The sequence below is a fragment of the Lates calcarifer genome, linkage group LG1, assembly GCF_001640805.2.
Source record: "Lates calcarifer isolate ASB-BC8 linkage group LG1, TLL_Latcal_v3, whole genome shotgun sequence".
Lineage (NCBI taxonomy): Eukaryota > Metazoa > Chordata > Actinopteri > Centropomidae > Lates > Lates calcarifer.
In genome coordinates, this window is record NC_066833.1 from 15,755,700 (window position 1) to 16,041,746 (window position 286,047).

At 40.4% G+C, this 286,047-nt stretch overlaps 20 protein-coding genes, 4 long non-coding RNA genes and 1 pseudogene across 61 annotated transcripts; 10 read left to right on the plus strand and 15 right to left on the minus strand.

Moving 5' to 3' along the window:
• Positions 1-227: 227 nt before the first annotated feature.
• Positions 228-18,040, minus strand: LOC108884407 (cholecystokinin receptor). The gene is made up of 5 exons (XM_018678266.2): positions 17,735-18,040; positions 9,841-10,092; positions 5,850-6,111; positions 4,387-4,514; positions 228-1,972 (listed from the first exon to the last, which is right to left on the minus strand). The coding sequence occupies exons 1-5, from the start codon at positions 17,898-17,900 to the stop codon at positions 1,431-1,433; spliced, it is 1,350 nt and encodes a 449-aa protein (XP_018533782.2). The 5' UTR covers positions 17,901-18,040; the 3' UTR covers positions 228-1,430.
• A 4,615-nt stretch (positions 18,041-22,655) lies between these two features.
• Positions 22,656-28,032, plus strand: pdzk1 (PDZ domain containing 1). The gene is made up of 8 exons (XM_018678268.2): positions 22,656-22,727; positions 24,581-24,790; positions 24,920-25,133; positions 25,290-25,622; positions 25,708-25,904; positions 25,982-26,206; positions 26,277-26,600; positions 27,444-28,032. The coding sequence occupies exons 2-8, from the start codon at positions 24,584-24,586 to the stop codon at positions 27,495-27,497; spliced, it is 1,554 nt and encodes a 517-aa protein (XP_018533784.1). The 5' UTR covers positions 22,656-22,727; positions 24,581-24,583; the 3' UTR covers positions 27,498-28,032.
• si:ch73-390b10.2 (Golgi pH regulator) lies at positions 28,025-33,399 on the minus strand. Its single transcript, XM_018678270.2, has 14 exons — positions 33,140-33,399; positions 32,273-32,332; positions 31,999-32,102; positions 31,806-31,912; positions 31,583-31,684; positions 31,290-31,410; positions 31,062-31,142; positions 30,849-30,958; positions 30,633-30,721; positions 29,677-29,769; positions 29,431-29,526; positions 29,021-29,110; positions 28,853-28,918; positions 28,025-28,758 (listed from the first exon to the last, which is right to left on the minus strand). Exons 1-14 carry the CDS (start codon positions 33,179-33,181, stop codon positions 28,552-28,554), a joined length of 1,368 nt encoding a protein of 455 aa, XP_018533786.1. The 5' UTR covers positions 33,182-33,399; the 3' UTR covers positions 28,025-28,551.
• A 760-nt stretch (positions 33,400-34,159) lies between these two features.
• On the plus strand, positions 34,160-44,173 carry zgc:113337 (uncharacterized protein LOC503741 homolog). The gene is made up of 7 exons (XM_018678271.2): positions 34,160-34,361; positions 34,944-35,057; positions 35,173-35,493; positions 36,450-36,779; positions 39,778-40,062; positions 40,932-41,033; positions 42,282-44,173. The coding sequence occupies exons 2-7, from the start codon at positions 34,976-34,978 to the stop codon at positions 42,287-42,289; spliced, it is 1,128 nt and encodes a 375-aa protein (XP_018533787.1). The 5' UTR covers positions 34,160-34,361; positions 34,944-34,975; the 3' UTR covers positions 42,290-44,173.
• Positions 44,174-68,238: 24,065 nt separating this feature from the next.
• On the minus strand, positions 68,239-71,050 carry LOC108884403 (B- and T-lymphocyte attenuator). Of its 3 annotated transcripts, XM_018678261.2 has the most exons (7): positions 70,926-71,032; positions 70,325-70,404; positions 69,586-69,918; positions 69,445-69,492; positions 69,211-69,366; positions 69,078-69,109; positions 68,239-68,916 (listed from the first exon to the last, which is right to left on the minus strand). In XM_018678261.2, exons 2-7 carry the CDS (start codon positions 70,374-70,376, stop codon positions 68,620-68,622), a joined length of 918 nt encoding a protein of 305 aa, XP_018533777.1. In that variant the 5' UTR covers positions 70,377-70,404; positions 70,926-71,032; the 3' UTR covers positions 68,239-68,619. The 3 variants fall into 3 exon arrangements, with proteins under 3 accessions (XP_018533777.1, XP_018533778.1, XP_018533774.1); XM_018678262.2 differs by lacking the exon at positions 70,325-70,404 and having other exon boundaries at positions 69,280-69,366; positions 70,926-71,050; XM_018678258.2 differs by lacking the exon at positions 70,325-70,404 and having other exon boundaries at positions 70,926-71,050.
• Positions 71,051-72,877: 1,827 nt separating this feature from the next.
• On the plus strand, positions 72,878-75,735 carry si:ch211-214p13.7 (uncharacterized). The gene is made up of 4 exons (XM_051070806.1): positions 72,878-73,069; positions 73,807-73,826; positions 73,925-73,962; positions 74,312-75,735. The coding sequence occupies exons 1-4, from the start codon at positions 73,050-73,052 to the stop codon at positions 74,498-74,500; spliced, it is 267 nt and encodes an 88-aa protein (XP_050926763.1). The 5' UTR covers positions 72,878-73,049; the 3' UTR covers positions 74,501-75,735.
• A 1,193-nt stretch (positions 75,736-76,928) lies between these two features.
• On the minus strand, positions 76,929-81,488 carry si:ch211-214p13.9 (cell surface glycoprotein CD200 receptor 1-B). Of its 2 annotated transcripts, XM_018678282.2 has the most exons (7): positions 81,046-81,488; positions 79,815-79,874; positions 78,936-79,247; positions 78,200-78,466; positions 77,905-78,004; positions 77,769-77,811; positions 76,929-77,641 (listed from the first exon to the last, which is right to left on the minus strand). In XM_018678282.2, exons 1-7 carry the CDS (start codon positions 81,113-81,115, stop codon positions 77,573-77,575), a joined length of 921 nt encoding a protein of 306 aa, XP_018533798.1. In that variant the 5' UTR covers positions 81,116-81,488; the 3' UTR covers positions 76,929-77,572. The 2 variants fall into 2 exon arrangements, with proteins under 2 accessions (XP_018533798.1, XP_018533799.1); XM_018678283.2 differs by lacking the exon at positions 79,815-79,874.
• Positions 81,489-84,190: 2,702 nt separating this feature from the next.
• cfap91 (cilia and flagella associated protein 91) lies at positions 84,191-89,705 on the plus strand. Its single transcript, XM_018678257.2, is given in 18 exon segments — positions 84,191-84,645; positions 84,734-84,810; positions 85,406-85,563; positions 85,657-85,737; positions 85,909-85,965; positions 86,066-86,244; positions 86,386-86,563; positions 87,315-87,472; positions 87,595-87,759; positions 87,878-88,008; positions 88,089-88,196; positions 88,295-88,366; positions 88,468-88,614; positions 88,697-88,918; positions 89,026-89,163; positions 89,165-89,175; positions 89,276-89,367; positions 89,533-89,705. Coding segments are annotated over 18 exon segments (2,235 nt in total). The 5' UTR covers positions 84,191-84,557.
• Positions 86,409-88,259, minus strand: LOC127142504 (uncharacterized). The gene is made up of 4 exons (XR_007813295.1): positions 88,139-88,259; positions 87,884-87,970; positions 86,644-87,351; positions 86,409-86,538 (listed from the first exon to the last, which is right to left on the minus strand). It is a non-coding gene; the product is annotated as an uncharacterized LOC127142504 (long non-coding RNA).
• On the minus strand, positions 89,258-90,453 carry LOC127142505 (uncharacterized). Its single transcript, XR_007813296.1, has 3 exons — positions 90,318-90,453; positions 89,560-89,736; positions 89,258-89,405 (listed from the first exon to the last, which is right to left on the minus strand). It is a non-coding gene; the product is annotated as an uncharacterized LOC127142505 (long non-coding RNA).
• On the plus strand, positions 90,327-98,016 carry nr1i2 (nuclear receptor subfamily 1, group I, member 2). 11 transcript variants are annotated; one of them, XR_007813288.1, is made up of 11 exons: positions 90,327-90,589; positions 91,375-91,473; positions 91,559-91,740; positions 93,840-93,970; positions 94,151-94,320; positions 94,405-94,745; positions 94,841-94,986; positions 96,448-96,514; positions 96,668-96,784; positions 96,982-97,087; positions 97,176-97,317. XR_007813288.1 is itself a non-coding variant. In XM_051070828.1 (11 exons), the coding sequence occupies exons 4-11, from the start codon at positions 91,565-91,567 to the stop codon at positions 97,330-97,332; spliced, it is 1,344 nt and encodes a 447-aa protein (XP_050926785.1). In that variant the 5' UTR covers positions 90,440-90,589; positions 91,012-91,051; positions 91,375-91,481; positions 91,559-91,564; the 3' UTR covers positions 97,333-98,016. The 11 variants fall into 11 exon arrangements, 10 of the variants coding, with proteins under 10 accessions (XP_050926773.1, XP_050926771.1, XP_050926785.1 ...); XM_051070828.1 differs by lacking the exon at positions 96,448-96,514 and adding an exon at positions 91,012-91,051 and having other exon boundaries at positions 90,440-90,589; positions 91,375-91,481; positions 97,176-98,016; XM_051070823.1 differs by lacking the exon at positions 96,448-96,514 and adding an exon at positions 91,012-91,051 and having other exon boundaries at positions 90,440-90,589; positions 97,176-98,016.
• Positions 94,475-100,469, minus strand: LOC127142502 (uncharacterized). 2 transcript variants are annotated; one of them, XR_007813294.1, is made up of 5 exons: positions 99,057-100,469; positions 98,932-98,969; positions 98,656-98,809; positions 95,650-96,228; positions 94,475-94,609 (listed from the first exon to the last, which is right to left on the minus strand). It is a non-coding gene; the product is annotated as an uncharacterized LOC127142502 (long non-coding RNA). The 2 variants fall into 2 exon arrangements; XR_007813293.1 differs by having other exon boundaries at positions 98,932-100,469.
• An 814-nt stretch (positions 100,470-101,283) lies between these two features.
• Positions 101,284-130,872, minus strand: gsk3ba (glycogen synthase kinase 3 beta, genome duplicate a). Of its 4 annotated transcripts, none has more exons than XM_018678278.2 (11): positions 129,942-130,872; positions 121,643-121,836; positions 114,485-114,568; positions 108,346-108,456; positions 106,494-106,624; positions 105,698-105,804; positions 105,344-105,441; positions 105,115-105,222; positions 103,672-103,858; positions 103,285-103,408; positions 101,284-102,767 (listed from the first exon to the last, which is right to left on the minus strand). In XM_018678278.2, the coding sequence occupies exons 1-10, from the start codon at positions 130,027-130,029 to the stop codon at positions 103,305-103,307; spliced, it is 1,212 nt and encodes a 403-aa protein (XP_018533794.1). In that variant the 5' UTR covers positions 130,030-130,872; the 3' UTR covers positions 101,284-102,767; positions 103,285-103,304. The 4 variants fall into 4 exon arrangements, with proteins under 4 accessions (XP_018533794.1, XP_018533792.1, XP_018533795.1 ...); XM_018678276.2 differs by having other exon boundaries at positions 103,310-103,408; positions 129,942-130,868; XM_018678279.2 differs by having other exon boundaries at positions 105,127-105,222; positions 129,942-130,867.
• Positions 130,873-131,868: 996 nt separating this feature from the next.
• Positions 131,869-142,884, minus strand: gpr156 (G protein-coupled receptor 156). The gene is given in 10 exon segments (XM_018678272.2): positions 131,869-135,109; positions 136,252-136,410; positions 137,047-137,283; positions 137,661-137,756; positions 138,062-138,187; positions 139,057-139,167; positions 139,254-139,389; positions 139,472-139,599; positions 142,735-142,803; positions 142,805-142,884. Coding segments are annotated over 10 exon segments (2,463 nt in total). The 5' UTR covers positions 142,853-142,884; the 3' UTR covers positions 131,869-133,756.
• On the minus strand, positions 139,799-142,202 carry LOC108884412 (E3 ubiquitin-protein ligase TRIM11). Its single transcript, XM_018678273.2, has 2 exons — positions 141,993-142,202; positions 139,799-141,549 (listed from the first exon to the last, which is right to left on the minus strand). The coding sequence occupies exon 2, from the start codon at positions 141,545-141,547 to the stop codon at positions 139,892-139,894; it is 1,656 nt and encodes a 551-aa protein (XP_018533789.1). The 5' UTR covers positions 141,548-141,549; positions 141,993-142,202; the 3' UTR covers positions 139,799-139,891.
• A 6,968-nt stretch (positions 142,885-149,852) lies between the features above and the next one.
• Positions 149,853-157,692, minus strand: lrrc58b (leucine rich repeat containing 58b). Its single transcript, XM_018678281.2, has 4 exons — positions 156,954-157,692; positions 152,238-152,366; positions 151,813-152,090; positions 149,853-151,669 (listed from the first exon to the last, which is right to left on the minus strand). Exons 1-4 carry the CDS (start codon positions 157,409-157,411, stop codon positions 151,476-151,478), a joined length of 1,059 nt encoding a protein of 352 aa, XP_018533797.1. The 5' UTR covers positions 157,412-157,692; the 3' UTR covers positions 149,853-151,475.
• A 1,201-nt stretch (positions 157,693-158,893) lies between these two features.
• On the minus strand, positions 158,894-180,359 carry fstl1b (follistatin-like 1b). The gene is made up of 11 exons (XM_018678285.2): positions 180,175-180,359; positions 179,979-180,035; positions 167,535-167,636; positions 167,073-167,202; positions 165,425-165,457; positions 164,892-165,022; positions 163,780-163,898; positions 163,252-163,364; positions 162,134-162,244; positions 161,923-162,017; positions 158,894-160,407 (listed from the first exon to the last, which is right to left on the minus strand). The coding sequence occupies exons 1-11, from the start codon at positions 180,175-180,177 to the stop codon at positions 160,366-160,368; spliced, it is 936 nt and encodes a 311-aa protein (XP_018533801.1). The 5' UTR covers positions 180,178-180,359; the 3' UTR covers positions 158,894-160,365.
• A 7,300-nt stretch (positions 180,360-187,659) lies between these two features.
• LOC108884418 (vascular endothelial growth factor receptor 3) lies at positions 187,660-196,621 on the plus strand. Of its 7 annotated transcripts, none has more exons than XR_007813300.1 (9): positions 187,660-187,766; positions 187,863-188,181; positions 188,288-188,378; positions 190,884-190,953; positions 191,054-192,117; positions 192,215-192,532; positions 195,107-195,197; positions 195,829-195,916; positions 196,053-196,621. XR_007813300.1 is itself a non-coding variant. In XM_051070884.1 (5 exons), exons 1-5 carry the CDS (start codon positions 187,755-187,757, stop codon positions 196,125-196,127), a joined length of 585 nt encoding a protein of 194 aa, XP_050926841.1. In that variant the 5' UTR covers positions 187,660-187,754; the 3' UTR covers positions 196,128-196,621. The 7 variants fall into 7 exon arrangements, 4 of the variants coding, with proteins under 4 accessions (XP_050926841.1, XP_050926836.1, XP_050926832.1 ...); XR_007813301.1 differs by having other exon boundaries at positions 192,215-192,387; XR_007813302.1 differs by lacking the exon at positions 192,215-192,532.
• Positions 196,622-198,245: 1,624 nt separating this feature from the next.
• On the plus strand, positions 198,246-203,603 carry LOC127142506 (nectin-1-like; annotated as a pseudogene).
• si:ch211-214p13.3 (nectin-1) lies at positions 199,418-218,343 on the plus strand. Of its 3 annotated transcripts, XM_051070889.1 has the most exons (9): positions 204,955-205,271; positions 207,828-208,169; positions 208,274-208,576; positions 210,504-210,597; positions 214,266-214,420; positions 214,551-214,577; positions 216,401-216,500; positions 216,594-216,726; positions 216,996-218,343. In XM_051070889.1, exons 1-9 carry the CDS (start codon positions 205,139-205,141, stop codon positions 217,005-217,007), a joined length of 1,299 nt encoding a protein of 432 aa, XP_050926846.1. In that variant the 5' UTR covers positions 204,955-205,138; the 3' UTR covers positions 217,008-218,343. The 3 variants fall into 3 exon arrangements, with proteins under 3 accessions (XP_050926849.1, XP_050926846.1, XP_018533805.1); XM_051070892.1 differs by lacking the exons at positions 204,955-205,271; positions 207,828-208,169 and adding an exon at positions 199,418-199,564 and having other exon boundaries at positions 208,327-208,576; XM_018678289.2 differs by lacking the exon at positions 214,551-214,577 and having other exon boundaries at positions 204,956-205,271.
• Positions 218,344-221,475: 3,132 nt separating this feature from the next.
• Positions 221,476-232,481, minus strand: LOC108901603 (gap junction alpha-8 protein). Of its 9 annotated transcripts, none has more exons than XM_051070902.1 (7): positions 224,789-232,481; positions 223,815-224,707; positions 223,402-223,488; positions 222,691-222,999; positions 222,214-222,340; positions 222,095-222,125; positions 221,476-221,906 (listed from the first exon to the last, which is right to left on the minus strand). In XM_051070902.1, exon 1 carries the CDS (start codon positions 229,300-229,302, stop codon positions 227,944-227,946), a length of 1,359 nt encoding a protein of 452 aa, XP_050926859.1. In that variant the 5' UTR covers positions 229,303-232,481; the 3' UTR covers positions 221,476-221,906; positions 222,095-222,125; positions 222,214-222,340; positions 222,691-222,999; positions 223,402-223,488; positions 223,815-224,707; positions 224,789-227,943. The 9 variants fall into 9 exon arrangements, with proteins under 9 accessions (XP_050926859.1, XP_050926860.1, XP_050926885.1 ...); XM_051070903.1 differs by having other exon boundaries at positions 223,815-223,867; positions 223,954-232,481; XM_051070928.1 differs by having other exon boundaries at positions 223,807-223,867; positions 223,954-232,481.
• Positions 232,482-245,147: 12,666 nt separating this feature from the next.
• Positions 245,148-255,713, plus strand: gja5a (gap junction protein, alpha 5a). 3 transcript variants are annotated; one of them, XM_051070956.1, is made up of 3 exons: positions 245,148-245,263; positions 245,457-245,984; positions 253,128-255,713. In XM_051070956.1, the coding sequence occupies exon 3, from the start codon at positions 253,153-253,155 to the stop codon at positions 254,308-254,310; it is 1,158 nt and encodes a 385-aa protein (XP_050926913.1). In that variant the 5' UTR covers positions 245,148-245,263; positions 245,457-245,984; positions 253,128-253,152; the 3' UTR covers positions 254,311-255,713. The 3 variants fall into 3 exon arrangements, with proteins under 3 accessions (XP_050926913.1, XP_018558666.1, XP_018558668.1); XM_018703150.2 differs by having other exon boundaries at positions 245,149-245,263; positions 253,053-255,713; XM_018703152.2 differs by lacking the exons at positions 245,148-245,263; positions 245,457-245,984 and adding an exon at positions 251,289-251,869 and having other exon boundaries at positions 253,053-255,713.
• A 79-nt stretch (positions 255,714-255,792) lies between these two features.
• Positions 255,793-258,758, minus strand: LOC108901606 (uncharacterized). Its single transcript, XR_001963944.2, has 3 exons — positions 258,441-258,758; positions 256,560-256,719; positions 255,793-256,033 (listed from the first exon to the last, which is right to left on the minus strand). It is a non-coding gene; the product is annotated as an uncharacterized LOC108901606 (long non-coding RNA).
• Positions 258,759-259,288: 530 nt separating this feature from the next.
• On the plus strand, positions 259,289-266,139 carry acp6 (acid phosphatase 6, lysophosphatidic). Of its 3 annotated transcripts, XM_051070947.1 has the most exons (12): positions 259,289-259,510; positions 260,127-260,243; positions 261,078-261,303; positions 261,402-261,530; positions 262,435-262,565; positions 262,715-262,794; positions 262,885-262,972; positions 263,157-263,289; positions 264,067-264,167; positions 264,323-264,415; positions 264,513-264,678; positions 264,776-266,139. In XM_051070947.1, exons 3-12 carry the CDS (start codon positions 261,085-261,087, stop codon positions 264,908-264,910), a joined length of 1,275 nt encoding a protein of 424 aa, XP_050926904.1. In that variant the 5' UTR covers positions 259,289-259,510; positions 260,127-260,243; positions 261,078-261,084; the 3' UTR covers positions 264,911-266,139. The 3 variants fall into 3 exon arrangements, with proteins under 3 accessions (XP_050926904.1, XP_018558643.1, XP_018558644.1); XM_018703127.2 differs by lacking the exon at positions 260,127-260,243 and having other exon boundaries at positions 259,292-259,510; XM_018703128.2 differs by lacking the exon at positions 260,127-260,243 and having other exon boundaries at positions 259,507-259,636.
• A 329-nt stretch (positions 266,140-266,468) lies between these two features.
• bcl9 (BCL9 transcription coactivator) lies at positions 266,469-277,108 on the minus strand. The gene is given in 9 exon segments (XM_018703126.2): positions 266,469-268,861; positions 269,008-269,280; positions 269,751-271,926; positions 272,033-272,129; positions 272,896-272,996; positions 272,998-273,083; positions 273,230-273,337; positions 273,994-274,307; positions 276,601-277,108. Coding segments are annotated over 9 exon segments (4,476 nt in total). The 5' UTR covers positions 276,888-277,108; the 3' UTR covers positions 266,469-267,827.
• Positions 277,109-286,047: the final 8,939 nt, after the last annotated feature.

Here is a 286,047-nt window from a genome sequence, read left to right on the forward strand (position 1 = left end):
TAAGGCCTCTAGTTTTAGAGTGGTAAGTTAGACTATTCATAAGATGTAAAAAGGAAAAAAAAAAAAAAAAAGGCCAGGTGACATGTGCTACAGTCTACAGATACTGTACCATGAACTTTATCACAGCATGACATTAGTATTCCATATATGGTAACTTGTTTGGTCACTTCAAGCGCTGTAGTATCTTTATTTAAAAAATAATATTACTTTATGCACTTAAGAAGTGTCTGATATATTCAGTATGTATTGGAATACATCCTTTAAAAACTCATTATTTTTCTCTGTGAAAATTAAATCTACTCCTGTTTTACTCAGGGTTGTGGAGTTTTTCTAATAAGTTAACAGGAATATAATAATTTAGGGGGGCATTAAATAGTCTGTTGAAATAGTTCAAGTTTGTTTCTAGATGTTCTCCTCAAAATGCTGGGTACTAATCAGTCAATCGTGCTAATTTACTGACTTCAAACAAGAGATCCTGATAGGAGAGAGAAACATATTAAGTTCAAAGTGTCAAGTCACCCTTGTCACATTTGCTACTATGTTCAGCTGCAAGGACACAATACAAACAAACACTGCAGCATACATAGAAAAATCCATCTCTAAAAACACAAAGGTGGCTAGCATTACAGTTTACAACCACAACACAAGGCATCAGCACTGCAGATGAACTGTAAACATCTTATTTCACTGAAGTTTTTTTTTTTTTTCTGCTTCTGTGAATCATGTAGCCACGTAGAACACACAACCTATTATAATAATTAGTTCTTATCTGGAGGAAACTCACAACTTCTGAGGTGCATTTTCAGTTTGTCTCGAAGATCTTTCAAGTCTTTGAACTCCACTTCCAACCTCCTCAGATTACAATTTGCCTGTGATTATAGTGCCCCTTAATATATGAGGCAAATCAACAGGAGACAAATCTAACATAGTATTTAATAGTAGGCACTTAGACCACAAGGCAGTTGAATTACCATCATTAACACAGATAAACATTAACAACTGACAGCAAAATATAAAACACTATTTTCATAGCTACATGACTACTAAGTTATCAAGACTGTCTCCTTCACATGTCATACAGCTCGCCACACTAGCACCACACACACACACACCCTGCCATAAACATCTAAGCAAACAATTTGCCTTGGTCCACTGTGACAAGAGAAAACTGTTCTACGCTGTTTTTTGTGCTTTTTCAGTATAGCTATGGAGCTATTTACACTGTAAGACTGGGTGACATTAAATAATCCCTACATAATTTTACTCACAGTCATTTGCGAAGCTTCTATACTGCTACATTATACATGGCATGTTTTTCCACTCCACTTTATAGTCCCTATAAGCACAGAGTTGTCCTAAAGACGAAGAATATTCGGTGCTGTGTTGCTGTAGTAACTGTCTCTCTTCGACTGTGCCTGCATCCATCTGCCTCAGCAGGTTCCCATGGTGCTGACTGTAGTGTAACTGAACTTGGACATGGATGCTCCTGTTGCCATAACATCCTCCTCGTTGTCCCGCAGCCCCCCACGACGACGGCGGTGGCAAGGTGCGGTGCAGCACAAGAACGTGGTAAGCAGAGCTTTGCGGAAACGTGTGTTCATGAAGCAGTAAATGACTGGGTTGACGCAGGCAGAGGTGTAGGACAACAAATGGATGAAAGCGATGGGGGTGCCTGAGAGGGCGTGTTTGGCAGAGATGTCGTCAAAAGCCCGCCAGGTGTTGGCACAGTAAAGTGGCATCCAGCAAACAAAGAACAGGAAAACAATGACCACCAGCATGCGGATGACTCGCTTCTTGGCCTCCAGTTTGGCCTCAGATGTGTTGCTACGTGGCCGCTCTGCCTTCATTGACCTGCCTGATGCAGCCATGGTGGACATCTCCATTGAGTGCGGCCGCTGGACGAAATTAACGTAGCAGCCATCTCCATCATCACTGCCACTAGACACAGTGGTAGTCAGGCCATTCTTCACATCTGTATGGGAGAGCAGAGAGAGAGGAGGTCTAACTCAAACTAACTCATCCTGAGAACTGATGATGCAGTCCTTGATTTAAACTGTAATTTTGTTGTATGAATCAGGCAGGTTGTCAACCTAAATATTAGATTGTTAACCTACATATTAGGTTATATGTAATATTATTACATATAACCTAATTAAGTTGTAGTTTTTGTATTCCACAGCAGGTGATATTTTTTATAGATGGAAAACATGCCTGCCAGCGCTAGAGATCTTAAAACATAGCAACATTAAACCAACATTATCTGTATGAATAGATTCCAGTACATTTAAGTAAACTGAACATTTAAAGCAGTTTCTTTGCTCACAGCTCTCAGTTTTTAACCACTTGTTGCAACAATGGTTGATATTTTAATTTGGCATTGACCAAGATTTACACAGACTGTCCCTGAGCTCACAGACCCTCTGACATGTTAATACAAAACTGAATATAGATGAAGGATGTACATGTGAATGGTCTGCACTCATATAGTGCTTTTCTAGTCATGTCGATTACTCAAAGCACTTTACACTACTGGTCTCATTCACCTATTAACACACACATTCATACAGCCCTCATTCTATGTATAGAGCACTCTAACACATGCACACACAATCACACACCGATGTTTTGACGTCAAGGGCAATTTGGGATTCAATATCTTGCCCAAGGATACTTCAGCACATGGACTGGAGGAGCCGGGGATTGAACCAATTCAGTCTTATTTATATGGTGCAGAATCACAACAAGGCAAGGGGAGGGGAGGCAGTGGGAGTTAAATTTCTAAAAGGAGGTGGTTTTTAAGTAGTGAGGATACAGAGTTTAGTGTTTGCAGATAAAGTGAGTGCTCAATGTTTAAACAAACTGCCTTGTGTTATAGATACAACATGGGCATATATGAGTGGACAGTACTGTGTGGAACATGCGTCTGAGCAATGACATCCATGCCTGCCAGACTTACTGGCTCCAGTTTTTGTTTTGCTTTTTAATTTTACAAAATTGCCTTCTAGTGGAGCAGCACCAAAGCTCTGTGATGATACATGCAGCCATTTGTAAGGCTCATTTTGAGTGAATCACACTATTGTTCTTTAAAGAGCACATGCTCAGCTTAATGGGGAGAAAAGTGATAGTTCTTGCTGACCCACAGTCATTATTCATCCATCAGTGGATATTGATGTCTATTGTTAAAATGTACTAATTTAGCTCTCCTTCTAGAAACGGCAAAGTACACTGAATACAGGGATGAGAGCCCCAAATCAAGCAAATACAAACAGTAAATGGCACTGTAGAGTATATAGAATTTGATAAAACATTCGTGGATTATTAAACCAAAAACAGATTATTTTAAAATCTCTAAGAAAGCCCTTTCCTCCTAATTTTCTGTTTGCTTTTTATTTTTATTTTTCTACTTTTTTAAAATTTTTTATTTATTTATTTTTTTACCTCAAGCTCTTTTTTGGACAACCTCATTCTCTCTGAGATCAAACAGATGGTGATGTCCATGCCAGCAGCTGCCAGCCAATTCCATCCTCTAATGAAGCACCAGCAAACACACTCAATGCTGCTGTCATCCCCGGCACACTGTCATATGCTCACAAAAGGTTATGTTTCACTTAACCTGCACACATTACAGTGATTGTAGCACTAATTAAATTTTTGCGATTAAAATGAAATTCCTCGTCATTGACATAAATCATGCAACAACAACAATGATTATAATAATAATAATAATAATAATAATAATAATAATAATAAAGTAAATTGTAACATTAGAGCCTGGTTGGTAGGTGACTGGATGGTGTGATGTGTGATGACATTTGTTTATTTAGAAAACACAAATTTAGTGACACTGCTTAACACATTTATATATATATAACAAGCCAATATACTGCTGTATTTACCTGGTCTTACCTAAGTCTTCCGAGGTCATTAGGAAGTTTTGTGGCCACTGGCTTGTTTTATGCTGTTGCTGCTCAATTTGAAAAACAAAAACTTACCAGGAAAAATTGTGAATGCATACATGCAGCGTAAAAAAAAACGAAATGGTCTTTGACTGTTGTATCAAGTCAGAACCTTACAGAAAGCTATGTTCATACTTCTGGAGTGGCATCCTCTACACAGTGAGTTTAATTTTCCTCCATCAGGACAGTTTTACTCTGTATAGGTGGTACTAACAGATATTTGAGGTATATTTCAGTGACAACAGTGATGTTGGCATTAACCTGTGTACCTTTTTACATTTCTGTGTTTGTTGTGGCTTTAATTCATGACTGTATTCGTCTTTTCTTCTTTTTTTAAAAAATTCTTTATTGACAGCTGTCTGTGAGTCACATTGCCCTCTGACACAACTGTTCTCTTTATCTTTTCCACATGTTGTGTACATGGCCTCACCAGTTGAGTCTTTTTTGTGGCCCATTTCAAACCGGATGCCTCTATAAAGTTCCCTGGAGATTAGTCCGTAAGCCACAATCATCACCACCCCTGGGATCGCGAACAGCACAAGCAGGAGCAGAATGTACCTAAAAGAGAAACAAAAGAGGTAAAAATCCCGGTGTTGATGTAATCAGATAATTTTGTATGTGGGCAATCATTTAGCTCCAGGTTGTACATGTCATGTGTCTCATGTTACCATTATCTGTACATTAAAACTACAGAGCAAAGTATTGTTTGATTGCATTATTTGATATTTTCATATAAAATAACATGCTTTTTCCCCATCATGCAACCAACAAAGCCATAGCCATTTGTAGGGAAATTGCTTTCCGTCTAGAAGTATCTTCAGAACAGCTGTAAATGTTGAAAAATGTCTCTTTGTTCTGCTAAAATGATGCTTAGCTCTGTTAGTCAATTGTAATGGTAATACATTAGAGGTACAAAATGCATCTGATGCCAATGCACAGATTTATAAACACCATAATCAAGCCTAAAGTCAAGGCACACACATAGAATCAAACACAAAGGTGCTAAAATACACACACACACACAAAATCATCAATTTCAGCTGTGCACAAATACACACAGATACACAATGGGTGACTGAAATTTCCCCAAAGTCCAAAACAAAAACACACTGAAACATCAGTCTGCTCTCTTCATCTGTACATTACCATGAAAACACCCAACAGACAGAAAGAGCTGCTAAAAACAGGCTCCACGTCCAAACATGGAAGTAAATGAGATGTTTCAGTGTAGTGTGCCTTGTTGAAAGTACACAGACACAGACACAGAGACACACACACACACACACACACACACACACACACACACACGCACGCAAACACCCCTCAGACACAGTTCATCTGAGGTTTATTTGATATAAAACAGCACATTGTCCACATGGCAAGCTCCAGGAGAGTAAAAAAGATGGATGACCTCACTGCAAGTTTTATGATAAATTGCATTTTATGTGCTCCAACACCCTCAAAATTTGACTGATGAAGCTCAGTGAGGAAAAGAAAAACAGCCCTTTTCTTCTCCAGTTAAAATTACAGCTCTACCAAACTGTTGGGGTGCTCAGGTATCTAAACTTTTAAATGAAAATTCCTTTAACCAAAGTTAATTACCTGTTACAGCAGGAAACATTTTTCATCATCATGGAAGATAAGCTGGTTTGTCATTAGAACAGGAAATAGATCCAGTCAAAGCCTAAAGAGAAGATATTGTGGTGTATGGACAAGTGTGTGGTTTGCATATGCTTATTAATCTCTATTTGTTGTATTGATTTTGTGCTTTTTAATCTGTTAATGAGATGAGAAGAAAGGTGCATGTTTTATAGGATCTTGGAAGGAGGGATCCTGATAACAAAAAATATTCCTTCACTTTTTAGTAATTAGCTGTGAGACCCAAACACTCACCAGGTCTGCTCTGCCTTTGCAAGGGGCCACTTGTGGCGACACTGGTGCGCTGTGGTGTTGTCAGGGCGCTGAAAGGACTCCAGGTGACTGATGATTGGATAGGGGACCATGATGATGAAGGCCAGCACCCATGTGGCAGCAATCACCCGATAGGCATGGGAACGGGTCTGCCACACCCGTGATTTCAGGGGGTTACAGATGGCGCTGTAGCGCTCAATTGCTATGGCAACCAGGCTGAATGTGGAGATGCTCACCGATATGCCTGAAGGAAAACAAAACAGATTATTTAGAAAGTAAACATACCTGCTACTCTCTGTTCTCAGATATCTTTTATTTTGCTGAATGAAAAGTTATTACCATTCAGTGCTCAGAGTTTGGACCCGTAATAAAAAAGTAACAAAAACATGTTTGTTGATGTGCGCGTAATATCTGCAATCACAACTGAGAACGAAATGTGGTGATCTGTGGAGACGTGCTTAGAGATGATTATAATGCAGAGAGGAGGAGGTGGGGATGGTTATCTCAGTCTTGTGGTAGAGGAAATCATGTTGGCCTTGGCTATTGATGCAATCTGCCATTTCCCTCCTGACAGGGCAAGACGGGAAATTACTCTTTACTTCTCTTGTCCATGTCCTCAGCAAGAATACAAACTGTGTATATGTGTGCGTTTATGTATGTGTGAGTCAGTGCCCAGCAGTGCACAGTGTTGTCTGTACCTATGAAGAAAGACTAATCATCCAACAGTCTCTCCCTGGGGTTTGTCTACTTTCACTCAGTGCATCATGCTGATGGCTCTCCCTCATTCACAAGCTGTGTGCTTTACTTAATCCACTTTTTCTATTCAACTCCCAGCTGGCTCTTTCTTCAGCGGCAACACAATGTTCCTCTTCTTTCTTGTTTTAGTTGTCTCTAAATTTCATATTTATTCAATAATAATCAATTTGTTGTTATTTTCTCTGTCCTTAATGTCAATTATTCTCTTTTTTATTGACTTCTCCATTTTATCCTCTCTGAATTTCTGTGTTTACTTTTATTCCCCCTCATAAATGAGTGAGTGATTTTCATTTCAGAGTGCAGGAGAACATGAAAATCCATTACATCTAAAGTATCCTTTATTTCTTCCAAGGACATTATTTTTGTTTTTTATTCTTTTATATCAATTACTCTATTCCTCTACAAGCTTTATTCTCCTAACTCTCTCTTTTTAGTTGTTGTAAAAGTCAGTGGTGGAGAGCAACTAAATGCATTAACTCAAGTACTGCACTGTCATACTTCCCTACATTTTCCTGACAGCAGTTACTTTGGATGTTAAATTTGTACATGCAATACCTATCAGCTTATAAAATATGATGCACTGTTGTAGATTTAACACAACAGTAAAGTAGCATTGCCTAGCTCCATCCATCCAGTTAATGCATCAATCAGTATTGATCCAATAATATAATATATAATATCACATAAAATTCTGAAGGTCACCATTATGCATAAAGTCATATAGCCTTTCAGTGCGTCTTGCTGATACTACGTTTCCTTGGGTAACACAGGAATTTAATTTGAATAGAGTATTTTTAAATTGCAGTACTGTAGTTTTACTTAAAGGAATAGTTCAACATTTAAGGACTATACAGTAAATATGAAGCCATAGCCAGTGGCAGATTAGCTTATCTTTATATAAAGAATTTTTAAAAAATGAACAAAAACTACTACTACAAGGAAAAACAAGCAGGTATGTGGTTGACAGATACTGTAGATACTGAGGATGAGTCACCTCTTTATTTGGATATGGCACCAAGGAAGAGAACTCACCTAGAGGCATGAATATCTAACTCGGAGAATCACCACTTAGTCACCTAAAGTGAGTGTCAGAGGGAAAAATGCATTCCATTGAGAACCCACATCAATAAACTTCCCGCAAATGGGAAAGGTAATGATAATGGACTGTGGATGGAAAGCTGATTAATAGTAATCTATACTTTTTGTAAAGAAGTGGACAGGAGATCAGAGAACTTGTTAACTTCCTGATTGCTGCTTGATTCCATTATTGTTCTTCAGGTTAACAAGTGAAATAAATCAATGCGTGCTGAGCTAAATGGAGTTTTATTTTTGTAGTACAATAATGGGCTGCAAAGTCCCAGTGGCCATGTTGTAGCCACCTTTTCATTTTCTATTGGATGGAAGTCAGTTTTTTCTCAAGGCAATTTGGGATTAACAGGTAATCAGACTGTAAGATTAAGAGGTTTCAGGGCAGGCTATAAGGATGCAACATCAGCCTGCAAGGGGAGAAAAGTAAATAAAACAAAGAAAAATACGTCGTCAGATAGGACCTTTAAATACCTTAGTGATTTATTGAAAACAGAAAAAGTCACATCTTATTGAGCCACTACATTTTATCTTTACCTGCTGTAGGGAAATGTCTGTCGAGGAGACGCTGAGGTATTTCAATTTTTAGGATTCCTCTTTTATGCATCCCTTGCTTCCATAATTACAAGACAAACCAAAATGAAGTGCTGCTCAAGTTAATGGAAATTATCGGAGAAAACAAAAGGTTGCTTATTTAAACAATGCTATGAAGCAGTGTTTGCTAAAACATTCAATTCAATTCAATTTTATTTATATAGCACTGAATCACAACAAAAGTCATTCTCAGGGCACTTTTCATGCCGAGCAGGTGTAGACCATACTCTTTAGATTATTATAATTACAGAGAGGGACCCAACAGATCCCACCATGAGAAAGCTCTAGCAATAGTGGCAAGGAAAAACTTCCTTTTAAGAAGCAGAAACCTCGAGCAGAACCAGACTCCGGGCGGCCATCTGTCTCGACCGTTGGGTTGAGAAAGACATGCAAGCAGCACTGTAACTAGTGATTATTTTTATTACTGATTAATTTGTTGATTATTTCCTGTTTGATCAATTAAGGTAATCTAATTAGAAATGTTTCTTTATAGCTCACTATAATGTAAGTCAATTTACCAGTTAGCTGCCTGCCTTCTTCTGTGACTCTGGAGCTAATAATATAACAGACAGAGTGGATGTGAATATCAAAAATCATTCAAGAAGTAATGATATGTTCTTAAAATTATGAGATGCTGGATCATTGTTGTGAGATATGGAAGAAATATTTATGATAATTTTGTTTTTCTTTGCAGATAGTTGTGGTCTGTTACTGTTCAAAAAATCAAATAAATATGAACATTTGCACCATTCTCTAAAGTTTCAAGGCATTTAAGGAGGGTTTAATTTTATTGTATCTTCACCATAATCTTGAACTTACATTTATTTCTGAAAATTATTCCAAACATGTCTTTTCCACCAATTGAAATTCCCGTTGGTAGACGCACTTCTAACCTCCATCAAAAAGCGACTGACCCCCAGTCTGCCAGTGCTCACCTCAAAGGATTGAAATATGGCTGTGCTTCATAAAATTCACTTAGACTGGATACAAATGGCATTTCACAGCGAATTCAACTGAAAAAGCTTTTGCTATGAAGCAAAGGTCTCAGGAAAAAGATTATCGCCCACATTGCACAGAAGCAATATATGGCAGCAGTTTATCAAAAAGGGTTTTAATATCAGTCCTTTCCACATGTGCACCTCAGTCCTTTTATGTAAAGATTATCATGAAATTGTTGTGTTTGTTCCTTTTAAACAGCTTAGTTGACCTACAATATACAGGATACCAACTTCGGAAAACTGGTTGGTTCAGTCCATTGATGGATATCACTGGTTTCTCTTAAAGACACTGTTCCCTACTGGCATTGTATTCATTGTAACAAATAAATGAAGGTTTAGACAGCTAACAGTGGTTGAAAAGTCTCTTATGTATTAAAATACTGACATGCCCCTGTGATATGATTTTTGCTGATAAATTTACCAAAAGTCTTAAATAAATCAGCGAATGTCAGAACATAATTAGATGTAAGAATGATAATCATCCTGTGGAATGACACTTTAATTAAAGCTCTCCCCCTTTCCTATCACCGCTCTCTTACCCATGAGGTAGGACACTATCTTGCACATGGCAGCTCCAAAGATGAAATCCTTGAGGATGCTGGGGATGAGGGTGAAGGGCATGCAGAAGACTGCCATCATCAGGTCACTGACGGCGAGTGACAGCAGGAAGGTGTTGGTCACAGTGCGCATGCGCTTATTGACGGTCAGCACCACAATGATCAGCAGGTTTCCGAACACGCTCAGGAAGAAGATGAGCGAGTAGAGCAGGATTCGCAGCGTGTGGTCCTCATCTAGTACAGAGAAAGACAGGAGGAGAGGGGATGTTGGAGTGTGAATATCTTTGTCCTACTGAACCAGATCATCAGTTCTGTTTTACATGATGAATACGATCATTCTGTCTTTAATGATGCTAACAGCCTGGAGTCAACAGTGCTGTGACTGACTATTTCTCATAACTATCTCTTTGTGTGTGTGGCTAATTTTACAAGACTTTGCAGAGGTTATACATACACTTGTATTAATTGGGGAGTAAGTTTAAAAAGCAATTTTTTTTTTTTGTCCCATTAGTTTTGTCTCTAAAGGGAAGAATTTGAAATCGCAGTGTTACACACTATAGCGAGATCAGGAAAACACTCTACAATGGCCCTGTAATTTTCCTGAAAATTATGCAATGCTAGACTTCAATTAACATAAACTGTGATGTTATGCTAATAAAATGTCAGTTACATCAGCTGCTTGTGAGATACTACACATCACACATCAACGTTCCCTGTGTCAGTTGAACCCAAATGGCCTGTAATGGCTCTTTATTTGGAAAATACCTTGACAGGATGTCCATCCGTCCATCCATCCATCCATTATCTATACTGCATCTGTAAGGGTCGCAGGGTGGATAGCATGTACCAACTGAAATATAACTCCATAAAAGCCAGGGGGACAGGCTATTAACATACCCATATTAATAGACTAATAAATGGTGTACTGATACTATATTAGAGAATTGAAATTATTTTTTGAAATATATTTTTTCTTACTTTAATTAACCTTTAGTATGCACATGCTGTTATTTTGCTATTTGATCTGTCTTGAGGCTGCAATATCTTGGAAAAAGTCTTTGAAAAGGACCTACCTGTGTTACAAGCTCAGATCAGTAGCTGTTAGCTTTTAGCTATACAAAGGCAGCCCACCATTGACAATTATTATTAATTAGCTTGATATTTCTGTCCTTCATTGACATTACCAGTTTCTCTGACATAAATTTGAGTACCTACATTTATATTTTCCACCCTCCAAATAGAGCCCTCTATCTTCATTACAGAATACTGTAATGTACAAAATACAGTAGCCTGCAGCCCAAAGCCTGTCTGTGCCTTCAGCCATTAGCAGCTTCACTGGATCATATCCTGTAAAGTCTGTGTTATCTGCTTTCTCTCTTATCTTCACCTAACTCTCTGCTTAGACACAACACTTTTTACTGAGTTACCTACTGTGCCTGTATCCTGGGGATTAGAGGCACCCGTGTGCGCCACATCTGCAGGACACAAATCACATCACACACATAAGCCCAAACTTCATTGACATAGTTGTGGGGGTGTGTGCTACCAAACACACCAGAGGTTTAATCCCCTGAAAATATACCACCAACAGCTCCTCAGGCAATAGTAAATTATACACATCTAGAGAAGGTCTACACCCTGCCGAAATTATTGCTATCTCTACATTTCTTTTTCTATTTGTTTCTCACTCGCTGCATGACCATTTCTGTTATTTTCACCTCATATTTTCATCTTTCACTCCCGTCGTGACATTTACTTTTCCATTCTGCAGTTTGCCTTCTTTAGATTTATTTTCCTACCAATTTCCTCTCCATCTATTCTCAATTAAAAGTAGAAAGCTTTTAAAAAAAAACAAGAAGAAGAACAAATCACGCAGCAATATGACTCATACGTGATGACATTTCTCATCATGTCAGGGAAAAAAACAGCTTTTCAAACTGTGCGTCACTAAAGTTTTTTTTTGCCACAGGCCATCTGAATATTTTATTTCATAAGAATCAGAGGGTAATTACACTATATATATATATTTGATTAATGTTTTCCAGCTGATCAATATCCTCAAGGTTATTCTTAAAGGATCACACAATATTGACTCTGAACATCACAAATGCATTAAGAGCAAAAAAAAAAAAAAAATACAATAGCCATATCCCACTCAGGCTGTGTCAGATCTGTTTAAAGTAATCCTGAAAGTGACTCATATTGATTTACAGTAATCTGCCTTGGATGTAAATATGTGAAATGTGCACAACTGGCTAGGGTACATAATCTGAGTAAGCAGTAAAAATCTGCTGCACAAGAGCTGTCATGAGGTGAAAGAGTGACATCGAACACAGGATTCGTGTATGAAACTATGATGATGGCATGTCTCTTAACTGATAAAATACTCTTTTCTCCACCCTGCCGCTCTGAAATGTTTTTGTATCGCTTACAGGCTTAGAGATGCATTCAGGCTCAGCTTGGTCAGCAAACGTCAGTAAGTCAGTCTCTCTCATCTCACTCTCAGATACACAGATTCTCATATACATACACTCTTCCCATCTAATGACGTAGCTTCACCATCTGTCGCACACACTCCTATACAAATAAAAAGCAGTAGCCTCTAATATGCTGGATGCTGTTCTGCTGACAGGACATCAGGGATTCTTCACAAGAACAGGCTTGCAAAAAGCAGCAACTGAAAGTGTTTAATTTTGTGCTTGCGTGTGCATGAGTGTGCACATACATCTGCATGAGTGTAATGAAAATGTGCAGACAGATGATTGGTATGAAAGAACAACCAACACTCTCTCCTTTATTACTGTCTCTCTCTCTCTCTCTCTTGCCAAATGAAATATGTTATGCTGGCTTCTGCCTAATCGAAGCCAATTAGCCCTCCAGTATGCTCATTGGCTGTGTGGGAAACATTGATAACTCCCTCAGCACATTTACTCTGTCCTTCAGGCCAAAACTTCCAGTAGCTACTAATGCTTACAAGTACAGGGCAGAAGCATTCAAATCAATTACCTTACTCAGCAGTGCTTTACCTGCGCTCACTGGCCAATATGCGGAATAGATTAATATTTCTGCTACATAAAAACACTGTAGTCTTCTGTTCCACAGCCTCACTTGGATGATTCAAACTAATGCATGAAACTGCAAGACAATCCTGAAATTAATATTGTTGGTTTACAGCCCTGGGGATGAACAGAATGTTTTCTGCTTGACAGAGCTGTACAGTTGGTCTGATACACACAGACAGGTCTGCAGTTTCTCCACAGGCTTATATAGTGTTTGCAACTGTAAAACAGGGAGGGATGTTTCTTAAACTTGCACTGATTTTGGGGCAAAGGAAATGAATACAACAAGTTGAAATGGTGAACATGTTAGTAAAAAGTTGCTAATTTACACATCCAGCAGTTACGGAACAACATTTAGAGTTGTGTTTTTGACCGCATGATGAATTTGAGTCCAACATTCACTCTCTTTTAGCTCTGTATTTGGTCTCCACCAGCTCCTGATGAAAGTATGTGACTCTCTAGCTGCTGAATGCTCCACTTTGCTTACCAGCTAGTTGAGATAACTTCTGTTGTGAATTGGCGCTATATAAATAAAATTTGACTTGACTTGACTTGACTAACTGTAACTTTTGGATGCTGTATAATAAATATTCCTCCCACAGCGTTGAGCTAGTGTATCACCATTTGTGACACACAACTGCCAGATATATCTCCTATTTGAAGACCCTCTAGACAAGATACATAGACTGATCAGACTTGCCAAAATTACACTGACAATATTGAAAAGAAAACCCTCTGCTGGTTGTGGCTGGTGTATGTGCTGTCTTGTCGAAATGAAAATACCAATATCATTCTCATTTTACATTCATATCTGCATGCAGTGTTGGTTCTTTTCACTGTGACAACAAGCCTCCAGACTGTTTATGTGCCTGACCAATAAAGAGTCCAAGACCCTTCCCTCTGTAAAAACCACAAATTTCTAGTTTTACACTTTGGTTTTTCTACAGCTTTATGCTAAGCTATGCTAATAGGCTGCTGGTTATAGCCTAATATTTTGCATGCAGACACACCTCCGCAAGACAGTCAGGGTATTTCCCAAAATATCAAAGCATTCCTTGAAATTGTGATGAGGTTCAGGATATCAGTGGCTGAGCAGCTGGTGCAGGGGCAGCCCTCAAGGTAATTATTAATCACCCCTTTCCTTTCCACTGCATCGTCCCTGCTCTTTCTGCCAGCCCACAACACTGGACTGAGCTGCAATGAAATTAGAGGCTCAATGCAAGTTTAAAGAGCATCCTGGAGTTGTTGTGTTGCAGTAAAATACTCCACTGATGCAGCATTGAAGCTACTGCTTACTACTACAACTTTGCTGGTAAGATTAAGTGATTACAGAAATCAACACTGACCATTTGGCAAGGGCTCTTTGCACTCAGCTCCACCAATTATTTAGAGTGCTATTTTCAGTTTAAAGAGCCAAATGACAGAAGGGAAGCCTGTAGCACTGGGGGTGTGGGTTGATCGTTTCACGAGTGTGTGTGCAGTGCCGATCAGCCGTATCTGACCACTGGCTCTGGAACACAGTCTGCTCTCTGTTTACAGACTAGAGGCACAGAGAGCAGCTGAGTAGGTTGCGGGAAAATTTTATTTTGTTGCAACTACCAGAGGTTTTCTACTTGCAATTATCTGAGTACAATGTACATGTAATTTATATCCTCTTAAGAGTCCATTACCTGCACATACCACCTCAGAAATGTATGTGCATTTGGTTACATCACATACATACAATCTGCTATATTAGACACCCTCGTGCGATACGCATTTCACACAGTCTAGTTCAACTGTGCAAATGCAAACGCAACTTTTTCAGTTCTAACGCATCATTTACCCGCAATTTAAGTGTTGGATGTGGAAGGCTGGTGAAAAGATTCCCTGCTAACAATAACGTGATTCAAGTGCAAAGTTAAGTGGAGTGGCAGAAGCTATTATTAGATATGCAGCAAAATAGTGGATGAATTAATAATGAAGTTCGTATTCCATCCATGAATATTTAAGGTTTCATCTGTTTCTCTCACTCAGTATATCAGACATTATATTGACTATGAATTACACTCCCCCACTCTCTAATACATATGCAGCGTGTGTGTGTGTGTGTGTGTGTGTGTCACTTTCTGTCCCAGCTGGCCCTTGTGTCGCTGCAGCTATCAGAGAAAAACCCGTTCTGCTGTAAGACCAAGGTATTGGTAAATGTCACAGCTAGTGGCTAATCCGGCATGGTAAATGTCATCTAAGCGTTGTTACTAAGCCAACTGCACCCTGGAACAGTTGATGGAGGCAATGAACGAAAGCACTATCCACTGACTGACAGACGACAACACATGAGCTGCAGCGCCTCTGGTCACGGCGGTCAGAATACAAAACGACGTGCTGGTTGCTTGGCACACAGTGGAGGCATGTATTAAACACCTCTGCTCTCAACGGGCAGAGTGAGAGGAGACAGTGTGAGCGATGGAGATAGTGAAATACATAGAAACAGAAGAGGTGGAGCACTGAGAGAAGTGGTGGGAGAGGGAAATGAAAAGCAGGGGAGTTTGTTTGTTTTGTTTGTTTAAATGCCTTTTGTCAGGAATAAACTGCTTTGTGTTCACAGATTGAAAATGGTGGTTTGTTCCTGGCAGTGACTGCTAACCCCTCTTCTGCTTAAGTTATCATCATCTCCAAGTAATGATCTCCCACTGGTGTGTGATAAATTGCACTGCAATCAGCCAATATCCTCAACATAACATTTTTATTGACTCTATAAATACATCATTATTCACCTGTGTCTTGAGCTGTAAGAAATGCGCGACAGGCATCTGTATGATATCAAGCCTACAGCAGGAGTCTGCAGGTTATTGTTCCAAATCAGAGACAACACCTGAGCTGCATTCAATGTGAAAACATTTTGCTGTTGTCTGGCTGAGCAAGATGTTTTCCCTCAGTGGTGGGTGAAGATTTTCTTCACTTTACCTGCACTAAAAAGGTACCCCAGCGATTTAGAGCTGCATTCGCATGAAAATGGGGAACATACTCCCAATAGATTTAAAAAGGATTGTGTTTGACTTGCCCTGTCTGGGAAATGTCTCTCAAAGCTGCACACGTTTTCTGCCACAGTAGCAACTAGCACCAATAGTATGGGTATGAACACATTATTTCACTAATTAGAAAAAATGTGAATTTGACGTAGTCCATGACATATGATTTGATGTGCCCGTTACAATGAAAAATGAGCAACAGAGTGGGAACCTGACTGTGACACAACTCAATCTCCTCCATAAACTCAGAGCGGCAGTATGATAGACAGACTAGACTAGATGGTGAAGAAAGAGCGAATGCGGTGGAGAAACAATCGATTTCAGGAGTGATGGAGTGAGTAATGATGGTGACAGCAGCTATTAAGGGTCACACATCATCATTTTTTTCTCCTTGGATGATAAATTTAGATCGTTGTGAGGTCCTGTCTGAAGATACAGCGGGAATGCAAAATGGAGAGAAACAAGGCAGGGACTGGAAAGAGGTGATAATCTTTGAGTGACACAGGGTGAGTGTGAAATAACTTAATAGTGCAGCATTAAAATGGATTAAACCCCCACCTTAACTGTGCTGCTGCGGTTCTCACCAGACATCTGTACTTATCAGATGTGTCCGTGGTTTGTTTGTGATTTTCAATACTGATTTAGCTCAGTGTAATGAGTCATACTTATGCCTGAGTGCTCAAAATTATTCATCAACTGGCAAGTGTAGAAGATTTTAGGTAAAAGTGTGAATAACAGAGGTTGAATGAAATCATTCAGAATATAATACAGTGAGAATCAACAGTTGGAAACTCATATCTCTCACTTATGATGTTGACCTGTCAGCAACCACCAGCACAATGAAAGCGCTCAATCTCTGCAAATAGCAAACACACACACACACACACACACACACACACACACACCTAATCAACACATGGAAATGCTGAAAAGCAATTGTTACGGATGAAAACAGCAAGTGTTGATTGATAAAGTAGCAGGTGGAGGAAAGGCTGAGTGGAAATTGCGATGATGCTGTTATCTCTTGTTCACAGGGTCAAATCAAGTCGTTTTTAATCAATATTGCTCAAAATTTGCCTCGAGGGGGGTTTGAGGACCTGTTTAACATACACAAGCCGCTATTATTAGACCCTCACTTTCAATAAAGTAGAAATGCCTTGAAAGTACTGAAAAAGCAGAACACAGCAGCATGAGGCACAATCCATATATGAAGCCACCCGGTTGGGTTTTTATGAATAAATCCCCTGCTTGGCCAGAGCTGTGACTCTCTCTCTTTCCCTCTGTCTATCTGATTCATATTTCACTGTAACTTCAACTGTAACCATTGATTTCCCCTTTAAATAAACCAAAAATAGAACCCAAGTGAACCCAGTGATTTACTAAAGCCTATTCTACACAGATTGCAAAGATGATTTATTGACTTACAGGGTTGTTTTACCAGTTAGTTCATGGTCTTCATTCAAAGTTATTCACTGTAGGCCTCCAGTTTTGATTAAAGGTTTGTGTGAACTGTATTTTAAAGTTCAGTTTTTAAATAAAAACAATAAAGCTCCACAGATTCTTATTATATCTGACAGCCTAACATTAAGCCGAAATCTGATATTTTAAAGGGAGGTCACAGTTAATTTTCTTGCAGTATTGCTTCATTTTGATCTCCGGCTGGATGTCAGTTAAACCAATTCACGCGGCGAATGTCACACACAATTAGAGAAACACAATTAAAACTACACGATACAGGTTAATTGAGGTTGCACCTTCAATTAACCTCTATGTAACAAATATTGAGTTTTCGGTGTGTTCGCTCACCTCTCTGCCTCACACGCCGAGGTATGAGGAGTGTGAAGGCGTTGCCGCAGGTGATGTTTGATGCCTCCAAGCTCTCGTTACCGGTTCCGTTGTGGAGCACGTCAGCCTGCGCTCCGACGCACTTCGGGATGGCAGTGGATGTCTCATTTTGCGTGTAAAGGTCCATGATTTTGACTCAGTACTCTCTAGAGTTATAAAAAGTTCAAATCAGATCTTCTGTCAATTTTCGACTGAGCCGCTGAAGTGGTAAAACAACCAGACTCTGCATCCATAGTCCATCTCACTTGGCCTGCAGAATGAGGTAAGTTATCGGCTGCCCAAACTACAAAGAAAAGACAAAACAAAAACAGTACTTTACTTTTTCGTATTTTTCCACAGCGATTTTACTGTAGATGCGTCTCACTCGGCATCAGTCACAGATTAATCAAGGACCGGTGCGCACTAGAAGAGATGGAGGAGCGCGGCGCGCTTTACCAAGTGAACCGCATGGAGGGAGCGAGTGAGTACTGAGTGGGGCGGTGGACTAAAGTCATATAGGGTGGGTGGTGTGCGTGTATATGTGTGTGAGAGGTGGAAAAAACGGACAGTGGTGTGTTTGTGTACAACTGCCACCAGTGCTGGGCAAATTAATTAACATTTTACCTGGATGAAACATGTTTATTTTGTCCTTTGTGGTTATTTGGATAGGTTGAAACAACCATACAATAAATTATTCACAATGGAAGGTCATCGGTTTCTTAAAGAAGAAATCGATGGCAATATGGGGTTAAAAGTAATTGAGGAGTAGGAAGTATTAAGATCAGTAACACTATGTTGACAAATGATAAGTTCATGCCTTGGTTTTACAATATATTGTTACAATATGTTATAAAACTGAAGGAGAATTGAGAATTTATGATGCATTGTGTCACTGTGACATTATGATTATTTTTTCATTCACACTTCCACTTGTCCACATCATTTTTCTTTGTAGAGTACAGTATGTTAAAGCAGTTTTTTTCCGTAAAATAAATTAGATGCAGGAACGTTGCCACCTCATTCAAGCTTTGATGATCTGATGCCCTCATAAGTAAAAGCACCTGAAGTGTTTTTAGATGCACACTGCCTCCCTCATGTGGCGTGTGTGTGCACTTCCTGTCTTTGCCAGCTGGGTGACATATCACCAAGTTGTTACGGAGCTCTGAGTTCATGAGGGAGGTTCTGGTCTGCAGCATATGTTAATCCATGTTGCATTCCTCTACCAGTTCTTTGCAAGAACATAAGCATATAGTGGAATAAGTCACTCTAAGAAAGTTATCCTTCATCAGAATCATCATCATTACCCCATTAACCCATCCTCCAGGAGAAATATAAAAGATGATATTAAAATGTTCCAAATTCTCATTTTGTATTTTTATCATGCTGCAATATTTTATGGATGATGTGGGACCTTCCATGTAATGAGAGCATCTATTTCCTACCAATAGTCAGGGTTAGTTCCTTCAAACCATGTCCACAACAATAATCTAAACCAATTTTTTTTTCTTAGTTGTCTGAACTCATAATAACTTTAACTATGGAGGTGGAAGAAGGACACTCGTATGAACTATTTTTGTGACAGTTACATGCGTTTGTAAGGCACTTGACAAGCTAGACCAGAAAACATTCCTATCATTTTGTTTTGGAAGGCAATGACAAACCATCTGTTTTCACATTTAGAGTGGAGGAACTCTCTGTGCTGAAGAAGCTGGAGGGGAAAAAATGAGAATGCTCCATGTCACTGCAGCTGAAGTAGAACACGTGGAATAAAAGAACCTATATCTCAGGTTCTGCTTCGCCAATTTTGATAGAATTTTTAGAACCATCCATCATGAGTGTGACAATACTCTGCTAAGAGATTGGTACCTCTGGTCTTTCCTTCCAAAACTGCAGCCATCAAGACATTTAGTAAGCTCAGCATTGGCAGTACAGTTTGAGTGACTCAGTAAAAGCTGTCCTTCACCATATTTATATAGATAAAATGCAAGAGATTGCCCTGATCTCATTGTTCTTATTGTTCTGATTGGAAATCATCAAACATTTCATCAAAGGTTTTACATATCAAGACAATATGTTTTAGCAAGATTGGCTGGCTGCATCATTGTGCTGCACTGAGCTACAGATGAGACACTGGCATAATACAGTATGTGCCTTGGGCCTGGACAGGTTACAAGCTTGTTTTTCCTACAAGGAAATGGAGAAATTGTGCCTTCCGTGCCACCTGTACATCTGGGAGGTTTAAATGTCGCTGCTTTCTGAGGCATGTTATTGCTGTGGAGAGATGGGGCCGTGTGCTTGTCCTCTGAACGCTCAAATGACTCCCAGCGAATGGCTCCCATTATTTCAAGTGGCCCACCTCTAATCTTACTCCTGCTCTAATTAGCTGGCTCGGGCAGGTCATGTGCAGAGCCTCTTACCCCAGATAAACAAGCCATATGAGGATGCCAATCAAGATGAGGAGAGAGACTAGTGTTCCCTGTTGAGTGCAGTAATCACAACTGGCATGACTTGTTGATTACTGATGCTCCACTGCTGATGAAAACAGGTTGGAGATAATCACTTCTGGGATGGCACTTTACAGCTCATGTCTGCATTTTCTGGTGATATAGTACATATATACTCTGCTGCCGTAAATACTACTTAGATTATGGTCCAAATCAAATAAACAGCTACAGCAGCAGAGGATTCATCAGTCCACACAGTCAGCGTCACGGAAATACTTTACTGTTTTTTGGCAAACACAGTCTGATGACTGAGGGTAATGGATAGTGAATGCATCAGGTGCTAAGCCGACCTGAAGAAGATTCCTGTCTCCTTCCACTCACCTCGTCTGGTTCCTGGTATTGATTGTTCAAACATGGCTCCAGGCTGACAGTGGGTGTGTGGCTGCAGGGTTAGAGGTGTTTGTGTGTGTTATAATGGGTGAGCGCAGAGCTCCAAACCATCAACAGTTGTAAATGCCTGGTCTGAAGGTACACATACCTGTGTCAGAGTGTCTGTGTGTTCAAGCAGAGAGACTGACCTCCCCTACGCCTACCACAGATTCTTCCATTTCCTGCTGTTGTTATCAGTTTGTCACAGATTGTCCAGTTCCTCATGAGTGCTGCATGAAAACCAGTGTTGGAAAATAACTAAGCACACCTACTCAAGAACTGTACTTAAGTACAATTTGAAGTATTTGTATGTTATCTTATGGCGCAAGGCTTTAAACACACTTTTTTTGATTTGAACACAGGACATTTACTTGCCTTGATATTTTAACAAAGTAAAAGTTTGGAGTACTTCTCCAACCACTGGTGAAAACATGTATATACACTGCACCAAAGATGGAGAATAATGAATGTCCACAATTCACTCTTTTCTTAAAGGTAAGAGTAAAAAAGAGTAAAAAATATGCACTCCAAGTGTGACTTTGAATCAGTAAAAGAAAACATACCCTGGTACAGAATTAACACAGAGTATGAAAATATTGATTAATTAATGTGGAAACATTTAAATGATGCCGTTGACCCAGATGGTGCTAAGTCTAACAGCTTTATATACTATTGGGTATTTTACTATATACGATTACCTCATGTTGATAAGATTATAATTTGTTTCCCAATTGTAGCTAGTGACTAGCCCTTAGATAAATGTTGGGGAGTTCCACTGTAAAATGTAGAAATGTAGTTTAAAATGTGGTTTTAAAATGGTGATATGTGATGTCTCCTAACTCTGCAGCAGTCACATCTATTTTTTATTTTTCTACTTAATGTCAAAGTTACTTTTGTTTTGGAATGGGAAGGAGAAAATCGCTGATGGCTGAATGGACTGAAACATGTTATTATCACTGTGTAAATGAATAGTATTACTGTGAATTACTGTCTCCCTGGAAACTGTGAGAAAGGAAAGATAATATCCAAATCATGTTAATTGTGCAATTATTAAACAGAGACAAAAAAACTTTGCTGTAGGCATCGGCAGAGTAATGAATTAACTTTTATAGTCTGCAGATTTGTTTTCGCTTGGCTTTAGTTGACTTTCTGTCACCTTTGTCCCATCCTGAGAACAGCAGTATCATTACATGTGTTTTATAACCAAACAACTCTCCCATAGTTAAAGCAACAATAAAGTTACAGCAACAATAAACCTGGAGAGAAATCACACCCAAGTTTATCCTGAACTCTTCGAACCTTGTGGATTCTGTTCTGAAAATAAATGTCCATTTATTCCACTCAAGTATTTGGTCATTAATTCTACTTTTGAATCATACTGACATGGAAAATGTATTTTGGAGTGAATCATTTTGCAATTATGTAAAACTTTAACCTTTAATCTTGGAAAATAGAGAATCTTCTGGGCAAATGAGTTTCAGACTATATTAACAAATTCACTGTTATAATGTTTATTTGACTTTTGCATCAGCAAGTTTTGACCAACTGTAATCCTGACGTGTAGGTGTAACGTGATGTGTCCAATTTTCAATATGGAGATCCACTACTGTTTCTTGATCATCACTGTTATTTTGTCTCTTGATTATGTCTCAAGAAGATGTTTCATTCCATGTTTTAGGAGAATGTATACAATCTATACAGTGTATACATATGAATATAAATGCACAAGATGCATTTCCCATGATGTAGCCCTGACTATGATGTATGTATTGTAATGATTCTTTACATTTCTAATTGCCACCTGTGTCATTTACCTTTGACCACCATACAGATGACTGCTTCATGGTTCCATCCTTCTTTTTAAGGACAGATTGCGCAGCACCATCACCTTCTGAGAAATTCCTTACACGAGACGCTGTTAAATAACTCATCCTTTAGGTTTACCTTTGGCCTGTCAAAGTCCCTGTAGAAAGGGAAAGGGGGAGGGGGGAAAGGAGAGTGGAGGAGAGGGAGGAGGACAGGTTAAAGCCACAGGAGATAACAGGTAGGTGGTGACAGGTGAGGTCCTCCTTTGGACTGGGTCACTGAGCAGAGACAAGCTGGTGAGTTTAATTTCAAAGACTCTATTACACTGGATATAATTTTACCTGTTTTATGATCTCATATCCTAAAATTATTTAAAATATATAGTACAAATGTATTTAAGGTGCAATTTGAAATTGCTAAAATTATTCTACGTCACATATAGCAGTGGTTTCTAGAGTAGGAGTCAGGACCTGCACATGGAGTTGAAAGATAAACCTGAATCACTGGGACATGATAAACAGGAGAGGAAACAGAAAAAACGACAAATCATTTATCATATTTTTCAGACTTCCCTCTAAACATTTCTATTTTTCCTGTAATAATTTTCCTTCTTTTAAAGGATCACACAAGCTAGAAAGTTAGGGAACATACAATATAAACTACTACTTCATGTAAATATAATGGGTTTCATGTTTTAAGGGTGAGCTATGCTGCTTTTGTTAAAGACAAACTTTTATGAAAGCAATATGGTTCACTTAATGGTTCACTTGGTGTGTTTATGTTATCTTAAGTGTCTTGTAATTCTGATACCGGATCTATATATGATCTCTGAAGTGCTCTCATGGGTGGGTGCATTTTCACAAATTTGCATTGAGCAGCCGAGTGCTGTTCAAACTCAGAACTTTATTTTAAATTCTAATGCAGATTACAAAGACACATATGGCGTCATATGGAGTCAGCATTAGTCAGCTACATTTTGGCACAAGCTGATACAGAACTCACTGTATATATATATTATACTCCCATGTTGTAGGAAAAAAAATATTTTTTTTAAATTCTGACTGTAAATCTTGTAAAAGAAAGAGCCTAATTATGTCCTAATGCAAGGATCACATGAAGGTGCAAGGCGATTGGAAATCAGTATCAATGGAAAGGTAATAACTACACACTGACTCCAAACCTCAAATTATTTGAATCTTGACTGAGCAATTTATATATTTTTCTATAAAAAAAATTAGTTGTTATGAATCAGTATGCAGGCATTATATTCATGGATATGTACTTTTGTATATTGCTCAGTAATTAAAATGTTAATATACAAGTAATGCAGTGGATTACAATTATTTTTGCTATTGTTGTTTCTGCTTTGTCACCTGTTGATGGAGATTTGTAATGTACTTTTGAAATTACATATTAACTCTTAACACAGAGACAAAACTGGAAGATATGTATGACACTAACAGAAAATGCACACCAGAACATGCACGCTACATTTATTCAGTCAGTCAAAAAGGCCCAAACACATCAGCACACACACAGATATTTCCCTTATGACCTTCTGATATGGAAATAACAGTCTAATAAGAGGGTTAGAGTAACATGCCTTACCATTTAATTCAAAGTCCAAGCTGTCTTTTAAAGGAGAGTCATCACCACAGTCAGCTGTGCTTGTGATTAACCATTAACTGCCACTGCAGCGCTGACACAGAAGATTAACTTCATCTGAAGATATCAGCACCTCTATGGCTCCCTTAGGTCCAGGGTTCTCTGTTATTCAATGAATATGTTTAAAGGGTGACAGTGGTGACAGATCTTGAAGGTTATAAATAAGCCAGTAACTGCAGCTGCTCCTTCACTCAGGGGTTACATCAAGAAAACTGAAAAGCATTGCACTTATGTCAGTCTCTTGTTTATCTGTGTGCACAGCCTCAAAACACTAAGACATCTACACTCTACATATTTTCTGTATTCTATTCTGTATCTCTAAGATGATGTGAACTAATTTGGTAACATCTGGAGAAAAAGTTTATGACCCCTCAGAGCAAAACAATTTAACTTCAATAAAAAAGGCCTTGGGATTTATGTCAGACATCAGAAGATATTATTGTGATTGTTGTGTGTGTGGTGTTAAAACTTTCCTCCTTGTCAGGACATGGCCGGGTACAAGCCCAAGGTAATTTCTCTAAACAAGAGGCCGGGTCAGACGTTTGGCTTCTATCTGAGGGTGGAGCATGGTGAGGAGGGCCACCTGATCCGCTGCCTGGAAATGGGAGGTCCTGCTGAGCTTGCTGGCATGAAAGATGGAGACCGCATCCTCAGGGTCAATGGAACATTTGTTGATGGACTGCCCCATTCAGAGGTGAGTACGATGGGGAATTACTGCAGTGCATTAATTAAATCAATAAATAAATCAATAACTCCTAGACAGATGGAATCATCCTGTGACAAGCATCTCGCCTCAGACCCTTTTTTGCTGACCCTGGAATAGGTGGTGGACCTGGTGAGAAACAGCGGAGCATCCGTTACGTTCCATATCCTGGATGAAGCTTCTTACAAACAAGCAAAAGCACAGGGAGTGAACCTGTCCAACCCTCAAAGTACGCCAATTGCCAACGGTGTGGCCAAACAGGCTCCAAAACCCAAACTCTGCTACTTGGTCAAGTCCAGCTCAGGCTATGGGTTTTCTGTTCGCTCAGTCAAAGGTGAGGTTGGGTTTGTAGAATCACAGCTTTGTTTAGAAAAACACAAATTATGACACAGAAATATATCTACCTCTGTGGATAATGAAAGAGAAAAATCTGATGTTGGCAATTCGGATTATCTCCATGTTTTAATATTTTCTGTAACGTCCTCTTTAGGTGAGCAGGGTTTGTTCATGACAGAGGTGGTCCCAGGAGGTGCGGCTGACAGAGCTGGAGTCAAAACCAACGACCGTATATTGGAAGTCAATGGGGAGAACATAGAAGGCTCCACACATGACCAAGTAGTGGACAAGATTAAGCTGGCAGGTGGCAGCATTATGTTTCTTTTGGTTGATGAAGAAACAGACAGGTACTATCAGAACAAGCGGATGCAGATAGGAGCGTGGTTAGCCACAACTAAGTACCTCCCTCACAAGCCACGCATCATCAACATGACCAGAGCACCTGACGGATATGGCTTCCTGCTCAGAGAGGAGCCCAACCAAACAGGCAAGGCCATAATCAATTTCATTAAAATTCATCTACAATCTACATAAAGGAGGCTTTTGACACTGTGTCCATTAACACCATGCAGGACATTTAATCAAGGACATAGACAGAGGCAGCGCAGCAGAAAGAGCAGGTCTGAAGGAAATGGACAGACTGTTCGCTGTGGATGGCGAGGAGGTGGAGGGCTGCCCCCATGAAGTGGTGGTGGATAGGATCAGGCAGAGTGGCAACAAATGCTGCCTCCTGGTGCTGGACAAAGATACGGATCAACAGTATAAGCTAGTGAGTAAGGATGCCTCTGTCAAACTTGAACACATCCAGCAGAATATCCACATAACATCCTGTCGTGTCCCTCACAGGGGAAGGTGTCTCCTATGCTTTTCTGGGAGGAGATGAAGGATTCCAACTCGCCACCCAGTTACACAGAGGCCATCAATCTACCTGCTGCTCCTGTCCGACCATCCACACGTTTTCAGGAGAGGGTAGAGCTCAAGCCTAAACTCTGTAAGATGGAGAAGACCTCAGCTGGATATGGCTTTCACCTTAACGGCATCCAAGGCGTGTGCGGACAGTACATCAAGGAGGTAAGACTTAAAAGACCATCCAGTGTTTAACTGTTGGTTTTTCAGAGGGGTCAGACGCACTTTGTTTCAGGTGGTGAAAGGTGGAGCAGCTGACAGGGCGGGTCTGGAGGACGACGACATTGTGGTGGAGGTGAACGGGGTGAATGTGGAGCAGAGCACCCATGAGGAAGTGGTGGCAATTATCAGCAGTAGTGGCAACTCTCTGGAGATGCTTGTGGCTAAAAAGAGCGTCTATGACCAGCTCAAAGCTAAAGGAGTGACCATCACTCGCCTGCTGCTTGGGGAAACATCCTATGTTCAAGTCCACACTGCAGACACTTCAGACGACAGCAGGGAGGAGAGACATCATGAGGAGGCCAGACCTGAGACCCCAACTGAATCAGCAAGAGAGAGGGTAAGTGGGGCTTAAATGTTCACACGTAACGTTTTTGACCAGGCGAGTCAGTGAGATGGGAATGTCAGGTTGCTTGTCTGTTCAACACTTGGAGATGTTGTTCAGACATCCATAGTGTCCAGAGGATGAATCTCAGTCCCCTGACCTTAGCACCACCAGCAGGTCAAAGTTCTCACTTATCCAGTGAAATATCTCAACATCTTTCACATTAACTTGTACAAAATTTTGTACAGACATTTACGGTTCCCCAGTAATGCATCCCTCTAGCTTTGGTGATCCACTGGCCTTTCTTCTAGTGCCGCCATGAGGCTGACATTTGTGGTTTTGAGAAATTTGCCACCAACTATTGGGTGGACAGCCATGAAATTTGGTTCAGACATTCATGTTCCCCTCACAATGAACTGTAACAACTTTACAGATCCTCTGGCTTTTCTTCTACCAACCTCCATCATCAAACATAAATTTTAATTTGTTCAGTACTTTAGTTTATGTTGCTGTCATTATCATCAGTCTTGGCTGTACTTTGCTTAACGTGAGTTAGCTAATGTTGGTATGCTAACATGCTGAACTAAGATGGTAAAGATAAGATAATCCTTTATTAGTCCCACAGTCTGGAAATTTACAACATGAATATGGTAACATCCGCATGTTGGCATGCTGACATTAGCATTTAACTCAAAGCAGTATACTGTGCCCAAGTTCAGCCTCACAGAGCCACTAGCATTGGAGACTCTTTACTAAGGGCTTGAACACGATCACATCAGTACCTTTTCAACTAAAAGCTGATCTAGAAAAATGTGTAAAGGTTTAAATAATTGTGATTTTATTGTCTCTCTCTTTTAGACCTCATCTGTGTCATCATCTTCATCTCAAGAGAGTATGGATGAGAGACTCTGAGAAGCCACCTTAAGGACATGTTTCCAGATTTGGCCTTTGTCAATTTAATGTTGATCCAGTGTTTTGTTTTTTGTTCTTAATTCAGCTCTGTGGACTTCACTTCTTCCAATTTAGATCACAGAAGAGACGAAGAGAAAAAAACAGAACAAGGACAGATAAAACTCAAAATTTGCTGTCATATTTTTACTGTAACTTTGAATCATGTGAGAATAGCTGCACCAGCTGTCTGAAGGGGCTGAGAACACAAACATGCTCCTGAAAACAGTAGATCTACTTGTTGATGAGTCTGTGAAACTATCAGAGGAATGCCTTCCTATGTCTGAGATTACCAATGTTACCAAAGTGAAGATTAAAAACTAAAGCATAGAGCCTTTAAACTAACACTATCAATGCTGCCAGTAAACAGTGTGGCCTTTCATATATATATATTTTCTCTATGAAAAAGCTGCTGCCTTTATTTAATGTTCTGAGATGAAAGTAAATCTGTGACAGTTTCCACAAATGCAAATAAATGAACACATACCATCTGAATTAAGCTTATTTTATGTGTATCTGTTTTTGTTCCCAATGAAATAACAGCTGCTTCAGGGTGGAAATCATAAGTGACATTGTGATATTTTTTTCATATAATCCATTTACACCTCAGTGAGTGAAGCAGTGATGTGCTGTGAAGAGAACAGCTCCAGTGTCTTAAGACAGACTAAATGAAAAAGAACATTTTGGCCAATAGAATGAAACTTTAAGAGCACAGAGAACAAAGTGTTTACATTTGCATTTGCAAAATTAAATTCTTAATAGAGTTGTTGCTCTTAAAAATACTTTTTAATTCAAAGAGAGCACACTTTCAAAGCTGTTCCTTGATGTGCTCCATTAGTTCCCCATCACTTGCAACAAACAATCGTCCATTCCTGATTCAGGAACAGGCAGCCCAGATAATTATGTCCACCATGTAAAAAAAAAAAAAAGATTTCTGGATATCCCTAAATTCCAGATTAAAAGTCACCCTGCACCCTCAGGAGTCACATTAAAGAAAAAGGAGATATTCTGCAGGGGATCAGAGGGCCATGTGTTTCTCTGGTGCCTGCTTGTGGGCGAGATAAAGAAAGAGGATGCTGGACAGGGCGCTGACCAGGAAGATGACGTCGAACCAGCGGTGGTAGAAGTTGAACTGTAGCTCTCCCAGAACCTCGGTCACAATGGAGCGATACTCCAGTGGCATACTCATGCGCATAAGCAGTACAGATGATACAAAATACATCCCCTATAAGAGTAAAACAAACAGAGAAGCTTCTGATTTATCTGTTGTTTGTAGGCTGTGTTCTGTTATGAGACAACTACAAAGCAAACACACTCACCATGATCTGAGCGAGGACGAGCACGATGACATTGGAAGACTTGCTGCTCGATATTGCACAGAAAAACTAAAAATGATTAAAAGATTAAATGTTTTTTAAAAGAATCTCACAGATTTATCATCCTCGAGATCTGTACTCATTTCAACATGTATTATGTGACAATTTTACCTTGGTGAGGGTGATGAGTAAGCCACGTATGGAAGTAACAATTATTATTCCCACCAAGATGAAAGAGATGTGTTGAGACCAAAACTTTACCTGTGACAGGAAGAAAGAGAACAAAAGCATTCAAAAAGCGAAGCAATGGAGAAAGAAATTAGAGTAGGATGGCAGCTTTGATTTTGCATTCATCGTTTATTCATTCATTTAAATGTAATGCCACGCTCTGCCTGTGTTAGTGGTGAGATTTCAATCAAATCATTTTTCTATGTGGGAAAAGATTAAAAGCGATCATGACCAAATTCACTGCAGAGAAAGCAGGAAGAAAGATAATAATGGGCTGACAATTATCAGGATGTCATGCTCTAAGACACGTGACTCAGCTTCTGCAGGTGCGTGTGTGTATGTGTATATCTTACATCAAACTGGATACCCAGGTAGTTCACTGTAATTTCAATACCCCTCGTCACTGGATCCGTCTTCCCAACTCGGTCAAACACAATGTTTATAGTCGCCTATGATAGACAAGGTAGGGATTTTCAAAATAAATCCAACACATCAAAAAGTGATTATGTATCTTTGGTAAGAACCAAACCACTAACAGTATTTATATATGAGTGTGAGAGAAGGACACATTGCTAGAAAACAAGTGTGAATGTTCTCACCATGAAGATTTTCCAAACACAATAGATGGAAAAGAAGTAGCCAAGGAAGTTGAAGTATTTCCCCTGGAATGTCTTTGAGTATTCAATTCGCTCCTAAAGATAAGAAAAGGTGGTGGTAAGGCATTAGCAAATCATTTATCTTATCTACTGAAGTGGGGTAATTAAAATGGGCAATGTATGTAAAGATAAATGTGTCTGTAATGGCAGTGGTAGGCTAATGGTTCTTAGTCCTGGCTGAAGTTTAAACTATGTAATCTGAATAATTTGGGTGAAATATAAATGATATACTTAAAAGACCTTGTAACATGGTTTGTATGAACCATGTGATTTGCCAAGAACAGACCTGACAGCATCCTATCAAAAATTTTATGAACATCTTCTTTTATTATCCTTTATCAGGTCCTGTGATGTAAGATTTCATGTGACAATACAGTGTAGGGCGGTAACAAATGTGGTTCAAATTACAACAGGGAAAATCTTGAGCATTTTAAACAGAAATTGATATGTATTACAGATGTTGTAGCTTAGGCACATGCATAGGCAGGCAGAAACTCAATCAAAGTATCAGAACAATAGAGAATTGACTTTGCAGCTCAGTGGAACTTTTTTAACTCACTGTTTTGGTTTTATAGGGTCTAAGTCACTCTAATTAACCCCTATAGAAAGCCATTTTCAGAAAAGAAGCTGTGATTAGGTGACCAAACCAGAGTGAAGTGTACATATGTCAGTTATGTTCCCTTCACTTTCTCTCCTGTGACACGTGCTTTTATCCAGCTCAGCTTATCTTTGACTGGGTTAGGCCTCTCTCAGCAGCACTGTAACTAATCAACTGAGGGGGTGGGGGAGGGACAAACTACAAACACAAACAGATGTTCACAACAACTGAATGGGGATGTTCAGAGCATGAACGGAGTGTGCTTCTGTATGTGTAGGTATGTGACAGCACAATACATTACCTTGGTGGCTTGTAGGTCCACAGTCTCCAGAAAGAGTTGTCGACTCAGCTCCTCCAGAGCATCGACTTCCTGCTGGATCAGAGAGAGGTCTGGAGGACAAGGCAGTCAAGGCTGACATCTACTACACATACTACAGACTAGTAGAACACAGTTATCTAGTATCAAAAATCAATTACAGACCTTCTGCCATCATACTGATTTTAATTTAAAGGATACTTTCACTGCCTGTTTGGGTAGAGGTAACGCTCTTGATCATGCCCCAAAATCCCGTCTGTTTGTTCTGGTCTTCCCCACGCTGGTACATTTGCCTCCGTGTCATGGCAATTCTACACACACACACACACACACATAGGACAAACACTCTGCACACTGTGGCGGGACAATGATTTGTTTCAGTCATTCCCTTTAATATTTTTTTTCTGTGCTCACCGTTTCTTCTTGCTGACAATCATGTCCATAGTTTGGAGCAGCCGTCTCTCCAGAGCAAGGATGTCACTGTCTGTTACATTTCTGTGAGCATAACAGAAGCAAGGGACACAAAAGCAACAGGAGCTTGTGTTTAAGAACGGCCATGATGTGTAGGCAGGTTCAGATTAACAGTCTGTGTGATAGAGATAGTGTGCTGGGTGTAGTGAGAAAATACACAGCAGAGCTTACCTGAGGAAATAGGACATGTACGTGTAGGGACAGTTGACAGCACCAAACCCAGACAGCAGAGCCATGAGAGTGACTCCAATCACACCAACACGACTGATGAGCTGCTCAATAGACAGAATGCCTAAACAAAAGACAACAACAGACTGAAAACAGCAGCATCAGTGTTTCACTTTCAACACTCTTTGCAGATAAAGGACTGTCACATTATGAGAACTAAGACATCTCTAAATTATCACATGCACAATGTTTCAAATATACAGTGAATGACAGACAGGAGAAGGATGCATATTTACCATGTTTTGGACTGAGGATGGGAAATGGATCTCCCAACTTCCAGAAGAAATACATGAAGGTAAACCACACCATACAGGCAAAAAGAAGCCTCTGTCTCTGCACTACACAGAAACACATTAAGCATGTGTATGCGTGAAATGATATCTTTCCAACAGAATAAGATATTTTTTGTTAAAATATTTTATGGCTGTTTTTTATGGCTATTTAACTGGCTGTACTCACGCAGGCGTATGTTGCTGACAACAAAGTAACCAATGTAGAAAGGCACCACAAAGATTAGGACCAGCAGTATCACGTAGAGATTTAGTTTCCAGTGGAAATACCGGGAACTGTGGCAAAAACATGAGGAGTAAAATTCTTCATCAGACATAAGGAGCAATAAAACACATTTGTATCTAATAGAGAGTTTTCTTACCTGCTACTTAAGGCACCCAGAATCTCAAAGATGATGAGCTCAAACATGGTACATGAAAAAGCAAAGGTGACAGAGAAAACCACCTGGACGACGTACTGTCGCACCTGTCAACAAATACATTAACAGAACATTGAGCATCGGGCTAATGCAAGCTTCCAGCTTAACTTATGTGCACTAGTGTGTATTTATCGAAATAATTATTACAGCGTGCCTGGGCCAGTGGTCTACACATTTATCCTCATGTGGAAATAAATGGCTTGGAATTACACATTACCTCATAGTCTTTGAAAAGCTGCCGCATAAAGAATAACCAACCAAATCCAAAGAACAGCACCTGCCATGGATAAAATGGGAAATATATGGAAGAAGAAGAGGAGAATATTCAAGTGTCATGTTTTTCAATTAAGCAATGCCTGTTACAAAAAATAAAATTTTCCTCTCTGTTTTTCCACCATGCTCCCAAGGGTACAGTAGTGTGCCAAAATTGAACCATTTCAGATGTTTAAATTCTTAACCATCATTTTTATATCATCACAGAGAAATCTCACTGGTCCAATATTCAACTCTGCAGCACGACATACAGCCAGAGTCATAAAGAACTATCTTCAGCAACAGCTTAGAGTCAGTCTACTGGCCAAAAACTGTCTGAACTGGTGCGGGTTTACAGACAAAGGGTGGTGACACCAAATACCAATTTGACTGAGTTGTATTATTATTATTATTTTGCACTCTGTACGAAGTTAAATGACAGCAAACTATTACATTATTACAGACAGTATCTTCACTGTACTTTTAGTACCTGAAACTTTTGCACAGTACTGGTCAAGCTTGTCGTCCACATTTAGCCACAATTCGTGAATTGTGAACTGAATGCATTTTATAGCAAAGCAATGAAAAGTTGCATACAGCTTACTCCACACAGATTGTTGCTGTGCTTATTGGTTAAATAGTTTTAAAATGGCGAGTCGTTAATGAGAAATGACCAAACAAATTAACAACCTTCTGCAAAACGGATAACTGTGTACGGTCCGCAGCTAGCTAGATAACATTAAATAAAATGTTTGCTCACGACATGCTCTGGATGTTCTTGTTGTTGAAATTTAGGTCACATGTTTTTGTAAATTTACGAACACAACATTACCTGTGAGGTGAACATGATAACTGAATCCACCAGGAACGACATAATGATCTCGGTAAGAAAAAAAACAGCCTTTATTCCGTCGAAAACTCGCTCCACATGTGAAACAGGGTCGAGGACAGTTTCACTTCATGCTGATATAAAAATACAATCAGGTTTGAAAAGTTTATAAACACTTGTTTTGTTGTTAAAGAGCTCATTTTAGGAACATTTGTTGTTCAGCTGTCAAGTTCCAACAGCAGCTCATGAAGGTGCGTCACCAAGATGAGTCCGACAAACACACTTCCGTCGCAAAACTGTGACGTCTCATTAAAAAATTGAAGAGAGTAAATACAATGACATTGATAAGAATTTTAAAAATTAACTTAATATATTTCTAATTCACAATAAATCATGAATTAGGTTTTTTTATTTGATGGTGTCAGGATGTTTGTGGGTTCGTTGTAATTATCATGTATACCTGCAGAGGGCGTCAATACAATGAACTGCTGCACCTGTTTCTTCATCTGCTGCTGCTGCAAGTTTTTATATACAGTGTATAGTTAGAACTGAAAAACAGAATAGCAGGATTTCTCAGGGTGGATGCAAGACCAAAACAATTGCTCCGTGTTTCGTCAGGTGTCAACTTTTCCAACATCTTCCACAAAACCATCTCAGTACGAGATCACTGCAGCTACTGTGACAATATAATGTAAAATAAATATTTAATACACCGATGGCTCAGTTAATTTGTACATTATTTGATAAAATATCACGCTAAAATGTTTGTCTTTATCTATAAAGGCCACTTTCACGGTCACTGTGAAAAAAGGCAATGAAACCTTTTTTTCTGTGCACCTGATGAAGCCGATAAAACAAGAAGAAAAAACTACACCCACTCAGTCCCAATCAAACACATTCTCTGCTAACTTCACCTGCCACACAAAACGATGCGTGCTGAGTGACACTAGAGGGCGCCTTGAGCCCAAGTCACGATCTGCGGCTTTGCCTGGATCCAGAAATCCGCTATTATCCAGTAAAGAAAAGTTTGGAGCAACCACCGGCTGGTGTTCATTGTGCTGGTGGTGCGCAGAACAGAAAACACTCGAATGAGTAAAAATAGCTCTCGCCCGTGCTGGAGTGATGTTTCAGAAAACCGCTGGATCGTAAGGATGGGCAACATGTTACAGAGGTAGAACATCTCCAACTGCTGGCTTTTAACTTTTGCGTTGGGACACAACTAGAGGTGAGTGTCTCGTCTCATGGGTGTATTGTAATAGACATTATATGACACTTAATTCAGTTCTCTTTATTAACAACAGCTGATCCAATTTAATCAATTAAAACTGTGGAGTTTATATATAATTTCTGTTTATCTTTTGTGAGTAATGGACTGTAATAGCTTAGTATTTAATTGTTTAGTTCATTGAAAGTCATTGCATGAGACTTTAATTCAGCCTAGAGTTAATTTGGTCAGTGAAGTAGCAGAAAAAAATCTTTCACATGTCTAAAGGGCTCTTATAACTTTGAGAACAACTACTGATTTATGTCTAATCTGAAAATCTTTGTACAGATGGGATGTTGTGGCACTTAAAGAAAATATGTTTGCACTGCATCTCACTGAACAGTTTTCCTGAGACTGTAATGCAATTACACATGTTGAATAGCATCTAGTGACCACAGGAGCTGAACTGGCTCTGGGAGTAAGAGAAATGAGGTTAGCTCAGCTCATCCACATTCTTTCTGTATCACTGCTGGATCAGCAGCTGGGACAGTTTGAGTTCATGTTTCGCTTACTAATGATAATTAATGTTTCTCCATACCACAGTACCGCTCATCCATCTCCCTGTTAAATGAGCAATGAAGAAGATGATGATTGATGATTCCCGTAGGAAAGGTCTGCAGGTGTGTTTACTCCTGCTGCTAGTGGAAAGACTACAGGGTGAGTATGCTAAGCCAAGAAGATATGGACAAAGACAAATTGAGACCTCATAATACACTAAATTAGAGTATTTTCTATGTACAGTATGTTACTGACATTAGGATGGATGTATCAGGCAGGGTAACAGCACCAGAGCGCCAGGAAGCTCCAGTAGAGAAGCCCTTCACTCTGACCTGCAGTGTTTCGAGGGAACGAAGTGAATCCCTGAGACAGGTGCGTTGGCTGGATGTCCAGAACCAGACCCTGTTGAGCTACCAACCGGGCAACAGAGACAGCGTGAGTGGACAGCAGCACGTGGAGCTTGCCACCTCCCCAAAGGACACCTCAGCCATCACCATCCGCAGGGTGGGCTTCCGTGATGAGGGCTGCTACACCTGCATCTTTGACATGCATCCATCTGGTTCAAAGATGGGACAGACCTGCCTCACTGTTACCTGTGAGTAAAGCCCTTAAGCCCTTTTACCATATGAGGTTATTGGTACTGTTTTTTATTGCAGAAAAGTTTCAAAAGGTAAAGGTGCAGTCCTTTTTAAAAATACACCAGGTGCTAACAGTATGATATGAAAGTAGCAGTATGACACATACTTGAATGTTTAATGAAAGTAGAGTTTTCAGCCTATGATGCAAGACAGGAAATGACAGTGCAGTTGCAGACAGGTTGAGTAATGATCGCGGTGACAAACTTAAAGGAGACAGATCTCACAGAAACAGATGACCTGGTGAGTTCAAATAACCAGAGTCAGATGCTTGAATCAGATGAGATGCCCTGTCCTCTGTTTGATACAGATTCAGTATCATTCGCAGCTGTTTTTGTGTTTGAATTTGAAAGATTTGTTAAAGAAAGCTACCAGTTTAAGTGAGGAATTACATGGCCTGACAGATGTTTTTACTTGGGAATCATAAAATGACAGTTGTCTGAATTCAGTTACCATTGTTTCTGCCCCTGTTGGTGTTTGGCTTAACTGATCTTGGATGCCTGCCCCTTGCACCCGCCATTAAAATTAAACAAAGCCAATTCTCCAGTAGACTCCAGGGATAGTTACTCCTCCCTACAACCTGGATCTCAATCTTCTGTGGGGATTTACTGAGAAAATATGTGAATACAGATGTCCCTAACCACCCCTAACCTCTGAACACAAGTTGATGAGACTGTTGAGGCCCAGCCAGTCATGTTAATAAAGAGCTGTGGAGCAGAGGGAGAAGGAGAGCTCATTCTACTAACCAGAAACAGCTGGTGCAGATTCCAGTGACTGGTTTTTGTTTGGGTGCCTCATATTTCTGAATATTAACATTGTCCTGTTTTTCACCCTCTGTCTCCCCCGTTTTGTTCTTTATCTTTCTACTCCCCCATCCATCATTCTTGTACTGGATGGTGGTCTTCTTTAACCCCAGCTCAAGTGACCATTGACAGCAACAAGACCGCAGTGAGCGGCAAGAAGGTGGCCCTCTCCTGCTCCTACGGTTTGCCCGAAAAGGTGCAGGAGATCATATGGAGATACACCCCTGCACAAGGAGAGTCCACAGAGGTGGCTTCCTTTGCAAAGCGGAGTGACCCCATGATTGAGCCATCATACCAGGGAAGGGTCTGGCTCAGTGCCTCCCTGTCTGATAGCAAGCTCACCATCCAGCCCGTCGCTATCCAGGACGAAGGCTGCTACACCTGCCTGTACAACACACATCCTGACGGGCCAAAGAGTTCCACGGTCTGCCTCTCCACATACGGTAAACATCTTTTTTCCCAACCAGCTCCAACAATGATTAAATTACATTACATACAATATTTATAAAAGGCCCAGTTTACGTACAATATACTGGCCATAAAGATGGGTTAGAGGATATGTTCAGACTTTTTCAATGCTGTCTTAATACAGGATTCACGTGCTTATATGTACATTGAAATTGCAAGTGGTTGCTCTTATCAGTCCTCCTGCTCATCATATGCATGTCACACCATGATGGGTGAGCTGTGCAGAGGTGAGAGAGGGGCCAAACATTGTACTCATCTCTGTAGTTCTCTCTTTTTTTATATGTCACACAACTATTTGTGGCACTTTTCACATGTACGTCACTGTGAGTGACTTCCAGGAGAGACTGTCCCAGTATGAATTTGAAAATGTGTCATTACCCCCCTTTTTTAAAGAAGAAAAATCACATCACCCACTTCGGATGATGGCCATCTTTTCACTCTGTCTGGATCAGCTATAGATACTAGTGATTTCCAACATGGCTCCCTCACCTCATCTTATGAACTAGTTCTGAGAGATCATAAACCAGCCTTTGTTTGGAAACATGAAAACAAATTCAAGCAAATTCAAGCAGTTCAGCAAATTGACAAAGTTTACTTTAGGCCAACAGACTAAAAGATCTTCAGCTCTAGAGCTTGCTGCAAAAATGGATAAAAATCTGATATTCAGGCAGATAAATGTATTTGTGTTAATCTCAGTGAGAGAATTTTCTTTTTGTTTTTTATGAATAATAAGTTGTTTTATTGAGAGATTTTCAGATGCATATTCTTGCAGGCTAGATGTGAGTGATGATGTCTCACAGTAGATAGGAGCTGGGAAGAGTGGCTCTTGTGGGAGAAATAACAGAGGCAGTGAAACTTAACCTTGGTGTTTGTGTGTGTAGGAAAGACAGGCACCCCTGGGATTTAGACAGGAATGTTGATCTTTTCTTCCTGATTGTAGCCACTGAATGTTTTCATGATACAGCAGCAAAGCTAAGCTGTTGGATGATTTGTCAACACACAAACACAGAGCAGTGTGTCCATGTGAAGAATGGGCCATTCGAAAGAATGATGGAGGCAGGGAGTGAGGTCCTGATGCATGACTGTGTCAGTGTTTGCAGCAGACAGTGATTCCCTCTGTGCTTTGTCTCTCTCTCCCTTTGCTCATTTGCGTTCCCACTTTTCTCCCGCTCCCTTTCTCTCACAGTTATCTCAACAAACAGATGTGCTTTTGTTTGAAATTGAACTGTACAGTACAGTAGGTGTTTCTAATAGTGGGGCTCAATTAGCATTAATGTATATTTTTTTTCTTGCTGCTCATTGCTGCCAGTAGTCTTTCACCCTCATCCCATTCTTGATGATGATGCAATGCCCCCCCTACTGTGTGATCGCCAGTAGTACTCAAACATATTATTCTTGTTTTTACTAAGATAGGCTAAGACAGGTGACTATGTGACCCCAGACTGTGTGTGTCTTAAGTCTATGAGAATTTGTGCGATCTGAAAATTTGTTTTCTAAGCCTGGAAATGTCTAAGAAAACATTATTAAGCATTTGGAAAGGTCATAAAAATGATATTTGATTTATGAAAACGTGATGGTAACCTGAAAATTGTGCTGTAATGCAATTGCTCTGCGGAAGTCATTATGCAGAAATTTAATTAGTCAGTGAGCTCAATTCAACATGAAATGAAGGGACCAATTCAGACATAACTGTACAGTTTCAGGCACTGTTATGTCATACTAAATGTCAGTGGTCAAAGATGTATTCAGATCCTTTAAAGAAACAGTAAAGCAGTGTAAAAATACTCAAGGACAACTAAAAGTCCTGAATTCAAAATATCCCTTGTAGAAATATACCTAAGTGTATTATAAGTCCCACATGAGTGTTATTATACAGTATATAATAATAGTATAGTTTATGAGCATAACACAATATTATTCACAAAATAATTTGTAATTATAGTAAAGTACAGTATGTTCCTATTAATTCTAGTGAAGTAGATGTATGGAATAACATAACATGAACATATTCAAAATTGTACTAACACTTTAATTGAATGTACTTAATTGCTGTATGCAGCACAAATGAATTCTTTTGGAAGGAATTGTTTAATTTACATATTTGGTTAATTCCTTCGTCTGTGTACTTAAAGCGTAACATTCAGTGGAAATTAATTCTTTATGTTGTATGTGAAAGTAAAAATTAATTGAATTTGATACCTTCCTACCATTTGTAAATGCAGCCTTTAATATAAGCAGCACAGAGTATTATAAATCCAGTGTTACGATACAGAAAAGCTACTACATGGAAAAACTGTGGAATTTAATTTTAAGCGAGAGCCATAATTCTTTCAGATTTCACACCAGCTTCGTGCTCATTCGTAGGGCATTATGGTTTGGATTGTTATCAACATTTTTTTCCTTTTGTGGTTCTGATCCTATCCAGACCGACGGTGGGTGAAGTTCATCAACTAAAACTCTGAGAAGACGATGAAACTGTCAGGGCCAAATATCTGTGGCTAAACGCGTTCTTGCCAACAAAAATGCTCTCCGTTCCAGTGTATCACATTCCTCGCTCAGCCCAGAGAACAGAGAATTGAAAACAGCCACAGATTTACTTATGGATATTAAGTGTGCAGGAATTCACATACCATTACTGATCCAAAGGCTTCAAGGTTTTTCCCAGGTAGCAAAGATGTAAAAAGACAAACCTTACTAACATTTGAGTTTAGTTCAATTTGTAGATTAAAATAATGTGTTTCATATGTCTGCCACTGACAGCATACTTTACTTAATTCACTGTGTTTTATCACTATGCGATAACTTTTCCAGAGTTTTCAGGCGTCTGCATTTCACACTCAGAATAAGGGAACAAAAGATGAAGGAAAAATATATTGTTCATTTCAGTGAACCTGTCCTATGTGCAGCATGTGTGTAAATGTGCACCAGTGTGTAGTGATGGTAGTTCTAGCTCTCTCTCTCTGTTTGCCTCAGTGCTGCCCAAACCCCAGGTGAGCTACAAGACCACCTCTTCAGGTGTGATCGAGGCCAACTGCACCTCTGTGTCGCGTCCCCCAGCAGAGATTGTGTGGAACGTGGAGAGAGATAACCGCACCATGGGCCCACCTGTGACCACACAGCTCCCACAGGGTGATGGGACCACTCTGGTCATCAGTACGCTGACCGTCCAGTCAGGGCTGCTGAAAGATGTGTCTGTCAAATGTTTGGTGCACCACAAAGGGCTTGAGTCACCAATTGCTGTATCCATGAACACTAAAAGTGAGTTGGTGTCAGTGAACCGTCGCTTCCATGTGGATCTCCATTTCAAAATTTTAATAGCATTGTGCCCTCTTTTGTCCAGGCCTACACCAAGCCTTTTACATATCATCATTACCTGCCTACTTTACAAGAAGCCTATCAGCAAGCCTGACCATTATAACCAAGAATATTAAAAAAGGCAGATATTGTTTTTGTCTCTAAGACATAGTTTGACATTTTGGGAAACATGCTTTTTTACTTTCTGGGAAATTATATCACTATCATCTCTGTCTGTCCAAATGAAGCTACAGCCAGTAGCTGGTTAGCATAGCTTAGCACAAAGACTGGAGATGAGGAGAAACAGCTAGCCTGGCTCTGTCCCAAGATCTGATCCATTATTTCTTTTTCTGAGGTGCTGGTCGGTGGATTGTGGTAGAGCTAGGCTAGCTGTTGCTAAGTTAAGCTAACCAGATACTATGCCTTTAACTAAAATAAATCTCCAATCCCCATTAGTTTTAATGCAGCTGATGAATGGACAGGAGGTAATGTGAAATGTGTGACTGTCATGACTTTAATTTACTGATAATCTTTACTTTACTTTGTGGGTCGAGTGCATATATTAGAAAATCAAACAGAGAAATCAAACAGAAGTAATTTAATCTTTTAATGTAATTTAATCAATGATGGTACATAAAAGGGAATCAGTATTCAGACCAACCTAGTCTTTACAGTACACAGACATAAATAACAACACATACATTTAGCTTCTTATACCCTTAATCTGGCCTCTACAAGGAATTTGATATGATATGATTTACATACTGTTCTTTTTGAAAAAAGAACACGACTGCTAAAACTGCAAATCAGTTCTCTGCCTTCCTCCCTTCCAGTTGGGACGGCTCTCACCATCCTGATCTCAGTCACCACAGTAGCAGCTCTATTGGTCATGTCCCTCTGCTTCTGCCTTTGGAAGTGTTTTTTGCGCAAAGAAGGTGAGTGTCTGATTCCCGTTGAATGTTTTGTAAGTTGTCAGTGGCAAGGTTTATATCAAGAATTTGGGGAAAACAAATTCTTTTGCATTGTCTCTAAGCACATGGAGACAATACTTTTCTTGAAACTGACATTGTTCTCCTTGGGAGAGTTTCTGCAGATTTACATCCATGTCACTGTCATTCTAATGTACACAAATCATTTGAAGGTTAATAAAATTTCATTTTTAGGGTCCCCTCCCTCTTGTGGGTTTTGGCAAACTGCCCAGGTACAACATAAACGATAAAAAGGAACAGTTGGGATTTGCAGAAACATTGACTAGTTTTGCTGTTCCAGTTATGCTCTGAGATCTTGTTAAATTATTACAGGCTAGACATAATATTCAAATCTGCTGATTTGGTATTAGTACTAGCAAAAGCTAAGATTGAAGTTCCAATAATTATGTTTTTATATTAACAAAAAAAGAATTTTGAAAAAGATTTTGAGCTGACAACAGAGCCTTTTAGTCTCATTTAGAACATGACAGTGATGTCAAAATCATGTTTTTTCCACCTGCACTCCGTCTATCTGCACTTTACTCTCAACTCACAATCACTGCTTTTGGTCTGTGCATGTAAGTAAATCGAGTATAATCGAGTAAAAGCAGAGTGAAAAATGGTGCCTCAGCAAAGAGGAGAAGTGAGACACAATCTGGAGTGATGAGGTCTGGTGCACATATTTGCTTTTATACTTAAGTGGCAGATGTTGGTGACACACTTCATGCCAGAGACTCTACTCTCTTCCATTGGCTCACAGACATGGGGTACTCAGACATAAGGTCTGCAGTTGGACCCATTTACCATTGCCACTGCCTCTTTTGGATCTGATCAAGACATGCTGTAGGCTGAAATGCTACTTGCTTTTACTTAAAAAGTATATAACTGTGTGTCCAGGCCTCATCACTCCAGATCACGTGCTGCACAAGCTCAGGCAGCTAAAGTATCTGTATGACTCTAGCTACTGAATATGCAGCTGTGATGTCTCTCTATGTGTTCCTTTACAAGCAGTAGTTTTCCAACATTGAACATTTCCAGGTATGAAGAGGGATGTTCACTGGAATGCTTTGGTGATCCTCATTACCAGCTCTGTCATGTTCTCACAGCTGCACCAAGTCAGATTTGAAATTACATTTTCCTTTAATGAAACAGGAAAATGAACTTATGCTTCAGAATTTAACAACTCTTCTACGGACTTTGTGTGTTTCTTTTCAGTGGATTAATTTTCACAACAGACCAGAGCCTGAATGGAAGAGGCAGTGCTTCTCAGAGCCAACCTTGCAGAACTGATTCCTTGCATCATCATCATCATCTTGGTACAAATTGAAGATGATCTGACGCACCTCTACGGGGGTGTAGAATACAATCCTATTTATGAGCACCAACCATAGGACATTCACCTCTGCTCTTCCGTCTCTTCATCTGACTCTTATATAATCTAAATATATAATCTGTCAGGATGTCTTTTTATTTCTCCTCTGGCTCTGTAAGCGATCAACTCGATAGCTACACATTCCACAGCAAACAGCCAAGTCAGTAGAGTCAGCAGTGTCACTATATGGCAAACAGTACAGTGATTTTGCTGTTACAATGTATTTTATGTCCTTTGTTTGTCTCTGCCTTTAAGTCTGGTGATATTTTATATTTTTCTTATTTAACAAATCCCATGAAATGACAAAAAAACACATCAATGAGCCAAATGATGCACCAGTGACATGAACGTGGGCACTGTAGTTATTTTAAATTGATCCTATCGACACAACTCTGCCTCCACTAGTACACCAAAGGTGTATTAATCTGTGGCTAAAAATAGTTGTCAACAAATGCACTATTTACTACTGTTTGAGTAACATTTGCTATAAACTACACTGCACGGCTGTATTAGGAGATTACTTGGCTTTTTTAAATCTTGAAACCATACATTCATATCTTATTTTGAAAGATTCATGTCTTAGTCTAGGCTAGTTCCCAAGCCCAACCAGTACTGTAGAGATGGACTAATGCTTTAACATTTTTGCCATATTCATGGAATTTTTTTACATTAGGAAAAATATACAATATTGCCTTATCCTTAAAATAACACAGCTAATCGGCAGTATGAGCTTCCCTTTAAGGTTTTTCTTCTTGTACCTCAGTCGATGGCCTCCATCACCTCTGTGATTTGTGAAAGCTGGGTGGGGTCATGGGCAGTCTTCTCAAGATAAACTAAAAAGGCTGTTTGTTTAATATATATTGCAAATTTTCCAACACGTTTCAAAGTCTGCTCATGTGTGTTGTGAGAGAGAGAGAGAGAGAGAGAGTGTGTTATCGTGTGTGTGTGTGTGTGTGTGTGTGTGTGTGTGTAGAGGTTAAATTTCATGGACAGATAGCTTGAATCAATTCCCTGAGGAGGCAGCACTGAAACCTTTTTGGTGCCTCTGAAAGGAATGTGTGTCTTGTTGCCTGTCTGCATCACAGAATCGGATGAGTTCCTGTGAGTGAACTCAGGTTGGGCTGTGGTGGGGTGTTGAGTTTGGGTTGCTGAGTGGATTTAGAAATTACACGAAGGCTGCAGGTACAACACCCCAGAGAGTCATTTTGCTCCTCTAAATATGCTTGAACAAAAACCTAAAATGCCAGCTCACGTTTATGTTGCTCTGGATCACTGTGGCACCCACATGCCTAAAATATAATGTAATGATGCTTCTTGGATATATTATGTTTGTATGTGTAGATGCATTTAAAAATATAAGCTTCATGCTGAAATAGTCTCGCATATCAAAGCATATGTTTTGAATCTTTATATTGACTATATGACATGAAGGTTATCAGACTTCAAGCTCAGTAATTTAATTGCATTCCTCTTTAGTCATGATTTTCAGCAGCGCACTTCTGTCTGGCAGTTTCTATATATACATACAATACTGACTATGAACTCAGAGCTTATATCAGTATAAGTCTGAAATGTAGTTTCAGATAATAATTGGAAATGTGTCACTGCATCCAGTCCTGTATGGAACAGCTGTAGCCATGAAAAAAAGAAAAGATTAAACAATACATTATGTCCAACTATGTAAACTTGAATATAATAAAAGCAACAAACAGAACAATAAAAACATAAAACATAAGTTTCTGTAACTTTATAAATTTAAAATCTTTCCACCCTTTCAGCTTTTTCAGCTTAGCCTTGTACACTGGATTCATAAAAACATTCCTCTCTGGTGTACCAGACCTGCCGGCCAGATGCTCATTTTTCAAGGCCTTTTTCATCCTAAGCCAAGCAGGGTTATGGTGGACCCTGCAGAGCAAAAGAAAAAAAAAAACACACACACACATGCTGTGCACACAAAAAGCTTGTCCATTCAGTTCTGATGTATTCATAAGCTCTGGGATAACATACAGTATTTATTAGCTCTGTTAGACATATGTTTGTATTTGTAACTCAGCGCTTGTGTAAATATATAGCATAAATAAATATCAGATTACAGCTAGAATAGAACATGACCAACAATATCCAGGCATTAAAACTCAATCAAGCTGAGATATCATTTCATTTTATTGGTTATTAAAAATAAATATGTAAACTATTATACTTTTATTCATTACAAAATGTAAAATTCTTACTGACCCATACTCCTGTCTAATAATCGTGCAGGCATCTGTTTAGCCAGTCAGAAGGCTTTCAAGCTGCAGAGCTGTAGACTGAGGCCACACACTCACACAGTTGGCTCATGCCTGTCTGTGTACAACACGACAACAGCCAACCGATTTTCGTTCTGAAGTAGGAAAACAGAACAGATGACAAGCTTTTTCCTATTTCTCATTTTGGAGTAGGAGAACGGAAAACAAAAAAGAGCCATTTTCCGATTTTCGTTTTGGGACATTGTGCGTTAAATTATTTTTATTTTGTCCCGGAAGTCACCTAATGAACAATAGCACAGGATCCCCATAGGCTAGCACAGTCATTTTATGTGCTGCCCAGCTAAGGTGAATAAAGCTAGTCTTAGCTATGTCTTAAAAATGTCCCAAGAGTGCATAAACATAAGAAAAATGTGTTTTATACAATAATATATTTACACAATAATACTATATTATAATAGCATAATTATGGCTGGTTTGTGCTGTTGAGTCTCTAGGTTCCACTGTAAATATCAATGAACATATCTCATTACAGGGACATAATGCTGATCCAGAAACTTATAATCCCTGTATACCTGTAATACTGATCTGTGTCTCTCTGGTCTGGTTGATGATCCTCCGTTGGACTCTACAGGTGAAGCTGTTGCTGTGTCTCCTCTCCACAGTCACTGCTGCTGACAGTATAGAGGTTATTAGGACCTTTGTCTGTCCAGGTGAGGAGGTTTCCCTCACCGTGCAGCCACAACATCTCAGGCTCTAGAAACCAGCCTTAAGACTCACTGTAAAACCACTCTACTGTGGACTCAGTCAATACTCACTATGACAGATGAGGAAACGGAGTCTGGTTATGAAAGAAGGAAGCCACCCATTACTTTTTGAAATTAAAATTTCCAGCAATTAGAGTAGTGATAATTATGCCTCCAGTTAGAAGTCAGACAAGCCTACCTAGTCAGTCCTTTGATTTTAGAGACAGGGCCCTCCTTTCTCTCTTATCCCTACTTATCAAAGTAAGGTATTTATAAGGAAAAAATGTCACAGATGGAGGAAACAGATCTGGTGATGATCCATAACTCTGCCTTGTTATCTTTGGACCTTGTGAAAATGCTGAAATTAAAATCGAAGGACAGTTAGAAAATATCTAGATATATCTTCAGCATCAGTTAGAACCAATAGGACAGATGAGGCAGTTTTAGCAAACAAACTAGACCAGACTAAGGCCATAAGTAAACCTTTATTTGGGCATTTTGCACTTGGGGTCACTGGGGACCATAACCACAGGTTCTTTTAGACATTTTATCAGTGACTAGGGCAAGGTATCTTAACAAGTTCAATCACTGGATTTCATCAGCATTTAAAACTGCTACTGTATGTAAACTTTTCACAGTACACACTTTAATCTGTTCTACAGGATAAGTAAGGACAATGCTGAATAAACGGAGTCAAAATACCTAAATTGCACAAAATCTGAGTATGTTGTGGTGAAATGCAATTACTTTGTGCACTCTTTCCATTAATTCAATCCTGTCATTTGAGCTGTTCAGCTTCCACCAGCATACAGGACTAAAGAACTGCAGAGAAAAATATTTAATAGATTAATTGGCCTCATTAAAGACACAGTTAATCACCTACATGTCATTCCCTCATGAAGACAGGAAACTCAGCAACTTGTCCATGTTTGTTTAACTACTATACAACTACTGTGCATTTCACAAAGGCTATGTCTGAGCAAACAAGTATTGTGTTTTGCTGCTGTTAGCATGATAACTAAAAAAAACCCAGGCAAACCAAACAAATTAGGAAATTGGCAACAGTTTTACTTGATATCCAACACAGGAGCATACATGTACTTCAGATACCAATACAGACTTTAAATGGAGTCATAGTACATAATCTATGGGCTGAATACCCACTTCAGAGAATCATCTTCACAAATACAGTTACAGAATGTCCTTCTCCTAGTTATGTTGTGGTTGCATTTCTCCCAGATGGGTGTCCAGTTTGTGTTGTGTTGAGTCTGATGGCAAGGCCTAAGCAGGACGTGGGTGGATGAGTCTGTTGCTGGTTGCTGGTTAGGTGGTACATGGTTTGTGCCAACGTTTGCAGGAATTGGTTTCAAAAAGATGCATCTTGTCAAGTTTACATTGTTAATTAATGGCCATAGTTTCTGTTTAGTCAGCTGAGTTGTGCAATGTTGGTATGCCACTTTGCAGAGAGGCTTGCTTGACTTGTGGGGGCTGGAGGTCAGGAGGTCAAGTCAGCGTGCTGGGCTTGGTGCGCTTAGGTGAGGCCACAACAATCAAAGCTTCCTGAAGATTGGATATCTGACAAAATAATAATAATAATAATAATTAGCACAAAGCAACCAAACACTACAAAAAAATGTATAATATCTGAGAAAACACACCTGAAGACATCAATCACATGGCATGGACACATCATCATCATCATCAAGGACGGTTTGGTGGTCTTCCTCTTCTTCCAGTCCAGGACAACTTCTCTGGTCATGGCCTCACTGATTTTCCCGGGGTCGCAGGAAACTGCTGAACCGACTGCAATCTCCATCACCAAATGGGGCCTGGGCATCCTCTAACTATTCATCCAACGGGAAGTATTCTTGTTCCTGTAATTTATGTAATAATGCCAGAGTAAAGTCTGCCTTCTCAGCACAAATATTAAATCTTGCATTAGGGAAGCTTACTTAAAAGATTGGTGCCAATTGGTGTCCGATATAAATTGACAGGACTCTTGAGACAGAGAGCTGAACTGTCAATACTGAATAAGGGTGCGAGTGACACAGCTGACCCTTTTGCTACATAAGGGATTTTGGTGTCTGGAATTCCATGATAATACTGTAGAAAACTCCCTGATGTCTCCCTGGGTCATGCTGGGCCAAATACTAGATGCCCTGTACATCTAGATTTGTCACTTGGATGTCAAAAAAAAATTGTATTTAATCCTTTGATTTCACCTTTTGTTTTACTATTTAATTTGCAATTCAACATGTCTGTCTATAGGTCCAAAACACAGAGCTGGCAACCTGCTAAGATGACCAAGCAGGATTTGACACATCTGAACTACATGCTGGATGGCTAGATAGCATCTGAAACTCCCTCCTGCCCACACCTTTCCAACATCAGCTAACAGGTGCCTGTGTTGCCCATCGTCTGTAGCTATTCAGAATCAACAGTTTGACTGACATGCGTCACATCATGACTTGCCAGCTTGGAGAGTCATTCAGGACAAAGCTTAATCCAGTGTCCTGATTTGCTACACAGAAAACAGCTATCACCTGGCTGTCTAGACAAAGTTCCCCCTCAGCTCCCAATTCTGTATCCTCCCCAAAGTTCCTCTGTCTACATCAACTCTCATTTGGCTGCACATCAAATAATCCTACTGCATTTTCCCCAGGTCTACTTTTCTCATCATGCAGCTTTCCAACATTCAACTGCTGCTGTTGTCACATCTGCAAAGGGAGTGGTTTCCTAACTTGGCACTGTTTTCACGTGTTCGGTAAGATGTGGCTGTAGACCACTGACAAAGCAGACAATTTCAAATGCCAAACCCTGATACACCCAAATTCTTCAGACTCACATCATCCACAAATAGTAATGCTAAACATACTGTCTTTCTTGCTAAAAGTATGTCCAATTGTAGAATGTGTCTTGGAGTAAGCTCATAATAGCATACCATGGTCAGCTGATTCAAAAAACCAGAGGGATCCTTGTCTGGTTTTGGAAACTGCACAACCACAGCACACAACCCAGTAAGGGTCTGCAGTCTATATGCTCACTCATAGGTCTAGGGTTTTTTTTTTTTTTTTGGTTTTATTTCCCCCCAATTTCTAAAATACCTCCAAGTTGCTTATCCATTACAAGTACAGCTTTAGGACAGAATCAGCAACAAGGTCTAAGTTTACAATAATATTCCTTATAGCACAGACCTCCTCACACACAGAGAAGAAGGGGAAGGAGAAAAGCCTTGCCTTCTTATGTGATATGAGTCGACTCTGTTTACCTTGTTCTCTGTAGTGTTAAGACGTCCTGGCTCATTTCTGGTTGTGATTGCCAAATTTGGAGAAAATGTGTAAATGTTTGTTCCAAATGTTGATGATTCTGTCAGGACAGAACTTAAGATTTCACTCTGGCATTGCCAGGGTAGTCTCTGAGAACTAGTTCTGAAGACATGTTGTCCAACCATGTTAGAAATCAAATTTATAGACAGTGACTTAAGGTCAGTGTGAAGAGGAGTCTGTTGAACCACTTGGACAAATCAGAGTCAAGCGCCTCAAGTTGGCTGCTTTGTCAATGGTCTACTGCTATATCCTACCAAATATGTAAAAACAATAATGCCAAATTTGGAAACCACCCCCTTTGCAGACATGACAAGACATGGCAGTGAATGTTGAAAAGACAGATGAAGAGAAAAGAAGACCCGAGTACAATGAAGTGAGATTGTTTATGTGCAGCCAAACAAGAATTAATCCAGACAGAGAGACTTTAGGGTAGATACATAATCAGGAGTGGGGAGGAATGTTGTCTAGACAACCAGGTGATAGCTGCGTCCTGTGCAACAAACCAAGACACTGGACTAAGCCTTATCCTGAAAGACTCTCTAAGCTGGCCAATCGTGGCATGAAGTATGTCCACCAGATCGTCAATTCTGGAAGGTTACAGACAATGGGTAACACAGATACCTGTTAACTGATGTTGGAAAGGTAAGGGGGGAGAGAGTTTCAAATGTCATCCAACTATCCAACATGTAGGTCAGATGTATCAAATCCCACTTAGTCATCTTAGCAGGTTACCAGCAATGTGTCTTGGACCTGCAGAAAGACGATGGTTGGTAAATTGGTCAAATAAAGAGACAAGATAATCGATCACTATATAATTGAGTACAAGGTTTTCACCATCCAAGTGACAAAGTTATTTTAAAAGGGACAAAAGAAATCATAGAAGTAGATCTTCCACAATGGAAATCTCACTTCATACAAGCTTACTCATTTAACACTACAACAGTCTCCTGTAAATATCTCCTTCAACATTAACAATGGCGATACTTCATCTACCATCAGTACTCTCCCTGCAGTATCTGACTAATTACAAAGTCTTAGAGTTCTAATTCTATCTTATGCGTTCTCCTCAAAACAACACCAATACCTTCTCTGAAATTCAGCCCACAGTATTATGTTTCTAATTCAAGCATGTCAATACCAGGTAACTGAGTAGGAGCAAATCGTAAAATATGACGACAAGTTGGTACACTTGACACGTCAGTTTGGTTTTCATAGCCATTATTGCTGTCGAAGTCATCGCCAGTAGATTGAAAATTAAGGAAATATACCTAAATCAGGTGTGCAGAAGCTTCTTCAGATTCCTATCAGAGGTATCAGAGTTGTCTCTCTCTGCCAAGTTTACTCCCTCCCAGAGAGCCCAAACGCTCTACTGTCCGTAAACCATCCACCAAGCAATAAAAAGGACAATCCCATGTACATATGAAATTGCACAATTTATCCTGTCTCAGTTGCAATGCATCTCATCAGCGACTGATGTGACTATACCCTAGTGGCATAACGCTTTGCAGGGGTGGGATAAAATTCCCCTGCTGGGAGGCCTCCCAATGTCGCGGATATAAATACGGATACAAAACTTAACGACACCAGACCTATTTCAAATTAAAAAGGTTCTACTTGGGTCTCCAGTTGGAATTAAACTTGGCAGAGGAAAACAAGACAACCTTTAACTTCAAAATCCATTTGTGTGTATAGTACAATAACTATAAATTTGGTATCAAACTTCTGGTGGTGATGATTGACAGCAACACAACTACACTGATATATTGTATATGAAATTCTCTCACTTACGATCTCCAATTAATCTGCATCAACCTACACTGTGTACCTGGACTATCCAAAGATGAACCAGGGTAGTCTCTGAGAACTAGTTCTGAAGACATGTTGTCCAACCATGTTAGAAATCAAATTTATAGACAGTGACTTAAGGTCAGTGTGAAGAGGAGTCTGTTGAACCACTTGGACAAATCAGAGTCAAGCGCCTCAAGTTGGCTGCTTTGTCAATGGTCTACTGCTATATCCTACCAAATATGTAAAAACAATAATGCCAAATTTGGAAACCACCCCCTTTGCAGACATGACAAGACATGGCAGTGAATGTTGAAAAGACAGTTACAAAATGTCCTTCTCCTAGTTATGTTGTGGTTGCATTTCTCCCAGATGGGTGTCCAATTTGTGTTGTGTTGAGTCTGATGGCAAGAAAGAGCCTCCTAAGCAGGACGTGGGTGGATGAGTCTGTTGCTGGTTGCTGGTTAGGTGGTACATGGTTTGTGCCAACGTTTGCAGGAATTGGTTTCAAAAAGATGCATCTTGTCAAGTTTACATTGTTAATTAATGGCCATAGTTTCTGTTTAGTCAGCTGAGTTGTGCAATGTTGGTATGCCACTTTGCAGAGGCTTGCTTGACTTGTGGGGGCTGGAGGTCAGGAGGTCAAGTCAGCGTGCTGGGCTTGGTGCGCTTAGGTGAGGCCACAACAATCAAAGCTTCCTGAAGATTGGATATCTGACAAAATAATAATAATAATAATAATTAGCACAAAGCAACCAAACACTACAAAAAAATGTATAATATCTGAGAAAACACACCTGAAGACATCAATCACATGGCATGGACACATCATCATCATCAAGGACGGTTTGGTGGTCTTCCTCTTCTTCCAGTCCAGGACAACTTCTCTGGTCATGGCCTCACTGATTTTCCCGGGGTCGCAGGAAACTGCTGAACCGACTGCAATCTCCATCACCAAATGGGGCCTGGGCATCCTCTAACTATTCATCCAACGGGAAGTATTCTTGTTCCTGTAATTTATGTAATAATGCCAGAGTAAAGTCTGCCTTCTCAGCACAAATATTAAATCTTGCATTAGGGAAGCTTACTTAAAAGATTGGTGCCAATTGGTGTCCGATATAAATTGACAGGACTCTTGAGACAGAGAGCTGAACTGTCAATACTGAATAAGGGTGCGAGTGACACAGCTGACCCTTTTGCTACATAAGGGATTTTGGTGTCTGGAATTCCATGATAATACTGTAGAAAACTCCCTGATGTCTCCCTGGGTCATGCTGGGCCAAATACTAGATGCCCTGTACATCTAGATTTGTCACTTGGATGTCAAAAAAAATTGTATTTAATCCTTTGATTTCACCTTTTGTTTTACTATTTAATTTGCAATTCAACATGTCTGTCTATAGGTCCAAAACACAGAGCTGGCAACCTGCTAAGATGACCAAGCAGGATTTGACACATCTGAACTACATGCTGGATGGCTAGATAGCATCTGAAACTCCCTCCTGCCCACACCTTTCCAACATCAGCTAACAGGTGCCTGTGTTGCCCATCGTCTGTAGCTATTCAGAATCAACAGTTTGACTGACATGCGTCACATCATGACTTGCCAGCTTGGAGAGTCATTCAGGACAAAGCTTAATCCAGTGTCCTGATTTGCTACACAGAAAACAGCTATCACCTGGCTGTCTAGACAAAGTTCCCCCTCAGCTCCCAATTCTGTATCCTCCCCAAAGTTCCTCTGTCTACATCAACTCTCATTTGGCTGCACATCAAATAATCCTACTGCATTTTCCCCAGGTCTACTTTTCTCATCATGCAGCTTTCCAACATTCAACTGCTGCTGTTGTCACATCTGCAAAGGGAGTGGTTTCCTAACTTGGCACTGTTTTCACGTGTTCGGTAAGATGTGGCTGTAGACCACTGACAAAGCAGACAATTTCAAATGCCAAACCCTGATACACCCAAATTCTTCAGACTCACATCATCCACAAATAGTAATGCTAAACATACTGTCTTTCTTGCTAAAAGTATGTCCAATTGTAGAATGTGTCTTGGAGTAAGCTCATAATAGCATACCATGGTCAGCTGATTCAAAAAACCAGAGGGATCCTTGTCTGGTTTTGGAAACTGCACAACCACAGCACACAACCCAGTAAGGGTCTGCAGTCTATATGCTCACTCATAGGTCTAGGGTTTTTTTTTTTTTTTTGGTTTTATTTCCCCCCAATTTCTAAAATACCTCCAAGTTGCTTATCCATTACAAGTACAGCTTTAGGACAGAATCAGCAACAAGGTCTAAGTTTACAATAATATTCCTTATAGCACAGACCTCCTCACACACAGAGAAGAAGGGGAAGGAGAAAAGCCTTGCCTTCTTATGTGATATGAGTCGACTCTGTTTACCTTGTTCTCTGTAGTGTTAAGACGTCCTGGCTCATTTCTGGTTGTGATTGCCAAATTTGGAGAAAATGTGTAAATGTTTGTTCCAAATGTTGATGATTCTGTCAGGACAGAACTTAAGATTTCACTCTGGCATTGCCAGGGTAGTCTCTGAGAACTAGTTCTGAAGACATGTTGTCCAACCATGTTAGAAATCAAATTTATAGACAGTGACTTAAGGTCAGTGTGAAGAGGAGTCTGTTGAACCACTTGGACAAATCAGAGTCAAGCGCCTCAAGTTGGCTGCTTTGTCAATGGTCTACTGCTATATCCTACCAAATATGTAAAAACAATAATGCCAAATTTGGAAACCACCCCCTTTGCAGACATGACAAGACATGGCAGTGAATGTTGAAAAGACAGATGAAGAGAAAAGAAGACCCGAGTACAATGAAGTGAGATTGTTTATGTGCAGCCAAACAAGAATTAATCCAGACAGAGAGACTTTAGGGTAGATACATAATCAGGAGTGGGGAGGAATGTTGTCTAGACAACCAGGTGATAGCTGCGTCCTGTGCAACAAACCAAGACACTGGACTAAGCCTTATCCTGAAAGACTCTCTAAGCTGGCCAATCGTGGCATGAAGTATGTCCACCAGATCGTCAATTCTGGAAGGTTACAGACAATGGGTAACACAGATACCTGTTAACTGATGTTGGAAAGGTAAGGGGGGAGAGAGTTTCAAATGTCATCCAACTATCCAACATGTAGGTCAGATGTATCAAATCCCACTTAGTCATCTTAGCAGGTTACCAGCAATGTGTCTTGGACCTGCAGAAAGACGATGGTTGGTAAATTGGTCAAATAAAGAGACAAGATAATCGATCACTATATAATTGAGTACAAGGTTTTCACCATCCAAGTGACAAAGTTATTTTAAAAGGGACAAAAGAAATCATAGAAGTAGATCTTCCACAATGGAAATCTCACTTCATACAAGCTTACTCATTTAACACTACAACAGTCTCCTGTAAATATCTCCTTCAACATTAACAATGGCGATACTTCATCTACCATCAGTACTCTCCCTGCAGTATCTGACTAATTACAAAGTCTTAGAGTTCTAATTCTATCTTATGCGTTCTCCTCAAAACAACACCAATACCTTCTCTGAAATTCAGCCCACAGTATTATGTTTCTAATTCAAGCATGTCAATACCAGGTAACTGAGTAGGAGCAAATCGTAAAATATGACGACAAGTTGGTACACTTGACACGTCAGTTTGGTTTTCATAGCCATTATTGCTGTCGAAGTCATCGCCAGTAGATTGAAAATTAAGGAAATATACCTAAATCAGGTGTGCAGAAGCTTCTTCAGATTCCTATCAGAGGTATCAGAGTTGTCTCTCTCTGCCAAGTTTACTCCCTCCCAGAGAGCCCAAACGCTCTACTGTCCGTAAACCATCCACCAAGCAATAAAAAGGACAATCCCATGTACATATGAAATTGCACAATTTATCCTGTCTCAGTTGCAATGCATCTCATCAGCGACTGATGTGACTATACCCTAGTGGCATAACGCTTTGCAGGGGTGGGATAAAATTCCCCTGCTGGGAGGCCTCCCAATGTCGCGGATATAAATACGGATACAAAACTTAACGACACCAGACCTATTTCAAATTAAAAAGGTTCTACTTGGGTCTCCAGTTGGAATTAAACTTGGCAGAGGAAAACAAGACAACCTTTAACTTCAAAATCCATTTGTGTGTATAGTACAATAACTATAAATTTGGTATCAAACTTCTGGTGGTGATGATTGACAGCAACACAACTACACTGATATATTGTATATGAAATTCTCTCACTTACGATCTCCAATTAATCTGCATCAACCTACACTGTGTACCTGGACTATCCAAAGATGAACCAGGGTAGTCTCTGAGAACTAGTTCTGAAGACATGTTGTCCAACCATGTTAGAAATCAAATTTATAGACAGTGACTTAAGGTCAGTGTGAAGAGGAGTCTGTTGAACCACTTGGACAAATCAGAGTCAAGCGCCTCAAGTTGGCTGCTTTGTCAATGGTCTACTGCTATATCCTACCAAATATGTAAAAACAATAATGCCAAATTTGGAAACCACCCCCTTTGCAGACATGACAAGACATGGCAGTGAATGTTGAAAAGACAGTTACAAAATGTCCTTCTCCTAGTTATGTTGTGGTTGCATTTCTCCCAGATGGGTGTCCAATTTGTGTTGTGTTGAGTCTGATGGCAAGAAAGAGCCTCCTAAGCAGGACGTGGGTGGATGAGTCTGTTGCTGGTTGCTGGTTAGGTGGTACATGGTTTGTGCCAACGTTTGCAGGAATTGGTTTCAAAAAGATGCATCTTGTCAAGTTTACATTGTTAATTAATGGCCATAGTTTCTGTTTAGTCAGCTGAGTTGTGCAATGTTGGTATGCCACTTTGCAGAGGCTTGCTTGACTTGTGGGGGCTGGAGGTCAGGAGGTCAAGTCAGCGTGCTGGGCTTGGTGCGCTTAGGTGAGGCCACAACAATCAAAGCTTCCTGAAGATTGGATATCTGACAAAATAATAATAATAATAATAATTAGCACAAAGCAACCAAACACTACAAAAAAATGTATAATATCTGAGAAAACACACCTGAAGACATCAATCACATGGCATGGACACATCATCATCATCATCAAGGACGGTTTGGTGGTCTTCCTCTTCTTCCAGTCCAGGACAACTTCTCTGGTCATGGCCTCACTGATTTTCCCGGGGTCGCAGGAAACTGCTGAACCGACTGCAATCTCCATCACCAAATGGGGCCTGGGCATCCTCTAACTATTCATCCAACGGGAAGTATTCTTGTTCCTGTAATTTATGTAATAATGCCAGAGTAAAGTCTGCCTTCTCAGCACAAATATTAAATCTTGCATTAGGGAAGCTTACTTAAAAGATTGGTGCCAATTGGTGTCCGATATAAATTGACAGGACTCTTGAGACAGAGAGCTGAACTGTCAATACTGAATAAGGGTGCGAGTGACACAGCTGACCCTTTTGCTACATAAGGGATTTTGGTGTCTGGAATTCCATGATAATACTGTAGAAAACTCCCTGATGTCTCCCTGGGTCATGCTGGGCCAAATACTAGATGCCCTGTACATCTAGATTTGTCACTTGGATGTCAAAAAAAATTGTATTTAATCCTTTGATTTCACCTTTTGTTTTACTATTTAATTTGCAATTCAACATGTCTGTCTATAGGTCCAAAACACAGAGCTGGCAACCTGCTAAGATGACCAAGCAGGATTTGACACATCTGAACTACATGCTGGATGGCTAGATAGCATCTGAAACTCCCTCCTGCCCACACCTTTCCAACATCAGCTAACAGGTGCCTGTGTTGCCCATCGTCTGTAGCTATTCAGAATCAACAGTTTGACTGACATGCGTCACATCATGACTTGCCAGCTTGGAGAGTCATTCAGGACAAAGCTTAATCCAGTGTCCTGATTTGCTACACAGAAAACAGCTATCACCTGGCTGTCTAGACAAAGTTCCCCCTCAGCTCCCAATTCTGTATCCTCCCCAAAGTTCCTCTGTCTACATCAACTCTCATTTGGCTGCACATCAAATAATCCTACTGCATTTTCCCCAGGTCTACTTTTCTCATCATGCAGCTTTCCAACATTCAACTGCTGCTGTTGTCACATCTGCAAAGGGAGTGGTTTCCTAACTTGGCACTGTTTTCACGTGTTCGGTAAGATGTGGCTGTAGACCACTGACAAAGCAGACAATTTCAAATGCCAAACCCTGATACACCCAAATTCTTCAGACTCACATCATCCACAAATAGTAATGCTAAACATACTGTCTTTCTTGCTAAAAGTATGTCCAATTGTAGAATGTGTCTTGGAGTAAGCTCATAATAGCATACCATGGTCAGCTGATTCAAAAAACCAGAGGGATCCTTGTCTGGTTTTGGAAACTGCACAACCACAGCACACAACCCAGTAAGGGTCTGCAGTCTATATGCTCACTCATAGGTCTAGGGTTTTTTTTTTTTTTTGGTTTTATTTCCCCCCAATTTCTAAAATACCTCCAAGTTGCTTATCCATTACAAGTACAGCTTTAGGACAGAATCAGCAACAAGGTCTAAGTTTACAATAATATTCCTTATAGCACAGACCTCCTCACACACAGAGAAGAAGGGGAAGGAGAAAAGCCTTGCCTTCTTATGTGATATGAGTCGACTCTGTTTACCTTGTTCTCTGTAGTGTTAAGACGTCCTGGCTCATTTCTGGTTGTGATTGCCAAATTTGGAGAAAATGTGTAAATGTTTGTTCCAAATGTTGATGATTCTGTCAGGACAGAACTTAAGATTTCACTCTGGCATTGCCAGGGTAGTCTCTGAGAACTAGTTCTGAAGACATGTTGTCCAACCATGTTAGAAATCAAATTTATAGACAGTGACTTAAGGTCAGTGTGAAGAGGAGTCTGTTGAACCACTTGGACAAATCAGAGTCAAGCGCCTCAAGTTGGCTGCTTTGTCAATGGTCTACTGCTATATCCTACCAAATATGTAAAAACAATAATGCCAAATTTGGAAACCACCCCCTTTGCAGACATGACAAGACATGGCAGTGAATGTTGAAAAGACAGATGAAGAGAAAAGAAGACCCGAGTACAATGAAGTGAGATTGTTTATGTGCAGCCAAACAAGAATTAATCCAGACAGAGAGACTTTAGGGTAGATACATAATCAGGAGTGGGGAGGAATGTTGTCTAGACAACCAGGTGATAGCTGCGTCCTGTGCAACAAACCAAGACACTGGACTAAGCCTTATCCTGAAAGACTCTCTAAGCTGGCCAATCGTGGCATGAAGTATGTCCACCAGATCGTCAATTCTGGAAGGTTACAGACAATGGGTAACACAGATACCTGTTAACTGATGTTGGAAAGGTAAGGGGGGAGAGAGTTTCAAATGTCATCCAACTATCCAACATGTAGGTCAGATGTATCAAATCCCACTTAGTCATCTTAGCAGGTTACCAGCAATGTGTCTTGGACCTGCAGAAAGACGATGGTTGGTAAATTGGTCAAATAAAGAGACAAGATAATCGATCACTATATAATTGAGTACAAGGTTTTCACCATCCAAGTGACAAAGTTATTTTAAAAGGGACAAAAGAAATCATAGAAGTAGATCTTCCACAATGGAAATCTCACTTCATACAAGCTTACTCATTTAACACTACAACAGTCTCCTGTAAATATCTCCTTCAACATTAACAATGGCGATACTTCATCTACCATCAGTACTCTCCCTGCAGTATCTGACTAATTACAAAGTCTTAGAGTTCTAATTCTATCTTATGCGTTCTCCTCAAAACAACACCAATACCTTCTCTGAAATTCAGCCCACAGTATTATGTTTCTAATTCAAGCATGTCAATACCAGGTAACTGAGTAGGAGCAAATCGTAAAATATGACGACAAGTTGGTACACTTGACACGTCAGTTTGGTTTTCATAGCCATTATTGCTGTCGAAAGTCATCGCCAGTAGATTGAAAATTAAGGAAATATACCTAAATCAGGTGTGCAGAAGCTTCTTCAGATTCCTATCAGAGGTATCAGAGTTGTCTCTCTCTGCCAAGTTTACTCCCTCCCAGAGAGCCCAAACGCTCTACTGTCCGTAAACCATCCACCAAGCAATAAAAAGGACAATCCCATGTACATATGAAATTGCCACAATTTATCCTGTCTCAGTTGCAATGCATCTCATCAGCGACTGATGTGACTATACCCTAGTGGCATAACGCTTTGCAGGGGTGGGATAAAATTCCCCTGCTGGGAGGCCTCCCAATGTCGCGGATATAAATACGGATACAAAACTTAACGACACCAGACCTATTTCAAATTAAAAAGGTTCTACTTGGGTCTCCAGTTGGAATTAAACTTGGCAGAGGAAAACAAGACAACCTTTAACTTCAAAATCCATTTGTGTGTATAGTACAATAACTATAAATTTGGTATCAAACTTCTGGTGGTGATGATTGACAGCAACACAACTACACTGATATATTGTATATGAAATTCTCTCACTTACGATCTCCAATTAATCTGCATCAACCTACACTGTGTACCTGCACTATCCAAAGATGAACCAGGTAGTCTCTGAGAACTAGTTCTGAAGACATGTTGTCCAACCATGTTAGAAATCAAATTTATAGACAGTGACTTAAGGTCAGTGTGAAGAGGAGTCTGTTGAACCACTTGGACAAATCAGAGTCAAGCGCCTCAAGTTGGCTGCTTTGTCAATGGTCTACTGCTATATCCTACCAAATATGTAAAAACAATGCCAAATTGGAAACCACCCCTTTGCAGACATGACAAGACATGGCAGTGAATGTTGAAAAGACAGTTACAAAATATTGTATATGAAATTCTCTCACTTAGGATCTCCAATTAATCTGCATCAACCTACACTGTGTACCTGCACTATCCAAAGATGAACCAGGTAAAACAACCCCACTTATGGAACTGGCAATGATTTGCTTAATATTAACAGCAACAGCTACTACACTGTGCAAATCATAGTAACCATGAGCAATGACAATAAGTATCAACAACAAACTAAAAACATTTACCAACTATGAATGATAAGAGATCTGAGCTGACAATCACCTAACTTTCAGAGTACACATAAGCAGAGAAAAATAAGCAGTCTTCAACCAATCTGGGACCAAGAGAATCTCCCCCAGCAATCAAAGACACCCCGACTATCAAAATTCCTGACTTTGTACTCTTATTGGCTGTGTGTGACCCTGAAGTTTAGGCACATAATGCTAATGCTTAATCAGGACAGAGAAACAAAGACAGAAAAAGTGAGACATACAGAGACAAGCAGACAAACAACATCAAAGACAAAGTCAGAAAAGGGACAGCCTGGCAAAAATAGACAAACCCAACAAAAAGACTGGGGTGGCCAAGATAGCACAAACATGATAAAATTGCTAAAACACAATAAGACTAGAAGAAAGTGATACTTACTTAAAGATTGTCAGCCATCCAGGCCATGGTATTTCTAAGCGATATATAAAGGCATAGATAGAGCTAAAGAAGCCTTTCAAGTAAAAGGTCTTCAAGAACCTCAAGCAAGTCCAGTTGCCTTTATATAACACTTGAAAAGATACTTACTTTTGTAGAAATACCCGGAGAAAAAAAAAAAAAGTTGTTGCAACAAAGCCCATCCAAGCCAATTAGACAGAATAGATTGTCATGGCACAAGCCATGTTGGTCTAAGACTAATTTCTTTCATACGTTTGGACATTTCTATCCTCCATGGGCATGAGTTCAACTGAAGATAATGGTTATTCAAAATTTTTATATTGGTAGTATTGTTGATACTTACATATTTTGTCTTTATTGCCAATTATCTGTCAATGTTAATTTTGATGAGATATAATTTTGGTATTTGAATATAAACTTCTAATTAGTCAGTTAATCACAGTCAGTCCGTCCAACAAAGCTAATTTGACCGTCGGTCAGTGAGTCCAATAAAGCCAATTTGAATGTCAGTTTTCTAATAAAGCTAATCTGACAGTGAGTTGGCCAGTCAAATAAAGCTAAATTGAATGTCAGTCAGACAAAGAGACAAACAAAGACTAACACACAAGACAGACACAGTCCACTAAAGCTAATCTGAATGTCAGACATAAAGAGACAGACAGACCAACACACAAGACAGACACAGTCCACTAAAGCTAATCTGAATGTCAGACATAAAGAGACAGACCAATACACAAGACAGACAGAGTGTAAGTATCAGTGTGCGTGCATGTGTGCGTGTTCATGTCAGGCGCGGCGGCCACCATTACACAACAGGATAATTGGAAAAACAGTGGATAGAATGTGTGTAAGTATCAGTGTGTGTGCATGTGTGCGTGTTCATGTGAGAGACAGAGGAAAGAAAGGGGTGGCGCAGCGGCCATAATTAAGCAAACATGGGACTTACTTGTTTGTAGATTCACCAGAAAAAAAACGAAACCGATTATACTAACGGGTAAACGAACGGATAATCATAAATCTTGATGGATGTCCTCTTAGTTGCACAGCCATGTTGGATGGATAAACGAGAAAGGGACAGATCGGTAGATGGGCACGGCGGCCAAGACAACCAGTGAGGGATAGAGAAGAGATGGCACAGCGGCCCAAAAAATAATAAATAAAAAAAACAAACAAAGACGCAATCCTCTTTTTGTAGGATAAAGGCTGAAAGTAGTTATGGCTCGACGAACGCACACAAAGACAAACAGAAGCAGACAGATGCTGCTGCAAGTGATGACATGGCAGCCATCCAAAAGTTGGAAAAAAAAAAAAAAAGATGAGTTTAGGGTTAAAGGTACAGCAGCCGAGACAAAGCACCACCAATACACAACTGAGAACAGGCTCATAAGAGAGATCTGACTTAACCATAATTTACACCACATTACAGTCCAGCTCTGACCTAACATCACTAGCTCAGCAGTTACAAAGGAGAGGGGAAAAAAAAGTTAAGGTTAGATTTTTTAGAGGATTAGATTGATCATTTAAATAGCTATAATGTTCAAATGATGAATCTAATCATAATTTTAGAGATTGAGATTTTTAGAGGATTAGATTGATCATCTAAATAGTTATAACGTTCAGATGATCAGTCTAATCATAATTACCTATTTAATGTTTAGATGATTAGAAGGCCGGACGAACGGGGGCAAAATTCGAATGGACCGACCGCGATGTCGCACGGATGAACGAGAAAGGGATAGATCGGTAGATGGGCACGGCGGCCAAGATAAACCAGTGAGGGATAGAGAAGAGATGGCACGGCGGCTAAAATAACAAACAAAGACGCAAACTGCACTTTACGTAGACTGACCAGCATTCATAACGGATAAAAATAGATCGGTAGATGGGCAACCAAGACAAACCAGTGACACGGCGGCTCAAAAAAAAAAAAAAAAAAAAAAACAACAAACAAAGACGCAATCCTCTTTAGTAGTATGGAGGCTGAAAGGCAAAGTAGTTAGTTATGGCATGGCAGCCAAAAAAAAAAAACAAAAAAAAAACACTTGTGTATGAAGTATAGATGAAGGCTGAAATGGAATTTGGTTGGTTAGTTATTTTTGGCACGGCGGCCAAGCAAAACCCAGCACATAAGGAAAAAACAACAACACTTACTATTGTAGACTTTGATTCACCAGGAGCTTCTTCTTGGAAATCCTCCAGGAAAAAAGTAACAATGGACACAATGATCAACAAATGCACAGCCTAAAATGCAACTAAGTTGGATGAACGCGCTGCCTGAAATGCAGCTAAGTTGGACGAACATACGGCCTGAAATGCCGCTAAGTTGGACGAACGCGCGGCCTGAAATGCAGCTAAGTTGGACGAACGCACGGCCTGAAATGCAGCTAAGTTGGACGAACGCGCGGCCTGAAATGCAGCTAAGTTGGACGAACGCGCGGCCTGAAATGCAGCTAAGTTGGACGAACGCGCGACCTGAAATGCAGCTAAGTTGGACGAACGCGCGACCTGAAATGCAGCTAAGTTGGACAAATGCGCGGCCTGAAATGCAGCTAAGTTGGACAAACACGCGGCCTGAAATGCAGCTAAGTTGGACAGACAAACGCATGGCCTGAAATGCAGCTAAGTTGGACAGACAAACGCATGGCCTAATGACCAGAGTTGTTAAGTTCATCGGTTTGTAGAATCTACTTTTTTAAATAAATACTGTTAATGATAAGCTTTGACAATGTAAATGTGTTTGTGTGGTGATGCATTTGGCAAGAAAACCCAATTCAATGACACACACAGGCCTAATGGATTTTATTAGTCTAAAACAGTCAAAATATAACAAATCTAGAGTAAGACTGAACAATATGCAAAAAATTGCAGCTTAATATTATAAAACGTGATTAGAACAACAAATTGTTCAGCCCTACTATAGAGAGATAGATACGTAGGCATGACAGCCACCACCTAAGAATCTATATATTAAAAAAAATAAATAGGGTACTCACCGATCGTAGATTTACCTACAAAGAAAATGTTAGTGCACAAATATTGATCAAACTTAAATATATAGTCATGACAGCCAAGACAAAGCACCTTCATTACACAGCCAATGGGTCAAATTAGAGACTTCTGACTTGTAATACAACATTACAAAACCTTTCCATTCCTATCATTTACTACAGCTCCACCAAATCATTGTGCACAAAAACCTCCCTGTCTCACACATAGCCAATAGAAAAATTCAAGGACCAGTGAACCATCTGCTCTGAGTGAACATAAAATCTGTCTGATCCTCCATGGAGCCCTGCCAGAGTCACCTCAGGTTTTGCACCTTATAAGTCCAGCCCTGACCAAACATGTCACTATTCTTGGTCACACCATCACTAGCTTAGCAGTTCCAAACAAAAATTCTGAACCAGTCTTTTCCCACTACCTATTTAACCCCCCAAAAATAAACAAGGGAACAGAATTTCTCTCCTACAGCTTCCAACCATTCTGCAATCTTCTAAATAACCTCATTATCCAAACATCAAAAGACTGCTAACTGCTCTAATTGTATTGGGAGGCCATCCCTCCCAACACAATTAAAAAGGTCGGCTGCTCAATGGAGAGAGGAAAAAAAAGACAGGAAAATAGACAAAGAGAGACAAATAGGGTGGCCATTTTGGACGAACCGGTGAATAATTGGGTGGCCATGTTCAAATTGGATGCGAGGACTATGTTGGCTAGACGGACGGTCATATTGTCAAAATAAAAATTGAAAGTAGCATAGCACAAAGCACAGTCATGGCATGGCAGCCAAGCAAATGCACAAAAAAAGAGAAAAAACATTTCAGTCGCAGACAGAAACAGTCACGACACGGCGGCCATGACAATCCACAGCAGAGAGAGAGAAGGGAGAATGTAAAAGTCAGTGTGCGTGCATGTGTGCGTGTTTGTGAGAAAGCAGCGCAGCGGCCAACCAAAATCACAAAGAATAAAAAGAAAAATTTGTCTTACTGGTTCGTAGATCTACCTGTGGAAAGAAGAAAGAAAATCCAGTTAGAATAAGTAGTCTTCAACTGCAGACAATTACCTAGCCTTGAAATTCACTTTAGTAACTCTGTGATATAAAAGGTATATAGAGTTTATGGAAAGAGGACAAAGAAAAACAAAAACAGGACAATATATGCTGCAAAGGTCTGTTCAACATGTTATTCTAAACATTAAAATGAATGAGCCTAACTGGAACCAACACACCTGACAGCAATGACACTGTCACAATGCCACATTATGGGCATTTCTTACCTTTCTGGGTGACTTTTAAAGGATGAGATTCTCCTGGCATCTTTTTCCCCACACCTTACAGGAGGGCATTGTCCTGTTAAAAAAAAAAACGTGTCGTTTCCAACCTTTAATTTCACTGTGGTGTCTGTGTGGTATTTTGGAGAGGTGGGAAAAGAGGCACAAACAGGTGGGAATATCATTCAAATGACTCAGCTGAGTTTATACAAAGAGAAAAGACATCTTAAAACCATTTCAACCACCATTTGCAGTGCAATGTCAATCTCATGCCACTTATATGCTTACTCTGTAAATAAACTCTGACAAAAACAGGTTTTACCTCACAGAACACAAAGTTGCTAAAATACCACTGTCTGATCAGTTAGTTTGTGTTACTGTGGTAGGCCTACTTTTATTTAAATCACATGATAACACAAACAAAAGAGATTGAGGCAGTGGTTATCAACCAACTCTGCATTATGCTTGGAAAAACTGATGTTTGTTAGTGAAGTCTGGTAGTGATCTATAATGAAGTTTCTGGTTAAAAAGGATTTTACTCTTTAATATATATTTTTTTAAAGCTGCACTGTAGGAATCCCATGCATAATATTGTACAAAGCACTTTAGTAGACATACTTTGATGCACAAATGCTCAGGTGGATTACAATGCAGCAGCTGTTTGGTGGCAGGTGCAGCGAAGGGCTCGGGCCCACCTGTGTAGGCCTCTTTACATTTGTTTGATTGCCTCAGCTGTTACAGAGTAGTGAGATTAATAATATGATTAAGTATATTAACCAACAAACCCTTTCAGTTTATATTCACCTATAATAAATAAATAAATAGCCTAAACAAATAAAGCAGTTTATGTTCACCTTCTGTTAGCCTTTATGCATCTACTACGGTGCGCGCGCTTAAGGCCGCGAGGCCTGTCGCATTGGCTTGAGCAGTGGAAATTGGCCCACAATGTTTATCCAAACGCATTTTCTTTCTCCGAATTTAATCGGCTCATAACTAAAGGTTTACAGCACTGCGGGTTAATCCCGTGTCCCTCTTAGGGACCACACACCACTCCGACTTTTTAATCCTTAAAATCTGTGAATTTGTATTTAAATATGGGCGCTTAATTAAAAAACAGGACATAACATACCGCAAAAGCCTGCATTCCCACATCGCAATAAAATTAGATATCTTACTCTAAACAAACACAATAAGTTATAAACTTTCCGACGCCGACACACCTGCCGGCAATGACATTAATGCCCCGCTGACTCGCGGCTAAATTAGAGGTATCGCTTACCTTTCTGAATAAGTTTCCGAGCTCCTCCTGTTGTTAGACGCGATCGTCCCGGTGTCTCTTAACTCTCAGAAACTTTTGCAGACAAGGGCAGTTTCGCTGTCAAGCCCCCGGGATTTAAAATTTCGACCCCGCCATGACGCCTCTGACACCGAGCTGAGCGGCCATGGTGTGCCAATGTCGGCGTCTGACGTCATTTTTATAGTCGGGGCGCATGCGCATACAGCGATGCGTTAAAGAATCACGGAGCGTTGTAAAAACCAAAACTTTCCCCAATAGAAATGTTGGGTGCCTCGTCAAACTTTGAAAGATTTGAAAGGTTTTGAAAGATTAAATTTTACAAGAATTTTACATTTAGATTTAGTCACTTGCTGAAAATTGTAAGGAATAATGTCAAAAGATAAATGGCCTTAATAAACATACAGTATGGAGACAAGTATAGTAGATGAATAAATGACCAGCACAACTTAAACACATTTAGATTTTTATTTGCTTTGTAATTGTTGCACTTTTTTATTTCATTCTTTTGCATTAATAGAAAAAATATATGGTTTAGTTCCATCAATCACAATTATTGGTAACAAACGTTCATTGATGGTAAGGCATTGGTGCTGCTGCCTGCAGCTCCACCCATGGAGGCTATAAAGGAAACCAGTTTCCCTGAGCTACCTCCCTTTCCTACCTGAGGAAAGAAATTGGCTCATGGTGGAGCGTCCTTGTACACAAAGGCCAATGGATTTTTGTTCTGAAGTGGGAAAACAGATGATGAGCCTGCCCACAAAACCCTGCTTGTTCACTTCTCTGTCACTCTGGATCTAAGTGGTGCCTGCATTCATAAAATACAATGTAAAGGCTAAATGACATTTCACTTCACTTCCCACACAATATGCATTAAAAGACTGAAATGAAACCTTAGATTGAAATGTCACAGCTATCTCAAACATAAATCCCAACTGACAAATATGTCCAATAATTCTCTATATTTTTAGAATAGATTTTAGAACATGACAACAAGCATTCAGCACTTTTGCACACCTTGTCAAGTGGTAACGTCAGGCTTGATCTAATCAGGCCCATCTCAAACTCTGCCTTCGCACAGGCCTCTGCACTCTCCATCTCTCTGCGGTCTGAACCAGAGCTTTGTCCACTAGAGAAAAAACACAACTACTGATGTGTGTGTGAGTGTGTGTGAAAGAGAGAGAGAGGGAGTCTAAATGCAGAACTTGTGTGTGGGCTGTGACTAACAGACACTGCTGCGGAAAAGAAGAATTTCCACTCAGAGACACAAAAGAAGTTCACACATTCATCTCACATAATGTTCAGGGACTCAGAAACAGCATGTAGATTTCAACTCTTCAACCTTTCCTCTCCTGAGCATGCATTCCAGTGTGTGTACTGTAAGAAATATAAAAGCCAGGTCACATTATTCAGCATTTCCTGACATCTTCCATGTGAAAAATTTTGGTCAAAAGACTCTCTGTGAGCATCTGTAAATTGATTAAAGTGCTCAGGAATCACTTTGTTCCACTGCACATTATTTTTTTTATTTATTTATTTATTTTTTGAATAATCAGCATGTTTCAATATGACACTGTGTGGTGATTGTGGTCTCGATGCATCACGTATCAAATGGATATTTTTACACATTAAACACGTTCAAAAAAAGATTCCAGGAAGTCCATCTGTGAACCACATTAGGATTTACAGAATGTATTTGTTAGCAATAAAGTCACAGCTGAGCTTCAAAACTAAACAGAAGAAGAACCCTTTAAAGTCACCAGACTGGCAAAAGTAATTTAACTGAACTTATCAGTTACACAAAACTGATGATGAAATGTATGGGTTTGTTTTTAACCCCCACACATATCAGCAAAATTCATTCAGGCTTTATTCGTGCTTCATATTAGTAGTAAAGACATCAGAAGCAAAATAAACTAAATATATGCATTCTTATTATTGAATTGTGAATTTGCTGATGGTTTCACTGAGTATAAGCTCTTTAACAGCAATGAGTAGAGAGTTTGCTATCTTATCTGTGGTTGTGGTTCCCAACATAGGGTTCTGGACCCTCGATGTGTTGTGACATATTGTCTTATATAGAATCTTGAACTGGTTCTGGCAGATTCCTTGTCTCTGATAGTTGACATCTGGTGACTTTAAATACTCTCATTTGACTTTCATTTAACTACATAACTACTTAACTACTACGTCTCTGTGTGTTAACTATATGTGCTTGAGCAGAGACGTGTCATCTGTGACCAGATATTGTAATGTGAGAAATCCTTTGATCTGCTCTTTAACTTCCTGCACATTTAAGCTAAACCACACTGATGAGATTAACAGGTCAGGTAGGCCTACTTTATTTCCGCTGGCAGCAGTGAAAAACACAGAGGCCTGCGCATGATACTAGAAAATACTGGACTCCCAAAATGTGTTTGCTTATTATCTCATCTCTCAGTCTCTCAGGTTACATTGAACTTTATTAAATATATATGTATAAATATTCGACTGAAAGGAATGCAAAAATAAATCTTGAAGACACCACATTCGCCACCTTACAAAGAACAAAATGCTTACATAGTCATAGATCAGCCAAGGATTATATTGAAATGCTGACCTTTTTGTCATGAGATACAGACTCCTCCCAAACTTTATACTTCCAAATCAGACAGAAAAATGCACACTAAGTGATCACTGAGTAGTTTTTTGTATATGCAAACTGCCAAAGCTGTGTCCAACAGTGTTTTTGACAGAAGTCAAAAAAGTTTTCCAAGTCACGTAAATGGATTGACTAGGGTGAGAAAAATCACAAAAGAAAAATAACAAGAGATGAATAATAAAAAAAACGGCCTCAGCTAGAGCAAATGTGAGGCTGAGAGACAGCTCCTTCTGCTCTGCTGTAGCCAGGTCAATTTAAGATGGCATGCTGCATGACCACAAGCCTCCCCCATACACATGTTCCACAGTGTGGCTGATGGTGTAACCTCTTCGCTTGTTCCATGACACCACTCGTACACCACTGTGTGCTTGTGAACATTTTTCCATCCATGTGTCTATGATAAATCAAAATGTTCAGGAAACACTGATAGAGGCATATTCTGGGTTTTTATCTTGTTTGGTCACAGCATGTTGATTTCTGGCAGGATTCCCAGACTGTTTATGGTTGATGACAGAATACCCTGCACTGTCAGACCCTTGACTTTCATCAGCTGTGTTTGCCAAAGGCTGATCCCCACTGGTAATCACTGCGGCCGGTGATAGTGGTGTCCCTGTGGAGTAGATATCATTCAGAACGAAGTGGGCTTGTAGGACAGGAGTGGTGGGAGCACTCCTCCTGGGGAGGTCGGGTATTATGTGAGTGGAGATTTCCTACGGCACCAAAACACCACAACAAGATTAAATTAGCCAATGAAATGCTCCTCCTTTTAAACATTTTCCTGCCAAGGCTTAGATGAGAAGAAACAAGAACAAATATGTTTATTTGCCCAAAAATTTAAGTTGTCCTTTAAGTTAGCAACATTGCACTTTACCTGTCCCATGGTTGGCTTGAAGGTCAGTATATCTGTGAACAAGACAAATAACAAATGCTTCATTATTTAGGTGGTAAAATCTACACATTTTGTTACAGTTACCCAAAATGTGAATACATGTTAACATTCTTACATTCGCAGCCATAAAAATGCAGGAGTATAAGCACTGTTAATGTGAAAACCAGAAGAACTATGGTAATACAGATATAGAAGTAGGGCAGCCAGGACGTGGCTTCACTGGAAGCAGCATCACCAGCAGAAGCAGCAGCAGTAGCACTCAGTGATGCAACTACAAAAGAAGAACCAAATCAACAGGTTTATATCAGTTAAAATGTATTTATATTATCTGACAAATGAAGGTTCTTACCTGCAGTGTTGTCCGTATTGTACGTTATTTCAACCCCCTCGTGTGTGTCTTCAGGGAATGATAGATAGGAGATAGAATTAACACATGAAATTTGATGTTACATGTATATTTTGGTACTGAGGGAGAAAAACAGCTACCTACCTGAAACTGAGATGTTGATGATATGACCGATTTCGTATTTGTACCCATTTAAAACACATCTGTACAGGCCATCATCATGAACAGAAATCAATTTGAAAGTTAAATCTGAAATCAGTTTATCCTCAGATGAGTTGTTGTGCTGTCTTATCTCTATATTCTCTGTTTTATTGATCCGTTCGCAGCTGTTTACATTGATTAATTTACACCAGGTGATGCTTAGTGGTTTTCCACAGTGTGTAACAGGACAGTTGACTGTCAGAGATTGCTGTGGGGCACATTTCCATGTCGTTCCTCGTCGGACTGCCAGCCCAACCTCACAGGAAGGAAACGAGTCTGAAACAAAAGACAATTTCACTAAAACCCCCAAATCCAAAATGTTGTCTTGTATCATTCTCTTTAGATCAAAGACCTCTTTAATGTGGGAAATGTAGTACCTAATTGGTCTAACTTGGAGTATACATGTGAACTTTTGTGGTTTGTAGTACAACCCAATAATACACATTCATATTATTATTGTACCTTTTGTTTCTTACTGAACAGTCCATAAGTTACAGTGTAAATACTGATACAGTACCAATACTCACTAAGGAAAGAAGCACAGGGAATAAGAAACAAATGGGAATTTAGGGGAACCTGGAACTAAATTTACCTGTGTCAGTGTCCAGCAGAAATCAAATAATTATAAGTTACAGATGGGGCACCAACAGGCTTTGTCTATATATACTGAAAATGAACTTACAGTCAATGCTTTGCCCCATCGCAGCGTATTGTCCCCAGAAAGTAAAACCCATTATCTTGACTGTAATTCTTGATACATGCCTTTTAGAAGAAGAAATAAGAAGATGACTAAAAAACACAGGAAACCGACATGCTACTTGCTGATACGTGTAGCTAACCTCACTATTCTTTATACTCCATGTTGTCCAATAAATCTCAGTTAAGTTTGTTTTTGGAAGTTTAGGTAATTGGCTTAATTTTTATATAGTCTGATAATGTGACAGGACATAAAAGGCCACTTTGTTCTTCACCGATATCAGTTTTGATCATCGGATGGCACCAACACTGGATCCAACAATTATATAGCTTTTTTAATTGTAACATTAATAACTGTTAACTGTTACTCATTTTTCACATTTTTTTTCTGTAATAACATTAACATACTCTGTGATTTTGTTGTTACTCCTTGATTCCATAGCTTTTCTCTTCTTCCCATGTACTTATGTATATTATTTCTACCTCATATATTCAATAATTACACTTAATAACTCTAGTTTGTTCATAATGTTCTCTCCAGCTGTCTAAGAAGTCATATCACCAGGTAAAAGTGTGTTCAGGCTTACCTTGACCTCTTCCACAGATGGGAACAAATAAGTAAAATACCATCAGATAAGAGTATGGCTGTCTAACCATTAGGCTCATCATGTTCACAATCTGAAACACAGATAACCTTAAGCTGTACCTACCACATGGGCTCACTTCTCTTGTATCGAGCTCACCACTTCCTGACCTCCCACATACATTGTAAGACCATCCTGTGTGTGAGTAATCAGTATGTCATGAAGTAATGCTGTTTCCGATGTACACCTGTGAAAATTGTGTGTATGTATATTATCTTTGCAATTCTGTAATGATCACTTAGACAGATTTATGCATCCTAACATCAAAAACTGAAACACATAAAGCAGGCCTGTCTCTAACGTCGGGGAGACCTAGGATCACCTTTGTAATGTGAGCAGATTCACCATCTCAACAAACAACACTACCACGCTGTCCTTAAGTAGCTCACAAGGCCACAGAGCCCAGCAGGAAGTCATGACATCCTGACTTCAAAGCCAGACTGTGTCTTTAGATGAATGTTATTCCCATGAGTGATGAAAAGGATGTCAAATTCATTCTACCCAAATTGTACTTAAGTATTTCCACCATATAGAGGCTACATGCTGTCTTGTAAACAGCTTATATCTGTCAGCTGTGTGCACTGGAGGCTGCCTGAATGTTCTCATCATCTTTATAAAATAATAAGACGCTTGCTTGCTTCCCTTATCCAATCTGTGCAAACATCTGTAGCTCCCTCAGATGAAGAAACAGCAAAAAGTTTGCCAGCTATGAAGCAGCTACTGTGGCTCGGATAAACAAAATTCAACAAAGGCCTATATCTAAAAAACTAAATATATGTGTCAATTACTTGTTTTCCTCAGAGTAGATTTACTTCCATGACATCATTTGGTTTATTCTCACAGGAGAAGAAACACTGCACATACCAAGCATGATTGATTTTTTTTTGTTGTTGTTTGTTTGTTTGTTTGTTTGTTTTTTGCTTTTTATTGCCCTCAATACAACCACCAGATGGTGTAAGTTGACACCATCAGTTGTCAGTTGTTATTTTTCTATTGGGGACTGACGGAATGTCCTTGTGGTATGTGAATCACACCTAAACTTTGCCAGCAGCACCCTCTAGTGTATGACAAGGAGCCCTCAGCTGCACATGAATGCATGGTTGTATAGAGAATTGTTGAATACAAGTTAAGGTGTAAAATCTATGCAATCTCAAACATCTGATATTTGACAGCCGACATGAACACCTGCAGTTCAGTAGATCATCCTCACAGTGAGTCACTTTTTGGAGACCTTCCCAGACTGATTTTCCTGCACTCTGCATATGACAACAACAAAAAAAATATCCCTGCATAATCATTATGACTTGTACGCCCATAGAGGTCTGTTTGTTTATCTTAACAAAGACATGGTTTGTAAAGTAACCTGGACTTTCCACTGAAAGTGAAAAAAAGGTCAGTGACTTCCTCATATTGCTCATCAAGAAAATTTGCACAATCATGCAAATGAGACAATACAGCAAGTAGAGCAAACATTATAGTGACGGCTTAGCTCTCCTCCCCTTCATCTTCTTACCCCCTGCAGTATCTGGCAATGCAGATGTTTTGAGATATCTGCCTGCTGATACTTCAGAGAAGCAAAGTCGTGGCAGAGCTTATCCACAGTCGTCGCTCACCTACAACTTTTACCTTCACTATTGTTTACATTATTATTTTTAAAATAGTCAGTGTTCTGTTTGTTGTGTCTTTGTGATGTATTTGAGGTTTGCATGAGTACATGCATTTGTTTGTTTTTGTGTGTGTGCATGTGTTGCATTAGAAACCATCACACACAGGAAATCAAAATAGCACAGTCTTTCTTCTCTCTCTTGTTCTCTCTCTCTCTCTCTCTCTCTCTCTCTCTCTCTCTTCTCTCTCTCTCTCTCTCTCTCTCTCTCTCTCTCTCTCTCTCTCTCTCTGTCCCTCACTCTCCACTGTGGCCTGCATGCACTCAGTTACAGCAGTAGAGAGATCAGTGATATCAGTGACTACTACTGTGTCGGGCTGACAGCTTCTCTAAAGCCACCAGGCACTGGTACCTGCCACCTGCTGACAAACACAGTGAGAACATTCAGATTCTGTGGGCTCATCATGGGAAACTGCGCCTCGGGGTAAGTAATCATCATCCTTAGACACACATAGTACAGGTCACTCTCACATACTACAAATATTTCAGCATATGATAATTACACTCTGCAGTTTCACAGGAAGGGCTGCAGAATGAGAAAGATTAGATGAAATGAAAACATGGGCAACACCATTTAGAAAGAAACAACATAAGAAGGCTAGGAGCATTTGTGTAATTGAAACACATTTTGGCCCTGTGGCAAGCAGCTTCTGCATTTGCTTCAGCAAGGAAATAGTGGTTACTGGGCGAGAATAGTTTCAGCCAGTCTCTTGGTCATTAACGAATCACATGTAAAGAAGTAACACCTTTGCTGTGTCTTTGTTTTAGCATCATCTTAGACCCAAAGGCATGTTAAGTTCCATCTCCTGTGCTGTTAGTTACTGAAAAAGACAGTTGGTCATAGACAGACGTGGGCTGTAGACATATGCAAAGTGCTTCCTGTTCCATCAACACACTGTCATCTGTTGAGCTGTCAAGGAAACACTGCTGTGGGGTAAAAGCTATACATCTGAGAAGTGGTTGCAGATGTTATTTCATATGTTTTTTAATGATGTGAAAGTTTTAATTACCAGTTAAGTGGAAGTTAAATCAACATTAACATGTTTTAAATAAATGTATCCCACACTAACAGATTTTTATTGTTCTGTGTCTAATCCTATTCTGATCTGGATGGTTGTGTCCTTACTGCGGTCTCATCATTTCAATTTGCTTCATTGCCAGAACAAAGAAGAAAAGGAAAGGTAAAACTACATTTATAACAACATTTATAGTATTATTTAGTATAAATATATATGTATATATATTTGTTGCATTTATAAATCAACATTTCCTGTTTCAGGGGACTCTGCAACAGATGATAGAAGCACAGATACCAAGGTAGAGCGGCACACACCCATACTGAGTCTATTTTTGTTGAGCATAAATCTTCATAGTTATCAGTTGCAGCTTTTCATAGGATGTGGGTATGTTTCTCTGCTTTTATGATAGCCCAGTCAGAGGTGCTACCTCTTTAGATTTGCATACTGGGTGAACATTAGAGTGAGGCCTCTGTTGTAAAAGAAATTGTGAGGCTGTTTCTTTAATCCACAGGAAGTTATAACCACTAACCACATCAGAAAATGTACTGGTTGCAGTAGCACTGTGCAAAAATAGAATAAATTATTTGTGGCATACGTTCAGAACAGCAGAATTACCCTCTCACTCTGTGTTTTTTATCTAATGACAGCCTGCTGAGGATGTAACGTATGCCTCTATTGACCACAGCACTGCCAAAGGATCACGAATGGCCAGAGCTCAAACTGACGATGACTGTGACTATGCCACAGTTAATGTCCCAGCAGCACTTCAACCCGAACCTGACTCTGAGTGCTCATCTAAAGATGAATGTGCAGATGATTATGTACTCATGGGGTAAACAAGAGGAAAAGTTCAATTGGGCTATTGCAAGATGCAGGACTTGTAGATAATATAAACAGGAGAAAGTGTCTAAAATTCTGTAATGCCGTTCATCTTGTTTCCATTTCAACTGTCGATCTTCCAGTTGGCCTGCTCAGATCTTGATCTCTAATGAAAAAAAACTGTGACAAAAAAACAAAAATGTTCACAGCCAACAGCAGCGGGTTGTGAAAATATCAAGCCCCAAAATGTTTCCCTTCTCTTCTGAGGGAACCTTAAGTCTGCACACAACTGTGGTCTTCCTTTCTCAGGAACAGAAACCTGCATCGTATTTGACCTCTTTACAGAAAAGATAACTCAACCTCAGGAAAATGTGAAGCCTTTTCATCTGATGTGCCTGAATTCCTAAAACATTAACTAAATACATGGAAGCAGTAAGTCAAGGGAAACTGAGCTCAGCGTTTGAGCTTGAAGACTTGAAGGATGAAGACGACTTGAAGATGATTCTTGATTCATAACTTTATGTTTTTAGAGAAATTAGCCAACAAAATTGATGTAGAGAATGTATGTGTGTGTGTGTGCTAGTAATTCTGCATACCACCAAGATATACTACGAAAAGATATTTAAGGTTTAGGAATTCAGTGGGTGTATGTGCTACAAAAGTAGAGCTGTTGTTTTTTTCTACCATGAAAGGAAACGAACAACAGCTCTGTAACCCTGTAAACACAGAAGCCCAGTGACTTTAGTCACACTAGCTAATGCGAGTACATCTGCTGTCACTTTATGATTTTCTACTGCAGATGAAAGTTTGATCTTTATCTACAGGCTGTTTGTATTGAAACAGAGCCAGAGCTTTGCTCCACCTTAACCAAAGTTTCAGTTAAGCCCATGTCACATTAAGCTGCATCAGCCAGGCTTTACTAATGCCAAGGCTTAAAATGTAGCTCAACTGTTTGCACAGTAAAATAGTAAAATAGTAAAATTGTGTGCGCAATTTGTGCCTGAGAACTACTGCACACCACCTAAATATACTACAAATACATATTTAAGGATTGAGAATTTATATGTTTTATGTTTTGTATGTGTATGCAGGGAATACATTATTGTCTAAGCCTGTATCTTACAGTAGAATTATTTATATGTTTGACTGGATGCATATGAAATGGTAGAGTTGTGTACAGTAATTTACTGTAAATTCTCTGTTTCATTGTGGTTTTATTGATCTTTTTTATTGATTAAATGCTTACCAAGTATCACTTTTGTTCATTATTCTGTTGCATTGATCAACTGTGTCTCTGAAAGTATTTGAAAGAAGTCACAGCAGTAATCTCTTAGATTTTACGTCAAATCTTAAATAAGATTCTTTGCTACATTTCAGAGAGAGGAATTTATATCAGTGTGTTTGACAGATTGACAGCTACCTCTTGGCTGCACAACAGTATTAATCAGCATGTGGGTAAGACACATTCAAAGAGAAAGCTAGACCCTGACTATGCAATAGGCTCATATGTCAAACATATTAACTAGTGCCACCAAATATAATACAACACCAGTAAATACTAGAGGCCTTAAAGGATAGGGTTACAATTTCTCAAGTCAACACCAGTGTATCTATATGAACATTCGATCATTCCTCCTGTTCAAACTGGCCATCAAGACATCCCTTCCTAGGCAACTTGTGGTTCAGTATCTTCCCAAGAACACTTCAGCAGGTGGATAAGAGGAGCCAGGGATCAAACCACCAATTCTGTGATCAGTGGACAACCCACTCTACAACCTGAGGCACAGTCACCCAACTGACCCCAATCAATCCCAACTAACAGGGACAAATATATTTTCCAAAGCTAATGCGAGGCTTCAGCAGTCTGAGCTTGACAACTCATGTGAGTCACTTCTAGTGTTCCGGCCCATTAGGAGGTGATCTCTTAATAGCCAGTATGAACAGGAGGAATGAGCAAAAACAGTCTCATTGAACATACTGACACCTGACTATTGTCAGTAGTAGTAGTAGTAGTAGACCTAACCTTTAAGCAGTCCTAAATGTATGTGTGTGTTATTAGTTTTTTTTTTTTTTTTTTTTTTCAGATATCTTCAACATAGGATGATCTCTACCAGTAGATGGCAGAACAGTCCTTTATTTAAGTGTCAACAGCCCCCCCTTGGATGGTTCAATGCTGATATCATCAATTGTGTGGCACAAGTTGAAGTATTAGTTGCGTTTTTGCTGCATGTCTACAAAGAATGTAAAGGTTATCTTGACATTTAATCATTTTGATTATTAACCACAGTCAAAAACTATCTCAGAAACAACAGACTGCTATTCATGCTTTCTATCACCCTACTGTAACTTCCGACATACCATTGGAAATCCAAATTCAGTCTAATCAACAAGTACACCATGTACTTGTTCATTTAGTATTCTTATTAATTCTGTATGAGATCAAAATGTTGATAGATTAATTTTTAATAAATGTAATTACATAATGATACATTAACACATAATATGAATACTTTACATAAATTGTCCACATTATCTTGAAGCAATTGTGTCACCATATTACTCATGGGTTGGCATGTTTACTGGACTGACTGCAGCAAGTATCTATTTCATCATCTCTTTGCAGTCAAACTATAAATATGCAAAAAGCCCATGTATTTCATCAGCAACGTCAAAAGTCTGTGGTACTGTATTTTAGGTATACTGCATCTGGCTGAAGACAGTATTCTTTCCGATTCTGCAGTTGCATTTGTAGTCATAAATAATGTTCTCCATGAAACCCACACACAGAGAAGTGGGCTGCATGTATTGTGCAAGGGAGCCAGCGCGCGACACCGGGTACATCCCCTGTTCCATCAGTTGAGAGTTTGTTAGGACAGAATTGAGAGGCTTCCCTCTCTTATCGGAAGTCTTTCATCTCACTCCCTCCTCTCTCTTTACTATTTCACCACTTCTCAGTTTCACAGCCTTCAGGTTCTCACAAAGAACCATGTGCATTTAAGAGTGTGTGTGTGTGTGTGTGTGTGTGTGTGTGTGTGTGTGTGTGTGTGTGTGATGCATGTGCAGGATTTTTATGTGAAGAAATTTGCAGCTCAGTTATAGATAGAGTTCACACGTTGAACATAGCTGGCATAGGGCTCCACTTCCTCCACATCCTCTGTCTGAAAGAGAGAGAGAAAAAACACACACACACCACACACACACACAAAGAGGTGTCATGAAGAAAACTTCACAATGTGCAATAAAACACACAGAATTTTAAAATAAAATTATGGAAGAAATACCCACCGGTGGAGATTTGGATGGTGAGGTGTCAGACTGTTGGCATCGCCTAGCAAAGGGTGGATACACAAACCAGCTCAGTGGCATGACAAAAAAGCTTACTGTCACTGTAATACATTTTCAACCAAATGAAACTTCTTACCTCAACATTAGTTTCTTTTGTGCAAAATATAAGAATCCCATCAAAAGTACAAAGACTACCAAAACAACAAGGATGGCCACCCAAGGAAAATAACCTGCAACTGTGAGAGAGAGAAGATTAAAGGTTAATTTATAATCTAATGGACATCAACATAACTTATATTTACAAAGAATAGATAACACTACAATATAAAACACTTAGACAATGTTCACCCAAAAAATACATTAACTTAAAAACTTAAATTTGTTGCTTCTGTAATTTTTCTCTTTTGCTGTTTTGTTTGCAGAGGTCTGACCTTTTTTGCGTTTTATCCCCAGAACAACGTCTTTTTCTTTCCAGAACAGATGCCTGATGATACAAGTCAAGTGCTTTGGATCCATGCCCTCTGTAAGCTCCAGACGACTCTCTACTGTAAAAGATCCGTCTGGGCCAGGCCTTGTCAACACAGACGATAAGTTGCTTCCATAACTCCAGCTGATGTTGGCAGCAGGTTTTCCTTCTTCAGCTTTGCACACAGCCACTTTGTCCCTATCCTCTAACCAGGCTGATGTCCTGGGAGGAACTGAGCCAGGGATAATGAAATAGGAGGAATAAGATTTGCTAAATAGTTCAGCTTGCTGTATTAAAAGTTCATCCAAATCATTAAAAAAAATGTATTTGCACTTATACACCCAATAGTATTTCACCTGGCATTACAAGTGGTTGTAATTTGCTTGCTCAGGTTTTACTTTTCTACACTTTCAGTATCTTTGACACTGTATATAAAATAGTTCCCAATGAAAACTGTCCATAACAGGAAAAAGAAAAGCATTCTACTATTAGGTATTTCAAATTAACACTCAAGAACTTTCTTAGCAACAGATCATTGTCCCCAGTTATGTGGAGGTCAGTAGAAAAATATTTGTAACTGGAGGCAACCAGAAAATGTTGTTTTCCTCATTTTTTTTGTGTGATTCCAGTAAACTGATCCTGTTAAGAGTTTACCCTTATTGATTATATGGTTCTTTCCCTTTGAGGGGAATAAGTCTTACCTGTGATATCCACATTGATCAAGTAGTTTTCTACTCCTCCCTTGAAAGCCAATTCACAGTAGTAGACCCCCACGTCGTTGGTTGAGAAGTTTGCGATATGCAGGTATGACTGAGATCTAGATGTGTTTCGGAGAGACTTGCCATCTTTGCAGGAGTCATCACCTCCAATACCAGAATTGAAGCCTATCGTGCAACATTTGTTTTGCTTGGTCATATTTATTTTCCAGATAACAAATATTGTCTCATTCCATGTCTTATTACTGCATGTCAGGTTAGCATCACACCCCAGGCAGAAAGTTTTTTGATTTTCTCCTGAAAAAAAAGGAAACCGTTGGATTATTTTTACACGTGGTGGTGGTGGTACAGTGATTGTGCTGAATGGTTAGAGATTATTCTGTCATAAAACAAGAAAACCTTCATAGCAATTATTTTGGATTAAACACTTGATAACCAGGAGTCTAAAATGACAACAACTAAATTTCATGTCAACTAAACTGAAACCTAGAAAATGTGATCTTTCAAAACTGAGAATGAAGATTCAAGTCTAAGAAAATACAAATGTGTATTTCAAGAGCAAGTGAATGACAAGATTTTCCAGAATATTATAACATTCTAAAATGAACTAAAAATAAAGACTGAACATTTCTACTTAAAAAGTAACTTGGTTCAAAGCATTCATTCTTTCAATCCATTGCAAAATAAAAAACCAAACGCTTAATGTTTGAAAAAAGGATTAATGAGGTAAGGCGGGGTTCAAATGTATACTGTCATGTTAAGCTTCCAGTGCTGTCACTCATCTTACTCGATATGAATTGCCCCATTTAATATCTTTTTTATATTGCAAGGTAGCTGGAGAGAAAAATAAGAAAATTAATTTACCCGTAAGTGTTAAAGGAAGAGAACAAGTGCTGGAGTTCATAGATGTGCTCTGATTAGTTCCTGAAAAAGATTATAGTGAAAAAGTTAGTAAAATAGCATGTGTGGGTTTTTTCAGTCAGAAAGCAGCAGCTAGTGATTCACTCCGAAGTGCTCAGTCAGCAGAGCAACAATCATGGTGGTTTATCTGATATTTGTCATTTAGATAGTTAGTTAGTTAGTTAGTTAGTGTGAAGCAGTGTGATTAAAAACAGCCTGACACAACTAATGTGCAGCATGGACTAAATGAGGAACAGGTATGAAAGCATTTGTAGGAAAATTGTGAGGTTTCTTAAGCTTTTGTAAAACAAAAAACCTTGACAGGAGTAGTGGAATCTCTTTAACTTAACTTATGAAACAGGCAAATGTTACTTTCATAATCTCCCCCATTTACTTGCCTGCAGAGCAGAACAAGCTCATTATCATTACCATTATCATTATTACCGTTATTTCACAGACATGAACTGAAAGTAGAAGGTTCACTGACTACAGGTTGTAATGGGGGGACTGAGACTTGTTTACTTCTGACAGGAGTAAACAAAACAGTGTGCCTGGTGGTATGCTAGAAACCACAGATCTCAAACAGAGGTCTCTCTTTGAGCTGTCAGAGACCCTGTAGTGGAGAAAAGCTGCATCATGTTGCCCCCAGTCTTACATCATTATTTCCACTGCAGAGACAAGTAGCACTGTGCTGCTTGTTCATTCAGAGAATATGGGCCTATCTTTTCACATATCAACATTTTCCTCTGTTGTCAGCTTCTGTATTACCCTACCTCCATGCGTTTTCTTTCCACTGACTACAATGTGACTCATACCACCACAATTTAACAAGAGTGGTTACTCGCCTATCTTTACAGTATACTGTAATTATTCAAATATTACATTCAAATATGTATGTGATGAATTGAATTACTATGACAGCATGACATTAAGAGTTACATTACAGGTAACTGCAATAAGCTCACACAACTTATTTACAGTGTAAAGTACCACAAACAACACTTTTGTACAGTGTAAAAATGGTGTAGTAACATGTAAAATGTCGTTGGGTAGTGCTTTTATCAAGAGGTGAAGACAGCTACTTACACGGTCATCATTGTGGAGGGTATGTACATCTAAAAGCTGTATCTTATCAAGGCCTAAAAAAAATCAAGTATTACAACCATATGCAAGTAAAATGTGTTAATGTTCAAACCTGGTTCCATGCTCCATGCTTCAGACACAAAGAAGATAATCACAACGTAAATCCACATCATGTCCCTCATCGTAAGTTATCTTCAGGTTCCTCTGTCAAGTTGCCACAGCAGTGTTTCTCACAACAGTAAGAGAAGCATCAGTTCTAGTCTTTAAGTCCTGACCTCTGTCTTCAGTAACATTACACTGAGCTGCATGGTTTTTTCTGTTATATCAAGTCATTTCTCTTCTCAGCGCAATTTCACTTTCTCTCTTTAGGGCCAATAAGCTCGGGTTTGAGTGAAGCAGGTTCTCCACTCCATCCAGACAGACTGACTGAAAAACTCTGACACATGCCAATGATAAAGAAATGTAAAAGACATGTGACTAACAAAACCCTCCCTCCTTTTTTGTCCCCTGCTCCAAACCACTTTCCACACAAACATCTGCCTTTTTCCCCCACACAGGATGTCATCTGACAGTGAAGACGCCAGTTTCCTCTCTTTACAGTCACATGATCACGCTCTTTGAAAGTCAAATTTATGAGTGATCCAGGCTGGGCAACGTTTTATAAAGCAGCTAGAAACTATGGCCACAAAAAACATGTGCTATTATGCTGTTACCAACACTATATGCTCCATTCTCGTGTTAGGAACACCTCTGGAGTTTAGGCTAATATTCATAAAGTCTGTTGAGTAGTCCACCCTATAGGAATGCCTTGGCACCTAGGGTTCACATGACTAAAACTAAAGCAGTGAAAACAACAGTCCGGCAACAAATCCTGCCTTCTTGAGGGTTACAATGTTCAGTTTTTGCTGAAACTCAGACAAAGATGTTGAGTCTTTATGGACATTTTGAAGGCCATAGTTTGTGGTGCTGTTGCACTGTATCGCATGATACTGATTTAAATGGAGTGGACAAAATATCGGTATGACATAATGAAATATAACAGCATCACAAACTATACACAGCCTCCATTTATTTATTAGATTGCTATAGTTTCAGCTAATAAACCTAACACTAGATTTTTCAAGATTTAAAAAAAAAAAAAATCTGAATAAGCTTAATTTGATGCAAGCTGTTGGCTGTGGGCTGGTGTAACAGCATGCAGCTGTTTAAGGGTTACACAAAGCAGAGTTGCTTACATGAGCTGTTTATGAAGTGTTAATGTGGGTGCAGGCGTTATTACCAACTCCATCCTCAGTTTGCAGATCACAGATTAACTGACAGTATCACATTTGGTAATTATCGTGCATGTATGTGGTTATGATCTGTCTGCAAGGTCTATGAGGACTCTGTGGTTCAGGAGTACATCATGCAATGCAACATCTAGATAAAACTGTCCCACAGGAGACCACAAAAGGCGGATGAACGAGCAAAAAATGTTCTCTTTATCTTGGTCCATGTATACCACAGAATAACAATGAGTATGAACTCTTAATGCAGATAAAGAACTTGTGAAATCTACTTGATTTATTCGCACCTCCTCATTAAATCTTCGCAGCTCATGGTTTGAGGATTTCAAACACAATATGGACACTAATGTGAGGAAGTAACATCTGCAGTAGTCTAAGCTTTAACCAGGCTGAAGACTGTTCTCCTTTTTATGAGATCTAATATTAGACAGTTTGTTTAACATATAGACAACAGAAGTTCAGCTGACTGTGAGCTGGCTGGCACACTTGGCACAAAGGAACTAGTTTTTCCAAAGAATTGCAAAATCTTCCAGCTGTGGTCAGCTGTGTTCCTCAAATATGGGAAGGGTCCATAGCCTAAGGACTTTTAAGGAAGAAAAAACTACTGTCTGTGCTTTGTGTTTCTGTGTGTGTGTACTTGTATGACTATTTTTGTAAGTTTAGTTTTACAAGTCAGCAGTGGGGACATTTTGGCTGGTCTTCACTTTACAACACTCCTAAAAGGGCTGTTTCACAATTATGACTTAGTTTTTAGGTTCAGCTGAGAATTAATTTCAGGTTAGGGTTAGGGTAAAGGTTGGAGGACAGGCATTTACATGTGATGGTTAAGATTATGGTAGGGGTTAATGCATTATGTTGACGAATGTCCTCACAAAGACAGAAATACATGCGTTTGTGTGTGTGTGTGCACTGTTTCCCCTTGATAACACAGACTTCCTGTTGATGTCAAAATCAACCTTTTGGTTACCAAAAAATATGTGCTGAAGGGTAAAGCAAAAAATTAGATGTATGAAGCAATAAATGGGTTTTCCAAAAATTATGGGCACTAATAGGGAAAAATATAATAATAATAATAAAATAATAATAATAATAATAATAATTCATTATACACTCAAGTCAATTCAACAGCAACAGATGTTATCTCAGGGCACTCTCCACATATAGTAGGTCTTGACCTAGACCATACTCTTTATAACTGTATTTACATTACATGTTTGTACCTGGCGAAGCATTGATTTTAAGCCTTCCTAGGAAGAGAGGTGATCAAGAATTTGTGAAAATAAGTAAAATAGATGTTATTTTACCATCAAAATCTGACTTGATCACTTAGTTCTTCTACAAAAGTATGTTATTTGTTAAAAAAAAATATATTATGGCCCCTGGTCTAAGTGCAAAATCATTTCAGCCTACACATTTCAGAATTTGTAGTTGCTGAATTTACAGGTAGGCTACTATAGACTACTAAGATTCTGGGACTCTCAGCAAATCGTAATAGATGTTAATAGACGTACAAATATATCGTGACATTTTTTTTTTTTTTTTTTTTTTTTTTGCACAGCCTACGCTTTAATGACACAATCGCCACCAGGAATTCTCATTTGAAATGCTTCTTGTCCTTAACATTAAAACAAAAAAGTATTGTAGATAATACAAAGCTATTATATATTTATGTATGGCCTTTAGTTTTATGAAACGTATTTATGTTTTTAAGAAATAATGTTTTAAACCTGAGTTCAGTGCGAAGAATGGCTTCAAATACTACGATACCCATGAGCCTCTGCCGCCGTTGCTGTGGCGAGGCAGACGGCTAGAGGCACACAGCTTTATTCGGAACGATTCGTTGTTGCATTTGAGCACAAAACATCACGCTATAGTCGATACATTTCATCTGACACTGACCTAAAAGCCGAAAGTGATTTGACTAAAACAGCTGGATTTGTTGTCAAGTTTTAATGAGGCACGATATTGGCCTCTGCTTGCCGTTAGCGGCGCACTTGCTTGAATTCTAAGCTCGATGATTGGATGGTTCTTACCGAAATGCTCCTTGGGAGTTGTAGTTGCCCTCTCTCGGGGGCTCCCGGCGTTTTCCGGTATATAGGCTTGTACCTTTGACTTTCTCTCAAAGACCCATATATTTTCTAACGTAGTTGCCCAACATTTGTTGGATTTAAAATCCAGTCAGGCCTTAGACGTCCCAACTGCCAGTCCCCCGTGGAAATAACCCCTCCCACTTCCAAACGGTCAGTTTACCGTATCCATGGTTACTTTGCTAAATATCGCAGAGGTCTCAGCGACAGAAAATTGTCAAGAAAACACAGATTTTAATTGAAATACGAAGATGAGCGTATCCATCACTCGCACAGTTCCTAAGAAGAACAGTTCTGATAAAGTTGTTAGGCGGCAACGGGCTTATGACTTTTTGTATGGTGAGTAAACTCAACTAAACGCCAGCTAACATATAAAACTGTAGCTTACTTCATTGACATGAGCTGAACTCTTAATCTGTCGCTGCAGATCCAGTTTACACAGTGTCATCGGAAGTGGATCATGCTAGGTCCAGCCTCAAGGCCTATGCGACCAAAGACCGGGTCGTAAGTTGCGTTAACGGGTGTTTTAAAGCTTCTAATGTTAAAGATGTGCCATCAGATAAAGTCACCTAGAGAGTAATTTTACCATAACCTACTACTACTAGGTTATGGTAAAATTACAAGTACTAAGCCAGACTCATTTTGACTCACTAATACAAAAGTGTAATGGGTTGAAATGTATTATTAGTACTATAGATTTTTTTTGAGGTTTTGTAGCTCGCAGCGCTAGGACTTGTTAAAAATGACAAGGTGATGAAATACAAAGTAAGTCCATCTTGAAACCCACCTACCATTTCATCACAGAATAGTGCTGACCTGTTTTTAAGATGACAGATCCCTTTATTAAATAACAGCACACAGTAGGGAATATTGTGTTGTATACTGTTAATTTAATTTTTTTTTCACACTATGAACACTGAACTTCATTAAGTCATAATTTGCCCACTTTCTGTTTTTACCTCTCCTCCACTAGACACAAGTTGTTCCCTGTACTATGGCCAAACTATGGCCTATAGCCAACATGTTTACACAGCAGAACAAAGAAATGGTCTGACAGTGAAATACACTCACTGACAATATTTCTCTTTCTCTTACATAGCTGAAGGTGGCTGAGTTTGGGTCTATGTTCAGTAACCTGTCCCACCACCCACGGTATACTGTTAAGCTAGACCCTGTAGACCCAGTACCAGCATCTATTGATCGACGCTGGCGAGGCCACACAGAGCAGCGCAAGGAGGCACTGCAGCAGCTGGCTGGGTAACACAAACAGACACTCATTACAAATAAAAATGGTGTCCTTTGGCATTTTTATCAATTTGTGGCTGTGATTCTTGATTATCTCCTTGACAGCGTTATTCCAAACCCTCACTCTTGGTTGAAAAGGGAGGAGGGCCATGTGACTGGAGCTGATCGCTGGAAATACTTTAAACGGTTTGCATAGCCAGCCTACAATCTGAAGCTGTAAATATGGTGGAATACAGTCATAATAATTTAATTGTGGGTGTGCATTTTTTTCTGCCTGATACTGTGGTAGTTTACAAAAGATAACTGCTATGCTGCCCACAATTTGACTATAAATACTGACTTTCTGATTTCCTCTAGCCCTCTAATTCCCTTCACACAGCACATTCCCCCAGATGTGATTCTTGCTTTGCCAAAGTAAGTTCAACAAGAGTTTAATTTCTAATTTATTTTCCAGTCATTTCTGCTGTGTCTTTTTAACTAGTATAGGGTATATCCCATCTTTTTGTCACCTCAGAGAAGACCTTGTAACTGCTACTGGAAAAAATGCTGAACAACAGCCCACCCACTTCACTGTGGGGGTCCAGACAGACTACAGGGAAAGTGAAACACAGACAGACCCATACAGCCCTGAGTATGTGATACAGCCGGGGACAACACCCTCAGAACTCCTGCAACTGGCAGCTTTGACTTGGGGTACAAAATCAACTGTTCAGACCTTCACCAGTTACAGACGATACTATATAATTATCTTCTTAAAACCATGAATGTCCAGCCTTCTACTCTCTGTTCTCAGATGAATAGTCTATCTGTACCTCTGATGACAATTCCCCTCAGGTCATGGTCTGCCTGCAGGCCTGGCAGAAGTGGAAATGATAGAGCGAGCGAGTGCCAAACGAGCTTGGGAGGCCAGCCTTCCTCCGCTGGATGACTTGAGTCAGCTCGACAAAAGGAGGCGTATGATGGAGGAAATGGAGGCCAAAGAGTGGGCTTTCAGAGAGGGAGAAATCCAGAAGTGAGTGGTAATGTACCTCAACCACTTTTTTTTGAATCCCTAATCAGAAGACATAAATAGTAAAGTAAACCACTACTCACCTAAAATGTTGTTGGTGCAGTGTTTAGTCCACATTTCAGCTTCGTGTTTGCTGTAATCCTTTGGGGAAGTAGTATAATATCTTGAGCCATCACAGGTGCACAGCAAACTATGAAGTCCCCAAACTTGTGTAGCAGCTGCCTTTTTTGATATTACTACTGGGGGCACCTGTTTAAAATGTTTAAAGTTTGCACATACTGGCTTTAAAGCAGCTATCATCAGTATTTTTATATTTACAATAGATATGTAAATGCAAAGGGGGCCACTCATAATGAAAGAAAATTATCACCAGACATTGCAGTTATCCTAAACTCCATGGAGTCTTTTAGCATCTTTAAGATCATTGTTTTGGTTTTCCAGCTGCTACTTTGCTGTTCTGGTTCACTCTCTGCTCTTATCCTTTACTGTACACTGAGGGGTCAGTCGTGTGTACATAGCTTGTTTCTGCTGCCCCCAAGTGGTGAAGAAATTATATGTTGGAGGCTTAAGCAAAGTGAAATCATGCTGACACATGGGATTTGAGCGAGGTTTGAACTAAATATAGCCAAGAAGGATATGTGGGACATATACAGTTTTTGGCTTATTAAGCAGTCTTGGTGAACACTGTCTCTGCCATGAAACACCTTCCCTCCTGCATCTCCTGCAGTGCTTTGTTTCTGTGTGTGGTCGCCAGATTGCAGGAAACTCGTCTTGCTGTGCTGAAGGACCTGCTGAGGAAAAGAGATGAGGCCCAGAAAGAAGTCACAAATGACAGACTGAACCAAATATATTCCAAGCATCAAAAAGACAAGGAGACAAAGCTAAACAAGCTTCACAATGACTACATCAGGTGTAAGACAACCACTGCACATGCTCTTACGTAATATTAAATAAAATAATTATAATTATATTATTCAAGGCTTTATTTCACTCCCTATCATTTATCTCTTTTTTCATCACTGTTTTGTGTGTAGCACTGAGAAAAGTGGAAGCTAAGAGGAGAAATGTGGAGGGGAAGCTTGAGCAGTTTGGCATTGCCCGAGGTTCTCAGACGTATTCCCCTCACACCCGCAGGGACACATTCACCAGGAGTGCCCGCAACAATGAATTAAAAAACCACTACTTAGACACATATGAAGGTCTGAATCTAGAGGCTTTCAGCAATAAGAATTGAACATGTAATTTTCATAATGGCCCCTTAGAGACAACAGTATCCATTTATTGTTAAGATAACATTGAACCTTCTGTCAATCATAGGCTTACAAGAGTTAGAGGCAGGACTCTCTGCCTCAGTCCTCAAGCCACTGGTGAAAAGACCCAAACCAAAAGTCAAGGATAGGATCCAGCCCCCTGTGAGCAGAGCAGTAGAAATTATGAAGAAATACAAGGTAAAGCAGGAGGAAATATGTTCATTAAGCATATCATTTAAGTTCTAGATACACACAGACTATCAACTGTGGCTTCACAGGCACTGAGGGAGGAGAACGAGCAAGCGGCGAGGTCCTTACGTTTTCTTACCAAGAAAGATAAGCCTGTTCCTCGTCCTGTCACTCCCAGAGTGGAGGAGCCACCAGAGGTCAGCTGATGTCTCTGAGTCTATTTAACACTGACCTTGTTCATCGTACCTGTCTCAGAGATGGTATTTTGTTAATTAATTTATATGTCCCTCATTAGGGGGATGAGGAGATAGAGCTTGCGGTCATCCACTTGCAGAAACTACTGAGAGGAAGAAGTATCCAGTATGAGGTCTGAGTATGTTTACCTAAATGACTGTAAATGCCTACAGGAATGTTTGTATGTGTTTTAAGTTGTAAGGACATCTCTGTTCTGTCTGTGTTGTTGTACAGATGTTTAAGGGCAAGGAGAACCATCTGGAGCTTATCCAAGAGCTGAGGACTGTCCACGCCCTGCAGAGGGAGGAGCAGGAGCTGCAGAAAGCTGACAAAGAGCTTGTGATCACCCTAAAAAAACAGAGAGACAAACAAAGACACAAGGTGAAACACACAGACTCACAGATCACTTTACACACAACGCATTTTACAATCTCATCATTATGCCGTTTCTCTTACCTCCCAGACCTCTCAAGAGGAGGTGTCTCAGGCCAGAGTGGTAGGTGCAGAGCTTGAACACCTGTTTGACACCTTGTCCAAGGAGCTGATTCGTCTCCAGGAGGAGCGCAGGATCCATGCATTTACAATCCTGGCTGAGAGAGATCGTCGCCTTCGAGAGGCTGAGGAGAGTGGAAGGAGGCAGGTGGAGGAGCGCAGACGCAGAGAAGAAGATGAGATCTTCAGACAGGTGCGAACACGTGTTCTGCTATGAGTGTGCAAAGGAAGTTGTTCTAATACGTGTGTGTGCAGGTGGTGTACATATTTTAATGCTTAGCACTTACCACTGTGTTACAGGTGGTGCAGGTACACCAGGAAACTGTGGATTTGTATTTAGAGGACATCATCTTGGGGACCTTGGAGCAGACTGCTGACCAGCAGGCCAGAGAGGAGATCCGCAGGAGGGCAAAGGAGGTCAATGACATCGCTTACACCTATGGAGGAAAGGTAATAGACACATCATTACCCTGCATACCTGCTGATACTTTGTATGCAGAAATTCAAACCCAGTGTTAATAAATAAAAATTTGTGTGTGTGTGTGAGTAGCCGGAACAATCTTCAGTCGGAGGAGATTGTGTCAGAGTTGGTGTACAGTTTCCTTATCCCAGAGGTTGAGAAGATCAGTGTCAGGCAAAGAGGTTTGGGAGATTTTTCTTTTTCCATGCAGAGAATTCAACTGCACCACAGTGACAAATGTTTTAGAAGTTAAAATAATGTGCTAAAAAATTGCTGAAATACTTGCAGCAACAGTTGACAATAAATGAAAGGGCAGACAGTCTAACCTAACAATCTCTCTCTCTCAGTGCACCTGAGGCAGCACAGACACTTACAGGCAGCTCGGAGTATCATTCATGGGACTGCAGAGCATTCTGGGATCCTCCCTAGTTCTCTGGAGGCCTCACAGTTGATGTGTCCTTCTGAAAGAGCCTCAAACCGAGTCCTCGAGGAGATGATCAGCCAAGAGGAGCAGGGGTAGAGGAAGGAAGCAGAGCAGCCCCACAATCAAACTGAGTAAAGAGAGGGATAAAAATATAAAAAGTATACTGAGGTGCAGTATGTCTAAATGTGTTGTTCTCTCATATTATTAAAGCATAAGTTGCATCATCATTGTGGGTTTTTGAGTAAATTATAGATATACATATATATGATTAGTACTACTTACATATTTGATTAAAATGTTTTTAGAAAGGTGTTGGTGCAACTGCATGGTCATTTTAGAAGATGCAGTTTGTGGTGCTGTTTAACTGTATTGCACTATACGGACATTTTTCTGTTATTTGAACTGCCCTCATTGAAAAAATAAAGTTTTGACCACTAAGAGCCTGAAAGACTCCAATCCAAACAGCCAAATGCAATGATACAAAGTCCCATCAAACTCTCTCATAAACTGTGTAATGACTGCTGAGAACAGCTTTGCTCCCAGAAATGTAGCATGGGACAGAGACAGGTCTGGATTTTCAAATTCTCCAAAATGTGTCTATGTCAGCACGACGTGTCACGGCACGTCACGGCTTAGCCGGTATGGCCTCATCGGCAGCACGGCCTACGACAACGCTGGGGGTACCGAGGTCACAGCACAGGGTCTCACCTGTGTACAGTCTGTGGTTCACACAGGTGGTGCCAAAGCGGGAGAGACTAGACGTGGGCGTTGGATGTCTAACCCCGCCTTCCCGCTGGCTGAAGGAAGAAATGCGCGCAGCAGCCAGGCAGTATCAAACACTTCCAGCAGGAAATACGACATACTCGGTGTCACCTGTTGAGTGTTCTGTAAATTCACAAATCCTCCGGGATCGACATCTGCGTGGCGAAAACCCTGTGGAACCGCATACAGCCGATAGGTCTCCTGGAATCACCGAATCAGTGAGTTGAATGATCTCGATCACTGTTTGATTAAAACTCGACCTTTAACCAGGTGAATCAGGGCTAGGAAAGACGGGTGTAAATTTAAAAGTAGAGAGAAAGAGCACGCCTTACAGTTTTATTTTTAAGTTACTACAAATGTCAGTTTGCCAGTTGTCAGACTTTTCGCTACCTGCCAAAACAAAACAAATCACTGTCACTGCCGTGTAGGTGAGAGCAGTCATGGTGCTTGTGCACAGTTCAAAGACACCTCACAGTGGATGCATACATTATCGATGTGTTGTCACATTAATGTCAGTTTTATATTGACTTATTTGATTTGTTCACACACTGAAAATACCATATATAACACCAAGCGATTTCAAAGATTTGAAACAGTGCTGAGTCCTATAGAAAACTGACCTATTCATTCCCCTGCACAGCTGCCGTTTCCTGACGTTTCAGAACTTTTCGTGCTGTGAAGTAAGTTTTAATTGAGTTTGAAATGGTTCCCCCACTGTGACCATTTAGCCTCAAGGGTTGGAAAAGAACAGGTCTTTTAAAAGACTTAAATGACCTCACTGAGCCTTTATTCATGCATAGCCCTGCTCATATAGTAAGAGAAAGTGATCCAGCCACGATATTGTTGGCTTATCCCTATATTTGAAGGCTAGAGTATCACAGCTCCGTGCTCCCTATGGTATGTTGTCTTCTGTAAATTAATTGTGATGTGATAAAAAAAAAAAAAAGAGACTGAAACTGTTTTTGTTTGTGTGTGTGTGTGTGTGTGTGTGTGTGTGTGTGAGGTGTTTTTTCTTCTTTCTGCAGGAACTGGTAAGCTCGGTCTCACAGTGTTATTTGTGCTCGTGGTTGTCAACACTAAAACCTCACTTCCCACAAATCCAGTTAGTTGGTACAAAAACAATTTTGCACTCGAAATTCATCTGTATGAAGTTAGCGATGCTAAAAATGATCTAATGATCCCTTTAGGTGAGAATGAACCAGAAGGCAGCCAGAGCGCAGGACATCTGTGAAGAGCTCACGGGGCAAAATGAAGAGGATGAGGAGGTGTCGGAAAATGAGGAGTCCAGAGCCTGCGGTGTGTGTGGAGACCTGGCCAAAGGTTACCACTTCAATGCCTTGACGTGCGAAGGCTGCAAGGGCTTCTTCAGGTCAGGTCGTTTCACTCAGCCTCCCTCACTCTCTTCATCTCTCACTCACATGCTGCAGCTTTCCCGTCATCCCAGTCGCTGTGCTTTCTTCTGTTTCTGCTCTGTGGTTATGGCATTAATTCTAACAGTCAACATCTGTGATACAGGGCAAAGGTTGACACATGCTTCTCACATGTCTTAAATATAGCTATGTATATCAACTGTGGCTATAGCTTTAGAGTTCTCTCAGTTGCTTACGCACATTTAATGAAACACTGTAAAAAAGAGAGAGAGACAGAGAAGTGAAATCATTACATTAATTATAAATTCATATTGTGCAGGTCAACATATGTGGAGTTGTAGATACATTAATAAAAAATTATCTAAAAAAAAAAAAAGCATAAAGTAATATAGCTGTAGGAAAGCATAAACACCTATGAAGAATTAAGAAGATGGACAGCAGAGGAAATAAAACATTTAGAGTAAAGCATAGTCATGTCCTGTCAGCAGAGATGATAACTCACTTGATAAGAGCTCATTTAGGGTCAAATAATCTTTGAACAGATGTTAAAAACCATTCAGGATGTTTCTTTCACGAAAAATTATTAAGAACAACTGAACTGGCTGAAGGGGAATTTTCTTTTTGGAGAGTTGGCACTATTCACTGGCCACACAGTCTCATTCATCTCTGTGTTATGTCCCCTTTCTACCTGAATGTGATACACTGCACCCAAGTATTTGTAAGAGTTTTCATTTTCAACAGTCATTTATTAATGAATGCAGCACTGCAGTTGCACAGTTATAGTATGGTAACCTAATAGCATATATCTTATATCCGTCAGACCTCATGTCATCACAGATTTCTCTGTGTACACCTTTCCATTAAGTTCTCTGCATAATATGAAATTTTCTATACATCTAAATGTACCTAACATCTGATATTTTCTTCAAACACAATCTTTCGCCATAATGCAGCTTTCCTCTCCATGTCTCTTCCTCTGTGACCACCTCTTCCTCTTACCACACATAAACATCTACCCTCCATGAGCAGGCCGTTGTCCTCTGATGTCTGTCTGTTCCATGTTCAGGAGCACAAAACTCCACAAAGTAAATATGTTTGAGAAGCAGCTTGTGTAAATTTTACTCAGTTGTTCAGATGCATTGTTTGTCAGAGACAAAAGGCCCAATTTTGAAAGTATGGTAAAAACAAAGACAAACAGCAAATACATGCTCAAATGGTGCTGTGTTCTCAAAGCTTTTCATACAGTCAACTAAATCACATAATTGTGTCTGAAAATATAAAAGGAAAACAACCTTTTTCTGACAGAGCACATCAAATCAAATGTTCCTGCAGTCATTTAATGGTGGTAAACAACACAGAAAATGACAAAATATTTTAGACTTGTGTAGTTCACATGTTGCTGCCATTTACCTCTGGACATAGATTTAGCCTAACATTTCTGCGGTCATCAGATGTCAACTCCTGACATCAGTGAGTGTGACTTGGATGTGAGTGAGTACATTTTCTACAGCTACACAAAAAAATGATCTCCTCTGTCCTTCACTCGAGAAATGGTGAGTACTGTATTCTAGAAAATAAACCTGATAAAGTACATGTCCCTACATTTCTTGTAGCATTTTGTGCTTTCTCTGCTTCAGCTGACCAACCTGATGCATCACATTACATGTGTTTTTGTGGAATGTTTTGGCAACAGTGATTTCATTATAATTTTTGCTAGATAGTAAAAAATCATAATACAAAAAAGACCCAGAAATTGTTACTAGAGTACTTGTTACTGAGTCTTTGTTGGCAGAAGTACATCTGCTGACAGCAGAGGAGAAACTGCTACATGTTTTCAATATGGTATTGGTGTTACGACAATACCAGATTACTGGAACTGTGAAACATGTAGCATGTGTGTAGACAAGCAGAGTGATGTTATCATCTGGTCTGGGTGAACATGCTTTTTGTTTTCCATTCATTATTCTCAATTTCTCATGGATTATTTGCTGGCTGTTGCATGAATGGCCCAAAGTAACACCTTAAATAATATCTATGTGTTTTCTAACTTCAGATTGATGTTTGTAAACTGACACTAAGTGGATTTTTTAAAATTCAGACGTGCCATAAAGAGGTCAACACCGCTCCGCTGTCCATTCCTGAATAAATGCATAATAACCAAAAACAACCGCCGGTCATGTCAAGCCTGTCGCTTCCGTAAATGCCAGGCCATCGGCATGCGCAAAGAAAGTAAGTAACATCCAAAATAAAATTGAGCATGTGTCTTTGCTGTATCCTTAAGAAAGGAACTTAATTATCTCATGTTGTTTGCTATAATGTGTCAGCATAATCCAAAATGTAATTATCAAAACAGATTTATATTTGTATCTGTGACATACAGTACATGCAGGTATTTTTGTGCCTCTGTAGTGGTCATGTCTGAGGAGGAGGTATTGGAGAGGAGGATTCGAATCAAGAAGAAAAAGATGCTCGATGCTTCAATACAGCTTTCATCCCAGCAGAAAGAAACCATTGAGGAGCTTCTCTGTGGCCACCGCAGCACATTTGACTCAGCATTTTCCAGTTTCAGTGGCTTTAGGGTGTGTGAATGACTGCAAGCATATTTGAAGTGTTCATCATCCTCACTGTATTAACTTGTCTGAACGACTTTTTCTTTTTTTCAGCCCATTGATAGAAGCGTCCTTCCTGAGAGCAAGTGCAACCAGCAAGCAAGTGAGCACTTTGACCCACAGATGGACTGTCCTACAAACTCTTGCACTGACACTAGTAAATCTGCCACAGCCCCCCAAACATCCTCATATGCCAACTTCTTCTGCTTCTCCTCTTCCTCCTCGTTGTCGTCCTCCTCCTCCAGTCTCTGTGGTTCCTCTGAAAAACAAGAGAACCAAAAGGGAGAGGAGGTTAGAAAAGGCAGTGTTTTTACTGCTCTTCCACACATAACTGACCTCACCACTTACATGATCCAGGACATCATTAGTTTCTCCAAAAGTCTACAGGACTTCCGGTAAATGTGTGCCTCAGTTCACATTCAGATATGTCTCAGTGGGTCTGTTTTTTATGACTAATGTGTGTGTGTCATGTCACAATGGTCTCTCACAGGTCTCTAAGCATGGAGGACCAAATTGCTCTTTTGAAGGGGGCCACATTTGAAATTATGCAGATCCGCTTCAACATGGTGTTCAACATAAAAACAAGCATCTGGGAATGTGGCCACATTACATACTGCATAGATGACGCTGTACGAGGTGAGAGTGCTTACATGAACACAACAACAACAATAGTGCTTTTTATTTTATTACCATATAAAGTTGATACATGTTAACAAACAAACAAAGTTGTCTGTTGTCACATCTAGCACATCTTTGCTTTCCTTCTTCTGTGGAAAATTTCTGGCTTATGTCCATCTGTCATTTGGTGCCAGGCAGGTAGTGCACAGTGGGTTTATGAAAGCTAACAGCCATGTGCTGCTGCAAACAAGCTTGGGTCAGGAATTAGTGATATGATCCATTGTTTAAGGAAAGAGGTGAAATCACATGGAGGCTGAGGTGCCACTGGATTTGTCAGTGTTTACATATTTGGTTGATTTTTGAAGCGATAAAAACAGTAATTATAATCAAGTCTGCTTAATTAATACAAAGTACCTTCAGTAATGGACATTGATTGCCCTCAGAACGCCTACTGGGTCTGAATACTTTCTGAATGCACTGTAGTTGACTGTTTTAAGGCACAAATATTATCTGAAAGAAGCAGCAGCACAAAGGTAGATGTATAATCTGGTTGACAGTGTGTGAAAGTAATCATTGCAGTTTTCATTTGTGAGCAGTCAGACATGTAATGACACATGTACCTCTCTCACACCTCTTATTGCATGTTCTCGCATGTAATGTGACTCCTGGAGGAACACTCACCAGAATGTTGTCAAACTGGTGCTGCTGCTCCTTTTAAGATGAAACAAAATGCAGGTGCCATTCATTCATTGTCTTCCAGCTGTGTATGCTCTGCCTTTGGCTGCCAGGTTAATGGAATATTTAGGATTACATTACAGGGAATAATTCAGATCATTTTAAACATAGTTCTGATCAACAATATTGCCTCTGTTCTAGGTCAGTGTGTAAGGTATATTAAATGCCACATAACCATAGTAACAATGCTTATTTTCATGCTTTTACTACATTACCAGTGTAGTCACTGGTCAAAGTAACCGAACCATGGTTTACTGACTACAGTCAACCCCAGGGAAGGATGGTGATGTGAATATGGCCTCTCATTTTTCTTTTGGTAATTATTTGTGGTGTAGGAATAAACTCTGAAGTGTCCAGCTACAGAAAACATACCAGTTTGGCAGAGGAAACAGTATTACGCAATATCAGGACATCAGAACATCTTGTGCAGTACAGCTTACATTCCTCTTACCATTTCTTCTCTCTCTTATCTTATTGTGACATCATTGAGATATTGTAGTTTAAGCACATCACAGCATGACGTTTCTAAAAACAATTTAGGGATAAAAAAATTTGTTATTAGTAGTAGTAGCGTAGTAATTCAACCTTACATAACATTTAGTTATTTAATGCAGTAATTTAACTTTTTGGCAAGCGATTTTTTGACACTTTTACAAATACTGATATACAGGAAACAATTCTGTCTGTATTGTTAACGTCATATTTAAATATATGTAATGTGCTATGTGTGTATGGTCTACATAGATATACAGGGTGATCCCAAAGAGGGCTGGAAAAAAGGAAAGAAAAATGACCCATATTGGGTGCAATGGTAATTTAATACAGTGTACATTTCCTCTGTATTATTTTGTTCAGTATGACAACAGTCATGCCAGAAATGCTGCTCTTACTCCTTATTAATTCAAATGAGACATTTCAAAATAAAAGTTTTGCTGTCCTGTCATTGCTCTCCTGTGTTTTGCAGCTGGTTTCCAGCCACTCCTACTGGAGCCGCTGTTGAAATTTCACCACACACTGCGCAAACTGGGCCTGCAGGAGGAAGAGTATGTTCTCATGCAAGCCATGTCCCTGTTTTCCCCAGGTAGCAGCAGGTCTTCATCAGTTCATCCCAGTCCTTTCTAATCAATCATTTATGAAGCCTGTAAATATTTAAACTCCAGAATCAGTTTGCATTTGTATCCAGGCAAGCATAAAAATATTTTCAGACATCTTCAGATTCAAGTTTCTTTGGATTATTAGATATTTGTCTTTAAAAACAGATTATGTGTGATCTGTCAGATCGTCCAGGTGTGCAGCAGCACAGTGTGATTGATGAGCTTCATGAAAACTTGGCGCTGACACTAAAAACCTGGATTGACTGCAAGAGGACAGGCCAAGGAAAAAAGTGAGTGAAACACCTAATGTGTTCCTCGATCATTTCAGCCTGAAAATTTGAACACACTGATCTGCCTTTGTTTCCTCTGTGACTTTAGTTTGCTGTATCCCAAAGTGATTGCCTGTCTCATGGAGATGAGAACAATGACTGAGGAGTACACCAAACAGGTTCTACAGATCCAGGACATCCAGCCTGGCGATATCTCTCCTCTCATTATGGAGATGGTCAGTAAAAACCCATGTACTGACCTCTAATGACACCTACTGTACATGGGCAGCTCAGGCACTCTGGGTCCTCCTCTGCTATTTAATAATGGAAACCCCAAACAGAAAATCAGGTTCTGTCATGTAACAGTCTTAAGCATAGAATGCACAAAGTCCTGAACAAATGGAGATGCTTGTGGACATTAAAGTCTTGACTGAGTCAAGTCCTGCTTATCTGTCTTCTGCACACTACAAGAAACCATGAGTAAGGCCACATTAAGTTATAATGTCTGTTTTGTTAACTGTTTGCAGTACTGTTGGAATATAGTGAATTTGTCATTTCTGTGTTATGTGTTTTGTTTACAGTGAATACATATTGTGTGTCCATGAATTAATGTTGGCTTAAGGTTGGGAGTGTTTTCTGTGTTTTTGCACACAGAATCCATGAAGTCTGTGAAGAGAGAGTGGAAAGAGCTGCAGTTGCAAAGACAAGCTGTACCTTTCATATTTGTTACCTCAGGTTGTGTTTAGCTTTGTGTATTGATTGTGTATATTCTACACAAAACTGACTAAAAGTGCTCCACTTCTGCGGTCGTCAGCAGCAAGACAAACAGTGCCCCCATGTGGCAGTGCTTACACGAAGGATAACACTTTAAATAAAGGACTGATCCGTTGGTGCCACTGCAAAAATGGCACTTTTTACCAGTTGTTCATTAAATATATTGTGGAAAAATCTGTACAGCTGTTCTGTGTTTGTACAAAAAAATGTGAGTGCTCCCCTGAATATGCCAAACTGTCTTGTCATAGACTTGAGAATAAAAAATAAGGGCCACCATTTTGCGTTGAGGGCAAAAAGAAAAATATATGGAGCATTAAAGGAGGATTGATTCTATTACAATAACAAGCTCCTGAACCAAACTGTAAAAATACAGCTTCCATCTGGAAATGAAACAGTGTGCCATATGGTGCCATATGTAAAACATGACTGCAGAGAGAATCAAATAAATGACATCAACTTGAAGAGACTTCTTGAATAAAATGTACTACCATCATGTGCGTCAGTGAAGCTTCAGCAATCATGACAACATGCTGTTGATACCAATCCTAGATGCACATGGTCTGTTCCTTCTCTACAGCTTAGACGTGAGAAGAGGTCTGCTGTATTTGGGTGGTAGTTTTTTTGTTTTCTTCTTTTTAACAAAGGGTAATATAACAAGCTTTTAAATACAACACATTGTTAAAGATGAAACCAGTGGTTTTCAACCTTTTTGGCCTCTGACGTTTTTTTACAAAAAGCAGTCTGTAGTTGATGTCACACTTCAGATGTGTTAGAGTTGTTTAAAGCTTGGCTACATGGCTACACAACTTATCTACCTTGTTGAACATCTCAGTAATGCCCACTGGCTCTGGATTCTCGGCTGACTCATGGAGATCCAGCGAGGCCTCTGCGCCACCTGTGTATCTCTGTTTATCATCTCTGGACCTCATCTTCTGTCATAGACTGCACTTCCAACATGGGCTCACATCTCTGATAGAGACACAATAGAGAACAACAAACTGCAATTAACACAAGCAATATAAACCAAACAACTATTAAACAGAAAACATAGTGAGTGGACACAGTTGCACCCTGCAAAACATGTTACTTACATATTGTAGGTCAGTCACAGGGATCCAAACTCTTAACACTGCAAAGAAAAAACAGTAACTTTAACGTTACAAAGTAGTCCAAAGAAACTATAGCTATATAAATACAGCCACATAAGCTACTTTACCTTTGACAGGGTGGTCACTGCACACAGAATCAGGATCAGGGAATATCCAGCTCCACTCCTCCCAGCCTGCCCTCCAGCTGCATTTCGCTGACATTTAAACAAACTATTGACTCCATCCAATCACAAACAAGAAGTGCTGTCCGAGCCTTACCGTAATCTGAAATGTTTTGTGTTTTGTGAATTGTCACGTTTTGACCTCCAGGGCCACCACAGTACAGAGTTCGTAGCATTAGCTGTTTTCCAGGGATGCTCGTCATGCTAGCTTGTCAACAAATATGAACACATCATCATTCTTAAAATTTGATGCAACTGAAACTAGACTCGAAACTACTGGCTTCAATTTTGCTTTACAAAGATAATTTAATTGGCTCAATATAGAGACAAAAGCACACTTGCCAAAATAAGATGTAACAGACAAAGTGTTTTATCATTTCCAGGCTATCCTACTCTTTATTTAATGCAAATTACAGTACCAGGGAACTATTCCTCAGAGCACGCAGAGGGAATATTTACAGAGGCGCACATTTAGCATACCTTCACAGAACAAAAGAAAAAACAAAAAACAAATGAAATAAAAATTTCAGTCACAAACAGAGGCATTCAAGTAGTAGTACTGTTATACAGGATGTTTTTGTAGTATTTTCTATGATTTTTCTTTTCTTTAACCCCAGTTAGCATATTAAACTAGTAAACATGCTAGTATAATAATATACTAGCATATATACTTTCTTGTCTTCTTTTTTGGTAACTTTTGTGGTGTTTTCATTGAACTGGAGTCAGGGGTAGGGTGAAGTGGTCAGACTTTCCGGTGGAGGGTAGCAACACGTTCATGAATGCAAAATTACAGCAAGCAGGAGACCGGGGAGAAAGGCTACATGACTCGACCCATTTAGGTGCTACTGAATTCCCCCCCAGAATATGCAGACAGGGAGGAGAAACAAGCAAGAGGACAGAGAAACAACAAAATATCCAGAGAGAGAAGAGAGTCAGAATACATTATTGCCTCTGAGGATGGCTCATCACAACTACATCATAGTTTGGCTTTGGTAACAGAACCAACACTGTGAGTAATACAGAAACTGTACTGTATTGTTTATATACAGTATATGAGGCCTTTTTTTTTAACCCCTGCTGCCATCCACAAACCTCCCACACCGACCCACCCATTTCATGCCCAGAGCCAGGACTGTGGTATACATGTTTGTGCGTGCATGTGTGTCCAAGATAAAACATCTATTAAAATAAACACTTGTCTACTTTATCTTCAGTTAAGGAAAATATCCTTACAATTAACAATGTCTGTATATTACATTAAATGTGCAATGAAAAAGGGCAAGAGGTGCAGATGGAGGGGGACTGGAAATCAAGTGCAAGGGTGTGAGCATATGTGTGTGTGTGTGGTGTGTGGTGTGTGTGTGTTGTGTGTGTGTGTGTGAGTGTGTTGCAGGATAGCAGGACATTCAACAGCACCAAAGGGAGAGTCAAAATATGTGAGAGGTTTAGGAGTGGGGCAATGCGGGCGGTGGGGGTGAGGGGTGGGGGATGATGGCATAGGCTGGGTGAGGGAGGGGGGAAACAAGGCGAAGGTGTATGAAAGCAAAGGCACTCCAAACTATAGTTACACTATACATGACTAGTTCTTGTTACAATAATACAGCTGTCATCTACTGTACTGTACAGGTAAGATTGAACATATGGCTGGATAAAGCTGATCATTATCATCATCTAGAATATCCATTAACAACATCAGTTTTGCCCTGATTCTGTTTTTTTTTTTTAGCTTTTTTTTTTTTTTTTTTTATTCTTTCCCTACCCTTTGTCATCTTTGTTTTTGCTCATAAACAGTACATGGGTCTGCATATATACATACCTTGAACACAACATGGAAAAAATAATCAACATAACATAAAAAACAACATACAAGTCATACGAGTCAGAATTTTGGTGAGGAGCATTTATACTGTATATACAAATTCAGCTTTTTTCTTTTCTTTTTCTTTTTTTAAAATGTAGTGAGTATTCTCTGTAAATAAGACGCTTCGACAGACTGTACCGAGTGGCTCTATGTGCGGCAGGTGGAGGGGAGAAAGAAAGCTAGGCTAACACTTCAGTCAGTGGTCACAACACATGAGGAAGTCAGTGGTGAGCCGTGGACCACCGCTGAGACTTCTCAAAGAGTCGAGGAAAGAAAAGAGAAACATCTTGGATTCTTCACAGAGAGAGAGAGGAGAGAGAGAGAGAGAGAGAGAGAGAGAGAGAGAGAGAGAGAGAGAGAGAGAGAGAGAGAGAGAGAGAGAGAGAGAGATCTGGACAGGGGAAGATGTTTGTCTAGATGCTGCACTGTCACAGAAACAATGTTACAGACAGAGTCAGTACAAAGACAGGGAATAGAGCAATGCCCTAAACCGATCTACAGCCTTAATACAGACAACACAGGAGAACAGGGAAGTGACTGCTGGAATCTAACCACACTCCAGCAACAAAAAAACAAACAAACAAACAAACAAAAAAACACCACCATATCTAAATCTATTGTCTTTAGGCAGTAGCAAATATTGCCACTGCTCTGCCAGATATGAGCTCACCATAAATGATTTCTGAACCATTGTAGTTAATATACATATATCTATATATACTTTTTATACATAAGGAAAAGTAATATATAAACTGTGTATGTATGCATGTTTGTTTTGTATTGTATGTATATATTATACAAGCACACAGGACCAGATACATGTCACATCCATCGCACATGGCAATCCAAAAACATCTGCCCAGGAGTACAAAACAAAAATTAAAAACAAGGTCGCATAAAACAGCTTGCTAACCATTTAAAAACAAACAAACAAACAAAAAAAAAACAACCTGTCCAAACATTACCCCCACAAGTGGACTGCATCTTTCCACATACATCAGTATCGTCATGCATCCATGTGTGTGAGGATGTGAGCGTGTATGTTTATGGGTGTGTATGTGTGTATACGCGTGCGTGAGCCTCATGCCTTGTCTGCGGAAGTGGAGGTGAGAAGTGAGAGGGTGTGGTGACCCCCAGGTTGATCCTAACCATACTCAGGCCATGCACTACAGGAGGAACCAATGGGGAGGCGTGGGGGAGAGGAGTTGAACCAGGGGACACAGGGGTCAGAGGTCATATGATGAGGATGCAGAAAAATGGAACAATGTGGAGGAAAGACAAAAGGATTTTGGGCCAAGGGGAACAGCTTAGGACTTTTTCTACAGATTGTCCTCTTACAAACATTAGCAGGCTAGCATTGTGTATACATGTACAGTGTACTTTTATCAATAGTACAGTCGACAACACCTCTGGCCCTGTGCATTGCTTCCCGGTTGAAAGAGCACGGAGAGACGTCTTTGATGGAGGATGGAGTAGAGTTCAAACAGCTGGATGAGGGGCCAGTTGGGGATAAAAGGGGCAGATTAGGGGATTCTTGGTTTGTGGTTGTGGTCACATAGGGCTGTTGTCTAGCTGTTGAACCCGGACTGCGTCAGCATCGCTCCGCTGCCGTCAGGGAGGAGAGCAGGGCAGAGCAGAGCTGAGCAGAGCTCACCCCCTGGCCGGGGCAATGGAGAGGCCGTGGGCTGGGGCTGAGACCGGGGTGGGGCGGGATGGTCTGTGGGCTCAGGAGGTGGAGTTGGAGGCCGAGGCAGAGGCGGTGGTGGTGCTGGGACCTCGCTCTGTGCTGCTACCATCTATGGACAGGAAGAGGGGGTGATCTCTTTGTTAGGAGATAGGTTAAAAAAAAAAAAAAAGAGTGACAGAGACACAGTGAGAGCATAAAGTAGAAGGCTGTGTTCATTAGTGAACAACCTCTACAGCACTCTCAAAGTGAATGAGTAATACCTCCTCCTTCAACCACTGCTGTGAGTTCAGTTACAGGGTTTACTGGGCTGCTCCCTGGTATAAATATGTGAAACTGTGCATCAACTTAATTTCTTTACACACCAAGAGTTGTCTCAACAAAGCAAAGCCAATGTTAACTCTTGTTTTGCTTCTATTTCTATCACTTTTCCTCTACTGAAATTAGCATGTTAACCAGTTAGCCCCAGCCTGTCCCATCTCCTAACACCACCTTTTGTTTTGAAAATGTAATGATGGCCAAACCTCTTGGTAAGTAAACAGCTGTTAATGCTAATGTTAACTATGTAGCAATGGCATATAGCAACTTTAAACTAAAATAAACAGCTGCTAGCCAAAAAAAACAAGTGCCTGGTGGAGGAAGCGTTGCCTTAACCTGTGGTGGCAGAGGCGTTAGTTGGGGTAGAGGCGGTGGCCTGGCTGCGGGCGTGGGCAGGGATGAGTATGGAGGCCAAAGAGGGATTACTGGATAACTCTGAAAGAGAAAGAACGAGATATGTTGCTGTGTTATGTTTTTACAAAGCTACCTGTGATTCCTGGATAACAGACACACACCTCAACAATGGAAACATAAATCAAAGGGCTTTAAACAACATGACAACACAAGATTCACAGGAGAAAGCTTCGGCGAACCTGTCATTAGTGTTCACTTCTCATGACAAGGATGTGCACAAACTGGTTTTCTTCTTCTGAGTACATGCTAATAGATCTGTTTTGAGTGACACTCCTGTTTCATACCCTGGGTGGTGAAGTTGAAGAGGGAGGGCTTCTCTCTCCCATTGGGCAGTTTGACATTGGGGTCGCGCAGCTCGTCAAAGAAGGAGTGTGCGCATGCCTCTAGAGGGGTGAGGCGGGCCGTGGGCGTGTACTCAAGCAGGCGAGAGCACAGGGCAATGGCCTCCGGAGGCGTGCGTGGCCGGAACACCTGAGCATCAGTAACACACAGATGTCAACAGAGATCGTAAGAAGCTTATTTCACAGTGTTGCAAAGATATTTCAGTGTTGCTGACACACACAAAATGAACGTTTCCTCCAAAAGGTTAGAAGATGAAGAACTGAATCTTCAGTGGATTTTATGAAGCTTGTAGTCAAATGAGGCAGACTTTATGAAGGGGTATGAATGAATCAATGAATGTATTTGATTGTTGCAGCAGTGAACAGTAGTAAACCGAACACCTGTGCAGAGAGCAACCACAGCAGGTTGCCTGAGAAAACAACAGGAGGGCCTGCAGCTGCCTGCTGATTGGATGACTCTGTTACCCAATGGAAGAGCTGGGGGTGTGACTGCTGAGGAGTCGGGAATCGAGAATGCCCCTTAAACATCTACCAGACGCATACGCACTGCATATGAACTTAAAACATGCACAGTGATGAGAGCATTTTTGGTTAACTTTCTGTTCGGTTCATCCCTTGTGGTTCAGACTGAGATGACAAGTTCAACACCAGCAACCCACCCTGAAACATGTCGAACAGCCTTGTTAAAGTGCTCCCATGTGTACCCAAACCTGCTTGGGACCTCACTCAGAAATGTCAAAAACTTTCATGGGTGAAAACACAGGTGAAACACAGTTTCAGCTTGATGGATGAGCATTTTCAATTTAACCAGTAGGACTTGAAAAAGTTTTTAAAATATTGTGGCTTTATCTTCTTTTTTTTCCTTCTTTTTTTGGATAGAGGACTGTGGATTTTTTTTCACGTAAAAAGGGAACAAAAAAGACCGAAACTTTAACGAAGTTAATTTTTACTGTCTTTTTCTGTCTTTTTTCATTCAACAGCCACAGTGTAAATATACATGGGACAGGTGCTTCCTTTGCATTAAAAAAGGAGCAAGAAACCACTTGACAAGAATATAAAGCAGCCACATTGCATGGCTAAGCACTCCTCAGATAACCTGGTACAAAGTTTAGAGTCCTTCACAGGCAATAGAAAAAAATAAAATACAAAGAGCAAAGAGTTTATGACAACTCTGTAGACTCTTTATTCTGGAAACTACATATCCCTTCTTTATATTAGGATCTAAAAAAACTCAGGGCAAGTGTAGGACTATTAAGTCCAAATGCAGCTCTGTTGGGTGGAGGTGATGAGGTTGGATGGCTGTAGAGCAGTAAGCAGGCGTCAGCTTAACAAGCATGAAAAGATGTTGCAGCAGTGGATCTTAGAGAAGGAAAAAGGCTCCTGTACCTGTTGACTCACCTTAGTCCAAGGATGTGCCTTAATCTGGGGGAATTTGAACTCAGTGTAGTTGGGGTTCATTTCACGGATCTGCTCTCGGGTCGGGGTGCCGAGAACCTGGACAGAACACAACAGACAGGTTGCAGCATTATGTCTTTAACCTGAATTTGCTCTTCACTTGTGAAAAAGAACCAGACCCTACAGGTTTCTGCACCCTGTGGGTCACCCCAGTCATTACCTTGATAATTTCAACCAACTGATCCACTCCGCTGTCACCAGGGAAGATTGGTTGCCCTAGCAACAGCTCTGCCAGTACACAGCCGGCTGACCACACATCTAAAGGAAAAGGCAGGTCATCAAAAGGAAAAGGAGAAGATACATGCAAAAGAGGGGCAGACATGACCTTAATCCACAGGTCTAATGTTACTGATGCACAGTATAGATGAGCAGCAGATAATACTCTGTTCTCTCTGTCAATGCGTTTATCTTCCATAACCAAATCATGATCATGAGTAATATGCAATAAAATCATTTCTGTGCTGAGGTTATAATGAGGCTTATACGTTGACTGTGACAGGTGCAGTCAGCCTACCTATGCTGGAGGTGTAGTCAGTGGCACCAAAGATGAGCTCAGGAGCTCGATAGTAGCGAGAGCAGATGTAGGACACATTTGGCTCTCCACGGACCAGCTGTTTAGCACTGCACACAAAATCAAAGAACACAGTCATCATCAAAATCATCACTATACTCTGCTGCATTTTGGCCACAAGAAAGGAAATATGAACATCAAGAAAAGCCTTGTGATTAAAATATTGCCCACTTGCTAAAATCCTAATTACACAGGTTGAACAGTATCAGTATCAACAAGTCAGTTATCAGTCAGGAACACACACTAAAAACCAGTTTAACCTTTGTATATTTTATCAGTTGTTGCATGCATCATTACTCATAGGTCAACAACGATATTAACACTTTACAAACTTCCATATGTTTCAGCTTAAGGACCATCCTTAAACCAATCCTTAAAGAAAACTGGGAAATACACTTTCAATCGACACCATTCTGGTGTCTGGTAGCAGCCGCTTAGCTTAGCATAAAGGCTGGAAACAAACGACTTGGCTCTGTCAAAAGGTAAGAAAATCTGCCCGTCAGCACCTCCACAGTTCACTAATTAAAAGTGTAAAAATGAAACGAGGCAACTTATGTCAGATTATTTCTTGGTGGGGAACTTCACTTCATATTTAGTGAGTGGTACTGATCTTACGTAACACTTGGCAAGAAAGTGAATAAGCGTGTATTTTCCAAAATGTCACACAGTTCCTTTAAATGCCAGGAAAAACCAGGCCATTGTTAACTAAACTTGAGAAAATGTGCATACTGCATCTCACCTGCCAAAGTCACAGAGCTTGAGCACAGCGGTCTCTGGATCCAGCAGAAGATTCTGGGGTTTGATGTCCCGATGGCAGATCCCAAACGAATGGATGTAGGCCAGGCTCCTGAACAGCTGGTACATGTACAACTACACAAAGAAACACACACAAACATACAGGTTACGACAACACAAACAGCGAGCTCAGTTTTCATTGCAGGGTTTAAGTCTGGTAACAACCACTCAAGAACTGATTTCAACTCTGTCAAGTACGTAATGTTTTATCAGCAAATGTTTAGACAACAGAGTCACACGCTGCCTCTTCAAACTCCTGAATCTTGTTAGCCAGGCCCTGTAGATGAAACGTTTCTGCAACAGCATGGCCTGTTTCTCCCCACAGATTCAATCAGAAACTGGTGATTTTGGTGGATAGTGCATGGGGATACACAGTATGCATACAAAAAGTGATCCTCATGTTCTTTATGTAATGCATGTTTGCCTTTCATATACATTATTTAAACTATGCAGAAATTAAGAGTGATGAATTTATTCTTTCAAATTTGGCATCTCAATTAAGGTCATTATATTATTGTGAGATGACAAAATTGCTTCTTTGTGTTAATATGATGAGCCAATATGTGCGAGGTGTTCTCAACCCACATTTCCTGTGCTAATGAATACATCAGTGTGTGTGGTTAAAAAGGTAACTGTGAGTGCTTCCTTTGCTGCGTGGGACTGATGAACTGTAGGTGTTTCTTTTTTAATTATTTCACTGAGACAGAAAAATCATTGACACTGTGTATGTGAGTGTGTAATGACTTGTTTTTCCTTTGCAAATTATTCCCACATTTGCTTCACATATCTGTCACAGCCAGAGAAATACTTGAAAAGTGAAGACACAGTTTTACACAGTGTGGAACACAAAACTCCTATTAGAGGTGGGCTACCCTTTGCTTTTTGCATATGCTTTACAAATTATTGCTGATATTTCTATATTTTAAAGTAAGAAAAGTCTGTTTATTTTTTACAAAGTTAATTACACTGAAAGCCAGTGTCAGCAGAAGCCAATACAACCTTATGTAACCAGAAGTAGTGTTGACACTGAGTGGATTAGCCTGGTTCAAATAAAGAGACTTCTAATGCAAAATGTTTATCTTAAACTGCTTACTCACTAAGTCACTAATTAGGTAGTTACAAGTTTTGAACTGAGATTAACACTCAGAATAGTACATTTGATCTTTTTAGTAAACGAAACCACAAAGATCTACCACTGGATCTCAGTGGAAACTCTGGATTTTAGCATATAGTATGGGTTTGAATACAGAAATATTAAGTGGACTGTGTGGTTATTTATAAATATTTTAAGCTCCAGGTCTGAAAACGTAAATGATTATACTCAGAGTACTTTACCCAAAAATACAGAGGACATATACAGGTGTCTGGTTTGGTTAATTTTGTGTCTATAATTTGAAGACCCAGAACCATCACAGCCATCCACAAGTGAACTTCATGTTTCAACATCTTCAAATTCACTGAGACGCTGGAGAGATCTGCTATTAGATGGCTAAAACGCTGAATTACTACAATATTGAAAGACATTTTATTATTATTACATATTTTTAACCAACAAAATGAAGCCCAAATGACACACATAGATTCACTAACTAAAAACGTGAAATAAAAAGTTGCCCAGACATCTTCACGGTATTCTGCTAAGACAGCAACGGTGCTAATAATAACATACAGAATGAAAACTGTGTAGGAGTTTGGTTAATATTACCTCCCTCTGCTCTTGTAAACAAAGCGAAATGCACTATTCTTGCCATGATGGTTACAGACACAGACACACACACACACAAACACTTATATACCTTGACATAAACCATTGGCAGGGTCTGTTTGGCTCGGCTATAGTGTCTGGCCACTCTGTAGACAGTCTCAGGAACATAGTCCAAGACCAAATTCAGGTACACTTCATCTTTCTGTTGTAGAGAAGCACAAACAAGAAAACAGAGGTTACACATGCACAAACATAAATCAGAAGACTAAAAAAAAAAATTATAATTCAAGCAAAGTCAAGTCAAGCAAAACAGTTACACTGAGTAAGACTAGAAAATCTCTGCAATTCCCAACAATAAAAGTAATAAAATAAAAACTGCATTCATGACCTACATATGCACACATCCCTGCACATGTCAGCTGCACACTGTCAATTTATTGGTTTGCAGAATATTTTTCTCCCATCCCTTCCCACTCTCGATCTGTAGTTTTTCTTCTGAGCCATCAATTATTTTTGCCTGATGAAAGAAGAATGTTTTCAAGCTCATGTAACTGATGTTCTTTTCATAGCACTCATTCCCATGTCTCACTATGGGATTCGCCACCCCACGTATTCTTTCTACTGTCTAACTGGGAGTCCATTGTGTGGGGCTCTCCCCCAAGGGAAGGAAACACAGAAACATGCGTCATAACCGCTGGTACTCCAACGGTGGCCGCAGACAATGATATCATTTCCTCATTTCCTGGTCGGATGTGGCCTGAGTTGAAGGGCGGGGTCTGCACACTCAACTCTGCAGCACACTGACCCTGAAAGGATGCTGTAGCTGAGGCTTCTCCACCCAATTATTCTAGGACTTCCTTTTTCCTTTCCATTCTGACCAGAGTTAGTCAGCACTGAGTCATCGGGTCTTTCTTGTGAAACTATTGTTCGAGACCTACTAGTCACGACTGCAAGTCACACACACATTGCTTGTACTGAAATGCAACTGTCTGAAAATATTTTCAGATACAATGCAATTTATAGATTGACAAATAAAATTGCTCACATAATCACAAAAGCAGAGCCTTCAGATGACACATTTAGCCCACTTGTGGTTGAATGATGAGAAAAATACACCAGCATCAGCAACAGGCTGAATCTATGATCAATGGAGTGTTTTTGGCTGATTTAAATCACCAGAATATGCATCTATATGTTTTATTATGTTCTATAAAATTCACCAAAAAAAACAAAAACAACAATGTGGGCAAGAGTAAACAGTGGGTTTATTGGGGACTATTTTCAGCAGGGGACTGATACACATTGAGTCCTCTAGTCAGTTTTTACGGCAGCTGGATGGTGTATGAGAGATTGACAAACCTATATCATATTGAAAGGAATATGTCAGTGTAATGGTGTGGCTCATTTATGTGTTTTCAAAAACAATGGGGCTCAAAGGCACAGAGGAAGGAGGTTAAATCAAATTCACTGATGTTTTGTACTTTGCATGGGGTTTACTGACACTAAGAAAAATCTGGAATATCACCAGCTTTGTTCTTCGAGGTTTTAACTGTTCCTCACATAGTTAGCCATTAAAAGCACAATTTGTGTGCATTCAATAGTTATAACAGAACTGACAAGATGGGACTTCCTGTACTTATTGTCTACATAATTGTCCAATGCAATGTAAAACAGCTCACCTGCAAGCATTTTACCGTGGCAGGAAACATCACATGGGTACGAACTGGCTCATGAGAGAAATTGGCCCCATCACCCAGACTTATTGTTTTGCCGCACTGTTAGTTTATACACATTCTGGAACATTATGTGTTTAATGGGCTCTATTATCTTTGAGATGCTAACAACAAACAACTGGATTGCACCAGGGGGAAGTGAACACCTAGTGCTGCATGTAATTGTAAGAGTGACCAGTGCTGTTGAACGGTGTCGAGCCGACAAACGCAAACCTATGAGACATACTGCTGCAGGATATTAAAACCAGCTTCCAAATTAAATTAATTATCTAATTCTCTGTTGTTTCTCTCTCTTTGCCCCCCTCCTACTTTGTAAGGGAATCACTGTCCGTATCCTTTGCCTTCTCTCCTCCATCTGTTAGCAGTGTTAACAGTCTGCCCAACATGCAGTTTAGGCGGTGAACAGAGCAGGCTCCCTGCAGGTCTGCAAAGCACAACGACTGAGCTGGGCCCAAGAAGAGCTCCTAGACAGACTGTGTGGTACACTTCTGTCAGCTCAATGCCCTGCTTTGTAGTGACTGCTCTCTCCCCACTCACAGACAGACAATTAGGCACATATGAAAAAAAGAGACTGGGAGAGCTGGGAGGCAGTCGCATACACATAAGGTTGCAGATACTGGTGACGAAGAGCAGCATTTTCTAAAAAGCTTTCAAGCCGTTCACACACTAATCTGTCACTGGCATCACCCTCACATCCCAACACTCCTTCTGTTTCTCTCCTCTAGCAACGTGTGTGCACCCATTCCTCCCTCACCAGCAAAAACTTCCATTGATAACATTTGTGACGGATACAGAGCCCGCTCCGCCTCCTGCTAGCACCACCAAAGCTATATTTAGCCTAGCAACAGCGATGACTCACTTCCTGCCTCACTGCAAAGCCACTTCCTTGGCTTGTTCCCAGATGGTTAGCCAGGCGGGGATCTGATTGGCTCCTTGCTCACTCCCGCCTAAATAATTCAGCCTCTAATTTGCTGAGAAGATCGCTTGCACCTGAACAACTGGCTATCTATCAACAACAATCACCACGGCACACTGTAAAAGACAGGGACCAATGGAATCTGTGCAGTGTGTGATATACAGCATGCATGTCAGTTTCCACAAGTGTAGCTCATATCATGTGTCCCTGTTGAGTATGGCAATCATACACATTACATAAGTCAGCCCCTGACATAATACACATGTATATATAATATATAATACACATATAATTTGAGAAAGTTACACAGTTAACGAATCTGTGAAATCAAGAAAGATGACATATGCAAAGTAAGAGGCAGAGCAACACACAGCAACAGAATTATCCTCATTTGACACACACTAATGAAGACAGTTGTAACATCACACTACACATCTAAGAATAAGTCTATAAATATGTTCAGGGGCCAAACCTAGATAGGTGTCAGGCACTGACATACACTCTCACTTGTCTGTCACTGTTTCTTGGCAAATCCAGTAGCAGCTCTAATGACTACTCGCCAGACATTGCTTATTACCCAGAAGCAACACTGTTCAACCGCACCCTGTCAATTAACATCTGTGAAGTATATATTCTGGAATATGTTTCCTGTTTTATGTAGGGTTCAACAATAAAGGTCCTTCACACAAGAAAGTCCATTGGAATAATCAGGGTCAGATTAAGCTGTGGGCCCCTTTTCCTCCTATTCTCTGTGTATTGAGAACACACCCAGTCATGTGTCTGTCAAAAGTGCAAAAAGCAGAATATTCATGCCAGCATCAGTATATTTTGTCTTGAGCTCCAGAAACCAACCAGCAGGCACAATTGTAAATAATTAAAAACTTAAGACAAGACAGAAGAGCAATAATTAAAGAAAACAGTCACTGAAGAGTCGTAAACACATTTAGCAAACGGGCAAAGCGAACATCTGACCTCCAGGGACCCCAAAAGCTGTATTCTGATTAATTGGAAATGTTATTATTTAACCAAAGTTGGAGAGGCAGTTTTACTTTATGTTGTGTCTCAGTGTTTAGAAAGCTGGTAAAAAGCTTGTCTTATTTATTATTTTACTATTTTTGTATTGTGCTTTCATGCTGCATATTCTTAAATAAAACCTGTGATTAATCAAAACACCACACAATCGGTGACACTCAGATAGTGTTACTCCATAGGAAGACCAGTGTTTCCGAAAAGATAACTAAGCCCAACAACATTTTTTAGCTGCACAGTCCCCTAATAGGTTTATCCTTTCATGCATCCACTGCTTTGTGATTTATAATTAATGTTCATTAATTTTTTTTAATTTTTTTTATGCTGTTACAACTGAAAACAAAGCTTTTGAATTCAACCAGCCTCAAAAATGTTTCATTACATAATGTATATTTGTGCATCAGAGCATCAGTAGAAAGTAGTTCATATATACAGAGATGTGATTTTAAGAAGCATCAACAGCGCAGGGCAACTCTGTGTCAGCTGAATATCTTACATGCACTCTCACTGCGACTGCACATTTTGAAGAAGTAATAGTCAACCCGTTATTTGCTGACCTGCCCACGCTGTTTGGACCAGTGGCCTTCTGTTTGAACAATATTATACAAGTGGTTAAAGGGTAAAAGCAAAAGCACACCGTGTGTGTCAAGCACACCACATGCCAGCAGTTATGTAAGACTACCTGTGCACATGCTGACAGCTACAGTTGCATTAGTCCTGACTTGTCTCACAACTGCACCCAGCATGAACCCTCACATCAGGACATGAGCAACACCAACACACACTTGACCTGACCTCATCTTATCTCTTTGTCACTCTCTTCCTTTTTTTCCACAACTGTCATCTATCCATCAACGTTTCTACAACTATCCATCCATCCACTAACCTCCCTTTCAGGCGACATTACCCTGTGCCTTCTTAACTAGACCTCCCTCCCCATCCGCTGCCTCCCTTCCCTTGTCTAACTTTGGACTCTATGGGTGGTAAATCCCCATACCAACAACACGGTGCCAGTCTCCATAATTAGCCTGGAGTCATACAGTGGGGGGGGAGAGGAGGGGGGAGAAATGGATATGTGAAATGGGACATGGAAAGGGGATTTAAAGGGTGTAAAAGAGAAAGTAATCAGAGATACAAACACAAGTTGAGCATTATCAAAGCAACAAGATCCCTTGATTGCAAAAGTCAAATTGGGAAGGTGTATTCATGTGACAAGTCACTGCTGTCAGTGTGTCAGGATACCAAGAATGAGCTGAGATTCCCAGAGGTAAGTGGGCTCGTGGCATAAAGTGAGCGGTGGGGAACAGGGTGGAGCTAACAGCACAGATGGGAGGGCTCAAGTGAGTCTATAATTAACTGATACCCTGTAGTCTAGCAAATAAATGCCCCCCTACCCATCTCTGACCATCCCCTCACCATCACCTCTCCCCTATAATTCGCAACTGCTTTCCTTGCTGTGTGCTACAGGGAAACATTCCTAACTGCAGTGTCATGGGTATAGTCCCGACAGCATGTGTGCCAGGTCCATGTGTATCTATATTTGACACATGGACCCCTGCCCGTCAGTCAGCTGAATGACATAGTCCAGCCTTGTAGTCTCCAGGGGACGTCCGATAGTCAGACAGAAAGGCAGAGAGAGGGACTTCCCTGTCACAGTGTACTGCATGTACTAATGTATTTATTGAGGCCAAATGGGTCAGGAGGCAGACATACTGTATAATGGGGAGATGGTGCAGCTGACAGGCACAGACAGTTCAGAAAGCAACACAGGAAACATATAAAACAAAAATAGGCTGAAAATTCCCAGGAAAACAAAAGACAGACTGTGGCTGAACAGTAATGGCAAAAATGCTAACATCTGTTAGTTTGTTAGATAGTGTAATAACCATGAGAGAAAGCTGAATCATTTTACTCCTCTTACTGAAGCCAAGCACTCAAATATTTAAAGACAAACTAAACCCTGGGAACCTTAATGTGCTCTTGAAAATGAAAGGCTAGAACTAAAAAGAAATGTTCTTCAAGCACTCTCAGGCAGAAGAAGGAGAGAGGGTAATGTAGCTTTTCTCCCTCAAGAGTTTTTAGCTATTTAAGCAGCAGCAAAGGTAAAACACATATAGAGAAATGGACAATGATCTCCACACCATTTCAGACTGTGAAGTATTCACTGCAACTACCACAGTATGATTCATTCCACCTTTTTGGTATAAAATAACATATAATATGGTGGATTTCAAATGTCAGACGAATTTGTGATTTAAAAATAGATTTTGATTGCAACATGTAACACTGTTTTTAGCACAGACTCACTTTATAAGCAAAGTGCAGTCTCTGTGGCTCTAAAAATGCAAAGCATATAAAATTCAGTCAGTTACTTCAAAAACTAATCCTAACGTCAACAAGGGGTGTGTGGTATGTATCTGTATCAAGCACTGAGGCTAAACAAATTAGTTGCAAAATGTTTTATTTTTTGATTTGTGATATACTCACAAGTTGTTCCATGCTTAAAGGAGATGAGGTTATACACAAAATGAAGAACACTTAACCCAACTTACCTTATCTCCACTGGAGTAGAAGAAGTAGCGCAGGCGGACTATGTTGCAGTGGTCCAACTTCCTCATGATCTGCAGCTCACGGTTCTAAACAAAACAAAAACATGAAGGACACGTTACATTTACGCTTCAGACATTTGTCATGCTCGTTTTTAGAGTGAGTCTGTGGACATTTAGGGGACCTTGAAAGCTTTCCAGTGGACACAGAGCATAATAAAGGACGCTTTAGTTTCAGGGTTATCTACCTGACAGGAAACTAGAGGTGTTACACATCAGTATAGCTGGATTCAGCAGTAATGGTTGCAACATGGCCGTATCAAACAATGCTTTAAAAAACGTTATTTTCGCTGTGTCTTATGACAGAAAACACACATGCTACTAATAATCTTGCCAAACAATCTACTTGTTGTCAGCCATGTCACTGTCACAAGCTCAATGTGTCAGTTTGTCAGGAATCAGTACTTGAGAAAATTGGATGTGGTAGCAGCAAAAGAATGCTGATAAATAGAAAAATGGACACTCATTCCTTCATGGAGGCCTGGATCCCACAGGATTAAACATGACGACACAATTCTGTGCTGTGTGGCATGTTGCCTTTTCCCATCAAAGGCAACGATAACTTTGGAACCAAAAAGAGTTTAAGTGAAAAAAGTGTCTTGGTCCTGTAGTCTGATGAGCCACAGGCCTTCACAGGGCCACTAAAACAAAATGTAAGCACTGAACCCTGATAGAGCACTCCATCTATATTCATATACAGCGTGTCCATGCAGAAAATGGTTGTGCATATGGACATTCTCAAGGGTGGGCAGGAATTCAAGCATTAGATAAAGCTTTAACAGCTCCATTATAGTTCACATTTTCTCCCCCTCTCTCCCTCCTCCTCTTTATCATAGAGCTTTGTGTTGACTTGATCTTAACTGCTTGTGTAACATTTGGTAGAGTGTGGACCCCAGTGTAGAGATTGAATGGGGGATGGTCAGAATCCAGAAAACAGGAAAGGAAGCAAAATACAAAGACAAAAAGTAAAAATCAGTTGGTGGCAGAGTAGTGCAGTTATTACATCACAATTTGACTTTTGCTATTGTGCAATATGAATGGTAGAATAAGGGCCTTGTACTTGGCATGGTCACAATAACAGCATAGGGCATCCATACTGAGTGCAGTGACATGCATATTAATATTCTGAATATGAGATTTATTACAGCTACTCAGTTATTAGGCGGGATGTGAGCTTTACATAAAATAGCTGCTTGTTTTTCTCTAAAATTAAATAATAATAATAATAAATGGAAATAAGTATCAGCATAATATGAAAGCTAACATTTTTGTCTGTAGTATATGTGCTCAGTGGTTTCTGTAAAAAGAATGGTGTCAGGGGAACTTGATTCTTTTATGCAGAATTAAATAAGGAATATACCTAATCAGCTTATAGCCAACTCATACTGAGAAAATTCAGGTGTATATTTCAACTGACAAAGTACACTAGCTCACCGACTAATGCCATGGTTGGCAGGCTGAATACTGGAGTTAACTGGCAAACAAGCAAAGGTTGGTGAGACCCTTGTAGGAAGTGTAAATAACTTGCTGACCACAGAGTATGCAATGACCTGTTGCACCATTTGACCTGCATGTAAACAAAGGCTACTCTTTTGGTGTAAAAGAATAGCACACAGGTCAGCCCTGTACCACTTTAACTGTGTTCACAGATACCTTGATGTAAAAGGAGACTAGTTCATGAGCCTTAACTGACTGAGAGCACATGACTGAATGACAAGCAAATGAGAAGCCGGCTGGATGACCAACTAACCCACTGACCATAAAGTTTAGATGATAATTTGTGGAAGGTGAAAAAAATTAACTCTGAGGGACCTGAAAGTGAAAAATATGAATTATAATTTGATGCTGAATGTTCATCTGGAACACAGTTTTTATGTTTTGGGGTCAGAGGAAAATGGTTTAAGAATCAATCATGATCTATTATGTGGGGCTCCAACTAATAATTATTTTTATTGTCGATTATATGATCATCATCTAACAGATTAATTAATTTACATCTGAAAAGATTTGTTAATGACGTACTAGAAATTAATTGTAAACAATTTTAATGAACTGATTCAGTATTAAAGTACTTTTTCAAGAAAACATGCCAAATATTCGTTTTAGCCTAAAAATTGTGGATACTGCTCTTGATCTTATGTGACAGAGAACTATACATCTTTAGGTTTTGGACTGCTGGTCAGTTTACTATCATGAAAGACTAAGAAGACAGCAAATATTTGCATTTGCAAAGCCAGTGTTGTCAATTTTCAGATTGTATACAGTAGCTATGTGACTGACTGACGAGCCAACCACCTGACTGAATGTGGTTAACAAAATAGTGAGAAACTGTCTGTGATGCCAGCTGACTGACTGATTCGGTGACTAATGAGATGTCCCCGTTATATGGGTCAGAACCATGTTGGCTGGCGCAGGGAGATATGCTGCTGTCCTTCCACACTTTTCTGCCACTTTATGAGGATTTAATCCCTTCTCATTCATTTTTTAACAGGGCAGAGCGAGCTGTCTGTCCACTAAAGAAAGACCTCATCATCTTGTCGGTCAATAGCCTGCTATGAACAACCTCGCCACCCACCCCTGCAGGCTAATTCACTTACAGGCAAACACATAGGGTTTCCACAGCCGCCCCACGCTGCTGTTTCACACTATACACATCTCACTCACACACACACACACACACACAACCCCCTACATCATAAAGTGACATCATAGCACGTGGGTCACAGATCAGCCATCGAACCACTATGCACTGCAGGCAACGCCCTCGCCTTCTTGCAGTAGCTTAGTGGGAGTGTCTGAAGTTATGTTTTGCTGTGTGTGTGTGTGTGTGTGTGTGTGTGTGTGTGTGCATGTGTACGTCTGTGTGAACAAGGTGGTACCATATGGAGGAGGAGCAGACAGGCTGTTCAGTAAAGCCCTGCCCAGCTCCAGTTATACTGCAGTCATTCCTGCTGACCTGTCATCATCCTCCAGTGTGTCAGCAGACAAGCCAGCAGAGACAGAGAGAGAGAGAGAGACGGAAAGAGACAGATGGAGAGAAAAAGAGAAAGAGAGACAGAATGCCTCAGTTGTAGACTGCTGGAAGTGCTACACCTGAGCACTTCATTCTGCTGATGTACACTGCCAGACAAACCCACATCCAGTTTCCCAAAACATTTAACAGCACAGAGCAATCGCACTCCACCCACACACACACACAACAAAATGTTTTACTGTTCTACTTCGATAACAGCTTATAGATGATATTAAATGTAGGTAGTGGATCAAACTAAAAGGATAAGACTGTAGTTATTATACTTTTCATATTGTCAATGAATCCCACAAAAACACAAGACAAACAATGCGTAAGCCATAGTTGGCGAATGGCTAATGGCTAACACACTAGCCTAGCTGGCAGTAGTCAATTAGAAAGACTCTCTAAGTGTCTGTCTATTTTCTCTGAATGGGTCGCACACGCCTTTGAAATTTTGATCTTCCACATCATTTAATTCAATTAAGAGTTACTGGGGGAGAGGGCACTCAGAGATTTCCAGCTTTAAAACTGTTAATTAGCATGTTTGTTAGCTTAGTTGCTAACAGGACAATGAGTTCAGACACGTTATTCGATAGATGGATGTGTACCATCCACTCCCGTCTGTAAACCATGTCTCTTTTCAATTGAGCAGTTAATGCTCCAACAACAGAGATGGTTAAATAAAACTAATGGTGATGATATAAGCTAGCTCATAAATCAGTCTAGGCACTGCCGTTTACTAATGGTCATTTACAAATTCATGCATCAAATTCACCAAGGTTTAACTCAACAAATTAAGATTCTTGCAGATTTACTTCAGTCTGTCTTTTAGTGCTTTGCCTTCCCTACCTTCACTGTGGTCGGTCTCAAGCCCGTCTGTTCCAAATGAAGATGTAAATTGTTAAAAACAGGGCACAAATATGTGGATTAAGTGTTTTCTTAAAACAGCGGGAATACTGGATTCATTGTGAACTATTTTCAGCTACGCACTACCACACATTTGCATCTCCAGTGAGTGTTAACAGCAAAATAAACTACAGTGTCCATCTATCCATTGTCATGAATAAACATGTCACCCAGTGCAACAGTGTGCTCATTGATGTGTTTTTAATAGTCTCTGGACAACAATGGAGGTCTTTAACACAGGAATTAAGCTGTGTGAGGCTTTAACCACACAGACAATACCTGTTAGATAAGTTAATTGGTGGTTTTGTTCCTCTCATGAGATATATTGACAATAAGAAAAATAAAGAAATTGTTGCATAAGAGCAACTACCACCAGACATGCTCTCACAGTGTGCGTGTGTGTTTGTGTGTGTGAGTAATGCGAGCATCCATTTTCCAATAGGCTGATATGTGATCCCCCAGATGGGAGAGGGGAAGGACCGATCCCATAATGCACCAGGAGGAATCTATAGGCCCACCAAGATTGTCTCACACATTCGTCAGCTCTGCTCTAATACAGAGCTTATTCACATGATTACCATGTTTAACCTGTAACTGTGTGTGTGTGTGTGTGTGTGTTGGTAAGAGAAAATAAAGCATTCACACATGATGTTGGATGACCATGGTTCTGCTCATACAGGCTCAGATACAGACGAGCAGTGGGAGTGTGGAGAAAAGGCTTTTGAAGGAGGAATGAGAAGAAAGTAGAACGCAGGTGTTTGGTTATGCGTTTGTGTATAACGGGGTACACACACTTGATGGCGCGTGCTTGGCAGTCATGTGAGGAGTCTTAGCTCTCGTTTGCCTAATTTTTTGTAACAAGCTGTTCAAGAGGAAGGACAGGCTGAGCATGTAGGAGCGGTGAAACAGAAAAAGGAGACACACAGAGACAAAGACTGCTAAAGTAGAGAGGGTCTGTTTTGAAGAACAAAGTGAGCACCTAAAGAAGAAAGCAGCATATGATCTTCGGGTGACCACTGAGCTGTTTAAAAATGCAACTTGCTAGTATGTGGTAACCACAGGCTAACCGAGGGCTAACAGGAAGAGAAGGATATGACTTACCCAAGGCCAGCAGTCACAAGAGTGTGTGTGATTCTGTCTCTAAGAGTCATTGTGTATTTTGTGACAGATGGTCAACTCCCCGCCCCTCAACACACGAACACACGAACACACATAGACACACACACACACACACACACACACACAGACACAGACACAGACACAGACACAGACACACACACACACACACACACACAATGTTGAAGTGACATCATTTATCTTCTCTGACTTTTGGTAGCAATGAATAGCACCTGCTAAAAAAACGTGTTAAACCTCCTAAAGGTTAAGCCCAGGGCAGTGGGCTGCTCAAGTATTTAGCAGAACCGGTCGGCTCAGCACAGCAGTCCCAAGACGAGAAGAAAAAAAACAACTCAAGCAAACACGTGTGACTAAAATTCAGTGATTCTCACAGGAGGTGAAGCTTGTTCCGCCATCACTCTTCTCATCATCTCTTGCTAACACACCCTGACTCTCCTGAGAAGCCGTAAAATAATGAGCAAGAGACAAGACTCCCTCGTAGCGGAGGGAATAAAGCTAAGCCATTATTAGACACAGACACACCATATACCTGAATTACTTTCTTTATTTATTTACTGGGTATTTTCAAAGGGACAAGTGACATAACATGGGCCAGTGGTCCTGCTAGGTGGACTTTGTTATGTTTGGACAGAGCCAGGCTAGCTGTTTTCCAATGTTTGCACTCTTTGTGCTAAGCTAAGCTAACCAGCTGCTGGTTGTAGCTTCATATTCAGCATAAAGCCTACTTCACAAACCGTCAAACTTTTGCTTTAAGGGCCCACTTACCAATTTCCGTTCACTGTATTTTTATAATTGCGAGAAGTTTAAATAAGCTGAAATCCTGTGTGGATCAGAATCATGCAGGTTGTGTGTGTTTTGCACTGCACATATGGAATACACATTGTATTGCATCAGCCTAACTGTGCACTTGTGTGTGCCTGGTACTGTAAAAGCCAGGACACATGTGATATTAATTGAGAACTAATGTGTAGAGTGTATACGAGAGATCAGTGTAATCCTGGGCATAACATTCACAAAAATCCTTGTTATCACTGTTATTAGTGTATTAGGTGCATGCATTTAAAACTAATGCAGTATAATACAACAACCTTGCAATAAAGCCTAGCTATTTAAGAGAGGTGTTAATTCAACAAGATGTTTGTGGATCAGCTGAATTATATTGTATTATACTGAGAGGTATTACTAATAATTTGTCCTCCTTATTTATATAAGGCCACTCTGCTTAATATAACCTGTCAAAAATAACAGGTATAATTTTGACAGTGATCATGATTCAATAAGATATTAAACATGTTTCTAGTTTCACTGAGGCCTGATCATGTCGGTGCTGCCCCCTAACTCCTAGGCCTATAAAACTTAATGAGAATCTAAACAGCTGTCCTGCAGGCTTGGCAGTCTCAGCTCTTTTATCTGTGAGCTGTGAACAAGCAGCGGGGACACTGAGGGCCCCCTCGACTGCAGGAGCAGAGAGACAATGCCGCAGCAGCCGAGAAACAACAAGCCATCAGTCAAATCTATTCAAAGCACAGGAACTGGATTCCAGCAGAGCTTTGCTTGGAAGGAAATATGACATTTCCTCTGTGGTAGCTGAACTAAACCTGACAGATGACAGAGTTTACAGGTTCAAGTTTGTTTGTGGCAGAAAAGACCCCCACCAGCACCACCACCACTACCACCACTACCACACACACAGATACACACTTCCTGCAAGAAAACACGCACATGCACGCAGGGAGAGGTTAAGAAGTTTTTCTTTTGGTTTTTCTTGTTTTGCAGCTTGTCTGATCTTACTGTTCTTGTGAAAAATCACTCCATTCATGTTCTTTCACAGTTACTCAGTCACATTCATTAATTCAACAAATCCCTATTTTGGTTATATTGTTTTTAAGAAAACTGAACGATAACTATGAGTGCATGTTTGTGTGCGTCGTCATCGTGTGCGCACAGAGCTGCTGCTCTCTGCCCTTTTTGTTTCTTTTCTGTTATTGACGAGTGAGAAGGTTGAGTAAGCTTAAATATACTGTACTTTGTTTGTGTGCATGTTTTACCTTAAACCTCTTGTCTTGCAGGACCTTCTTGATGGCCACCAGCTCTCCGGAGTCACAGAGTTTAGCCTGGTAGACAACGCCGAACGAGCCGTTGCCGATAACCTTAGTGTCCGTGTAGCTCACCTCCTGTGGCCGGTCGGGGCCTTGGCCAGCGGTGGCCACAACTGTTGTTACCTTGCTGCCATCCTTATCCCCTAAAGATGGAGAGACAGAAAAATGCTCTTAGCAAAGTAGCTATTTAGCACATTTACAACATTGGTCTCACTAGTCACTATCTCACAGAGTCAAACTGGAGCATGTGAAGGAATAATCTCCTCATTAGAGAAGTCAATTTGTGTTAGACAGATTTCAGGTTTGAATGTCAGAACAATATGGCCTCCTTCCTTAGCTACAGCCAGTTTAGCCCCCATTGGTTCCTGCAATACTTCCTTAGGATGAACAATTGTGACTGTACTGATCTACTCTGAATGGGTATCATGGCTGAGCTGAAACAGGAGCAAAAAAATGTCCCTAAATGTTTAAAAACCACAATGAAATATGTTTGTAGACCATGAAACTTATGCAACTTTAATTTTCACAAAGACTTGAACTCATTACATTGCCTGTTTGACATTATAGATCATCATTTTTTATATCAGGAAACATACAAATCAATAGGGAATAGCATTCAGGAGGTCCAGCAGTCTTGGTCTATCCCCACTGGATAAACTCACCAAGCATAATGTATAGACTGACCAATGCAATACGCAGAATTATTATCAGTAAAAAGTCATCATAAGCTAATAAGACTCTGTATGTTTGGGATGCTAATGCACTATAGATAGGAATCTGTTTTCACATGCCCCACCCCCCAACACCCCTTCTCCTCTTAATACCTTCCTGTCCACTCAGTCAGGAGCTGGCTCTGCTCCCTTGAGATCACGACGTGGAGGCTTTTTCCTGGTTAAGTGGGTTCTCTCCCTCTGCCTCACAGTGCTCTGCCCCCTCCACCCCCCTCCCTCCTCCTTAGTGGTGTCAAAGGCTAAAGTTCACATCAGCTGGCAGTTAAAAGACAACCAGGCAAGACTGTGCATCATATAACTACATCACACGCTGCCTCTAGACTCTGAACTAAATCCCCAAACTTCCACACAAACTATGCAACTAATCCTCACACGCAACACCTTCATCCCGTCTGAATCAATAGGAGGCTCATGTCATATTAACGTAGGTCTCTTTCACACAAACTGCAGCAGAAGAGGCTGTACACGAGCCAAAAGACCAAGCTCATAAAATAATCAAAACATCTTTGTTAAATTTGTCTAATTTTAGGTGAGCTGCTGAGACAGACGCAAACACATTTGTGCTCGCAGCTCACAGTGGGAACAGAATCATACTAATGAGTGGATTAGTGCCGCTTAATACCCGTGTCATGGCGTTATTTAATAGAAACGTTATGAAGCATGCTGTGGTACAAGACCACCTCCACGTATAGGACATTGGCCTTTCCATAAGGCATGGAAGTGACCATCTTGTACTGACCTCTGACAAACTATCAGCCTGTGACTAGACTTCCAGTGAGCTTTAAATCAACAAACTGGTTAGGTAAATTAACCCTGCATGGCTTGAGTTATTTCAACACTTGAAAGTCAATGTTTTGTCTGAGACAGTAACCCTGAGGTTTACTGCTCTGGTCCATTTTCATACTGGCTGGCTGTGCTTATTTTCAAGCAGTGTTATTGATTTTGATGCAAATTGTGCCTGTGTTGATGCGCACAGTGTGTGTTCCTGCTCATTTGTGTTCTGTATAACCAGTGAGTGGTCCAATTACTGAAAATGTGATTACGATCAAAGAATGAGGAAAGGGAGGGAGAAAAAAAGTGAGGGGTTGGGGAGACCAACAGAACTTCACTCTCCAGGACCAAGTCTAGAAAGAGAAACTGAGGACGGCTTCTGTAACGACAGAAATAGACTTTCTAAGAGAGAGAGAGAGAGGAGAGAGAGAGAGAGAGAGAGTGTGTGTGTGTGTGTGTGTTTGTGTGAGAGAGAGAGAGGAATATGGCTCTGCCTACATATTCCAGCAGGGCCTTTTCTATGACGCCTCCACACTTCCTCAAACCGTGAGAAAAGTCTGCGTGCACTCACACACAAAGCTCACAGTGAGATCTCACAATGGTGCGTAGGGAATGACCAAGCAATCAGAAAAGGCATTTTCTTGCACCGTAAATGACTGACTCGAAGTTTGTGTGAAGCATGACCTTTCACACACTAATCTGGTAAAGCCGAAAAATCATTTTCATAATTTGTCAATCCGAGAAAGTTGACTTGATGGTAACTGGACTTGGTTGTGGGTCCATAACCAGGTCCAGTTGCTCATAAAATAACAACTAATGACTAGTGAATGATTATGTTCACTTAATATTTAAATTGAACTTCCATTGAAATGAATGAACCCCAAAGTGAACCAATCAGAAATCCATGCTTGCAGTGTGTTACCATGGTTACTTCGTCAATCAGCCTGCCACTACAATATAACAAGAATGACAAATCATGATTTTGCATACATATGCAGTATTACTCAAAAACAAAGTGTGACAGTAGAGACAGGAACTGGAACTTTTAGCCAGCAGGCATCGATAGTTAATTCAGGTCACCAGGCTAGTTCAGGACAACACACAATGAGGCCAAAACAACACTACTGTTGAGCGGTTACAGGACACGTGCAGGGCTGGGTATACTTTGAAGTTACCAGTTTTGTCTTTGATACCAAATGTTTTTCTACAAATCCTATTACACAACAAGATGGGCAAAATGGATATATCAAGCATCATGATCCAAGTATGAATAAACAAAAATCATGCAAACAGTCAATTCATTGATTAGTCAATCAAAAAAATAATAATTGGCTTTTGATTGGATTAATTTAAGTGGATTTTCTAGTTTTCTCCATTTTATATCATTTCTAAATGAATATCTTTGGGCTTTAGACTGTTGTTTGGACATTTGATGATGTCAAATAGGAATCTGGGATGATGTGATAAGCGTTTTCTGACATTTTAATGGACCAAACAATTAATCGAGAAAATCAGTAATGAAAATAATCATCAATTGAAGCCCTAAACAAGACCAAGCATTTGCTGCCAACATGTGGACACAATTCTGTTAGTTCTCAGAAGTGAGTGCATCTTCCTGAGTTAAATTTATGACGCTAACCAAAATAAACTAGTAATGGTGCCATGTTAATCAGGACGACGTCACAGACACACACCACAAATAAAAGATATAGTGCTGAGCTTTTCTTAATGTTATTATGAGCTCATATGAGGGTAGATGAAATGTTGAGCTTTTTGAATACCATTATGAAATTCTCATTCTGACCCTGTCCCTTTTCAGAAATGTGCATAACTTCAGTGTAGTACACAGCGTGGGAACGGTTTTCTGCTTTGAATATCTGCACTCAGATGTTCACAAAACCATTTCTTTTTCTCTTTGTGTCTGGAATGCAGGGAAATTTTTCTTCAGACATTAATTATTTTTTTATCCTACATCTGCAACTCTTCTCGGCACATTCACAAACTTAAAAGTTATATGCAGCAGTTCTTTCGCAGGTTTACAAAGGGTCACATACAATCACAGGCTTTCAGACTATTTCTGAACATCATTTCACAAGCTCAAAATCTTACTAACCCTTATTTGAGCCTGTAAATCTTTTATTACTCACTCACAAACTGAGCATTAGACTAAAAAGAACACTCCCGACGTGCATATACCCAGTGTTCAAAACGTTCACCCAAATAATACAACAGTGTCTCTAAGTTTGACTGGGTGTCCCAAAAACGGATGTTAACATACAGTAATGCCTTGTAGCAGATAGCAAACAGGATAAACTATCTTACTTGACAAAAACAGTCAAATAGTCTGCCATTTGTCACCCTAAAGTTAGAAAACTGTGAAACAACATACCACTTCATTTCATTTGTACCAAGATGAAGATAAATCCTCTGGGTACATTTTCCCCCTCTGGAATTGTATGTATATGTATTTGTCTGACATAAACAAAGAAAATGCTTTGCTTAAGTCAAGTGATTTTAAACGTGAATTCCCTAACATGATGAGCCACGTCGGGGTAAATATTTGCAGTGTTAACATATGAGACACTACCAGGTTGTGGTAACATTATTCATGTATATACTGCAAGATGAGGGATATTTTTCACACCATTCATGTTGTATTAGTACGCGCAAATATCACAGAATGTGCACATGCCAAACTGTCCATATGTTCATTCCTCCCTGAAATTTGGCAGACAAATGCACACAATCACATGCATCTTACAGGCATATACTGAATTTACTGACTTTGTGGCAGGTGCAGTTAAATTTTAATATCACATACACTGTGGATGCAAACACTGAGGCTAATTAGTATGAAGCTACAAACCCTTTAATCACTTCAAACTTTCTTACTTAGGTTATGACAGTGTTACTATGCTGGACGTAATAATGGGTCTCAAAATATAAAATGTGCCGAATGTTAACGGCTTTTGGTACACGGTGGCTGTGGACTGCTGGTCAGAGTGACATTTGGGAGGAATTTATGAAGAGACTTGTTAAATTCCTCCACAACAAAACAGACTGTACCACCAGCAAAAACATGCATGCATTGTGTTAATGTGTCCAGGTACACACACACACACTCGCGCAAAGTGTTCCACCACTGCTGCAAGGCTGATGAGATAATTCACTACATTGCTGGAACATACTGTCACAGGAATGTCGCTGCTGACACAGAGCGAACTTGGCTAAGCAGCACTCACATCGAGACATCAAGGTATCGGTGTGTTTTTTAACAAGACGCAATGTGGGTGCATAGATTTTTTAGATATCAGCGTCGTGTGCGCAGCCTGCAGAACTGTGGCTGCCCAGTCCTGCTGCCACCACATCGACAACACCCAGTGGACCAAGCAGAGATTGATCATCATCTCGTGTATGTTCCCCTCAATATTCAGCTCACTGTTAAATCCTGAGTGATTCAGATTTTTTCTTGTCTGCAAGTCCTGCTGTTTCATTTGGAATCAAAGGATGTAATTAGTTCATTTTGTTCCCATCATCATTTGCTAAATGTGAGAAAGGGGCAGAAATGAAAGGGGAGAAGAGAGGGAATGACGGAGAGAGAGCTGTGGCTTTGAAATGCTAAACAAGTCACTTATTGTTTTTGGCCAGCTGCCTCATCCTAAAAAACAAAACCTCAGTGCTCATGAGGGTGTGAATGTATGTATGTATATGTATATGTATATGTATGTTTCTGTCGCCTGTGAAGGAGGCTGGCTTCAGCTGCTTGAGATCATCAGTCAAGTCACTCACACACACGGTGACATGGAGGAGAAAGAAAAAAAACAAGTGCAAGTAGAAACTAACGTGTTGTTATATAAATTCAGTCCAAAGCACAATCAGCAGCCATTTTTCATGAGTATGTCTTATTACTTGAAATAAGTTTCTGTTGGCACTTGTTGACTGGGAAACCATTATTTTCAGCAAAAGTAAGTAAGTAATCTGGAAGTGAGTAGAGATAAAACAATTAGTGCATCATTCAATTCAACAGAAAATTTATTTTGATGATCAATTAATGGTTTAAAAACTTTGCTGGTTCCAGCTCCTCAAATGTGAAAATGTGTTGTTTTCCTCATAACTTTGGGTGTGTGACTGTTGATCAGTCAAAACAAGCCAATGGAGGACATCACCTCCATCTCTGAGTTCAAAATGGGCATTTTCACTATTCAATCAATCAACGAAAATAATCAGCAGTCTCACAACAATTTTAAATTTGTACTTAGTGATAAGGTTTTATTTCAGCCAGCAAGTGAAACTGCTTCTATTATGTACATCTGTCTATCTACAAACGTAGAGGGTCTGTGCCAGCCATTACAGCAGGAGAGGTCTGATTAGTACAACAAGTGTCTTTTTGTCCCAGTCCTTACCATGATTACAGTGGATTGTGTTAAAATATGTTACACAGCCACATAACTCTGTATGTATTAAGTGAACTGAGTGATTTGACTGTGCCACATCATTCAAACCAACGAAAGTTGCTCAGCAGGCAAAGTTGTTCTGGTTTCCTTGTATTTTGGCCCATAAATTATCCAATTAGACTCCTCCTCTGGCTGAACCAGTTGATTTCTTGGCAGCTCCACAGACGTGAATGGCACAAAAAATAGTTCAGTTAAATTTTTATTGGACCTAATGTCTAAAACTGTTAAGAAGTATGGGAACCCACCGGCATCAGTACCCGAAACTATCAACTTTTTGAACACAATCGATCTTCATAACGGCAGAAAGTAGACAAACAAAGCCGTAAGTGAAAACGAGCAGACTTTTCCTTCAAACACTCACATTTTCTTGAATTAAACCAACCTTCTTGCCTGCTGTCAGAATCTCCCTATGCTTCTTATGTAAAAAATGGCTGAAGAGATCACTATGTAAAACATTTCATGTAGTAAAATTTTAACCACAGGGGACAACTGAGCAATCAAATACTCTACTTTTCTCTAAGGGGCTGGACACCACCTGCTTCTTGAAATTAGATCATTTAACACCCAGGTAATTGGGCAATTCCATCTTCAGCCTTTTAATGACTGATAACGATGTACTGACTTACCAGATGAGTCTCTTGGAGAAAAGTATTTTCAGGTTGCGAAACCACAGCAAAATACGGAGTACAACTCATGCAATTTTAAGACGACAAGGTCAGCCTCACATTTTCTGCTCATTCAGCACAACAATTAGGCCAAAGACTCTCAGTCCTAGAGTTCTTACATTTTAGCCAACACACTGACCAGCACAATATTTCTTATGGTGGTTAGCGTTTTCCTTTGAACAGCAACATAACCATGAATGATCCACACTGACAGGAATACACCAAAGCTTCAACACCCATATCTGGGGCAAGAGGTGTATTAGGTTGGGGTTGGGAGTGCTTCTTTTTGCTTGTGTGGGTGTGTGTGTGTGTGCCCTAGTCCACTAAGTGGTTTCCAGTGCCAAGGCCCAGAGGAGAGCCTCAGCCTCAGGCCTCACCCCACTAACACACATCGTGATCACATCTCATCCCCAGAGCACCACCGACATTCCTTAACAGCCTCACTTTTTCCTCACACACACACACACACACACACACACACACACACACACACACACACGCCCAATGTATGTCTACATGCAAGATTAGAAAAGGGTGTAGCTAGGTAGGTAGATGTTTCCAGCCAGGACAGTCATCAGTCATTAATAATGTGAATATTATGATTAAAAATTCATTTCACTAAGCTAGAACAGTCTAATAAAGTAATTTTTGTGTCATGCAACTGTAATGCAAACTTGTAGACAGGGAAAGCATTAAGATGTGTCATTTTAAGTTAAATTCCCAAATGATGTATAGTCTCATATAAATAAAGATGGAGCTCTACTACTACACTGGGATAAAATACAGTAAGATGCCAGAAGAAATGAGTGCAATCTGCCTAGCAGAGATCACATAAAACAGAAATTAAACGATTTCTCAGTGGACCAGCACTGCCAGCCTCCCCACCTCATCAGGTAGGGCCTGGGCAGTCGCATGGCTACATCTCTGCAGCCAGTCTATAACCAGCCTCCGCCACGGTGCCACCTCATGAACAGGATACACCGTGTGTCACACTCCCTCCAGCCGTCGCGACGTCTGATTTCGACACGGCCCACAGAGCATAGGATCCGTGAAACCAGCCCTCTCCAGGATCACGTCAGTTTCGCCCGAGTCAACTATGGGCGCACCTTCCGCTTTGACAGTTGCGTAATAGGCCGGCCCTATCGCTTTAACCCTATTACGCATATGGCTGGTGCTGTTCAGTAATGCCGCTATGAGATCTGATCTACATTGAAATGCACGACAATCAAACCGGATCTGCAGTAAAGGGAGAGGGCTTGGTTTATGACCTGGGCCCGTGCCAACACTACCTTCCTCTGGCCCGGCACTGCCCGGCGCGGCCTGCTAAAACCCCACGGCCAGGCTGACCGGCCCCAGGGCGGCGCATCACGGCGCAGCGGTGTGCTCTCACACCGAGGCAGAGCGGTGTGTGCGTGCTTGTGTGTGCGTGCCACTCAACACCGGCCAATCTCAGCCAGTGACACAGATATATGACAGGGCTAAGCTATCCGAAGCTAACATCATACTCGCTTGACACATTTTCAGCCTGGTTAGTGAGGAGACATTTAGCAGGGGGTATGCAGCCCATACTGGGCCTTGTGCATGCAGGGAAAGGTAGGCTACTCTAGAATTACAGTGGTGTACTTACTGCTGACTTTCATGCTGCCGAAAGCAGAGGGCTGCGGCACTGGTTTGCAGCTCTCCGCGAAGGATGTGGTCCTGGGCCGACCCGACATGATCCAATCCCTTTGATTCTCTCGACTCGGGAGACGGTGACTTGCTTAAACGGCAGGGCTGATCGATTCTCTGACCCTTCTCATCCAAAGAGGGTGCCAGTAAATGAATATCACTGTAATTCACACAGAGGGAGGGTAGGCAGAAAAGAGATCCCCTTTATCCCACGATCCTTCACACTAGTTCGTATCACCTATTAAACTACCCTTTCTTTTCCCCAGCGGTCAATCAGAGCATCATTTTCTTCCTTAGAGCTCCAGGTTTTCTTTCAGCGGGCCTTTGAAGACACGTCTCGGACTAAAATAGTCATGAATCTGGCCTCTCCCTGTGGCCCCCCGATTAAAACCAACTGCGATTTCTTTCTGGAGAAGCGGAATCAGTTTCGCAAAGATGAAGAAGGGCGAGTTCAGATGTTAAAGAGTGCTGATCCGGTGCGGATCACGGGAAAATGCGGCGTTTTCTTGACGATTCGGGACACATGCAGTTCCTCTTCATATCCCGATGTGGAGGCTCAATGATCCGACTGCCATGGCGGCTCCCTCGCTATACCCTAGCCTACAGACCGTCCAACGGAAAATCTGCCAGTTGTCTCAGTCTTCTTCTACGACTTCAACGGCTGTACGCTAGCTCAAAATCCGCCCTCGCCGCCGTCAAATTTCGGTGTGTCTACCGAGGCCCCAGGGGCAGCGAGCTCTTCAGAAAATGATGGTCTTTAGGTACAGAGTGCGACGGTACTGAAATTCTTTTTTTATTCCTTCCCCATAGGTTTCGGGCTCGCTGTCTTTGTCGCTGCGCACCTTAGCTACGCCATTTACGTAAAGGGTTACAGGGATTGCTCCGCTCTCGTGGTGAGGAGGTTCACGCTTCTGACGTAACCCGCGACGGAGAATAGAAAAACTGTGAACGCGCAAACGGTGAATCTGGGGTGGACGATTTAGCCAATCAGAGAGGGTATCCTTCAGAAATGGGCGTTAACAGTGTTCCCCTGGTCCAATAGAAACGCAGTTCTTGAGAACCACATGGCATAATTTGCGTGGCACCGCCCTCATGACTTCAAAGGCTTTTCTCCACGCCGCAACAGGGACAATGGGCGGATCCGCTCCCAGGATTGATGACTCTGTTGGCCAATGGAGCTCGGAAACCGGACTGTCAGTTCAAATGGACCCAGCTGTCACAGTGCACCGGTGGTCATGCAGCACTGTTGCTATGTTAGTTACAAAAGCCCACCCATCTCCTCGACACTTTTAAATTCATAATAATGTAGGTGCGAACATGTAGTACACGGCTGTCCTGACATTATAACTATTTATCCAGGTAACATACCATATCAATTCAGTCCTTAACATTTTAACTTAATATCATTATTTTCACCATTTTTCGTTTGTTTTCGGTAGCCACGACTCTCTACTAATGTTTTTTTTAATCCTTATTTTTATTTTTGATGTCTTTCAGTTCTTTTGCATATCACCATATTATTTCTCCCTTTGCACAACCGTCAGTTACACTACTACCTCAGTTGTATGATGACCTATATCTATCTATCTATTCATTTCATATATTATATATATATTGTGTAGATTCTATTCCAATTTAATATCTGTACATTTTGTGTTTGTTGCACTGAAGAGCCTACAACTGCATTTCACTGTGGATTCTTGTATTGCATAAAGGCAGTAAAGTTAGACCTTTGAACCTTTACTCAATTCATAGATCAGTTTAATATCAGTCAGCAAGAGAAACTTTTGTGTTGCCAAGTTGCTTTGGCTTTTGTTTTTCATTTCTGTTTGGTGATAATTCTGTTATTAATGTTGTTATTTTGCCATTAATAAATGCTTCAGAAGTTGTTAATATGGACTTTGGTCCCAGCCCTCTACAGCTCTTTATTGCAAAATAGTCAAATCAGCCACAGAGAATTTTCACAATCTGGCAATCCACAAAAAATGTTCTTATTAATGGCTTTTCACTGAACAACAAAACATTAGCATTAGCTAAAGCATTAATAAAACCATTAGTTACAACTTAACCCACTGTAACGGGCAACTCATTAGATGTATTTTATGCTTCTCTGATTACCACAAACGATTTGAGGTTACATCTGTGAGAACTAATCCTCATCTATTTCTCATTTTGTAATAAATGTTGAATGATATAGTAGATAGCCATGGACTATAGTGTTATCTGGGGAAAGAAATGTGTGTGTGACTGAATGACAACTATTTTTATTCCACAGTTCTTCAATATGCCTGTTTTCCTCATCTGAAACAGAATGCAGGTCACTTATCTAGGCTTTGCAGGGAAGTCTTTCCCTCTGATGCAGAATGATGCTGGTAGTCAGTCTTTTGTGCGGTTTATTTATACTCCGTTATGCTTTATATGAAAGGGAATTTCTCCCAGGCTGCCCTTCAATGGTTCATATGCAGAATAGAGAGCAGCAGCGTCTCAAAAACAGGCAGCTGAGCAGAAGTAATGGAAGACGCTGTTTTCCCTTCATAGCAACACCTCCCCCGGCAAACACAGATTTTCCCATTAGAGGAAGAGCAAAAAATACAGAGAGGAGATAGTGGGAGGGAGTGAGGGAGAAAAGGGCAAGTCAGGAAAGAGAAATTTAAAACAAGAGGGGGAGAGGGTATACTGTTCTGTTTTTGTCTGTGTTGCAGAGATATCATGAAAACTCCCCAATCTGTCATTAAGTGTTGATTAATGTTGGGGGACTGTGAGAAAGGGCTTGGTAAGGGCTCCTTTTTGCCCCCATTACCCCCTTGCAGGCTGATCTAGGCCTGCATCAAGCCAGTGTTTTATACACTTTCTGTTTGGCTGTTCATGCTGTGGTGACCCTTACGTAAATATAGTATAAAACAGGAGAAGATGCAGAATGAACATGAAGTCTTGTGGATGACTTGAAGACCAAAGGGCAGCAGGGCACTCTCTCTATCTCATACACAGTCACTCACTCACAGACATGAGACATACACTACAGATAAGTGTGATCGTTGCACATTACATGCTCTGAATGAATATGGACAATAACACTGAGAAAAAAATTGCATGTATATAAGTGATATCAATGACCTGTTTTCACCTATTGCTCAGCATGTGACAACAAATGTAGAGCACTGTATAGACAATGCAGGGCGTTGAAAATTAAAGCCAAACTCAAAACAACAAAATGCAATAAAATGGCATAGCAACATTTTAAGTAATGTTGATGACAATGTAAAACTATTAAAAAAAAAGGAGACAGAAAGAAACGTCTGTACACCAAACCATCTACTAATAAATATTAAAATAAATATAGAATCTGCATAATAGCTAATATAGTGCACATTTCAACTGCTCTGTGAAACCTTTAATTTTACTTTCTGGCTTTTTTATTTGTTCTCTAAATGTCAGACTTAGTAGTTTTTGTAATGTAAGAGTTTTCATCTGACAGCAGAAATATACAAATAAGACCATAAGGAATATTAAAAAGTAAACAGCATTATGTGCTTTTGAGTTACAAAATATTTCACAAATCTAATCTAATAGTCTCTGTCCCACAATGCGACTCTTCATTCAGAATGCAAAACACATTCCTATTGAAAGCTACAGTCAAATTATCTCCCATTATAGATGCACAGTAGTTTTGTGCAAATTCAACTTTGTCTATCCTCAAAGCTGATATCAATATTTTTAGGCCATGAATTCAAGTGGTGGAAATGGATGAACCTGTAAAGTGCAGTAAACCTGTGTTCACACAAAGGTGGGTTTGAGGTCCTCTTTGAATACCACTGGGTGTGGGGAGCGGTAGAGGCCGGTGTAGCCTTCGTACTCGCTGTCGGAGGAGTCTGAGGAGCTGTCAGAGGACAGGAGCGAGCCCCGCTGCAGGCAAGACTCACAGTACGGGCGGTGGTAGTAACAGTAGTCTGTTGAGCTGCTGGAGTCTGAGTCCCAGTACCCACAGGAGTTTCTAATGTGTCTGTGGTGCTGCTCGTTATCACCAGCCGCTTCTGCATCAGGTCGAGGTGTGTGATCGTGTTCTGTACAACACAATGCTGAACAACTGTGAGACCTAGAAACACACCTCCGACATTTTCTTATCACTCTGTGCCTTTCTGGTGCCTCCTCTTCCTCCTCCTCCTCCTCTTCTCGCTCAAGGTCACTGTTGCGAACCTGGAGAAGGGTACCATCCACAGTCACCCCATCATGGCGCTTGCCAGGGTTCTGGCTTTCACAGTTTTGCCTTGTCTTCCCACAACCTGTGTAGAAGCAAGGAGGGGTCAAACCTCTTCTAGATGAGTTGAAGGGCGGCCGCCGTTTCCTCATCACGTAGGGTGAGATGCTGGGGTAGCGGAAGAGAACAGGCGGATGAGGGGAGCATGGTGTCCGCAGGGAGAGAGGTGACAGCATGGAGGCTTCTGTAAATCTTAGCTGAGAGGGCGTTCTGGTTGTTTGACCTGGAGATCGCAGCGCACTTTCAACGACTGCATCCAAGCTTAGCTCCTGGAGGATCTCCTGCAACTGTTCGCTGCTAACAAAACCAGTTGGTCTGACATTTGGTCCCAGCTGAGATGTTGAGCCACTGCGATTGCCGAAAGTTTCAACCTGAAATGGGTTTAATCCTCTACGGCATTGTAATGAAGTGACAAAGTTAACGGTCTCCTCTGCCGTCCTGAGTAATCCAGAAGATGGTAGGGACACGGGCTGTTCGAGATCCTCCCCTGTTCTGGACTCTGTGTCATTGTCTGTATGGCCACGGATAGAGGCACTCTTTTGATTTTCACCCACATACAGATCATTAGGGAGAGGGGAGGAAGCAGTAATGGGGTTTGAGGAGTTTGGAGTTGTGTGATGCTCAGAGGACGGTGCTGAAACAGCAGCAGGAGTGAGGCGAGGAGATGAGAGTTGAGATTTAGTTTCTCTATGAGGTAGAGAAGAAGAAGAGGGGCCGTCAGACTGAAGCTCTGTGGTCTGAGTCGAGGAGGAGTTGAGGTTGGTGGCGGAGGAGTCCATGTCCTCGCAGGGCTGGCTGGCCGACATGAGCCGCAGGAGTTTGTCCTTGGCATTGTTCACCTGCTCCTGCAGACTGTCAATCACAGCATTTTTCTGGAAATTGTAGTGACAAACACAAGAATGAATATTTTGAGATGGAAAGAAAAAAAAACACTGGTAGAGAAATCTCCCTCTAAACAAAATTTGCACAGTTTCCTGGAGGTGGATGGTTTGAAGTGAGACAAACTGCACAGACAAGCTCTGGGAGAAAACAGTCAACAACAGCCGGTGTCATTTAGATTTATTTTTGACACCAGTGAATTAAAAAAAAAAAATCCCAGCCAATTTGCAGTGCTTGCTATAACATTTTGATGGCAAAGTGCAAGTTTTAGCTAACAGAGACACCCTTAAAGAAAAACATTGTAAAAGTGAGGATAAAATGTGTCAGGCAATATGTTTTTAAATGGGATTATTTCCAGACACCACCATTTCCTTCTGTTTGTCTCTTTTGAAATCTCTTCATGAAATGAATTACGAAAAAGAAGAATAGAGAATTAACAAGAATAGCAATTTTATGCTTAAAGAATAAGTATGAAAATCAGTGTCAGCAGACAACTGTAAGTAGAGCAACACTAAGAGTACTTAGCTTAGCAGTGCTTTGAGCTAAATGATGACATCAGCATAATAATGACAATGCTAACATGCAGATGTGAAGCAGGTATAATGCTTATCATATTTAGCATCTTGACTTAGCATGTTAGCATGCTAAAATTGGGAAAAACAAAATAACAGCTGATGGAATAAAACTACTTTTGCAGGTTTTCTGCTACAAACCAAAGCACTGTACAAATTCAAGTTTTGACTTGCTGGTGGCGCTACAAGAAAAGTCAGGGGCTCATCAGAGTCATTGGTATTCATCCTCTCGGGACCATGAGAAAAAATCATGACAATTTGTCTAATAGTTGCTGAGATATTTTAGTCTGGGCCAAAGTGGTGAACAGATCAACATTAGCCACAGCGGTAGTATAGGCTAAAACAAGCTATGCTTTTGTGCAGATACCACCAGAAATAACGTTAAAGAGAAGTGTTATCTAGATCAGTGACAACTAATTCAAAAATCTGTCATTACTGCATTATGGGATAATCCAATACCTTGGTTTATAACACGTGTTCACACAAATTAATATTAGTATTTAATATCCCACAAGACCATCTTATTAAATGTCAGGTAGTTCTGTGAAATATTGATGCAGTACCTCATTAAGGAGTTTCTTCATGGAGCTGTTCTCCCCCATTAGGTAGTAGATCTCATCCTGGCTGTACACAGATGGCTGGCTCTTACTGGGGCTGCTGAAATACTTGGCCATCTGACCTGGGTTGTTCTGATCCTCTTCGAATTGACGCCACTGGGTTAGCTGTATAGTGGTGAGAATGATATTTTGAGTTAAGGCATGTACAGATTATTACACCAGCTCTCAGCTATAGAAATACACACACTAGTAGGTGTGGGACCATTTGACATGGGACCTTTTGACCAGGTGTGTTTTAGTGTATTACTCATTGTTCAGACATTTCCTTCCTCTCCACTGCAGATGCATTCCTTTATCATAACATAAACCCACTGCCAGACACTCAAGGAGTCATAAACCTGTTTGCAACTGCCTACGTAGTTTTGACTCATAAACACCTTTTGTGTGAGTCACACTAGACTGATAGACATGAAAACTGACACGCATATGGAAAAGGGAGGTGTGGACACCAAAATTACTCATATTTATTTACTGGCTTTGACAAAATTTAAAGAGAAAGTCATACACATATCTGTCATTTGTCTGTCTGTTTGTCATATGTCTGTATTTGCTGCTGCTTTCCGGACAGAGTATCCTACGACTGCCTGACAGTTCTGCCTAAAATATAAAATTCCTCTCCCAGAAACAAGAAAATGTCAGAGGCTAATGATAAACTACAATAAATAGATTTTTTCTGAGACACATGTTCCTTGGAGATTTCATGCATCTTCTAAGTATATCTGCATGTTTTTTTCCTCTAACCTGAGGCACAAACAGCATACAGTTAGTAGCCAATGTGCAGATGAAGATGGCTCCAGCTACAGTGCTGTACACCAGGTTGGGCCAGGCCTGCAAGAAGACGGACACAGGGACGACCACGGCAGAGGAGAGGGTGACCAAAGTGACGGCAGTTATGATGGTGGGAGACTGGTTGACTGGAGGGTGGCTGACGTTACTGGTCAGCCCAGCCAGGTAAGTGCCATAGAGGAGAAGACAACCCTACAGAGAGATGCAGAGACAAGGTAAAAACATTTGTTAAGTCCTTACAAAATAAAAGTCTTTTGGTTGAAGGACCTCAAACAATTATACTCGTTCAAAAATGTATACTTCATCTATTTTCATTTCAGGGGCTAGAGTCATTTAATGCCAGAGATTTAAGTCTACATATCGTTTTTTGATCTTGTTTATGTCACACAGATGAACTCGATCATCTGAAGTCCCTTTAGTATATATAAATACATAGGTAATGTGAAGATTCCTCTCTTTTACCTGAGACTAATAGTTTAAAAAGTTTAAAGAAGTAATTTAGCATCTTGTTATCATTGCCCAAAGTAATCATTTTATCATTGCATTTGAATTGAATGGAGAGGACTTACCTTCTGAACAGCAATGATGATAGCCCATAGATCTGAGTATGTAGAGGAACATGAGTCCAACTGAGACAAAGAGTAGGAAATGTCTCTTTCCACCACCTACATCAGAGAAAACAATACACACTTAGTGAGTTTAAACCCCATTATATTTGGCAATGTCACCAACAAATCTATAATTAATTACATTAAAGTAGGAGGATGAGGGAGTTTGTGATTTTGTAGTGACATGATCAAATTTTCCTGCAATTTCATACAAATCAAATAATCATAATTTATGTCAATAAGCAGTCCATGAAAAATAATGGCCAGCAATTAAGTAGTATGTGTTATAGTTCCCACAAAATCACAAACTAAACAAAATCATAGCTTGTTTTACAACTTGCTGAATCACCATTAATTTGTACCTTGACAACAGCTGTAACAGATCGTGAACACCTGATGGGGTCTGTGAGGTTCCAGGTGGTGAGAACCAGCGTGTCCACCAGGATCAGCAAAGCCACCATGCCCATCAGCTGGATGTCTCGGATGATCTGAGACAGAGAGCAGAGTCACAGATCACATCAAAAACAAGCTAACTGTATCTGTACAGCATCTCTATCCATATGCATTCACTCTCTGAGAGATGTCTTTGTGTTACCCTAGTCAGACGGCACCTAAGGAATACCATAAGTCTCTCTTTGAAATTCAATGAAAATTCAAAAAGTGGATCCAGCTTTGCATCAAAGTACTCAGTCATTACATTTACATTTATTCATTTCCTTTTACCCAAAGCAACTTACAAGTGCGGGGCAACACTCAAGCTTCAGTATAGTGGAAGATGTTAGAAAAAGCACATAGTACTAAATCTGTTCAAGAAGACAAAGTGCAAGAATACATGTGATAGAATGTTCAAAAATCTTGGAAAGTAGTGGCAAGAAATTCTTCGAAAACCTTTTGAATTCACACCAACAACTTTTCACTTTGCCCCATGAGCCATGGCCTTAACTTCTACTGAAATTTCTTCACATTATTTTGAGACATCTTGCTAACTATTGAAGAAACAGAGGCACAAACACAAGTGAGACCAAAAATATGACATGAGCATTACATAATATATGTAGACTAAGGAGTCTATGAAAGTTAGGAATAAGAAACAGACTCTATCAGCATACCCCTTGCCCTGAAAATGTCTGTCAAGCATCTTTATTTGCTGTCTTTATTAATTTTTTTTAACCAATGCTTCCTTTTGCCCTCTCAACCTGTGTCTGCATTGCTTCTTCACAATTCAGAATTCTGATTTAAAACTATTCACCAAACACATTAAAATAACTTCTAAAAAGGTTAGAATAAGCTCTGAAAACCTGATAAGAATAATAATTCATAATATAATGAAGGCACAAGGCCTGAAGACCACACCTACCACTCTCTTGTCAGGCACTCGCTGGGTGAACACTCTGTACAGTCTCCACGTCTTCCCCAAAATTGGTCCAAACACCAGGGTACTGCCGACACAAAGAGTCCACATTCGAGCCTGTAGGAGAGAAAGCACTTCGTAATTATCTAACAGTGATTTACCCGACAATATAATGGAGCACTGAGAGTGATGTGGGCGCTTACTTGTAGCACAGCTGCAGACGGTCCACCCTGTGAGTGTGTTCGTTCATCGACAGCAAACAGGAAGCCACTGCTATAAGTGAGGAGACTTCCAAAGAGAGTCAGGATGTTCAGATTTGGACTGGACATCTTCACTATCCTGAAGATAAAAATACAACAATTAATTTCAGTAAATGTCTCTTTGGGTTTATGTACTGTGTATGTTTCACTTTGCATAGTACCTGTTGTTTTTGAAGCGCAGGGTGAAGAGAAGGAAGCAGAATGCCAGCAGGATGCCACAGGAGAGCAGCGTCCACACCACAGCACTTAGCACTGGGGAGAGGGACCGCCTCGGGCGCTCCACCACCATCTGCACATACACACAAACCCCTTAATATCACCTCTAATATTGCAGATCTAGCTTTTATACATCTACACTGTTCAATGATTGATTAAATGATTAGATAGATACTTTATTAATCCGCACAGGAAATTCACAATTCACAATTGTGTATTTGTATTCTATTCTTTCACTCTGGTGTAAAAGCAACAGAAAACATACACAGGGACCATGTGAGTAAACATAACTTTATTAAGGGAAACATAGCAACAAACATCATGCCTTGCCAACTGATCTGAAAATGATTTTAAAAAAAGAGATTTTAGACATTGACATATGAGATGATCAGAGGTGCAGAGTTGATGCCACCATGATTACGCCGGGGGTTAAAGTAGGGGAAGAGTCTTTCATTGAATGAGTATCCTGTGAATGAGTAAATGTGAGAGGCAGAGTCCACGTTGTAAAAAGAAACCTGCCCCCACTCCAGATCCACATACACCCCGACTCTCTGGGGCTTCTCCACCAGCGGTACGCAGATGGGAGTGCTGCTGAGCGCCCAGTAGCTCCTGTCCTGTCTCATCCCCAGGGTCCAGTAGCCACTTTCAGGATTTAGTGTACACCCTCCTTTTCTGTTTACAGATTCAAGAACAACTCCAATATCCCACTCTGTCTTCCCTTTCACCTGGACCTCATAGTAGAACCTGCCAGAGGAGAAACCCTCCTTTCCCAAAATGCTAACACCAGGGTAAAATCTCTCTGGGTCATCGGGGAGGCTCAGTGCCACATCACCGTGGTAGACCTGTTTCTTGTTTTCAGACAGCACCAGTTTGGGATGGGCTGTATTGGGGTCCAGAGTCACATCCACAGCGCACTGCTGAGCCCTCTGAATTTCGATCTCACACAGCCTCCTCATCTCAGCCTTTACAGTCTCCTCTAGCTGACACACCACTCTCCTGACCGCTCGCCTCACCGTGCCCACGTATACAGCACTCTCTACGTAGGTGTCAGACCAGTCTTTGATTGCTGGCAGTGTGGAGAACACTGGAAAACTCTGGAGGAGGTAAAGGTCATCTTCAGTGCACGAGAGCTGCTCCAGCTCTGCACGTCTTTGCCTCAGCTCACCGATCTCCTGCTCCAGATCCAAGATGAGTCCTCCGCCCCTGCTTTCAACCTGCTCCTGCTTTGCACCAATCACCTCCACTACCTCAGCCTGGCCTCTTTGGATAAAGTGGAGCAGTTTGGTGAAGACTTGCAAACTCTCCTCGGTCTCTCTTTCTGTGTTTTCTCTGCTGAGCTTAACTGTTTGGTTGATCTCGCTGATCTTCTTTAGTCGACTGTGGATCATTTTTTCCACCTCTTCATTTATTCTTTCAATTTGAGCTCTCCTGTCTTTGCTCTCATCCGTTATAGGAACAGTGTGATGAGCCCTGTGGTCTTCGTTGATGCAGATCTGGCACACGTATGTCTGATCAGTGTTACAAAACAGGTCCAGGAGTTTCTCATGCTTCTTACATAATCTGTCTTGCATGTTCATCATAGGATCAATAAGGTGGTGTTTTTTGAAGGTGCCTAGAACATGATGGGGCTCCAGGTGAGTCTCACAGAGGGAGGCCAAACAGTCCAGGCAGGATTTAAGAGCCTTGACTCTTTTCCCGACGCAAACATCACATGAAACTTCTCCCTTGTGGCCCGAATATTGGTCCACAGCACCGGCTTCGTTGTTGTCATCTTTTTCCAATGACTTCTTGAACTGAGAGGCCACCTCTGAAATGAATGTGTTGACTTTGAGCTCAGGCCTCCTGTAGAACTTCTGCTTGCACATGGGGCACTGCGACAGATCAGCACTCTGCCAGTATCCTTGTATGCAGTCCCTGCAGAAGTTGTGCCCACAGGGAGTAGAGACTGGCTGGTTGAACAAATCCAGACAGATGGGGCAAAGAAGCTGCTCCTTAGACAGCACGCTGCCAGCAGTAGCCATATCTGGGAACACATCCAGAGAGAAAAGCAGGTGGGATTTTAGGGAATAAGTTGGCTCTGCTCCTTGTATTTTTTTTTCTTTCCACCACGCTATTAGGGCTAGAAACAGTTGTGCCTGGTGAGCTGTCTGTGTCCACAAATAGTAACAAATGTATGGTGTTACATTTCATCAAAGGACGTTTCATTTTAGCTGACAGTTTTCATGTGAGCTGAGTTAAACAGACAATGATAAAGAGAGGTTGTTTGGACATCAAAATAGAATAAAACAGTATATTAAAATGTTACTTTGTCACATAATCCATTATCTTAGCAAGCAAACACAGTGCAGCTCTCTGTTTGCTTCCCCTTGGGTGAAGATAATATCTACACATTGGGACTGATGCATGCATAGATTAACATCATAGAGTGTGAGAGAAAACAGAATGAGAGAGGAGGAGATAACTCACCGCATTTCTAAGTGGTGTGGCACAGAGAGGAGCGTTTGTGTTCCCTGACACCGTGTCTCTGCTACTTTAGTTTCTGTTTGGAAAGTCACATTACACTCTCTGGTGCACGCCTTATGTTGTTGATCTCCACACACTCCTCTCTTAAAGGCACCAGTGACTGAGACGATACTAAACATAGCTTCACTAGTCCTTCCCCATTACCTTTCTGGATCTCTACCACTGAACTGACCTCTCAAGTGGATTACCACCACACTTGTGGTATGTTTTCATTTCATATGATATCAGACAGAAATTCCCAAAACTCACCAAAATCAAAACCAATTTCAGTAGTTTTAAAATGTCAAATTTAATGGTTTAAGTCTGAATTTGTTACAAGCAGAGTCAAAATATTAAATTACAGTACATACCCAACTGAAACAATTTAGGCTTTTTACCCTTTTGGGGGGGGGGCAGAAATATTCTGTTGCTCAGCAACGCTGGATTTTATTAAACCATGCCTGCCAACATGTGTACGTATATGAGCCCGGACATAGCACTGTGTGGAGCTGCCATTTGTGTGTGTATGCATTTATATATACACTATACACACATGCATACACTCACAAACACTATATATAAAATCACACATACAGACAAATGTGCATGTCGGTATGTTCATGGCATTTGCATGAATCAGCACCATGAGAAAGTGTCTTTATGTGCAAGTGAGGTCGTGTGTGCATGAGAGACAGAGGGGGATTACCGTACTGAGACTGCATAGTCTCTGCAGAAGATGGAGACCCTCCTGCCTGTTGATTCCTGAGTGGATGAAGGCAAAGTGGGGAATCACAGTGGGAGCTGCAGTTCAGCTCAGGCTCCATGATTGGCCCCGACTGGTTCACTTCTACAAACACATCCTGGGAAGCAAAAAGATGCTATGATGAGTGTGATGGCATTTGAAAATTACACACAAGGCAGGGAAACACTTTTATGTGAAGTCCTGCTTCTATTTCCAGGTCTCAAATTCACTTAGCTGTTGTAAGACTTGCAGTCACCACAGTGTGGTGCTCTCACAGAGACCTCCAAGAGGAGACACAGTGGGAGCACGGATGTCATTTTAGACTGCACCAATATTAGCCCAACAAGGAAAAAGACCAGGGCACAAATAAACCCAATAGGTACTAAGATTATAATTAAGTTAAGGTCTAAATGAACATTCATGAATAAAGTATAAATTATTTGCCACCACAAAACAAATTGCAAAACCAGGACTTGGCCTGTGTGACAGGAAACTTGTGTGTTTCTGCTTATCCTCAGTTTCCACAAGCACTACGTCATCACGGAGGTGAATCAGCCAACACAGGATCACACTCTGCTGTGACACACATCTGTGCACAAGACAGAGCAAGACTAGGAGCAACTACATCTGAAATATACCAGAGCTATCATTCACAATTTCACTGAGGGCTGCATAATCTGCAATCAGCCCGGTTGTTTAAGGCATCTGAGACTGAAGACATAAACTTTGGAAAGTATCACCAAACAACTGTTTGTCACTCTTGCCACAGGCATTTTTATGAGGCTACCTGTGCTGCACTGACATGTTGCAGATCTAATTATGCGGCATGGTATCACCTGATACTCTGAGCTGTAACATCTACAGACAGAGTCTGATCAGTGTAACGCTGCAGTGACTCAGCTGCATGATGTTGAGGCGATGTAAGACCACTTGTATTGATGCAAATCGGCAGACAGGTGAGTTTTTCGTCATCGTCTGTAGAATGACTAAGATCACCTGAGGGGCTCTGTTCTGTTACAGTTATTGTGGGAAATCTGTAATCAAAAACTAAACTTGATTGGGAGATAAGAAAGAAACATACAATACACTAAACCACCTAATGTGACATGAAGATATTCTATTTGAAATAAGTTATTAAAAGTCCAATGTGACCTATTTCCAAAAATTAATGGTGTTAACAGAACAATGAAGCCCTAAGGGCAGCGTATCTGGGAAATGTCTGGAGTTCCTGTTCATGTCCTTTCGTCACTTTCCAAGTTTAGATCACAGTTCTGCTGCTTCCCGCAGGAAAAGCCGGCAGAGAGAGGCATTTCCGCCAGTTTTTCAAAATCCTGCCTCCATAGATTTCAGCTCGGGAGAAAACCCGCCACCCTGCAGAGGTCAACAAAGGTCGACCAGCATCTAGCAAAGGGGGGGGGGGGGGTCACTGTGTTAGCGACAAGCACAGGGCCCGTCCCCAGGCTGAGTTAGGTTTTATGGACATGTTTTGACAGTTCAGAATAGTCATGAGGAGTGTCTTTTGAAGTCCTGAAGGCTAAACCGCAAGTAATACCTGAGCTACCTGTGGCCTTGAATGTCTTACTTAAATGTAGGGCGGGCCTAACCTGTGTGGAGTTTAGCTTTCGCTTGAAAAGGGGCCTTGGACCCTTGGGGGCTTCCTTTGTATCCCATTTTTTCCTCAATTTATTGAACTATCTAACTAAGAATATTGCAACTTTTTCTTACAGGCCTCTGAGCTTGGCCAGACAGAACTGAGTTTTATATAGTCTATACCATGGAGCTTTAACAAAAAAATTGAGTTAAACCCATTTATTGTCCTGTCAATCACTCTGTTTCACTTTCAAGATTAGATTTGCTGCCTGATGTAAAGCCCGGTTCATGGGGCAATATTGAAACATTCCTCCTCAGTCAGTAATCCGTTTATAAGTTTATTCTTTAAGCTGAGTTAGAATGCAATTTACTGACATTGAAATCCCGTCTAAGGCCCTGCGCGTGTCCATTTTACAGCCTGGTTCTATAAATTGGTCATCTCAGTAATAGGAATCAAAATTTAATGAAAAGATATATTTGATCTCAGGCGAGGAGCCTGCAGCGGTGTATGGATCCACACGTTCAATTCAAGCCAAACAACAGAACACTGAATACTGAACATAAAAACATGTCTTAGAAAATAGAATTATTATTAGTTCACTAATATAAGAGGACATTCTAGAAAGCATTGGAAAAACAGGATCACAATATTTTATTTTCCACTACTTAATGCAATGGAACATCAAAATAAATTGTTTGATTTCCTGTTTCATCTCCAGCGGAAACATGCTTACCAACAGTTCATTTAAGAGATGGTATTTGGAGAAAGGGATGCGTAAAAACATGTGCTCACTCACAGCTGCACCCATGTAATTGCAATCAGTGCACGGTGAAATATCAAGGTAACAAACACGACAATTCGAGAAGGAATGAAGACGTGAACAATCAAGGAACAAATGGAAAGAGCCTGTGAAAGAAAAGTTTTAAAAGAGCAAACCTCGTTCTCCAAAGTCCACGCTGGATCCCGTCGCCTCGTCCCGCTCCAGACTCCATCGCGCAAGACTCGTTTTGATATAAATAGAGATCAAACGATTGGATAATTCGTTATCTAACATAGCTGCAGAGGTCGCATAGCTGCGCACTTGGAATGAACCCCTCACACTGATCTGTCCATCAAACTGTCACCGTCCACAGCCCGAAAAGGTTCTGTCACTCAGAGAAAAGTTCACCAGACTGCCAGAGTTTTCATCTGGGCATAGAGGGAGAGGGAGGCGTGTGTGTTTCAGAGAGGGGAGGTGTGTGTGTGCGTGTGAGAGAGAGAGCGCTCTCTCTCTCTCTCTCTCTTCTTTCTCTGCCATGTAAGCTTTCCAACTCCAACTGCTCCACAAATGGGTTTCAGAGTGTGATGTGACCCATGTATACTGCGGGAGGGTTGTGACAGTGTGTTGCAGGGGGCCCCCAGGGACTGGGTGGCATATGGGACAGGGCGGCACACACTGTGTCCAGCAGTGCAAACAAATAACACTGAATAACAGCTCTTGCTTTAATGGAAAGAGAAACACACATCATCTCTATTTTGTATTTCAAAGGCAGACCTACCCTATAGGGACGGCACAGAGAGAGTGAGAGACTGGTAAAATAGATCTGCGGGCTGTTAAATCACATGAGAGGACAAAAGGTTTCTGAGTGCAATAGCGCCAGCAGAGATATTTCTGCATTTGTTCCGCCAGCCATAAGAAGCATAAAGGTGTTATTAAGACGTCACAGAGATTTACAGTGTGAGCCTACACACAGAGCCATTCCTGATGAGGGAGTGTCACCACTACTGACAACTGTATGTGGTGAAAGAGAAACACACACAGAGTGATTATTAAAGAGGAGGAGAATATGCGGATATTCATTCATGCACTCATCAAACCCTTATTCAGTCACACACGTACATACACACTCACACAGACACTTTTCTTTCTCCTGGATGTGGTATAGCTTCAACCACACTGAAATGTCTGTTCCCATCATTAACAAGAATTTTCTGTAGCACATTCTTGTCTCAGTTGTGAAAAACTCTGCAATGCTGCAATTCCCCCCGGGCTTAAACCCAACATTATGTGGGCAGCTGAAACACTATGACAAACCACATTTCCAAAATTCAGGAAAGCTCACAGTTACAGTCGTCTCCAAAAGTTGCAATTTCAACTTAAGCTAAACTTTGTTGTCCCCTGAGGGGAAAAGGGGGAACCAGGTGAAACCAGCAGTAATGCTATCTATCAGGATGGATTGACTTAATTTTGCACAATACTGGGCTTCCGAATGCCAACCCTCTCTTTTAACTGATAGGATCTTTTGCCAGTGCATACTGAGCGAATCATTTGTCAATATATCAAAGATGAAAAACTCAGAGGCACAGAAATAGTGGGACAATATTCTGTAAACTCTCAATGTTCACTTATGTGTTCAGACCAAATGACACCATGTTAGCACCCCACTGCAGGACTGATTCACTGTTGCCAGCTCTGTTACACCCAAAGCGTGGCAATCACTCTCCGGTTTCTTTCAAGATCAGGTTCAAGATAGACTGCACCAGGAGCAGGTGGACTGCACTGATGCTCAGGTTACTGGAGGCTTGAATATTTCATCTGGGTACACAGAGCTGTTGTTCAAAAAGCAGGAGTCAAAGAGGAGAAGCTGGCTACGAGGGCGAACTGGATGAAACAGGACACGTGCCACTCTACTGAGGTTACCTGGGATCAATTCTAACATTAAGATGTTATTACCAAATGCAGGTGTAACTAATGGTCTCCATTGTTTTCTGGGACTAGCATATTGCGCACATGTATCAGCTGGAAGTCAACCAAACAAAATAAAAAACAAGCAAAGTTTTGAAGCCGATGACACACCACTTCCTGTTGAACCATTCCTGACAGGCAGCACCGCTGTTTCCTGACATGGAGGCACCTGCAGCTGTGATTCAACTTCTGACCACAGTGCCAGAGAGTCCCGCCATTCTGCAGGGCTCGAGACTATGTGGGTGGAAATGTATTGTTCCAAAGCATCTCCAACCTCTTCCAGCCCAACACAGTCCTTGCCAGAGCCTGGACGCTCCCCTTTGACATGCCCAGGTTTGCCCACTAACATACCCAGAGACAAATCCCTCTCTGGAACGCTGCAGCTCCTCCTGCAGTGTTGCCATGGACCTGGATTAACGGCGCTGGATCAAAGCTCCCCAGCAGACTCCAGTCATGGTGTTTCTATGTAGGGGCGAAGCATCAGCCTCCTCATTCTATTTTCAAAAATGATCTTCCAGTTTATGTGGTGAAAAGCAGCACAGCAACTGATGATGCAATAACTGCCTGATAATGTGATAGGTGACCCCATGAACGAGTTTTAGTTTTAATATTGTGACAGTAAGCATTTGGATACTTCAAACTGTCAAAGGTTTTCTATAGTTTTATAAAAACATTTACCCTAAAGTCATATTTCTAGTGCTTTCCAGAGCTTTCATTGGTAGTTTGACCAAAAAAAAAAAAGAAAAACATTGTAACTCAAGACCCACTTGCTATCTTTTTACAGAGCTTTCAGCACTAGTTTGACAACAAAAAAGTCTACCTATTTGCATTTTTCTAAAGCTGAAAAAGCAGTTTGAGAGAAAAAAAAAAATCTTCAATCAGTTGTGAGATTTTCAACAGTAGTTTGAAAAAATGTAACTTAAGGTTCACTTACCATCTTTTACCAAAGCTAAAAATGTCCCAAATTTTTTGTTTAAAAATGTTACACCCTTCATGAATCCAAAATCACAGGTTAATTTCATAATTTGATGCTATTATACCATAGCATTACAGTTTCTTTTAACTGGGAGAACATTTTCTTAAAATTTTCTATTACAGTGTCACACAGACAAGAGTGTGAGGAGACTGATGAATGATGAATAATTTGGGGTTAAAATTGACTGCGACATAATATAAATGACAGAGGAAAAGGAATGGAGAGGGTGTGTAAGTTAATCACCATGGCAATCAAACATGGTTACACTGCATTTGATGATTATTCGCCCACCACCTCTTTCCTTTCCCCCTCTAACCAGCTCACCTCCATCTCCACCACCTCCCCTGCTGTGTGCTCCAACCAGACTTTCTCCTTGTAGGATTAGCAGTGTACAGACAAGGTTTTGATTGTTGTGAGGGTGTTTGCAGTGTGTGGCTGTCGTGTGCAAAGGCTCTGCTCGGTGTAAAATTTGAAACTTCTCATGTGTGAGGTCTGGCATGCATGTTGATGCACACTGGCTATACTGTGAGCTGATTTGGGCTGGTATGTCTCTGACTGAGGGTGATAAGAGGCTTAGTGTATTAAAAAAAAACCTTACGTCAAAGCACTTTGCTCTTTGATTGACTGATCACATAGAATACTGTATGTATTGTAAACATTTACTATGAAGGTAAAGAGAATGGTGCCCAACCAAAGTGCAGTTTACATAGATTTAAAATGAAGATATGACAAAGGTGACAACTACACGTGAGCAACATAAACACACAGAGATGCATTTACCTTTCAGAGTTGCAGCCAACTAAAATATTGACAGTGTCTCCCTTTGAGGGGATCAATCCATTTTCAAATCGTGGTCTTTATGACCCAATTACGAGACTTATTTTATTTTCTGTGGCTCAGAAGAACTTCAACTGAAGCCGACTTGACTCCTTAGTGTTGGTGACAGCTACTCTCCACATCTGCCAGTCACAACTAATTTCTTCTAGTTCATCATGGTTGCATCAGAGCTGTTCATCTCAGGTTGCATTTGTGACAGCATCCTCTCCCAGAAATCATGTCATGTGCGCGTGCATGCTCATGTGCATGCACACACACATGGTGTAACATAATCTACATATCCACACAATGTGCTGGAGTGTTTCCTAGGTGCCTGCTGTTGCTAGAAGGGTCCAGTGTACAAGTGTTTGAAAGAGAGCGAAAATGAGGGAGAAAAGACATACTGCAAAAAACACAGGGACCCAGCTGTGACTCGGTCAAAGACCATTCAAAACAAACAAAATATGTGAAACTCAAAGCATCATTCTTGCCAAGCCAGGCTGAAAGAAACACTGAGGTGAAAGGAAACTGAATGAGGCCCCGAGATAGGAACAGAAAACGTGAAAGGAGACGAGAGAAAAGAAACAAAGTAGTTGGTGGCTCTTGGCAGGTGACGTTAAAGGATTAGCAGATTGTGCGAGGCAGAATGCACTCGCCCTGGCATCTCTTGATTCTGGGGTTAAAGAAAAGGTCTCTCGGCATTCAGCCTCCAGAATGAACTCACCTTCATATGCAAATGAAACCTGGACACATTCAAGCTACAAAATGGTTGGACTGGTTCATGTAAACTCACACACACAAAAACACACAAACTCTCCTGATAATTGTCGAGTTGTGTATGTTTCTATGCATGAAAAAACAGTTGCATCATATCTATAAATATCTTGCCTTTTAGCAACTGGCATTAAAAACTGTTAATAAAATGGTACAACAGTCCAAGTTGTTCTTCTGCACATCAACACTCACACTGCATATTTTAAAAGATATAACAATCAGTGTTTATTAATGTTATTTATACTGTACAGTCTACATACATTATCTTAATGGGGTAAAAGTACATACAATTATTATATATCAATATATTTACTTTTTAAGTACTGTCTACTCTGCAGCTCATTTAAATGTAAGTGTTTAACATTTGAAAAGGGATTTGTATAAAAGCAGTTCATTTTGTTATAAAAGGTTACTTTTTCTTGTCATTATGGTTAAGCTGATGAGTATAAAATCACTCATGAAGGACTTTATATAAGCCAGAATGCTAATCTTGTCACATTTCAGGGTACATATATTACATTGCGTTAGAAGTCCCCATTAGTAAGGCACTTAAATGCTCATATATAGATGCTACTGTAACATAGAAGTTTTCTTCGGTTTTCTAAACACTAAAAGGTCTAATATGGAGTTTTTCCCTCCTCACTAATGGACACAAACTGTCTGGGAGGCTGTAAAACCTCCCAGCCTTCCACACAAGCTAAAAGACAAAGCGGTGATGTAACCAGGAACAGAAACACAGTCATCTCCCTGTTTAGAAATGAAGACGAGTTTCTGCCTCAGAAATAACTACTGCTGACTACTACGGCTCCATTCACTCACATCACACATATATGTTTATGCTCAAAGAAAACCTGACGGCCCAGAACATAAACACAAAGTCTGCCACTGTGTTTTGCTGAATAGCTATTGTTTCTGTGCTTTTCCCCGGTCCACCCCACATCCACTTCCTGTGAGTAAGCCTGGACAAGCACTCTTCATACGCACATAACCCTTATTCTAGGTTAATTTATAACAACTATGCCATCACGGCAAAATTTTTCAAAGCTGGTGTCCACATTGCTGACAAAAACTGATCTTTTAGTACTATGTGGGACAGTCTAACTGCTCCACACAGTATGAATAAGATCATCTCACATATTGTACTAATTAACTTGGTGTATAGTATAGAACTAGTGTTATTGTTTCTCTTAACATACTTGAAAAATCTTAATTAGCATAGCTGCTTTGATGCTCACTTGGTCTAAGAGCTATAAATGAAAGCTTGCTATTTCCAGTTGATGGACAAAAACCACTCTTGTCCATATGCAAACTTTCAAAAAAAAAAAAAAACAAACAAACAAACACAGAATAATGTGCTGTAGTTAGAAAAAAGCACCATGTTTCCCTGCAAAGGAAAAGAATCCTGCCACCCCTTTAATGTTCACAGTCCAAATAAGAGTTTTACTGCCCTCCCATGCTCCAACATGAGACTAGCACTCTGATGGAGTCATGAGTGAGACCGGATTTTCATGGCTACATGTACTTATGTTATGTGGAATAACATGTGGTGAGAAAATAGAGAAAATAGAATTAACATGTTTTCAGGGTCATAGTATTAAAGACCACTCTCTCACATTCTCTGTGTTTAAGAGGCTATGTAAAACTATGTGTGTGTGTGTGTGTGTGTGTGTGTGTGTGTGTGTGTGTGTATACAATTGTATATGAGTATGTGCGTTTATGTATAGCAAAAGTCCGACAGCCAAGTTCAAGTCTAAATGCTGAACTCAGTGACAGACTGACAAGGCTGGGCTGGGCCAGAGGGTCAGAGGTTCCACCATGTCGTACTATCCCAGAAGGACCCTCTGCAGGCGGTCAGCGGGCACGCTGCTCTCGTCTTCTGACTCAGCGTCGCTCTGGGGGTTGGAGCTGCAGGGAGACGTGCACTCTGGAGAGCACAGGTAGTGCATGAGGGGCAGCCGGTACTTCCCGCAGAAGTCCACAAATTTGATGTGGCGCACACATGAATCAAAGTAGACGCCTGGAGAAAAGTCGAAAGTGAAAAATCAAGTGGCAGGCCAGGGACTTGTATTGTTCTGTATGACATGTGTATACAGAACCATTATGCAATATTATTAATATTTAATGCATTAAAACATTTTTTTATTAAACACATCGTCTTACCGGCACACTTGGGATTGGGGCACTTGCTGGCCAGGTCCAGGTATCGCAGCAGATTTGAGGGCAGGTCACAGGGGGAGTAGGGAATATTTCGGCTCTTAATTGTACGTCCAGCCAACTCTAGCAGTGAGGGGGGGTCGTAGGTCATCTCCTTAACAAAGCGCACCACCAACGGGTTTCCTCGGAGGCTTAGCTCCTGCAGGTGTACCAGGCTGAGGATCTCCCTCGGCAGGTAAGTGAGCAAGTTGTTGTGAAGGCTTAAAGACCGCAGCGAGTGGAGCCTGGGGGGAGACAGAGGCAATTTGTTTCCATCTGCAAAATATGACTACAGGAATGTGCAAGGGCAACAGCGTGCACAATGCTAGCTTTTATATAATCTCTGAGGATATCATATACTGTAGGTTAGAGCAGTGAAGGCCTGAAATTACCTGGTAAGCTGTGGGGGGACACTTTGGATGCGATTGTCACATAAGACCAGGTAGCTGAGGTAGGGCAGGTTAGCCACTTCAGGAGGAATGGCTGAGATGAGGTTTCCACCCAAATACAACAGCTCCAGACTGACAGGTGAAAGAGACAGAGAAAAGCAACAAAATGTGTTTAAAAACAACTTATTAATATCACAAAGTAAAATTTATTAGCTACTTTTCACACAATAGTTATTATTTTGTTTAGGCTCTAAATACATTCCATAAGCACTTGCCAACCCTTTATTGTCCAACATACCATCAATGTAACCACTCTTCATGTTCATGTGTGTGCATTTTAATCACAACACTGGATGCTGGAATTGTTGAAGTTTGGGCTTGCTCTATTTTTTACTTTCTTTCAAAGGGCTGGGCAACTTTGAATATGTACCGCTTCCTGTTGGAGCAGCAGATACTGGACATTGCAACTATTGATTCATAACTTTTAGTTATCTATATCAGCTTTTCTGCTTGCTGACAAGCTTTCACACACTTAAATGGATAATATGGTATTCTATGGTACAGCTGACTTAGGCTGGTGGGAGCCATGCCCTGTGCTTTCAGCCCAAAATAAAAGGTAGTTTCTAATTAATTAGCCTCACGGTGATTTAAAAAAAAATCCTATTTATGTATTTATTTTCCTCCTAAAAACAAATGTGTGAATACATATAATTTATTTACTTTTCTTTTGACTATAATTCACCTACTACTGCTTTGGCTATAAAGAAGCATAAACAAATGGCAAAATACTAAAAGACAGCTAAGCATTTAATTTGTATTAGCAGTGACATCTTGATGACTCTTTCTTATTCTCCTATAAAAATTAGAGAATCAGAGCCCAGACACAGAGAACAGTTCTGTTCAGTATAAACCATTATACGGTCTAAAATAGCAGATGAGATGTTATACTTTACTGATGGATGGTTTCTAGAGGTTAAGCTTCAAAATCTGCAGATTGTATTTATACTAGCAGCACTGTTAATTCTGTGGTACATGTTTCTTTTTCAGGGGCTTTAGATGCTATAAAGGGAAATTTGCTCTGGCCAACAAAGCTGTGTGAGCCAGAGTTAAAACTTAATACCTACCACACGGGGGCGCTACAGATGCATGGTGTCAGGCTTAAGAGTTCATGTGGGTGTGCTTTTGTTTCAGTGTATCCACTTAAAAAACATCAAAAGGACAAAATACGGGGGTGAGCAGACGCTACAAGAAGTCTAAAATTGTCTCAGATCATCTGGACATTTTTTTGAATCATACATGCATCTGTGCACCACTCACATCACAGGAAAGTGTGACAAGGCAACACATAAAATGAATTTTGAGATAAACTAGATTATTTATGTGATGACCTGCATCAAATTTTACTAGACAGGAGAATCAATATGTTCATGTTTGTTATATTAAGACAACAAAGGACACTGGTAGGTTATTGGAGGTATGGAGTACTCAGGAGGGTAATTGGGAGCCAACCAGAGAGAGACAGAGAGAGAGCAGTGGATGGCTGGTCAGCGAAAGTAAGCTGTCAGGCCATCTGCCTGCTGGAACTGATGACACAGCGACTGCGAGACAGGAAGCCATTATGCTGTCCTTCGTGGCTGAGCATTGAGCAAACCTCTCTGTGATGGGAAAGGAGACATTCAGGGTCCGCTCACCACCCCACCGCCACAGTGACACAAATCAGCCACCACAGATTATTATGGTTGCTTATGGGATGTATGAAGGACAAGATACAAATCTAACAATCTTAACAAATGAGCAAAATGCAATGATACTAAATACCACATAACTAGAAACAAATCACCCCCACTGTGATCAGCATGTCGTGCAAGGCTTGTGAAGGTAGAGGGTCAGACGAATGCAGAAAAATACAGAGAAATTGTGGCGGTCCTTTTGCTGCAACTGCATAACTACCCCAAACACAAAGCTTAAGATAAGCTTAAGGCTTAAAAACAGCTAGTTTAATGTCCTTGAGATATCACACTACAAAACATTACATGTTATCTAATGTTAGGGAAAGTTTTAGGGAAACTACCTTTTATAAAGCAAGTTTCACTTCCTGCTTGAAATATGTTACAGCATTGTACCAGAGAGACTGAAATTAATAATTAATAATTTCAGTCGTTCCTCATTATGGCCATATTCTCAACACAAGTGAGAGTCAAACTACACTGCATGTCACATTTATCACAATTAGGCTGCACTTACTGTCTATATAAAATGCAGAGCTCAGAGATTACCATTACAAATTACAATGTGCATAGCTAATAAACAATTTGACTCATCACTATAGCCTACTAAGAAAAGATTATGAAACATTTTCACCAATTGGTCTCACTTGAAATGCCACATTAATAAAATCCAAAAGAAATTATATGACAAAAAATACGTCTATTGAAAATTATGTTTTGATAATTTGTTATTTAAAAGATGTTTAACGTTATGTCAATACTCTTAATGGACTTGTAACCAAGATGCAATTATAAGGAGAATACTGCAACAAACTGAGGGAACAGGAGACCTCAGGTGCACTGAGTTTATTTTTATTAAAGAGTTTTTTCAGCTGACCAAGCCAAGCTTTTCACAATAAAGCCTGTTATTCTTAGTATGGTTGATAAACAAAGGCAAAGTTGGACGTTAGACCTCAATCTATTTGAGAATTTGTTACAGAACTTGACCTGAGTAATTCTGCAAAGAAGAATGAGGGAATGGATCTATCCATGGAAATACAAGGCTGTAAATATTGCTGGAGGTACCTAAACAATGCTAAATAATGACTTGAGGGTGAGCGAATACTTCTGCAAATCAATTAGTTAATGTTTTACATTGGTGCTTAAATGAATATCCATTCTGTGTGTGATCAAATGGAGCAGGTTGGATGTTTGACCTTTGGCCTGGCATTGGTCACTGTGACTTTCTACTGGTAAACTCGAGTAATGATAAGATAGATATTGTCTCAAAACTGGCTTCCTTTTTCTGTCAAGCTCCTGCGACATTGATATGAAAGCTCTAAACTCACTGCTACTGCTATGATAAACGCTATTGTTTGTTCTCAGTTCTCAAGTCTGTTTAGTCGGGTAAGACTATTCTCCTCGCCTGTGTGGGTACATGTAATTACAGCGGTACCTCTGCCTTTATTTACTGCAATGTTTTGTTCAATTTTGAATTTATTTGAATCCTTTCAAATGCATCCCATGACACCACAACATTCCTGCCATTAGTAACTACTGTGAGTTTGTGTATCTCTAAAAACAGCTGAGGATATTCGCTGGAACAGCTTTACACAATTATCCTATGAATCACAATGTTTATAGGACAAACTGACTGGAAATGAGCAAGACACACTTAGAGCTGAGACGTAAATACCAATAAAACAAACAACCAACAACAAAAACAACCAAACTATGCAACAGGTTGCCTCTAACAATTAAATGTATTAACGATTCTTGTCAGGTTACATAGGTGGGTAAGCTCCTCTAACTTGTGTGAAACAGCAGTCTAAGTGTTACCTAAGTGGGTTTACAATATTTGACACAACTGATAAAATGGGACTCGAAGCAGATGCAGCATACAGAGAACAACTACAACAGATAAAAGCTTACTCTGCCAAATGCAAACTAAGACAGCACCTTCACATTTTAAATGTGAACTTTGCGGTTGATGTCTGGCTACACATCCACTTGGGCGAGGAGATAACACTGAGTTAATGCATGCTCAGGTCAAGCATCTTGCCATTTACTTCACATGACTCCAAATACATTGCAGTTAGTGTATCTGATATATCACAACAACTAAAAACTATTGCCACAGCTTATCATTTTGCAGATTATGCTTTCAATTACTCAATTAATCATTTGGTCAGCAGGCAAGACAATTGTAAGACGCACTTCACAATTTTTTGAAGCACAGGGATTGTCTTCAAATTGCTCGTTTTGATTGGCCAACAGTCTAACTAACAATCTGTCAATTATTTTTCTCAATAAATAGCTTTGTAAGTTCTCAAAATTATAGAAATAAGCAGTGCATTTGAGAGATGACCAAGCATAATAGTTGTTGATTAAGTTGTGATAAACAACTAGCTGTTGCAATTATTGTCATTATTTATTATTTTGCTGGTTACTACCTCGATGAACCGTTGATTAATCGTTTCACTTATGTTTGACTGGTGCTGTCAGTATAAAGTTCCAGTCAACAGTTTAACCACTGTTGTAAATCAGTGCCAAATGTGTTCTAAACAGCAGGTAACCATAGCAACAACACTTGGCTTCCACAGGGTGCACCAGTTAACTGACAGGAATCATAGATTAATCCGACACCAATAACCTTTTACAATTAACTGATATGAGTACAAACTCAATAATATAGTGGAGGTACGATACGGAAGAATAATGGACCCTGGGAAAATCGGCTTCGTCTCCACACAATCCATTCATGTGATTTATCGGCACGGTTGAGGAACATGTTGATTGTGACAAGCTAGCTAGCTACAAAGAGTGTGTAGCTAGGTCAGCTGAGACTTAGACTAGACTTTATTGATCCCTTGGGATGACTGCCTCAGGGAAATTAAGTACGTGTACGTGACGTTAACTGATACCGTCCCCTGGTTGGACACCTGGCCGCCTATTCTGACTTTTAATGATGTTGCAAAGTTAGCAAAACATTACAAGTTATGGTGTTACCCACCTGGTTAGATTTTCTATCTCTGCAGGTATACTTTTCAGTCTGTTTCCGCCGAGTGAAAGCGACTGCAGACGCAGCAGTTTCATAAACTCTAGTGGGATCTCCTCGAATCGGTTCCCACTAAAGTTCAGCACCTCTAGTTGCAGAGAACCGAACTCCTTGGGCAGCGAAAACTCGTCCAGGCGGTTGTTCTTGGCTATCAGTGTTTTCAGCCTGGTCAGTCGCGTAATGTCCTCACAGATGGCCGTCAGTCCGTTATTGCTGATGTCCAAAAACTCGAGGTTGCAGAATACGCTGACCGACGAGGGGAGCGATGCTAGCCGGTTGTTGTTAAGGTAGAGTTGTTTGGTGTCTCTCTTCCTCTCGTCGCTGACGCTGTCAGCGCTAAAAGTGTTCAAATTTAAACGTGAAAAATCGAGGACGCTGTCGCCTGCTGCCGCTGCTCCCTCGTGGATCTCCATTATGGCGATTTTAGCCTGAACTTAAACTTTTAACAAACTACTTGTAGAAGTTTTTCTGTATGCTGGACGCCACCGTAAACTGTAAGTTAGCTCCAGCACTTCTCGTCTACATTCAACGTGGAGAGCATAAACACCTCTTCGCACCCGCCCGTGACACTTAACCGCATCTCTAGGGAAAATCTAGGTCACCAATTTAGTTGTGAGGACGGGCTAATGTAGCTACATGCAACTACACTAAATGCTGTGCCACTGTCTCCTAACGTAGCCGTTCTTTAGCGAAATATTTGCTTCTACGTTTAGAGATTGGCTAATTCTTGTGACAAATCCCGCCCACGCATCGCTTATTGGGTACTTTCCCAATCTGTCATATTGCAACACTTCTAATTAAGGGATTTGTAACAGGTTTATTGCAAAGTTTATTGACATTTTTATGGCTGCAAGCTACCACTATGTAAGATGTAATTGCTGTGATTACGTTTTTAAGTCTTGCAACAACGGGAGAATGGTGGCCGATGATCTGTCATGCCAACTGTCCAGCTCCATATGCCATTATGCAACCCCCTTCCTCTGTTACATTATGCAATGCTGTGCTGACTTTAGATGTGCATAGCACAGGAAAGAGGTACTGGGTTACTCCCACTGTATTCAGACATATCCATAGCTACTGGACAGCTCTGTTCTGTTCATGTTACTTAAAGAGAATTAGGGCAAATTACATAATGGGGTGTGGGTGAGATTTCCTCACCTAACCTCAGTATGTGTACTGTGCTGTTTTGCAGAACTGTTTCTTAGAAACTACTTACTGTGTAGATTAAGATTTTAGAATGAAAACATGACATGTACCTATTTGCACTGAGACTGTTCAAACAACTAAAACGGTGTATGAAAATAGACTTGTCCCACTTGGACCAGCTAAAGCACAAATAATGCTTACATGATAAATCTGGAAATGCATTACACCACGGGCCCTTAAATTACCTCTATGAAGTATTTCAATATAAGTATGTAAAGGTTTATTTATGTGGCACTTTTCTGAAAAAGATCTTTTCACAATAAGTTGTTCTTAATAAATAGCATTTAGGGCAAAATGTTAAAGAATAAAGATAGTAACGCATTCAAAGGCAACACAATAGAATTAAAAAACCGAGAACCGAGTTAACACATCCAAGAGTAAAACATTTGGCAAAAGGTGAAGGAATATTATTAAGTCCTCATGAACTTTTAAAAAATATCAATTTGATTCAGTGGTCTAATTGTGTGAGGTAAACTGCTCCAAAGTTTAGAGAAAACAACACAGGAAATGTGCTGGGTTTGCCTAAGCCTATAATAATAATAATAACAGCTTTCACTTTTATTTAAGACTTTATGAGCCAGACAATTAGTTTTTGTTCTCCAAACGAAAATTGTTCTTTCTTTTACCCAGTATTTGAAGGTGAAATTTGGCATGTAAAACACAAACACACACAAGGTGAAAAAGCTGTGTTCTTGTGGTGTATGGGCTTTATTGGCATACATACATATTCCTTACAGTCTCTGCACTTTTAGTGGAATACAGAGGTTTAGCTTGATCCTAGTAATGCAACTTTCACACAGCCATTTGTCAGGGATAGAGTCACAAAGCACTAGTTTACTGCTAAACTTCAGCAAAGCACACTCATTCTTGCTACGCCACGTGGCGTGATAGCCTTCATGCAGGCAAAGGTAGAGACCCTATACTGTTTGCAGGTCTAAGGCACTGATTTTTATTGTCAAATCCAATTTAGACACAGGATTCCAACAAATAAACACATTTAACAAACCAAACTACTCTCAGCACACACTTTAATAGCACACACACAATCACCCACCAACACACACACACACACACACACACACACACACAAGCGCTTTATATGCACCCAGTTATTGATGCGTCTAAACTACTTTAGTCGACAGTGAGGCTAGTCCTGCTGTTAGAGTGATTCTGAAAGCACAGGTATAGTGTTGTTGCTGGGTCCAGAGTAATATTTTACCTGGAGAATTTTGTACATCATTCAAACACGTCATCAAGACTTTGGTTTCAGTTTTCACCATGCTATATTCAGATCAGGTCTCACCTGGGTGCAGTTGTGCTGCTTCACCCTGAAAGCTGGACCACTATGATATTTGTCTCAGAAATGTAGGACACAGATAGAAAAAATGTTTGACCAAAAAGCACCAGAGAGACTTGCCTGAGCATAACATGGGAACAAGATGAGTTCCAACTCAAGCCAATAACATACTGTACATGAAAGCAAATGTTTTTGCAGAAAAAAAGATTACTTTAGCTCTACGATACATAAAAAAATATAGGCCTGTGATAAACTAAAGCCTAAGAAAGCTAGAGGAAAAGACCAAGAAGTGCATCGGTCAAGTGGTGGCCGACTGTTGCAGTTTTAAATGGCAACAAAATCAAAATTACTAGTAGCTTTACCCTCTTATCCCAGCTTCTTCAACCAACCTCCTGACCATAAAACCTTTGAAGGTGTTGAGAAACATGCTGCACCAGATGTCAAGTAGTCAGCTTTCTCTGTACTCCAACAGCTCCCTCATTCCAACAGGTGGATTCTTCAAGTTCCAAACCTCACTACCTTTTCAAACGGTGACTTCCACATTCCAAAAACAGCGACAGTTTGTTTAAGAATAACTGTAAAAATATAAGGACTGTAGTAAAAATAGCCCCAGGACTAGTGTAGGGTTGCAGTAATACAATCAAACATGACAGTACTGAACGCAAGGGAATCCTATAATACTCTTTGATAGCCCCTGAATCTAACAAACATCAACACAAACACTTAAACAATGTAAAAAAAAGGTATAATAATTAACATAGCAGAGAAACATGAAAAAGTCAGTTTAACAACACACGGCCACAAGGTAAATCAAGTATCGAAGAAGGGTGATGGCGTCCATCCTCTCCTTCACTCCATCCTTATTTAGGCCTCCTTTGTGCTGGCTTTCATCTTCTCAACTGTTTCCTGTATAATAATAATAATAACAATAATAATGAAAAAATTAGATACAGTGGGTCATTTTACATTCTGAATAAATCATGATGTGAGCACATATTTGTATAATCATCTATGAGCTTTTTTACATATCATTTTAATGTTTTATCCATTAAAAGCAACACTGTATTTTGAAGCATGGTTCTCATGACAGAATTTTGCATTAAAAAAAAATGGTCACATTGAACTTGAACTGCTGAACTTAAGCTGCTGTCCTTCTGGAGTACAGAGTACGTGACCTTGCTGACTCAGCCATGGCTTCAAGCCAGAGTGCTACCTTGTGAGCCTCATGCTCTTATACACACACACACACACACTTCTTACACTCTGAGTGTAGTCATTCTAGAACTGCGTTGATTTTGTAGAGAGATTTTAGGACTTGTTTCAAAAAACTTAATTCTCAGGCTAAAGACATTCTAGAATTCTATTCTCAGTCTACGGGGGCTATAGAATGATACTGAACATCTGGAGAGGTTGCACATCTACATTCTTTGTCTGGGGAGGTTCTAGAACTTCAGAGGAAGCTGCAGTAATCCCATTTGAACTGTTAGACAATTGCTATTGCTTGCCTGAGGAGACTTAACATTTCTGATAACAGAGATTGCAGTATTGTTGTCAATTCAAGACTCCATTAGTCTGGGAGACTAAGATACAACGATAAGAAGCTACAGAGGTCTGGTAAGCTACACACCCCCAGATTATTTTCAACTCATAGTCTTCAGCATTAACCGACACTGACTCAAAGGACATCACTTCATGCAACTTTTTTCATGTATGCAGTAGTACTCCCAACAACCGATAAACAGACTTTGATATGTAAAACTAGTAGATTTCCCTTTAAATGTAAAGTAGGTTACTTGACATTCACTCTTAGGTATAACTAACTATGATTCAGAATCTTCCACACAAAATCTTAAGTCAAAGACATCCCTACTCTTCTAAAATGGAAATAGGAAAATGTTGTTGATCATTTGGCCCTGTTTTCTGCCATCTACCCTCTATTTCATATCCACAGCCATTCCATAGTTTTATTGATCTAATCTAAAAAACATTTCTTTATTTCACCAGTTTTGATTTATTGTTTCACTCTTCGTGCCAGGAGTCGTAAAGCTGCTCACTGAGCTGTGTTAGGTTGGTAGACAGACACATAAAAATTTACACCAATCCAATTTCTATGTGAACTGTATTGTGCTGGCTGAACAGTTTGATTCGAATGTTCTTTGTCCAGAGACATATGGCAAGTAATCAAGGTTATATCCTGACAGAATCTAAAAGCAGACACATCGGTCATGTCAGTGATACTTCATGGACCTTATAACCACATGGAATCCTATGAGAAGCGGGCAGTGATGGAGCTTGTAACTACGACCAGTTCATTTGTCCTTTTCTGTAGTGAAATTCTGAGATACAATTCTGATGTATTTTACTATAATTGATGACATGTTTTATTATAATTATTATTATTTCCAGATTGCAAAGATAGACCTGGTGCTTGTTGAGCTCAGCCACACGGAGGTTCCACTCTTCCTCGGTCATCTCTGCCCCAGCATCTACTGAATCATCCACAGGTGCCATTTTGTCTGGACAGATAACAAAACAATCAAAAATGGCCATGGCATATTTGTCTTAATGTGTGAGTTGACTAAAATGATCAAAGAAATAAATTGTATAAACATCACTTCCAGTTTTAACTTACCAGTGCAGGTCATAGCAGTACAGACCCAGTTGCCACATGCACAGACACAGCGGTTACACTCCACCTGGGTCTCTGCTCCATCCTCATAAGTCTCGTCCTCCAAGGCACATTCTGCAGAAAGACACATGGCAAGCTATTCAGCCAAGATTACAGATAATAGACCACAGGAGAATGACAGCAGAGACAGTGTTATTGATATCAATTTCCATGACCCAGACTTGTCAGCATTTCAAAATGCCACATCACTTTATCCAGTAGCTTAGTTTTAAAGTCATGTGTTTGCTGGCTAGTTTTGGCTTACAGATAAAAGGTCAGCTAATCTGCCAACACTAACGTTAAGCATGTGTGTTGGAGAAACCATTTTGAAAGAATCAGGACTTTTCCAAAACATTTAATATGCCTGTGATTCTCTTGAAATCTCCAGGCTTGAAAATGATGATTTCTGCGAAACAAAGTAAGGAAATCTGTAGGCATACTGAAGCCAGAGTTTCAAAAAATCCCCTGTACGCTAGCCAAATGTGTGTGGTGTGTGTGTTTGTACTTGCACTTCTACCTTTGTGAGGACCAGTCTGAGTGAGGACATTTTGGGATTTAAATGTTTGTTTGAGGGTCAATATTTGGTGTTAGAATTCAGGTTAGAGTTAAGTTCAGGTTAGGGTTAGGGCAAGGATTGGGGTTAGGAATTTAGTTGTAATGGCTGAGTTTAGGGTAAGGGGCTAGGGAATGCATTATGACAATAAGGGGTCCTCACAAAGATAAGTGTACAAGGAAGGAGTGTGTGTGCCTCTGTGTGTGTGTGTGTGTGTGTGTGTGTGTGTCTGTGTCCTTGAGTCCAGTGAAATTCCAGGGTTCACTGCTCTGTGGTGAATATTAGTTTTCTCTGTGACAGAGCAATGCTTCACCATCCTGTGACCTTTATCCCAGATATATTGGCATCAGATGACTGAGCAGACTGAAGTGACTACCTCAGAACTATGACTGTGTCTCAAACTATTCGGACAAGAGTAGCAATTTGAGGCTCATTTTCACAGTTCAGTGGATGTCAGGACTGCCTGTTACCAGCGTGTAACTTAATGTTGCATTACATCAAAATATGCAAGCTATCACTTTAAGCTCACTCTTCTCTGGTGGGTTGAAGCCAGGTTTCAGACAGTTGAGGAATTCATCAAAACTCAGCTTCCAGTCAGCGTTCTCATCAGAGAGCTCAATGAGGGCGTCAACACACAGGCTCCTGGGGAGCACACACATACATGCAGAGACAGAATAAATATCAGCTGATCAATACAGTGAGAACAAAATACTGAAGAGAAAAAGTATACTGTAAAAAATTTTATGGAGTGTTTTATTTCACAGAGTGCAGTTGTTTATGCCAGCTTAGGCTCTCACAGGAGGCCTTCAGTAAAGTTTGCTCTGGCCCAGATAGGGTTCAATGACTTACACTGTGTACCTTAAAATAGCACCACAGAACACAGATAGGAGTCTGTATGTACAAACATTACCACAGAAGAAAATGTTCATATAGTGTGAAGGGAAGTGAAATACTGACGAAACAAAAAAGAATGCAAACAGCTGCCTTTTTTTTCTCTCCACCTTGTGCTCATACACATGTATGTCAACACACAAACCCGCAATCAAAACACACCAACCTGAGCAGCTTGTTGCTCTCCTGGTCTGCGTAGGACTGCATCTCCACAACTGACTCATTGTGCTGGATGAATTTGAGGAGCTCTGAGGAGTCCAGCTGAGAGTCACCATTGTCATAAGACTGCAGAGACATGGACAGACAAAAGTGAGGCACAGTTTAAGTTTATTTGTGGTAAAATATGATGAACTTTGAGACTGCGTGATGCAAATATTACATAATCAGAGGATTGAGGTCTACATTTATCAATTTTTGTTGTGTGCAAACATTACTGTGAGAGAAATGTTCCTTATAGACAGGTCAGTCCAGGCCGACGACAAATTTGCAGTTACAGCGACAAAAACCCAAGAGCAGGCCAGTTGCCATGACAACAATCCCCTAACTCTGATGTTAAGTGATTTCAATTTGGCATGAGCCAAAATTAAAATTGAATTGGGGCTGGAACATAGACTGGTGATCTGTCCAGGGTGTACCCTGTCTTTCACCCAACATCAGCTGGGATTGGCTCCAGTCCCAAACCCCCCAAAATTCAATTCATATAGTCATCTTTGGCATACATTTTTACATCAATGCATATTCATTGGTCACACTGAATTGACATCAGAGCAGCTTGTTGCTTTTTAACCTACTGCACTGGCTCTGTAATAGTGTCTCTGTAGGGACATGTAACAGAGGCTTTTGAAATAGTTTGGCAGTAATTGTAGTGGAACTTTCAGATAATTAAAGCCCATTGTATGACCACGTGATGTGTTGTGGAAGATGGATGAACTCTAAACATTCATGAGATGCTATATAAAGTTAGCATTAAAAATATGCAGCACATTGATGATGATGGGGAAGACCAGACAAACAAATATTGCTGTCTAAACAAACTGTTCAAGAACCGTCTGCTCTTCTGCTTTTATGTCATTCATGTCAGCCCACAGAGTAGCAGAGGCCCTTGTTAAACTGAATTATATCCACAGCAGATGTCTATTGTATGAATAATTAGTGTTTGGTGGAGGCCTAAGTGGTAAATACACCTAGGTAGGATATGATGTAAGAGCAATGGTGTGCATTAATAGAGACTGGGGTCTATTTTGTGTTTCTGTGCCCCAACAGAGAATGGAAGCCCACCTTGAAGTATCTGAGCAGGATGTCAGAGAAGTTGGATCCTTTGACAAACCAACCGTCTGGGACGACCTCAGTCTGCAGCCACTGGATCACACGACTCCTCAGCTCATTACGATCAGTGGCATAGCATACCACTGCAGGGGTGGGAACATCTCCATAGGTCAACGACATTAATATATAATCCAAAGGATAAAATCTATCTTGCAAGCTATTTCACCATTGACCCCTGTCCCTTTGTACATACATCAGTATGATCATGTTTATCACGTCCATAAACTAAAGTTATTGCATGGATATAACAGTCAAATGTTAATACCCAAGGCCTGGCCTTAACCCATCTATGAACTATGACCTCAATCTAAAAATAACCCTGAATTCACCAGGTTAAAGTGAATACTGATAAAACAATTTGAAGTTTTCTCTTATCTCACTGAAATTATAAACACTTTAAATATCAGAAAATAATTCAGTATATACATGCAATACATGCAAAAGTACACACACACACACACACACACACACACACAAAAACTCACCTGGGCTGGCAGCTGCCTGCTCTGTTTTCTTCTCTAAAGGTGATTAAAAAGAGGGAAAGAATATAACATTTGAAGCAAATCTATTGAACAGTGTTGACTTCATTAAGATTAATGGAGCTAAACTTGGCTGTGACTGAGCACTTGGCCAAAGGTCTATAGAGATGACAGTGTGAGATAACTATTTCCCTTCACTACCTTTTCTGATCAATGTTCAGACCAGCAGGGACACAAAGAGTGCGACATCACCAAGTGTAAGAAGTGAAAGTTCATCCAAGACACTAATATTAGATGTATTGATAGATAAGTCAAGGCCAAGAGTGTGAACGTAACAGCAGACCGGTTCAGTGTGGCGGCATGTGGGTGGCCTTATATGGTTGACTATCAACCCAGTCACCTCATATTATCAGTTCCATGAATATGGGCTAGTTCAGAGATCAGTTCAATTAACTGTATACAGTATTATCAGCACTTGCACCATCTGTCAGGTGAGCCAAACTGACTTTTTGCCTCCCTGTCTCACACCATCTACATTCTAGAGTTTGGTGTGAATTTCAGATTCTCAATGTAATATTTAACAGAGTGTGGTCTGATGAATAATGGCTGTGTTATGTCTCGGGGCCAGTAGAACGTCATGTTGGGATAATAAACTTGCGTGCATGCTGTCTATATTGGGCCAATGCTGAAATAACTATGGAATAGCAAAGAGTAAAATGTGTGAGATTCCATCCTACATTTGACACCTGACACAACACAGCAGAACAGTTAGGGATGCACTGATCTGGTACGCTGGATTGGTATTGGTGTCAATACTGACCTTATTATACTGACCAATCTACCGTGAATACACTTTCTTGGTCAATAGCATTAAAAAAAACCAACTGTTCCCACTACCAGTAACATAAATTCAGTCATTGCAGGCCCACAACTAATTTTTTAGTCTCATGTTACCATACATGATTCCATTGAATTCTATCCAGTATCTTAAATTTAGAAAAATAAAGCACTGGTATTTGATCAGTGCTCAGTATCAGCAGATACCCTGAGTTGAGGATTTGGAATCGTCTTCAGAGGAGAAAAACCTGGATCACTGTGTCCCTACCTAGAAACACCCACATAAGCCAACCAGTAAAATGTTGTCAGTTGTGTCTGTATATCTGTCAAATTGAATCACATAAGCTCAGTGAGGACTCAGAATTAGAACATAAAAGACATAAACATAAAAGAGGGGCATATAAGAGGTGCCTTGTCCCGCCAAAAGCGGATAAGAAAACAGTGTACAGCAGACACAGTAACAACAGAAAAGTCTCTCAAGTCATGTTTAAAATATCCATGTAAAATTGTAGGAATATTTATCTAGCCTTGCACCCTGTTCAGATTTGTCACCTCTGCTGATAAAAGTACCCCTGACTATCAGAACACATTATTGCCCTTGATAAGAACATCTTTTTAATTATTAATAATAACATTGTCATGGTCTTAACCACGCTTATTACCAAGATTACTGAGCTTTTAAATGCTCAAAATGACATGACAACTACACAAACTTAATTTGCTGAGGAAGATTTTGCGATACTAAAGGACGCTGTTGTGGGACATTTTGTCAACAGTTTCATTCTTGTGTTGTGTTGCCGTGTGCTGATGCCAGTACCCTGGCAGTGTCCATCGTGGGCAACCTGGATCTTCAAGCCAGTCAGGCAAGCATCTCTGTGGAGCTCACAGTGGTTCCTGTAGGTCTTACCATTGCTGCCACACACTGACCTCTTGTGGGGCTTACAGCTCTGGAAAGAGCAAGAAGAAGAGAAATAGGGGAGAATGAGGTGAATAGTAGAGGAAATTTAAATCCCAAAGTCTTTTTAATTTTCTTTCATTCCTCTATGTCCAATGGCCCCCTCTCTCGTACCGTCAAATTAAAAAAAGATAAGATTATCAACTGGGTTAAGCAGACACAGTTCAAACAAAGGGTATCCATTATAAGATCGGGTTTTGGGATTATCAATGCTTTACTAACATGGTGCTATTAGGAAATTGTGTTTAAATTACCATATAGCAAACTTGGGGGTACATAAAATTCCAGTACAGGAACACACACACACATGCACCTAACACTTACCTCTATGCACAGACAGCTGGGCTCCCCCTTCTCATTGACGGCACACTCCCTGCCGGCCCCACAGAACACATTGGCACACACTTTGCTCTTGCTTTGCAGCTCCTGAAAGAAAAGAAAACACTTTGTCAACGCTTTGAAAATACCATCGGTTTCTACTGATTTCACACACAGGGCGGCACTGTTGCACAAATAACAGGCCCATTCAAAAGCACTGTGATGGTGCTGACCACATCTTATAATGCAAACAATTCACAAATTTGCACATGGTACTCATGGTACTCTCTACTTTCACATTAAACCACGTGTGATCAAATTTGATCATCTGGCACTGGCATAGAGACAGTTTCCTCTTCACAGCATGGACTAAACAGATCCTGATGACACACAACATAAAAGGTCACTGAGTTAACACTCCAGTTTCTTTTTTCTAAACTCAGCTTAGCAGGTTAACTGCATGTTTTTGCATGTTTGTTTGCAAGATATCACAAAAACCACCTGACAGATTTCAGAGAACTTTTATGGAAAGTTAGGCTAGTTTTTGGTAGCCATTTATTTATTTATTTATTTTTGCATGACCCAAAATCCAACTGTGAGTCTATATTGGACCTAAATTGCCTATTGAATTGCCTATTGCCTATTGTGCAATTGTGGTCAAATGTAAAGACACATGGTCCAATCACCTCTGAGCAATCTCTCAAAATCTTATTTCCCCTCTAGGTGGGACTATGCCATGAATTTCCACACCAGCCACCTGAAGAGATAAATTTAAATGGCCATAATTTTGTGGTCACGATTCTGACTCACACATGCAGGACGCAGAGTTTAAGTACTCTCCAAAAATTATGACTGCAATTTCTTTGTCAGTGGGATTGTCTATCGCCATGTGTATTTGGCAGATTACAAAAATTTACAAACATTTCTATAATTAAAGTAACCAATTTAAATGACTGTGCTCTCTAAATGTTTCCTAGTTCTAGCAATATCCCTGCTCTGTAATACCTAGTTTTAGTATCTGCACTTTTATTGAGGTCTCTGGAGACCCATTTATGTTTGCCAGTAGTTGCCATGTCAACGAAGGCCAAACTGGGTTCAGTAAGTGACAGCTGACCATACTGCACTTAGAAAAGAATTGGAAAAGTGGAGCTGATGTCTTCAGTGGAGATTAACCAAGGCCATGCAGCAGATTAAAAAACTGAAATGATAAAAACTATACTCTTTCTGTGTGTGAGTGCTTCTGGCTTTCAACCAAACCATCATCTTAAAAATCCTCCTTACTTTCATTAAAATGTCTCAGTTAAACATTCTCTTGCAGCTAATCAGTCTCATTTCTTGCCTGTGTTTCTTTATCTTTCATTTGTTTGTTGAGGAAGATCACTAGAGAGCTGGCCAAAAAATGAGTTCACTGGAGCCACAAACTGACCAATCGCAAGACGCCAAGCGGAGCTCCGAGAGCTGTTTTATGACCCTCATTACCTCCTCCTTTTCCTATCTGTGTGTCTTTGTATATGTGTGGGTTTATTTGTGTGTATTTGAGTTTGCGTGTGTGTATAGGGTGTTTCCACATCTGGAGTCTGAGCTGTGTTTTCCTTTGGGCCCATTCCCATGCTCTGCTGTGAAATCTTTTCTCCTCCCTGTTTCTCCAGACTCCCCCTCCTCCTCCCTAAGTCGCTGTTTCCTGTAAGAGCGAGACAGAGAGTTGGCCCTCTGCGTATGACTGCACGTGAGTTGGCTTCCAAGCCGCTGTGTGCGTTTGTGAGCCGAGGGGTCTGGTATGTAGGTTAAAATGAAGGTGGATTCTTGTGACTGAACTCTCATAAGCTCACTAATGATAGGATGTAACAAGATGGATGCTGGGAAGGAGGGGGGAGTCACATGCAAGAGTAACGGTATGGCAGCTTTGACTCGAAACTGGTGAGAGGATTGTAGGTTTATGCATGAGTTATAGACACACACACACACACACACACACGCACACTTGCACTCCAAAGCTGAGGTCATGGAAAATCTTCAAAGTAATCCCTGTGGCCTTGAGCATGTTGGACAATTCAGTTTGTTACACACAGATGGGCTAGAGTCCTGTTGAAACCTGTAGAAACCTCAAATGAGAACATGAATAATGGATGGGCTCCTTACATGAATCTGGTGTAAACGAAGAGCTCCTTCTGTCCATCTCTCTTTAAGTGGAACCAGCATAGGATCCCTGACATTTAGCTAATGACTACAGAGGCACGTGGCCTTTATTTTCACATAATTCAAGTGGATTGTTGCTATGGTGAGAGCATGTACAGGCTCCCATTGAGGCAAGATCACAGAAGTGTCAATCAAATGAGGCAAATGGAACCAAGTCCCTTAATGAGATCACAGCAGAGTGTGTTGGTCAGATTTTATGATTGACACAGTCATACAACACAAGACTGTAGACACAATGAGGAATGTGACTTTAACCAACCCTCAAGAAGCAAGAGGAGAGAGGCTGAATATTGGAGCTGTAGCCCATCTACCTTATGTCATAAATCATGTCTGTGTTTAGCCTGGAGCTTTCATTGTCACCATGAACGGGAGTGGGCTGACACGTACCATTACATGCACCATCATTGAGAACATTTACATGGTTTTAATCATGACTACATGCAATATAGGAGAAACCTTGTGATTCATCCCCCATGTATATGAATGTGACATTATCCAGGTTTGCTGGGTTTGACTTCTCCATCTTTTCACCAGTGTAAAATGAGAGTGAAAAGCACTGAATTGTGGGCTTATGTTATTTGTTTGACATTTTGGGAGAACACATCTTTGCTTGGTGAGAGTTAGCTGACAAAATCAATACTGTTCTCAGATCTGTACGCTAAATTGGAAGCTGAGGCCAGCAGCTTGTTGGCTTAGTTTTGCATAACCAGAAACTGGGTAAACAGCATCTACCAGCACCTTTGAAGTTCAAGACTTAACATGTTTATCTTATCCATGTTTCAAAAACCAAGATGTTGTTGAATGTTAGCATCAAAAGTCATTACGGTGATTCTCTAGAAACCCAACCATTACCCAACCACTGAGATAGTACAGTGCATGTAAACACTCATTAAACCAATCACAGACAGAGCAGACATTAGAAATGTACAAAAGCAAACATGCCTGCTGTGTGTGTCCTACTTAAATGACATCAATTTTTCATCGCAGCCAACAAACGCTGCCTTATTTGCCTTCTCTCTCATTTAAAACCAATCACAGAAGCTGGAGTTCTGATAAGTGACTGGTGAATCATAACAGATTAAACAGAGCCTTTCATACAAAAAGCTGCCTCAAGCCTACGGCTGGCTGCATATACATGCATTTCACAGCTCATTTTCCTCGATTCCTACCCTTTTTAAAATTCTTTTCACTTTCAATCTTTTTGTCAGGAGGTTGAAATTATTTAAAGGTTTAAAGAAGATTAAAAGATTTAAGTGATCTCTCTCACAACCCCTCAGTGCATCATTTTCATCTCTCTATCTCCGCGTGGTGCCTCACAAACCAAGTCTAGTGTACTTTAATTTCTGCTATGCTGTAATTCTTCCTGTCTTGTCATCTTACTCCCAGTGCCATGCCCTTTTACGGCTGCAATAGATGTGCCAGTGAACCGAGGCAAGTCTTGCAGAGCTACTGTCGGTGGAAGTGGAAGGAGGAAAAAATAAGATGAGCAGTGAGAGGAAGAATGAGAGGAAGAAGCCCTGAAGAAAGACTGATTATTAAGTGAGAAACAGGTAGATGGGAAGAAGAGGAGAGGTGGGGGTTTGTGCATACTCTGAAATCAATATCTACCCTGCCACATGTTGAATGGCTCCATGCTAAGACAGAGTAAAATTTATTTTTGCTTTAGTAAAAAAATAACTAAATAGGCTTCTTCCATTTTCCACTGAGGACACAGTCTAACAGCGTACATGCTACTGTAAGTTATTTAAAAAAACACATAACTATCTGAATGTCTTACTGCATCTCTGTGTCCTTACCCACCCACACACACACACACATACATATAAAACATTAGTAATGTTTTGAACCATGGACCCAGAGTAATGGAGCCTATGGAGCTTCTATGAGCATATTTTGTGTTTGTGCATGTATGTTTGTGTGTGTGAGTGCATCTTTGGACAGGCTCCATTGATCCAGCAGACCAATCAATGCTCCTCTGCTGTGGGTGTCACTTTATTGCCACCGTGGAGCCATTCCCATAATGCACTCTGCCCATCATTAGCATAGAAAACATTGATTTACAGATGGTCAACACCCTTCCATGGGTATGCCCACAATAACAAGCAGGATGATGAAAAAAATAAGAGCAATTCATTAAACACTGAATTTAGCCTTTCTGTTGGTGAGTCATAAAACTGTATGAATTTCTGTTGAAATAAGGATCACTTTAATCAGCTTGATGAGTTTATTTGGAGTAACAAGCTTCATTTAATGCAATCCAATACAAGAACCCTGCAGCAAATCCTTTTCATACTGAGCTTTTCTTTAGACTGTGTTAGAGAGGTGTTGATTCAGCGCTCTGCTCATTGTGGAGGCTGTATTTTCCGGTGTTGTTGAATTGTGCTGCATCAAAAAAGGGTGAAAGGTGGTTCAGCCTGAGCTGCACCAACATCTCCATGGCACAGTTTCAACAATGACTGAGTGTTAGTGTGGTGTGTGTTTCCATGAACAAAATATCATGATATCTGACAACCTGCAATACTATAATATAACCAAGGAGGGTGGAAGGAGATGGACGAATGATGATGTTTCAATTCACTCTAGTCGCTGCTACACTGGTATGCATTTACAGTTTGTATGCAATGCAGGAAAAAATGCTCAAAATTTTACTGCCAAAGCTACTTCTCTCTCAGATTTGTCACAGCAAAAGACTATAAATAATCTGAATGAATGCAGTTAATTGCATTTTCATTTTACATGACTGGAAAAATGCTGTAAAATAATGACTGCTGAATTGAGAAATACAAAAAGCATGAAATGAAACTGCTCAGAGTTTTGTTTAAATTGGCAGATTGGAGTTATTCATTAAGGAAATTATATCCCAGGACTCATTAGGGAGTTATAACAATGATGCTTATATGAACAGATGAAGCAGTCGAGTCAAGGCAGGCATTAAAACCCTCAGCTGTGGAGGCATCAATCTATTTTGCTGTTGGCATTTATAATCAGAACATAGATTCTGTGTTTGAAACAGACTAAACATGTTATTGCATGTGATTGTTACTAAAAAAGTAACTACAAGTTGTAGCTTTACATGGGGCAGTGGTCCAGGAAGTCAGCGTAACCCTATCCCCCTTACCCTACACTGCTAGCTAGCCGGACTAACTGTTTCCCCTTGTTTTCAGTCTTTCTGCTATGCTAAGCTGTTGGCTTCAGCTTCAGATCTACTTTACAGACATGAGAAAGGTATTCATGTTATGTTTTGTGTGAAACATCATGTTACTAAAAGCAGAACAATGCTGATTTGTTTCTTACCTACAGTGACTCAATTTCCTGCATCATGTACTTCCACTGGCACAGCAGAGACACGCAGACTGACAGATGGACAGACAAATGCAAGCACAGCAAGGTAACTTCAATCTCACAACCCTTAAGGTGCAACCCAGTGTTTCACAAGCATGTTTTCAATGACAATGAGGTGAAATAATGGAAGCGAAACAAGATGTTAAGGCGAGGGACGTAGACAAGAGACAGAATCAGGAGAGTAACAAGGTACGGGGGTGGGGTGGGGGTAGGGGGTACATTCCTGAGCTGTGTTGTGCCTCAGCTGGGGTCCGACAGAGTTCGTCTTGAGCCAAAAATCTCCTCAGTATCTAGGTCAGAGAGGTGCCCCTGCTCTCCCCCTCTCCGAGCATTTCCCGCTTCTCCCTGTGTTGTCTCTCCAGCTCTAGATTGTCCAGCACTCTTCCAGCATCATGAGATGTGGGCTCATGCCAGGGGCAAAGAGGGCAGGGGAGGGGGGCGCAAACTGAACAGCTCATCTCAGCTTCACCTCCCTCTTGCTCCTCTTTCCTTCCTACCAGGCCTTACCAGAAGAGAAGCGGAGCACAGCCAAAGAAGAATGAGAACCACACTTACTCCACACGCTATACTTAAGTTAACTATGATCCAGTTTCCTCCTTTAAGGAATTAATGTGAGCTTGTGGCTAAATCCATCGCACAGGGGAGAAACATCACAGACCGTCATCAGCTCTGGTTGAGTCATTACAGAAAGCTGTAGAGTTTGCCCTCAATAATTCAAGTCCCTCCATTCTCAAACTCTCTAGCCTTTTTCTTCCTCTGAATCTATTCAACTGTATCCTCATACATATCAAATCCAGTTCAGTCTCATTTCTTCTGTACTCGACAGCCTCTTGAGATCAGACATACAGTAAAGCGCTCCACTGAGAAACACACATTCAAACCCTGAAATGACACACACTTCCTTCGAGCTGAAATGCCTGTTTAGTATTTCATGGATTTATATGACAGTGAGCTGATAGTGGAACTGACAGGACGTGTCCTTCGAATAATGAGGCCAAACTAAGAGTAATTTGAGTGTGTTATGAAGTTATGAGCGTGTTGTAATAGGTCTACGGGTGGTCTCAAATGCTGTCGGGGGGGGGGGGGGTCTGAGATTAAACCTGCAGAGACAAAGGGACCCTGGGTAACGACCAGTTTACACAGATCTGCCTGTTCCTCTTCTCCCTGTTTCTTATTCAGTGTGAAAGGAATGCACCAACGGACGGGATGATGTCACCCCAGTCTGCAGCCTCTTATTTTACACCCACCAGCCTGGCTGTTCAAGAGCTGAAGTGTAGCAACTACACCCCAAAAGGAATGACAAGACAAAGAAACAAAACAAAGAAAGACATATAGAGAGAGATGGGCAAAAGATAGAAAGAAAGGACGGAAGGAAGAGGGAGAGGGAACAGGAAAACGCAGAGAAAGTAGGAGTGAGAGAAAGAAAGAGAAAGAGACTAAAGAAAAGCAGGAAATAAGTCATGGTCTGAGCAGAGCCACATCTGCTAGCAGTTAAAACGTCACCCGAGAGCATAAAATGCTATGAATACAGCACCACCCACAGTCCCCCCCCCCTCCTCTTCACCCTGTTGTCACACTGCTGAGACAAAACTGTCCCCTGTCCCCACCACCTGACCCATGTCAATCCCATGGAAGATCTGTCCTCTGCCTCTACCCATTCATTCCCCTGTTCCACATTTCTCTCTTGTCATCCTTTCCTGTATTAAGTACAGATTTTGTCACCTTGTTCAACGCAGATTTCTCTCTCTCTCCTCCTTGACCCAATAACCTTGTCATTTCCCCCAAACTCTCCCCTAACTTTCTTTCTCTGCTCACTCTGTCTTTTTTCTCTCCTCTAACTCCCACCCCTGCTCTGTTCTGGGCATTTTTCCACTGAGAGGGAAAGAGGGAGGGTCCAGGCCAGGGGAATGAGTAGATTCCGTGCCCTCTTCTATGCTCTCTCTTTGAGGCCAGTATTGGGGCTAATGGCTGGAGCATGTTTGTACAAAGGAAAGGCCCATTTACAGACAGGATGTGCAGCCATTAAAAATCTGTTGAAGTGCAAACATGCATGTTTCCACAACCTTTGTTGTCTCAGATATGGTACTGTACTCACATACCTTTATCTGGCACACAGACCAGGTCTAATAAGCTCTGACTAGCCACAATAGTGTCTTATTCTTCCTTGCACATCATAGAGAAACTGTTTGAAATAAGTTGGGATTCAATTAGAGCTGAGGGGATTAGTTGATTAATCAATGGGCTGATCCACAGAAAATTAAGCGCCAACTATTTCCTAAATTGAAGATCTTAATGAGAGCTTGGAAGATCAGAAAGGCTAGTAAGTAGGCCTTTAAATTATTTGGTTATTGCTTCCGAATGTCAGGGATGAAACTATCTGTTCAAACAGTGCAATAGTTTAATGGGAGTGGCTGTAGAGCTCAGTGCGTTGATCAAATTAAACAGATTTATGTTCCCCTGAGGACCTGAGTTCAACATGTTTTTCCCAATGTGAGGCTGACCTCTGTTGAACTCTTTCACACAAAATCTGAAGACCTGCACTATCCCATGTCAAGTCATTAACACAAGACACAGGCATTAAACACAAATAGGTCACTGCCTCACATAAATGGGTGTGCTGTGCACCTGTGATGCTGTTGAAAACTAGAAAAATGTAGACTGGTCTAATGAACTTGGATTTCTGCTGAGGCATGCAGATGGCGGTCTCAGAATTTGGTGTCAACAGCATGAATCCATGGACCCAACCTGCCATGTGTGAACGATCCAGGTTGGTGCACACTTTGGGCCCTTAATACCAATTACTCATGGTTTGAATGCTTCAGCCTATCTGAGTATTGTTGCTGAACAGCAGGCATCCATTTATGGCCACAGTTTACCACCTTCTGATGGTTACTTCCTGCATGATAATGCACCATGTCACACAACAAAAGTTGTCTCAAACTCACCAGATCTGAATCCAACAGAACACCTTTGGGATGTGGTAGAACAAGAGATTGGCAGCATGAATGTGCAGCTGAAAAAGCTGTAGATATTATGTGATACAATCATATCAACATGGAGCAAAATCCTCAAAAGGAATTTTCCCATCATCTTGTGGAATTCAGTCCACGAAGAACTGAGACTGTTTGGGGAGCAAAAGGAGACACTGCCCAATATTTGTATGGTGTTCCTAATAAAGTGCACACTGAGTGTATAGTCCCCATAAAAAGAATCTGGTCCAGGTCCAACAAGTTCCTGGTTGGATAATACAACACACAGAAGGTACAAGCTTGGGAAAATACTCAGATCTTTTTGCAGCTCATCTATATTATTCCTCCTATCTCACACACATCACAAGACAATAAAATGTGTTACATCAGTGTAAATGAGGCATTCTGCTTAACAACAGGAGGATTTCATAATGACACAGGACCTCTTTTACGCAGAGCAAACAACATTTCACATGCAGGACCTGATCACTGGTGGAAGTATAGTAGATGAGTGGCATAAAGTTTCCAGAAAACTGTGTTTGTTTGTTCACTACTTAGGTAAAGTGCCATATCCTCGGAATTCAAACTATTTTTAAACACATCCCACTAATGATGCTGATTTATTGCCTCGGACTATGAGGAAAAAAGGAAAACAATGGGAAATTTATAACCCTTTATAACCTGCATTCAGTAGGCAGCTCTGAGTCCTCTGAGGCTTCCTGAGTGAATTCATCTAAACAAGGCTACTTCTGTGTTTTTAACTCCCTAACTTCAAATGTGCATGTTAGTATGTGACATATCATTGTTTCTTACTCAGAAGCCCTTTGAGTTGACTTTAGTACTGCTCTTTGTCATTGTGTGTGTGGTGCCTTCAAGTGCAGAGTGCGGGTAATGATAAGATACCAGTACAGCTGGTAAGCTAAATGAGGACTCCTTTTAAGCCAAGCCAAGAGTGAAAAAAACACCTTGCAGGAACATGAGACACAGTACCCCCTCTTTCTCTCTACCCCCTCACTACACAGCCAAGTCTTACCTAAACCCCAGTCTCCCCTGCTATAATTGCATGGCTGTGGTTCCATCTCCTCTCTGTTTTACATCACCCTCCATGCTCCGTGCGCAGGATCCATGACTGGATGTTGAGCTACAGTAATTAGAGCAGGCTGATACAGACAGAGGACACACCGTCCCCCTCATGCTCATGTTCCCTCCACCTGGGCAGATATTTTTAGCCCACCTTGAATGAGAGAGAACAGGCATCAACATGGCAACGTGGTGGGGGTGCCTGAGTGGCTGTGGCTCAATCAGAGCCTGCTACAGATCCAGTGTCTCAACTAGAGAATAATCACCATCATCATCTTCCTCTTTTCAGCCTGTCTCCTGTCTCCTTTATCCTCTAAACTCTTGTACTGTGTTAGCAGAGAGGAGAGCTTGTCTGGTTTTCTTGGTGAACTCCTCTTGATGTCTGTATTTTTCAAGATCCAGAGCCGGTGCTGATAATTAAATTAACCACTGTGTCATTCCACCCTGTCGCTGCAAATGATGCAGGATGATACAATAAACACTGCATGCCACAGAAACAGAAATAAACACTGTTCTCTCTTTGTTTATATGCGAGTGTGTGTGCACATGTCCCCCGAGGCTGCAAACTTTCACCGCGCCTGCATATCGACCTCCTTTGCATATCAAGCTCCCGGTGTGTTGGAGTAAAACACTGACATTTTGTTCTCAAGATGCATATCTGGTTTTCAAGCCTGCACACACGAACACAAGAGTTTTCCACACAGAGTCTTGACCCCGGCAAACCCCCCGCCACACTACATCTCTGAGCCGCTTATCTTCAAGCACTGCCAATTTCTCACCTCAGGAGGCACACAGGCATTCTCCTTCATAATAAATGCAGGAGTTAGCTTCCAGATTTTAATAGCCTCATACCAGAAAATAAGAACATCAATTCACACACAAAGAATCCTGTTTTCATGTCTCTTTTACGATTGTGTATACAGTAATTTTAACACACATACCAACACCCAAACATAACCTAAATACACACCCTGTAGCTTCATTACATCCACTCCAGGAGGGGCTTTGCTCCAACTTGTTGACCTCCTTTAGACAGGACACTGGTATGCCAGTTCAGGCCCTTCCCACGGCCAGTCAACAGGCCATATATTATCAGGATAATTACCACTGGAGAATAGATTCCTTTCTAAAACCTCCCCATTACCTTCATGGGTACACTCAACAGGCTCCTCTGTGTGCTCTGTCCTCACCACGCCATACCTCACAGATTACGACCATGAATCTAATAAAGATGCACACAATAGCACATTTTCCAGGCAGCAAAGGTAGGGACAGCAAAGGAAGGTCAGCTGGGAGGGCCCGCATGACAGGCTGTGAGTGATGCAGTGGCAGATGAGACGCTAATGGCCATCTGCGTGAAGCTATAAAGACAGACCAGGCTGCCGTGGCTGTTAAGTGTTCGAAAAATCTATCCTCTAATTACGCTACAGCTAATCTGGAAAAAATGAAAGGAAGTCAGTCCCCTGTTTACTTCCTCAGCCTGTAACTGTTGTGCAGGTCAACAGAGGAGTCAACACAAAACCAGGTGTTCAACAGCTGTGTCCAGGCGAGGTTAAGACCATCAAACACCACCTGCTGTGTTTATGTGTCTTTCTATTTCTATTTCTACATTTTGGGAAATGAGAACTTAATCACTTTCTAACCCAGGGCTAGATGAGAAGAGTGATATCACTCTCAAGTCTGCAAGACTACAAAAACTGCAGTTTCTCCCTGTTTCCAGTCTTCACGCTACATTAAGCTGAGCTAACTGGCTGCTGGCTTCAGCCTTATAGTTACTGTATGGTCATGAGAGTGGTACCAACCCTTTCATCTAACTCTCACTAACACATTTCCCAACATGTCTATGTTGTGCCTATTCCTGCACTGAAACTTCATTTATTCTGTGTTTTTTGAACCTGCCATCCCAATGTGCCCTAAAACCATTAATTATCTCTGTGTGTTTACTCAGAGGTTGGACTACTTAGCACTGCAGTGTGAAACCTATAAGGTGAGCATTCTCCCAACCCTTGAGCTTTACTCACCACCCCTGAGTACGCAGACAAATACACACATGCTCTGTGACCGACCACCCAAACACAGTGTTTGTATGCCATTAGAGCAGCTGGCAGTCGGCTGAGCGTCATGCTACAATATTGATGATGAGGGCCATCAACCCCCCCTGGGGGGCAAGCAGGATTTGTGAGATGTACACAAACACAAGACTTCTCTCCCTCCCTTCTTTTCTTTTCACAGCTGTCTGTCACTCCTGTGCCACTCTTGTCCTCATATAGCAGCTTTTGCTGTGCTGTTAACTTCACAACTCCACACACAGAAAGAAAAAAAAGACTAGGAGGAGTATTTGTGTGTGTGTGGTCCAGCAGGATGCACAATGTTAGTTTGTTTCCATTCACACACAAAAAACATACACAGGCCTATCCAGAGCCTCGTATGTGCAATGATTTTTAGGGAATGAGAATGATGTCCCTGTTGAAAGAAACTCTCCCACTGGCAATTTAGTTAAACTGTGAGGTTGATTGTCTCCATAATGAAGCTCATAACTGGGCAAAGTGAAAACAATAATGGCATAATTGCTTCTCCTTAAGAAGATAAATACCATAACAAGCTATAGACTCAGCGCAGTCCTGGAAACCCAGCTGTAAATGGCTCGTTTCCACCACAGCACCGTGTTGTGTCGGACAATAGCTGTGCTGGATTCCAGATGTGTTCTTAGCTGGTTTAGCTTTGTGAACAAAGCTGCTGTGTGTTAATGTTACTCTGGACGCACAGTGAAGCGTTTAGTACAGAAGTGAGGTAACATTTGGGGCCAATTTTTAACCCTACAACGAGAAGGATTTGAAGTTAAGAGAAATAAAGCCAAACTTACCTCAGCGTTGCACAGAGCTACGGACAGCAGAAGGAGCACGGCGACACTTCGCAACATCTGGACATTAAAAAACAAAAAGAGAAAGTGAGGTTAAGTAAAGAAAGAAAGAACATCTGCCCCCCCTTCCTCCACGCTGCTTCCTTTGTTAGGTTGAGAAAACTTGTGTAAAATCCTACTTTTCAGTGTTCTACGTTACCATTTTTATAAAAGCTGCTCCGCTCAGAAAAAATGCTCGGAGGGTGGGAGCTGGTCTGGATGTTTGTCGGGGACGGAGTCGGGCAGGAGGTCCGTGATTTCAAGAAATCTGAGGAGCGCTGAGGAATTCGTGCCAGTCCGTCAGCCTCTCCTCCTCCTCTCTCACCGCCGCGGCCAATGAAAACGTCTGGAGTCCTCCGAGGACGTTTACAGAGGAATAGAGGAGGGGGGAGGAGCCGGGGAAAGTGTGTGTGTGTGTGTGTGTGTGTGTGTGTGTGTGTGTGTAACCAGATTCCTAATAATTACCTTTATATATTACTTTCTTTTCGTTCTACAAGAAACGTTATTGCTGCCTGGACCATCACATCATCACCCACCCTTATAAAATCATTTCGCCTGCCTTTAGTCATTTTCTATTGCTGGACCCAAATGATATAGCTGCAGGCTAATTACCACTAATGGTCAGGTTGGTTTAATCAACTGTATTAATTGATTTTTGGTTACTAAGGGACAGAAGAACTGTAAACCAATCTGGTAAAAAAAAAAGTTCATGTGCATGTATTTTTGATTTCCATTTACCCAGCCAGGGGGGAAACAAAAAAGCAGACACTTGGAGATTGTGTCAGTTTACAGTACCACAGCTTTTGTCAGCTGAGAAATTCAGTTTATTTGACTACTCATCGGCTCTATTATTAGGAATGATGTGTTTTTTACATAGTGATTTAACTCAGCCAAATAAAATTGTGTAACATCTGAAACTGGATTAATATAATGTGGACCATTAAGAGAACAAGAAATGTAAGCAGGCTGTAGCATTGATGTAGCTTTTGTGCACTTGATGATGAAACCTAACCATACTATCACATTTCCTTTGATTGTTAATGAACCTATAACTGCAGTGAATTCCTCGGTACAAGTAAATCATAGCCTGTATGTGATCAAAGAATATCCCTGCTGTGACACTTTAGAAGCTTAAAACTATCTTCTTTTTTTTTAAAATCATATTTAATTTTTATTCAATTTTATCTGATTCCTCTGATATTCTCTCATAGTAACTGAGAATCCCTTTCATTTCACTGCATGTTCTACTCTGCATCTCTGCACATTTGACAAGTAAAGAACCTTGAACTTTGGATCTTGAAAATAAACAGTTAGATGGACCCATTTATTAAATGAACGTAAATGACACAAATAAAAGTATGAAAGTTTCTGGCTGTATACCCATCATTTCTTTTATTTCTTTTATTTCCACATGATATCTTATTTCAGTTATTCAAGCTACATCATATGGTGTCCCTTTCTAGCCTCGTCCTTGAATCAGACCTACATTCAGAGAAGCCCTGCATGGAGACCTTTTTCCCCATGTGCTGAAAGATTAATGTTCAAAGGTTCTTATGATTTCAGTATTTCAGGATTACAAACCGCCGCTGGTGTGCATGCTCCGGCGAGGAGTAATTAAAGAGTGATTAAGAAGGACAGTCTGAGGCACTGAACACCGCAGCACACTTGAATTTTGAATAGAAAGAAGAGGATGAATGAATTTTTCCCACTGCAAGCCATCAATTATATATAACTTCATCCCCTCTGAGGAAATCTACCTGTTTAAATAGATGCTGTGATTATTCGACACCCCGGGGCTCTTTGTTGAGTGTGTGTACTATTTGATAGCATGCAAGCATGGATTTGTGTGTGTGTGTTCTGGTGTTTTTCATTCAGCACTAATGTTGAATAACAAGTAGTGGAAAAACATGAAAGAAATTGCAGATTTTTTGAATTGAAAGATTAGTTTCAAGTTCTTAAGTGTTCTTCCTTTGCTAGTGGATATTTTGTCCTCCATATTATCTCACTTGACCTTTGTGTGCCTCCCTATTTTGCCAGCATACAGGAAGCTGTGTGAAGGGAGAGGAAAAGTGTTTTTTTTTCTTTCTTTCTTTTTGTCCTTCCCTTTGGGAGTTACAAAACAAATCTTCAACTATGAAGCAAGGCAAGACAGGCAGAGACAACCTTAATTTAGCAAGTTGGTGAAATGACTGAGCTAAACTGTTGCTACTTAACCTTCCAGGTAAAATGTTATAACATCACTGATGTCGATTTTCAGGTTTTGGGGAGTGCTACCACATATGTAGATTTTGTATAAAGCTTTTTGTTGCGCCAGAAGAAGCTACACAGAACCTGTCAAATTGTGGGTAACGTATGTATCAGGTTTCACAGAGAAAAAGACTGTGTGGAATATATATGTATATATATATATATATATATATATATATATATATATATATATATATATATATTATGTCTTTCATGGTTTGCTATATATATATATATATATATGGTTCTGCAGCTTCAATTTTGATCATAAAAAAACAAAAACTGTCCATTTTGAGCCAGATATGGAAGGAGTGCATTGTTAAATCAGTGGAGAATTCATTTGCAAAGCCTTCACTGACAGTGTATTTTATTAATTTTCCCTCCAATCTCCACTTTTGTTTTACAATATTCGCTTGTAGCAGTTGAAGTATGATTGGTGGATTTATGATTGTGGTCAGATGCTTTTAGCACGTGGTTAATGGCTATTCTATTCTGATTTCTGAAAGATGCAAAAACGGCATCAACATCAGCTTTTTTCACATAAGGATTAATTGAAATCAACATCCTTCTTTCTAACGCACTGACACACCCCCTTATACAAGAAGTAATAATAAATTTTTAAAAAATTTATTTTAAAAAATGGAAAATGAATGAAGAGCAGCTTGATTGATATGTAACACAAAGGCTGATAGACAGTTCATCCTGTCATCATCTTTCTCAGTTTTTGCCACCTGTTAAGGTTTTTTTTAGTCTTTGCCTGCACACACACACACACACACCACACACACACACACACACACCACACACACATGAAATGTGTGTGAAATATTAAACACAGGCTCAGAAAAGGATACACATCCAGAGCAGGTTTGCTTTCACCATGTTCTGCAATCAGCTGGGAGAAGATGAATACTTAATCAGACAAACTGTTTAATCTCGCTTCTTGCTGCAACATCCAACAAACAATACATACTCCCTCTCCAAACCATCAGTGTAAAATCTGTGTTAGCTGCTACCACCGATTTAAATCCATGCACTGTGCACACACATGCACATACAAGTGAACCATGCAGTATTCAAGATGGAGAACAGAGGTATTAGCTCCTCTGATGTCTCTCTGTGTTCTGCCGGGAGCTTTCCAAGAGGCATCTCAAATATTCACAAACATCCATCAATGCCTGAAAGGGTCAGACTAGCCACGGTCACACAGAATCACTCTCACAGATAGACTTGCAGGGAAAACACACACACACACAAACACACACACACACTCACAAAAAAAACATACACATACACATTTTCTATTATGTCTTTCATGGTTTGCTGAAGTGTGATTCAGAAGCATTGTGTGTGTTTGTGTGTGTGGTGTGTGTGTGTGTGTAGACACTTCAAGAGCTTGTGGTGAATTGATAAGAAATGTATATGTGTCATATGGCATTGGCAATGTAGACAGCATAGATATGTGTGTGAAAGTGTGTGTGGTTGAAGATTGAGGGTTGAGGGTTGAGGCTTCCTGTGGTCGGTCCATTTGTGTGTGGGAGGACCCTGCAAAGTCTGATCATACGGTCTGGACTCCTGTTTCACTCTGTTATGCACAGTATCACTCTGCCCTCATAATTTCCCAGTTGTGCATATTGAAGAGAGGGAAGGAGGGATGAGAAATGCAACCAAAACAGCTAATCAGTGCTAATCATTGCGAAGGACAAATGGTTTACAGAGGTTTCTCTGTCCTTAATGGGCGAAAATGAGACGATGCTGAGAGAATTCACATGTTTGTTGGTGAAAAGCAGTGTTCTCTTTTCTCTTGTTAGCCCAGCCTCTTCTCACTCAGTCTCTGGTGAATAGGGCAGGGCACCTGCTGACCGCCATTACCGAAGACCTCATTTGTTAACCTGGCATTTGGAAAACACAGAACTGCACACACACATGCATGCACGACCACACACTCACACACACACTTGCACACACAAACACAAACAGTGACAAGAAGGAAACACACTCAACAATGCATACAGAGTGGGAGGGATATGTGTGCAAGCAAGTATGTATATTACATCAGACATCACAAAGCACTGATGCCCCTTCACACACTCTCTCTCACACACACACACTCACAACTTTGCCCCTTCTGTCAAATAAATTGAAGAAGCTTGCTTTTTTTTTCTTCTGGCAGTTCCAGTTCCCTCTGCAGACCTTTTGTCAACCTGTACCCTTTAAATAGATCTTCAGCCTGTAATCAAATTCTGCTCCATCAGCCCTGCATTAAATAGGAGAGAGAGAGAGAGAGAGAGAGAGAGAGAGAGAGAGAGAGAGAGAGAGAGAGAGAGCGGAAGGCAGGGATCGCAGCAAAGAAGCTTGCATGGTAACACATTATAATACAGTCTGCAATTTACAGAGTAAACAGAGTAATTTTCTTGAAAGAACCATGTACAGGAAGGTACAGAGAAAAGGAACAAGGGAGTAACAAAGGAGAAAGTCAGTTGCTCTCAACTGACAGTTTATTACATAAACATAACTAAAACAAATGTAGTTTTATACAAGAACACTGCCATAAATTATACCATTAGAGAGATTATAATGTTAGTTTTTGCTGAAGTAGTTTTGGAGAGTGATTCATTCAACTTCATGATGATATTTTAGGTTGCCATTTGTTTTATAGAGGACTATTCTAAAAAAAAAAAAAAAAACATAAATACACTGTGACTTATAACAAACTGCATACTGGGGATGTATTATAAAGTGTCTCTGCTTTTACCAGTTGGTAGCACAGCACCTGCATGAGCCTTTATGGAACCACAGCAAAGACTAGAGCTTCAATAACAGACCTTGTTGTCTGCTTAACAGACTTCTGTGCTTCTTTAGCAATGCTAATGCCACTATGCCTCCAGCTGCCAAAATGCAATCTCTCTCTCTCTCCCTCCCTCTCTCTCTCTCTCACACACACATACATTTTCTTTGCATATGCTGACCTTTTGCATTGCTGTTGCAAGAGAAGTAAGAAGTAGCAAAAAGTTGATTACAGCAGCCCCTGCTGGTGAACAATACAATTAAAGCACTTCCTCACTGCTTTAAAGCCGTCTCAGTTTTTCCACTACCTCACTACCACTTCCCTCTCCCCATATGTAATCAACCCTGCTTTGCTGAGAAAATGCACAACCTGTCATTTATTATGCTATATTTAGTACATCCTGGATGAGCACAATGACACTGACACTGTGATTATGACTCTGAATAACACGCCAATGCTGGTAAAGGCCAGAGAGCATGTTACATGCTTAAGATCAGTCTGGAGGTTGCACAAATCCCATGTATCTATTTGAAATGTACTATCAATAATGTGTCTGTGACTCTGACACCTATAAAAAGTGTTAGTTTCCTGTTCCTGTTCTTTTTTGACAGTTGGGTCTGTGAGCTCGATGTGTGTGTATGTGGGCAGCAATAAAGGAAATGACATTCATCTTGTATTGCTTTGGAGCCTGTGTGGTGAATATATATATTCACGTGTGTATTGTTTGCTGTAAACTACAGCTTAACTCATAACCCTCTAGCTTTTGATTCAACCTTTCTCTTCATTACTTTGAAGTTGAGATGTAGATGAGTACAGGTGCCATTTTCCAATCAAGGCTACACCAAAGACTAAAATGCATGATACTGGTGTGATGCTGGTCATTAACCTTTCCACTTGGTTGTCTAGCTCCAGCACCTGGTGCATTGGCCAATGACCGAAATCGATCTTTGTCCCTGCTCATAGTCCAGATGAGAATGATTTGTACATCACATCATTAAACACAGTTCCTTAATAAGAGGATGTCTTTTTAATAAATGCTCTGTTTTATATTTTAACTGGCATCTCAATATCAGACTGTCTTACCTTTGAAACGTGAATGTATTTTAATGATATGCAGTTGCTTTGAAGCTTGATTTAATGTTTAGTTTTATGGCACTCACCTTAAATACCTCTGAAATGATAATTGCTATCAAGGATTTCATCATCCTTTACATTGCACTGCTGCCATGTGATTGGCTGATTGCATGAATGAGCAGGTGCACAGGTTTTCCTAATAGAGTGCTCTGTGAGTGTGTACTACATAAACCAGTTTTAATAGTTTATGAAAAAGAACAAATATTTGCTTGAGAATACACTACTGTTTATCACATGTAATTTTGTTTTACTATAGTGTCATTTCTATTTTTATTGTACAGTCTGTGAGTAAATACATTTCATTTTTGAATAGATATCCTTCTTCCTCTGTAGCTGCTCCATTAAAACATGTAGCTACTAGAGTTCAACAGAACAGTTTTAAGATGTAGGGCTACGGCCAGTGCATGAAATCTTTACATTTAAAACCAAATGAACCAAGGAAACAAATCTGACATTAATACATTAAAGCATGGTCTTTAACAGGCTTCAGCTAGACGTCTGTGCTCCCCCTCACCACCCGCCACCCCCATGAGTACGTTATTTGTTTCAGTCAAAACAAACTATTAGATCACTGGTGTGTTTCCAGGTGAACAGGACTAAGTCTCCAGATCTACAACTGGAAAGGAAATGGCACATTTTATGAAAAAATGAATTAGGCTGGCAGTATTTGCACCATGTCTAATTGGGGATCCATATTTTTTAAAAGCTAAGGCCGCTGGCAGAGAGAGCACAAGGCTATTCTGGAAATATGACAGATTTCATACTTGTAAATAGTGCTTAAGTGTCTTGTTATCAACACAGTGAAGTAGAGTTAATCAGAAAACATGCTGTTAATTACAGAGTGCACAATATGGCAGTTTGAAATTCTTTTAATGGTGAAATTTTAAACAGGACCTTAAGGCTGGTTATATTAGATTACAGTTGTTCATTATTTTGTTGTGTTGATATCCTCGAAGAAAGAGCCAAGAGAGTTCATGTCTGTGCATATGTAGCACTTATAACTTTATACTTCACTGACTTTTGTAATGGCAGGACATGATTCAGGACCAGTGTAACGATTAGGTGTGAACAGTTATTGTTGATATGAGCCCAATCAAACCCTCAACATGTTGTGCAACTGTTAAGTGTCAGTTAACAGAGTGAATCTAGCTTCACACTGTGGGTGAAATGTATTGAACACCATGCAGAGGTGTTTTTTTTCCTTCAGTTGAACATCGACTCATTTCACATGTGAATGTTATATTGCAGTTTATTATGTGACTGAAATGAACCAGAATAATGATCTGTGGTATAATTGTATTCCCAGTTTATTTTCAAGAAAGACAGAGCATAAATTATTGTGTGTTGGTATGATTCCCATATGACTTTATGTTTCAGGAAAGGTGTGACACACATTTTAGTTCTGAGCTTAGCTAAACAGCAACTAACCACTTCCTTTTCTCTGTGCCTCCTCCACAAATACATTTAAAGGCTGAATGTGATGTTCCAGTCTGTCTCTGTCTGTCTGATGGTCATCATGTTTCATCTAATCCAAGCAGCTCTGCTCTCTGTTCAGCTGTTTGTTGTGTCTCATGTCTTTGCAGGTACAGTGGAGATTTATGTTTTTGATGTGTGTTTTTTTCTGCAGATGTTATTACAGATTTAATCAAATATTGACTGATTGTTTCCTTCCATGTCAGGGACTCATTCAGTTGACCAGAGGAATATACTGGGTGTTCAGAGGAGACTACATCACCTTCACTTGCAACATATCCATGAACAACACATTACAAATCAACTGGACCAAAGACAGATTCCTTTTTTCTCATGCACTGCTAAACAATCTGACTTTTTCAAACTTCACCTCTCACAGAGTGAGAATAGACCTTGACTTTCACTCAAAGCTGAGTATTTCTAATGTTCAGCATGACGACGCAGGAATGTACGTATGTAATGTAACTGACAGAAAAGGCACAAACACTATTCAGTGGAATTTAACTGTGTCTGAGAAACCTGAAGGTAGGTAGGGCACAAAGCAGGGCTAATCACTTCTACACCAGACACAGTGAATTTCAGAGCTCAAACTTCATGCTACTTGAATTAATTCACATCTGATTTTGTACAGAAATAAACTCATCATGGTATTTTCTCTACATACTCACACCTGTCATTGGAGTTCTTCTATGTGGCATCACTTCAGCTGTCTGCCTCTGCAGGTGAGTAATCATTTTTAATTTTCAGATTTGTGAGTACAAGCAAATTAATTTTGCTCTTTTCTGTTCTGGTGCAGAGCAGCTGTCAGTGCTGAGAACTAAGACTGATTTGATTTTAAAGCTCAGTCACAGATAATAATATCATAATGATAGATAATCACGTCTTACCAAAACTGCAAACAAATCATTCTTACTTACCCCGATGGATATCTTGCCATCTTAGGTTTCTATATCCAAGTTGATAAGTATCTGTAATTTTGCTTCCAACCCAATTAAAAATGGTGCTTGGAGATTTCTTTATTATACTCATAGAGTTGACTTAGTTAAAACTGAAACTTCTTGACCTTGGAAACAGTTAACTATACAGTCTCACCACAAGGCCCACTCAGTAGATGTTTTATAGTCCCAAGCCAAGTTCATTATTATTATCATTCATTATCTATACCACTTAGCTGTTAAGGGTCATGGCTGACATTGGGCGAGAGGTAGGGTACACCCTGTACGGATCGCCAGTCCATCACAGGGCCAACATATATAGACAAACAACCATTCACACTCACATCACACATAATTTAAAGTCATCCATTAACCTAACATAATACAGATGGTGGGAGGAAGCTGGAATACTCAGAGAGAACCCACGCAGGCACCGGGAGAATATGCAAAGTCCACACAGAAAAGTCCCGGGCAAACAGGGGCTCGAACAGTGAACAGTGCTAACCACTACCCCACCATGCCGCCCTGGGGATATTCACAGCATTTATTTTTTACAGTTACAGTTACAAGTCAATGTTAAATGCCAAGATATTTGTGTAACAGTAGCCGAAGGAAAACAGAAGGTCAGTGAGCTGACACAGGAAAGTCAACTAACCAGACATACAGTATCTTAAAGAACATTATCTGACATAAAAAAATTGTTTCCTTATCTTATTTAACTTTTCATTTCAAAGAAGAAAAAGGTGTTATTGTTATTGTTATTATCTTTCTACAGTTACAATTCTCACTAAAGCATCCCATCAAAACAAAATCGTTACTGAATTGACCTGGTGGTGAGATTGATCTATCAATTTGAAAAAAAACAACAAAAAAAAAAAAAACAAACTATATGCTGTTTTTATTTTATATCTCTTTCCAATGCTGTGATCATCATACACAAAGCTTCATTCTCCTGTATTGGGTGAATCAACTCTTTACATCTCTATTTTCATGACAGATCAAAAACTGACATATGCAGCTACAAGTAATTTACTGACCTTGAAATGTCCTTTGTCCTGTGGTTGAAATGTTTTTGTGAACGGCATTCAGCGCGAAACTGGGGTGAAACACAAAGTGCTGCTCATGGGAAATGAGGTCAGGGCCACAGTAACTGTGTGTAATTTTTTTTTTTTTCCCAAATAAAATACATCTAAAGTTCCCTGAAATTAATCATTCAAAATTGGTAGAGCAGAAAAGCAAAAGTAAAAAATCTGACAAAGCGTTCAGTATCACCACCAGACTTCTTTAACGCCCAAAACATTTTGGAGCTTTTATTAGCTTTGGTAAATGCACCATTCATGACTGGATACGACCTGGCCTGTGGTTGCTGCAGAGCCAATACACATAGATACACTGTGGTTACATGCATCAGCTTCTGTTTTATGCAGCTACAGACACACTGTAGCTGGACCGGTGCTTTGATCTAACTGTAGAGTCTTGCAAACAGATATACTGTTTGACAGTTGATGCATTGGGCTTAGACAAGCTATTTCTTAACTTTAAGTTTTGCCAATAACAGCATTACTGTCATAAGTAAGAAACAAACAGACAGACATTGTACAGAACTACATGGACCATTGTGTTACAAAATAAAAACAAAATTAAAAAAGAGCTGGCCAGAATGTTAAAGGATAATTCATTTTGATGAGGCACAAACTTCTCTTTGTTTCATTTGCATAATTTGCCAGTTTGTGTGCAGCTGTGTGAAATAAAAGTATGCTGTGCAAAACACTATCACCTGGAATAGTTGTTTTTTTAATAAAGGACTGCAAATAATGATTACTTTCATCACTGACTGAACTTATGGTTAAGTTTTCAAAATGATCCATTTATTGTTTAGTTTATAAAATGTCAGAAAATAATCAGTCAAATCAAAACTATCGATCACAGTTTCCCTGACTATGAACATCTCTTCTAACATTTTTTTTTGTCCAACCAACACCAAATGATATTCAATTTACAATCAGCAAATCATTACACTGGAAGACTGGAACTAGAAATATTTTGGTCTTTTTGCTTGAAAAATGATTAAAATTATGAATCAATGATCAAAACAGTTGCATATTAATGAACTAATTGATCAATCAGCTGTTTATTTCAGCTCTGCTCATTGTTATTACAAGACCTCAGTGTACTTTACATTTAACTGGTTTATCTGGGTTTATTCTCCATTGTCCCATGTGTGAACTCTCATTTAATGCAACACCTGAATTGAGATGGATGTCATTACGGGTCATGTCTTGATCTCTGCAGAAAACTCAGGACCAGGACATCAAATCAGGACCCAGTCCAGGACCAGGTTCACCCTCAGTCAAGAGGAGAGGTCAGAGGAACTTTGCATCTTCACACTGTCATGTTTCTGTACTTCTCTTTTCTCTCTCTGAGAAATCATTGAACTTTACATTTACTTTTTCTCTCTACAGAGAGTCCTCTCTCAACCACAGGCTGTCACACACACTAGGACAAATAACAAGAAGAGGAGTCAGTACACAGAGAGGCTTAATTCAATCTATGGTCTTTACTGACATGTCGTTCAAATAAAACCTAAACAAAAGACATTTTTTCCTCATTAAATCAGAGGAATGTTGTTTTTTATTGTATATCTTATATTCATGGCATTCTGTGTATTTTAATGTTTTTTATATGTTTGATGGTCCTGTCTGTTCTGCACTCTGAGCTCAACAAGACCAGTTCTTAACAATGTTTGTTGTAATGACAATAAAGGTAGTTCAACTGAAGAGGCTTTAACTTGAGCTCTGTGCCCTCTAGTGTCTCGTGAGGGAATCACATGGAGTCTTTTCAATCAAAATAATTCACGTGTCAAATATTGAATTTGAGTGAAGTTTTATTCTTACTTTTCCATTATTCCCCATTGACACAACAGATTTATAATCTAATCATGTTGGCACATTAAACAGTATAAAATGAGATGGTTAGAATGTCCTCATAGTGCAAGTCTCAACATGTCTTGTGATCAAAATTGAACTATTTCAAAGTAGGAGCAGTCGACTCAAACACATTTAGAATTCACTGAGCACCACAAGCATGTAAGCATCAAAAAGCATGCTCTGAAACCATGCTCAGCAACAGGGTCACACTGCATGGGTAATGTCTTCAGTGTCATACAAATGTGGTTTTCCTGCAGATGAGCATGTCTATTATGTGCATTTTATGTTTCAGTGTATTATATTATTACTAATGAAATTATTTTGAGTTTATGTTTAAGAAGGACTGACTGAATATTCTAATTAAATAACTGTATTTACAATGTAAACAAAATGTTATATTCCATGAAAGGTGGGAGACATAGTTTTAAGCCTAGAGTAACAACAACTAACCACTTCCTTTTCTCTGTGCCTCCTCCACAAATACACATAAGAGCTGACTGTAAAGTTTGAGTCTCTCTCTCTGATGGCCATCATGTTCAGACGAGATCCTGGAGCTCTGCTCTCTGTTCAGCTGTTAGTTGTGTGTCATGTCTTTGCAGGTACAGTGGAGATTTGTGTTTTTGATGTGTGTTTTTTTTCTGTAGATGTTATTACAGATTTCATCAAATATTGACTGATTGTTTCCTTCCATGTCAGAGATTTGTCTTGCTGACCAGAGGAATATATGGGTGTCCAGAGGAGACTCTGTCATGTTCACTTGCAACATTTCCACAATAAATGCAACACAAATCAACTGGACCAAAGACAGATTCCTTTTTTCTCATGCACTGTTAAACAATCTGACTTTTTCAAACTTCACCGCTCACAGAGTGAGAATAGACCTTGACTTTCACTCAAAGCTGAACATTTTTAATGTTCAGCATGACGACGCAGGACCCTATAGATGTAATATAACTAACATAAATGGTACAAAGACTATTCAGTGGAATTTAACTGTGTCTGAGAAACCTGAAGGTAGGTAGAGCACAAAGCAGGGCTAATCACTTCTACACCAGGCACAGTGAATTTCAGAGCTCAAACTTCGTGCTACTTGAATTAATTCACATCTGATTTTGTGCAGAAAGAAAGTCATCATGGTATTTTCTTTACATACTCACACCTGGATTTCTTCTATGTGGCGTCACTTCAGCTGTCTGCGTCTGCAGGTGAGTAACACATTTTTTTTAAAACTATGAGTGAATTAATTTTCTGTTCTGGTGCAGAGCAGTTGTCAGTGCTGGGAACTAAGGCTGATTTGACTATGCAGCTCAATCACAAATATAAAGAGTCAGTTTACCCAAACTGCTAACAATAATAATATCTGGTTCACCACCATGGTTTTAACTGGAGCTGAAGACCCACTCAGTAGATGTTCTGTGTCATCATGACACTAGAGGACTGGCTCTATAAACATGTTGGTCTTTTTGTTTGATTTTTTTTAAATGATGTATCAATTATCAGAACAGTTGATTTCAGTTAATTTCCTGTTAGTTATCTATTTGACCAATCAGCTGTTCATTTCAGCTCTGCTCATTGTTATTACAAGACCTCAGTGTACTTTACATTTAACTGGTTTATCTGGGTTTATTCTCCATTGTCCCATGTGTGAACTCTCATATGATAATATACATGCAACACCTGGATTGAGATGGATGTCATCATGAGTCATGTCTTGATCTCTGCAGAAAACTCAGGACCAGGACATCAAATCAGGACCCAGTCCAGGACCAGGTTCACCCTCAGTCAAGAGGAGAGGTCAGAGGAACTTTGCATCTTCACACTGTCATGTTTCTGTACTTCTCTTTTCTCTCTCTGAGAAATCATTGAAATTTACATTTACTTTTTGTCTCTACAGGGAGTCCTCTCTCAACCACAGGCTGTCACACACACTAGGACAAATAACAAGAAGAGGAGTCAGTACACAGAGAGGCTCTAATTCAATCTATGGTCTTTACTGACATCACAGGACATTCAAATGAAACCTAAACAAGAGACACAGACATTTTTTTTCCATGTCAAACCAGCAGGTTTGAAGTGAGGACAGCTGACCAACAGACGCCTTTGGCTTATCCAACATTAATACAACAAAACCAGTGCCTTCACTTTAAGGAATATTGTTTTTATTGTATATTTCATATTCGTGCTCTGTGTATTTTAATATGTTTTATGTTTATGATGGTTTTATTATTAGTTTGTTGTGTTGAATGTCGTCCTGTCTGTTCTGCACTCTGAGCTCAACAAGGCTAGTTCCTAACAATGTTTGCTGTAATGACAATAAAGTCAATTCAACTCAACCGGCTTTAACCGGAGCTCTGTGCCCTCTAGTGTCCTGTGAGGGAATTACAATCTTTTCAATGAAAAATAATTAATGTCAAATATTGAATTCAAGAAAAGTTTTATTCTCACTTTTCCACTATTCTCCAACAGATTTATCATCTAATTATGTTGGCACATTAAACAGTATAAAATGAGATGGTTAGAATGTCCTCATAGCGCAAGTGTCAACATGTCTTGTGATCAAAATTGAACTATTTCAAAGTAGGAGCAGTCGACTCAAACACATTTAGAATTCACTGAGCACCACAAGCATGTAAGCATCAAAAAGCATGCCCCAAAACCATGCTCAGCAACAGGGTCACACAATGTGAGTAAACTGTCTTCAGCACCACACAGATGTGGTTTTCTTGCAGTTGAGCTGTCTGTTATGTGCATTTTATATTTCAGTTTATTATATTAATATTACTTAATTCATTTTATGTTTATGTTCAAGAAGGACAGAGCTTGAATCATTCAATTTTGAATTAAATGATTGTATTTATGATGCAAACATAATGCTTTGTTCCATGAAAGGTGTGAGATTAACAGCAACTAACCACTTCCTTTTCTCTGTGCCTCCTCCACAAATACATTTAAAGGCTGAATGTGATGTTCCAGTCTGTCTCTGTCTGTCTGATGGTCATCATGTTTCATCTAATCCAAGCAGCTCTGCTCTCTGTTCAGCTGTTTGTTGTGTCTCATGTCTTTGCAGGTACAGTGGAGATTTATGTTTTTGATGTGTGTTTTTTTCTGTAGATGTTATTACAGATTTCATCAAATATTGATTGATTGTTTCCTTCCATGTCAGGGACTCATTCAGTTGACCAGAGGAATATACTGGTGTTCAGAGGAGACTACATCACCTTCACTTGCAACATATCCATGAACAACACATTACAAATCAACTGGATCAAAGACAGATTCCTTTTTTCTCATGCACTGCTAAACAATCTGACTTTTTCAAACTTCACCTCTCACAGAGTGAGAATAGACCTTGACTTTCACTCAAAGCTGAGTATTTCTAATGTTCAGCATGACGACGCAGGAATGTACGTATGTAATGTAACTGACAGAAAAGGCACAAACGCTATTCAGTGGAATTTAACTGTGTCTGAGAAACCTGAAGGTAGGTAGAGCACAAAGCAGGGCTAATCACTTCTACACCAAGACACAGTGAATTTCAGAGCTCAAACTTCATGCTACTTGAATTAATTCACATCTGATTTTGTACAGAAATCATCTCATCACAGAATTTTCTCTACATACTCACACCTGTCATTGGATTTCTTCTATGTGGCATCACTTCAGCTGTCTGCCTCTGCAGGTGAGCAATAATTTTCATTCAGTGATGTGGCTGAAAATTTTAATCCTTACAAAACTTACATTTTACACGTGCTTTAGTTAAATAGTTCAAACTAATTTGTATGTCTCGTCTTAATCTTTGCCTACGATGACTTCCTCCACCCTTCCTCATTAGTCGTCGTGGTAGTGTGACCGCTGTGTGAGCTCATTGCATTGTTAAACATTTTCATATTTCTGTAAAACACAGTAAAATGCTATTAATCCTCTTTCCATTGCATCATTGAAACTTGACAAGAAACTTTTCTTTTTATGAAAACACATATATAATAATATATCACACACAACTTTTCAGCTGAGGAAGTGCTTTTACTTTTGATACTTTAAGTTCATTTAGTTGATAACATTTATGTAGTTAAGTGGGACTTCAAATGCAGGACTTTTACTTGTAATTGAGTATTTTAACTGTGGTATTTGTGCTGTTAGTTAAGTAAGGGATCTGAATACTTCTTCAACTACTGCTCCCATGCCGACTGTGTTAAGATGCACCACTGGTTCTCAGTGAACAGTATGAACTTGATCTGAACTTAATAATATCTGAAACAACTGGAAAATGCTGTGTGGTGTCATTACTGGTCACAATTTTATCTCTGCAGAAAACACATGAGCAGGAGCCCACGAGAGAAACTATATGACAGAAGCACTCTGAGTATTGCCCAGTTTCATGTTCAGTTGGGAGGAGAGGTCAGAAAAACTTCTATCTAACTACTATCACATTATCATGTCTCACTGAACGTTTCTCTGAGATCTCTACTATTTTCCTGTTTCTGTGTTTTTCTTTTCTTTCTGGCAGTTATAGAAAGTCTATTTTTACTTTCAGTCCCTACAGGTGATTCCTCCTGAACCCAGAAGTTGTATAGTACACAGACACGTCAGAAGCCGTCAGCATTTTTAGAGACTCAGTTCAACGTACGGCCTCGACTGAGCTGAAAAACATGAAGTTCAGATTAAAGATGAATATGTAACAAGAAGAATGATGTGTATAGAAACTACAAAAGAGGGGAAACATTTGATGTATAAAAGTGAATTAGTCCAGTTCAGAGAATGGTAGAGATAAATGGTTGATTAGAAATAAGATTTTTTAAATGAAATTAACACAAGACAATGTTTCATTTCAGATTACTGTATGTGGTTGGGTATGTGACCACAACATGCATGTAAAATACATTTAATGTTTCTAAAAACCTAAGGGCTGTTGTCTTGTTGTTGTTTCTTTTGGTTACTTCTTTGGTTTTCTTATGTTGTGTTTTAGAAAAATGCAAAAATATTTAATGCAATAATCTGATTAAATGTCAGTTAATGCTGTTTTAAGACAGACGTATTAAAGCATTAAAACATCAGCAGTCTGTGATTGGTGCATGACGATTTCTGTCCAGCTGCAAAATAATAATAATAATAATAATAATAATAATAATAATAATAATAATAATATTTTTTTTTTTAATGAAGGACTTGGTTATAACTTTTTCTTTGATTTTTAAAAACACCAGAGGATCAACTGAGACCAAAGTGTTGCTGAAAGTTGTGCTGTTCCAGTTGATTTGTTTGTCTTGCATTAGTTCTCTTAATCTCTTCTCCCTAATGCCAGGGGGTTAGGTGTCAATAAGTCATGAGATATTTCAAAAACACCATGGCTTAAGTGTGATGTTGTACAGACAGACCCAGTCTAATATCATTTCCTTTTTATCCTGCTTTCTCTACAAATAGGCCACTGACACCAACATTAAGCTTCATTCTGCATTTCATGAACATTATCTATGAGCTTCATAAATGAGACAGCACTGTTGTCATTACATCATGCAGTGAAATTTTCATAACCTGTTCAACAGACACTGGCACCAGAGGTCAGCTCCATGTGTTTGTTTCTGATGGTCATGTTCAGCCAAGGCAGTTGTGTGCTTTTATATAATACATGTAAGTAGCCAGCAGATGGTAGCAAAGTTTTGTTATGAAAGGAAAATCCATAATGTCACAAAAGGATGATGTAAAATCTAAATTGCTTGAGAGTTCGTTTTCAAAGAGAGACCTGTTTTAGACTTAACATCTTAAAGGTGAATATGTTGTGTATGATTTGTCATATTACAAGTGTGTTAGTGGTCATAAAAATGAGAAAATTACTGCAATGGTTAAAATCAAGATTAAAGAAACTGGTAACAAAATTCAGACAAACTGACTTAAAAGGATGCAAACATTTTTTCCATTGAGAAGTGATTGAAACTGACAAAGTTTTAGAAATACAGAGGTGATAAGTCGTCAAAGTTCCCTGAGAAATGCTTCACCAACAAAAGGCTATATCTGAGGCCGAATTGTCAGTCAGTTTTCCTTTGTGTTCTCTTTGTTTAGATATAAAACCAGTAAACTAATATTAACAAACAATCACCATCGGTGTTCAAATTTGGTAATAAAATGCACTTATCAGCCACAATAGTAAACTAGTTACTGGTTTTAATATTAATGGATTGTTGTATCACTTATGTTGTTTTAGATGAAGCATATCTGTAATAATGTAAAAAATATGACAACAATAAACAACTTTTGGTAACAGCACTGCAGCAATAATTGCTGTTGTTTTTGGTCATTATTGTTCCTTCTGTGACCTTCATATGGAAGATATTTTTCATTTGTTTGGTGCTGTACTTTATTATCTTGACATCAGGAAAAAGGGTAAATGATTAACCCTTTTTTCCTTCTGGTCAGTCCATTAAATTTTACCAGGGAGAAAAAAACTAAATTCTGTTTATGAATAATGTTAAAACCTATTAATCTTTTTTCTCACCTAAAAACCTTAATACTTTAGTTCAGTCAAAGGTTTTTATTACAAATATGGAACTAATTGCTTAAATAATAAATAATTGAATAATAAGATTATTCACTCACTTCATAATAGATCGTGTTGTTTTTACACTTTCAAACTTATCCAACTGTGCATACAGTGCATTAAAATACCTTATTAATTTCTCCAATGAGACCGTTAAAATGCATCACTCTCCAAATTTCATCACTCTCCACGATCACTGTACCGTGAAAACGTAGAGAGGTAGGGAAGGAGTAGCAGCAAAGATGGCGTGTCACTCCGAGCACCAAAATTATCGGGTCCGGACAACATTGTGCTGGAGTTGATGATTACGCTGTTTTTACAGCATCGAGCTCCCCCTGAAGTGCGGCCCACTCGAGAGGAAAATAAACGAATGGATGAATGGAGGCTCTCCCTGTATTTGTGTCTCTTAGGAGCAACTTTTACGAGCGACCATCATCGCGTCAAGTCTCCGGCTGCACCAGACTAACGCTGCTGTTCGTGCTCATCCTCAGCCTGAGCAGATGTTCGAGCGGTAAGGTGGTTTCATGTTCCTGTTTTTCTTACAAAGACATGGTGTTATGACGCATTTAGTGTCCTGTGGGTTCATTTTAACAGCAACCACAGACCCTTATTAAGAATTTGTACTGGAAAACGTTGTATTGGCACTGAATTGTGTATTGTATTGTATATTTACGATTTTTACGGTGTCAGCATTTTTTCGATGTCACTGATTTTCGGTTTCAACTTTGTCCCTATCGTGGAGAGGATGGGCTTGAGGGAAGTTGGAGGGACGTGGAACACCTGTTAGTTTTATGCGACGTTACTGGTGTGATATCAACATGACTATCAACATATCTTTTCCCGGTCTATTTTTGCTGGGAACCGCACGCGTTACGAGTGAAAAATGGTTTGAGACCCAGAACTGTAGCCAGGCTGGACCGGTCGCTCAGCCGAGGCTCTAATCCGTTTACATTGGCGCCGAAATGAAAACCAAGTCGTTCCCATGGACTGTATAAAAATATAAAGTTCATGGCGTGGCACCAGATACTCTGTCTGCTCAGACCTGGTGTCAGTTCTTCCGTATCTGTTCTTACTTATGTTTGTGCTTTGTTATACCCTCATGAGATTTCCTGCATCTTACAGCTCTCCGGGTGATCGGAGGAAACATCACCGCGGTGCAAGGAGGGACTGTTGTCTTACCCTGCAAACTTACTGACACCACGGAAACCCTTACTCAGATTTCATGGCAGATGAGGCCCAGAGGAAAAACCCAGAATGACAGTTTCGTTATGATCTTGTTCAAAATGGACCACCGTTTGTCAATGGACGCGATGATCGATTTCAATTCATTGGAAACTTTAGTGATAAAAATGGATCTATCCAGTTATCGAATGTCACATTACTGGATGAGGGTGTCTACACGTGTATCTTCATTTTGTTCCCCAGTGGAAATCATGAAACCAAGGTACCTTTAAACCTGCTTGGTACAGTATATATGATATATTTGGATTGAGTGTGTGTGTGCGAGAGAAGAGGTTTCCCTTGCTACCTGCACGGCTGCTGGTTCCAGGCCTCCTGCAGAGGTGAGGTGGCTCACTGGTACTCTGGCAGAAAAAGTGAGAGCAACGGACAGCTCCACCCAACATTCCAACGGTACAACCACCACAGTCAGCTCACTGTTTGGAGTTCCTACAAAAGAAATCAACCAACATGTGGTCCAGTGTGTCGTCACCAATCCAGCCCTGTCGAAAGAGGAAACAATGTCCTTCACCATACAGGTCTACTGTGGGTACACAAATACTTTTCTACATCAGTTATTAATAGAATAGAATAGATCTTTATGGTCACTTTCTAAAACACTGAAACACCATTTAGCAACTCTCATGACAGCACAGATAAATATAAAATGTCAAAACAAATAAAAATTAAATAAGAATAATGAATATAAAAATAGAGCTGAGATAAAAGTAAAATACAATAGACATTAACACAACACAATGAGGTAATGTATATACAGTGGTCTAGTGCAAAATGATAGGATGTAAAGTGCGGAGTCAACATTGAAAAGTGGAGTCTGAGAGTATTGGCGGGTTGCTCTAATGACATTAACACTATCCCTAACCAAACCCTCTATTTTCACAGGACTCCATGAGTCTATTTTAAAAAGCCAGACTGCACAAGCATAGAATAACAAGACTTTGAATTGGGAGTCGCTTTACTCCTGTTTGCTCATGTTATGTGTAAAGTGTTTTGCTGAATAATTCGTTATTGTGCAGTGGGGTTGCTGCAGTAGTTGGTGTTACCAGTGTCACATGGTGTTCACACACTGGTAACATGACTACACACTTTTTTCATTTTTTTATATCTCATTGTCACATGATGAGAGGAGAGTTGACTGAGAAGACAGTGGCAGAGGATTTGATGTCAAAGCAAAAAGTAAAACGGCCTATTTGGATGGAAGAATTCCATCCATCCATTATCTATACTGTTTATCCTTAAAGTCCATGTAAAGCAAGTTCAGAGATTTGTCTTTAAATTTGAAAATAGGGTTAGAGAAAGGCAGTAACACACTTGTTGCCATAAGTAACACACTAGTGCAAAGTTTTTTCCTAGTGCAAAGTTAGATTGTTATTAGTGTGATTATACGTCATTCATTCATTATCTATACCACTTATCCGTTAAGGATCGTGGGGGCTAACATATATAGAAACAACCATTCACACTTACATTAAAACCTACGTGCAATTTAGAGTCACCAATTAACCTGCATGTCTTTGGGCTGCAGGAGGAAGCCAGAGTACCTGCAGAAAACCCATGTCGGCACATGGAGAACATGCAAACTCCACACAGAGAGGCCCATAGTAGGCTATATAACCCTGTCCAAAATCATGTTTATTATTGTTATTGTGATATAATTGGTACTTTCTTGTCTACAGCATCAACACAGCAGATTCTTTCTGTCTGTTTCTTGCAGTTTCGCCCATGGGAGTGAACATTGTTGAAAGAGCCAGAGACTCATTTCAGTGTGTGACTGAAGCTACCCCAAGTGCAAATGTTACCTGGAGAAGGTATAGTAGTAAGAATGAACCTTCTTTATCAAACAAGATTATTTTGTTATTCGCCTTAAAGCCACATTAATTTAAATAAGTTTCAATTGTATATTCTGAAACAACATTTTTATTATTATAGTTATAATTATAATTACACAATTCTGACTGCTTTTTCTTCACCCTGATGCTAGCCTAAACCATAAATACATAAATAAATGGTGGGTTTTAAAGGTGCTGGTAGACAAACTGTTCCCTTCAAAGAAAGCAACGAGTTGATGAGTCGGAAAAACACAAAATTCTAATTTTAAAAGCACAAACTAAGAACTAATCTTTTACATTCACTGGGTTTCTCACAGTTTACAATGTTCCTCTTTCTCCTGTTGCTTCATGTCTTTAATTGGCTGCTTATGTCATGCTCAGTCTTGCTTGTCTGCTTCAGACCTGGCCATTCGTTTCCTCAGCCTGGTGTCAGAGTAGAAGGTGCAACGCTACAGTTTCTAAGCATGAGCTCTGACCTGAATGGCCTCTACCAGTGTGAAGCATCTAACCTGTATGGAAAGGACAGTGGTTACCTCTATGTACATGTGACTTCAGGTGAGGTCAGGTTTGATCTGGTTTTGGGTTTTTGTCAAAAAGTTGAGTTGATGTTGTTTTGCATTTATTGTTTTCCTATTCTGTGTTTTGTGTCTGGCATGAATGTTGCTGTTGTTTTATTTTTTGTTTTTTGTGCATGTCTCTTAATTTAAAAAAAAATATTGGACCTTTCAAAACAACTGCATTAGGGTGGCAAGGTGGTACAGTGGTTAGCACTGTCACCTCACAGCAAGACACAGCAAGTTCTGTCCAGGACTTTTCTGTGTGGAGTTTGCATGTTCTTCCTGTGCCTGTGTGGGTTCTCTCCTGGTACTCTGGCTTCTTCCCATAGTCCAAAGACATGCAGGTTAATTGGTGACACTAAATTGCCCAATGGTGTGAATGTGATGTGTGAATTTAAATGGGCAGTAACAGATTTTTTGGTCATTTGGGGGCAGCAATTAATCATTTATTCACACATTCAGCATATGATCATTCCATGTTTCTGGCAACTTGGCAAAAACTGAATTCACCAGCTCGTCAGTAGTCTGTCACATGGTACTGAGCAGGTAGTGTACAGCACATTTTTAGAGCTTTTCTGAGAGTGACCCAAAACAGGAAAGTTCCACACTGTGCCACTAAACGAATAAGTTTGATATTTAGCATTGTAAAGCTGAAGGGAGCTGCTGATTCAGATGATAATTCTCTTTCCCACCGTCACATTAGTTATTATTATTGATTGTAGTTGCTTTAATCTTACATTAGAAGGTCTGATTGGCTGCAGTCACCAGGTTGCACACTGAAACTCTACACAAGTTGGCGTGAAACCATTGATGAGTAAATCACTGATCACAGAGCCTGACAAACTGTTGCTTTGCTAATTAAATCAGCCAAAAACACAAACAAACAATAAAGGGAGCAGGTGTAACATAAACTAGGTGTCCTCCACTTTTTTCAAACCAGTGACCCTAGTCTGACCTGATCTAACTCCGTTAAACAAAGGGCTGAGACTTCACTCGGTCAAAAACTGAACAGGATTAGCTTTAAGGTAGGATTCATTGCAACGCTGTTGCAGTGAACTGCATTAGATTTAGCTAGATAAACTATTTGTGTATATCAGTATTTCATGTACTCTTCTGTCTTGTGTTCTGTCTCCCTACAGAAGCCTGCAGTGCTTGTTGGGCCTTATTTAGCCTTTTGCTGATTGCCATTGTTGCTGCTGCTGCTGCTGTATGGTACCTTTACAAATCAGGGAAACCTGAGGTCATCAACAAGTGGACTGCAGGATGTTTACAGGCTCCACCACTAACATGTGTCATTCCTGACAGCTAGTTAGTGATCAGATGCAACAGTCCAGGTGCTACATATCACTTTATATCCTTGCATTTATAATGCACATTTATTACTAGAGTTTATTTTGGAACTTCTGTCTTGGTCATAGGTCTATACTTAAGTCTACTGATGTCTACTTGTGCTGGTGCTGGTATAGAGTAATTGGAATACATCATCTAGGGACCAGGAATGTCTGCACCGAAATTGGTGGTGGAGGTGACATTTCACTTAACTAAACTTTGATCTACTGGTTTCCCTGGACGAAAAGTAATTACAATTCGTCCTCTGGCAACCTCAAATGACACCAACATTAAGTTTCATTCTGCATCTCATGAACATTATCTATGAGCTTAATAAATGAGACAGCACTGCCATTACAACATAGTTAAACTCTAGTGAAATTTTCATAACCTGTTCAACAGACACTGGCACCAGAGGTCAGCTCCATGTTTTTGTTTCTGATGGTCATGTTCAGCCAAGACACATGTTAATTAAACTTGACTGGCTGAACTTTTTGTGCTATTATATAATACATGTAAACAGCCAGCAGATGGTAGCAAAAGTCTGTCATAAATGTTGAATTAAAATCCACAATGTTACTAAAGGATGATGACTAAAATCTAAATTGGTTGAGAGTGTGTTTTCAAAGAGAGACCTTTTTTAGACTTTACATGTTAAAGATGGATATGTTGTTCATGATTTGTCATACTACATGTATGTTAGTGGTCAGAAGAAAAATGGGAAATTTCTACAGTGGTTAAAATCAAGATTACAGAAACTAGTAACAAAGTTACCTTTGTTACTAGTTTCCTTTTAAATCAGAGAAACTGATTTAAAAGGATGCAATTGAGAAGTGAAAGGTAAAGTAGTTAAAATTGATGACATTTTAGAAATACAGAGGTAATAAGTCCCCAGAGAAATGCTTCACCAACCGGATCACATGATGTTTAATGTTTAACCATGCGGATTGACTAACTAAGTGCAATGGCTGATTTAATAGCAAATATTTATACAACAAAGAAAAAAAAAAGAAAAAAGACTATATCTGAGACTATCCTTCCTGCAAGAACACAGCTGTCTTTGATTTCCCCTCACACAATCTAAAGTTTTTCTTATCAATGAGGAGCTGTTCTCAGATGGGTCTAAACTTGATGCACTGTGTTAGGGAGTGCTGCACCATTGCTTTACAGTACTAGTACAGTCTCCCTTTGTAAGAAAGCTTTGCACAGGCCTGGACCTGAGGTCAGGCTATGTACAGAGACTCTTAATACAACATCAGTCACTCTGGTCAGGCAGGTTGCCACAGTGTACTTGTTTGTGTTAATATAATAAAAATAATTACATTTGTATTTAAACAGCTTTGTTTTTGCTGTGTTACACTTAGAGCCTGTGTGTGAAAGAAGAAGACCCTAAAATTGGTTATGACAGCATAATATATGATGACACTTCAGTGTGACTACCTCTCTCCTTCAGAGCATTAATCTCCTTTATGTGACACTAGTTTGACTGCATTGATTATATAAGTTGCCTTTTTACCTTTTATTTGTTTAAAGTAACTCATAATGTGAAATATTTCAATTTTAACTATCAGATGAATATTTAGGTAATCACACATACTCAGTTATTTCTATTATACAGTGGTAATTCATGGTGAAAATGTGTTCTCTTTGTTATAAAACCAATAAACAATTAATCAATCAAAAAACCTCATTTCTGTTTATGAATAATGTTAAAACCTATTAATCTTTTGCCTTTTCTCACCTAAAAACCTTAATACTTTAGTTCAGTCAAAGGTTTCACAAATATGGAAATAATTGATTAAATAATAAATAATTTAATAATAAGATTATTCACTCACTTCATAATAAATCGTGTTGTTTTAACCTTCGAAACTTATTCAACTGTGCATAAATGCATTAAAATAGCTCTTTAAAATGCCGCCCAGAGGCTTTTCCATCACTCTCCACGATCACTGTACCGTGATAACGTAGAGAGGTAGGGAAGGAGTAGCAGCAAAGATGGCGTGTCACTCCGAGCACCAAAATTATCGGGTCCGGACAACATTGTGCTGGAGTTGATGATTACGCTGTTTTTACAGAATCGAGCTCCCCCTGAAGTGTGGCCCACTCGAGAGGAAAATAAACGAATGGATGAATGGAGGCTCTCCCTGTATTTGTGTCTCTTAGGAGCAACTTTTACGAGCGATCATCATCGCGTCAAGTCTCCGGCTGCACCAGACTAACGCTGCTGTTCGTGCTCATCTTCAACCTGAGCAGATGTTCGAGCGGTAAGGTGGTTTCATGCTCCTGTTTTTCTAACAAAGACATGGTGTTATGACGCATTTAGTATCTTGAGGGCTTTAATGACGTGCCTCGTAGCGGAAAAAAACTGTATTTTAACAGCAGACGCAGACCTTCAGTTAGAAATACATCAATGTTTTGGCCGCAGTTGGTGAAAAATAAAAATAAACACAAAAGCATGTGTCGCCTGTAAGACGGAAACACGAACGATTGCTCTCTGCTGATGATTCAGACATTACTACTACGATCTAATGTGATGATCAGGAACAGTTATGACTTGTTCTACACGAAACCCCCTCTGTAGTAGAAGTAACAGTAAACACTGTGTTAAAGGTAAAATCCATGTTGAGATGAATATTTCTGTTGGAATAAAGGAGGAGAATTAAACCAATAGTTTCTGAATCTGCTGGTTGGCTGAAATACAACCACCAGGTTTGTTGAAAAACAGTAGTGTTAACATCATTCACATTCTAAACTCTGAAGGTAGCACACACAATCATCAGTGTAATCTCCCTGCAGGCTCTGCTGTCTGGACAGGAAATGCACACAAAAAATACAAATAAAAATCATGCTGGGGCTGCGAGTGGAAAGGAATTCTATGTAATTACATTGTACAATGGTGCGAAGCAATTGTAAAAAGAAACAGTTTTTTCTCTTCATTTTAGCTTCCCTTGTGTATTTTTGTTTTCTATTTTTATTCGTAACCATTTGGTTCTAAATGTCTGTGCTTCCTCTGTCTTTCAACTGCTGTGATATTTATGTAATATTTCTTCACAGAATGTCCATGCCTTTAATGTTGTAAATCACTGGCTTCTTTGAGAAATATATAATTATTAGGGTTTTCAGGATAAGCACAACAATTACACTTATAAAGGTCGACACACAAAAAAATGCAGCAATTCTTATTCTTGAATCTAGTGTTGATAGTCAGGTGTTGTGCGTCATGGCAAACTCTCCTCCAATCGTCTCCAGAGATTTTCACATAAGTGGCTAGATCAAGTCAGTTTGTTGCTTTTCAGGGTTCCTTCTTATTTATCTACAATCATTTTATACAAGAGCGAAACCTTCCTGCAACCTTTTCAAGGCCTCCTCAAGGTTTCCTCAACCCACAGCTTTCTGTACAGCTGTGCAGCCCCTGCCAGTTCCTTTCTCTGGTCTCTATGCTGGTTTGCTCTAACCCGCTCTGTACGGATCTGGTACAACTCTGGGCTGGTCGTAACTGCTGATCACATAAATTATAACATATTGCATTCCCTCTGTGGTCTCTATAAAAGACAGAAAAACCATCAAAGTCTTTGCATGCTGTTTTAATGACACAAATGAATAGCAGTAGCTGTTTTGTGCTAAGCATATGCAAGAACCATGCATTCAGACTTTCTTCGCTGTATGGATAATGCAAAAAAGTCACCTACCATTGTCACAAGTAGTATCCTTGGTACAGTTGGTACACCTTATCAACCACATCAATGGCAAAATCAATTCCACTGGAAGTTACACAATTTTATTTTGTTTTTTTTGCGTGCATTTCCTGTCCTGACTGTGGAGCTGACCCCACAGAGGAGGCCTGCAGGCCGAGTCCCACATTATGTGATATGTGAATCTTTTAAAGTAAGGACAGAAAATCAGTGCTAGAGCAGAAGTCACAAGGTTAGGGAAGTGAATTTCTCAGGATAAATTTACTGAAGCTCTGAACATAAATGCATGTTCTCTTTCTTAGGTACAAACAGTTGCTATCTTCCAGAACAACACAGACAGAACTCCTTCAGATTGCATGCATAAGTCACACAAATTGCTATTTGCTAACAACAAAACCCCACAGACTCTCGCATTCTTTCTTACTGAGCTAAGCTACAGCCTTAATTGGTCAAAGTTAAGGGTAAATCCAAAAAATGTGATGAGGTTTTCAAAGCTGGCTTCTTTTTTTTTCTAAACCCATTAAGTGTTTCAAAGTCTCTGAATTTGTACAGGTTGAGATTTTTTATGATACGCTGGAACTAGTGATTATTTTACACATCAGTGATTCCACCAGTTGTGTTCTCAATTAATCGATTAATGAATCAACTGTTTCATTCACAAAATGTCAGAAAATTGCTTGTTGCAGTTTCCTAGAGCTCAATTTAACGTCTTCAGATACCACAAATCATATATTCGCCTTCCACCGTGACCACTTAAAACATTAAACAAGACGATACGGTAAACTTAATGGTACTATTAATGATAAGAAATCAATCACAAATCTTAAACATAATACAGGTGGTTAAGTTAAGTGCACATGTGCTCCTCTAAGCTGACCTCAGGTGGACTAGAAAGAAGTACAATAAGAGCAGCTATGTCAACAGCAATGTCCACTGCTGTACATGTGCAGGAAGTATGGCCTGGCACCAGATACTCTGTCTGCTCAGACCTGGTGTCAGTTCTTGCGTATCTGTTCTTACTTCTGTTTGTGCTTTCTTACACCCTGATGAGATTTCCTGCATCTTACTTAATTTCCCTGAGGGAGTCATCCCAAGGGATCAATAAAGTCTAGTCTCTCTATCTTACAGCTCTCCGGGTGATTGGAGGAAACATCACCGAGGTGCAAGGAGAGACTGTTGTCTTACCATGCAAACTTATTGACACCACGGAAACCCTTACTCAGATTTCATGGCAAAGGATGACCAGAGGAAAACCCCAGAATGACAATTTCTATACTATCACATCCCAAAATGGACCACAGTTTGTCAATGGACGCGATGATCGATTTCAAATTATTGGAAACTTTAGTGATAAAAATGGATCTATCCAGTTATCGAATGTCACATTGCTGGATGAGGGTGTCTACACGTGCATCTTCACTTTGTTCCCCAGTGGAAATCATGAAACCAAGATACCTTTAAACCTGCTTGGTACAGTATTAAAAAAATATTTGGATTGAGTGTGTGTGTGCAAGAGAGAGTGAGTCTTGTTTATACCTTCATGTTGACTTTTTTCTGTTCACTAACTCTCCTAGTCCCTCCGGTCACATCTCTCAGCCATAATCATGCTGTTTTGGGTAATGAAGAGGTTTCCCTTGCTACCTGCACGGCTGCTGGTTCCAGGCCTCCTGCAGAGGTGAGGTGGCTCACTGGTACTCTGGCAGAAAAAGTGAGAGCAACGGACAGCTCCACCCAACACTCCAACGGTACAACCACCACAGTCAGCTCACTGTTTGGAGTTCCTACAAAAGAAATCAACCAACATGTGGTCCAGTGTGTCGTCACCAATCCAGCCCTGTCGAAAGAGGAAACAATGTCCTTCACCATACAGGTCTACTGTGGGTACACAAATACTTTTCTACATCAGTTATTAATTACAATAACCCTATCCCTAACCCACCTTACCCTTACCTTCTATTAAGGCCCTGCACAGTCATAGGTATTCTCAGCTGGCCGATTCAACCTCTGCTCTGCTCAGGTTGAAGGTGGTCAAAGGTGAGCTGAGGAGTTTAACAGGTCTCCCTGCACTCCACTTCAGTTCATATTCTTTATATTATTATATTTACAGAGAGAGACCCAAAAATTCTCACCATGAGCAAGCATTAAGCAAGAGGCAGAAACCTCGAGCAGAACCAGACTCAGGGTTGGCAGCCATCTGCCTCAAGAAAGAGAGAAAGAGAGGGGAAAGGGGAGAGAAAATAGGGACAGGACAACACAGCATAATACAGATTCCATGTAAAGACATAAAGTGATATCACTAACAGACTAGCACTAATAACTTTAAAGTATAACAGTGGGTGTTGAGCAGGGTCGTAGGAGCAGCAGGAGGCTTGTCATCACAGATAAGACTCTACAGCTCTGGAGGCAGAAATACCTGCAGAAAGTGACAGGAGAGGAGAGAAAGACCAAAGATATCAAGTTAGTAAAATGTATTTATGGGATATGAATCTGTACAGATAGTGAAAGAGAGAGAGAAGCTTAGTGTGTCATGGGAAGTCCCCTGGCAGTCTAGTCTACAGCAGTACAAATAAGGGATGGTTCAAGCAAGAGCTGAGCCAGCTTTAACTATAAGCTTTATCAAAAATCTTTTTAAGCCTATTAAAGGCGCAGAGTGTGTCTGCCTCCCAGACAAGGCAGAACAAGATGCACCATCAAAGTAAAATGCAGTGCAGTGCTTTGTGGGATTGCAAGCAGTAACTAGTGTACACGGCACTGTACCTAACAGGGATGTGTGTGTGGTGTGGTTTACTGACAGATCCTTCAGCACATACCCACATCACTTCACAGAGGTGCATCTGCTGCAGGTGAGCAAAAAATACGATCAGGGGGTGTTAAGTTACCCTTATCTCTTAAAATAATCTCTTTATAAACAGAGTCATTTCTGCACACTGACTTTAGCCTAAACCTCAGATACATTTAAAATTGGTCTTAAGGTTCTGTTTTCTCCATTACTGTTACTTTTACAATGCCAGGCTGTCACTGCAGTGGCAGAGCAGTGTTATTTCAGGTCAGCAAACAACAGGGCATTCAGCAAAGTAGTAGGCATTTCCCACAGGGCAGCAGTTGAGAAATGTTTGGCTTTTGAAAGGTTTCAGGCATTTCTTTTCTTTTTTTTGAGTCTAGACTAGAGCAAGGTAGTTGCCTTAAATCCACATGCCCTTTCTTCACTTATTTTTGAGGAAAGGTCAGCGGGGTGTGTGTTGTTCCTACAAGTGAGAAGGACAATGACAAGACATGGATAAAAACAGTGATTAAAAAAACAGCGGGCAAAGACAAAGTGTCTTGTTTACCACAAATGGAGCCTTAGTTATCATTTTATATTCCACACCCACAGGGACACCTGTGTTATTAGTGAACATTCCCACCAACTCACATTACACACTGATCACTGGATTGTTCCACTCAGATAGTTTAAAGGTGAGTCAGTGATAACTTTGTCTCCAGGCCCCACCTTGAAAGAATCACAGATATAGTTTCACATACCCATTGTTGGTTATTGAAACATGCACACTAAATGGCAGATATTTGTTCATATGAGGAAGACAAGCATGAAAAGGCTTTTATAAATATATGGATCTTGGATGTACATTTAGCGTTTTTTTTTTTTTTTTTTTTTTTTTTTTTTTAAGAAGCACCCATATGTGTTATTTCTAGTTTATTATAAACTAGATAACTCTACATCAGTTCACATGGGATGGAATCCAAACATGATGTTCATTATTAATATTTTGATATAATTTGATTCTTTCTCTCTGTTTCATGCAGTTTCACCCATGGGAGTGTACATTGGAGAAAAATCTAAAGATTCATTTCGGTGTGTGACTGAAGCCAACCCGAGTGCAAATTTTACCTGGAGAAGGTAAGAATGAACCTGTTTCAGTGGAAACTTTCTTAATCAAACAAGATTGTTTTTATTATTCACCATGAAGCCATATAAATTTGAATAAGTTTGAATACTGTTGATACTGAATTTTTATGATTACAACAGTCAGTGTTTGCACTGACTTTGTCTGTACCATAGAAACATAGCTTGGATGACCATGCTAACATTTTAAGGTTTTCTTGTAAATATCTGAGTCTATGGTGAGTCTATGGTGGTATCCCCAGCAGAAGGAAAATCTCCTTGTTTCCTGTTTTAGTCAGCAAACAACACAATGGTAAATGTTAAACACCATACAGGAATCTAATGGAATCAACTAATCTTTTGTCATTAACTTAAGGTAAGCTGATAGGTAAGTTTAAAGTAAGTATATACGTTTTAGTAATTTCAAGTCAATTCAACTTAAAATTTCTAGTAGCTTCTCTGATGAGAAGTCTTTTGACTTGATGAGTTGAATGGATAAACTACTGAGAGTTTACTCAACTCATTACATTTTTAAAGCTAAAAGTTTGTAAGGAACTTCCCAAAATGCACTGTTAAAGAGTTAAAGCCCTTCAGAGACCCCTCAGTTTTGTAGTTTAAAGAAACCAAACTGTTGTGAGTCTTGTTATATTAAGGTAGGTCATGTTTTTTTCTTTTCTCACAATGAAACAATACAATCCACAACGAATGTTACTGTTTTATTCAGATCCTCTGCACTTCTACTCAGTTTTGCAGAGTCATTTGCCTTTTTGCCAACTCACAGTCACACAGTACACAGTCACTTTGTGTCTGATTGTGACTGATTCTCACCTTCATCAGCATGTGAAATTGAGACAATTGATTATTAAACATTCTATAAAACCATTTTTACTGGTTTTAATACAGCTAAACTTGAGTTTACTGAATAATGATTTAGTTGTGGGTCATAGAAACTATTTATTGGGGTAAATTACCACTGTTTTATGACTGAAACAAATTGATGATGACAGATGTGCAGTGTGTTTGACCACCATAAATTTTAGTATAACCGGATCTGGCCAGCACGAACAAATAAAGGCCAGATGAAATCACTTAGGAGGGGGATGGCTTACCTGTAGCACACCTTACCTGTTTTAACTGCCTATTACTGATTCTAGTGTTTCAACATTTTCATTTCTCCCAGCTGATGTTGCATGACTGTCAATGAAACACTTTGAAACATACAGATTTTCATGAGTTTACTCCAAATTTAGTTCAGTTTGGACACAAGGCTGACCTGATTAGACTTTGGTTGTCAAGGGTCACTGTAACCTCATCAAACATGTTTTTGTCCTCTTGAATGTGACATCTCAAGAATGCCTTTAAGGAATTTCTTCAGATGGGGTATATTCACTCAGACTCAAGAATGAACTGTTCAGAATTTGGTGGTCAAAGATTAAGGTCACTGTGAGCGTACAAAAGGTGGACTGACAGAGGCAGTAGTTTAAAGCCTAACAATAAAGGGAAAGCTAGAATACATTTAACATGGAAAATTTGCTTTAGGTCTTGAATTGTATACACAGAAGCTTAACTTTGGTCAGGAAAAACTGACATGACTGAGTGGGCTGGAGTTAAAAGACCATGTCTGCTAAAGAGAAACTGGAAGCAGCAGAGTGGTGAGTTTGGTGCTGTGGAAAAGCATGTAATACTGAGTTCAGCAGATAAATATGGGGGAAGTTGTGAGTTTGCAGTGACCTTAGGAATAAAAGCCTGTCTCTAATATAAGCCTTTTCTAAATAAACACCTGGTTGAGAAGTTAACCCACACAGCTTTGTATATATCCAAGTTTGAAACTGTCATCACATAGAGCTTTAAAGAAAGGGTGGTCTCATTATCAGTTCAGATCAGTATCCTGCCTTTTATCGGGTTTTATTGACTTACACTGCAGCTGTTGCTATAATTAACAGTGTACATAAAACCAAAACAGGAAGCTTGCTGTGACCCTCTTTTACTGTTGAACATTTAGACACGTACGATAATCCTGTAAGCTTTCTTTTTTCAAAAAAGGGCTTTACTGCTGGATTTCAGAGGCACAGGCAGAAACAACTGCCCAGGACTGTGTTAAAGCCCAGTGAGAGTGATGTGTTTCTGAATATTGTAAGGGGAAAATTTTGCTAAATTGTACTATTTGTTGGGGAATATGGGAATTATTAGAAAATACCAATCAGTCTTTTATGTAATCATTCTAATGGGAGTTTGTGCTATATTTAAAGGAATGGCAGGCAATATTATGCACATAATAGAGATATATCAGAATAAATGAACATTGCTGTAAGTCTTAATGTAGAGTATCATGAAATAAAAGTAGTAAGTAAAGTAAAACAAAGTAAAACAAAATAAGCAGACGTGTAGCTTTAAACTTTTGACTCGGATGGGGAAATATCCGAGTGTGAATAAAAGGAAGATTCTGACCAAACTGATCAGATACTCTCATAGTATCTGATTGCACATATTGCACATGGTCCACATGGTGCAATACCCTAGTATTAGTTATCTAGGCAAATCAGACATATGTGCAACTTGTCTGAAAACACAAGGGTTTTGCACAACATCCATGGAGATAGACAGATTGCGTTGTCAGTTGGCACCAGGAGGGGAGCAACAGAAAAAAGTAATAAAAGAGGGTTTCTCCCAAACACACTCAAATCTTGAATCGAAGATCTGTTTCCAGATAGTCTTAAGCAAGTATGTGGATGACACCCTCAGAGAGCATCTGACCTCTGGGGTTGCTTGAAAATGAAAGGAGTGGCCACTCAATGAAGATCATCATCTGGTCAGGTGGTTCTGAGATTTATTAGCATTTGTCACTCTTTTTTTGAGAGTAGTTTATTTTCATAACATTTGTATAGTTAACAACTGAAGTACATGCCCCCCAGTATTAAACGAAATGATGCTTATTTTATTAAAATCGTATAATAATATTAATTAAAATAGTTCCGATAGAACTTTGGTATTAAACGTATTCGAAGCAGAAACCTGTCCTGTCAGTGTTACACTATTATAAATTACTGTACCTATGTATTGGTAGGTAGTTCAATCTTCTGTATTGTAAATAAAATCCCAATTTGTAAATTAACTTGTCACTCCAGCTGACAAATAAATGTAGTGCACTAAGAAATACAATATTTGCAGTTGAATTGCAGCAGAGTATTAGCATAAAGTTGCCTAAAATGAAAACTGGCCAAACATTTGGAAATGGGTGCCATATGTAGAATGTCCCAGAAGACATTCATAGCATTCACATGAACAGTGAAATAGTCGTGTCAAGAATAAATAACATAATTATAGACCATCTCTGCACAGCTCTTTGTTCAGGATGTGAGGTGAGTTTTTGGTTTTGGAAAATTATAAGACTGAACCTAGACACAGCCATCTGTAATTTACAGGCATAGGGTGTGTTCAGATCTATTCAACCATCCCATTACAATTACTGAATTGGTGCATGTCAGAGGTGCATGTAGGCAGACAGTTCCCTTTAAGGGAGGCAACAAGTTGATGAATCAGAAAAACACAAATCTACACAAACTGAGAAATAATCATGTAAATTCATTAGATTCATGGCACATATCTCCACAGTTTGAAATGTTCTTCTTTCTCCTAAAGTCTAGTCTGCTTATGTCATGCTCAGTCTTGTCTGTCTGCTTCAGACCTGGCCATTCATTTCCTCAGCCTGGTGTCAGAGTAGAGGGTGCAACACTGCAGTTTCTGAGCATGAGCTCTGACCTGAATGGCCTCTACCAGTGTGAAGCATCTAACCTGTATGGAAAGGACAGTGGTTACCTCTATGTGCATATGACTTCAGGTGAGGTCAGGTTTGATCTGGTTATGGGTTTTTGTCAAAAAGTTGAGTTGATGTTGTTTTGCATTTGTTTTCCTATTCTTTTGGTTTGTTTGTTTGTTTTAGTTTTTTTGCGCATGTCTCTTTTTGTCAGGATTCCTCCTGGACACTCCCTATGGAGGTATTCTAGCCATGTTCAACTGAAAGGACCAACCATGACACTCCCATAGCACACTATTATATATACCATTTGACCAGGGCCTGGCTTGGCAGCTGTCTAGGAGCTGAAAGCTGTGGCTCCTTCAACCTGTTAACATCACAGCTGAGACAAGTAGAAGAAAAGCTGTGAATGATTGATTTACACCCATGCAGTACTGCACCACTTGTACAGCAGGAACTGATTCAAGCGTATGGATACAGCTTCCTAAATCTTCAACGCCGCGTGTTCCATCTTGTGAATTATTCAGCGTTCCAGTCATGGTCAAGTCAGGTTTCTGCCAGGATCTGCCAGGACAAGAAAGTTTGTCAGAAAACATTTTCACCAAGGGTTGGGTTGCATGGTGTTTGAATGCAGCTAGTGAACAAAACATGAGGAATATTTATGTGCTATGAAACAGACAGAAAATACACAAAGCATTAAATACACTAAACACCTGTACATGTTCGCACATTTTACTACATAGGTTGAAGAAAGGAAACACTGACATGGGGAACTTGCTTTCATTAGCAAACAAGCTAAGAGACTTCTTCATAGCATGTCACAGTAGGGGAAGCTCAGGTGTAATGGATATGTGTAACAAATCAAAACAACTGCATTCCATTTAGGTGAGCTGTAGTTTGATGTTCCTGGTATTGTTCATGTGGGCTCATGGATTACTGGAGACATGAACTGAGCCATAGATAATAATCTGTCTGAGAAAATTAAAACATTTGTGGTACTGTGTTAAATGTATATACCACTGACATGCCATTAGAAGTTAGCTTAATTTGCATGATTGTGTACTATTTGTTCTATAGGCCAGAGGTGATTACAATGATGATTGCAACATTGATAATAATGAATGGATAGTAAAAAATTTGTAAGCACTTAAAACTGCCATAACAGATTTTTTTGGCCACTTGGGGCAGCAGAAACAACACAAGACTGACATGTCATCATCTTTACGTTAGTATGATATTTAGCAATACATTGTTTACTTACATATTCAGCCATTACTATCATTCATTTAAAGTCGTGTTTCTGGCAACTTGGGAAATAAAAGACCAATATTCATTCTCCTCTTTCTCTGTTTTGGTCTTTATCAACTCCTTTCTGGTAATCTTTTGCTGTCAAACGCTCCACTGTATTCACCAGCTCGTCACTAGTCTGTCATATGGTACTGAGCAGGTAGTGTACAGCACATTTTTAGAGCTTTTCTGAGGGTGACCCAAAACAGGAAAGTTCCACACTGTGCAGCTAAACGACTAAATTTGATATTTAGCATTGTAAAGCTGAAGGGAGCTGCTGATTCAGATGATAATTCTCTTTCCCACCGTCACATTAGTTTGTTATTATAAAATTATTGATTGTAGTTGCTTTAATCTTACATTAGAAGGTCTGATTGGCTGCAGTCACCAGGTTGCACACTGAAACTCTATACAGGTTGACGTGAAACCATTGATGAGTAAATCACTGATCACAGAGCCTGACAAACTGTTGCTTTGCTAATTAAATCAGCCAAAAACACAAACAAACAATAAAGGGAGCTGGTTTAACATAAACTAGGTGTCCTCCACTTTTTTCAAACCAGTGACCCTAGTCTGACCTGATCTGATTTAACTCCTTTAAACACATAGTTGAGACCTCACACAGTCAAAAACTGAACAGGATTAGCTTTAAGGTAGGATTCATTGTTGTTATAGTTGTTATAGTGGACATCATTAGATTTAGCTAGATAAAGTGGTTGTGTATATCAATATTTCCTGCTGCTGTATTCATCTGTCTTGTGTTCTGTCTCTCTACAGGAGCCTGCAGTGCTTGTTGGGCCTTATTTAGCCTTTTGCTGATTGCCATTGTTGCTGCTGCTGCTGTATGGTACCTTTATAAATCTGGGAAACTCACAAGGTACCAAGAACAGTAGAAGTATAGTAGCACTGCATGTTTCATATAGGTCTTTAGGTGTATATTGATATATTGATTGATGGCTCCTTTTTCTAGGATGCCAGGGGGCACACGTGAGGAGATGCAAAAGGTCCGAAAAACCTCCAGCGGATCTGAAGAACCTCAAAGAGTAGAAGAAGAAGTAGAAGAAGAAGCTGATGAAACAGCAGTTGCGGTACAAGAGACACAGGTAGAGGAAACACGTACAGTATTTCATTTGGTGAAATTTTATGTGTCTTCCTTTTTTTGCATTATTGCAGTTATTAGATGCATTTTACAGCAGTAGTTGTAATTATGTTGTAGTACAGCACATTAAATGATGAATTATCAGCATTTCTTTACATTATTACAGCACTGTTTATGAAAGACAATAACTGAAAAACAGTTCCCATAACTCTCTGCAAACGGATTTGATATTGAATGCTGTTTTAATCAATTGTTTTGAATTGTCTGTCTTAGAGATCTCGTTGACAACTGTGAAAGCAACAAGAATTTGACTGCAAGCAATTAACACACCTTATTCCTGGCTCAGCTGATTACTGAACAGATGAAACAGTCCAGGTGCTGCATATAACTGTATACTCTCATCTTTAAACTGGATGGCTGATTTTGAAAGGGGAAGTCTGGTGAACTTACTTTCACTGTTACTGCCTCTGCTCGCTTTATAAACGACACACACCAATGGCGCTAGACTCATGTCCATATTTACACCAACAGCATTAACTGCTGATAATAGCAGATGATCATGCAGCACGTTTACATTCACTGAAGAAACCAGGTTAATTGTAGAAAACAGGTGACAGCAAAACATTAAATTGTTTTCATACAATGTGGAAATTACTAAATCAGAATATACATGCAGCAGGTGGAACGAAACTAAGTGCATTTACCCAAATATTGAACTTAAGTTCTTTTTTTTTTTCTATTTTTTATATTATACTACTTTATACTTCTACTTCACTACATCCTATAGGGAAATATGGAACTTTTTACTCCACTACATTAATTTGAAACCTAGTTACTTGTCACTTTTCAGATTTTACATAAAGGTTATATGATAAGCTTATGGAATACAATGCATTGGTAAATAATAAAAACAAAAGGCAGTGTGGGTCCCTTGTCATGTTTCAACTCATGCTTGTGCATTAGTTGTTAGGAAAGAGATTTCTCAGATAGTTCCACTTAATTGAGAGTTTGAGGGGTAATTATCCAGAATTCATTCCCTTTTGTTCTACCCCACTGATGATCCCACAAATCCCCCTCCTCCCTTTTGGAGGAGTCTGACCCTTGATTACTACTGGACCAAACTAAAGTTGAAAATTAACCTTGATTAACCAAAGCAGTATTAACAATCTAATATTGTTAGATATTATAACACATCAGTCACAATGGTCATTTTTCTGTGAGATGGGTATTTTTACATTTGACATTACAAGTACAGGTAGCAGATAATACTTTTCTACTTCTACTACTAGTATTATTTCGCTGTTGTGTTAAGGTCAGAGCACCACTGGTTACTAAAATGTACATTTATGACTGTAAAAGAAATCAGATTACAGAAAACTGACTATAACCTGGTTCTTTCAATGCATGTAAACATACTGATGGCCAAGACATTGTTCATGAGAAATTTAAACAGAAAACTTAGAAAATAGAATGAAAGCCTGGTAATATTGTGGTTGTGAAGGCTCAACACTCAGAGAAGCAGTTTAAGAAGTGTATTTGCCAATTCAGCAACACGCACCCACAGAAAATGCACTGTAAATAAAGAAAACACAAGCAAAAGCAGAAATTTCATACAAATATATCACCTGCATCACTTTTCTTTTTTTTGTAATTGCAGTGATTCCAGTTTTTCCAGTTTTGTAGTGTAATAATACTAATAATACAACAACAACAACAACAACAATAATAATAATAATAATAATAATAATAATAATAATAATAATAGTACCAGAAAAAATAAAAATGGTACACTTGTCTACACCATTACATCTGAAGACATTTGGGGTGGTGTGGTGATATGGGTTAGTGTAGCGTTGTGTTAGTGCTGCCTAAGCACACATTCATCTGTATAAATATTTTAGTCATTGATGTCACTCCAAAGGTGGGATTACACTGGCCATAAACAATCAGTGCTATGCGCTGCTAAATTTCTGAACCTGTGAAGCATGACTTTAAATATTCTGCTGCTACTAGGTTACCATGTAAAGGCTGAAATGGCAAAAATGCCATAAGACAGTATGTCTTCTTTGGAATTTCTTCAACTGTTTTAACAAGGTCGGGGGAAAAAACATGTTATCTTTATCAGTGTATTACCTGTTGTATTTTTAGTTCCTAAGTTGTGACTGGCAGCACGGTGGTGCAGTGGTTAGCACTGTTGCCTCACAGCAAGAAGGTTATGGGTTCGCCCGGGCCTTTTCTGTGTGGATTTTGCATGTTCTCCCTGTGCCTGCGTAGGTTCTTTCTGGGTAGTCGGGCTTCCCCCCCACAGTCCAAAGACATGCAGCTTAGGTTAACTAAATCTAAATTGTCCATAAGTGTGAATGTGAGTGTGACTGGTTGTTTGTCTATATGTGTTGGCCCTGCGATGGACTGGCGATCCATACAGGGTGTGTACATGCGTACATGTTGTGACTGAAGTTCTGTGTCCCTGCAGAAAATTAGTGTTCTGTTGTTTAAACAGTACTGCATGTTCTTGTAAATCTGTCCTGACAACCTGTTCCTACAATTTTGCTGATCAGTCTGACAAAGAAACACATCTAGGTCCACACTGGGTATGTGAATGTTAGCTTGGTAGAGTGTGTGTTATGGCTTGTCCGTAGTCAAATCAAGTATGGCCAGATTAGCACCTCTGTGAGACAGCATTACTGCATGTTAATATCAGCATGCTAACATGTTCACAATCATAAGGTAAATTTTGTGAAGTTTAGGAGGTACTGTTCGCCATGTTGACCACCTTGCTTTAGCTTTAGCTTTAGATAATTAACAGTAGTCACAAAGCATTAAGTGTTTGACTAGCCAAGATTACAATCCCCTCTGCTTCTAGTGCAGCTAAAAATGAGTGGTTATTTAGGGTAAACAAGTTATATTACATTTGTAATCAGTCTAATTGTTGTTAATTGACTAGCACCTAAAATGTATAAACCTGCTAATAGCACTAGAGGAAACATTAGGGGCCCACTAAAGTTATTAAAATACTTCATCTGGGGACACCCAAGCTGGTGTAAATCTAAGAAGCAGAGGTGACATTTCACATCACTATTGGAACTAAAAATAAAAAGTGATTACCATTCGTCCTCTTTAAATCAGAGGACCACTAAAGACAATGGGATTCATCAGTGTGTGTTCATGGTAATCTAACCACCAAGTGTTGGACTGACCAAAATTTAGTTTTTAGATTTAGTCTTAGTCTTGAGATTAGTCAAATGCATTTTAGTCATAGTCAGACTCATCCTTGGTAGCTTTAGTTATACAAGCTGTGTGTTTTTAGAGCTGTAAACCTGAAATCTTCATGTTCATGTGTTCTCTAATCCAGTGTGGTGTGTGGGTTATAGATCACTGACTCTTCTTTAATAATCTTCTTACACAGCCTTAAATCATTAATGGATAGGGTGTCAGTCATTCATTTTCATTTAGGTTTTAGAATAGAACAACCCTAATTAATGCTATATTTCTCACACTGTTGATTTTTTTTTATGACTTTTGTGTGCCTTCTCATTTTTAGCTTTTTCATTGCTTGTTTTAAATTATCTTCTGTTGACTAGACTAATGTAGCCTTTACCTTACAATTTATTGTGATTAAAAGAAAAATATTAAAAATGCCTCAGGCTCACTGAACTCAAGTATTTCTGTATTTAGGCCTGCAGTGTGTACTTTACACACACACCCATGCTTGACAGCTGCAGTATTTCAGCCCTGCAGTATGTATTTAACCAACTGAACAAAAATACACACCACACTATGGAAAAAAAAATTCAGCACAGACCAGAGTGCTCTGGATTAGCCACTATCATGTGGGTGAAAACAGCAGCCATCACAAGGCCAGTCTACTATCTTGTTGCATAAGAAAGAATGACTACACTCAGGTGTAACTCTGCAAAAGTTAAATCAGCCAAAAACTGATTTGGGAGTAGAAAGTACCCGTCACACTGTTCAACTCGCACCATTTGAATGTTAGGTTCACATTTTTCTTAATGAGAGTTCCTGTCCAAACAGGCTGAGTTGGCTCAGATTTCTTAGGTATCTCACCTGCTGCATTGGACACATTTTGCAGCAGAGGCTGAGATATGATTTCAACAGTTTTTTTAATTAAAAAAAAAATAATAATTGTGTCGTCTGTGTAATACTAAATTACTAAATACCCCATGAAATTTAACCACCATTGCTATTATTTATTAATTCATTAAGAATCTGAGCTCAACTGAATATACTGAACCTCAGCCAGTCCTCACTTATCTCTTTTCTTTGAAGCGTCCTTACCATTCATTTTTTAAAAACAGTTTTCTGTGTTTTGTATTCACTATGGTTACTTACAGCAACAGGATACTCTCTACTGTTTGATATTTTATAACTGAATTTCATTCAAATTATACTTACTTATAAGAAATAACAAAGAAATGACATTTTACATTCGCCTGCAGTAACCTCAAGTAAAAAATAACATGTCAGATAAGTTCAGTTGCTACTAACATCACAGCCACCTGCATTGCTGCAGTTTATTCAGATGAGACCATGAAATGCCAAATACTGTGGTTTTCCTGAGTGGTTTATGGTTACCTTCACCTAACAACTGATACAGGTGCTCTGTTTTCCATCAACCCTTGCAGCTTCCATATAAAAGCTTATGCCAGTAGAATGAAAAATGGAAAAAGCTGCTTCCACTGTTTGGTTTTCCCTCTGTAACTCTTCTGTTACAAAACTGTTCTGTGTCAACACATTCCACATTCCAAAGAGTTTTATTTAAAAAAATCCACAGGGAACTATCACCTGATTCTACAGGTCATCTCAGCTCAGTAAAAAATGTTTGAATAGGAAACTGCTAACACATTTACCATAACAACTTTATTAGGTGATGCAGCTTTTAAGCAATGATTATGCTCTTCATTACATATAGTATATGTCTTAAGAAAGCAGAGATTAAAAGTTTTCATAATATAAGTAAGGTTTTCTTTGGTTGTAGTTGCAGTGCTCATTTGCCATGTACCTCCAGCCCCCCCCGTCCTTTTTGCAGTCTCCTTCCCTTTCTGGATTTCTGGATTGCACGTAATATCAAAAAGCTCTGGGCTTGTAGTGATGAGGCTGACAATGTCTGTGCTGTCGACTACGATTAGTTTCCAGGCAATTCTCATAAATATCCTCTGTTTCCTCCTGACATTGAAAAAACAGGAAAAGAGCAAAAATGGATCACTTGACATCACAGCTCACACTTTGTACAGTCGGCTCAGATTGAGCTCAGTCTCAGTCGCAGAGCATATCCAGATAGAAATAGATTTTACTTGACTTTGTTGGTATGTTCCAAGTTGAGAAATCTAAGAGATGATCATTTTTGTACTTACCATTTCTGCAGTGGGAGCCTGACTGCTGTTTCTGTAAAGGAGAGTGACAGCGTAATGCCATTAGCCAAACATCTGAATGAGCATGTGGTCACACAATGACAGGAAGCACAGCAGCTTACCTCGCACGCCGATTGTAAACTCTTCGCAGAATGGTCAAAGCAAATATAAAGATCAGGCAACATGTGCAAGGAACAATAACTGACACAATAATCATCAGCTTATTCCAGTTTTCAGTCTCTTTGTGCTCTGGGAGGGGAAAAAAGAGATGTTTGTAACCTGTGCCACACTTGTAACACGAGTTTAAGTTTTGTGCACAAAAGATGACTTTCATAAAGGAAGTACTCTCATGTCCTGTGGACTCTCAAAATACCCTGAGCACTAACACTGTACTCCATTATAGTATTATGTTTAGTTATATGTAATATTTTAACTTAATTTTAAACCAACATTATGTTTAAGCAGGCTCCTCTGGGGTTTTAGTGACTAGAGATCTAAAATGTGTATTGTATAAACTGCCCTCAAAGATTCTGTTTGCTGTTGCCACACACGTTGTTTATGTTAAGTCTAATCTTAATCTTCTAATATGGTAAGCACACCTGTAATTACAATCAGCTCCCAGGTCTGTTTCCATGTTCCAGTTTCCGTAGCTGTGTCGCAGGTGTAGTTTCCTATATGAGACTCCTGGAGACTCTCTATGATCAGTGCGTACAGTTGGCTCTCTGACTTAGACATGTTTATGTTAAGGCTGTTAGCTTTTTCATTGACGTATGTTTCAGTTGGTGGTTTAAAGCTGATCAGAGTAACTCCATTTAGTCTCCATGTCAGCTGTTGGAGTGTGTTGATTGAATTGTTGTTACAGTGCATGCTCACACTGCTGCCAGCCACCTCTGAGATGATGTCCCCTTCTAAGAGGAAAAGTTCAAATGGTAGATTTAATTTTGCACAACAACCATGTTGTCACAATTTTCTTGCAGTACAGTTAAAGGAGCAGTTTGACATTTTGGGAACTATATCAGTTTGCTTTCTTGCTGAGAGTTAGACCAGAAGATCAATACTGCTGTTACGTGCTTGGTAAGTATGAAGCCACCGATGGCAGCTAGTTATCTTAACTCAGCAAGAAGACTGGAAACGGAGAAACGGTGAGCCGTGCTCTTCATAAGCTCACCAGTGAACCTTTATATCTCATTTGTTGGATACAGAACAACAACTGAGGTTTAAAAACAACTATTTTGTTCATAGAGAAAAGTAAATAACCATATTTCCCAAAATGTCATTGTCAGAGTATTGGTATTGTAAATTCATTTTACCTGCCGGTGAGAAAATCCAGAACACACAACATATCAGAGATGTTGCCTTGTTGGTGCTCAAATATCTAGAGAGATATTCCATTGCACCTTGAAACAAAGACAAACAAAGTTTTACTGTAAACATTATGCCTATATGGGTTTATAACATAATTAATCAGAAAATAGAGTTTGATAGTTGTGAGTGATCCTATCCCCAAATGTTTTATTTTTACTAAACTTATTTAAGCACAAGATCCCTACTGAGATTAAAGTAAAGAGTGCCCTGGCCAACAAGGCATTAACAAAAAGAAAGAAAAACACAAGATATGTAAAAAGATCGACAAAACATATGACTGTTGACTCATGAATAAAAATGCCACTAAGAATCTTCCAGATCATGTCATGTGAAAAATATAGGAACTATACCTACTTACCGGTGGTGAGTATCTGTGCTGTTTGTCTCGTTTTCTCGTTCTAAGTTCCTTAACTGTAAACCACAGCTTTAATTTAATGTTACTAGGCTAACAACTGACAAAAATATAGATATATTTAAGAGTAATAGTAGTATCTTACATCTCTGTTTATGACAGTGTATTCAAGTTCAAACTGGTCAGGCCCCCCACACCCACAGCAGAAACTGTTTCCACACAGGAAGTGAATATTTAGATGTACTTTGGTGTCCTGTGGCTGCACAAGAGAGGTTACCATCTCTTAAAAGTTGCAGAACCGGTTGTGAGCCTTTACTGAAGATCTTTGCTGAATACATTTGTTGCAGAGATTTTTGTCTGACACTGTTCATATGACCTCAAGAGCGCGAGAGGCCTCAGATCACATTAACTGTTGTCATTTTCTTTTTCATGTTTGAAAATGTACAAAAATATCCTATGATGGAAAATAGAATGGACCTTGTATCTTCTTTGCAATGACTCTGTGTTCCTCGAAAATGAAAATGCTTGGTTTGATTTGCATTTGAATTTGAGATATGTCACATCCGCCCTTATGGAATGAAAATGAAATATGAGTGCATCTTTGCATGTAGACAAAGGCAGCATTATCTGGTAGACTGTACAGTGGTTCCATTGTCTGTCTGTCTTGGTGCATAGTTGTAGCTGACAGCCCAGTACTGCTATGGCAACACATAATCCCCCACCCCCACCCATTAGGTGTTTTAGCACAAATCCTAATGCATCATAGTTCCAAAACCCCATCATCCTCAGACAGGTTGGTCTGCTTCATCTGGGGCTTTCCCAACCATGATGTTATGGTCTAAATTTGGCTTTTTAGACCAATGACTCTTACCTTTGAGGGTTTAGGCATTCTTTCTTGGCTAAAAGAAAAAAGAAAAAAATGTTATTATGAATGCTGAATCTCAGAATTACATATAATATAATATAATATAATATAATACCACATTGATCCAGCTTCTCAAATCGATACAAACTTTGTCCCTGTGTTCTGCACTGTTTAATCTTAAACATGTCTCTAAACAAAGACAGAAAAGCCATGTGGTGCAGGAATAAAAAATACCTTTTACAATACTGCCCCTTAGTGGAGATTTAATACTTGAATGTTCCCTATGTTTTCTACACATCCTGTTGTTACCAAACATATTTCATGAAACTGAGTACACACCCGTGCGTGTTGATGTTGCCTCCCTCAGTCCAACAATCACATATTGGGTAATATGCACATTTATTGCCCACAGATATGACTGAGGTTTCCTGTTTCCTGTGTCTTAGACCTTTGACAGACATTTCTGGAGATATAAAATCTAACTGATCAAGAATCAGTAGTGATGAGTAATTAGGCGCATTACTCCACTAAATTAACTGAAGTCAATAGTTACTTTGCAGATCCAGAATAATAATGGAAAATATAATAATCAAATAAATTATGATGTATTATAACAGTTTAAATAAGACTCACAAACTACCCAGCATATATAAAGAAGTTAAAATTAGTCCAACCTTTACCAGCTTTTTAATTTTTTTTACCCTGAGTTGAGTTCAGTGCCATAGCTTGTTTGTGAATGGGTGTGTGTCTGTTTGTACATTTGTGGTGTTTAGTTGTGTGTGTATTTCTGGGTGCGTGTCTTGCAGAGAAACACTGACACAAGACTTCTAGACCACGTGTGACTTTTTATTGCGTTGGTTCACATTCCAAAAGAAGATACTGCCACACATCTATCAGCAAAGAAGACTACAAGTTAGTAAAAACGATTTTTTTTCTTTCCAAAGATTAATCTTGTCTTCTTACAAACATACAGGCGATGCAACATTCTTAAAATACAAAAAGTCATACGTTACCAGTCATATCGATGTACACAAGGACCAGTATCATGCTTTGATTGAGACACTGTTAAATGTTAAAGTATTCAAAACTTTGGTGATTCATTGAAGGCGCTCTTTAATTCATATTCCACAGCATTAGATTATGGGAGGCAAAGGGATGGCTGGGGGTCACAAATGGGTCAAAGCTGCCTTCTCTTTCAGAGTTTCTCTATAGCCGTTTGATCATACCCCCAAGACCAACACTGTGTTGTGTGTGTGTGTGTGTGTGTGTGTGTGTGTGTGTGTTTATGAGGATAAGCTTGCACCGTATGTGTGTGTTCATGCCTGCAAAAATGCAACTTTATGCACTAATGTCTTCTTAACATCATTAAATTTTCATGTTAATACATGTTAAGCTGCAAATAGAGACGTGTCTATGTGCGTGGGTGGGTGGAAGGGTGTGTGTGTGTGTGCGTGCTAAGGGGCTGCGTACAGAAACGAAACTCGGATTTAAAAAAAAAAAAAAAAGCAAATAAAACATCAAGTTCACATAGGTCCCAGAGCGATATAAGCACTTGCTACAATCTTACAACATTTGAGAACATAGATTTACGGATAAGGCACAGGAAATCATACAGTGACAGCTGTTTGAATAAACAAAGCCAGAGAATATGAGAGGCAGATTCGTGATAAACCTAAGGCATACTTTAAGGCTTAATGCACTTTGTATTAAAATACTTGCTAATGATTTGCAAAGAAATTCATCTTCTTTACTCAGATAGATGCACAATACCACAGCATGGGCATTTTCTGTCTTTATTGGGTTTGTGAGATTAAACCAGTCTTGTAATCACAATTAGACCTTGGGTGATTCCTCTAGACAGTGAAATAACTAAAAACAGCTGTTCTGCACATTATGTACATTATTAGACATGAGATAGGGCATTATGTACAGGGGGAGTTGCCCCTAGTTGTTTGTTTCTCTCTGAATTTGAAAGCATGTCACAACTATTGTGTTTTTCTTGCGGGTTGAGGACCTAATATGGTCGCATAAAATCAAGTAGAACGATTTTTTCACAGCCAGGTCAAGGATGCTTGTTTTCATTGATGAGTGCAGTTTCTTTTATTGTCTCGCCTCCAACAATACTTTGTGCTGATGGTGCATGATCTTTATCGCCCGGACGCCTGTTTGTACAGCACGAAAAGAGAGGATTTGGCCTGAGGTCGCTACTATAGTTCATTCTCTGATAGGGCAAAATGAGCCCTGTTCTCGCTCCCATGGACAACTGATATCACAGTACAGAGTTCTACTTAAAAGCTACAAAACATAAGCAAATCTAAAATGCAGAGATTCACATTGAAAAAGACATTCAACATGTGGTCTTTTTTTGTTTGTTTGTGTTGTTTTGTTTTTGTTTTTCCTTCACTAACTCAGCTCTGGCTGTGCTACCTGGTATATAAACATGAAAAGGAGAGAAATGCTCTGAAATTCATGCACATCTCTCTTCACTTGAAAGAATCCTGTGTAAATGGATGCATAGATGAGGTGTTATGAGGGTTAAAGGCCTTACACAGAGTAAACCTCTGAATGTGCAAAAAAAAAAAAGAAAGAAAGAAAGAAAGAAAGAAAGGTATGCTCTTCTTAACCTGAAAATGGACTTTTCTTCTTCTTCTCATAGAGCTGTACCAGCACTTCATTGTGTGATTTGTCTATACGAGAGCCCTCTCACCTGCAACTTTTGTGGCCATATGCTGCTTTTGCAGTATGCCACTGTCTGAATGGGAATGAAAGTCAGTGCCTAACTACAGCGAAATTACTGATTTGCAGACACACGAGTATATTTTAACTCTCTTTTCCCTATCTACCCAAACCCCATGTAAAAATGTTTAATCCTCCATTGTATATGATTAAAACTCTTTCAATAGAAAAAGATGTTTCTAAAAATTGAACATGGATTTTCATCAAGTAAAAACATTTCCCCCCTGCATGTGTCCTTTCCACATTTTTAAATATAAGAACACGCTTAATAAAAAACCTACACCTCCCCTCTTTGACCTCTACTTTTTATGATATTTATTTTTTATCACAAACACTCAGATTTTTTGTCATTTGGTAGAATTAAAGGTTTAACAGTTTTAATCTATCCCTGTTGATTTTGTTTTTTTATCCACTTAGTGTTTTGACCTGCCTGTTCAAGAGTATGCGTTGTCATTGAGTTAGGTGTGTGTGTGTGCTCTCTCTTATGTTGAACATTTTGTGTGTGCAGGCGTGCATGTGCTCTCTCTCACAGGTTCATACTGTGAGATCGTCTGACCTGGCCCTGCTGCTGGCTTTGCTCAGTCGGCTCAGTGGTCTGGTGTCTTCTATCGTATCCGTGGCCTCCATCCCTGCCTCAGCTGGAGTTACCGCCTCCCTGTTCACCACCTCCTCTACCTCCACATCCTCATCCACAGCCTCCTCCACCCTCTCTGGCTCTGGCTCTGGCTCTGGCACTGCCACTGCCACTGCCTCCACCTCCGCCTCTGGCGGCTGCACCTCCTCTACCTCCTCCTCGTGTAATGTCACCCCCCCTGTCTCAGTGGTCTGGGCGTAGGAGGGCAGAGTCTCGTCATACACCTTAGAGATGCCCTCCATAGGCAGCACCTCCTCCAACTTCTCCTCCAGCCCCTGGAAGGGTGGAGCCCCTCTGCCAGCCTCCATGCCCACCTCAGCCAGTGGGTAGAGGTGAGTTATGGGGGGAGCTTTCTCCTCCTCCAGCAGCCTGTAACCTTTCACCCTCTGCAGGGAGGGCACAGCCAGAGGAGGCAGGCTCTTCCCTTGTAGTGGCAGGGGGGCTGGCCCCTCACCTTGGGCTGGGGCCGGGGCTGGCTTACGAAAGACAAAGCGAATCTTCTTAAGGCCCAGGTGACTGATCTCCACAAAGTTGAGGAAGAGTGAGACACAGGCCACAGCCAACATGAAGATGATGAAGACAGTCTTCTCCGTGGGTCTGGACACAAAGCAGTCCACCGTGTTGGGGCAGGGCCAGCGGCTGCATTTGTACAGTGGCAGGATACGGAAGCCGTACAGAAAGTACTGGCCCACCACGAAACCCACCTCAAACAGTGTCTTGAAGATGATGTGGCAGATGTAGGTCCTCAGCAGGGTGCCCTCCAGCCGGAACTTCTTGCTTCCTTTTGTGCTGGTCTCCTTAGTGGTGCGAACACTTCCCTGGTCGGGTGCCAGAGGGAGACGCTCCTCGCTCAGCTCCTGCTGCCGGCTAAGTTCTGCCTCTTCACGCTCTTTACGTTTCTCCTCCATGTGGACATGGTGCACAGCGTGACCCACGTACACCAGAGAAGGTGTGGACACAAAGATGATCTGCAGCACCCACAGGCGGATGTGGGAGATGGGGAAGGCCTCATCGTAGCACACATTCTCACATCCGGGCTGCTGTGTGTTGCAGACATAGTCAGACTGCTCATCGCCCCACACAAACTCCGCCGCCGTGCCCAGGATGAGGATACGGAAGATAAAGAGCACTGTGAGCCACACTCGGCCGATCACCGTAGAGTGCTCGTTAACTTCCTCTAAAATATTACCCAGAAAGCTCCAGTCACCCATGATCGGTCCGTAGCACTGCGGAATGAAGGGTGGGGTAGGGAGGGACATGCAGGGTGCAGACGGACAGGGAGGGTGGGGTATGCAGGCCAGACAGGGGGAGGGGAATAGAGAGTGCCAAAAGTAAGAAATGTAGGAGAGGAAAACTCAAAAAAGTAAAGAAAAAAAATCAAACTTTAGCCATGATTACATGCTATTGCACATGTTTCTGTGAGAAAACCTGGAGAATCAGAACATTTTAAAAAACTAAAATCCAAAGCCCATTCTGTTCCCACTGCAAGAAGATTAAAAAAACTCTTAAATAATAGATTAAAATGTTTAGCAAGACGTTGATTTAGCTGTACTGCAGGCTGGTTGTTTTCAATGTAAACATTATTAACTAGCATTAATAATGAGCATTGAGGTGCAAACCAAAAAAATCTCTTGCTCTAGCTCTAAAAATGTCACACAACAACTCACAAATAAAAACCAATAAAGAGAGATCAGTGAGTAATATGCAGTCCCCTCTTCTGTAAGGTATGATATAGGTTAAATGTAATCAAATGGGCAACTTGCCACAGCTGCGGCTCCAGTGAAGTTGAGTCCTGTCCCGTTCTCTTGGCACCCGGCAGGGAAAAGTGAACTTTTTTCTGCCCTCTTTCCCACCTAAAGCCCTGTCCTTGTCGCCCCACTGAGCAGATGTGAATGAATCGGCTCTGATGGTTGGTTTTTAGTTTGCTGCAATATTTAAGCTTGGAGCCAGACAGCCTTTATTTGCCGGGCGACGTGTGGTGACGCAGGAGACAATAGGATCAACAGAGCCAGAGCAGGGATGTATGGGAGCAGGCCTCAGGCTCCCACACCAACATGGACACTGTACGGCCAGGGCACCGAGTCCACAGCAGAGCAGTTCAGCTCCATGCATGCAGCTTCCTCACACATATATACTGTATGTAGAAGCACAGATACAGTAGATGAAACAACAACAGCAGCTGATGTGCCTCCAGCTGTACTGCCATGCCCAAAGTTAGAGCAGAGAGGCAGGTCACTGACAAACTATCAGCTCAGGCAGGGATGAAGGAGAGTTTATGTCCTCGTGCATTAACAGTGGACATTGTTGTTTATGCAACTATTCAGTTGAGGCAGCATTAAGTTAATTTCAACAATTACTAAATATTTTAATAAGATAAATGCTTTTATGTCGAATCTTGGAAATTATATTTTTATTTTGTCCAGAGGACATGGAGGTCAGTTTTTTTTTCTTTCTTTCTTTCTTTTTTTTTTGTTAAATGTTCTGAATGAATAAATAAAGTTTCATATAGTGCCATACATACAATGATAGCTAGCTGGCATGCGCTTTACAATACACCACAAAATAATATAAGCTAGATTCTGAATAACGTACATGAATTTTCAAACAATACTTCAAACTAAGTCTAATCCAGTTTGAGTACTTTTGTGTTCAGACCTTCATGTCTACAACTAAATTTAGAAATAACTGACAAAGCCATTTACCATACAGTGCTGGAGAAATGAGAGTAAATTCTAATGAAATAGCCTATGTCACCTTCTTTTTCAGGCTTTTGAGACAAAGTTAATTAACTTTGCAATTTACAATTAAAATTTCTGATCATCTGTACACCTGAATACTTCAGCCATTTCATGCAAAATGTACATTCTAAATAATATGTACAGTGCAAAAGAAAATGGGGCTCACTTCTCCAGTTCTCCCAAATCACACAGCTAAAGCTGACCTACAGAAGAAAACCAGCTCTTAATCGTGTAACTAAAGATGAATTGTACCACATGATTTAGGGCCAAATGGTTGTTTAGTATGCATGAAATTACATTTACACATTTTGTTTGTGCATGCTTATTTTTGTATTTTGTCATTTATAGTGATCTTTCACCAATTTAAAATGACTTTACAGGCAGTGCAAATTCTTTGGTAAAGCTTCGTTTGAAAATCAGTGCTATCGAATGTGAGTTTTCACATAGTAGATAGCCATGTCCACCTCTGTGTGTTTGTTTGTGCATGTGTATCATGATATCTGTGTCACCTAGCTGGAATGTGAAGAATGTGAACCACTGAGTGAAAGGACCTACTGAAATGTCTCTATTAGGGACGTTGGTCAAACTTTCGCCAGCACAGGAAAGAAAAACATTCAGCAGCAAGCTTTGATCACTGAATAGTTCCACAGACGTTTGAAGAGAGAAAAAAGCTGCCAGAACAGGCTTGTTTCCACTGTCTAAATCCCTTGAATTTTCATTATGAAACAAGCTCCAGGTTTGCACAACTGCACTGAATAACTTTATAATAAGCCGTGTGGTTGAAAACCTAAATCTGTGGCTCTGATTCATGAACTTGACTGGAAGTGCAAAGCTTCATGATTCATCACTAACAAATTATACTGTTTAAATACATAGTTTTGTGTGTGTGGAGATATGAACACATAAAAGCACAGCAACATTATTCTGCTTATGTTTTAGAAGCTAATAAACTAAACTCAAATTAATTAGTTATTGCCACTGTTTTATTTTTAACTGGTTTCTTACATTTAATTTCCTAAGAAATCACTCTCACAGTGACTGATTGAGACAAGTTTTTGTTTAAAAAAATACTTTAGCTAAATACATATGTGAGCTATAAATTCTACCAAACTTAAAAGACAAAATAAATGACATATTGATATTTATTATCTGATATATGCAATACAGTTTAACCAGTAAATTTTTTGCCCCAGCTAAGAACAATGAAAATTGAAGTTCAGTGCTCTTGTAGAATTCAACAAGTGAAAACACTGTTAGTTATACTGGAGTCCATTAAAGTCATTAGGACACAACACCATCATTAAGAGACGCTGACCTGCTGTGTATCAACAATGTGATTTCTGTGTCAACAGTTAATACTTGTATTATAAACCATGCCTGGACTTTTGAAAAGTTTATTTGAAGAAAGCTTTTGTTTGTCTGTTATCTAAACTGTTGAAAACTTGTTCTCATGGTATACCACTGATGCACCAAATTAAAGGAAAGAATGTAACAATTACATGGCAGCCAGAAACAGACAGTTTATTTACAGTCACACAACTCATTTCCCTTTGAACAGTCTGATTTCCAGGTTCCACAATTGTTTCATATTCCCAGGACCCAGGATTTGTCATGGAGTGGAAAGGATTTGAACAATGGCATTTTCTTTGAAGGCTAAAATGCCTACATTACTGACATTTCCAGGTTGGAACTGTCTGTAAGCTCATATATAATGCTCACATTTAGCATATTTCTATTTAATGTGTTGTTAGAAACTAAAAATATGTATTAATAAACACAGTGATTCATTATTCATTCATAATCTCCGTGTTGTCTGAATGGGTAACTTTTGAAACCCATGGGACATAAAAACTCCTCAGTGACACAGATGAGAATATTAAATTATTTATTTGCTGCCTTCTACGGCGGTATGATCCACTGCATCCACTCAGTTTTTGAGAAACTGTGTGAATAATTACAGCCTTTAAAGTAGTAACAAAATTACAGAAAACAGTGACCATTTTAATTTAAAAAGAGGAAAGAAACACTTTTTGCCAAATGGACAACTAAGGAATCCTCATACAACAAGACCACATGTAACAGATATATTAGTAGTCAAAATTAACAATCATTTATCAATAGAAGTCATCGCTCCTTTTATGGATGTATCTCCACTCTGCCCATCTCGTTACGACACTCCCTCACTGTCTCTCAACCAATAGCATTCACAGTCCTAAGTGACATCACTGGGCTGGTAAACTAGAAAGTCCACCTCTTGATGTCTGCTCTCTGATCTGTTGGTTAGTGGCAGATTTGGCCTCCAAACTGAGCACCACTGATCCCACATCTTGTTTTAAAATGGATGATGTAATCTTACAGCAAGAGCCAGAGTGTGGCACTGTCTTGCTGTGTTGAATGTCCCCAAATCATTTGCTACAGTTTCTCTCTGAATGACACTGCATCCAAGACCATCAATGTGTATGTTAGCTGACTGCATAGCTAGAACTAGCCTCCATATATCCAGGAGCAATGATATCTTCTCAAATAAAAATGTCCCCAACAAAAAGCCCAAATACTCGCTCTCCTCTGGGCCCTGGGATGGCACATGGGCTCAGCCTGTTGTGTCGGAGGATAGAAGCCATGTTCAGATCTCTGTGGAGGCATCAGGGTGTATCCACTGAGCTGGGGGACCAGGGGACTCCCTTTAAAGAGCTGTGTGTTGGTATAGTGGACGCTTGCATGCTAAGCCCCACAGTGGGCCCGTGAATGGCACCGGGATTTCACACAAAGACATGATGTCATGATGCAGGGTGCGGACCCTATTGAGCACGTGCAGTGAGGCGTGAGGCCAGATTAGACCTTCGAAGCAGGGCACCAACTGGCCGTTAATCAGAATGCTAACACGCTAACAAACATATCGTACGGCGATCTGCCTACGGCGCGATGGTGCCACACGCTTCCTGCTCACAGGGCCTTTGAAAGACAGGAAGTAACTGAAATCTTACTTTTGTAATGACCTTATCAATGTGATGCAATTGAAGACATTTGTTTCATCAAACAATATGTATTATGTGGTTCTAACACATTGGCAGAGGGCTGGTTTGATTTGGCCTCATGGTTACCGCTCACACAATGAACATCTCCCACCACTCCCCAAGGAAAAACAGTATGACTTGAACTCAATATATCTTTTTTCTTCTTACAGATGTACCATAATGGACAGACAACTGGTGCTCCTCTGGACTGATGGCATAATCTTTGAGTTCTGGGTCCTTGGTTTGGCCCCATTAAGGGATCATGTCCTTGTCACACCACATGGCTGGTCTGCTCACACTGTGTCTCCTCAGGACAACAGCAGTAGTTACGAGCAACAAGGACTGCAGCACCAAGGGAACTGGCTGTTCCAGACAGCAAGCATGCAAACTTTAATCATAAAGCACCCTTTGAAGCAGAGGTAATACAAGAAGAAGAGGGGGGAAAGAGAGAAATAAAAGAGACAGAATTAACCACACCACCAACAAAATATACGTTACTAAAGAGATAGCAACAGAAAACATACAGGTTTTAAGAGATTTTGTTGTAAAATCTGGCTTTTCTGAGACTTTCCTGAGATTTTTCCAAAGTAGGAGGCCAAACAACAGCAAAAGCATGGTCACCTTTAGTTTTCAGGTGAGGGAAAAAAGGTACAAAAGAAAAGAAAGAAATTACCCCGGTTATAAGGTGAGTAAATATTGGACTTACTTTCCTCCAAATTGATGCTAATGTTGCTCCATATCTGCAGGAAAAACTACAGTTCCCGGCTGTTTTAGGAAGTAGTTTACACTTTTTTTCTTTTTTAAGATTTGCGTACTCAATCAGAAATGATGAGTTCATGGACAGTGTTCTGTAAATAGGGTCAGAAAGTCGGAAAGTACTGAGATCCAGACTAACATCTTGTTAGTGTGGCATATGGAAAATAGAGACTAATGCCAGTTTTATTCTTTAATGTTCAGTTCTGCTCTACTTTTTTGAGGGTGCACTGTGAAAGTCCTAGAGGTTTTGCTGTCAGCCAAAAATGCTGAGGTCACACTTTAAACTTTATTTGAATAATCTATTGAAGCTGATAGGGGGCTTTCCTCAGTAGAGGATGCATAACCAGCAGATTTGAGCATGTCCACAAATGCAAAGGAGGTTCAGACACTTCAAGCAATTATTGTGAGCCTTCTCAAAATGAGGTTTACTATTAATCTTAAACCTCAGATGAAAAGACTGAGATTACTGAAGTCAGAGTGATTCCTCGCCCTTCATTTATGTTTGCATTCACTTTTATCCTCTGAGCAGAGAGCAGAGCTTCCAGCACACTGGTGATATACCAAACATATGAACCAACAAATATCATCATCACTTTTTACCTTCTTATTATCAAAGTCTTGCTTTCAGGAAATTTACTTAATTTTTAAGTAAATGTTTCTCATTTTGTGCAGAAGATATTATAAGGTATTAGAGACCTTTACGTAAGAATGATCAGACTAAGACACCACTCCTCCTACTTTCACACTCCCTGGCAACTGGTAACAATTATTCACACCTAGAAGAAATCCAGTACCACAGAAAACACACTGCAAAATGTTGAAATATATTGCCTATTCTTCCCTTATGTTTGTGGGCAAAACATTAGCAACACACCACTTCAAACTACAAACTCAATAGTTATAGCAAACATATAGTTAAATCAAAACTTCCATTGATAAGGTAGAATAAAAATAAATAAATAAAATCACCATTTGTCTCTCAGAGACATGATTTTTAAGAGAAAAAATAAAATTACAAATAAAGTTGACTAGAAGAAACAAGTACATATAAACAGGACTGGAACCATTTAACCTCAAAAGTCATCAAAGCCATCTTACATTAAACTAAACTTACAGTCTATCAGTTTGTAAATTTGGGATTGCTGGAACATTTTTTAATGCAGTATTGCAGTATTGAGTGCAGTATTATATTAGCAATTAATTGCTTACAGGGACTTGTAACTGTCTTAAAAAATGACCTTCCATTACGAGGAAAAACCTCATATATCCCAGCTCATGATATTTCTGTATCTTTTTCTCACTCACTTTTTTAATCACATGAACTTCACCTGAATTGTCTGTGTCATTCAGAGTGTCACATAAACAGAAAGGAGGCATTCACGGCGGGGTTAAAGAGATGGTATCAGTGATGCCCTTCGCTGATACAACATGACCTAGGGGCAGTGCTGAGTCCCATGACATAGCACAACGTTAAGACCTCAATGGCACAAGGCTTATGCTTAAAGACAGAGGTGCACTTGTTTCTACACACTTGTTTGTTTTGTGTGTGAACATAAGTCCATACATATTTTTGCCCATATGTGTGAGTTTCATCTTTTCTCTTTGTGCTTTAGTGACCTACTGCGTCACTGACAAAGCCTGAGTTTGTCTTTGTATGTTTTTTTCTTTTTTTTTTTTTTTATTTTTCATGAGTCATCACTTCAGAGCCACCTTTTCTGTTTTCAATGGAGGTATTAAGATACCAGTAATTTATCAGCAGCTTTCTTTGTTGTGAAGCCACTACACAGACTTTTGTCTCGTGTGAACATTCTTCTGCAGCAGTTTCTCATTTCCTCTGAAAACCAAGTAGTCATTTCTTTCCCGCAATGGTGATTAAGTTTGAAATCATTCACAAAGAAGCTTGACCCACTGAAATGAGACAGAAAATGTATGCTAGTCAGTCAGAATGACTCGAAATACATGCTTATATGTACACACACATACACATGTATAAGCTACATGGACACACGCACACCCACAGTCCTCACAACATGTGTCACATCTGGTCCCAGGCCACAGCATTGTGTTTTTTGAGGGCTATGTTCTTGTCGCCCAGCTGGACTTGGGTTCGACCATTGTGTTTGGGAGGTCAGATTTGTTGAATTTGGACCAGCCCACTGTCCTTCATGTGCTCAACTGCTCACACAGACGACAGTCTCATGGGACAGAGTCATTTAGAGACTGGAAGTTCATAAACAGGCCCGTTAAAGTCACTTTACTACAGGAACTGGCACTGAAAAACTCACATACTCACATACATAAAATTTTGAGAGCTAAGAAAGTAAAATGCGTCACTACGAAGCGCTTAAAAAATTTGGTTTGTTCCTCAGTAAATATTTCTCACCGGCTATTGTATGATAGTTTGTTGGAGAGTTAAATACAGATTGATGGTTGGTAAGATTACAGAAGAGAGCAGTGTGTTTAAATGGTGAGAAGACTAGACTGTTTGGACTCACTACCTGCATTTGTGCTTAAGGTTTCCCCTTCCATGTCCTGTTACAACACCAGTGCACACCACCCATCTGTGTCTGTGAGGGGACTCGGTTGCTAAATAGGCTATTGTTGTCTTGTGCATATGTTTGGGTAGATCCGGTTGGTTCAGATCTCAAGTGCTTGTGATGTTCTATCAGGGAAATTTGGCAAACATTTAAGGAAAATGTGATACATCATCAAATATGACAAACATTAACAAACAAATATTACCAAAAGCCTGGTACAGCTTGGAGAGCACCAGCTTGGTACACTCTCTTTATTATGGAAAAGGGTCCAACAATGTCCAACAAATTGGTATCTTAACTGTTAAATTTATGAAGCATAACTTAATTCCATATTCCAGTCATTTCTTATACACCAGCATGGCATAATGCTCTTGAGTTTATGCACATAGAGGTGGCCAACAGATGTGGGGAGAGGAGAGAAAAATTACTGCATCAGAGAGAAGCCTTTGAAAATGATTACTCTTGCACCAAAAAGTTTGAATAACAATTTGATTCTTATTGACATGTAATTCAAAAAGATCCAAAAAAAAAAAAAAAAAAAATCTACAAAGGGTCTAAAAATTAATTTCTTTGGCTAAAAGGATCATTAGCCAAAAGTCATTGGTATATTTCACGCATGTTGTTTATTTACTTGTGCTTTCATTGTAAAACTCTTTTTAATTAAATTTCCTGATCCTGTTGTTGTTCAACCACCTAATGTATCTTGTTGACTAATACATTCATTGCTTGTGTACTGCTGCCACCTGTGTGTGGTTTGATGTGCGACAGAAGGTGTGCTGGAGAAGTACATCACTGCACATTAAATATTTTCAGCACAGGTCAGACTTTTGATTTGACTTATGAGCCAGTTTTGAGACTCAAGCACCTGAGCATTACGCTTATGTAAAAGGAAGAAAAACCACACACGGCTGTGTATAACACTATTTTGTATTTTATATTATTTGTAGTAAAGCTGGTGTAGTTAACAATTTGCACTTTCCCAGATATATTTCCTCTTTTCTGGAGTCACAGTGGATGTCACAGACAGTCTAAGACCTGTAATTTAATTTCCTGTTTCAGTTCCAGTTTTATAGGACCAGGCCAAGCATCAGGAAACCAGCGAACCTGGCAGCTTCACGCAGTCTGGGCCTGCAAGTAAGAGAGAGAGACGGGGGTGAGAGACAAGGCAAGAATTGTTCTCACTAGTGAAGAAGGAAGTGGAAGGGCAGCTTCCTCTCTGTGTAACGCTGGGCACCATGGGAGGGAAAGGAGAATCGACGTGCACACAATGGAGAGGGGGCGGGTGGAGGGCAGACGGAGGGCGTTAATGAGAGAGAGGATGTAAGTGCTGTATGTGACTGGAGGTGAGAGGCTGGATGAGAGAGACCCAAGTTTTGGATGAATGTCGCAGAGCTCAGATGACGTTGGAGAATAGTCCCCAAAAAAAAAAAAAAAAAAAAAAAACCTCCAGTCCTTGGACTCCAGTGTGTGTTGTGTTATGCTGTCTTGTTTGGTACACCCACTTTCCCACAGTCTGACCATGACCTTCCTCAAATGCAGCACACCTTCTTACTGTTTTTCATTCTTGTTTTTCTCTTCTATTAGAGAGTGGAACAATGGCATATTTAGGCTACTGCTACAAATTTTTGAGTTAATTAACTTACAGAAATTACTGTAATTATAGATATAACCACACATCCAATCAGAATTTAATAATATAAGAATCAGAATCATGGCAGTAATTGCACTGAGGAAGAGCTACTCAAGTGGATTAATATTAACAAAGAATAAGTAGAGAGGTAATATATCCTAAAAATACACAAACGTGAAAAAAAACGTACACGTCAGCTTCCGATTTGTAATTGCAAGATAGATAGTCAGAGATATTAGGAATTCCTTATGCTGACGACATCTCACGCTTAGTGAAATGAGACACAGACATGTCAACAAATTGTTGGCACTACCACTGGCAGTTACATCAAATTAAAATCCAATATTAATACTAATACAAATTTGACAGAGGCTTAGTTTCTAGTTTCAGTTGGTAGCAAACTGCTACAAATCCATGACAAAATGAGATAATTTAGGCTGTTAATCTGGTGTGACTACAAGGTTAATGCAACAAACATTCTGCCAAAACTGTATGGACGCAGCAAAATTGCACACACCTGTATTAATGTGAATCCAGTGAATGTTTGGAAACAGTCTCCAACTGGAGCCAATCAATCACCATAGCAACGCCAGCCCTGACATGCTAAAGAAATCCGCTGTGCCATGCAACAGACACAGTCAGTCAGCTGTAAAATGACCTCATCAAACTGAACCTCACCTGTTGTGAGCCTAGCAGTTAAGGTGTATAAGAGTTGCTAGCAAGCATGTACCACTGCAGTCATATAGATAAGATTAAAGACTGTAAAGACTGTAAGCAATTTACGCCCTCTTTATGTACTTGACACCTAAAGCCTTAAGTAATGTTTATAAACCTATGTTGGGTCTCTTTGTCCTGACCAAACACCCCATACAGGTGAATCTAATAAATCATTCATTGATCATTATTGATTCACTGTGGTTAGTTTTGACGGAATAGTTTTTGGGTTATTTTCCCTGAGAAGCAACTGCCATTAAAATAATATCAGTCAGGCCAAAACTACAACATCAAGGTGATTATTTTTGAGTATTTATTCATTAAATAATACCTTTGGATAATTCTTAATAGTGATTGTCATTGGGAAGAGTGGCACAGAAACAGTTAATTTGCATACGGTGGAGACAGGAGGAACCTACAACATCACATATCACTGCAGGAAAACCACAGGTGAAACAATTTTTTAAAACAAAAACTCCACTAAGTAAGTTCCACTAAGTATCCCAGTAATCTGTGTTTAATTGTGGAGTATGAAATGCTGTAATTTTTTATGTTATTGTTAACACCTGTGCTGTTCCTGCCATGACATGCCAAGGTGCCATGTTGATCAGAGCAGCTTTAAGATTTAAGAGCCAAGTTTTCATGGAAAATTTAATTTATCACGTAAATGTACTCAGTGCACTGGCCCTTGGAATCAGTCACATGTTCTTAATGTCATAAAGGTATGAGGAAATAAAACAAAAGGAGGATGAAAGGAATTGGGAGATTTTTTGATAAAAGTGCATGAAGGGTGACTAAGGTTCTGAGAAATGCAGTATAAGAGGGTGCACTGTGGGTGTACGTATCGCTCAGGACAGGAAGAGCTGCTTGAAGGGCTGGAGGTAGATTTCAGACAAGGGTAACACCCTCTGTGTTTCTGGCCCGACACAGGATGATTTCATACATCCAGATCCCCTCAGTCAGCCAGCCGCCAAACACAATGTTATCTACGGATAGGAGTGCCAGCACACACGGTCAACCATCCACCTCCAGACACACACAAGAGTTTCTCACACATTAAGTAGGTAAGAGAAGTAATTTACAATTTAATGTTGTTTCCTCCAATGAAGCTTAGTCACCTTAACAATGACCAGGACAAACAGGAAGTCATATAACATAGCCAAAGTAAAGTGTGTGAGACAGAAAACACACCTAGCCCACGGCCCCCACCCATCACCCACCAAAAAAAAAAGAAGAAACATTCATGATTTTATTTGATTTCTTAAATCGGCTGCAAAACTGTCTCCTGATTTTCAGTCAAGAGTTCTGGGGAGAGGAAGAGGCTGAACTGAGAGCCCGGAGCGCCTTTTTCATTGCCCTTGGCCTGGTGACTGCATGTCGCACGTCTGTTGGACTTGATGAACAATAACGTCCTTTCATTCATTGTTTGTTTTCAGGGATGTATGGTGCACATATATACACCCTTTGTCTGTCTTCAGTCGTTACACACACACATAAAACATATACGCTGGACAAAGTCAATCTGTTCACACACACACAAGCAGGACCTGTCTGTCCTCATGTCTGATTTAGGTGGCTGTCTTGGTTGAGGGGTCCTATAGATATCCCTCTTCCTGCGTTTGTTAGGCCGCTCCTTCTGTGTGGCTGCACACTGGGATGCTGTGACTCCAGAGCGGTGACGGGGGAAAATATGGCGGTGAGAGTCCATGTTTCCTCTGACTCTGTCCACATCTTGATAACCTTGTTCTTAGTAGGGCGGAGGAGGAACTGACAAGGTCCACTGCGTGAGCCTTGTTTGCTTTCATTTAGTTGAACCATCAGTTAGTGACTCACAAAAAACACACACAGTAATGTTATGAAAACATTTTAGAATAATATGATAGAGAATTTCAACAAAATCCACACAGATACCGGATATTTAATAAGTCTTTTTCACAGCAGACATTTTGACCTAGCAACCAAATCAGCAAAATGGACTCCAGCTATCATTAATAGTCATCATTTCCACTTGTGTTTTTCCTCCTGTGTTGTCATGTCAAAATGTCCTCCATGGAAAAAGCTGAGATCAACATGAGGACATAGCACTCCAATTTCTTGTTGTTTAACAACCAACATATACACTATGCTAATATATCTGTGATATGCTGAAATCATCCTGTAATATTCCAGTATTGGTTGGGTTGTAACTTATAAGAATGTGTAATTCTATGTATATGATTAATGCATCAAACTGCTGATTTAAAGCAATTATGTTTAACTTTTGAAATAAGGAATAAACTATTCATAAAGTTGAATTCATGAGCAATAAAACACATCAGTGCTCAACTCAGTGCTGGTTAATGTTACCAAACTTTATACTGGTATATCTGTCACTGACTCAGATTATTGACTTTATGACTCTTTTCCACTTGTGCTACCATCAGGCTCGGGTTCAGTGTGTCATAGATAAACAGTCTAATGGTAGATAAACAAGAAATAAAGACAGCGTACTTGTTTAGGAGACATGTTCTACTCACTCTCAGTCAGTTTGTTCAATGATAGTGTCTATAAAGCTGCTGAAAGAAATTTGGGAAATGAAGGTAAATGTCAGGTGTCATTATCCTAATGTAAGTGACATGGTCCAAAGAATTTTCCTCAAGCAGACACACACACGCTAAAAAAGGGACAGACATGGAAACAGCCTTCCTTGACACACATTATAATGCATGAGTGACCCATATAGTGTATGCATCCATAACCTATTCATCATTAATGCCTCCAGTCTGGGAAAGCATTCAGGGTCAGTCAGGGTCAGAGATCAGCTGGTAAGAATAGCATCAGTCGAAATGTGCAGACAGTGTTGGAAACAGGTGGAGTCATGAGCGACAGAAGTCTAAAATACGTGACAACTGACCGTCTGCCATGTCGGCTTCACGCAATCCCTCACCTGTTGGCTCAAAGCTTTGCCACCCTATAATGAGCAAACAGCAAGGCTAATCATTTACTGCCTATGACCATGTCCTCTCTTCTCTGGGTCAGCTTGTCAACAGAGCAGCACTGGTTTAATAATAACCTATAGCCTTTCAATAGTGAAGATGTTGCTGAGACGAGAACAAAGACTGATTGTTGTTGTGATTGTTGTTTTTTTACACTGCGAGCAAAGTGGTTACAGTATCTGTCATTAGCACACACTGAATCTCTGCACATCAAAGAGACAGATAAGAGACAAAGCAAAGGAATTCATGTTGGAGGAGCTTAACTGCTTTTAGCAATGACGTATTACTGCTTACAGTAATAATTCACTGACCATTCATAAAACCATTAGATACGACTTATAAAGTATTTCTTGTAAGTGTGTCTCCCTCAGTTCTTTCAAGTGCTTGAACATTACTGTTTATATTGTTTTTAGTTGAAGCAAGACACAAAATAAGAAAACGAGATCTCTTTTTTATTTTTAAGCATTTCATTAATACACCAAAATAATATGTTTTAAAGGGGAAGAGGAAAAAAGTTACAAGAAGACAAATGTGCAAAGGAAAAAGAGAAAAAAAAAGATAATGATGATAATAAAAAATAAATGAATAAAACTTGACGAAGGTAGGAAAGACCGAGAATTATTCAAATGCAGCTACAGGATGTTTTTGCCTGATGACCACATGTCACCAGTCAGTGCAGTAAGTGCAGTAAGTGCAGTAAATGGGTGAGATTTACAGGAAGTCTTTGACAAAACAACATGCCATTGCAATGGATAATTTGTGTCAGTAAATCAGGCAAGGTTTATGCTGACATACAAGTGAGTAACAGTTTGTGCATGCACTGTATGTGTGCGCCTCAGCTGAAACAACCTTGAGTCTCTCTTTTCAACCTCTCCCACTGTGAAGTTTAACGCTACATGTTATTGTCATACTCTCTGACCGTGGTTCAGGGAGCCACCAGTGAATTACAGTGATGGGTTGGAGGGTGTATATGAGGCTGCGATGGCTATTCAGGAGCACGTGTCCATCAAGCCTGGCTTCCCTCGGACTCGGGTGAGGCAGAGCTGAAACGGGTTTGTGTCATGAGCTGAGCAGCAAGGGGTCAGGCTGGTGGGTGGACGGGGAGGTTTACACTAATGCATCCTGGCAGTGTGGGCTTTTTCCATCAAGCACCAAAGTACAAATACACTACGTTCACACACAGAGGCACACATAAACACATGCAGTTGTTGTCTCCCTTCTCTTGCTCTTGATCCTTCTGTGATGCACACACACACATTGGCACTACTGAGGGGCTCTAAGTGATGAGATTAAGTGAAGTCGTGGAACATCACTTCTTTGTTACAAATCACTTCATTCTTTGTGAATTCTGTTCCACTTCTAAATCCATCCTGATGAGCAGCACAATGGAAACGTCAGAGTAGCCTTTAAACCGAGGAAGGCTACGTAATTAGGAATTTGCAACAGCTTTTCCATCTCTTCAAACGACTAAGGCCTGAGGGGATGTTAGATGCTCCATGGGCTTTTGTTTAAGGAACCTTAGAAATCACAGTGAACCCATGACCAGCAATCTTTTCAAGACACAGAAGAAAAAAAACTGTTTCAGTTTTAGCATTAGTCTGACTTGAGGTCCTGCTTGCGAAACAGATTTGAATGGGAAGGAGGTTCTCTTTTGTCCTATAAAGGCAAGGAAGGACAGAATTAACGTAAGTCTGAGACATAAACAGATCAAATATTTTGAGAGGGACACAGCAGAGATGAGGTTTCACCCTGGTCGGAGGTCTACCAGGGTTTGTCATGAGATCCTTATTACGTGGTTTCCCTTGGTATTTGTACATGCAAAAATATTTTTTCCTGCTCCGTGGTCAAAGGAGCATTTGTCAGAGAGGAGAATTTAGTCATTGAGATCACTGATTAGACCATGACATCGGCAGGGCGAAGAAAATTTAGCCAATGCAAAGAAAAAATGTTTGGAGTCATTGATTGCACTAAACTAATGAGTCATTATTTCTGACATGACAAATGGAAACAACTCTTTAAAGGAGTAGTTTGACAATTTGCAAAATGCGCTTATTCACTTTCTTCCCGAGAGTTAAATGAGAATATTATACCACTCTCATATCTGTATGGTAAATATGTAGCTACAGGCAGTAGCCTGTTAGCTTAGCACAAAGATGGAGAAACAGCTAGCCTGGCTTTGTACAAAGAAAATCTGCCCACCAACATCTCTAAATACTCAGTGACTAATACTATATGTAAACCAAAGTGTAAAAACAACACATTACTGTTATTAAGGGTTACACGCTGGACTATTTCTTGGCCCAGTGCAGTTACTCGCTAGACTTAAGCTAATCTAACTGTCTCCAGGTGGTAGCTGCATATTAGAGACACGACAGTGTTATTGTTCATCCAGGAAGAGAATTTGACACGAGAAATAGGATGTTGGCCAGGTCAAAGAATGACAAGAATGAAGGAGTAAAGTCACATTTATTAGTGACAATATATCTGTATGTATGTGCCCCCACCACATAATTACAGCCATTTGAATGCCTTTGAATGCACGTTGGCCCTTCAGCAAGGAGGAATCAAACCTAAAAGATTCCCATTATATAATAACAGTGTGTATCTGCAGGCAGGCTGTGGAGCTGAGAGATAATCCCGGGCTGAAACTCGCACCACATACGGCATGAGAGGAAAGGAGGAGGAAGGAAGCAAAGAGGAGGAGGAGGACCTCTTTTAGTTTTGTCTCTGACTCTTTGTTTGCATCCCAAACTTCAGCAAGTGGTTTCAGACCAGCACGAGCTCTGAGAGGAGGAGGAGTGAAACCAGAGAGAAGATATCATGAACAAAGTCATTATTTCCACCAAAGCCTTTAAGGTAATATCTATTTACTGGTCTTTATTTTCAGCCTCTTGAAACCCAAGTCTGGGCTAATTTAAAACAATTTCAAGTCTTCAAAGTAATGTTAAAATCACATTTTAATAGTTTTCTTCCATTCATTAGACAGTTTGACTTTGCTTTAACTTCTTAAGAGAATCAGTTACTGAATTATTTTTGTTTTCTTTTGCAGGAATTACACTTTGCCTGGCACTGAACACAGCAGAGACAACAGAGCTGTGAACATAAGAGAGCATTCACTAAACAAGAACACTCTGGAAGTTTACTCTGAGCGGAATTGCCATTGATCCCACAAAACAATTCCACTCTTCCTCCTTCTGCTTCCCAGCAAAAAATAGAGCACCAGGGATGTAAGGAGAAAGAGGGGGAGGTGGGGGGAGGAAGAGGAGGAGGAGAGACAGAAGGGAGGGCTGTGAGGAGGGGGAGGGGGGGACTCTTGTGATGCCCCTGCTTTTCTTCTCGTGCCCAGTTTGGTGTTGGGACAACACTGAGCTCAGATGTCGTAATTGAGAGGTAGTTCCTGCCGATGTACAAAAGAAGAAAGTAGTCCACCCATCACACTGAGCCTCTAGTCGTGTGTTCATCTGTGCATCTACACCTGCCCTTTGTCCAAAGGAAGACTCGTCTCACCAGAGCTCGGACAAAGAGCCTCTACTTCTCAAGCAGCCTCCCAGACAACTATCCTCAAACAGAACAGCAGGTAAGCCACCAAATGAACATCAGGTGTAACAGGTTATCTCAGAGAAGCTCTAACTAAGATGAAAAACTAAAAGGATGCATGCATTTGGTCAAATACTGTCAGCATCCCACTTCAGAACCACAGTAGTGGACTCAGGCTTAGCAATTCGGTCTCTAAGGAAGCGAGGATATCTCGAAGAGCTGGGATGATGGAGTGGAGGCCTGGTGTGTGTTAGTATCGTCCCTGTCGTCCCGGGCAGGTACAGCTGTCGCCCTGCTCGCTCTCACTCCTTTCATCTCGCTCTGTCTGTCCTTCTCTCTCGCTCTCTTCTCTCCTCATAACTCTCATCAGAGACAAATATATTCAAACAAAGTGCAGCACTAGAGACCTTAAAACACAGCCACCGACAATGTGTACATACTGAATAAAGACTGAGCAAAGACACAGAGATGACTAAATTGGGGCATTTGCTCTTTAACTGTACTGAAAAATTTTACACTTAAGGTGTTTTCTGCTGTTTTTTGACAGGATGTAGTAAATATTAGGTGTTTTTTGGGGTCTGACGAAGGCAGAAAATCATATTACAAAAATCTATTAATCAAACAATCAAAAGTGAAGAAAACACACACTCACAGATTTACATAAAACTTAAGCTTAAAGCCAAACATAGAAAAGTGTGTTGCAGTGTTTTTATCTTAAATTCTATAAATCAGCGTCTCAGCAGTGGTGGAAGATATAATCAGTTTCTTCACTTAGGTAATTGTATCAATAACACAGTGTAAAAGTACTTAATAAGAAGAAATTCTTGCATTCTTAGTGTTACCTCAGTAAACAAGTAGTAATGGAAGAAGTGTTATTAGCAATAAGCACAAACTATAGGCAGATAAAATGGCCTCAGTCAGCGTTTTTTCATTATTATATACTATACAACTAGATGTTTTTAATCTACGCATTAACATGGCAGGCGCATTTAATGTAGTAGCTGAGTCCTGAAGTTGAGTCTACTGAGTGGTATAATTTACTGAATATTATTAACAACTAAATATGGTTATCAGAAATTTAGTGGTGTAAAAAGCAAAAACTATCTCTGAAATGTAATGGAGGAAGGATACATGTAAAGTGGAAAAAAAAATTTTAATATTCAAGTACATAGACTACTCGTTTGCAGGTAAATGTATTCAGTGCTCAGCACTCACTGTGCTTGAGTACATTATGCCTTCTTCAGAAAACAGATTCATAACTTCACATGAATCAAGATTAAATGCCAAAAAAGGATGTTACTACAAGTAACAGCAAGTTTGTTACACACACCCATAGACAAGATGTAATCCGCTTATTCAACCTGTGTCAGTGTGTTTCTATGACTTTGAAGACACACCAGCATTGTTTGCTTAGCATGAAAGCAAACTTCCTCCACAGTCATAAAAATGAATATATGATTTATATTTCAGTGGAATACCAACAACAGATGAGTGACTAATCCAATGGTACTGAAGCCACTGCCAAAAATGAATTTACATCACAAACTATTAAGATAGACTCCAACCAAAACAAAGAAAAAGATAATAAAAAAAAAAAAAACAAGCCACACATCAAGTCTGTCGCCACCCAGAAATAGCAATGACACAGGGATTTTAATCGGGAGCATGTTAGTCAGAATTTTCCTCCATGAAACACCTTGCAGCTGTCTGGCCTGACAGTTCCAATGTAATGCCATATGCAGCTAAACAATAGATCATAACAGGGCTGTGGGTCTGTGTACAGTAGTGGGCAGATGAAGAGCCAGACAGCCATGTAAGGTAGCAGGCAGCGCATCGGCCCTGCTGGCTTTTGCTGGTGTGACTGATACATGGCAGCCGAGATCCACGCTGGTCTGTAAGTGACAACAGGTGACTCGCATGAGTGGGAAGTATGTTCCCCCACATCCTGCATCAGATCCACTTTGTAGGTCACACTATCCCTAACTCACCCCGCAACCAAGCCAATACGGCTAAACTTAAACATGCTCATCCTTGATCGTAATCCCAGCGCTCATGGGAGTGACCCACACACCACCCCTGCAGTTTAACAGCTGCCACAGTGCATACTGGGATTGACTCTCCACAAATTCACACAAGTTCAAGTTCAAAAGCCATGCTTCAAATAAAACACTTGAACTTTGACACAAATGTGGGAGTAGTTATTCTAATAAAATAACTAAGCCTCATTTCTTTCGATTTATCTTGTCGGTATACCTCAGTCACCATATAAAACAGGATCAGACCCTCATAGAGTAAAAATAACCATCACTGAGCTGAATAACCGCAGCCGGGGTATGTTTGGCATCCTCTGCACAGGTCTGTTGATTTCAACTGAGACTGACGAAACTTGTGTATAAATATTGCAGCGCAAAGCAGTTGTGTGGTTTGACATTTCCCTCGTGCTCCGCTGTGGCGGTTCCACTGAAACACTGCTGAGCTGTCACAACACTGCCACTTTAACTGTTACTGGCAAAGATATTTTTGTTACAGAGCTTCTGCCAGAGGCTCCATGTTTGGGGTCATTTAATATGAGCTGTCCGGGAACCCCGGGAACAAAATTCATTGTTGTACAGCCAAACAACCAAGATATAAGAAACAACACAGAAATTCAGATAACCAACAATCAAGCAACAAACAGAACTAATAAACACAAGAGTCATGACAACACTGAATATTTAACAGCTGATATTTTTAAGTGCAATGGAAGACTCTAGCTTGGGGACAGTCTGTGGTATCAAAACTCAAGTAGATACTGGATTGTGTACTTGTAGTTGTTATGTAGTTATAGTTTTAAATGGTAAATGGTGAAGGTAGTTTAGAGGCATTAATAGTAGAGTGTTATAGATGGATATCATGAGATTGTTTGCCTTTTTTGTCTTTCGCCCAATATTATGATACAGAAAGTGGCGATAGCTGTGAAATTTGTCAGTGCGGATAAAGTATACCACTTTTTTTTCCCAGATATGACTTTATGTTCAGAATAAAGCAATGAGATTTATCAAACAGAATATACCAGTAATGTTTTTTAGAGTGTGGAACTCAGCAGAGATGCAGTTAAATCCTTAATGTGCGGTTTGACTTTTATTTTGAAAAACTATGAACGTCAGTCATTGGCAATCATTGACAAAAATATAGGTCAACACGGATGATTTAGAAACCTACCAGGCACTGAAATTACCTATACTGCAACAAAATACCCAAATAACTGAGGTTTTTCTGAACCACAGCCAATAACATGAACATGTATTTTTAAAGGTGGTCTACATTAGTATCTCCTGAGGCTGGCAGGCCAAATTTGGCTCTCTAAAATATTTTTAGAATCCGACTTCAAGCCCCTTCAGTGAGAGTCTGTGTGGCCAAATATTTCCCTCTAGAATATGTCAAATACTATGGACCTTTTTCTAGGAAATAAATGAGTTTCTCGCTGTGTTTTACTTTCCAGTGAAAACAATACATTACTTTGTCAGGTAATGTGGTTTTTAAGCCGGCATGTTGAGATCCTACATGAGATTGCTGGAAATACTAAATCATCTCCAGCAAATCCTCTCAGACGCACATAATAACATGACTGTACTTAAATCACAACACCATGCAAATACTTTTTCCTCCACTGATGTTAGTCTAAACATGTTCCATTAAAGGGATTCAGGCCAAGACAATGTATACCCCACCATCTAATTGCCTGTATGTTTATGAGGATAGTGCGGAGCAGGCAGTGTATCCTGGTCCTCTATGAGGATCCACAGTCTGTCAAACATGACTTAGTGCTGAAAGGTGCAGATCACTGGAGGAATGTTTAAATCAACCCTGCCCCCTGTTGTTCCTGGTCTGTGGATACACTGCGGGCTGAGAGGAACCAGCTAGTGTTTGGACATGATGGAAAAAGCAGCTTTTTATAGAAGCTGAATTTGTGCTGAACATTTTTTTTACTCTGAGAGTTATAAGCAAAAGACTTTAAAAAAATCTCTGATCCCTTATATTATGACACAAATAAAAATTACTCTCAGTGATTCTGTGAGGCATAAATCTGAAACCATTGCTCCATGTGCCACCGCACAGCAATAAAAAACATAGCTTGATGGTCCCTATAAAATTTCAGGCTGAGGGTTTCTCCAGCCTGAGGTGCTGTCTCATCCCTTGCTGATTCTTGAATCCAGAGTCACTGCCCTCTAAGGTAAAACTGAGGCTGGTCCAACAGGCCGGAGGATTTATTGTTGTGTTGCAGGGTAGAGAAAACACGCAGCCTTTATTCCTGTTGCTCTGCAGCGAGCCACAGCAGCAGCCGTCACTTCACACCGATGCAGATTAGTAACTGCTCTTTCTCTCTCTGCCTCTCTGAGCTGCCTGGCTGCTATCCAGACCACAGATTCAAATTGTCCGCATAGTCCAGTTTAAGTTGAGTTGACCCTGATGCAGCGAAATGACTGTAGTTCTTGGAAGTAGTTCTTTCTCACTTTGTTTATCATAATATCTCTGCAACACCTATCCTAGACTTTGTTTCCATGGAAATTTTAACTCACCAACACTGCATGACACACACACACACATAAGCGCACAGAGAAACTAATGAGATCATCCCTGACGCTTTGATCAACGTCAGGAGAAATAACTCAGAGGTGCATTATACCCTGTTTGCGCAGTTCACCGTTCTGAATAACTTATAACCAGATTGTCCATTACTTCTCCTTTACTCTGCCACAGAGATTATAAACAAATATGACAGCCATGACGGTCTACAGGCAAACCAGACGGCTCAGCAAAGGGCACAATGTATCTCAGTAAATCCCTGATTATTGCCAGGCTTCCAGAAAACCAACAGGAGCACAGGTATCACAGAGAGTCGAGGGTGGCAAAGGGTACTTTTAGTGTAAAGTTCACTGGAACAGCTCGGCTGTGGCCTCTCTTCAATCCCCCCCACACACACACACACACTCCTTTTAATACTCTCCTTTTGCCCTTCGGAAATCATATTGTTTCAGATTGCTTCCTCTGAGAAGAGGAAGAAGTAGTTGAGGGAAGGAGACAGACACTACGACTGCTGCCACATCATACCTGCTTAACATCAGCATGTTAGCGCTGTCATTGTGGGCATGTTAACACTTTGACTTTAGCATTTCGCAGCCTCACAGAGCTGCTAGCATAGCAGAAGACTTGTTTTTTAATTGAAAAACCTGAGTACTGAAGGATCTGCCCACCACTGTACTACACCAGTGAGCGATCAGTATAAAGGTGAGGAGAGTCTGTTGTCAGTAATAGCTGATAAAACATGGCCATTTTAACGTGTACCTCCTGCTATTGTGCTGGCTGGACTCTCAACATCCTCCTCCAACTCCCAGTCTGTTTGTGATTTACTTCCAGTACAGATCATCAGCTTTATCCAGTCAAGGCTTTGAGCCAGTTCCCTCAGTGGGACGGCGACCCGCTTCACTAACTGATGATCCAACTGGTCTCCAACTGTGACCAGTCTGACGTTAGCGGGTATTAGAAGCATGCTGGAAAACAAGTGTCAGACCACAGACTTTCCTACGCTATGCATCGTATCAGCCTTGGGCGTGGAGAGAGCCTGAGTATTTCCTCTCCCACATTTTCTCGTGGGGGTGTTTTGTTTCCCGCCTCTCCATGTTTTACAGATAAAGAGCACTGACGCTCTGATTTTCCATTTTATTGCCATATATATACTTCACAGGGACGCTGAGGGAGGGGGAGAGACAGACAGGGGGACAGATGGTCACGGTCATTTAGACCATCTCTCTCTCACACATAACCAGTGTCAGCCCAGGCAATTCAAAACCCTGCACAGTGGACTGAGCAGTACAAGTAACTTCTCTCTGTGGGGAAATGGAAGCAACCACTTATGGATTACACTTGGAGGGAGATGGAGAGGTGGTAAGAGAGAACATCAACTCCCTGTTTGGCTTTTTTCCACTCTCTGTGACTGCAGTGATTATTCTGTATATCCTTTCCTACCTGTCACACTACTACAGTAACAGTTTGTCTTAACACACAACTACTGAGAAATGTATGGATTTTTTTTATAACCTAGCCAAGAAGGGCAGTAACTTTAATGTGTGACGTATTGGAAAAACCTGTCAAACCGTTACTTTCAGTCCCCCTTCCTGATGTTATAACTCATCTGTCTTTGAACTCTAATTGCATAGTAAAAGCTGGAAGTAGGCATACCGACATGGTGCATACAGATGTCATAGGTCACCGTTCAATGGAATTTGATGGGATTTCTTAACCCCCTCAATGATGGGGGTCATTTATGGCACCCATAAAGCCATCTAGTGAACTGCCTTATAGGGTCATTCTTGGCTGATACTCGCCAGCTTGTCACTGCCATGTTTGGGTCTTACCCAAACTCTCACTAATGCTTGGGTCAAAAGGTGAAAGAACACACACACACACACACACACACACACACATATACACAGGAGCACTGACACACATACAGTGGATGGAGGGATCTGATTGATGCTTTAAGATGGTTTGAGATTGCAGGATGTAGGAGGGTTTCATCACTGCAGCTAGGACAGCGGACAACAAAGCTGTCGTTCTGTTGTTGTGAGTGACGGCTGCTGGTTATGTGCCACAGGCACTAGTGCAGCTCAGGCTGGGTCACAGCACTGAAAGGACAAAGTCTCCTAGCTTTGATTTGCCCCCGTGGTAGCCAGTTACCCTCTGTATGCCCATCATTTATAATTTGGATAAAGACATGGAATGTAAACACAAATAAAATAATATTGATTTTTTTTTTCTTAAAACAACCTCATTATTTACTTTTATATGACTCCTGAACTTCCTCTCCCTCCCTCCCTCTCTCCTCTCCCTCTTTGTGTGTGTGTCTCTCTCCCTCTCATGGGAAAATGGTTGTTCTCATGCCACGGTGTCCAGTCCTCAAGCAATTCACAGGCAGGGAAGCTATTTTTATGCATCTGATGCCACGCACAAACACACTGAGGTCATTTCATCGACAGGAATATAGAGGACCTACAGTTGTCTATGACTGATTAATTTTTTCCCTCTTTCACACCTCTCTCTCCTGCTCTGCCCAACCCTTCCACCTCAGTGACTTCACCTCTTCACCTATACTGCACCCTCTTTTCGCCCTTTCTCTCCTCCCTCTCCAATCTTTGTGTCTCAGGTGTGTGTTCGGCCAGTGAGCAGTGATGGGCGACTGGAGTCTCCTGGGGAATTTCCTAGAGGAGGTCCAGGAACACTCCACCTCAGTCGGGAAGGTGTGGCTCACCATCCTCTTCATCTTCCGCATCCTGGTGCTAGGCACAGCAGCCGAGTCCTCCTGGGGCGATGAGCAGAGCGATTTCCTGTGTGACACTCAGCAGCCCGGTTGCACCAACGTGTGTTATGACAGCGCCTTCCCCATCGCCCACATCCGCTACTGGGTGCTGCAGATTGTTTTTGTCTCCACACCGTCCCTGATCTACATGGGCCATGCCATGCACACGGTGCGCAGGGAGGAGAAGCAGCGGAGGAGGGAGCAAGAGGAGAGGGAGGCAAGAGGTGAGGGAGGGGGAGACCTGGAAGGGGAGAAGGAGTACCTCCAGCAGAAGGAGAGCAGGAAGGAGATGGGATCTGGATGTGACGGAACTGGCCGTGTTCGCCTGAAAGGGGCACTGCTGCAGACTTACATCCTGAGCATTTTGATCCGTACAGTGATGGAGGTGACATTCATCGTGGTGCAGTACCTCATCTATGGGGTGTTCCTGAAAGCGATGTACCTGTGCAAAGCATGGCCCTGCCCCAACCCAGTCAACTGCTACATGTCCAGACCCACAGAGAAGAATGTCTTCATAATCTTCATGCTGGTGGTGGCTGGTGTGTCTCTTCTGCTCTCTGTGTTGGAGCTCTACCATCTCGGCTGGAAGAGCATCAGAAGGTGCGTACGCAACAAAGTGATGCAGAAGAACAACCACAGGGCTGTGACGGTGGCCGTGTCTGCAGCCTTGGAACCCAACAGCCCACCACGGCCCTCATCTGCCTGCACCCCACCTCCCGACTTCAGCCAATGCCTGGCAGCCCCGAGCTCCATGAACCCCATGACCTCCATGGCCTCTCACCCCTTCAACACCAGGATGGCGCTCCAGCAGAACTCGGCCAACTTGGCTACCGAGCGGCACCACAGCTGCGACAACCTGGAGGATGAGGAAGACTTCCTGAGGATGAGATACGACCAGGCACCTACAGAGCTGCCCAACAGCTGCTCCCCATCGCCTCTGCTGCATTCTGGCTACATGAGGGACAAACGCCGCCTGAGCAAGACCAGTGGGACCAGCAGCCGCGCTCGCCAAGATGACCTGGCAGTATAGGCTCACAGCCAGAGCGAGTGGCTGACGAAGGGGGAGAGGACGGAGGGCTGGACCTTCAGAACCAAAGAGAAATGACAGGAGGATCAGTTTAGCAAGACACAAACATGACATCAAGTGTTATTTCTGAGTGAAGATTTCAGAGCGTGAGCAAAGGCTAACTATGCAAACTCTGGAATTTAGGCCCTACACTTGATGATAGAAGATGGAGTAAATGTCCACATTAAAAAGATACATTGAGATCTGTGAGTGGACCATGTAAACTTGACGTGATGAGCTCTGTGAGCAAATATTCTGCCCTAGAGCTTGAAAAACTGACAAACAAACTGCAAAAAGAAAATAATTGTGAAATGAGAACAGGGTAACAGGTGTGATACCTGAGAATTGCACATTTTGTGTTTTACTTAAACAGTTTAAGCCAAAAACTAGCTGAGGGAAAGAGACAAGAATGACATGATACATGGCTCCTGGCGTGAGCTGACTATTAAAGGAATTATTTGTTTTAAGGCAAATTAATACACACATCTCAACTATTCAGTTAATTATAGATTAGCCTGTGATTCTCAATAGCACAGCCAGGAGTGTTTTTTTCCTCCAACTGCAAAAATAGATGCAAAGAGATGCAATAACAGAAAATGGGAACTTAATATACAATAAACTGTGAAACTTGCTGCATATTTGAAATGAATTAAGATAAAGTGCCTTATCAAGTGTAAGCAAACCCTGACAAATTCCTCATAACACATTTTCATATTTTTTCCAAAGCCATGGTAAAGCTGTAACTTTCAATTAAGCCACTTGTTGACTTGCTAACCTGATTGCACTATACATTACTGTAGGTCACAGACATAAAATGCAACAAAAGAATAATAACTTTAAATCTTTAAAAGTGTAAGTAAAACTTTATCCATTACTTCTATATTTGACAGGAGCCTTGGTGTGCAGAAAGTGGTGAGAGAATGTATCCTGTTTGAGGCTTTTTTTATTGAAAAGGAAAAGACAAAGTTCTGATTGGAAGGTGGTTATGAGGAGATCCAGCCACTCGGTGGCAACATTGCACTTATGCTTTTCAGTTTTTCGCCTGGAGCCATTGTGTAAATACTGAATTTGTCCCTATGCAATGTACGTTTTAGTCTATGTCTCTGAATGTATTTTATTTCATTTCTTTTGTCTGTTCTTATCATAGGCAGAAAGATTTTTAAAAAGTTTGTGAATGGACATCCTTGCAAATGGAGGTTTGAAGTTTTATCATACATATCTATACAGCAAACATTCTTTTTAGAAAACAGAAATCTTACTCAGCCTTCTGTACATTCACTGCAGTTTGGTGGTTCTTTCACACAGAACTTTATGCAATAAATGTCATCACCAACCCATCACTTACCAATAAATCATCATCATGTACAGTCTGCTCTGTTGTTCTTGAGGTATGTGATTAATTCAGGTATTTTAAATAATTTGTCATCTACATCAACAAAGAAATATGCATATATTTTATCAAAGAATGTCTTACATGCAGATTAAAAATGGCATTATAGTTCCACTCCACAACGTTTCAATATTCAACATTCACAACATGAAGCTGTGTCCTGATGTAGTAATAAACAGTAAGCATGGCTCCTGTCAGCTGTCGGCTGTAACATCGTCTCCATCACTGATGAGGCAGAATCCCTTGTCTCCAATACACAAGCCCAGATTAACCTCATCTTGCTTTGCAGAGTAGGCACTAAAATTCACAGGGAAAAGAACATGTAAGCAATAGACTACAGGGGCAAATTTTGTCTGACTTTTTATTTAATTCACTATTCTTATATAAAGACAGGTATTTTTTAACCTGACATGTTTTGACTTCCATGCCTGAAATGTTACTGAAGCTTCCTGTCAGCCCATTTATGTGAACATGGTTACCCTACCTGTTACTGCATAAATCAGCTGACAAGAAGCTTCAGCAATATTTCTGATGAAACCCGCAGGATTGGCAGTTAAAACACAGTGGTAATATATATACATACACACACACACACACACACACATACATATATATATATATAAATATATATAACATATATAAATAAAAATATATATATATATACATATATATATATATAAGAAATCAACTGAGCATGTAAACAAGAACACAAGCCAGCATCTTTCCATAGTTTAAATGCTTTCTGATTTTACATTAAAGTGAAATTATGACTTCATGGGTCGAACATCTTTTTTCAGCACATTTGTGGTGAACCATAATGTACCTTTATCTTACAAATCCCTGTTCCATGACAGTCGCAAGTGGCAATCTCATCAGGCGAGGCTCGCATTTATGGCCACCTGAGATGCAGCCAGAGACCTCTCTGCATACTCATCAGCTTCTCATACTCTCTTCTGGCTTGTGCCTCATGTTTGTATCCATAACTGTAAACAGTACACAGAAACAATAAGGAAAAAATGAAAAGGTTATTAAATCTTTAGTGTTGAATATAGAAACTATGGAGTGGGTCAGGATTGTAGGCAACATTATTACGGAGCACTGGTTTGACTATTATTCTAATCCCTATACTTAACCCTTGCTATATATGTCTATACCTGATGTTGACCCTTGTGCTAGTTTCAACCAAAATCTAATTTTGTCTTGCCCTAATTCAAACCCTAAGTACCTAAACCTGGGCCTTATTTTCCCATGTATTTGTCTATTAAAAGTGACATAAACCTTTGAAACAGCATTGAGCAAGAACAGTGAACCCAGCAACTGTGCAAAGTTGCTGTAATGTAAGCAAATGGAGCATTTATCCACATCAAGGTACGTCCACTAAAGTACTTGCTTTTGCCACTGACAGACTCAGATTGTTATTGTAAGCATCTGATAAACATGGATGGGATTCCTGCAGAGACACACTTTTGTATTAAAGAATAAGACCAAGAATAAGATAACACTTGTTGTTAAGTATGTTTTTTATTAATACATAATCACTTAAAACTAACAATTGTTGTGTTTTTTTGTTCACTTAGAGCCATTTATATCTACATACAGTGCAGGTCCTCTTCCACAAAGTCCACCATGTTGCAACTAGCATGTTTCAACAGAAGCCAGAACAGACAAACCAAAATGTTTTTACATTGATGCTGCAGTTTGGTTACTGTATGTAAGATACAAGATGTAAGAGGAAGAAATGAGTCAGTGGTAACAGCATTTAAATATAGCTAAATAGATGAACCTCTTCACTTAACAGATTAGTCAATGCAATAGCTGATGCCATTTTGTCACCTGACCGCCCCACTGTAGACTGTGTGACTAGTTTGAGAAGGGAGGGGTGAGGGGACGGTTATTCAGTTGGTTGCAAGCATTGACTGTGGTTGCAAGCTGCAATCTCACCACTAGATGCCACTAAATCCTCCTTAATCAAGCTCTTTGATGGTTGCACTGGGTTAGTCTTAAAAATGTGTCAAAGCTTAGAGACATCAAGCTCTTTGTTGATATCAAATCTTGGATGCACCCTGGCTTCAAGATGCCTTCTCTACAGGCTGGACCTGAACTGAAAATCCTGGCATAGCTCTCCAAGCTCTTTGGGTGGTAGTTGCAGTGTTTTCTTTTTTTTTCTTTTTTCTTTTTTTTTTGACAATGGATAATATGACACACTTGCAAATACAACACACTGGTAAAGATTAAATCAGTGTTTTTCAACCTTTCTGGTTTTACAAAAAGCAGTGTAGAGCCAGGGTCAGATTTTAAATGTCTGAGACTTGTTAAAAGCTTAAACAAATGGTGATTTTTCTGTCCAAACTTCTCACACAGTTTCACTTCTACAGCTGTTCAAATTATCCAAACATCAATGACTGATTTGTAAAACAGAACTTTGTTTTTTTCCTCTTTACGCTCTCATTCATCATCTGTTACCCTATACAAAACATTATATATATTAAACTGCTCATTGTTCAGAAGTAGTACTTTCACTTAAATGCTTTAACCACATTTTGCTGCTAAAACTTAAGTGCTTTAACTGAAGTCCATGCAGGACTTGTTGTAATGTATTATTTTTACATTGCTGTTTTATACATTATTCGTTGCCAATGTCACATCTGCCTTATCCAGATATAATCTCAGATAGTTGCTACACCTGTTAATTCAATTCATTTACCTTGTCGTTTATGCATTCTCAGTAATGTCCTCTAGCTCTGGATTCTCAGCGGACTCACGGAGATCCAGCGAGGCCTGGACTTCATTCTCTCCTGTCGTAGAGGCCATCCATCCAACGTGGACATATCTAATAACCGAGCGGAGCGCGGTCTACAGACATATCTAATTGGTATAGCCTTAAGAGAACAACATTTTAATTAACATTCATTTCATTAATTTCATTAACAATAAACTTTGGCACTCGATAAAAAATAAAACAAAAACTGATTGAGTTGAGCAGCTGCAAACCCTGTGGACCGCAGGCACGTTGAGACCTGTAATGCCGTTTTCGGCGTGGAGTGTGTCGCTTATTTTTGCTCATCTGACGCATTTCGCTGACGTCATACGCAAGCTAACTGTAGGGTGCGTTCGAGATATACGTCGGTTACCTTCGCCTGAGGTTATGGTCAATATGAACTGACTGGAATATGAACTACGAAAAGACTGCAGTCAAATTCTACTCTAGATCTGACCGAGCTCATGATAGTGGCTAATCACCGCGTTTTCCTTTTTCCACTTGTTCACAACTCATCAAGTACATCCGACATTAAGAAACACCCGCACAGCTGTTTTGTTGTTGTTTTTTTATGTTAGTCTAAGGAGCTGCATTAGTTTACAGTGATCGGAGTTTGGGGGATTTTTAAAAGACTCATCATTTTCCATCAATTTTGGTTTTTAACAACTCGATGATTGCTGAGTTCTGACACAGTCGGCATTTTGAAATGCAGATACATTTATGTCCTGTAGAGGGCTGCAGCATATTCTGACACATGTCCTCCACCGCAAATCTAATACACGAAGAAGAAGAAGGGGAAGCGTGTAATGCGGATGTTGGGAAGTGTAGTTTTATCTTTGTAACCACCACATTTACTTTCATTCTAGAGTGGCGTCTGTTGCTCTACAGTTCCCGACTTGTCTTTCGGCTTTAACCGGTGCAGTTGCCGAATGACAAGTGAATTTATCATTTACTAAACGCAGTTTTCTGTCGAGAGCCACAGAAGAACTTGATCTATTGATCTCCAGTAAGAAGAAGTAAGTAGTTAAATCTGTGATAAAAAGCGAGCTGTTCTGTTTTAGTGCAGTCAGCCTTGTAGAGCGGGGAAGACGGAGGTTTAACTTCATGTTATCATTTTGCAGCTAGCCAGTTTAGGAGCCCAGGTGAGCCCAGTGGTGTTTTCTTAACGTGCTTCTGTTTGCAGCGAGTTTGTGTTGAAACGAGTTAAGCAATGTTTGTCGGCCAACTTTATCCACAGTGTGAATAGTCCTAATCTCACTGTGTTTGGGAGCTTTATGGCACAGGTTGGGTTTATGAACCTAATAAAGACTGAGGAATCGTTAAGCTAGTTGCACCAGGTCGTGTTACAGCTGGACTTCTCGTTCAAGTCGGAAGACATTCATCCAACTTTTTAAACGAGAAATATCATCAACTTTTGGGGCTGGAAGATATAGTCAACATGTTATTACGTTTTAAATGTTCCTATTAGTATCTCAGTAATTATCACAAGAAATGTCAGATCATTGTTTCTTGCCTAGTTTTAAGACAGGTGAAAGTTGAGGAGATCAGGTTGGTGTGGTTTAAAACAGTGAGAAAAAGATATATCGCGATAATTACAATCTTTTGACAGTCTTATCGATCTACCTTGTGCAGTTTTCTTGACCTCATTGGAACAATTATAGTTAGTTCCTGATACCGATCATCATCACCATCATCATCACCGACATCAGTGGACTTGCCAGGGAGTGTAATTTTATGTTTTAACAACAGGTTAGTAACATACATTATAGCTTAAAGGAGAGCTTAAATAAGTAATCGATTTTAGAAATTACTTTGTTGATCAACAAGAAAATTATTTGGTAACTAGAGTTACCAAAACTTCTCTCATTCCAGCTTCTCTGGTGTGAAGATGTATTTACTACCTTTCACCTAAATCACGTTGTACACCCATCAGCCACAGTATTCAAACCTGTGACTGGTTTTAATGTTGTAGCTGACCGGTGTACATTCTTTCCTCCAACTTGTGTAACTCATTGTCCCTGACACCATAAGACACTGGCTGCTTGTTATGGCTGTCTTCCTCCTCCAGCTGGGCACGCTGTTTACAATATTGTTAAGGGTCTGTACTATGACCTTGGTTGCTATGGCAACTGCCAATGAGGAGTAGGTCTGATGGGTTTTTATCAATGCCTTCTTGAGCTGTTACAGACAGACAATGAGCTGTGGTGTATATGTAATTAGTGACCTGTGGAGATGTTAACGAAATGAAATTAAAGAGACTTAATGAAGGACAATGCCTTCACAATAATAAACGGGATAACTTTGGGTTATGGAGTGCTGGTCAGACAAAACAAGCTGTTTGAATAAGTCAACAGATAACTGATAATGAAAGTTAGCTGCAGTCTTACTACATAGCACAGAGGAAGCTTGAGCTGATGTTGCAAGACTGTTGCTTAAACTGAGGCAGAGTCTGTTCTTAACAATACCAGCAGTTATTATTTCTGTTACTCTTTATGTTAAAGATATGTCTGTATTCTCCTCTTTATATTTACTCTAAATCTCATTAACTCAGACACACTAAGACAATCTGTCTTTTGTTCACAGCACAATCATGAGGAATCTTTGGACCAAGGCGGGTGTATTCGGTTCAGTGTCCGTAGCTTTTAGCTCAATGCTGTGGTCACAAAAAAAGACTGACTCAGACCAGGCTGCTTCCAGTTGCACCCCTGCTGACACAAAACCCAGTTCTCCCTATGAGTTAAAACTGGTCCAAGTCCTGTTCCGACATGGTGCTCGAACGCCTCTCAAGTCAATACCCGATGTGATGGAGGTAAAACCTGTAAATGCTTGTTTCTTGAAAAGAGATGGTGTCATATAATAGCTGTAAATAACAACTGTCCTTGTCTGGGCATGTATGTCTCGTCAAAGGCCCAGTGGGTGCCAACGCTCTTGGAGCCTCCAGCACACACCCACATCAATTATGTAGTGACCGATCTTCTTGGTGGCCCCAGACCCTCAGCCCCTGTAGAGGACAGCTATCGGAGAAACATACTGACCGTGAGTAGGTGTGTTTTGTGGTGTTGTATGCAGTCAGACAATAAAAGCAATGATGGAACAAATTCAGGTGCAGAAATTTGTATAGCTGCTTCCTGGTAAGAGGCATTGTGGGAAGCTGACATACTTGCTTTATTGTCTCAGAGTAGAGTCTAACATAATGAAATGAAATCAAACATTTACAAACAGATACAAATAAAGGCATTGGTCCAGAGAGTTGGCCTTTGTCACAGCAGACATTTAGAGACGTCATAGCAGGAAAAGCACAGGTGTTATGAGTAATATAATGATGCTATTCCATTTAGGTGTGCCTGTGCAAGAGGCCTGACATTTTGCAATCTGGCATAGTTTATGGGGACACTTACCTGAGACCAGAGAGTCATCAATAATGTTAGCTACATCTGTGCTTTTCTCGCTATGACAAGTTAATATCTGCCTTGGGAATGGCCAGTGACAGAAGATTTTGGATTAACAGACTCAAAATATGTGAAGCACCCTGTGGATTCAGAAAGTGCTTCACTCCCACATTCATTCATTGACTCAGTAAGTGTTCCCCTCTAGTGGTCAGTAGGATTCATTACAAAGACGACACACTACACTGAGCCAGGTTCATTTATTCACCTGGTCTCTGTAACACTGCTGAACTGTGTGTGTAGAGCTTCCCACTGAGATAGTTTTGTCCCTTTTTGCCAGCTGCGGTGTCCATGGAAATGTTATTTTCTTGTGCTGAGTTTGCTGCTTTGCTAAAGAGGTTTAACTGCTTTGGATTCAGCTTTGCGAGCTAAATCCAGCAGCATGGACCCCTGCCATGCTCGTAACACATTCATTTCCTGCGTGCGTTCGCAGGTGTGTGTCTGTTGAGCCACATCTGTGGGTAAATGTTGATCCTGTTTGTCGCGTTTGGCAGGGCGGCACGTTCCCCGGTCAGCTGACCACTGTGGGCATGCAGCAGCTGTATGAGCTGGGCAAGAGGCTGAGGAGGAAATACATTGAGGAGATTCCCTTCCTCAGCTCTACCTTTAACCCAGCTGAGGTCTAGTAAGTGTTGCACATCATGACAGGGTAATAAGGGCACAAACTCTTTTCTGTACTGGGTTTATGAGTGCAGTACAAAGGATATCAGCCTAAATGCTTTCCTATTTTTAAGTTGGCTGCCTTCCATGACCTCTTTTTTTTTCCATTTTTAGTGTGCGCTCCACTAACATCGTGAGGACCATTGAATCTGCCAAGTGCCTGGTAGCAGGGCTCTTCCAGCAAAAACAGAAAGGTAGGGTAGACACCCATATGTTCACAATGTTATTTATTCTATTCTGGATCTCATCTCATCTGTTTGTGTAATTTTCTGTTCCACTTGAAGAAATTGTGCATATATTAACAACGGAGGCAGAATCTGAAATCCTGTATCCAAACTATCATGGATGCAAGCTGCTCAAAATCCTTGGCAGGTACGTAGAGTGAATTTTCATACCAAGCATACAGTCAGGCCTAGACCATCCAGTGCATTCGTTACCCAGAACTGGAATCTTGAATAATGTGTTGTGCAAAATTATAAGCAGAGTTGAGATGCCTCTGACAGGTTGTCATGGTGTATCTGTGTTTTGCGGCTGACACTGTGTGTGTTCCGCGCAGCCACCGCTGGGCAGAGTCGTCCACTCTGCCAGACATTGCAGCAGACCTGCAGAGCATCCAGAACGAGTTGGGCATCGCTGCTCACCAGCACATCGACTTCATCCTCATTAGGGACGACATGGTTGCCAGAGAGGTGACACTGCCACATCACGATTCATATGACTTTTATTAGGTCTCACCACAAGCTATCAGAATACATATGACTATTATTAAGACTCAGCCTGACCTGAGACTGCAACCTAGCAAGCTGCTAGTTATGTAAGATGAAACTCTTTAATAGAGTTCTCTATATCTCTGTAACAGATTTTTAAAAATACTGATACAACAGGATTTGAGTTCAGACATTTGACTGTTTACTCATGTGCCATAATTGAACATATTTTTAAAAAGATGCATAGATGTCAAATCTAAAGAATTCTAATTCAGTCAGTGAAAGAAATTCATTAGTAGACTAGGGACTGAAAATAATTTTTTGCAAAGTTGAATGAATAGGGTAATATCAGACTTAAGAGGCACATTTTTCTAGATGTTAAAATAACTGTCTCACAAATGTGCGCAGTGGGACCACTGTAAGATCTGAAACAAGACAGGAGGGGCGCTTTACTGAGCCTTTCTGAATTTACAGATTTTTCTTTTTCTTCAACAGCCAAAGCCAAAAGCTGAAGACCTGCCTAACATTTTTGCTAATTATGTTGAGATCCTCCTGGTATCAGTCACAGCTCATTCAAATTAACAAACAAAGCACTACATTTTGCAATACAGCCATATTCCACTTAAACAGAAAACAGCTGCTCATACATTTTAAATGACTTAATATCAACGCTCTTTCTAATGCTGGGGGTTTCTCTTTCGAGGTTTGGCTACACAACGCAGCCGGCACTGACTGCGTCTTGTTTCTTCACGTTAACAGACACATGGCCTGCCCTGCCCACCAGCGCTGGACACTTGGAAAAACAAAGTGGAACAGAGAGCTGTGGACATGATCTGCCATGTCTATGAACCCAGCAAGAGGTAAGGTTAAACAAAGTCAGCAGAGGGCGAGGCTTTTAGAAAATGGTGTATTCAAGGTTCAACAATAACCCTCTATCAGTGTTGATAAGGAGAATTCATAGTTTTGTATTAAGTTCAACAGGCCACCTTTAATTCTTTTACTCTGTGTTTGCCAGGGAGAACTTACAGCTATGTGTGGGACCACTCCTGCACACGTTGTTAGGCAACTTGGAGGAGAAACTACAGGGCACCTCATCAGAGCCAAACAGGTTGGACACCCTTGGACGAACGTACCCATTCATACAGTCTTATACTCGACTGTGTTTGGTCTTTAAATGTTCACTGCTAAAACCTTCTCTCAAACAGGAAGTTGTTTTTGTACTCTGCACATGACACTACTTTGATTCCCTGCCTGATGGCTCTGGGGGTTTTTGACATGAGATGGCCACCGTATGCAGCTGACATCACTCTGGAGCTGCATCAACACCGGCAAACCAAGGAAGCCTTCGTCAAAGTGTCATACATAGACCAGGTAGGGGGTGAGAATATGTCTACGTTTGTTTATTTGATGAGCTGTACGATTTTTTTTTTCCTTGTGACTTATTCAAATTGCTTGCTTGTTTCTGTAGGATCAACTTATTCCAGGCTGTAGTGGAGTCTACTGCCCCCTGCAGGAGTTCAAACAGGCCCTCTCAGCCTACTCACTGAGCTCTGAACTCTACCAGTCACTTTGTAACAACACAGAGGGCTTAACCGAGCCCTGAACCCTCAATAGACCTTCCATCTGAACACGCTGACATTACACTCTGACACTCAGGCATCATGTGTTTTTGTTTTTTTTTTAACATCCTCCCTTTTCACTCCATCCAGCCACCATCGTCATTATACCTCACTGTCAGACTACACTGGGGGAAAGTCCTGGATTGCAGCCGCCTCTTTAATTTACATCAGACTTTTAATTTCATGATCCCTTATCCCCATGTAACCATGACAGTCAAATGTTCCATATGAATTTAATTGTTACAGCACACTGATAAGTGTATGTGCAGAATGGTTGCGCTATGCAGCATGTGCCTGATATCAGATGTCTAATTTGTTTGGCTTAGTGATGAAGGGTGGCATTATTCCATGTTTTTGTCACTGTCAACAAATCCCAAAAGACTAAAACCAGGAATATTTGCTCATCTCACAGTACCTTCAGCAGAAAAAAAACAGATCACATAGTTTCATTTTAAAAAGTAATTTCCTAAAACGACAGGACTAGTTCTAGCAAATGGTACTTGAACGTAGGAAGGAGTAAATTGCACCCAGGTTCATTGCAATGAAAGAACATGTGGTGGAGGCGTATGGCACAAGGAATAAAGTAAACCATGCTTTGCCAACACTGGTAATACTTGTTAGTAGGATAAACATTGTTGGTTTTGCTCTTTTTGGAATTTGTTGACAAGAAAATAACAGAATATTATCAGCCTTTTTCTTCCAAGTTCAAACCATTGCTGCAGTTTAATCTTGCACTGAAATATGGACATCTGAAAGGTGGGACAATGTGGCACCATAACAGCCTGTATCTAATTGCTGATGCAATTATTCTGCCAATTTGGTTGTGTTCGCAACCAAATCTTTCGTCTTTGGTCATTTAATTCCTCAGGGGAATTCTAAGCTTTTCATGTACTGTATCTGATGTTTATTAACATAGGGGTGCATTAAGTGTTTTGTACATTAGTGTGTAGATGAATGTTTTAACCATGTAGAGTTTGCAGAAAGGGAATTATTCTGCAACTGTGTTTTAGGAATGAGTTTATAGGTTACCTTCTTTGTTGATATTATCAGACCACAGTATAATGTCTGCATGAATACATGCCTATTACATACACCTGAATGTTACTGTGTTACAATAACACATATACCTCATCAGTGGGAGTTTCCCATGACATGTAAAGTAAGGTTTGGTTTGGATTGGTGAGGTATAAATAAAGAATTTGATCAATGTGAAGTCTCGTTTTCGGCTCGTGTAGGGGGCTCTGTAATATTCCAGCTAAGTAAACAAGTAGTTTAGTAGAGTTCAAATGCATCAACACACTTGTATCTATTTTGAAAGTGTGGTGTCCACTGAAAATAGCTCCGCCTGATAAAATGTCAACTTGGCAATGCTGTGTCTTGGTATGACTCATTCTCCTTGTTCTAGCTGAATGTTGGTAAGCTGGTTTGACATGTACAATGACAAAGACATCACCTAGTCCTCATAACTGACTAGATGTGAACAGCCAAGAGCCACGTGGACACATGCGCACACGCACACACACACACTACATGGACAACATGTATATACCAAAACAATATCTTTTATTTGTAGTCCATCACCGCAGCCCTGGTAGGCTATTCTGCACCAAAGCCAATGGAGAAACACATGACAAGCTTATACAATAGAGAAAAGAGAGGAAGTCAACTGGATGGTAAGCAGTACGTGTTTACATTTATGAGTGTCTCACTCTGGACACCACACCTGCCTCACTAAATTTTACCAGATCTACCTAGCTCTAGTTCTATAATACCTGGCATACCTGCTGTGGCATTCGGCCACTCCTGTCCCATTCTGCTGACCATTGGGGGTTTATTGCTGTGGGAATGATTATTACCCAGAGTCAACAAGGAGTCAAAACAAAACAGGAACACAACAGGAACAAGAGGAACACACATAGCACATCTGGGTATTAGCAATATTATTCACGCTGGCGAAACTTGAGTCCTGAAAGTTTTGGAGCACCAAGTCAAATATCATCCACAACTTGAAATGGACTGGAGATTATCATTGTGCTGCAAAGCTGCCAGGATCCTCACACATAATGTGTTGCTCTCAATGGTAAAAATAGAAAGAAGACGCTTTCTGCAGACGGTCCATGTTTGTGCTTTTTTAATAATACTATTATCTTAATGAGGTCATAGTTTGGTTTGTTATACACTGGAGTTACAAAGGAAATTAAAATAGACTAAAATTCGAATAGCCCACCAATGGTAAACAGTACAGTATTTTTAGGGGGCATTCCTCCCCCAATGAAAGTTGGGTAAGAGGAGTTGAGAGGTCACTGATAGAATGCCTATACATACAGACACATACATACATACCACACAAACATACAGTCTGTCAAGCACGCATCCACACTCTCACACGTATATACTGTACAGAAACAGTCAAAACAATGGAGCGAGAGACAAGATGGAGTTCCACTAAGATCTTCACAAAGCACAAATTCTTCTTATTCCTTTCTCTTGTTCCATACCACTTTCATGACAAATTTGTTTTTTAAATTTGAAAAAAGTAGACATATACTGTAGCATCTCCACGCTGACTTTTAGTTAGGTTGATTCCTCTTTGACGACGAAGTCATCTTTATAGTCAGATAATCAAAAAAACACAAGAACAGTTTTGCGAAACTGATGCACAACAATCCCATACATTCTGAAGTTCATGAGTCAAAATTAAATGTTCTTGTGGCAAAAGTACTCCATTCTGGGCCTGTCCGAGTCTCCGTTGGAATAGTTCCCACAGGACATTACTTTTTCGTATTATACTTCCTTTATTTCAATCCATCAGAGTTTTCTGAGCACTCTCTAAACACCGTTATCTTAACTCCATCCTTGCATTTTGTCCAAGAACATTCTAGATACAAGGTTTCTGTTGGATTAGAACATTCCAGGGCCCGGACTGAATCCCATGTCCATGTCACGTGGCCTCATCTGACCCCCCATCATCATTGTCTGCTGTGGGGGGCCGCCCATGCCCTGCAGTGACATCATCATGTTAGGTGAGCCGCCAGGGCCGGGGTGGGCCATTTGTCTCCCCTGCATCATCCCTCCCGGACCCCCAGGGGACATCATCCGGTGCTGGGGGCCCATCATGCCTTGGCCCATGAATCCTGGTGGCCGCATTGAGTTGTGGCCAGGGTTACCCATTGGCATGTCTTGGGGGCCCATTCCCCCGCCAGGCCCCCCTGGCATTCCCCCCATCCCCTGCATTGACATTCCCATCCTTGGCGGGCCGTCTCCCATCATGCCCTGCATGGGGAAGCCAGAGGGGTGTGGTGGTTTTCCCCCAGGGTTGTCTCCTCCACCTCGGGGGAAATAAGACAGAGTCTGGCTGGGCTTCTCTGATGGGATTATCCTGGACAGGTCAAACTCAGGAATGCCAGACGCTCCTGGCCGCATCACTTCATGAAGGTCTGCATCACTGAATCCACCTTGCATGTTGTTGAACTCTGGCCCTCCAGGGGTATTGGGCTTGCACATACCCCCATCACCCCCTCCCCCATGAGGCATGTTCCCCATCCGTCCTCCCATAGGTCCTCCTTCTCCCTGGAAGCCCATGGGGTGGCCAGGGAAGCCTTGAGGACCAGGACCGTTGTGTGGGGAGAAGGGGCCTTGCTGGGAAGGAGATTGGGTGAGGGGGTATCCCTGGCTTCGGTAACCCATGCGCCCCTGGGGCATCATTTGAGGGTTTGCCATACCAGGGTCTTGGGGATTTGGTGGTATCATCATGCCATGAGGCATCATGCCTGGGCCCATATTAGGGGCATTGGGAGAGGGCATCTGTGGAGGCATGCCATGGGAGAGGGGCTGGGATCCCATTGGATTCATACCCAGAGGGCTAAGGGCAGGCATGGGTCCAGTGTTACCAGGTCCCATCATACGTGGATTGCCTTGGTGGTTCATTGACATACCTGTATGATCAAGAGAAAAAAAAAATGTATAGCCAGAACATGCCCTTGTTAGGCATATTAAATGAAGAGTAATAGAATATATATGGTCCAAATTAAGTGGAACTGAAACTACAACTTAAACATTAAAAACATATCAGACGTCTTACCATTATTGTTCACTGAAGGCAGGTTAGGGGAGCGAGCCGGAGGCGAGTCATCATCAGAGCTGGCAACTGTCTTTATGGCATCGTGGTAGAGTGGGGTGGAGCTGGGCATTGCAAACTTGGACATGCGTGACATCATGATGGAGAGAGGGTTCTGGGATAGTGTTGGCTCAGGGGGTATGGTGTATGGACTGCCAGACGGGACGTTGCCTGGGAGGGACATGGAGCCAGATGGAGCCCCTGATGAAGGAGGAGCTGAGGGAGGACCATTACCACCTAGAGGATGACAATGTGAGGAAGAGATGATTTGACAGAGCTGATTAAAACTTAGTCAAGACTTTTCATTCTCTGGCAGGTTGTTTCCATCTCTGATGATTTTAGCAATAGTGATGTCACTTGTGGCCACTGGCTTGTGGTCCAGTGGCCACAAGAGGGAGCCACTGGACCACAACCCATTCAACCCCACCCTTCATACAGATGTGTTAACACATGAAAGACGCAACTGATAGACAGCCTCCTCATCTATTTTATTTTCAGTTTTGTAGATTTGTTGTGTTTTCAAAAAGTCAGATAGTAAGATAGTTCAATTATTTAAAGATGAAACAATCATTGAGATCAATCCCAATATTAACTGCATACATATAATAAATATGCACTGCAAAAAAATCTTGAATTAAATACTGAAAGCAGTAGCATTAAAAGATGTGCTGATGAACACAGAAAATGGAAAAAAAAACTAGTAGTACCTTGCTCCATATTCCCCATCATGTTTGGTGAGGTGATACTGAGGGGAGGCTTGCCACCCTGAGGTGGTACTCCAGGACTCTGCATGGGTGGTTTTGGTGAGGAGGCCCATCCTGGGGAAGGGTTAGGAAGAGAGGGAGACCTCATATGAACTGGAGAGGCACCTGCTGATCCCATCATGGAGTGGGGGGACTTCATTGGTGCTGAAGCTGGAGGAGCTGGAGGAGCATTTGGGCCTGTGGGACCAGTGAGCATGCCAGCCAGCTGGGACGGTGTCTGAGGGGATTTAAGGTTTCCAGAGGGAGAGCCCATCATGGGGGACTGCACTTGTCTAAGAGGCGGGGACTTAAGTGGGTTGACACTGGGAGAGTTGCCCCCTCCTGCTTGGACATTCAGATCTGCTGGCTTGCGGCCCCTCTGACCTTGTGAAGGGCCACCAGTAGAGGGGAGGTGATTGATGCGGCCATTACCTCCTGTTGGAGTTGATCTGTGCTCTGGACCAAAGGGTTGGTCTCCATGTGGACCCCTCATTCCTCCTGGACCCCCTGGGAAAGGCCGCCCAGGCCCAAGAGGAAAGTCTCCTGGCTGTGTCTGCTCAGGGAAGACAGGACCCTGCATGGGCCTGCCTTGTGGACCCATGTTCTCCATTGGAGGTCCTCCAGCTCCTCTCATTCTCATCATATCATCTGGACTCATATTCATGGAAGGATCGCGTATTTTGGAAGGGTGCATATGAGGTCCTGGGCCAGGGCCCATGCCAAACTCAGGCCCCATTTCCCTGCCGCCCATTCCCTGGAGCCTAGATGATGGGCTCATAGGACCATCACCCGGCATTCTGGGAAACATACCCATGCCATTACCAGGTTCCATTCCACCTCTTTGATGCCCCATCATCCTTTGCATGTCCATCATCATCCCAGGAGGGAGACCCTTATCTCCACCCATTCCTTGGTGGAACATTGCTTCTTGGACTGACTGTGGATTTGGGAAACGCTCACCACGACCCCCTGGACCAGCAAACATTCCCCCAGGTCCTCCAGGGAAGCCTCGTGCATCTCCCATCCGAGGTGGCATGTCGTCAGGCCAGCCCATTCCAGGCCTCGGGGGTCCCTCCATCTCAGGATTCATCATACCAGAGAAGCCAGGCATTCTCTGCATATGTGGGGGCATACCTCTGGGGCCAGGGCCCATGCCCATGCGTCCTTCATAGGGCTCTGGTGGACCACCTGGTCCTCCCCACATCTCTCCTGGGCCCATCTGGTAGGGAGGAGGTGGCCCTCGCATCATGCCACGAGGACCATGGGGGTGCATCATCATGTCTGGAGGAAGTGGCCGGTGTTGCATTTCTTGTTTCTTCCTCTTCTCTTCGTAAAATTCCTGCTGTAACTTCAACCAAGCCACCTGTTCTGGGGTCATCTGATCTCCTTCTCCACAGCCTCCTGGACCCCCCATATGTGGACCCATTTCATCTTGTGGAAATGGGGGCATGTCCCTGGGACCATGGGGTGGGCCAAAGGGTGGGCCTTGTGGACGAGGGCCTCCTGGCCCACCTGGTGGTCCAAGGCTCTGCGACTGTGCCATCATAGCCTGTAAGGGTCCCTGCTCAGACCTCCGGGGTGCACCATCAGGGCCTCCATCATGGGGTCCACCATGGGACTGTGGAGGCCCAGTTGATGGGGCATCACGGTCGTCAGGGAAAAGCATGCGCTGGATATCTCGTAGGGTCTGCAGGGAGCGCTGCCGATGCTCCAACTGTTCCTGGGACAGGCCCTCTGTGTTGGCCTCCATGTTCAACAGCTCCTGGGCCAGCTGCTGCTGTTGTTGCTGTTGCTGAGGGGTCAGACCTGTTCCACCAGAGCCTCCACCCTGTCCTCCTTCACCTGCTGTTGGAGGGTTGAGGCCTGCCTCAGGTTGGGTGACAGGAGCCTGGTCAACTGGGGCTGTCGTGTTACTGGGGCTACTGCCGGGAAGATTTTTGGATTCCATGCCTGCAGCAGATGACCCTTCCTGTGGAAGAACACCAGATTGGCTCCCTTGGTTTGAAGGCTGGGGTGGGGCTGGCTCTGCCATGCCAGGTAAGGACGGCTTGGATCCAGGCTGGTGGCTCTGATCTTGGGCATGGGATGGGGGCTGCTGGGGAGGCTTGGAGTCATTTCGGAGAGCGCTTGCTGCATTGTTCTTTAACAGAGAGGGGTAGATATACAATCAAGTTATGCCACTCATGTGATGTTCGTGTATGCAAGTTTATGTGAGCAAGAAAAAAAAAGCCTGTTTGTATCTTTACCAGGAGGAGGTGAGCTTTGTCCTTGCTGTTGGAGATGTTTTTCATGTGGAAGGCAATGATATTTTCTGTATGGCCAGTTAGAACTGCATCAGCTGCCCTGAGGACAAGAAGGCAGACAGTCAGATATCAGTCATCAGACACAATAAGTATATGTGTGTGTGTGTCTGTGTGTGTGTGTGTGTGTGTAAACACATACGGTGGGCCGGATGAATGAGTACTAGATGGGACCATGAAGGTAATCCCAAGGTCGACAGACTAGGTAAACTATTGCGCGCACACACACACCTTCCCCAAGCATCCACATCTTTGATCTCTAATTCCCAAAAGAGAGTGTTAATCTAAGCCAAGTGTATGCTCCCACTGAGAAACACACATGCTTGTGCAGATACACAACATGGATTTAGGCTATAACTGGGAAAGCTGGAACAAGGAAGAAAAGAGACAGGAAGCAAGTATCTTTGTGCCATGCACACAAACATCTGCAACTAACATCAAAGACAACAACAACCACCGATGACAGGGGCACAGAGCTATACTTGAGGCAATTGACATTGTTAGTAATTCCATTTAATTTTGAACTATAATTCCACAAAGGGTTTCTCTGTGGGTGTATGTTTTGCCAATGGAAAAAAAAGGCCTACGCATTGAGATGATGATTTAATTAGTCTGTCTAAACACATTAATATTTAGAACTTGTAGAGATTAACTTTAACTGTAAATACTAATCATCAATCATAACTGAACAACAATGGCAAAGCACATACATATATTTTCAGGATTTGGATGTCAAATTATGGCTGAGCTACAATAGTTGGAAGATACTGGCCACAAAAGATACAAATGGTAACTCTCAGCTTCCTTACTTGTTGGCCATCTCCGTGGTGAAGACATAAACAAGTTTTGAGCCTGGTTTCTGACCACTAGCAGGATCTGTTGTGGAACCCTGGCCTCCCAATGTATTGTGGAGAGGGTGTGGAGGAGCGACTGAGTCCGGCATTGGAGGTAGAATGTGTGACTGAGTCCTGGGGCTTCACATCACTGGAGTTACAGTCTACAGGAAGACAACAGGAAAGACCACAGCTTTAGCACCAGCACAGGCTTATGGGCAATGTAGTTCTACCAAGGAGCTGTCATAAGTCAAGTTGATCAGCAGAGGGACTGCTACACATGCTTGGATGCACACATTAACACACTCACTGAAGAATCCTTTGTCATCTTCGTCACTTTCTCCCCCAGAGCACCAGTCAGCTCCACTGTACGGCTGCCTCCTCTCTGCCACACACATCCTCTTCACCCTGCTACTGTCTGTAAAGACACACACACAGCCAATAGTGAGCTTCAGTTCATCAGCGTGAGTGACAATGAGGGAAAGTATATTTTGCATTATGTCCTGGGCAGCTTCTGTTGTACTCAAGGGAGAGTAAATACCTATATATGCAGCATTTTTTAAAGTTACACAGCAGTGCACGATAAATTGAACAACCATAGGCTGCAATTAAGAAAAAATTGTGCCATATTTCTTCTCCATTAATCAAGGCTGAATACATTTAATAAACTGCCTCTACAGGAAATTATACAACTACCAGATTCTTAGTTACAATTACAACACAAGCACTACAGACATTACACTATTTAGTCAGTGTGGCTATTCTGTCTATATAGAGCAGTAAATTACAAACAGATATAACCTCCAGTAACAACATATGAAAGTACAGCAACTAATTACTAATAACATCATAAAGAAACTCATGCTCCTTGCCCACCTACCTTAGTTAATTTATTCATTCATCATTCTAGCAGGAATAAAAAAACATTTAAAATAGTTTCATAGATTTAAATTCATACTGTCAAACTTCTTCTTTAGCACTTTATAAGAACTATTTGACAAGATCTGACCCCAGCCACCAGCTGGGCATTAGATTAGTCTAAAAATAATGAGCATTGGCTACAGTGGTTCTTACCTTTTTCTTCACTGGTGGGTGTGCCACTCTCTGGCTGTTCAAACGACTCCACTGACGTGCTTCGCTCCCTTTTGACTTTAACCTTGGAGCTTGGGCCAGAGGTCAAGCCCTGGCCATTTTTCAGCCCCATACCCCCTGCCACATTCTGAGCCCCTTTTGTGCCCAGGGTCTTGGGATCACAGGGTGAGGGCTGCGATTGGCTGCCAGTGCTCCCTGGTTTACCCTGATTGGGCATTTTAGAGTCCATCTGGGCGGCAGTGGAGGGGGACATGACGGGAGGTGATCGTACCATAGCCTCCGTCTTAGGTTTAGGGCTGACAGACAAAGCACAGAGAAAAAGATCACAGTCATAATTAATACATTACTGTGCATTAAGATAAGAACAAAAGACATTTTAACATAATTGTCTATTTAAACCTGCCTCCGATGCAACGTGCCATTCTGGTCACTTCCAAAATGTTATGTTTTGTCTTCCTACATTTATTTTTGACCTTGTTTCCACTTATGAAACAAACACAACAAGGGAGAAATGGGGCATATCAAGCAAAAAGCCTGGGGCTTGAAGTAAGGTTACCCAGTAATCGTGCTCTAGAATTGGACACAAACTAGACAAGGGGAGGGGTGCATACAGCTGGCTACCCATGAAGATGAAGATGAAGATTCCCCAGCTCCCCACTCTAACATGTCCCCTTGTTAACCAATGTGGTACCCAGGAGAAGTGGTGGTAGGAGAGACAAAGAGAATGTTATTGCTCTTTGTGCCCTCTTTTTTCCCCCCATTGCAACCGCTATACACGTCATTACGACATCCAACAGTTGGCACAGATGTCTATGAACATAAGATTAGGTTACCAGTATTGGGAATTCAATGCACACAGTTAAACCTGAAGGAAAACGCGGTAGAGACACAGGCCATCTACAAATGACTGCTGCTTACTAGTTATGAGAGCAGTTCAGTTCAGGCAAGCAGGACACATCCAACTGGCAGAGAACTCCCTTACCACACCCTAATCTCTTTCTCTGTCTCTCTTTCCCTCATACACACACACACACACATATACACACACTTGTACAAGTAGCATTAAACAAATGCCAACATGTCCAAAAAGCACAGCCGCAGCCTAGCACACTGTATGTACGTACACACAGCTAGTAGAAAAAGAAGGCAAAGCCAGAATTTTGGCAGTCCAGACAGCCGTTTCCCGAGGCTCCAGAACCATGAGTCAGCAGGGAAAACTTCCAAGCACAGTGTACTCCCTGACCCTAGAACAGCTCTGGATCACACATCAAGACCTTTCAGGTAAAATAATGGAGCAGAGAAACTGATCTTAGATCTGCATTACACCCGACCTACACTGGCTTTCTAAAAACCTGCGGTAAGGCTAAAGTTGGTGTCAGGTTGGTGTCCGTTTAATCACACTGCCAAGACTCAGTTTCACTACTGATTGCAAACCATGTACACAAACTTGGTAACAACCTGCCATGGCCTCACCATAGCTAGATAGTTGACACTGGACACTTTAAAAACAAGCAGGTCTCAGTCTTGGCCATTTGTGTTCTCAAATTTACATGACTTTCCTCCAGGCCATCTGATCCCCACCCCCCACATTAAAGATGAGCATGTTAGGTCATAGAAAGCCTTCTGCTGCTGACCAGACCACTGGCCTTAGAAATGGTTGCTTGCTGTATTTAAATAGTTGGGATGGGTAAAATTTCCCCAAAGGGATTAATAGAATATGACAAAAAATGCTGTATAAGGGCCATGGTTGGAGTTTTCTGTGAACTTCCTCCTGATCAGCTTTTTTTCAAATTCAAAACTCAGCACATTATGCACCTTGCAAATGGTAAGATATCAGAGTTTTCACAACATACCAAGCACTAGAATGAAGGATGCGCTGATCACTCTGCAGCCAATCATAGCAGCCAGCTTAAATTAGCATCTGTCCTTGGCTGAACTGCATAAGAGCTTTTATTTTCACAGAAAGTGGGCACATACAATTTTTTAAGTAGCGTCAGTATTTCTGATTCCTGAGATGAGACCTGGTTATTTCACTTCATTCTGTTCTGAACAGAGGGTTGAGTGTTTGTATATCTGTTGACAAATAACTGTTAATAAACACAGACAGCTAATGTTTATTCATTTTTGTTGTTGTGTAATGATATGTTTTTTCCTTGCAAAAAGGGTTATGTCCTGAACAGAAGCTTGTGCTTCCCCAATACAGTCTGTTTATATGTAATTGATGTGGAACAATGTAACTAAGAGGTTCAGTCATCTACTGTTAGTAGTACATAACAACAAGGAGGAGTTAGTGTCACTTACTGGTGATAACAATGTTGTGCAGCCGTAAAAACAATTCGTTTCACATAATGCAGATGAAATTTTACTTCTGCTTAGTGTGCAGTTAAAAATGCTGTGCTGCTGTTCATAGACAGTCTGGATTAAATAGACAATATTAATCAACATTCAGATCAGTGTTCCGCTGATTAGGCTGTTAAAACAATCACTGGGATCTCACACGCATACACTCATAAACACACCAGCCTGTTATTACCATCACAGCACTGTTTAACTGTATGAATGCATTAGAGCCACGTGTTTCCACCTCACCTCTGTGTGTTGGTGGACGGGGAGTTCTTTAGCCTATTGGAGTGCATTGATGGGGCTCCCAGGACTACAGAACAGGGTGGAGTGATGAGCTGGTGAGGACTGCCTGTGTGTGTGAGCGGCGCTTTTGCGCGCACGTTCCTTGAGCCAGGAACAGGATTGCCGATGTTCGAGAGGTTCCCCCGACCGTCCTTGGCCTCCTCTCGCTCTTTCTTCCCTCGGTCTTTCTTGGTGAAATGTGTCGCTGCTGTACCTGCCGCCGCTGGCCTCTCCTCTTGGACCTCCAACATTCTCTCTATGTCCTTGTCTGTGTGAGCGTGTGTGTGCGCACGTGTGTGTAAGTGTGTGTGTGTGTGTGTGTGTGTGTGTGTGTGTGTGTGTGTGTGTGTGGGTGTATGTGTGGGTGTGTGAGAAAACGTGTAAAAACAATAACAATAGTCCAGGAGTCTTTTCTTGTTCGGAGTGTATTTATGAAACTCCCCCAAGGGGGCTTTCAACGGCCCTTGGGCACACTGTTGAGAGAAAAGAGAGGAAAAAAGGACAGTTAACAAAACTGAAAAAGGAGCTGTAGTCTGACCAAACTTAAAGCAACACTCCACCCAAAATCTTTTTAGTATCAACTGACCAGTGTTGGCTTGAAAGGTGGCACATTTTTAATATTAAGACACTTTAATAGAGTGCAGCCACTGTATGCCATTACCAAGCTAAATGGCAGTCAAAATGTCTGCTGTGAAAAAGACCTATCGTGATAAGTTTTCAGTGTCAAAATGATCGCAGAAAATCTCCTGGAGCGTAAGCTCCATCTACATCAGTGTGCTTTGTATGACAGGTGACCAGTGTCAATAGCCAACGGCAGAACATAAACAGTATATTGAACAATAGTTTGCCAAAAATATGATAATGAAAACTGCCAATTAACAACTGCCACCTTTTAACCTTTAATGTTAGAAGTCAGAGCACTAGATTGGCCAATATTAACTTATTGCAGATATGCCATGTCAGCGTATGTGCTGGCCAATATGTAACAAGAAACTGCAGTAAGACAATATTAATGTATGAAGTCAACTAGAAACAGTGTCACTATTACATAGTTTGTCCACCAGAGAGCACTGACAAGTTTTTTTTTTTTTTTTCCAAGTGTAAAATGTCCCACTCAGTAAATACCTTGGTTTTTCTTAACAAAATATAATTTAAGGAATTCTTAAACCCAAAAATAGTTGTCTATGTTCTGTGTTTGGTCAATATCATTATCATATTGTGACTGGATTTTTAAACTGCTCACATATGTAAATTAGCACTGGCCAAAAAAAATCCACTATCACTCAGGTTAATCTTTGATACGGTAAAGATTTTGGGTGGGGTAACATGTTAACTATACAAATACCAGCACTACATTGTAAGTGTAGCAAACAGTGAAGTGTGGTGGTGGAGTGGGATAGATACTATTGTGGTGCAAACCAACCAACCGCTGTGTGTTTCTGTTTGTGTGCGTTTTTGGTGAGCGAGCACAAGAATTGCATGAGAATCCTGTTCGAGAGAGCGGCCCAGTCAGTCAGATTACATTGTCATCCTAAAAATATTTAGGAGCTCTTCCAAAACACTCAACATTGTAACTGGCTCCAGAGTTCCCCTGGGGAGAGGGAGGTGGAGTGTTTGGGGGGTTTCAGTGTGTGTGTGTGTGTGTATATATATATGTGTGTGTTTGGGGTGGGAGGGTTGGGGGTGTCACTGGGAACCAGACAAATACACCGACTCCTGCTACAGCAGCAACACTCTCACTGGTCTACAGGAGAAGTGATTTACAATGGTGAGGGCCACAGATCACTACTGCTCACTGAGCAGGGGCTGGCTTCTACACAAGAACAGAGAAATACAGAACAGAGGAGCCTTGTGTATCCAAATTACACTGATTAGACTAACCTTTAAATATAAAAAACACACACTGTGGCACATGAGTGGAGGCTGCAGTGGGCTGATTATTGATTGCTGAACTAGTAATTTCACTGCATATTTACAATAGAACTGCTTGAGAGAATTCCACTCTTAGTGAAATGACATGTTTATGTTTCGTGATGCATCATGCTTTGATACTTAACTGTGGATAGAAGAACCACAACACACAATTTTACACAAGTAATTCTGCAGCCACGATGTACAGCACTCGGAGATAAACTTAAATTTCACACCAGAGCTTTCACTCAAAGTGAAGATTTGACACTAAGAATATTTGACACTTTGACACTAAGGACATTCACTATTACAACCCTTTCTGTTGTTTCAAGAGTCTGGGTTTTTCTTAGTATAGAGTTTGGATTATGGGGAAGAGGATAATGTATGAGAAAGATCAAGACAATAAAGTATCAAAAACAGAGATGCAGTCTGATTTTGTTGTTGACTGTTATTTACTCATCAAAGTTAAGCTCTGGCTTGCAGGATTTGAAAAACAGAAACAAAAATGGATCTGTGTGGAGGAAACTCCTAACTCCTTACATGACACATTTGAGAAGTGAGGATTAAGTGGCACACATATATTACATTTACATCACTATTGTTGTGGGAAGCTTTTGTCCAAAGTAGCTTAATATTAAACGCACCCATACTCCACAAGAGCAATACTAAGACGTCATCAAAAACCGGATTTCTGGAGTCTGGATCACTGCGTACCTCCCTCCAAAATGAACTTAGAGAATCATTAGTGCTGCAGTGCATGTGCGTAGTGTTGTTTTTTGGAAGTGAGATGTCAGTGCTAGTGCAAAGTGTTAAAGCCTGAGGTATGCATTAAATGCTCTAGTTCATACATGTCGTCTGACTATGTCTGAAGACAAAATTGTTAATAGCTGTTCTGAATGGCAGCACTCAAAAAAATGACCTGACAGACAACCATCCAGAGACACCAACAGAATCCGTTGGAAAATCTGTTCAGTTTGATGAACTTTCTTTGCGCCAAGCCTCCCACCTCATTCAGCCCTAACTAGCATGTATGTCCTCAATGGGTGTTATCTAAACCCCAATAATACACAAATGTGCGTTATGCACGCATATGCACGCCCACAGAAACTAACAGCAGGACCTGTCAATCACCTGTTCCCTCCAATCACACGCTAACGAGACACTAATTGGGTACCTTGCTGACACGACTGTCATAGGGAATGCACTAACAACACACACACACCAGGCGTGCACACTGCAGCCAGCCGCATGCACACACAACAAAGCAAAGTAGAGGTAGTCACAGAGATTTCTCTTCCTCTATCTCCAGTAAAGAAGCTGAACTGTCTGTCACAGCACGCGTGAGGGGCTGCAGTGCATGCAAGCTAATGGGAAAACACTATAATGAGACTCTAAAATTGAGCATCCTGCCTCTGATATAAATATGAGGTTCCACATGAAAAGGGGGCAGAAAATAGTTCAATTCAATTAGATTTGGGTTTTCCAATGCGGGTGGCACTAAAAGGGAGCATTTCATTTCATGCTTATGTAACAGTCATCGTACGTTGGCTGAGTGCAGTGTAGAGTAGACCCTTCCCAACTACGTCACCCAAATTCCTCTGAGGGGGAGATAGGGGGGATTTATACCAGTGTAGTATAAACTGGTACACTCCACTGGTAAAGAGTGGGATCAACAAGAGAGGAACCTTGGCCTCACTGCCTACCACTAGATTAAAATTTTAAAGCAACAATGCTACAAAGACATTATTTTAAAAAGAAGGGGGGAAAGCACACAAGTGCAGATGCACACACGGACACACACACCATCTCTCTTCCCTCATCTCAGCCCTGCTGTTGGCTGTAAAAGGGCCTGCTGATGTTTCAGTCTTATTTATGCAAATCCCATTTTGCAGTTCAGTCACAATGGAGTATTGCTCTCGCTTTCTCGCTCTCTAGCTCCCCTACCCGCTCTCCGTCTGCTTAGCCTCCATCTCAAGAATTTCTTTAGCCCATTATTTGTTTAGGGCAATATCAGATACATTATTTCCACCTCTCCGTCCAGTTTTCTGTAAGAGTATACAAAAACTCACCGCCATCAGCAAGGAACCATGCAGTCTGAAGAGCGTGCAGCTCTCTCACACAGAGAAGCCTTTCCATTGCTTTACATGAGAACCCATCTTACATGTGCCCAATATTCATTCAAATTAAATTACCATGTATGAAGGCTCAAGTCAAAGCTTTGCAACAAAAACCCAAAGAAAGAGGATTTTCTAATCTGTTAGGTCTAAGGTAGCCTGAAACTATGCTTCAGATTCTGTTCTGAAAATGTAATACTTACTTTTATAACTAATATTTTTTTTAACACGGAATAATTACCAATCTTGATGCAAGCCAAGTAACTTTTGTTGAGAAGATGCCACAGGTGGTAATTATGGGATAGTGACAGATTGAAATACCATACTTTTCAAAAATTCTCCTGAGTGAATACTTTAACGTCACTATCAGTGTCTTGAGAGCTAGAGTAACGAGACCGAGAGCTGGAAACAACAGTCAAGTCTTCCTGCAAGGTACTACAGTGTTTACTTCTTGTTTTACTCTTGTGATATGAATTTGGAATTTTACTTGATGAGGGTCTGGGGACAGAAGCATCGAAAATAAAGTGAGTACAGATGACTGACAGTGTGCGTGGGGTTTTGATCTGATGTACCTGTACATGATCATTTCTGATGTGCAAGAACTTTGTAGTAATTCTTGTGATCAAAGAACTGAAACTTCCTTTTCTATAAAGTCAATAACTCAGAAACATCAGTTATGCAGCAACATCAAGCTGAAGTCAGAAAACATTAATTACTGGTTGTACACAAAGAGTGCCTTTAATTGTTTAATAATAAATCATAATAAAAAGCACCATTTTGTAGGAGTATTAAAGTGGTACTTCTTATTTCTTAAGTAACAATGCTAGCTTTAAATGTACAACTATTAAACATAAAACAATACTGAATCCACTGATTTTGAGTTGGACTCCAACTTTTATCTACAATTATTATCTTTATAGTTTTTTAATCAGTGAGTGATCGATTAATCATAGCCTATAAATATAAATATATATATATATATATATATATATATTTTTATATTATATATATATATATATATCTGTTGGACATCCTATATCACCCTGGTTGAGCAAACACCTGCATGCTCACCTGCTGAGGTGACTTCTTGACAGCACTATCCCAACATGCCACACCCTGCAGATAGCATTCATAACTCGCTTCGCACACACAGAATGTGAGGAATGCTGAATGTCTCTAAATTTAGAGCTGTGACGCCACAGACGTAACATTTGACATAATACATCTACCGTGACAGGAAGGACAATCACGTAAGTATGACTGAGCTCCTGTGTCTATTGAAGCCAAGCCCCACAAATATTTACAGTGAACTTTAAAACTTTTCTGCATTCTCCGAACTCTTAACTACTACCAAGGTACAATTGCAATGTATCTCCATCCTCCTCCACCCAGGTTCTCTCTTCTGTTCACTGTAGTCTGCATTATTATTACATAGTCTTTCCCTCTCACTCACTGTGTTACCCCCAGTCTCAGCTGTCTATCCGCTGGTTTGTCTGGCCTGCATTTCTACAACAACCCTCACCACGCCACCATCCCCTGGTTCATCCTTTCCTCTGGTCAGTAGACAAGGCCCCTCCATCCCCAGGGAGGCGACATGTGTGTAATGTCACATTTTGTCATATCATATCATGGTGACAGAAGCCTTGCCATGTCCATCACAATGATGGAAGAGGCAATGAAAACAGGAGGATGGGAAAGGGGTGTGATACAGATATACCCGTAGGAGGAAGGGGGGTTATTACACGAGTCGATCTCTTCACAGAAAGCATGGGTGGGTGTCTGTGTCTCAGACACATACGCGTGTACACGCAGACACACACACAGCTGACTCACTAGTGACACATCTGCTGGCGTAGCCTGGGCACAGTGCCATGTGTGGCGGCCAGCTCCAGCAGCAGGACTGGCACTCAGCACTCCGGCCTGCTCTGATCTCCGTCTCACACACTTCACCCAGCACTTCCATCTCTGTCCATCTGCCCTCTGTCTCTGCATCTCTGGCTTACACACACACACACACACACACCACACACACACACACACACACACACACACACACACACACACACCACACACACACACACACACACACACACTCACCTTTCCACTCAATACCAGACAAAGAGACTCTGTAACTAGTAAGAATGTGCCATTATTTGTCTGACACAACAAGTGTGGGTGCAAATTAGGGGTGTGCCAGTATCAAATGTTTACAGTACAATTAGTATGGCCAAAAATATCATGGTGAAAGTATTTCATGACATTTCACACTTTCCTGAAATACTGCTGTTAGTGCCAAATGCATTACAATTATTTTACAACACATTTTATCTGGGATTATATTAGACATGAAACAGAACACTAAACCAAATATTGCAACTTCTGAATTAACATTAACATAAAATACACTAAAAACAGCATTTAATCAAGGAGGTTGGTTTTAATGTTTCAGACAGTTGACTAGAAGTTACTTGAAATTTCATTCATTCATGATCGAGTGTGTTCTAACTTCTTTTGGGTGTTAACAGTGTTAATCATTGTAAATACAAAATATTAATAGGTACATACAAAATCCAATTATGACAGACCACACACCTTCTATATGTGCACCATCTTGATGCAAAAAGATGTGCTCTTTCTTATCAGGCAGATAACTTAATATCACAACTTCACAGCCACAAACTGATCGCACTTCTGTAGGTTGACTAGCAAACATTAGCACAGCAAGCCATGTGGTTGCAACAGCTAAATAGTCAAGGATTCTGTTTAAGTGTCCTACTGTGAAGCAGACGGTTTATCTGCCTGTAACTGCCTGCTTGAAAGCTGAGGTCTTCATAGGTCAACTAAGACACTAATAAGCAAGACCAGACCTGGTCCAAATCATTCTTATCTTCCCTGGTGTGGGTAGGGTCTTGGGTCTATGAATGAATGAATGACACAAATGAATCCTAGCGAATTTGCCATCAGCTCTGATTATGGGTGTGTCACACTGGAGGAAAATGTGTTTTTGAGGTGACAGAAAACCGAAGCAAAGAGGAAAATTATACATTGCTACTGTTTTGGACTATGGCTGCTAGTTAATTGGCGGCACATCATGCTGGACCATCAATTAACTGTTGGTGGTCTCTATTTGGGTCTGCTCAGATGAACCACATTTTGAATCAAGTCCTAATTATCCTCAGGTCGATTTCAGGCTGTGTCTTTATTGTTTCAGATTTTTTTAAATAATTAATGCATGTGGTTTAACTTTTTTTTTTTTTTTGGGGGGGGGGGGGGGTGGTTACAGGATCAAATTTTTGAATCCATGAACAGACAGTAAAGAGTGGTTCCTTGTGACACAGAAAAATTAAACTGCTAAATAAGGTGGGAGTGCTCTATATTGTAATGTCTGTTAATAGTACCCTTGGTAATTAACAGTAGTTACAGCGATATTATCAGTGTATAATAAAACACATTCTATTATGCAAAGCTCTTTCAGACAGTAGATTTCCCTCATCTACAGATCAAATGACAAGCCAAACAGAAACAGCATTTGCTTAAGAGAAACTCTGCTGCCCTCTCAGAAGACCCCTTATTTCCTCCCTTCCCTTGACCATGCTCTCTGGTCCGTGACTCCCTCCTTCCATCCAGACGGTTGCTCCCACACTCGGGCCACATTCCTCCTTTGCTCATGCTGGGAGGACGTCTCCCTGTGGCCAGAAGCATTGTGGGAAATCCCAACGGCCAGGCCCTTCAGAGGCCATGCAGACCACTGAGGAAAAGTGTAAAACAGACTTGCTATACGCATTTGTTGACAAGGCCACTTGCCAATATACTACCCACTCACTGCAAGTTAAAAAGTGTCATTAATGTCTTGATACTGAATCTCACAACAAACATCGCAGCACTGCATATCCACATGTCAAGCAGCAGTCAATACAACCCACGCTGAGCAAAACCTCTATTTAGAGCAGTTAGAACATTAGGTGGGAAAGGAAGGAAATGTTAAGATGTGCTGCCCAAAAAATCTTTTTTGTACATTAAAAATCACTAAGGAACAGACACAACTGGCTTCTCAACCTGTCAGACCATGTGACACAGCTCAGGCATCTCCACTGACCTGGCATAACAACAGACAAAAATATATTTAACTCACAGCAGAGCAGTATACAATACATGTGCCGACTCCTCTCTGCTATCAAACAACAAAATTAGCACTCTGGAGAGAATATGAGCCAGATTGTGTCCCTGAATTACCCCAGTTTACACTGGTGTGTCATTTCCATGGAATTTTAAACACACTGGCTAAGACCTGCCCAATTAAATATACAAGCGCGGGGCAATATACAGACACATACTCATACTACTGCACATACTCACATGCGGCAGTACTTAGCTGTCCTAATAATGTCCAAGATACACTGAAACCTGCACTACTTTATGGCATCCACTATTCCCATAAGACAGCACTGTGTGGATTTCAGTCTTAGCTTCCTTTAGGTTCCTCTGAAACTATGAAAGACATTTTGCCCCCTGCTATTACCCCCAGGCTACTATGTTGGAAGCGTAATGCACATGTAACCTAGGTAAAATGTAATGCCCGTCAATGCTCATGTTAGAGACACAATGAACTGCTCCCCTTACTCTTAACACCTAATTTTTCAGGAAAGAGGAGATGATAATGGTTTTACACACTCCGTTGTCACACCTAGGTATGGTTGCATAGCTGAAGTGGCTGCTCTCAAATGACTCTAGAATTAAAATTGATTACACTGTATATTTGAGGCATAGAATTGTTTTTCCATCACATTCAACGTGGGTAAAACATATCAATTGAGGCACAAGCAAAAAACATTCACCTGAGAAAAAAAAGAGGATGAGATAAGTCGAGTTCAAATTCAAGGTGTGGCACTATTTTGAATGTCACAATTTTAAAACTGACATAAATCTTTATAGGTCTAAAGTGGTTTGTAAATAAAAACTATGGCAGTAAAACAAGCAACATGTGGGTGTATCCAGCTTGACACCACCAGAGCTAAACAGAAGCAGAGAGGAAGGAACCTGTTGATTTGCATTTCCGACACATGCCAGTACATTCTGACACAATTTTGGCACCTCCTCTTTTCATGCATCAATCTACATATTTAAAAAAAACAGAACACAACTAAATGCATCAGCTGCTCTACATAATCAATATACAGAGACAGAGACTATACACTAAAATCCAATCATTCGAATAGCCTCAGAACAATATATATCCCTGGTGACCACCCTTCACGATGTCCTGATATTACAACATAAACCACTACATGTAATTTGTGTTCACGTGATATTGTTGAGACCATAGTTATCAGCCAAAATATGAAAACATTTTGCACCAGCCTCCTAAAGTTTTGTTCGCTTAAAAACA

Excerpts from the sequence above, each read along its gene's own strand:
- LOC108884407 (XM_018678266.2), bottom strand. The coding sequence starts at position 17,900 with ATGGACCTTTACACGCAAAATGAGACATCCACTGCCATCCCGAAGTGC. Across the intron at positions 10,093-17,734 it reads TCGGCGTGTGAGGCAGAGAG|ATGAGGACCACACGCTGCGA; the intron begins GTGAGCGAACAC and ends TCTCTGTACTAG. Across the intron at positions 6,112-9,840 it reads GATAGTGTCCTACCTCATGG|GCATATCGGTGAGCATCTCC; the intron begins GTAAGAGAGCGG and ends GTTTTCCTTCAG.
- pdzk1 (XM_018678268.2), top strand. The coding sequence starts at position 24,584 with ATGGCCGGGTACAAGCCCAAGGTAATTTCTCTAAACAAGAGGCCGGGT. Across the intron at positions 25,134-25,289 it reads TTCTGTTCGCTCAGTCAAAG|GTGAGCAGGGTTTGTTCATG; the intron begins GTGAGGTTGGGT and ends CGTCCTCTTTAG. Across the intron at positions 26,207-26,276 it reads GCGGACAGTACATCAAGGAG|GTGGTGAAAGGTGGAGCAGC; the intron begins GTAAGACTTAAA and ends ACTTTGTTTCAG.
- si:ch73-390b10.2 (XM_018678270.2), bottom strand. The coding sequence starts at position 33,181 with ATGTCGTTCCTGGTGGATTCAGTTATCATGTTCACCTCACAG. Across the intron at positions 31,411-31,582 it reads CATCCTCAGTCCAAAACATG|GCATTCTGTCTATTGAGCAG; the intron begins GTAAATATGCAT and ends TCTTTTGTTTAG. Across the intron at positions 31,143-31,289 it reads TACATGTCCTATTTCCTCAG|AAATGTAACAGACAGTGACA; the intron begins GTAAGCTCTGCT and ends TTATGCTCACAG.
- zgc:113337 (XM_018678271.2), top strand. The coding sequence starts at position 34,976 with ATGAAGAAGATGATGATTGATGATTCCCGTAGGAAAGGTCTGCAGGTG. Across the intron at positions 35,494-36,449 it reads GACCTGCCTCACTGTTACCT|CTCAAGTGACCATTGACAGC; the intron begins GTGAGTAAAGCC and ends CTTTAACCCCAG. Across the intron at positions 36,780-39,777 it reads GGTCTGCCTCTCCACATACG|TGCTGCCCAAACCCCAGGTG; the intron begins GTAAACATCTTT and ends TGTTTGCCTCAG.
- LOC108884403 (XM_018678258.2), bottom strand. The coding sequence starts at position 71,007 with ATGATGAGCCTAATGGTTAGACAGCCATACTCTTATCTGATGGTATTT. Across the intron at positions 69,919-70,925 it reads CATCTGTGGAAGAGGTCAAG|ACTCGTTTCCTTCCTGTGAG; the intron begins GTAAGCCTGAAC and ends CTTTTGTTTCAG. Across the intron at positions 69,367-69,444 it reads CAATACGGACAACACTGCAG|TTGCATCACTGAGTGCTACT; the intron begins GTAAGAACCTTC and ends CTTCTTTTGTAG.
- si:ch211-214p13.7 (XM_051070806.1), top strand. The coding sequence starts at position 73,050 with ATGGGAAACTGCGCCTCGGG. Across the intron at positions 73,070-73,806 it reads ATGGGAAACTGCGCCTCGGG|AACAAAGAAGAAAAGGAAAG; the intron begins GTAAGTAATCAT and ends CTTCATTGCCAG. Across the intron at positions 73,827-73,924 it reads AACAAAGAAGAAAAGGAAAG|GGGACTCTGCAACAGATGAT; the intron begins GTAAAACTACAT and ends TTCCTGTTTCAG.
- si:ch211-214p13.9 (XM_018678282.2), bottom strand. The coding sequence starts at position 81,115 with ATGAGGGACATGATGTGGATTTACGTTGTGATTATCTTCTTTGTGTCT. Across the intron at positions 77,812-77,904 it reads CAAAAGAAACTAATGTTGAG|GCGATGCCAACAGTCTGACA; the intron begins GTAAGAAGTTTC and ends ACCCTTTGCTAG. Across the intron at positions 77,642-77,768 it reads CACCATCCAAATCTCCACCG|ACAGAGGATGTGGAGGAAGT; the intron begins GTGGGTATTTCT and ends TCTCTCTTTCAG.
- nr1i2 (XM_051070814.1), top strand. The coding sequence starts at position 90,419 with ATGCGCGCAGCAGCCAGGCAGTATCAAACACTTCCAGCAGGAAATACG. Across the intron at positions 91,474-91,558 it reads CCTCACTTCCCACAAATCCA|GTGAGAATGAACCAGAAGGC; the intron begins GTTAGTTGGTAC and ends TGATCCCTTTAG. Across the intron at positions 94,746-94,840 it reads AAAAGTCTACAGGACTTCCG|GTCTCTAAGCATGGAGGACC; the intron begins GTAAATGTGTGC and ends GGTCTCTCACAG.
- gsk3ba (XM_018678276.2), bottom strand. The coding sequence starts at position 130,029 with ATGTCGGGTCGGCCCAGGACCACATCCTTCGCGGAGAGCTGCAAACCA. Across the intron at positions 114,569-121,642 it reads TGCAAGACAAGAGGTTTAAG|AACCGTGAGCTGCAGATCAT; the intron begins GTAAAACATGCA and ends TGTTTTGTTTAG. Across the intron at positions 105,442-105,697 it reads TGACTACACCTCCAGCATAG|ATGTGTGGTCAGCCGGCTGT; the intron begins GTAGGCTGACTG and ends CTTTTCCTTTAG.
- LOC108884412 (XM_018678273.2), bottom strand. The coding sequence starts at position 141,547 with ATGGCTACTGCTGGCAGCGTGCTGTCTAAGGAGCAGCTTCTTTGCCCC.
- lrrc58b (XM_018678281.2), bottom strand. The coding sequence starts at position 157,411 with ATGGAGATCCACGAGGGAGCAGCGGCAGCAGGCGACAGCGTCCTCGAT. Across the intron at positions 152,367-156,953 it reads GAGATAGAAAATCTAACCAG|TCTGGAGCTGTTGTATTTGG; the intron begins GTGGGTAACACC and ends TTCACCTGTCAG. Across the intron at positions 152,091-152,237 it reads GTCCCCCCACAGCTTACCAG|GCTCCACTCGCTGCGGTCTT; the intron begins GTAATTTCAGGC and ends GTCTCCCCCCAG.
- fstl1b (XM_018678285.2), bottom strand. Across the intron at positions 167,637-179,978 it reads TAGCTCTGTGCAACGCTGAG|GAGCTGCAAAGCAAGAGCAA; the intron begins GTAAGTTTGGCT and ends CTTTTCTTTCAG. Across the intron at positions 163,365-163,779 it reads GAGAGCAACAAGCTGCTCAG|GAGCCTGTGTGTTGACGCCC; the intron begins GTTGGTGTGTTT and ends TGTGCTCCCCAG.
- LOC108884418 (XM_051070875.1), top strand. The coding sequence starts at position 187,664 with ATGTTCCAGTCTGTCTCTGTCTGTCTGATGGTCATCATGTTTCATCTA. Across the intron at positions 195,000-195,106 it reads TGTGTCTGAGAAACCTGAAG|AAATCATCTCATCACAGAAT; the intron begins GTAGGTAGAGCA and ends GATTTTGTACAG. Across the intron at positions 195,198-195,828 it reads TCAGCTGTCTGCCTCTGCAG|AAAACACATGAGCAGGAGCC; the intron begins GTGAGCAATAAT and ends TTATCTCTGCAG.
- si:ch211-214p13.3 (XM_051070889.1), top strand. The coding sequence starts at position 205,139 with ATGGAGGCTCTCCCTGTATTTGTGTCTCTTAGGAGCAACTTTTACGAG. Across the intron at positions 208,170-208,273 it reads GATACCTTTAAACCTGCTTG|TCCCTCCGGTCACATCTCTC; the intron begins GTACAGTATTAA and ends TAACTCTCCTAG. Across the intron at positions 216,501-216,593 it reads AAATCTGGGAAACTCACAAG|GATGCCAGGGGGCACACGTG; the intron begins GTACCAAGAACA and ends TCCTTTTTCTAG.
- LOC108901603 (XM_051070902.1), bottom strand. The coding sequence starts at position 229,302 with ATGTCCCTCCCTACCCCACCCTTCATTCCGCAGTGCTACGGACCGATC.
- gja5a (XM_051070956.1), top strand. The coding sequence starts at position 253,153 with ATGGGCGACTGGAGTCTCCTGGGGAATTTCCTAGAGGAGGTCCAGGAA.
- acp6 (XM_051070947.1), top strand. The coding sequence starts at position 261,085 with ATGAGGAATCTTTGGACCAAGGCGGGTGTATTCGGTTCAGTGTCCGTA. Across the intron at positions 261,531-262,434 it reads ATCGGAGAAACATACTGACC|GGCGGCACGTTCCCCGGTCA; the intron begins GTGAGTAGGTGT and ends CGCGTTTGGCAG. Across the intron at positions 262,795-262,884 it reads CTTCCAGCAAAAACAGAAAG|AAATTGTGCATATATTAACA; the intron begins GTAGGGTAGACA and ends TTCCACTTGAAG.